This window comes from Acanthopagrus latus, chromosome 23, assembly GCF_904848185.1.
Source record: "Acanthopagrus latus isolate v.2019 chromosome 23, fAcaLat1.1, whole genome shotgun sequence".
In the NCBI taxonomy this organism is placed as follows: domain Eukaryota; kingdom Metazoa; phylum Chordata; class Actinopteri; order Spariformes; family Sparidae; genus Acanthopagrus; species Acanthopagrus latus.
In genome coordinates this window covers 9,431,913-9,660,576 of record NC_051061.1, presented here as the reverse complement: position 1 = coordinate 9,660,576, position 228,664 = coordinate 9,431,913, and the positions used below count along the sequence as shown (strand labels likewise).

The 228,664-nt window shown below is 43.7% G+C and overlaps 14 protein-coding genes and 1 long non-coding RNA gene across 27 annotated transcripts; 5 read left to right on the top strand and 10 right to left on the bottom strand.

The window, feature by feature from the left end:
* Nucleotides 1-3,042: 3,042 nt before the first annotated feature.
* slc9a3r1b (SLC9A3 regulator 1b) lies at nt 3,043-28,320 on the bottom strand. The gene is made up of 6 exons (XM_037090179.1): nt 27,167-28,320; nt 11,947-12,117; nt 9,294-9,447; nt 7,379-7,422; nt 4,694-4,813; nt 3,043-4,491 (listed from the first exon to the last, which is right to left on the bottom strand). The coding sequence occupies exons 1-6, from the start codon at nt 27,788-27,790 to the stop codon at nt 4,354-4,356; spliced, it is 1,251 nt and encodes a 416-aa protein (XP_036946074.1). The 5' UTR covers nt 27,791-28,320; the 3' UTR covers nt 3,043-4,353.
* A 1,808-nt stretch (nt 28,321-30,128) lies between these two features.
* zgc:112183 (uncharacterized protein LOC550410 homolog) lies at nt 30,129-42,356 on the bottom strand. 3 transcript variants are annotated; one of them, XM_037090181.1, is made up of 9 exons: nt 42,232-42,356; nt 40,320-40,430; nt 38,288-38,329; nt 36,436-36,502; nt 36,147-36,199; nt 35,672-35,737; nt 34,811-34,867; nt 34,654-34,730; nt 30,129-33,150 (listed from the first exon to the last, which is right to left on the bottom strand). In XM_037090181.1, exons 1-9 carry the CDS (start codon nt 42,286-42,288, stop codon nt 33,048-33,050), a joined length of 633 nt encoding a protein of 210 aa, XP_036946076.1. In that variant the 5' UTR covers nt 42,289-42,356; the 3' UTR covers nt 30,129-33,047. The 3 variants fall into 3 exon arrangements, with proteins under 3 accessions (XP_036946076.1, XP_036946077.1, XP_036946075.1); XM_037090182.1 differs by lacking the exon at nt 42,232-42,356 and adding an exon at nt 41,626-42,156; XM_037090180.1 differs by lacking the exon at nt 42,232-42,356 and adding an exon at nt 41,276-42,150.
* Nucleotides 42,357-42,655: 299 nt separating this feature from the next.
* LOC119013771 (ras-related protein Rab-26) lies at nt 42,656-48,840 on the bottom strand. The gene is made up of 3 exons (XM_037088625.1): nt 48,027-48,840; nt 43,402-43,512; nt 42,656-42,661 (listed from the first exon to the last, which is right to left on the bottom strand). The coding sequence occupies exons 1-3, from the start codon at nt 48,195-48,197 to the stop codon at nt 42,656-42,658; spliced, it is 288 nt and encodes a 95-aa protein (XP_036944520.1). The 5' UTR covers nt 48,198-48,840.
* A 1,018-nt stretch (nt 48,841-49,858) lies between these two features.
* Nucleotides 49,859-63,587, bottom strand: xylt2 (xylosyltransferase II). The gene is made up of 11 exons (XM_037090176.1): nt 63,404-63,587; nt 58,733-59,267; nt 58,053-58,228; nt 55,800-56,002; nt 55,128-55,208; nt 54,618-54,834; nt 54,062-54,238; nt 53,700-53,956; nt 53,395-53,590; nt 52,732-53,065; nt 49,859-52,409 (listed from the first exon to the last, which is right to left on the bottom strand). The coding sequence occupies exons 1-11, from the start codon at nt 63,533-63,535 to the stop codon at nt 52,087-52,089; spliced, it is 2,631 nt and encodes an 876-aa protein (XP_036946071.1). The 5' UTR covers nt 63,536-63,587; the 3' UTR covers nt 49,859-52,086.
* Nucleotides 63,588-68,204: 4,617 nt separating this feature from the next.
* On the top strand, nt 68,205-75,379 carry si:ch73-364h19.1. Of its 2 annotated transcripts, none has more exons than XM_037090177.1 (5): nt 68,205-68,608; nt 69,453-69,562; nt 72,197-72,289; nt 72,504-72,677; nt 74,345-75,379. In XM_037090177.1, the coding sequence occupies exons 1-5, from the start codon at nt 68,332-68,334 to the stop codon at nt 74,516-74,518; spliced, it is 828 nt and encodes a 275-aa protein (XP_036946072.1). In that variant the 5' UTR covers nt 68,205-68,331; the 3' UTR covers nt 74,519-75,379. The 2 variants fall into 2 exon arrangements, with proteins under 2 accessions (XP_036946072.1, XP_036946073.1); XM_037090178.1 differs by having other exon boundaries at nt 68,210-68,608; nt 72,507-72,677.
* A 1,742-nt stretch (nt 75,380-77,121) lies between these two features.
* si:ch211-120g10.1 (butyrophilin subfamily 3 member A3) lies at nt 77,122-83,092 on the top strand. The gene is made up of 10 exons (XM_037090315.1): nt 77,122-77,278; nt 78,709-78,791; nt 79,872-79,970; nt 80,130-80,231; nt 80,351-80,485; nt 80,586-80,723; nt 80,824-80,875; nt 80,965-80,991; nt 82,068-82,094; nt 82,183-83,092. The coding sequence occupies exons 2-10, from the start codon at nt 78,732-78,734 to the stop codon at nt 82,737-82,739; spliced, it is 1,197 nt and encodes a 398-aa protein (XP_036946210.1). The 5' UTR covers nt 77,122-77,278; nt 78,709-78,731; the 3' UTR covers nt 82,740-83,092.
* A 939-nt stretch (nt 83,093-84,031) lies between these two features.
* recql5 (RecQ helicase-like 5) lies at nt 84,032-95,953 on the top strand. Of its 2 annotated transcripts, XM_037090310.1 has the most exons (20): nt 84,032-84,196; nt 84,403-84,524; nt 84,627-85,148; nt 85,792-85,888; nt 85,989-86,100; nt 86,175-86,337; nt 86,427-86,509; nt 90,362-90,580; nt 90,660-90,756; nt 91,404-91,440; nt 91,525-91,583; nt 91,921-91,991; nt 92,087-92,180; nt 92,258-92,422; nt 92,503-93,185; nt 93,263-93,308; nt 93,397-93,603; nt 93,707-93,779; nt 93,860-94,016; nt 95,749-95,953. In XM_037090310.1, the coding sequence occupies exons 1-19, from the start codon at nt 84,100-84,102 to the stop codon at nt 93,982-93,984; spliced, it is 3,072 nt and encodes a 1,023-aa protein (XP_036946205.1). In that variant the 5' UTR covers nt 84,032-84,099; the 3' UTR covers nt 93,985-94,016; nt 95,749-95,953. The 2 variants fall into 2 exon arrangements, with proteins under 2 accessions (XP_036946205.1, XP_036946204.1); XM_037090309.1 differs by lacking the exon at nt 95,749-95,953 and having other exon boundaries at nt 93,860-95,574.
* smim5 (small integral membrane protein 5) lies at nt 86,529-98,996 on the bottom strand. 2 transcript variants are annotated; one of them, XR_005073073.1, is made up of 3 exons: nt 89,224-90,298; nt 87,412-87,530; nt 86,529-87,326 (listed from the first exon to the last, which is right to left on the bottom strand). XR_005073073.1 is itself a non-coding variant. In XM_037090318.1 (3 exons), exons 1-3 carry the CDS (start codon nt 98,972-98,974, stop codon nt 87,247-87,249), a joined length of 375 nt encoding a protein of 124 aa, XP_036946213.1. In that variant the 5' UTR covers nt 98,975-98,996; the 3' UTR covers nt 86,529-87,246. The 2 variants fall into 2 exon arrangements, 1 of the variants encoding a protein (XP_036946213.1); XM_037090318.1 differs by lacking the exon at nt 89,224-90,298 and adding an exon at nt 98,799-98,996.
* Nucleotides 96,498-104,813, top strand: cdr2l (cerebellar degeneration-related protein 2-like). Of its 4 annotated transcripts, none has more exons than XM_037090312.1 (5): nt 96,498-97,038; nt 99,219-99,331; nt 100,640-100,788; nt 101,303-101,467; nt 102,444-103,365. In XM_037090312.1, exons 1-5 carry the CDS (start codon nt 96,960-96,962, stop codon nt 103,363-103,365), a joined length of 1,428 nt encoding a protein of 475 aa, XP_036946207.1. In that variant the 5' UTR covers nt 96,498-96,959. The 4 variants fall into 4 exon arrangements, with proteins under 4 accessions (XP_036946207.1, XP_036946206.1, XP_036946209.1 ...); XM_037090311.1 differs by lacking the exon at nt 96,498-97,038 and adding an exon at nt 97,072-97,845 and having other exon boundaries at nt 102,444-104,813; XM_037090314.1 differs by lacking the exon at nt 96,498-97,038 and adding an exon at nt 98,929-99,057 and having other exon boundaries at nt 102,444-104,813.
* arhgdia (Rho GDP dissociation inhibitor (GDI) alpha) lies at nt 104,300-117,885 on the bottom strand. Its single transcript, XM_037090316.1, has 6 exons — nt 117,744-117,885; nt 108,482-108,677; nt 107,695-107,778; nt 107,017-107,093; nt 106,819-106,882; nt 104,300-106,035 (listed from the first exon to the last, which is right to left on the bottom strand). The coding sequence occupies exons 2-6, from the start codon at nt 108,669-108,671 to the stop codon at nt 105,836-105,838; spliced, it is 615 nt and encodes a 204-aa protein (XP_036946211.1). The 5' UTR covers nt 108,672-108,677; nt 117,744-117,885; the 3' UTR covers nt 104,300-105,835.
* Nucleotides 117,886-119,526: 1,641 nt separating this feature from the next.
* Nucleotides 119,527-122,586, bottom strand: alyref (Aly/REF export factor). Of its 2 annotated transcripts, none has more exons than XM_037088765.1 (6): nt 122,212-122,586; nt 120,628-120,786; nt 120,372-120,519; nt 120,205-120,268; nt 119,933-120,122; nt 119,527-119,832 (listed from the first exon to the last, which is right to left on the bottom strand). In XM_037088765.1, the coding sequence occupies exons 1-6, from the start codon at nt 122,449-122,451 to the stop codon at nt 119,818-119,820; spliced, it is 816 nt and encodes a 271-aa protein (XP_036944660.1). In that variant the 5' UTR covers nt 122,452-122,586; the 3' UTR covers nt 119,527-119,817. The 2 variants fall into 2 exon arrangements, with proteins under 2 accessions (XP_036944660.1, XP_036944661.1); XM_037088766.1 differs by lacking the exon at nt 122,212-122,586 and adding an exon at nt 121,238-122,189.
* A 567-nt stretch (nt 122,587-123,153) lies between these two features.
* mcrip1 (MAPK regulated corepressor interacting protein 1) lies at nt 123,154-126,711 on the bottom strand. Of its 2 annotated transcripts, none has more exons than XM_037088768.1 (5): nt 126,565-126,711; nt 125,768-125,861; nt 125,442-125,560; nt 124,004-124,108; nt 123,154-123,907 (listed from the first exon to the last, which is right to left on the bottom strand). In XM_037088768.1, the coding sequence occupies exons 2-5, from the start codon at nt 125,773-125,775 to the stop codon at nt 123,843-123,845; spliced, it is 297 nt and encodes a 98-aa protein (XP_036944663.1). In that variant the 5' UTR covers nt 125,776-125,861; nt 126,565-126,711; the 3' UTR covers nt 123,154-123,842. The 2 variants fall into 2 exon arrangements, with proteins under 2 accessions (XP_036944663.1, XP_036944664.1); XM_037088769.1 differs by having other exon boundaries at nt 125,768-125,808; nt 126,565-126,679.
* Nucleotides 126,712-128,045: 1,334 nt separating this feature from the next.
* Nucleotides 128,046-129,887, bottom strand: LOC119013878 (protein phosphatase 1 regulatory subunit 27). Its single transcript, XM_037088767.1, has 3 exons — nt 129,120-129,887; nt 128,866-129,016; nt 128,046-128,414 (listed from the first exon to the last, which is right to left on the bottom strand). Exons 1-3 carry the CDS (start codon nt 129,553-129,555, stop codon nt 128,294-128,296), a joined length of 708 nt encoding a protein of 235 aa, XP_036944662.1. The 5' UTR covers nt 129,556-129,887; the 3' UTR covers nt 128,046-128,293.
* Nucleotides 129,888-142,869: 12,982 nt separating this feature from the next.
* Nucleotides 142,870-153,130, bottom strand: pecam1 (platelet/endothelial cell adhesion molecule 1). Of its 3 annotated transcripts, XM_037090120.1 has the most exons (16): nt 152,889-153,127; nt 152,750-152,773; nt 150,873-151,166; nt 149,257-149,553; nt 148,910-149,170; nt 148,503-148,784; nt 147,708-148,004; nt 147,341-147,628; nt 147,067-147,196; nt 146,860-146,927; nt 146,650-146,703; nt 145,250-145,339; nt 145,102-145,158; nt 144,472-144,494; nt 144,309-144,382; nt 143,115-143,251 (listed from the first exon to the last, which is right to left on the bottom strand). In XM_037090120.1, the coding sequence occupies exons 1-15, from the start codon at nt 152,950-152,952 to the stop codon at nt 144,350-144,352; spliced, it is 2,262 nt and encodes a 753-aa protein (XP_036946015.1). In that variant the 5' UTR covers nt 152,953-153,127; the 3' UTR covers nt 143,115-143,251; nt 144,309-144,349. The 3 variants fall into 3 exon arrangements, 2 of the variants coding, with proteins under 2 accessions (XP_036946014.1, XP_036946015.1); XM_037090119.1 differs by lacking the exon at nt 144,309-144,382 and having other exon boundaries at nt 142,870-143,251; nt 152,889-153,121; XR_005073055.1 differs by lacking the exons at nt 143,115-143,251; nt 144,309-144,382; nt 144,472-144,494; nt 145,102-145,158 and having other exon boundaries at nt 145,252-145,339; nt 146,860-146,923; nt 152,889-153,130.
* A 13,209-nt stretch (nt 153,131-166,339) lies between these two features.
* Nucleotides 166,340-167,797, top strand: LOC119014421. The gene is made up of 4 exons (XR_005072969.1): nt 166,340-166,583; nt 166,723-166,788; nt 166,874-166,923; nt 167,546-167,797. It is a non-coding gene; the product is annotated as an uncharacterized LOC119014421 (long non-coding RNA).
* Nucleotides 167,798-228,664: the final 60,867 nt, after the last annotated feature.

Below are 228,664 nucleotides of genomic sequence, written 5' to 3'. Positions count from 1 at the left end.
TTAAACATACTAAATGTGAGGGGTCCAAATACATATCTGCGTTTTTTGCTTCTAAAGAAGCAAATAAAAAAAGTAATTTTGTGGCGAGTTCTAGAGATTTTCTTTGAGACGACCTGAAGGATTCCATGTAGCGCGTATTACACCAGTAGTTTGTTGTCTGTAATAGTCTGGAAAATGAATGTAATTCGCAGTGTAAAGGGGTCACGGCTACAAAGGACCGCAAAAATAGTTAGCCGAACAGAAGGTCCCATTTCTCCAGAGCCAGTTGACAACACTTCCTATTAATAGTGAGGATTGTCCTTGGGTATTTTTATAAAAGGAGATGGGGTGTGTGTGTGTGTGTGAGAGAGAGAGAGATTGTGTGTGCACGAGGAAAGTAAGGCAGAAGGGGATGAAGCTTTCTCGGAGGAGACGGATAAAAAAAAAAAAAAGAAGCTCGTATTACAGCAGACTTACGCACTACTAATGCGTCAGACCTCGCCTTCACTCATTGGCCTGTTAACCTCCCGAAGATTTTCTCCCCCATCCTTCTCCGTACACTTGATGTCACTTATTCCATCTATCTCTGTTTCTGTCTTTCATTTTCTCCACAGTCCTTTTTACACACACACACACACACACACACACACACACACACACACACACACACACACACACACAGACACACACCCTGGGTCTATTTTTAGCCCGCTGTGGGGTTTTGAAGGTAGAGTTGTGTCGACCCCTCGTCTCACCCCAGCTCCAGGCCTTACAAGGACCCCCCGACGGACACGGTTGCCTCGCGACCGCTCGTGTTTGCACCTAAGCTGTGAAGGTCCAGCGCGCGACCCGCACCTGCCCTTCATCGTCTTAATTATCACCATCCCCCCCCCCCCAATCCTCCTTCATACAGTATCATCATCATTCTTTGTCATGTGCCAGTGCACCAAATGGGACACAAAGGCCGATGTGAGTTATAAGTAATATCTGGTTTAGAGGGATGGGATGTCAGAGTATGTTGTGTCCTTCCCTTCTGAATGGATTTGTTTAAGACAGTTTATCACATTTCACCCGTGGCAGTATCACAGGCGTGTAGACAAGCTGTTACAGACGGGCGGTCGTCTAACACTAACACACTGCCTTTGAGTGTGTGCAGTGAGTTGCTGATTATTCCCTTTTCTCCCTCTCATCTATGAATCATATTTTCCAGCGTTGGAACGTAAAAAGTGCTGCACTGATTCAGTGTTGTACTGCTGTTACATTGTCAGACTTGTGGATCAAACGTGCTACATCACAGGTCATCTTCTCCCACAATGCAACCGGACTGGTGACAGTCTGGAACAGAGATTCGGGATGTTTTACACTACGAGCAGCTGATCAGGCTGCAGAGGTCTTATAAGCTTACTTGTTTTTGGTCATTTTTCCACCTGATGCTGACTCCAATTACAACATTTGAGGAAATAAATCAGAACTCACACAGCTCTCTCTGGAGCCATTAAAGACAATAACCCTAAAAACACAACTCAGACATTAGCTGGGGGACCCAACAGACTCCGATGAGTTAAAACGGTGTCCTTCAAGGTCATTTCATGGCGTCTTTGGCTCATAGGTTGGTCTAGTTCAAGGAAGAAAAAAAAAATAAAGAAATCAAGACATTCATTATGGACTAGCGGAGAGCATGCTTTATAAACTGGGTGTGTGGAGTTGGACAGACAAATGCATTCACCTGGCTGGGAGGGCTCTGACAAAGAGAAGCTATTGGTTGGATTATGAGAAATGTAGGACCCAGCGTTTTTAAGAGCTCGGCAACTTTTGCCAAACTAGCAGTTAGCATCTTGGGGATTCATTTCACCCATTCTGTTTTTCAAATCGGCCTCCTGTCCGCTGAATAAAACTCACATTTTAATGTAAATATGAAGCTACAGTTAGAAGCCCATTAGCTTAGATTCATCAGTTTCAGCAATAGACTGGACATCATGTGTGCTTGTAATATAAGCATGTTAGATGAAGATAATCACCTTATTCACAAAAACGAACTGTTATCACCCAAAAGACAAACTGATATTTAATCCAATGACGAGTTTCATCATCATTATCTCCACAATCAGCCCCGGAAAAACACTCACAGTTTTGAACATCATCCTCGTTATCGCAATCATACCGCTGTACCATCTCTATTCTATTACTATTATCATTTTCATTATTATTATCATCATCTTTCTATGCCAAGTCACCATTTCACCCCATCCGTTTGGATGTCCATCAATGTCATGAAGTCCAATTATGTTAATTATCCCATCGAGAGTGAGCAGTGCAGGGTGTGACAGCGAGCTGTGATAATGATGACACAGAGGCCGGAGGAGCAGAAAGGTCGGGGCCATTAGCAGGAGACAGCTGCCGGAGACAGAGTGACATGTTGGAGGGCAGAGGAGGAGCACAGACACCACTTGAGTGTGAGCGTGTCCTGTAAAAAAAAAAAGAAAAAGAAAAAAGAAATATTAACACAGTCTGAGTGCAGGCAGGAAGTGATTAGGCACCACAATGACACATTTGTGATGTATATAAAGCGGCTTCAGCTCGAGGAACGGTGTGAGGAGGCGAGTGTTTGGAATCATATTTACAATAATTGGGTCAGATTCATGGAACTGGAGGATAACTACATTATGGCCACTTTAAACCTGCAGCAGCTAACTTTTTCCGGACACTTGGGGGCAGTGGAAACAAGGAAACAGTTGTTTAGTTCCACATCCTGTCTGTGCCCCTCTTTACATACAGTGTGTATCAATCTCTTACAGTGCATGTGTCCTTTATGTCGGCATAAATGCTGAGCAACACATCCAGCAGAGGGCAGCTCAGAGTCCAGAGTTTCTGACAGGAAGGACCATGCTGTTGCTGGAGGAGGTTGTGATGATGTTAAGAAAGAGGCAAAAGTGTTGAAAGCATTTAGCCACTGCGGTATACAAAAACACACACACACGCACACACACTTCTACAGCGAACCAACGATCAGCATTTGAGCTTTTTATCTGCCAACATCTCTGAATAAAAACAAACGCGGGGTGATAATGTTGTTGTGATGACAGATTTATTGCAGTATAGAAATCACTTCTTACACAGGCTACAAAAAAAATTCTTCATATAATTCCTCATCATTCATTTTGAAATATCATCACTATTCTCAACACCTGACAAAATGCATTCTAACTCTAGTGAAGCGCAGACATTCTTTAAGAAATACATCATCTCAAAGTTACAGATTTTTTTTTTAAGACACTGATAGAAATGTGTAAAAATGTCACAGAGCAATAAAAATATCCCATATCCTTGAATTGTGAACTGAAAAGAGCCATTCAGTGGACACGGTGGCAAAGTGAGGACAGTATAAGTTACTCATAATAAACTAGTTCACATTCAATAAGAGAGGACGCCATGTGTTCATACAACGTTCGGATACACGTGATTAAAAATGAGCTCTTTCATTTCGGAGGGTTTGGATTTATGTCAGAAATGTAAAAATATACATGAAATATGAAATATATAATATATACACACATTATAAGAGAACCCACTTTGTTTCCAGTATAAAGCCAGTACTTCAAATAAGGGATTCCAAAAAGGTTCGGTGTTAGAAATAACTCTATGAGGAAAGCAATCTGAAAATATCAGAAGGAGCTCTGACAAACGGAACGTGCGATCTTGAGATAACGGCGTCTTCACCTTCTGTACTAACACGTAATCTGTCATCTTCAGAAACTAAAGACAATTGTGAAATAAATGACCTGAAAGTAAACTGAACTCTGTCTCGTGTCGGGACGATCCCTACAAGCCAAAAAAAACATAAATGATGAACTGATTGTCGGGCTGGTTTAACGTGACTGGTCCCTTTTGTCTTTCTAACTGAAGACAACTTTCAAACATTTCAAATGTTAGTATAAACCTTTAAAAGATAGACGGAGGAGTGCTTCGTTAAAAGGCGTTTCCACAGGCGTCAGACTCCTGCCAGCAGGGACTGTCAGGGTCCACACACAATCACACACACACACAGTAAAATGGTGGATACATGCGCACAAACACATTCTCAACATGGTCCAGTTCTCTTTCATTGGCATACGAATCGTTCTTGTTAGTAGCACATTATACAGAAACAGTATAATATCTGGATTATAATAACATGAAGAGTAATAATAATAAGAGGAATACTATATTTTACAGAACGGCTTTGATTTGTCTGCAGCCAATAGTAGTAACCAATAGCTTTTTTTTTTAGTGTCATGACAATTAAAAAATGTCTCTCTGACGTCTCTCTTTAAGAATCACTACAAAATCTGTGTGTGAGTGTGTGCATGTGTGTGTGTGCGAGGTGAGCTGAGAGGCCTATAGGTTGCTGAAGAGTTCGTTCTTCTTGGTCCAGTCCATTGGCGGGGCTCTCTTGTTGGAGCGTTTCTGGTGGGCGAGCTCTTTGACCTGCTGCAGGGACAGGTTGAGCGCTGGGATGGCTTCAGAGATCAAACCCTGAGCGATAAAGAATGGAGAGAAACAAAAAAAGTGAAGATTGTCAACATGTTTCATCAAGAACATACATCCTTCCTTGTTTGATAGCTTCCCTTGGACTGCCACATTTTTTATCAACATTATATATCATACAGAGGAGCAGTCATTTCATTTTCAATGCAACATGTTTTATTTGTGCTTCAGAGTATTTCCTGTGACGTACCTCAGGTGGGGTGTTTGTAGGCGGGGTTGTGAGCGAGGCGTTGGAAGAGGCATTGGATGGCGATGGACTGATTGACAGCTTTGAGTCCCTCTCCGCCTCTTTGGCCCCTCTACCGTTCACCTGGAAACAGAAACTGCTCATCAGCATCACTTCTTTCAGAAAAAAAAAAAACAACATCAAATATACAAACAACATCATGAAAATTTTGCCATGAAGACTGAGCTGAGGTTGGGGAAAATGTATTCTTTTTTTTTTCCAGCCGTGGTGCGGTACCAGGCCTCACCACAGGGGGGCAGCCTTGCATTTGAGTTGAATATTCATTTAGCATAGTAGAAATCTGACATTTCAAACATGACAACTAGAAAAGAAAACATAAGACTAAATAAAGGTGAGTTATGATTGTTCTTTCTTGGCAATTTTACTGTCAGACATGTCTCATTTTGCCTCAATTCATTGAACTAGGAATCACCGCAAAGAGGTATTAAGAACATCTGTGGGCAGGTAGAAGAATTTGTTATGATTTGTGAGAGTGGTGGAATTTGAGAGCACTCTTCCTGTGTCTCTTCTTCGGTGAATTATTCAACATTTATCTCCGAGTTTTCATGTTGCAGTTGTGAATGTGCTGAAAAGGCTACAGGACGAGGCATTTCAAGTATCAGTATTGAAGTCTCCAGCCCCACTGAACACAGGCCAGTTAGACCTACTCATGTTCAAGGACTTTTTAACCCACTGCAAACCACCGGCCATTACAGACGACTTCTCCCTGAACTCTCGCTCCACCCTACCTCACAGCTCTCCAACCTTTTAACAAGCATCTGTTGCGCAACAATACGAGGAACATGTAACTTGACTGCTCCGGTCCCTCAGTAACGGGAAGCCCAGGTCAAGCTTTTCTTTGCACAATTGGCTAAATGCCTCCGGGAGGAAAAGCAGCCACGGTCAGCACAGTGATTTCTTTTAGTTAGTGTTCTGGTGTCTTCATACAAGTCTGGAGTTATTGCTATCTAATTATTGCTGTTTTACATTAAAGTCTAGTGTGTTCAGCTGAGAACTAGACACTCTGGTAACCTGAGAGAACCTCAAAAAGCATCCCTGTGATGCCACTCACAACCAAGGAGAGGTTAGAAAAACACACACACACACACACACACACACACACACACACACACACACACACACACACACACACACACACACAGTTTGTGTTTTTGTTGGAATACAGACGTAGACATTTTGATGTCTTGCTGAGAGTTATGTAAGATGACTGGTACCACTGTCACTTCTGGACTGTACATATAAACCTATAGCCAGCTGCTGTTTAGCTTATCTTAGCACAGACAGGCTTTCAGCGAGCCTAACTCAGCCCAAAGGGAACAAGTAACTGCCTACCTGCACCTTTCAGAGATCACTGACTAACTTGTTAAACTTTATTTGTGTTATCTGCATAAATGGGAAGTGTAAACAGCATTTCAGCATTTCATGGGGTCAGTATGTGCTGGACTATTTCTTGGCTGAGAGCCGGAACTTCCTGGAGCCTCTGCGTTGCCTGGCAACTACAGTCCAGCACATAGCCCCCCCCCGTTAAATGATTATTAGTCATTTTTAAGGTTTGTTCAGATAGAAAGTCAACTGAATTCTCATCTTGTGTAATTTGCTGACTTTGACTGCAGCTGACTGCTCATATATTTATTTTCCACAGACAGCAAATGTACCGGCTGTACATGTTAGCCATCATGTTACACTAGCTAGGTAGAGAAGGACACATCCACAGTGTCACTGGAAGTGTGTTTGCTTTCAGCTCAGCCTCTACATAAACTCAGAACTCAGCAGAGACTGCTCCTTTCTGTTATTTCCCTCCAGTCTCTCTGCTTATTTCCACCTTGTTTCACCATGTATCCCCGACAAATTTGAGTCTAATTGCATCTTTTTTTTCGCCTTTATGCACTGTTGAATTGCCTCTAAGACTTATTTCATATTATGTCTGAACACACATTTGCTTATGTATTAACAAACGAGACATTGCGTATTAATTGGTGAGCTTTAGAGGTGCTGACAGGTAGATTGTGCTACCTTTAGACTGAGCCCGGCTTGCTATTATCCTATTTCCAGTGTTTATGTTAGGCCAAACTAACCAGACTAAAAACACACTAAAAACTTTATTTCCTGGATGATTTCTATTTTGTATACACAATTGTCCTTGTTCACCTTCAAATGATTCCAAGCTAATGGAGTTTTAGCTGGGTGTGGTTTTTCGACACAGCACCGTACAATGAACACCAGAACACTGAGACAATCGCAGGAAGGTCGGCTCACTACACGTCTCGGTTTATAACTCACTTCACCAGCCTCTCAGTTCTCTGATGTGGCAAACCACACCTGAGAGAGAAAAGAGCTGCGTGTGACTTTCGATCGCTGCGCGACCTTGGCCTGCTGGACGGCCTCACGAGGAGCCGCAGAGCATTCAAAGCAGAAGCATTGTTATCGTCCTCTCTGCCAGGAAGGAGAGGCTGCATCGGTGAGGAGGGAAGTTGCCGCTGTGGGAGACCGACAGCTCTTCACGCACTTCAAAGTTCAAATCCTACTTTTGGCTTTGCTCTAAAGCTGATTTCCACACCAAATGATGGGCTCTACACTCTTTCATCCTGTGTTTGCCTCTGTGGTATTTATGCTGCTGGTGAATCTTACCTTCTCCTCCATCCCTCCATTCATGACGGGCTCAGGCAGCGGACCTGCAAGCATGAGAGTAACACAAGAGTCGGTCATTAGAGTCCAAAAATACAACTCCTTCTGTCTTCCTCTGCTCGTCAAGACCAATGAAGTCCTTTAGTCCTGCACCGTCAGAGCAGGAAGCTCCACTCTGCCAGATCAAGAGTCTTTGTGCAGCTCACCTTTCATTCCACTAACACCTACTCTATTACATGGCACTGGTATGAGCTGATCATCTATTATTCACAAATGGTTCATCTTCTATGAGATGGTGCTCTTCCCGGTCCTCCATACCTCCCCTCCTCCTCCTCCTCCTCCTCCTCCTCCTCAAAATTAATCCCTCCACATGTCAGATAGCTGTGGCGGAACATTCTGAACATCATCCCAGAGGTCCGGCACGTTACCTTACCTTCCATCCCTCTGATCCTCCACACGGCCCAGAAATGTCTCTAAGCTAATGATTATTAGAAGCAATAGCAGCTGCTCCCTCAGAGTTAATCTGAGATTCACATCGTCCTCGGGTCTCTGTTGTGTATATCTGTGTGTGTGTGTGTGTGACTCTGAAAGGAGCCTCTCCAAGTCCGAACACAGTTCTAGCTCCAGCCTGAGAGGCCACTTGGAGCAAGCGCCTTGGAAACCAAACAAAGCTGCTGGCCAGCTCAGAGAGAGGCTGTGTGCGAGTGTGTTGAAGCTAAGAGTCAGTGTAGGCAGGTGTCCTCTGAGTGGGCAGCATGGGAAGTGCAGGCAGTTACCTGGGAAACACCTGACTGGAATCTCTCTCCTGCAGGACCTTTGATTATTTTTTTTAACCCATGTTCATTTCAGGCCAGGAGATTATGAAGCAGTAATGTGCTTACTAACAGACCTAACTTATTTACTAATGATCAGCTGGGAGCACTGGGGAAAATATTTCACAACATCTTCAATTTCACTCACTGTATTGTTTCCCTGGCAACATTTCCAAATTACAAAATATATTAAAAAAGGGGGAAAGAAAATAGACATTTATTCACGCAAGGACACACAGCACCTGCCAGAGGATCTTTGGCTGTGGGATGGACGGCCTTCAAACACAGACACCGAATCAGAGGCTGTACTAGAGCTCCACCTGAAGGCTGTGGTAGGTACACCAGGCCCAGGGTCAGCTCCTGGGGTGATCATATCTGACCTTTTTATTTTTCTGAGGGACTAGATGGCAAAAAGATAACCAGCTGAATCAATCGTGTCTTAGTCTATTGAGCTTGATGGCCTTGGAAATATTAGTTTGACAAAAAGGTCCAGCCATGGCTCCCCTTACTGGAAGGTTTCTGAAGCTTTCAGCCACATCTCCTGGCTTTCATCAGAGGACGGCATTATATGACATGAGACGACGTGACATACTTTGGTCAAGTGATAACAACCCATTCCATTACAAGTGAACAACCTCCATCTGCTGACAAGATGCAGTTGAAAGATTCAGGAAATTGCTAAAATTTGGCCTTCCTCTAATTGTTTTCTAATTATTTTTTTTTAGATTTTTTGACTAGACTTTTGTGAGAGAGAGTTAGAAGGAGAGAAATCTGCATTGAAGCCTTCCCTCTTGACAAACAACAATGTGCCTGAGTCTGACTCCAATCTGTCTGATCTGATCTATTTATGTCTAAAGATTAACTTTCTACTCAGGGCATCAACATGAAGTTGGGGGCAGGAAGTGTCTCAGTGTCTCTGTCTGCGTGTCTTGGCCGAGGGAGAAAGAAAAGTTAAAGAGTCAAAGAGGGACGGAAGGATTTAAAGGGGGAGGAGGGAGGAAAAGAAACCGTGTGACAGACTTTTAATTTGGTGGGATTGAGAGGAAGAGGAAAGGAGATGAAACGATCATCTGCATCGTGTGTTCAACCAACAGTGATCCTCTCACCGGTGAGGTGCTCCTGGGTGGGGCTCACTCGGCACCTCTTGAAGAAGGCGTCTGTGTCGGGGTCCACCACCAGCAGACGAGCCACGCTCCCCCCCACTTTGATGGCCGCCACTACTTCTGAGTGTGTCTTCCCCTCCACTGACACGCCGTTCACCTGAGGGAGGAAACGTGTTGTATTAAAACCGGACAACCTTCAAAATTAGACAAAAGAAAGTTACTATTCTTTCTTTTCTTTTTTGTCTTTGTTCCCGCACAGACGTGAACAAACTGTTTTTATCAGTCAGGATTTCTTTGCCAATATTATCACTCTGTCTTGCCAGAGGCTCCCAGGGCAGGAAATCCTGTGTGTCCTCGCAAAAAACGTACGCACACACGTGCACACACACGTGCACACACACACACACACACACACACACACACACACACACACATTCTTTCAACCTCCAACTTACAAAACAATTGCTGTAACGTGCTGACCCGTCCCGCCACCCTTATGAATTATGATAGTCGTTGGTTTAGTTTGTCCTTTAAATACATTTTTCTCCCCGTCATGTTTACATGTTTTGTGGTACGTGTGACAGCTGTACTCTCTGGTATACAGTAACTCAGCGTGTCAGGTGGCTCCCTCCCACACCAGCTGAGGGTTCTGGGGTAAAATCACCATGGGAAAGCACGTTAGAAATGTCTCAAAGGGTGTGTGTGTGTGTGTGTGTGTGTGTGTGTGTGTGCCTGTGCTTAGGTCATAGGGTGGACCTGCATGTCTAAGCCAGTCCCACAGAGGAAGCTGGACAATAGCTGCTTGGGCCAGTAACAGCGGTAACAATGGCCGTCCTCTCCCCACAAAGGCCCGCTCCTCAGTGGGTGGTGTGGCTGTCTGGGGCCCTGTGGGGGACTGGAAACCCTTTCGCCAGACTCTCAGAGACTCCATCATGCTTTTAATCCCCCCGTCTTCCTTTTCACTTTACTCTAGTTCTTTCTATTTTATGGGGAGGCGCGTATGACTGTCCACATCAATGGACATGCCGCTGCACTGGTTTGTTAAATGTGTTTTTAAAAAAAATGTACTATGCTGAATGAGTCACAGCCGTTTATTGTTAGCTGCTTCTGCTGGCTAGAATAATGAGTGGAAGTATGGCAGGTTGTAAATGAAAAGCGGACATGTGGTGTGTGGTAAAAATACTGTGACAGCTCTGTCCTTCATACATTCGGACATATTGCAGTCATATTTTTATTGCCACACTTTTCTGCAGATTTGTACAAAACACAGTTTATTTTGACAATCCTGCATTGTAACCGCAGTCATGTGATGTGGAAATTATAGTAACACATGTTGTAACATCAGATTTTTTTTTTGTATACACGTGTCTCACAAGGGAAGGGAGGCACAGAGCAGACCCCTGACCAGTTAAGAAAGCTGATTATTGCGGCGTGAGGCTGCTAACAGTGACAGTTACATCAGAGTCGTCTGGAGGATTTAAGACCCCACACAGCGGCTGTTAGTTCACCTCACATTCCTCTGAACACACAGTTAACTTTGGGCAAAGGGCTGACGGAGTGCAGTATTCACAAGACCTGGAGGACTGAATCATTATTAGTGGATGTGGATCGGTCAGATTATATTTCTGCTGCAGTAAGTATTCAACTCGACTCTGACTCGAATTTTCTCATAAACCAACACTATTTCTCACCAAGACGCAGTGTGGATCTTTGAGGATTTAAAACTGGTGTCATACGCCCTCTAAGACTTCAACCTCAACATTTTAAATCTGGAACTGTCAACATCCACGTTCTCTAGCTTGCAGCCCTCTTCTTCTCTGCCTTGTTTGGCACACTGCTACACTTCTTTGCTCATCTCCACCACCGACTGGCAACGAGCAGAATATTGTGAAACCTGCTGCAGGACTGTTTATTACCTAATGCCGGCACCTGTCCTCGTGCACACACAGCATACAAACAAAATGAGGACCCACTTGTAAAAACCTTGCTCAAAAACCCCACAGAGGATATATCTTCAAGTCAGTGAAACACTAAAAGTACTCAATGTTATTGTGTAATATTAAACAGTTATGTTAAAGCAGAATTGTACTTTTGTAGTTGGTTGAAGTAGCACTTTTAAGGACTGAAGCTCCTGATTATTTTCATTATGGATTTATCTGGTTATTCTACCAATTAACTGTTAACTTACTATATATTTTAAGACCTGATATTGAGAAATTGCTTTTTTCCTACTTCCTTTGAAAGTAAACAGGCTTTCTTCCTCATACCTCATAGGTGAAGCCTGATTACGCAACACACCATTCTTCTTTATTTCTGTCCCAAAAATAAATCCCTGTGGGCTGCTTGGAGCGGAAGTGCGGCAGACTAATCAGGATATACTATTTGGACGGGTATTTCTGTGTAACTCTGATGACTCTAATCAGTTCCTCCTCATGAAAATGAACTGAAAAGTACATTTCCTTTAAACTGCCGAGGACTTACTGTACATTAATGCCTCTTACATAACGCCAAACTCTGGCAGCCTGTTCAAGGGGTTTCAACAGGATGAAATCATCTGACTTGAACAATGATAATGTTCCTGAATATCCTTCATATTATAACTGAGTTACTGCCTTCACGGTCCCACATTGTTCTATCATTGACCTTATTAAAGTACCTGTACTATCCTGTCCTTGGGCAGCAGGCCGGCCCTCTCGGCGGGAGAGTCCTCGTCCACAGCTCTGATGTACTGGCCCGGCCGTGCCCGCTCGCTGTGCAGGTTGAAGCCATATCCATTAGACCCTCGCTGGATCACGCAGAGACGTGGCCGAAGTTCGGTGGACACCTCCTGGAAGAGTGGAGAGGGGAAAGAAAACAGATACAGTGTGTTAATACACTGTATGTGACGTGCCTCAACAGACTAATACATACGCTCTTGAAAGTACCTCCACCATGGGTTTGTGCTCAGGAAGAACAAGAGGCACAAAGATTACGGAGAGCTCCTGTGATTCGTTAACCTTGAATATAAAGCCGAGGTTGAACATACAGGTGGCTGCTGCATGCTGGGGTGTGTGTGTGTGCAGTTTGTTTTTGACAATCACGAGCTGCTGTTTGACTCCACGTGACTTCAATCTGCTGGCCAGGAAGGAAGAGGGTCTCGGAGGCATGTGATTGGAGGTCTGCCGTGGAGAATCTGGGGAGGGGGCGGACGGAGGCAGTCGGCTCGACTCTGGCCTTGCCGGCTGGAGGAAGGGCCCGGTTCCGGTGTGGTCTGCGAGCACTGCCCGCTCCAGGCTCCGAGGAGGACAATGGAACCTGGGCGTTGACCTCTGACCGCTCCCCCCTCCCACTCGCCCTATCCCATCCAGTCCGGCTCTGGGATGGCAGGAAGAGTTAGAGCTGTATTGTCATCCAGGAAAAAACTCAAACTAAGAACCTCCCTTCCGCTGTATGGATGAAGCAGTTTCTTTATTTAGCAGAGGGGGGCTTTAATGGCTCGGGCCTCACAGAGGTCAGAACTACAGGAGCTACAGGAGAGGCAGCACTCGGGATAATCTTTGTCACTGTGACCAAGTCTGACCCGACACTCCTTCCACATCACTCCCTGTGCACTCCCGCCCTCTGTCAACTGAACTCTCGGACACAATGAACAACTTCTATTAATAAGTAGAGTGAATGACTCACTTTCTAGAAAACACAGGTAAGACGCTGATTTCTTAAAGCTACCTCACAACATCAGTGGACATAAATTAACTTATAATAATAACTGAGGTGGGCTGACTCAACATTTTTGTCTTATAGACAACCTGACATGGGCACTGACAAGAACACTCCTCCCACCCCTGACAGGAATTCAATATTTTTCTCACAGTACAGCAAAACAAGACTCTCGGACAAGTTACCTTCGGTCTCACTTCCAGGAATAACAAGCATGACCAATGTTAATAAGAAGATATATTATCTCCAAATTAGCAAAAATGAAAGTAAATAATCAGAGATTTTAAAAAAAAACCCAGCAATTTAAAAGTACTCCTTTAAATTGCTGTCTCTTATCAAAGATCCTTACCCATATTTTATAAATATCTTAAACGAAAACATAATGGGAATTACTACACAGTGTGACACACCTCCGCAGATGTAACCCATTAAATGCAATGGCATCACAGTTGCACAAGCAGCTGTCTGCTCTCATCAGTGATGCAGATTGGCCGTCTTTGTGTCCGTTTCTGTCAAGTGCCCGCTAAACATCTCTCCTGCTGATCAGATGTGCTCCCGATGAGAATGGCTACTGATTATGCGAGCATGGGCATCTCTGATTGCGCGTCCTTCATCCTCTCAAGTGTTACACCCACACCTCAAATATAACCCTCTTTTATGAGCTCTTTAAATGTGAAAGATGCAATTCAAAGCACGGGCTGAACAGAAAAGAGCTGCCTTTTCTATCGCCGCTTTGAGTAAATGGTTTGTTTGGCTGCCGTCGGTCTGAAAGAACATTTGAGTGTTCAATACTGACCTGCTCCACCTATGAAAGCCTGGAATTAGATAACAGATAGAAGAAGTTGGGGAGCTCTCAACAATCTGTGCTTTGAACACCCAGAAGCAGACGTAACACTGAGGGCCAACGAATCCACTGACTCGCTGACACACATCGGGTGCTGCGGCTGAAGTCAGGCATCCCTGTGCAGGGAGAGAGGGTGAGAGAGGCTCTGGCAGGGACAACAGAGGAGGGTTTGTGTCGAGGAGGAGTGGAGGGCAGAAGAATCTCCACGCGGGAATGAAATCTGTGGAATCTGCTGAACGAGCGGGACAGGATGGGAACCAAGGACATGGCTACTCGTCAAATGTGTACAGTGTGCTTGTGTTCCTGCTGTACATCGCTTTGTAAACACAAACTGATGTCAAATAATTCTGCCTCATAGGCTCTGGCCTAAAACAGTGTCGCACAGCGAGAAAAACTAAATATTTGTTTCAGACAGGCTTAGTGTAGTCTTGAGGTCTGCTTAATTCAGGACCATTCATATACTTCCTCTCAGACACTTTATTTGTTTAGAGGACTTCTCAGAGCCTAAAGCATGTGCAGGCTCATGATATGAGGAGGGAAAACAAAAGAAAGAATAAGTCATCTTCCTCAGAATAAGTTTGGTTGTTGCAGGCCTGCAGCAGTTCAATAACTTAAAAATTATTTTAATATCTTTAAATAATGAAAAAAAGGTTTCTGTGACTGCCAAGCATACAATCTGAATCACACTCAGAAAGGGAGAAAGGGTCGCTTGTCTACACGGTCACTCGTTGGCTGTTGTAGGCTCTAGGACGGACATATAGGCTCATATCTGCTCAAATGAGCTGTCAATCTAATGGCTGCCATCTCAGGATCTCTGGTGTAGAGAGATAACAACATATCTCCTTGAGTATTCCTGAAGTCTTCTTAAAGATAAAAGCATGAAAAATCATGTTACTTAAATGGATCTGGAATAAGAAAAGACTTTTTTTTTGTTGGAGTTTGATGCACTTCTGAAACACCCAGACACACACACACTCAAATACCCTGAACCGTCCTCATGATCACTATCCCTCTGTATCACTTAAAGATCAAAGTCAAATGGTTTTCTATTGTGTCAAATATTCCTCTTAGCCCAGAAAAATAGTGTTTCGAGATGAACACACTGTCTCTGTGACACAAACTTTCCTCTGAGGAGGGGAAGTGTTGAACAGGAACTGTTGACACATCTTCCCTCAATATGCTTCCCCCCCTGCACTGCATCAACTTCCTGACATGAAAGAGAAATCAATATACAAAAACACACAAAATATATGCACAAAAACACACATGCCCACCATCATGGGAAAGGAGGTTTTCATTAGACTGCATGTGGAGGATGAGGCGCCTCTACAAAGTAGGGATTAAATGAGAGCGTTTGACGTCTAGTAAGAGAAGCCAGGCGTCGACAAGCCCCTTTCAAATGATCACGAGGCAAATCTGACATGGATTAGAAACTCAACTCGTCACAGTCGGTGAATATAGACATAAGCTATGACACAGTACTAATATCCACCCTGTCTTAACCTGAGACACCTTGTAAAAGAAGCTGGATGTGAGAGAGGGGAGAAGGAGGGAGGAACGTGATAAAAACACAAACTGTTGCACAAACATGGAAGAATTATTTCTACCGACCTTTCATATCACAGGGTCACAGCATCGCACATTAACTTGTATTGTAAACTATCATGTATGTTTCACCGGGTTAATGTGCCGTAATCTCTCTGGGTCTGAACCAGTGACTTCCTGGTGCAACTGCTGGTTGCCTGGCAACTGGTCACTGGTCGCCATTTTTCCATTTTTTTTTTTTTTTTTTTCATTTCCAGATCAGATAAAAAAGACATAACATGTTAATTATTGAGCTTTAGAGATGCTGGTAGGCAGGTTTTGTTAGCTTAGAGCAGAGGCAGGATAGCTGTTTCCTCCTGTTTCCAGTTTTTATGACGAGCTAAACAGCTTCATGTTTGCTCTACACACACGAGAGTGAACTTCTGAGATAACTCTTGGCAAAAATAACATTTTTTCCATTATTTGATTTGATTTGATTTTTATTATCAGTTAGTTCCAGGGTGGGTTTGCTTGTTTCAGTGTTAAGTGGTTTAGTTTTAGTTAAGTTTTTAATAATTAGTATCAGTATTACAATACAGCATTATGCTACCTGTCAACAAATTTGACCAAAAAATGAAAAAGTGATGTGTATTTAATAGTAAGTACACAATATAGTTTCATAAGGGGTTGTATTTTTTATTTTATTTTCTCACAACAAGTTATAGTTTTTAATTATGTTAACTTTAATAACCTTCACACACACTGTACCTTTTAATCTTTTTGTTTTCAGCCACATTTCCCTCTTTGCAGTCGATGGATGTTTACTTTTCTTATGTCAGAGCGTGTGTGTGTGTGCTGCTGTGTGAGTTTTAACCTCACTGTTTTATCTCATGATGTCGTGAGTAAACGTTGGACGCACTCTGCACTCTGAAATGTTAAATAGCTATTTACAGTTTGTTTTCCTCTGCGGCGACACAGATTGTGATGTATTGAGCTGTCTTTGCGGTACATGTAGACCGTGTATCATGATACCATTGTTTTCTTGGATAATGTATCACGAGTTGTCCTGAAATTCACGGCTGATATAAAGTCCAGTAACTCTTTGAACTGAACGTCAGCAGTTAATAATGCTGAAACAGTAACGCTGACCTGGGTGGATGCAAACTTGAGTAACACTGGGCGGTCCACATAGAGGGAAACCACTTTCTAGAATAGAATTGCATCATATTTGTTTGCACTCCGTCATGTCTATTCAACCAGCTCCGCTCGTAACGTCTGCGGCTGTGAAGTCCCTTTCAGTCCGCTGATGTCTGAGTGTGGCTTGTATCCCTGCTGCACAGGCTTCGATGGCTTTGGCAACAAAAAAATAAGTCATTGCTTTGAATACCAATCGCCCCGAAACAATACCAGGCTCCGTGTTAATATTCTCAAAACACACTTCTGAGTCACCCGGCCGCCTCATAAATCTCACTACATCTGCTGCTTCACAGCACACAGTTTGTTTCTCTGTGTTTTCAAGATTTTACAGGTTCTACACCCAGAGGTTAAAGTAGCCCTGTTTTAGACGTGTTTCTGGTTTTCTTCAGGAAGCTGCGATAACCAAGAGATAAGACACTGTGGCAGAGTTTAACTTGCAGGCCTCTGTTGTAACTGCAACACCTCTCTCTCTCTCTTTACTCTGTTGAGTCGAAAGTGAAGCGATGAATTCCTGAACCCCATAAAAAGCCATTTTTGGAGGAATCTTCGCTGCCTAGAATGAAACAGTGAATACTTAAACACAAATTACAGCTTTACAAACAGTAAACCCAAGGTCACAGATGTTATAGGCATTTTCATGGTCAGCCAAAAAAAACTGCATTTTTCTATCATGGAAGAGATGCTAAAACTTATGGAGTAAAGCAACAAGGGATGACATTCCACACTCTTGCTAATTATTCTATTTTATGCTGATAACACATAAGAAGAACATAAAACAACGAAAAAAATGAACCATTACATGAGCAAAGCTAGCAGCTCTGTGGGGCTGAACTTTGGCACAGCGTAGTCTTGTGTCTCCACAGCACTGTGTCGGTGCTAGAAAAAGTTCTGGCTGCACACAACATCATTCTGCTACAGAGAAAAAAAACCAACTGTCTTTAGAAACGCAATGTGGAGAATGCAGCAGCGGTGCCCTTGCACTGAAATGGCTGAATCCCAACAAAAGAGGCAACAACTGCTGTCTTCCTACAATCAGCAACCAGGTCAGGGTTACTGTAACTTGCCATTTTCAGCATGGAGGTTTCTAACTGCCTGAAGTTATTATAATTCATCCTGAGGGGAACATGGACGTGGTGTGTTCACATTTTACAGCATTCTGAGAACCATGCCACAAACATGTTAAAAAATGATTAGATGTCATTATTTATGTGCATGTTCCCTGGCTTAAAGGTCACAGGAGCACAGAGACCACAGGTGAGTGTTTGACAAGCCACACTGATTGATTATCATCTTCCAAATAATCTCGCAGAGCATTAAAAAGCAGCCAACTACCTCCACTGCAACCATCCATCATGTTTATCACCCGCTGCCACCCTGTGACTAAGCCACCGCAGGTTCGCATCTCACGGCCGCTCCTGCTGATTCGCTTTGACACTGTAGCTGTGAGCGGTCGCTGGCGTGGATGGAGCAGTCTGTGTGTGTGTGTGTGAGACGGAGATGCCAGCGGCGGGCCAGTTACTTCATATTTTCCCCATGCTTGGCCAGCGGTCTGATGTGTGACTGCGGGCCTTAATAAAGCAGCACACATTCTGTGTAGGACGTCTGTTGCTGCAGGCTCGTGTCATTCCTGCGCAGCTCTCTGGCACTCTGACCCAACTACACTTTTCTTGTTTCACATAAAAAGGTCACACGCTAAAAATTTCCTATAATTAACACCTGACTGACGTATTTGCACCGTTGCTCCTCCTAACCAAATGTCCGCTTTTGGGCGCTGACGACATCAGACAGACTCAGCTGATGTGTGCATGCAGATATGTCCACTAAATCAGCCTCTCTTTCATCTCTCTGTACTGCTCTTTCTCCTTCTTCATCCCCCCCCCGTCGCTCTAATAAGAGAGGGCCAGCTTTCCCCTGAGTTCAGCCTCTTTGATCACCATAAAGAATAACCACTAAAGTGACACACTGCCAGGCACCGTGGTTACTCAGTGACATGACAGATCCTTGACACCCCCCACCCCCCGCTCCATGTGATTGTCATGTGTAGTTTTGACGGCCTCAGGGGCAGACTTAATAAATGTTTGATGCGAACCTGGTTCCTTTTTAACCAGCACAGCAGAAGTTTTGTGACTTGAGCGTTTGGAGCGCACCACTCCTTCAGGCTGGAAGGGGGGGTGTTGGATTTCAAGCCGGACCATTGAACCAGCTGCGAGGCAGGCAGAGGGGGGGAACAAAGCACCCTACTGTCCCCCCCCCCTTCCATTTGAGGATGGGACAAACTGGCTCTACAAAAGACACCAAAGAAAGGTTCCACTGAGGGTTTCCGTTACAATAGACTCTTTAGGGGGAAGGCCTGAAAATAGAAAAGTAACGTCAGTCATCACAGCAGGGGTGCATGCACTGATAAGACCAAATGGGGTGGTCTTGATTACCAGAAAGACCTTGCGCTGGCAGCTTCTGCTTTTTACTCAAGGGTCTTGTGCATCTTGAGTTTACCAACTCTTAAGTATACTATCTAAAAATCACCACTGCACTGAGTCCACCTCAAACCACAGAGTCAACATGTTTTATCTCCTCAACCAGTCTTCCTGTCCCTGACCATCCGCCCTCGCAGACCTGCAAAACCAGTGTCAGCTAAACAACCTCAAGTTTCTCTTCCACTTCTCCCACGCAAATGCGCACAGGGCACTGCACTCTCTGGTGCGAGAAAATGCATCATGAAAGAGAAACAGAAAATAAAGCTGCCTCGGAATTCGTGTAGAAGTGACAACGCGATGAGGTCACACTCACACTGCGTACGGTGGCATACGAGCAAACGTTAAACACCAGTAGTTCATTGCTTCGACCTCTCAGCCTCCTGTTGTATCCAGCTGGAAGTGGAGCGTGTAGGTGGCGGGCGTTGATGAAGCCGCAGGCGTTAGCCGGGCGAAGAGATGGAGAGTTACTCCTTCAGAAAAAGTCATTCTCTTTACTCTTTAAGGTGCAGTGTGGCTTTACTGAGGCTATTGTTAATGGAAACATGTATATCTTATATCTATCCTAGAGCACGTACAAAGTTAAATGATGAGTTTCTGAAGAAAACATCAACATACTGTAACTGCGGGCCATGTACCGAATGTTTGTGTGTTGTGTTATCCACAGAGAGAACAGCATTCAGGGTCTGCAGCCAAATGCTAACACCAACATGATAACATGTTGATGCTTCGCACGTATGTTCACATGTATGTCTACTATGTTAACAATCTTGTCTTAATGTATTACCATCATGACATATGCACAACAGCTGGGGCTGATGGAAATATCACAATGACATTGATTGATAGCCAAAATAACAAGAGAAACATATTGCAGACATGAATAAACACAATAACTAAGGGTCTAACACAATGCTTACATGCTAATCTAAATCCAAAGTTACAATTCATCCTGAGCAGAAGAGGATCTTCTGAACCAAATTTTATGCTAGTCCATCTTACAGTCTTCAAGGCATTTCAGTCAAAACCACAAATTTAAATGTCACTGTGGTGCTTGAGGATCACCAAGGACATTAGCATACATCTTCTGGGGACCAAGAATATCCAGAGAAGATTTAATCTCACTTCATCCAACAATTTGTTGAGATATTTCAGCCAACAGATACACGTGTGAGACTGTTATTATAATCTATAGAACTTTGGACTGAGTGTAGACAAAACACCACCACCAAATAACAAACAGCAAAAAAGCAAACTGCATAATTAACTGTTCAAACAATATCTTAAGTATTTCGGGCTTGACATTTCTACACTTTGGTCCCAACAGTTTACATTCATTTGTTCTGTCTTGGTTGTACTTGATGTATGGCATCTCTGTCTCACTGGGTAGGAAGGGAGGTGGGGGGGGGGGGGTTGAGTCTATTTCAAGGCGAGCAGCAAGTCATTTCCCCTCCCTCCCACCCTCGGCAGGGCGCGGCCCTCCGGCTCATTGTCCGGCCAGGGGTGGTGAACCTTCAGCAGAATGGGGAGGGAATTGGAATGTGGCATTGTAGGTTCTCCGACCAGTATCCCATGGGACCCAATCACCAGCAACCCCAACATCCACCCACTCACATACGCAGGGTTCAGGTTCCACCCCTGACCTGGGCCACAGTGGTCTTGGCCATGGGGACGGGACAGTGGTGCCGTTGTTTGGACTGACGTCACTGAGAGGCTTCGGCGAGCGGAAGTGATAAAAACTGAAAGGACGTAATCAATAGAGCGATATTCTGTTCTCTGGTGATGTAGAACTGGATCCTTCTTCGCTCAGGATGTAACATTTGTGCCTTTTGCCAGTTTTTGACCACGTGACATTTAAACAATAGCGCAGGCTGTCTGAACTCCGGTTAGCATTTAGAAAAGGTAATACTGCGTTGTCCTATTGGCCTCTAAGACGCTGACCATGACATCATAATGTCTTGGTTACAGACCTTCTCCCTTCCCTTACTTCCTGTCATCGCTCCACTGTCTGCTACTAAAAAGGTTCCAGAAACACCTACAAAAAGGCTAAATGTTTCTGCATTGCGGCACACGCTGTTCCTCTAATGATACCAAGTGTGTGTCCAAAGCCTTTTTACATCTTCCTTGGATCTTTCTTAAACACATACTGGAATGGAAAGTGCATGACTGTCCTGCAAAACACTGGTGATAAACTGGTGGTTATCTTGCGATCGTTGATAATATCGTATCATGGGTTGCTCCAAGATTCCCGCCCATAATACACACAAAAACAGCTACTCCAGTGAAAGCAACTGTAGCAGAGAAGTGTGAGTAGAGACTGCCTGTTGCTAAAAAACAAACAGTACACGGAGATAACTTAGTAGAGAGAATCTCACCGCTGCATGTGGTAAGACATGAATGTAACTGGGGCAGCATTAGGTATGAGAATGTGGTTGTGTTTCCTTTGGTACAGATTAAATGTTATTTACAGATCTGTGATTATATATGTAAAATAAATGTTGGAGCGTAGGAACACGATGAACCACCTCTGCCACGTCTTATCGTGAAGGCAGCTTCCCCTGGAACACACCGCCCGACAATCAACAGAGAGCAGGAGAGGGAAGGGTGACTCCCAAACTTTTCTCACAGAGACGCGCACACACACACACATGCACACACACACACACACACACACACACACAAAAACAAATGTGCACACAGTAATGTAAAAACACCCACACAAAACAAATATAAACGTTCAAAATGTGCCGTGTGGGCAAACGTCATGCGAGCATGTGTGGCCCGATCAGATGAATCACCGAGTGCATCTGATCCTGTCAGACAAACACTTTTACAAGCACTCCATTATCCAAACAGAGCCTCAACAATGTTACAATAGCTTCAATGACAATGAAACCAACCAACATTGCTGGAGATGCTGTCTACTCTGAGCAACCATTCACCTTGAACGACTGGCTATTGGACCGGCGTCTGTGTCGCTGCGTTGTATTTTCTGTTTCGCTGTTATTTGCTCAGACGCAGTGACAGTGGGACAGTTTCTCTAACCCCTCAGTTGTCGTTTTTACTGTCCTGCTATGAGCTGCCGGGACTCCAGGGGGGTGAGAAGAGGATCGAGACGACGGGGTGGGGGGGGAATCTTCGACCGAAAAACAATGACAGGAAATGAGCACAAAACGTCCTGGGGTCTGTGCACCGGCCAAGACTCCCAGAGACAGCAGCAGGCAGCCAGAAACACACCCCTGACCATCCTGCTTCAAATAGTTACTGAGGGTGTGGCTACTTCTGCCTCTGATGCATGACAAATAATCAGAGAAAGCTGACGTCCATTCTATTAACAGAAAAATCGTATCAATGGGCTATTCCTGAAGGCATTACATCAGGTGAACCTGGACTGATAACTCAAGTTATTCTCTCCTGAGGGTTGGGGTTAGACATAGGCACACATGACAGCACACAGATAGGAATGTCACACGGACGTGACGAAACCCATGGTTGAATGTATCCTTTAAATGGTCAGTAAAATATTGTCGTGAACTGTGAAAACACATGATGCTCTAGGAGACAGGCAAATTAAAAAAGACCTTTGTCAAGCTGTGCACTGAAGGCCGTACAGCTGAGTGTATACAAATATAGACCAAATCCTCCCACGCAGCAGCTTGAGGATGATTTGTTTAGGGAAAACACGTCGTCCCGGGCAGTTAAGGAACCGCGCTTTCTATGTAAAAAAAAAAAAAAATAGCCAAGCATGCGTGGGGAAAAGCAGCGGTGGGAGGCCTCCAGCTCTTTAATAAGCAGGTTTTATGTGAATGTGCAGATTAGAGGCTCAGATTAGAGGAGAGGAGCGACAACCAGCAGGCACATCGACACCATGCCGCCACTAGAGATACTAGAGGTCTAGATACAGGAGAGTCAAACACACACACACACACACACACCTCCGGAGAGTCACGGCACATGCTCTTACAAACACTTGCCAAAGTACCAGATCCCGTCTATCCTCGGTCAATTTCATCCGACACAGGCACTCTTCTTCTCCTGTAATTAGTGTTTATGTAAGCAGCCGGCGCCCATTCAGGGAGACTCCCAAAAAAAACTTCTCACCCTCACACACTCTCTCTCTCTCTCTCTCTCATGCTATCTTCAGTCTGAATGAATCACTGAAGAAACAGCTGGAGCAATATGATGACACAAAATGTATTAAATAATGACCCGCAAAGCTAATGACATTATTTGCTTTTCATCGCTACAAAAATAACCGATTTTGAAGTTGTTCTCTGTTTTCTACCACTATTAATGGGTTTGTGTTTTGGACTGCTGCTTAAACAAAATAAATATGAAGCTGTCTCTCTGGACTTGTGATGGGCTAATATATTGTAATAACATATAATAATTTATTTAAAATAAATCATGCAATGAATAATCCCAGATTTAAGATTAGTTAACCAAACTGAATTGAAGTCATTGCAATAAAAACTAAAGACTGTTAAAAGTTATTTTTCTGGATGAGTTGATGGATCCAGATGGGTAACATGGTGTTGTTAGAGAAAGAGAGATCATCCATTACCACTTCGCCGCACTCAGCAAAGGCCGAGTAAAAGTTTTACTGCCTGGTAAACAAAACGGCGACCTTTGGAACCGATCAAGTGTTTTTTTTTTGTGCGCGCGTGTGTTTTGTTCCACGATGACGACAGCCGCTCCTATTTTCTTCCCGGGCCACGCTCCATGTTTTGACCTCCAGCGATGCGTGTTCCAGTTTTTTTCACACCTCCCCTGCACTGTCTCACTTTCGCCTACCTCCATTCTCACACATGCACAGCACACACACACGCACGCACGACATCAGCGCAACCATGGCAACCGTGAGCGAGAGACTCCTCAGATTCTGGAGAAGGCGTCTCTCTCTCTCGAACCCTCTTTTGTGAGTGCGGACGTCAGTGTGATTGTTGGACTGAAGCTGTCTTCCAAGACTGTACGTGTGTGCGTGTGTGTGTGTGTGTGTGTGTGTGTGTGTCACTAGCCAGTCACAGGAATGCCGGACAGGATGCAGGGAGAAAATTCCTAAAAGAGTCGATGTGAAAAACACACCCTGAGGTGCCTCTGACTGCAACACAGAGACACAAAGGACTCTAAACTGCATCTCTCGAGTCCAATTTACACACTCTCACACTCCGCCGTGTCGTCTGTCCCTAAGAAACTCAGGCTCGCACACACTGTGCTCTTGTATGGAACAGAAATGCATGATTTGTGCTGGATCTTTGCTCCATTTGTCAAGCTCTGGGAGGCAGATGAAATTAAGAATCTGAGTGGTGAAAACAAGTTTGTAGGGGCGCTATTGTTTGTTGCTGCAACGCCACTTCCCCTCTGGATTGCGTGCCAGTGTGAAAGGTACTGCCACAGCTCCGGTAAGCCATCTGTGGAGAGCATCGAGAGTAAACACGGGAACAATTGCTGTATATTCCTCGGACAAACATAAAACCTCAAGCGCTGTGCACAAGTGTGGGGGCCTTCTCTCCAAACGAAGTACCTGAAACATCGACTGCATGCTCTGGATACGTGAACGCTGTCACTGCTTCTGTTGTTCTAAGGAAAACAATGTGAGGAAGCAGCGAGTGAGAGTTCCTCCACTGACATTGTCCTTCACGTAATTTCCTCCTTTGTCTTAATTGTAATCGCAGTTTCGCAACACATGCCAAGCTGTCGTCACAACAAAGCCCACTAGATAGAAAGTTTAGTTGCTCAAACAGCTGGGGAGAAGAAGTTGTTTACAACATTTGCACGATTCTTAACATTTATCCTGTCTTACAAATAAATAGAAACATCTCGGCTTTTGTACACTGAAAGCAACAAAATGTAACTTCCTGGAGAAAGACATTTGATTGTTGAGTCTCATCCCTAGGTGGTCAAATGGTTGGCATCTGACCCAAGCTACCAACTGTAAGATCTGAGATCCAACAATCAGCTATTGAGCAAAACATTGATTGGTTTTAGAGGAATTGGTGGGTTAGTTTAGCGTAGCATAAAGACTGGAGGAAAGCAGCTAGCTCTCGTAGGTCCCTGCATAACAAAATGTGCCGACCGGCACCTCTATAGCTCACTAATTAACATGTTCCACTGGGTCTCCTTTGAGTGAGGAAGAGACATGTTGTGTTTTAACAGGTGATTATTCTGCCGACTGTGTTTACTTCATGCTTCACATTTACTGGAGATAACCGATCTACTGTAGTGATCTTCTCATCTATCAAAGCTAATCCCAACATTACACAAACAAACGTGCAGGGCAATGTGTAGATTAATCCCACCACAGGTATTACTCCAATATAACCTCGAACTTAACTCCTCCTGTTTGACCTCCCTGACCTCCGTCGAACACACACTGAACAGCAGCACAGTCCGCATGCTTGTTTGTGGTCCCGCCATTATAACAATGTGCAGGAAAGCTTTCATTTGAGCTTGCTGGGGGCGGCGACAGTTTCATCATTAAACAATATTGTCTCTATTAGACCACACAGATGCCAAGCCTGGCTACCATCTGCCTCTCACATGGGCAGCAGATCAGATGCACTTGTCGATGTGTGTTTCCGTGCTATTAGACAGAGTGACACAGAGAAAAGACGTGACCACAACAGGGTCTCTCTTGTTCGTGATCCGCTGCTGTCTCAGCACACCGTGGCCCTTCTTCCCACCTCCGTCCCACCTACAGTCATAGGCCGAGAGAACGAGAGCTGGACAGAAACAGCCTCGGGGGTAAACATCCAGCATGCAGCGAGGGGCACAGATGTTCCAGACTGAAGGGACCCTCGTCTCCTCAAGTGTTTTTTAATGAACCCTGAGTTCACAGCCACACACACACACACACACACACACACAGACAGACAGACAGCATGGCAAGAGAAAAAAAAAGGGCAGACACAGCAACTAGTGGCCACTGCGGAGAGAGAATGTGCCCATAATGTTTAGCAGACGACGATCAAAGGCTGAAAACAAATTCACTCATTTTGTGGCGATTAACAAAAATATAAAGAGACCAGCTATTTCCTGTTGTTTGTTGTGGACAGGTTTTAGCAATGCGAGACATTTGTTATGGCTGATTTCAAATGACGCGGCGGCACAAACACCATGTCTGTTCAAAGTGTTTCCCCTGCTTTGGTGCGGCGCTGCAGTCTGTCATTGCTGCTTGACAAAGTCAACTCGCCGTAATGACAGAAGACTTGAGCTGCTCTTGGAGGCGCTGAGACAGATAACAATCAGTTCAGCAGCTTGAGACAGAGAGGGTGGCATCGGTTTAAAGGAGGAGTTCACAAGAAAAAGAAGTCAGTCGTTATCACAAGCTGATGGAGAGTCGGTGAAGTTTCGTAGCCCGCAAAACCATTTTTTTCTGGAGCCTCACAACAAAACACTGTTGCAGATGGGGACTTAAGGGGAATTAAAAATGACAACCTTGATACCACTTGTCCAGCATAATCCATGCCTCCAGAAGCCCAGAGATCCCAAATTGATTTGATCTGACGTTATTTACAACCTTGGTGCATGCTCTATCAGACAGGGTGTGTGCTAACGCTTTTAGCGAAGCAGCTACCATGACGATTTTGGCTTAAAAAGAGTGTAAATAATATCTTTTCATATCAGTTTGGGAACCTTTGGCTTCTTTAGACTTGGACTTCACTGGGTGAGCTACATGGAGCACCTTTACGTTTGCTTATGGTTATTTATTTTTTTTTTTTTTAAGGAAAACAAGTCCCCATATGCTTCAGTTGTTTCAGGGGATGCCATTTTCCTGTGAAGCTTCCAGAAATGTTTTTGTGGACTACAAAACTTCTCCTGACTTTCCAGGATGATGGCCTAATTTTCTTTCTTTATGTCTTTTTTTTTTTTTTTTGGTTGAACTTATCCTTTAAATCCTTGCTGGCTCGAGCCAGGGTGTTCGTCCTCTCGCCCACAGCACACGTGCAGCCGGCTGACCCTGCGCGCCCACAGCCGGGCAGCATGTGGGTGCAGCAGCCGGTGGTGTTACAGACGCAGGGCACCTCTTCACCTGTCCCTCCGCAGGTTTAAAGTCATTATCACAGTAAAGCTGGAGGACACAGAGGCGACAGCGAGTGGTGACACGCTGCAGAAACTTTTTGTTGTTGTTCGACCTCACTCACCTTCTCAGAGTTGATGCTCAGCTTCTTCTCGACGTGCCCGTGGATCCCTCCGTTACTCTCCGGCACCGGCGTCGACTCCCTCGGTATCTCCTCCTTCACCACCTCCTTCTCCTCTACCTCGTCCTCCACCACCTCGTCCTCTTTGACACCCAGGTTTTCTTTCCCGTCTACCTCCACGTCCTCCTCCTCCACCATCACCACCTCGTCCTCCTCCTCCTGCTGCTGCTGCTCCTCCACCACCACCTCTTCCTCCTCTTCCTCCTCTTCCTCGTCGAAAGGTAGCGGGACGCCGTCGGTGACGTACTCCTGCAGACACTTCATGTTGTGCTTCTTCAGCAGCTGCTCCGTGTCCGGGTCCACCACCACCAGCTCCAGCCGGCCCGCCGTGGCTCGTATCCGGGACACGACCTGCTGGTGGCTCTCGTTCTCCACGTCCTCCCCGTTCACGAACACCAGCCGGTCTCCGGCGCGGAGCCCTGAGGTCTCAGCCGGGCTGTCGGGCTCCACCAGCCGGATGAACTGCCCCGTCTTACCTTTCTCCCCGTGGAGGTGGAAGCCGTAGCCGTTGTCCCCCTTCTCCAGCGTGCACAGCCGCGGGCGCAGACACTGGCTCTTGCTCGGCATGGTCTCGCCTTCACACTGCTGCTGCTGCTGCTGCTGCTGCTGAGACTCAACCTGTTGCTCGTTCAAAGTAGAAAATGACCAGAGGACCTGCTCAGGATGCTGCCGAGGAGGGGTGTGTGTGTGTGTGTGTGTGTGTGCGTGAGTAAACGAGCGGTACCCCTTTAGAAAACAAACACCCAACCCCCGCCTTCTTGGGGAGATTAGTCCGTGGGAAGCGGTGCTGATGTTTGTCCCACTTTCACACACACGAGTCGAGGTCTGATCTGATCCGCTCTCACGCTGTAAGTCCTCGCTGGTCTCGGACTGTCCTCCCGTGTTCCAGGTCCTGACCCTGTGGACTGAGACCCGGGCTGGATGGAGTCACGCAGCGGCGGCGGGCGCTCCCTTCAGCGCGCGACAAAAAGTAGGAGAGCCACTCAGGAAGAGGGAGGTGCGTTCACGGACCAGCCCAGCTGGCCGCCTCATGCAAAGCAGAGAGGAATGGAGGAGTAAATATAAACCGAGGCTGTCCAGGAAAAACAGCAGAGCGAGAGCCTGGATAGTGTTGACATTTTTTTTTTTTAAATAATCTTATGAAACCATTTTTTGTGTATAGTCTCAGTTTGTGGTTCAATTGTTTTAACTTTCAGATAATTTCGAGCACAAGTTGCCCACAGCTCTCTGATCAACACTAGAAAAATCTCATTATGGTCATATTTTTTATGTAACACAAAACTTTTTTTTTCACTACTTTCTTTTGCTTGTCTTGAGAAAGGTCGTTGTAACCAAAACTTTTTTCTCTATTTTTTTTTTTGCTGCACTCTGGTCTCTCGGGGATTTGACTCCCTGCACCATAAACAGAAATACACTATTCAAATTATTGGGATAGTTTAGTGTCTCACGTACCTTTTTGTGACACCGTATTTCCTCTCCTTCTGTCTATTTCTTTTCCTTTGTAAAGGTGCTCTATTTTTGTCTCAGGTTATTATTTAAGGGTCTTGCCGATATAAACAAAGAAAGACAGTATAATATTGTGTTGTCCTTTTAGGACAGCCTGTTTATTCAGTCTTCAAATCATCATCTCACTTTTCTAGTAAAACCATCTCTTCACACTTAATATAAGACAGTAGCATTTCAGTGGGATACATTTGACTTGTTCCATGTGCAGATTATCTTCTTAGAACGAGCAAGAAGCACCTTGTATTCATTGTTATTTAAAACTTATTTTTGAAGCGGCATGTTTTTTCCATCCTTAATTTGGCAAGAGGGACGTAAACCTACAGTGCATCTGTCCGTGATACTCCACAGATATTATGTTGTGATCTCAACACACTTCTCAAATATTTTAATTTTCCATAAAACAGAATTCCTCTCAGTAATGTGACCTTTTTTTTTACGAAAGGGGGGTTGAGAAGTGGATGCCTGAGTTTTTCCAGAAATAACATCCAAGATATTTTATCTTCATGACAATAGTTTAGTTGAAACCTAGCTATGACCTGGTGATACACCATCTTTCAGATTATATTGAATTCTAATGATCCACATGCACACATTTGGTAGATTCCTGACAAGAGATTGACGTAACAGTAATGATCAGCACAATTTTTAAAGTCCTGGAGCCAGTTAACACAGTGCCCCTCTGGCCATTCAGAGATACGAGTGACACAACATTAAAAAGAGGGTCTGACAGGAAGCTGCTGAAGCAAAACCTTGGGATGTTTGACTTTTTGGCTGAGATGATAGCTCGAAACAACCTGGATAAATAAAGCAACCAGAGCCTCAGTGCCGATGACTGCAGTATGCTCGGGATAATTCAGCTGTAAGTTTACAGGAAGTCATGCAAATATATATGTATTCTTTCCAGAGTGAAGGATGGAGAAAGCACGGGCTCCTTGATGTGCCTGCAGTGTGACTCAGATGTGAGTGGGAGAAGAGGTGTCTGAAGGTGCACGGTGAATCACTGATGTGCTCACATGAACGCAGCCTCAGTGCAGCCACAACATTAGCAGACACGCCACGATGCAGATCTCAAGCGTCCTTTCAAAGACAGCGTTCCTCCATAGTGGAATTAAAACAAACTCTCAAACACAGTGTGTGCTCAACCTATCTAAGTGATTAAACACAAAACTTCCTCCTGGTGACACAGAGAATAAACAAGGTAGCTGCTGCCACACAGTGGCTCATTAACCTCAGCACATCCTGTCACTCCTCAGTTACTCCCACCAGCTTCCCTCCAAAACTCCAACACACGCGCGCACACACACACACACACACACACACACACACACACACACACACGCATGCACGCACACGACAATGACACACAGACGAGACTGGACTTCAATAAAACGACACCACATACATTACAAAATATATTTTTTTTATATATAATATGATAACAAAGCACTTTTTCATGGCACTTTGTGATCACCGTGACACCTCAGAGGAGGGACAGATGTGACACTGAGCAAGTTCGACAAGCAAACATTCATAATGAACATTGTACAAAGAAACGAGTTTACACGATGCGGCGCGGGAACAAATACAGCTTCGGTACAGTCTAGACAACAACATCCATCAGCAAAGGAGAGACACAACGATGTCTGGGAGCGCTGTGTGTGAAAAGGCAAATTGCATGCCGAGGAATCTATAACCAAAGAAAAAGAAAATGATGATAGTAAATCTCTTTGGAGTGAAACAGTGGAGTGGTGCACCTACAGCACTCTGAAAGTAATGCAGTGTAATCTTCCCTGGCACTGAATTGAATGTACAGACAGACACACAGTGGGCGAGCGCCCTCAAAACGTTGGCTTTATTCTATCTAACAGCAGTACAGATGTGAACAGACGGGATCATTTTAGCTACAATCTGACTGTAAGACTGAAAGTCCACTTCTCAAACACACTGATATATCAAAGAATGATGATGAGGAGTGTTAGGCCAAAAAGGGTTCAGTTCACAGCCTGGTAAAACTGGGATGAAAACAAACTCAGAGCTTCGTGGCAAAATGCTATATCCACACAAACCGACGTATTGATTGTTCTTATAAAACCGTCATTTATCAGGAGTCGGGCCTGCAAACTCCAGTGGAGTGAAAATGCCGACGTTTTTTGAAAATAGGGCAGAACGTTCCTTTGCAACATGCTGCTTTCTATTACTACATTACTGAAGCTCAGTCAAAGAGGCCATATTGTACTTTTCAGGTCTTCCCTTACATTTGGTGTTTCATATATGAATGTCAAACATCTGTGATGTTACAAAGCCTGAATTGCTGGGAATTGTACTCTTAAACTGCCTGAAAGGCTTTGTTTGTAGTCCAGCCGTCTCTTCCATTAGTCATCATGTAACACATTTGTACAATACCAATCTTTGGGAACACAAAGATGTGAAAGGTCAGAGCAAAGTGTACCAATTCCAGCATCGTCCATGAGTGATGGCAACAGTAAAAGCACAAGATGGATCGATACCGGCTGTTTGTTTCTCATGTTTCGTTTGTTATGCTCAGACAAGGGCCTGAAAATTGTTTCTGCTTTTTCATTCTTACTTTATCAACAGTGATTTCTTGTGGTTTCTTTCTTGTGACAGTTTTACTCATTGTACTTTGCTTTGGACAACAGCGTCTAGATGTAAATGGAAACGTGTTGCTTTATCGTTCATTTTCTTTACTAGCTTGTTAAATCGGCCGTTAGCATTACTTACTCAGCTAATGTCGGTCATGTTGATTACTGCCACAGTCTGGGGCCATGTTTGACTGATGTTGTAATACTGAGGGAGAGTCAAGAGAATCTATGTGGATGTGAAACTTCATTTTAAGCCAACTAAATAGCGATTAGCAACTATTTTCATTTAGCCTTTTTCTTCAATGTGATAATGCAGCTCCCGCTCAGCTAGAAATTGCTTTGTTGTTTTACAAACCTTTTTATAAGTGCGGGATCCTCGCATGTGAAAAAGTGGTAAAACCAAAGGAAATAATTTGTTCTGCAACAACAACTAATGCTGTGATTGTTCTGCTGGGTAGCGAGTCCAAACATTTACCTGTTCTAACATTAGTGGTGGTTTTTATTTACAAAGTGGTTCTTGTGTTGATATTCACGGTAGTGGTGCAGCAAAACTAGGTTACAGTGACTCTGGTTGCAAAAAAACCTACAGAGCTGAACAGACTGTAGGCAGTGTCCTGCTCAGGCCTGTGGTAGGTGACCAATCAGAGCAGACTGGGCCCTTAAAGAGACAGGATCTTAAACAGAGTGTTTCAGATGGAGGGTGAAGAGAAGTGCTGCAGTATGAGAAAGATTACATGTTTTGGAACAATAAAACATGTAAATATATTCTAGCAGGCTTTCCAAATGAAAGTATGAACCGGAAAATGAGCACAATACGGCCTCTTTAAACAGCAGCATTTGAGACAGCCGAAAACAGTTTCAATTCAAACACGAGGTTGAGCGAGGCCCTGCCTTCATTTAAGAGGACGTACACGTGAGATTATTTTTATGTGCTCTACCCAGCCAACAGATTCCCATTATATGATGCAAAATTGACACATTCTGACACTTTTTTTTTTTTTTTTTACCATGACGCTCACGTGAAGCTGCGGGGAGTGTTACAAAGCCTGAACAGCCCCTGAAACGACACACACGAACAAAACACAACATATGGGCCCACTGATAATTGTGCTATACTCTTTAACAACATATTAAGGGCTTATGGATTAAAAGCATGGCTATGACCAGAGAGCCTCTTGTAGTAAAGCCGTGACTCTCTCAAGCTGCGGCACAGAGAGTCTGACAGCGGCTTCTCATGGCTGGCTCGCTCTGACTACCCGCTCTGCGTGGCGGTCCGTGCTCCACTGAGTCAGTCCGTGTGCCCTGCATGTCCCCTGACCACGAGGTGACACCCCCTACACCCCATACGTTCGCAGCTATACAGAGTAGATTGATAATATACACACTTTTATCCCTGCAGATGGATATAGCATTTCAGATTGCAACTCCTGACTTGTAATTCAATACAACTGTCACCACAAAGACAACAAACATTTCTACAAATGACATAAAAGAGATTTAAATTCACATTTCCAATAAGGGATGGCGGCCAATCCAGATCCGTTCGGTTAAAAGCTCAGTGGAGAAGACGAGAGTGTCCACTTCTCGGGTTCGGTGCTGGGATTGGCTTTTGTTGTAAGAGAGCAAACACTTTTATCTCCCTCACCCCCTCCCTCCCTGCCTCTCTCTCTCTCTCTTTCTCTCTTTCTGCGTTGTCTCTGCCTGGCGATCACGATCAGCTACAGACCACAGCAGCCAGACTTCTGCTTCTGAGACTCGATGTAGTCGTGTATCTGGAACTTGGGCTCGTTGGGCTGCTGTGTCACTCTGTGCTTCAGCTCCCTGATGGGGAGAGAGATACAGGGAGTTAGATACAGAGGGGGTGGATGTGTGGGATGCAGCACAGACAGGGCGAGCAAATCAAGAAAATGAGAAAGGAAGAGAAATAAAAAGAGTAAGAGCGAGCGAGGGAGAGACCTATCCTTCAGTTCTGAGATTTAATCAAAACGCCGCCGGTGTGAATCATTTAATCTAAAACTTGCTCTTAAATCACCTACATTACTTCTTCCACAGCTCTGGGAACGTACTGTGCAAACAGTCATTTTTAGACTTAATGACAATTCTTTTACATATTTCCTGCTTTTCTGTGAGAAAGGTGTGCACACAAGGACGCCAGGCAAAGAATAGAAATGATTAATGTTTGAGATCCACAGGGAGCCTCAAACATGCGAAATCCTATTATAACAAACATATTAGTGAGTGAATTAGTTGCAGGAATCAGAGCAAGGCATGTGAGCAACGATGTCAAGTCAAGAGGAATACAGCTGGCGTGTGCTTTCACCTATACAATTTGCAGAAACATTAATGTTCTCGCTGCAGAGGTCTATTTAAAGAGGATGTAGCTTTTGAAGCATAACATATTTGTTTGGGGGATTATTTGTAGATGACTCCGGAAATGAGAAAAGTACAAATAACCTCTCCATATCAGGCTTATCCCCGAGTGCATCTGTTTGTTTTTAATTTTCTTTGGTTGTTTTCTCTCATTGAGTTGGGGGGTGGGAACAAAGACGAAAGTCTACAGACTTTCCACCTGTCGCTTCTCGCTGAACAAAAATATGAGGTCTTTGATTTATGGCTCGGATTAAAAACACACGTCACCGATTAACCAGTTATATCCCTACAAATGAAAACTTCACACCTGTGTCCATTTATGAAATAATACTTGTCGCGCTCTACGTGCTGCATCGTAGGCAGCAGCTGGACTTGATTCCCTTGTTCCGGTTGCCTACAGCGCAGCACTTAGAATAACCATTAACCTGGATGACTGAGGACCTTTATCAACAATACTTATCGCAGTGAGTTGTCGGACTGGTAACTAGAAATTACATTTTTTTCGTAGGGCATAATGAAATTCACAAAATGGCCAACAGTGTGTAGTCAAACCCTCAAACATGTGATTGTCAAACAGCTACAACAGCCTACAGCCTAACTTCAGATGTATTCTGGCCATATTCTACAGGTTACACCTTAAAGTCTGTATTAATTCATTTGGCAAGTGGAAGGCAATACAATAAGATATTAACACAAAACACCTTATTACAGTAACTTGTTGCATATTTCCACATCCAGCATACACAGAAACAACATTATCTGTCATTTGGATTAATGTGTCTGCCCACCTGATAAACATGAGTCCATATCAACTCTCTGGATTTAAAGAGCTTTTTCAGTGCTGATGTTGAAATTGATGCTGAGAGTGAACCAGAGCTGTCATATCATCCATCGCTAATAGAAAAACATTGATAAGTATTGTTATTGAAATTGATTGGCAGCTTTAAGACTTACTTTGCAATAGCGAGGAAGGCCAGCTCCACGTTGACTCCCGTCTTCGCACTCGTCTCCATAAATGGCACGCCGTATTCCTGAGATGGAAAACACATTAGAGGAGCAAGAGGCGTGTCTGCTGCTGAGAACATGACCACATGGAGCCCACACACTTTACCTTCGCAAGTCTCTCCCCATCCTCCTTCTTCACGACCCTCTCTGCAGTCATGTCTGACTGTAAGACAGCAGCGGAAAGAGGAGACAAGTCATCACAACAGAGGTGACGGGTCACAGGCTCACCATGCCATTAGCTACAGTGATGCACCATCATTTCAGCCTGCTCCTCCCTCTTATCTTGCGGCCCTTCAGCCGGCTGTGGAGCCGGAGCTCCTTCAGACTGATGAGATGTCAGAAACTTCACCTCCAGCGGAAGAGCAGCACTCCCACAGACCGATGCCGCCAGTCCTGCTGCTCTCTCAGCAAATGATCTGAGCTGCTGCTGTGTGACATTTTTGACCCCGGAGAAGGGTGAGTCCTCTCTGCACCACCAGAGGGAGCTTATAAATATATCCACTATGACTGCTGGTTCCAGTGAGACATGAACATTTCTGTTTTCATCACCAGCAGCAGCATTGTGGAGGAAATTGTTTCATGCACGGGCGGCTCGGGGCAAGTGATTAGGAGGGTTTGTGGCATGTTTTGAATTCAGCCCACTCAGTCAAATTGATCAGATAACGCTGGATGATTGTGTTTATGTGGACTTCTTTACACCACAGGGAAATTCTTTTCAAGTGTGCACAATGAAAACATAGATAAAAAAAAAGACACACCAGGAGAACTAAGGCTGCGCTTCACTTGTAAATGTTAAAAAGAGTGAGTGAGAGTTTGCCTCCATGCATGTGCAGCTCGGCGGATGCATTTTCTGGCTTTTAAGCACTCGCTCGTCTGTCTGAGTGTGATAAGAGTGTGTTAAATGTGCTAAGGAGCCAGTTATCCTCCTGATCTTTTTTACGTAACGCAAAAAGGAAGCTTTGCTCACCTTGTTGCCGAGCAACATGATGACCACATCCTTCTGGGCATACTCGTGTATTTCAGTCAGCCAGGCCTTTAAAAGTACAAAAGACAGACAGATTCAGAGGAGGAGGGGGAGAGAGGAGAGATCGGTCTATAAACTAAACAAAATACCACCTCTTCAAGAGTGTGTTTTAGCTCTCCTCTTGAGATGTCTATTACTACTATTCTCCAATCAGTCACGGAGAGACTCACTCTTATTCTCGAACACGTCTATTGCTTTTCATCAGTGGAGCTGGGAACTGTGCAGCTCGGCAAACGATAACATCATGTCATTTTCCAAAGAGGGCTGCGAGGAAATGTTGGAGGACCACATAGTACTTTGCATGTAAATAGACAGAATGAGGCGTTCAGCTTGAGAGGGTTAAGGGAGTGAAAATGAAGAGAGAGCCGAGAGGGAGAGAGACAAAGTGGGAGGGAGGAGTCATTTCAGACCGACTTACCCTGATATTGTCAAATGATAGCTTGCTGGTGATATCATATAGCAGAAGTAACGCTGCAAAATGAAACAGAAGAGGAGTTCAGTTAGACCTTTATTGTTTTCTGCACACTGTCTTATGTAACACACACATCAACACCTACATGCACATTCCATGCACACTAATAAAAAGTACAGATCTCAGCTAGGTTGCTCCCTTACCTACACCCCCCCCCCCCCCCCCCCCCCCCATTCACACACACGGGCAAACACACAGAAGCATGAGGAAGTGAAATATAAAAAGCAAAGGTTACCCTGGGCATCTCTGTAGTAGGCGTGCGTTACGCTGCGGAATCTCTCCTGGCCGGCTGTATCCCAGATCTGCGCATCACCACATAATTACACAGCAGCTAATGTGGGAAAACTGAACTTCCTCTACAATCCGCGCAGCAAATCCTCCACAGTAAACAACTACAGCAGAAACGTACTATTATACTGTTACATTTAGTAACTACATATTCATATAAATAACTGTAAACAGAAAAAAAAACAAGCTAAATGCTAAAGAAGTGTGCATACTAGCCTGGCGTGGAGAAAATTGAGTGTCTTGAACAACCTAATAACAGTATATATAACGGACAGAATTTATAAAACAACCCGCACAGTCAAAGCAAGACTTAAATTTAGGTCAAGCTTGTGGGTGTTAACCACAGCTAGCTGATAAAGCTAAATACGTTTGTAGCACCTGCTCTCATGCAGAAGAAACATATTGATTAAGAGTAACAACACCTTGGTAATACTTAGATTGTTATTAGTTTGTTATCCCACATAAATGAGGTAGAAATCTGGCCATTGGAGGCTATAAAACAACCGAACTGCCTAAAGGTAGGCTAACTAGCCTAGCTTAGGAGACTAGAAAAATGAGCATCCCACAGCAAATCCTCCACAGCCAGTGACTCAAGCAGAAACATACAATAATACTGCTACAATTCAAAAGCTATATAGAGTATATGAACATGGAAACAGCTAAAAAACAAAACAGTCGTAGTATGAGTCAAACTCATAAGTTCAGCTAGCTGCTGAAGCTAAATTTGCTTTTGTACCCTTTAGTTAGTTCCTGTAAATGACACTGATTAAGATAAACTAACGCCTTGGTAATAGTAATTTAGTTTTCTATACTACACAACCAAGACAGAAATCTGTCCATAGAGTCATGATAAAAGTTAGGATAACTAGCCTATCTTAGCTAATTTTTAATACCCTTTTGCTCTTTCCTGTAGGCTAATGTAGGCCTATACATCAGCATTGATTGCCTAACATCTAGTAATTTACATTTAGTGTCTTATCCTTCAATAAGGACATGAATATCACAAAACTAAGGCAGCACGCTAATCCAGTCATACAAGATAAAAACAGACATAGGTGCATGCTAAAGGGTAAGCTAAATTAGCCTAGCATAGAGGAGTAGCTATCATTGCCCTGTCAGCGTTTGATTGATCAGAATTTGCTTCTTATTGTCATTATACTGAAACCACACATTCAAATGTTTTCAATTGTAGATTCATAACAAAATAATATCAAGACAAAGCTGACAGAACACATTTTGACTGCCTCACGTTAAAGACATAAAATCACAGAATCACATCTTCACCATCTGTTGTAATGCCTAGCAGTCAGCTGGAAACATTTTAACCCTTTTTTCTCTCAGCGTCAGCTTTTCTGCCTGCCTTTGCATAGTACTCTGGGTGATCAAGCCTATTTTGGAATTAATCACTGAATTTCTTTTTTTTAATCATGTGCAAGAAAAAAAAAAGGCTAAGGATTTACTCGAGCTAGCGGAGGAATCTAATTTGACACCTCCCACTCAATGCTGAACAAATAGGTTATAATGATGGACGGATACGTGCCTTCGATTAACAGCTTCCTCCACAGTCCCTTACACTAATACAATATCAGACACTATGATTGGATTGGTGATACAAACAATGGCAGGCAGGTGAGTGTAAAAGCATATTTAGGTCAGCTGTGATTTGCAAAATGACTTTTTCGGATTATTATTGATTCTGCATCATCTAGAAAAGCGCTCAGGTCGATACATGAGCCACGGGGGATGACATGATGCAGTGGACGAGCTGAAGCATCTGGAGAGAAGGAGCGTATCCTCACCTGGAGCTTGACTTTCAGGTTGTCGACATCCACCACTTTATTCTGCAGAACAGGGGCGGGGGGGAGGGGAGAGAACAGCCGTGAGAGACTTGACAATCCACCATATGCTTTGGAGAGTGGAGTGCTGCGAAAAACAGCACAGATATGAATGACGCACATGACGGCAGGCTGGAAAAAAAAAAGGGCTCAGAGAGACTCAGCGTGAGGTAAAAGAAACAAGACAACTAAAAGTGGCTTTTGAATGCTGGCAGGGAAAGTAATTTGCAACACCCACACAACAAGGTCCAGGGATTAGACTTAATTACACAACAGTGAGAGAGACGACTGGCAACATAACAACTGACTCCCCCGTTAATTTCCTGCAGCCCTGTAGGGGTGCCCTCTGATTTCCTGTACAGAACAGACCTGGCCTAAAATAGTTTGGGCACCTAAAAAAGGACCAAATGTTGTGACTGATGAAGATGCTGAATGGGGGGAAACTAGCAGAAATAACGCTGAGAGTGAGGTGGAGATAACATGCAGTGGTTTCAACATGCATGCCCCAACATGCAAGAAAAGACAAAACAGGTTCTCCCACGCTCTGTTTCAAGAGGTTATTTTGGTTTTCTTTTCTTTTTTTTTGTTGTATGTTTCGATGACCTGATACAGCGATGACCCAGGATACAACCGCCTTTCAACCTTGCACAGCAAAACACCAAAGACAGAGAGAGAGAGAGGTGGAGATGCAGGAAGTGTAGCCCACATATGTTCTTGCAGCACTTCCTCAATCACTTCATAACTTCTTATCAGTGACAGGTCATCGCAAAACAGTCTTTCCTGAGCAACGAACGAGGAAACGCATGCACCCGCAGAAACGTAGGCAGAAGGAGCCTGCAGGGTGACAAAACCAAAACCTCTGTCACTGGAAGCTGGATCCTCTGCCTCGGCAGGATGGACATGGTTCAACCCCTTGCATTAGTTGCCATGGGTTTCCATCCCCCCCCCCCCCCAATTATGACGTGAAGAGCCTGCATGCTGAGTAACTGCTACAAGGAAGCATGCCGAAAATAGACCGGCCATGTTACAAGCTGCCACAACAGCCTGCCTGCCTGTCCGTGCACAGAGGACAAGCTCAGCATATTGACTCGACTGGTTCCCCTCTAAGCAGCTTTGCCCCCCCACACACACTTTTTTTTAGCCCAAACACAAGCAGGAAAACAAAAAGGTCACATTAAGAGCCATCCTTCTGAATGGCAAACCAGAGTAAACCAGTGTCACCTTGCTTTGTTTTTTTTTTTCAAATGCATTTTATGAATGAAAGCTGATTTTGCAGCCGTTGAGTGGGAACGAGATGAAATGACGTCCGTGCAGCTCCACCTGTCAGACGTCTGTTATTGCTCTCTCGTGCCTGCAAAGAAGACGATACATCACTCTGGCTAATGCAGCCCGGTTTCCTCCTCAAATCACCCCCCACTTGACTTGCCCATTAGCTTGAGTGTTTTGCCTTGATTAGAGGGAAAACAGGAGGTCAGAGGGGACACAGCTGACTCCCTCCAGAGGATATACAGTCGAGATTCTGCTCCAAATTCAGCCCCGGCGACTGTGTGGGTCTGTGCGAGGCGCGTGTGACAAGGCAGGAGTTCGTCTGTCAGCGATATGACTCCTCCTGGACCGAGCTGAGCCGCAGCCAATCTTTGCAGGGAGACAGGGACGTGGGCAGGCATCTGCCGAGACATTTATGAAGCCATCAGCGGCGCCTCGCAGCACAAGTGGTCTGTGAACTTGACTGAGTGGTGCGAGGATTTGTACATTCGGTGCCACCAGTCGCAGATCGGTGAAGTGTTCTGGGTGATAATTGGGCCGATGAACAGGTGGATCTGTTGTCGCTTTGTGAAATATCTGCAGGTTGTTTTGCAGACGCTAAATATCTCCTGGCTAAGAGCAACAAGAATAATAATACACACACACACACACACACACACACACACACACAGAAACACAGACACAGAGGAATAATGAGAACTGTCCCGTGAGTCTGGAGCATCTCTCTCACCCTAAAGTCTATTCCAACGGTGGCTATAAAGTTGCCTCCCAGAAAGGCGCCGTCTTTAAAGCGCACCAAGACGCACGTCTTCCCCACGGACGAGTCTCCCAGCAGCATCACCTGTGAGCGAGAACAACCCACCACCAGAGAAGAAGAGGGTACAAACAGGTTACTGACAGCCTGCACAGGAAATCGCTTTTGCAATCGAGCGAATGTTTCACAACCGGTGGCTTATTTTTTCTTTAGTCCCACATTACATTGTGCAATGTCCCCCACAGTAAGCTTTCACTGCATTTTGTGTTGACTGGGCTGCCACCGAAATGTGACGCTCTGCCAACACCGGAGAACGGGGCGACTCAAGATGTTGCAGCCAACTGTCGCTTTTGATCACAACAACAGGATGTGCAATTACGCGAGCCATCCATCCATCCAGCAGCATGTGAAGAGGACCTTATTTGTAATTCACACACACGCAGGAGTGAGTCATAGCTGCACAAACATACAGGGCAGAGGACAGTAATGCAGTTTAACTTGAATTTAACTTCTCTCCCATTGTGTGTGCCTCTTGCGTCTGTATGCCATCTTTAATGGGGAGGCTTTTGCAGGGAGCAACAAGTAGCCTACACCCTCAGCAAATATTTGCATGCCAGAAAGGGCGGACAGAGGCGACCTCGAGAGATTTACAGGCTCAGAGGGATCCTTCTTAACACATATGAAAGCATCAGGTCGCAGACTTGCTGCCTGTCATGGCCTCTTTTAATAAGCCACACTGGTCTGCTGACAGTTAATGGTTGTCACTCTGATTCTCCAGATGTGGAGAGTCAGTAATCATGTTGTTTTGCTGCATGGAACACCCAGCTGTTTCCGTGTCAGAGCAACAGCAAAGAAAAACAAAAAGACAGACACCTGTTCCAGCAAAGGAAACAAAGCAAATAAACACACACGACCAAGACGGAAATACACACCTTGAAGGCAATATCATAATACTCGTTAATAGACGCGCATCTCTCCAACACATATTTTGACGTTCCGTTTTTAGTCTGCTTGTCCGTCAACGATGTCTTTCTTGCAGACATCGCAATGCCAAGGAGGGAAAGAGCGCAGGCTGAGGGAGCCACAAAGCACAGTTATCTCCGAGATGTGTCCAAGAAAAGACGCGCAGATCGTCCCTCCGCTCAGTCCCGGTCTCCGGCAGCCTCCGGCAGCAGCCCCTGTGCTTGCATTACTGCGCGCGGCCACACAAAATAATGATCACCGGGGCGCCTCCCGATGAGAGAGAGAGAGAGAAGAGAAAGAAAAGAAAAAAAAATCACACCTTGATCTCACACTGTCAAAAGACGGAAGCGATGACAGGAAAAAAAAACAAACTTGAAAACAATCGGCAGCGGCAGAAGGCGCTCCGGCGTCTACGCGGACCAGTCAGGAGAGCGCTGATGACGAGCGGGCGGAAACATTTCTCCGATTTTCGCAGCGCGGAGCATCCTGGCGTGGGCAGATGATTAACTGAGTGTGTGTGAGGACGTCGGCGGCTCCAGCAACACCGCGCAGAGCCGAGCCGGGCATCGCTCTGTGCTCTCAGGCGGACATTGTACCCAGATTTTTTAAAAAAACAAAACAAAAAAAAAAACAACGGCTTGCCGGGGGGGGGTTCAGTCGATGCGCGCTGGTGTCTGACTCAGCCGCCGCCACAGGTGGTGCTCGATCATGGAGAGGGTCAGAGCGAAGAGTCACAGAGCCGGAGAGGAGGAGAGAGGCTGAACTGTGACCTGTTAGATTAAATACACTTCACCTGTGAGGAGGACGCGTCTCCTGAATTGAGATAAAGTGTTGTGCGTAAAAAGGCGCACCATTCTTGTCTGCAAACTACGTCTCCAAACATGTTTCCTGCAAGAGGAACGCTGCTGAAACCAGCTTATATTACCATTAAACTGTGCTTCTGATTAATTTCTTCCATAGCTTCAACCAATTTGCCCTCCATCAGGCAAACAAACAATCCTCCAAGTCTCTCTCCCCCCCAACTACACGTGAGGATCCTCTCATGTCACACATGTCTAAAATGGTTTCAATGAGACTCGATTTCACTCAGGTCCGGAAATCAGTCTTCTCCTGCGGTGCTCTGTCTCCCCCCAGCGTTCAGAGTCAAGAAGAGGCGCCTCTCCTCCTCCTCCTCCTCCTCCACTCTGTGGTGACAGGACTAATGAATGACACTCGGTCAGGGATCACTTATGTAACTGCCATGTCATCTCTTGTTCAAGCACATTAACTCATCTCTCGGCTGCGGGCAACGTGAACATAATGATACAACTGTCGTTTCGCAGATGGATCCGAGAGGATGCTTCTCTGATTTAACCCTGGGAAAAGAAAGGAGGGGAGGAGAGGAGAGGTGCGCCCACACTGTCTCCCGAAGGGCGCTGAAACTTTGTTCCAGTCGCCTGACAGTCAGGTATCACTTTTCCCCCCTCGTGTGCATATAAAACGGTGCACGCTCTGTGTCGCAGCTGACTTTCAAACCAGGGCGATCAATGCAGCCGGCTGACTTGTTCTGTTTGTTTTCTCTGCAGGCTTTCTCGAACCTCGAGTCATGCGCCGCCACACCCGCACCACTCCCCCCCTGCTGCTGCCGCTCTGATGCCGCTGACACAAAGCCAGAGTTAACGCTGCCACGGCACACCGAGTGAGCCATACGTCTCCTCCCTCCCTCCTCACGTGTCACAAGGCATCAGATCAGTCTCATTTGAAGCAGCTTCGTTACAGGCATCCAGCGGCAAACAGCCTGGCGCCGTGACGTTCATTAGCAGCGCTCTCTTCACTGCGATTTAATCAAGGCAGTGGAATCATTACCTACAACAATGCACACAACACAACACACACACAACACACACACACACAGTGTTATGGATCGTAATGAATGCAGTGAGAAGATGAGACAGCGCAGCACTGATTCATGCTGCACTTGAAGAGCAGAGGATTTTGCTCCGCTGTCAAGTCTTCAGTGCAAACAGCCCATAGCAGTGACACGGGGGGGGGAAGCTAGGAGTGAAAGGGGGGCGAATGCAAAAGCAGATTCAAGGGAGAGGAACTGTGAACTCACTGTGAAACCAATGCCGACTGTAGCAGTGAAGGACCCCGGGAGGAACTTGCCCTGGTCGTACTGAACCAACAGGGAGGTCTTGCCCACCCCGCTGTCCCCCACCAGGATGGTCTGTGGAGAGAGTCACAGAGAGATGTGCGACGTCATGCATCCACACTCCCAGCCGCTGCCCTCCTCGCCCGAGGCCGGAGCGCTGTGCAGCCACATAGTGTATGTTACTGTACATCTACATCTGTTGCTCACACACAGCTCAATGTTGTTTAATGCAATGTGACGGCTGGAGGTTGGCACAACGCCTGCAGCAGGGAACAGCAAAGTGTGTGTGCGTGTGCACATGTGTCTGGGCCTGAAACTGTGTTACTGTATCAGAGAGGGCTGCTCACATCTCAGGCTGCCTGTTTGCTCCTGCACCCACGAGGGGAATGCTGTATACAACGGGTGGAAAGAAAGCAACTTAAAGTGGGTGAACCCGAGTACTGAACGATCGAGTGCAGTTGTAACGAAAAGTCAGGTGAAGGTTCGTTGTCCACAGAACATTCCTGGGGCCTCACAGCAACACAGTGCTGCCAGCGCTCTCCGAAACAACTGAAGTAGATGGAGACTCGTGCTAAAACACAAACAAAACCAGTGATACAACAGGAAAATGGCTCCATACGGCCTGTTCAACGTAATCCAAGTCTCCTGAGCCCGAACTGGTTTGGAAACACATCATTTACACCCATTTTTAACATCTGAAGTGGGCGCATGAGGTCAGCCGCATGTCATGGATGTAAATAACGTGTTTTTCAAATCAATTTGGGAGCTCAGGGCTTCCATAGACTTGGATAACACTGGAACGAACTGCACGGACTGAGACTTTACCTAACTTTCCATTTGTAGGAAGCTGAGTTAGTGATGGCTGCACTGAAGTACCTCCACTTTTTTTTTTTTTTTTTTACCACACTACATTCATTTGATGACTGTAGTTCATTTTTGAGATCAAGATTTGACTTTAAAACACACAAACATACACCAAAGTGTTGAGGAGTAAACCAGTGACCAGCAGTTTTACTTTGTCCCCAGAAAAAGATCCAAGGACTTGTTCCACCACCTCGCACACACACACACACACACACATGCACACACACACACACACACACACACACACACACATGCACACGCACACACAAACAAACAGTCACTGCCAGTGTGACAACAATCAGCTCTAATGGCCCGGGGTCATGCGTCATCACAGCACTGGACGTAGGCATCAATCGGACCTGTCGCTATGGTTATCGTCTCATTGGGGGCTGCTGGTGCAACCAGCCTGTTGACATTCATCACAGCCCCACTCCTCCTCCTCCTCCTCCTCCTCCTCCTCCTCCTCCTCCTCCTCCTCCTCCTCCAGCAGGGTGGCCCCCGCTGCCACCCTGTAGCAGGGGCCTCTTATCTGCAGTCACATAAGGCGCCGCATTACAGTGTGCAGCGCAGACATCCACCGGCTCTAGCACGTTCAACTTTGCTCTCCCATTAACAGCTCAACATCCTGACAGCTTCAGCAGACGCACAGGATGGAAATCAGAGACAGTCTGCTTCTTTAAAGTTGCAGCAATCTCTCTGAAAGTGCCGAGTGATGGAGCTTTATAAAAATCTGAGCGAATAGCCTGTGAACATGTCAAACAAAGCACACAGGATAAAATAATCTCTATCTAGAGGGCTGATCATTTTGCTTTTGAATAACATTCCTCCTCAGTGTGAGTGGGCACCAGTACAGACTGACTGGCCGTCATGTACAAATGATGTAGACCAGAGGTAAGCTGCTGCTGCTGCCGTGTGTGTGTGTGTGTGTGTGTGTGTGTGTGTGTGTGTGTGTGTGTGTGTGTGTGTGTGTGTGTGTGTGTGTGTGTGTGTGTGTGCGTGACTCACTGTTTCACTGTTCGGAGGGGGAGCGGTGCAGTGTTTGGCTAGCCAGTGTGAAATCAACATATTACTATTTCATGCCTCCTTCATCAAATGTTGATGCTGACATGTAAATGTTCTCGGGACAAACAGGAAGAGAGCAGCAGCGAGGGGGGCAGTTTGTCTCCAGCGAGCACCTGGGAACTGAGCGTGGAGTATGAATGTATTTACCAATGTTAAAGTACAGAAAGAATTCTTGGTTCTTTTGCCAGTGACTGTTGATGAAATGTCTATTTTGTCCACAGTTTGAGGATGGAAACAGGCCCCTCACTCGTATCTTCCTTTTACTGTAAATCCACATATTTCAGATTTTTTTAATATATATTTCTTTTTATGTAAATTCATCTCAAATGCCTTATCATTCAAGAAAAAGCCAGTCTCGTCTTTAAATATTCAGCAGGAAGAGTGAGCGGGAAGTCTCTTTGTTCTCGTCTCATAAGAGATGACAATGTAGTTATTCAGTGTAGTTAAGTGCTGATAACTTTACACTCAGCCTTCACATTAAAAATTAAAGGTTTACAATGGAGTTCAGTCAGACACTTGTCCCAAGAAATATGTCAAGCTTTTTACATTTAACGGTGTATTGTCATCGTACGTGTATTATGCAAATCAGCATATATATGTGTGTGTGTGTGTGTGTGTGTGTGTTGTTCCTCATTGTGAAAAGCTCCCTGTCTCACATTATCTCCAACTAATTAAAAGTTTACTGGGTATTTAAAGAACTGGCCCACGTCAGCCAGTATAAAGTGGAGCCATCTGTATCTGGTTTGCTGTGTAGTTTCTGGCAGGCCCCTAACTCGGCGAAACAACAAATACAACCCGAAATGTGAACTCTGAGCACACGGGAGGTTGTTCCAGGCTCACACACAATGTACTACTTGTTTCTCTAACTTTGAACAGATGAGTTATTGAGAGTCTTGAAGTTCAGGTTCTCACCGTAGAATACCAGCGGCGAATCAGAGTCAACTTGAACAGTCCTTTTACTGAGCCAAGATCAGTGAGCTGCTAAATGAAATCTGGATCTGAGGGTATTACGTGATATTATGTGACGTGTTTTATGGTCAATGTTATGACCCTAGAGGTCAAATGTTTCTGTTACCTGTCCTGACCTCTCCTTGAATAACTCTTTTGCCTGAGTGAGTGTGTGTGTGTGTGTGTGATTGGTTGCAGGTGTGTCTGAGTGCTTGCAGGTTGCCCCAGGGAGCTGATTGGCTGCTGCCTTGGAACCAAAAGTTTTAATGGCCAGCTCCTCCCAGTTCTTGGAGGCTCTCCTCTGTTCTCTCAGACTGCCAGCACTGTGTGATTGTGTACACGCTATGTTTTTGAATAAAATTATGTAAAAACGCTTCACTGCTAGCAGTGCTTGGAGGAAGGGAGGAGGGAGAGGCTCATTTTCACATTGCACCCCTAGGCCCTGGTCGCAACTGTCATGATGTTCATTTAATTGCTTTTATAAATATCTGCCATATGCTTGACTGTATTGTGAGTTAATTTCTTGAGCAGAACAGTTTGGAGGTACAAAATGAATTTACGCATAAACTGATATTACAATTGTATTCTATCATATTATAACCCATCGTGTCGAATTGAACTGAATTGTATCAAATCAAATCGCATTGTACCCTATCGTATCGGATCGGATCGTGATGTGTCATGTCGTTTCGTATCGTACTGTATTGCATCCTATCGTATTTTAGAGTATCAAATCATATCACAGTGATAGATAGATATGATAAACTGTGTGTTTGTGAGTGTGTGTGATGTGCACAAAGGTAGATTTTTGCATCCAGGTAAGGAAGTTGGCTCCTTTTCTGCTGCATGTGATCAAACAGATGATTAGCAAGACGTTAGTCATGAATATCAATCCTGTTGTCTCAGCAGCTGAGTGATGCGAGTAAAGATAACAGACTGAATAGTCAATCATAGTAGAGCTAGTTCTATTTTCAGAGAGTTTTGATATGTACTTCTCAGACTTTCATCCAGCCAACCACCCACACAGACATGCAGACACATCACAAAGACACTTGAGGAATTGTCTATTGAGGCCCGATGTGTTCATTATCAGATGGATAAATGAGTAAACAAAGTAATCATGCAGTAATTAAGTACTGAAAAGAATTAACAGGAGCTAACTGGCTACATCTGGACTCTGAAACAGGGAAACAGGGAAGCAACTAGCAGTTATTATTATTTAAATTATCAATTTCATTGATCAGTCTATTAGCTCATAAAACATCGAAGAAATGTTGAAAAGTGATCATAAAAATGTAATTAAAGTGACATCCTGAAATTGTTTCTTTTGTCCAAGCAACAACTTTTGTCCAAGACTCCTCATTTACTACAATGATAATGAAGCAAATCAGCAAATGCTCAGCAAATGTTTGACACTTCTGCTTATAAAATGACAGAAATGATGAATTGAAAATAGTTGGAGATTAATGTTCTTCCCATCTAATCTTTGGGATTAATAGACAAATTGTGGCAGCTTTATTTTGAAACACACATTCCAACCATGAAATCTGTTTATTGTTAAATTTAAACATTGTATTTAGCTTATGAGCATTTACAGTTCTGAACACTCTGGGCTTCCATAGATGAATTTATCTCGAATACTTCTGACTTATTGTATCTAGTAGGACATGATACAGACTGATCTCATTTGATGTAGTGCAGAGGTCGTTGCTCACCTTGTGTGTGATGTCCTCATTGTAAGGCCAGGTGGTGTCTGTGGGAGTCTGTCCGTCCTCTGTGTCCGTGTCCACCGCTGATGACCCGTACGCGCTGTCCGAGGACACCAGCCTCACCTCCTCCTCCTCCTCCTCCTCCTCCTGTCTCCGTGCCACACGAGTGTCCTCCATCCTGTTTGTTGTGCAGTTTGTTTCCAGGTGTAAAGCAGATGAGCTCCTGTAGGTGTTACAACTTCTTCTGCTCTCAGCTTTATCCGTGTCCTGCCTCTCCCTGTCCACCGGTCCTCACCTCGGCCCCTCCTCTCCTCTCCTCCACTCTCCTCTCATGCGTGTCTCGGATTTATATCCTCCACGAAGACGTTTAAAAACTACCTCCAGTCCTGTGGTTAAACCAGGCGCTAAATATTTAAACGAAAGCGTTCCAGAGGTGTAGTTTACAGTATTTATGAGTTAGAAGCAAGGCGGACATTTCTACAAGGAAGTGACAACCAGGAGGAGTTCAGCACCCTGGAGAGCGACTGAGCTGCTCATCAACGTCCCACATCCGCCTCCTGCTTCTTCTGCTCCGCTGTCAGAGAAACTGTCGGAGAAAAGCCCCGAGAAGTAAGTCTGGGACTTGTTTTGGAAAATAAACATAAAGTTTTAAAGATACCTCTGTGGTATATCACCAGAAAACCAGCCAACTGCTGTAGACTTTTGCTGCAGTTAGCTAGTTAGCTCAGTTAGCCCTGCAGCTAGCGGTGTTCTAGTGTCCACATAAACATCATGACGTCAAAGCTGCTGTTTCTTCACATTGTGTTGATGGTTGATAGATGTTTTCAACTTTAATTCTTACATATTGCCCCATTAAAACATCTGATATTAAATGTACTGATGCTTAAGTGTTAAAAGTGCAAGTACAAGTAAATTACACAGGGGAGTTTACCCAGCCTTATGTTTATACTTTGGGTTGGAAGAATTTTTTATCCAGTTGCTGATAAATTAAATTCACTACTTAAAACTACATTATTTTGGCTTGGAGTAAAAAGTAACTGCAGTTATAAAATTAATGCAATGGAGGAAATAGTACTATACTTACCTCCAAAATGCTGTGGAGTGAAAGTCTGAAGTAGCAGAAAATGGAAAGTACAAGTAATTCAGAATTGTACTTGAGTACAATATTTAAGTGAGTGTACTTAGTTACACTCCAACAGTGGAGGGAACTGTGAGCTCAGAGTGCTGTAGAAGAGTTGTCTCTTACACTGATAGCTTAGGAGCTTTGGTCTGGGACTTGCCGGGGCTAAGTGGTTAGCATGCTAACATCAGTAGATATCGCTCAGTACATAAACATCATAATGTCAGAACTGCTATTTTTTCCACATTTTTTTCCTAACTTTAACCATGTTTTTGAATCTTTTATTCTGGCTTTATTGCACCTTTAAATAGTGGAGACTTTAACAGAAGAACTAATCATATGGGTGACTTTCACTTTCACCAAAGTTATATTATAACAACATATCTTAACTTTTACTCAAATCTGACTTTTAGGCTCTTTTTTCAGCTTAAACCCAGACACAAGATAAAAAGAAACAGTGTGACAGAAAGCTTAATTTTAGTGTTTTTTTTTAAATTTTGTATTGAGTCATCAGTCACGATGCCTATCCTATGAGCTTTTCCAGAGGCAGATAGTGACAGGCTGAAGTGCTCAGATTGGAGCCACAGGGGCTCGTGATGACTCACCGACTGCACTGCTGCGAGGACGGAGACCACAAAATCCCACCCCCGCTCCCCCACATAAAAACAGAAGGTCTGCTTCAAACGTCACTGAACAGGTGGGACCAATAAACACAACATAATCAGACAGCAGTTTTTAATAGTTTAACAGAGCAATGGAGATGAACGGACAACACACACACTTCCTCTCGAACTGTATAGAAAAATAACATCTGGTACATCGACGATTCTGCTCTCCTACATCAATAAAACTGGGGCTTCACTGAAGCAACTGTGCTGTGCAAGGTAAACAAGGTCACTTGAAAACTCATATGGTGGCCAGCTATTGTTTAAGAACATAAAAGGTTGCATAAAATGCAAACTAAGACAGATTGGGGGGATTTTCACTATCCTCTGAAAAGGCATTAATTGCACATCTGACAACCAGGCAGCTAGCATCTTTTAGTAAACAATTCATCTTTTCGACTATGTAAAGGCAGCTTAGATACTCTTGCTGAAATAAAAACACAAGCGTACAGTGGTCTGTTTACCATTTTTGGTTGTGAACCAAAGTTGAAATGCACCTTAAGAAATGAAATGTGAACAATAAACAACATGTGAGGCAAACAGAGCACACACAGTGACAGTACTGCATGTTGACAAAAACACAGGAGGTATGATGTATAGTCTCTAACCATGTTTGCAAGTTAAAAGTCTTGCCATTTTGGAAAAACACATTTATTCTCTGTCTAGTCCAGGGTTAGATGAGAAGAATGATACCACTCTTATGTTTGTTTGGTAATGATGATGCATCCTAAAGCAGCTGGTTCGCTTCAAAATGACAGGAAAGAGCTGGCACTGCTATGTTCAGAGCAGCATATCTAGAGTTCACTAATTAAGATGTTATATGTCACTTGTTTAACCCATACAAAATGTGCATAAACAACAAATCAACATTTTAGATAGTTATAGGTATCTCCAGAATTTAGTGTTTCCAGTCAAACAAGGTTGAATTTTGATTTTGTCACATTTGGAAGCCAGGTTAGCTTTAGGTTTCCGTTTCCAGTCTTTTAAAAAAGCTAGGACAGCTAGCTGCTGACTGTAGCTTCACATTTGCCTCACAAACACCAGAGTAGCATCGACTATCTGATTTTTCCTGACGGCAGAAAGCAAATAAACATATTTCACAAAACCATTCTTGTAAAGTTTTATCCATATTTTCTTCACCGTGACTTGTTGGCTTTTATTCAAAGAATTCTGGAACCAAAAAAAGGATTTCACATTTGAGACTATTGAAAATTAAGACTCATTAGTCAAGGTCTGACTAACTAGGCAACTGTAGCTAGATATATTGAGCTGGTACCATTTTGTCATCCATTTTAGACAAATTCTGAATGTCACCTCGCTATCTGCAGCAGCTCTCTAGGCACTTCCTTTGCCCAAAAAACAACTCCAAGTGGTGTTTTTCGGACCAAAGGACATCAAAGACAACAAAAAACCCCAAAACGTAATAGCCAGTTCAGGGAACTTACAATAAAAAAAGTCATAAACATATTCATGTACAGAAAACAGAACTACAATTAAAATAAATCTAAAAAAACCTCCTCACTCTCATTCCTTATTTGTTCCTAATAGAGGTTTTAAATCCAAATATTTAGTGATATGTCTGTGCAGGGGAGTGACAATGCAGGTACGTACCTGTGAAACAAAGTGATGTTACCTGATCCAACATGACGTTTTCACTTCTCACACTGTAACCAAGTGACCTCTGTGTAACATTATAGTCTTACAGTAAAGTGCACTTCATCTGTCTGCTCCGTATGCTTACTTACTTAATAATAATAATAATGCTTCAAAATAAGCACAATAACATGATTCAGAGGTTCCCCTCTCCCTTGAAATGAAGATAAAACACAGCGAGGAGCACAACTGCTTCCTGATTCGTTGAAAGCAGAGGAAAAACTGAAAGCTGTGCGTTCAGAGTTCAAAACATGCGCCAAGGATTCTCTTCAACTCCGACCCAGACAGACCTGGCCCAAACCCTATGTGCCACAAAAATTAACAAAATAAATCTGCCATCTGTGTAACAATTCAGAAAACAATGACAATGACAACTCTTTGCGCTTGCAAACTTCTATGTGCAAAATTCCAGCAGTCACATCCTCCTCTTTTAAGTCTGAGTTACCACTTTACTGAGAGCGTCTCAACTCCTCAGTGCAGGAAGATGCCTCATTGTTTATGTGCCCTTGAGCTCTGAGTCGACAGCTTATGCTTCACACAGGCTCTCTTGAGGCACCCAGTGCCGGTCGAGCTCTTCCTCAGTCTTCCTGCATATGTGTTGAAGTCCATAGTCTCTCCTCTCCTGGGGCTACCTGATCCGCCCGTCACTTTTGACTGGGCCCAGTTCAGACTTAGGGTCTGGGGACAGAGAGCTCCAGGAGGTCTTGGAGCAAGGTCCCACAGCAGGGCAAGAAGAAGTCTCTGTGGCGCATAGGTCGCCTGTAACCCAGAAAGTCCCTATGCTGCTGTCCACCCACGCTTCAAGAGGAGGACCCACCAGCTGGGCCTTACGCTGCGCCTCCTGCAGGGCGGACTCCTGGGGAGGCAGCTTCAGCATGGAGCTCAGCTGCTGGAAGCTCTGCTCCAGGTACAGGTTACTTGGAGGACCCGCATGGAGCCAGCTGTCCTCTTCTGGAGCAGTCATTCAGATTAGCAGAAAAAGAACATTTGAGAGGAAATGAGCTTTTTACCACATCACATGTTGAACTGTAAACCTTCAGTCAGGATCAGGTATAGTATAGTCAGGATAAGTATAGTGAACAAACCCATGCAGACATACTGCCAGGGTTAGGCGGCTACAGAGCTCCATTGCTCTCAAATATCAAATCAATAAGCCACACTGTTACTATGATGATGTGTTCCTTTGTTTGGGGGATTGCTGACAATACGAAAAACAAGAATATTAACCAGAATAATGCACAACAAACACAAATGGTCTGAATCCACATCTCACCTTTGCGTATTGGCTCCTTATCTTTGAAGGTTAAGGGCATGACGAGGAAGCGAGCCTCCGCCACGCGCTCCCACTGTTTCAACACTCGTACCGTCCAGGTGCCTGGCCGCAGGGGGCGCTGCAGTGGTGGTTTGTACTGGGTGTACTCTGCATCCACGTCCACAGTGATGTCATAAGACGCTGCCACAACCAGAGCTGGGTCAATCCACACAATGGTGGCTGTGAGGTTGGGGCCGCGAGCCCATTTCTGGACTGCCAGTGGTTCACTCAAAGGACCAATTACCCCGCCGAAGTTACGGAAGATTCTTTCTTTAGGGTCCCACTCTGTGCCGATCTGCAAGGGAGAAAGACAAAAGGAGGCTTTAGATTCAGTTTATGTGCCACACTATAACTAAACATATCTCCTATGTCTCTGACTTTTATATTTGAGGACAAGGTGAGAGTGTCCCTCCTAATATTAACATATTTTTAAACTAATTAAACTTCAAAGTTCAGTTTTTGCCTGATCAACCCCTGATAAAAACAACCCCAATTCTTTCATATCAGGAAGAATCTTCCAAGACAGCAGTTTTCTTAAAGTACCTTGATAGTAAAAGTTGTACAGGACTTTAATGATAATGAAGAACCCTCATCATTTTCTTCTTTGGACAAAAGTGCACTTACTTCCAGATTCTTGAGCCTTTCAAACTCCTTAAGGTTTGTCTCGAGGACAAGCGAGGTTTGGGGCACTGCCCACATCTCCAGAGTCTCCCTAGTCTTCGAACCCACAGCCTGGACTTCCTGTTGCACCAGGTACCCTTGGAAACGGTCGTCATAGAAGTACAGGTGTACTGATAGAGGGTAGCCTACTGGTTCAAACCTGCAACGAATAGAATAAAAAAAGGCAAAAATCACACACATGAAATCGAAATGATATCTGCCGAGCGCAGAAATACACGTGTTATATCTGTATAAAGTTGTCTACGAACTTGCAAGCCTCTGCATTGCTCTGAACAGTCACCAGATTCTTGAGGCCAAGGCGAAAGAAAGCAGTGTAAGCAGTGAGAGCCACGTCACTGAGCGCGCTCACTCCATCCAACTGCTCAAACAGGCTCTCCCAATACGCCTTGATGGCAACAGTGCCCGGAGCGTACTGGCCATACAGGTGAGTGTCCAGGATGTCTATAGACTCCTGGTTCACTGTTGACTCAAACTTGCGGGCAAAGAATGTTGGACGGGTCAATTGCTGTGGAAAAGAAAGAGCAAACATAACAGAATTTAGCCTCGATGACACTGAACAAAATTGTGAGAATGAAACAAGAGACTGAGGAAAAAACACTGGCTTGCTCACCTGGATCCGAATGAGGTCTTGTGGTTTGAAATCATTGGGAGAGCAGCCACACCAGTCCACGATGTGCTTGTACTGGCATTTACAGCCTAGCTTACGATTCCAGTTGGTGACGCGCAGGTTGTTGTCCACCAGAGAGTCGCACATGTGGCTGTTCCCGAGCACGGTGTGGAAGAAGGACTGTGAAGAGGGAATGAAAGCATCATTTCTGCTGTGCCGCTCTGTTTGAGAGATACTGTAAACCATCAAAGACATGTTTAAACAGTTTTCTAGCCACTGACTCTCAATTGCGCAAGGTCATGCCTCCATAGCTTCAAACAACAGGGAACAAACAACAGCACCTCCTCTGAGACATTAAACCACACAGTCAGATAAACTCGAGTGAACCCTCCTCTCGTCTGGCACCTCTGCTACACGCTGCGCCTGAAAGCTTAAAGTATTACATTATCTGCGCTGCTAGGCTCCTCTGACTTGGCAGGGGAGGACGGGCATGAGACAGACTTGTACATCAAACTGTCTCAACTACGGGAGATAAACAGACCACCTAAGGCTTACTTACCTCAGCAGGGAGCAGAGCGTAGGAATAGAACTGCTTCAGCCCCGACACCAGGTCATCCTGGGAGTTGATGACGTACTCTACGAAGCGGCGGGTGAGCGCAAACCAATCTGAGCCACCTGAGACCTCCAGGCCTTCTGGAATGCTGCGTTCGCCGAGACGCCACATGTGGTTGTCACACTCGTGGAACAGACGGTCAAGGCCCTGCTTCTTAATAAACCTTCAACACAGAGCACAATATAAATCGATGTGTGGAAGAGACGCTGCTGATGCAAGTCTATTCCTGCATAAAATATAATTTCAAGTACTTCCAGTGACTTTCAAAAACTTTCAAGGCCTTGTAGGATTTCAAAGCAGTGGAAACCCTGCTTATTGGTCCCATTTGATGCTGCTGACTTGCTGTATTATAGCCACAGGATCCAGACTGAATTTATGTACAGTCATTGTTTTCCACTGTAACTCTAAACACTTCACTATAAAACACAATTCAAATGTGTGGTGTGGCACACTCACCGGGCGTTTTCTCTCCCGTGGGACTTTAGGAAGTTCTTATCTCTTTGCTGTGACAGGAACGCCACTAGTTCATCATTGGTCCTGCAGGAAAGGAGTTCAGGTGAGAATGGAAAGGAAGAAGAGGTTAGGTCAAGGAGAGAGAAAACACATTTCCAGAAGGTTGTTTTGAAATAAAATGGCAGGCTGATAACATCCATGAGTGAAATCAGCTACTTCGGACAGGATTTGGTTGATAGCTGCTTGTCTGTGTGCATCCAACCGATCCAAGCTTATTATCCTTTGAGCTGCTTTGATAGGGGCACAAAGCTGATCGACAAGAAGGAAGACTATTTACTGCTGCCAGCTCTGTGACTCAGTGACCAAAACAATCCATTTAATGCACCTGATAGACTTTTGCTTTACATCTAGCAAATGTTATGACTGCTACTTTATAATAATACAATTAAAGGCATAGTCTCTGCAGGTCAGCAAGGGAATTTAATCTCCATGCAGTATTAAAAGATTAAGCCACCAACGAGAGAGGTGATCAAGACACGACCTGGACGAAGACCAGTATTTAAGCTGGATTTATACTGTATTTAACACTGGACTAAACTACAAAGCTACATAGGAATATTTGCAAACAATGCTATAGTATAAAGAAGTGAAAAAATACTACTCTGCTGGACCGACCTGGTGGGAAAATCTGTGGCGCTGAGGTTGATGAAAAAGTCCCACTTCCAGTCCAGCATGGAGAGCAGGTCCTGCATGCTGCGCAGGTAGGCCTTCAGTAAGCTGGCACCTCCCCAAATGGTGACCATCCGCCACGGTGTGGCTCGGATGTTTGGATACTGTTGGGCTATCTTCAGGACCTCCCGATGCAAGTAGCCAGACCGCTGTGAAATTTCAAACAACAGGTCAAACAGTTAAACAAGCGAAAAACGTGTTTCTGCATCACAAATGTTCTCTCACATCTGCAGCTGCCACGTCGCCAAGACAAACACAGAGAGCTGGCTCATGTTGAGAAGAGGGAATTTGATCTGAGCAGAGTAGCCACAAAGTGCTCTGTACAGTGGGTCAGCATGATGGTAGACAGTAGAAATTAAAATGAGCGGTTTCTGCCATCTCAAAGTGGAAACAGGTGACAGAGACACAAAACTAAGATGAACTGAGCTCAAAGGATAGTCAAGCAGGGATTAAACGTGAGAGGATGGAGGAAGCCGCAAAGCCGAGCAGCTGTCAGGCTATCTGATGAGACATTAAAGGTGCTGAGAGATACTGCAACATGTGAGCATATATAGCAGGAAGCCAAAATGCGCAGGTTCAAAAGACCTGTTTTTAGCTTCCCATAGGAGCTTAATTAGATTAATTACTAACTAATTAACCAGCGGCCTTTTTCCAAATAAACACAGCTAATAAAAGGCTCTGAAGCGATAAATGGGCAGTTTAGCAGGAAAAGACACTTGGAAATTAATTGTTCAGGGACATGAAGTCCAATTGTGTTCAGTGAAGCATAAAAACAGCATGCCACTGTGTTCAATAAAGAATGGCCATTTAGTACAAGAGTACAATTTGTACTTTTTTTTGCAACTGCTATTTTTAGTAATTCATCAGCTATTTTCACAATTAATTGTTTAGTTAAAAAAAATATGAAAAAGAGAGAAAGCGGCCAAATTACTTATTGAAATGTCCTTTTTGTTCCAACCAGCAGTCCAAAGAAACAAAGACTCTTCATTTACTATCATAGACAACAAAGAAAAGCAGCAGATTTTAACATTTAAAATGCTGAAGCTGGACATTTCTGCTTGAAAAATTACTGAAGTAATCAATTGTTTTTCAAAAACTTTAAATTGAGCTTGTACAGATTCAGACACTGCAGGAATGTTTGTGGTGCCCTGGTTGTTTTCATAACTGACACGACAGCGGTGAAAAACAGTATGACTCACAGTCCTCATTTGAACATGGGAGGGGAAAGAAGAGGTTTGTGTGTTTGAGTGCAAAGGAGCTGGCAGACTGATTCCAGTACAACCTGACCTGCTTTACAGCCTCATCTCTCAAACAGGATTCTGCCTCAGAGATGAATGAGGTAAGGCTGGCAAAATATCTAGGATAGTGTCTGTGGTGTGACTGTCCCACTGACTCCTTATTCATCACTGCCTCCAGTGAGCCTCTCCACCGTTCTTTGGCAGCAGAACAGAGACACTCCCCGGGACTCGACAACCTTTCCGGCTACACAGGTGCACTGATGACACGCACCTGTTTCCCTGCTGTCTGCACTGAACACACCTGAGGTTTTGTGTCTTATGCCTTCCAGCTGCACACGAGAGCAGCCTCCACTAAATCCTCCTGCCCCTAAGAATAACCACACTTTACTCAATCCAGGCTAATCCCCTTTAACACACCGAGAGACCCGCGGGATAAATATAACTTCCATAATGCAAAGGACCTAACCGGTGAAAGCATTTGTGAGCTCAGTGAAGACAGCCCCAAGCAGGGGACCAAATACACTTCAGCCAGAGCGTATTTATACTCTGGCAGAAGTGTACAATACTGTAAGCTAGCATCACCAGCACAACCCTTTACAGATGTGATCACTTCTAAGTAGAAGAATGAATAGAGACAGAGCACACTGTGTCATATGTTGGCCACTGGAGGGGCCCCTAATTGGCCCCTAATACGCAACTAAGGGCTGAGACCTGTTACAATGTACAAAATGCATTGTGGCAGCTGTGTACTTTCTTGCATTATACGATGAATCATCACTTTTTGGCTTCAATCAGCCGTTGGTTTTGATTACAGCAGATTCAATTCAGATTCAGATTTCAATGGCCAACTTTGTCAGAGTAAGTTCCTGAAATATGATAAAACATGGAAAGAAACAACTCAGCTGATTCAGCTGTTGGTTTGAGGTTGACGCCAACACATTCCTCGACGCCAAAGCAATACCTTGTCCACGTGGATGTAGTAGTAATGGTCACGGTGATATATGGCTTTGATGAGACGCTTGAGCTGCCGTACGGCACGGCCATGGACCATGAGAACGAAAGCAACTCTGACAGGGTTCTCCACATTGGACAGGCTGTTGTCCAGCTCGCCAACAGCCTGAACCGGGTTTGACACACCTGCAAGAAGAGGACAGATACGTCAAGGACTGACTCAATGTGGTCTGTAGTGTTTTAAAGAATAATATCTCATGGGGTAAAGATGAGAGAGTCATGGATAACTTGATTTTAGAAAGTTGCATAATCATGTGTAAAGTGTATTAAATAAAAAGTAGGGTAGATATTTTGTCCTAGTTACTTTTTTTTTTTCTCCAACACTGCCAACTGTGTTCACTGGAAGACACACACCAAGGCAGGAGTGGACTGTTTTGTCCCAGTGCAACACCTACATGCACAACAGTTGTGTACTACACATATACACAAGTTCACTGTAAATAAGATGAGATATGTGTTATCTGATTGGCTACATGTGACAGCGAACCCTTGCATGGTGTGCAAGAAAAGCAGTGGACTATATATAACTAATTCAAACTACACTACTATTTTATGAGACATCTCAATGTGCAGACTGTCTGCACCCCTATTATCATCACACTATCTGTGCACATGTTAAAGGGTCCTCACCGAGCTGTGGGCAGAACTGAGGAAGAGCGTGTGGCATGAGCTGTCCGGCCTGATGCTGACACACGATGTTAGCGATCTCCTGTCGGCACTGCTGAGAGCCAGCGCGATGAAGGGCAGACAGAGCGTCCTTGCCTATGATATCACATTTAGGCACAAAGTCATTGTTGGGAGCTTGGTGAGCCCCGTCCACGCTGCCCGGCTCCCCCAGTATGGCGGCGGCAGGCAACTTGGCTGCCCCGTCATTGCCACCCCGGCTCTCGCTGAAGTTACGGCTGCTGGACAGGTCGTGGAGGACCACGCCGTCCAATCCAGTTCGAGTCAGTCCCCGTTCCTTCAGCCTGATGCTGGGCTTTTCTCCTTTGCGGCTGGTTCCTCTCCTCAGCGCGCTGGCTGCTGTGCCCCCCGTCCTCTCCAACCTGCCACTCCATCTGCCTCTGTTCCTCCCTGACAAAGACTTCTGTTTCTCCCAGAGTGCGGTGTCTCTCTTGGGGTCCTGGCTGTTGTGGTCAGGCAGCTTAGACCGTCGTACTTTTCTCTGGGAAGAGAGGCAGAGCACGACAGCAAGAGAGAGAGAGAAAGAGAGAGGGGGAGACATAAAAATACATTTTAAGTCAACATTTTGTTGCCAGTCATTCCATAAGAACATCTTGGAAACATATTACTGAGAGGAGGCGTTGATTCACAATCCAAAAATGACATAAGGTAAACAAAGCCCACCACTAGGACAACAGCTGAAAAAAGGCCCAGAGGGAAGGATGTGTTTATCGGGCTTTTGTTCTTTTTTTTTCTATTTCTCTGATCTGGGTTATTTTTAGCTCAGCCTGTGCCTTTTTGTGGAGCTAATCTGGAAAAAGCACAGTTCTGGATAGCGCCACACACACACACAAACACCCAGACACAGACACACACACACAAAATGAATTCTGTGATTCACTGTAGAGACCTCAACAAACCTCTTGTCTGCACCCCCTGGCAGAAAATGCAGGAAAAATGTGTAAAAATGTGTCACATGTTCAAACACACACTTCATACAGACAGGAGAACTGAGCATGAAACCACAGACATGATGATGGTTATATAAGGAATCCTTATCTGGCAGCTACTATATTATGGATACATGGATACATCTTTGCTTCAGATCAGCACACGCCTCAACAAGGCTTTGTATCATTATTTTCCCATATTCTGATCATTACATCTTCAACATCAAAGTGTTTAATCGAGACTTCAAGATCTGTGTGTGACATTTTGCATCTGCAAATCATCTGCTGAGACTTTAGAGACTCCCTGAAATGTCAAGACATGATCCTCTTACAGTGCATCTGCTTTGAAGTAATAAAACTGTTCAAGTGTCCCACATTAGGAATATTTGGCAGTGACATTCCTGAAGGAGGCAACTCCAGGGGTCATTTGCCATGTGGATGTGGTTCAATGAAAATCAGCAGTGCTGAGCTGTATGTCTTGCATAGAAAACTGTAGTTTATATAATTTAGAGCTTGAGTACATATCTATTCATTGTTTTAAAGTATGCCTAAATACTGTGCCTTCATCTAAACCTTTTGCACATGTTTTAGTTTAGTGTGTGGGATTGTGTACGCAAATGCACTGAGGTGCTTTTAAGAATGTCATGTCACAAATGGATAATATAATCTGAATGCAAGAGAAATGAGAAAATTGGTTTTAGTGGTACAGATATCACACCTCGAGATGTGGAAGGCAGGCTTTGAAAAACAGGATTTAAGCCATTTTTAAATCTTCTAGCCAAAACAGCATCACAGCTTTGGCGCAGTAGATTACTGGATCACACAAAAAGCTCTTCAAAATGTACACTTGGAGGAGAGGGAAGGAGAACAGCGAGTGGGCTGAGAGCTTTCTGCCTCTGTCAGACGATACGACAGAACGCGGGTTCACTCGACTCGCACGGCTGGCACGCCAACAGCCCAGAGACGGTGGGAACAGAGGAGGGAGTGGGGCTGTGTGGCAGGACGACGAGCCAGATAATACACTGCCAATGAACCAGCTGCCAACCGACACAGCGCAGTCAGCTAATGACTGCCAACTGCACTCTCCAACCCATTACAGTAAGAGCCATTGTGGAGCCTGGTTAGTTACATACCAGTCATTTCAGTGCAAGCCTCTTTCAGTGAGTTTACATGCACTTGGTCGACCTGGTTATTGTCAGCTAAAAGTCACCTACAAGATTAACACCCTGCTCATAAAGCTCATGTCCCTGCATCTAAAATAAAGAAATCCAAAGTCCAACTACAACTAAAGGGTCGGGGAGATATCTGTGTGCTGAGTTCTGTTTTTACACTTTTTTTCTGTTTTATTCAGATTTCTCAGCTCTATATCTTTGTGAATATAAACACAGTCTTGAGTGAAAAAGTTTTGTTTAATGGCAAGCTAGGGAACAGCAGTGAGGATAACACAACTCCATTTTAATTTGAGTCTTAGTTTTGGTTCGGATGCAAATTTTAGCATCAAAGCTTTTCACATTTTGGAGAATTAATTATGATAAAGACGTCTGTTCTCAACATCCTTTAAAGGTTTTGAATAATTGACATATTTCCTCTGCAAAATTGAAATAAACACTGGCGTGAAGATCTCCGCATTTTGTCGGCTGACGTTGATAAAGACACTTTTGACTTTCCGCCTGCAAGAGTAAATGTTCTCACACAGAACGAGACGAATGCTCAGCAGGGGCCAACGTTTCAATTTTCCTTATCACTCATTTTTCATGGCTTTTAATTAGCACCATCATGTCAAAAATGTATTGATTCAAAGGCAAGCCAGGCAGCGTCTTTACTTTCCAATTAAAGTCTAGCGAAACCATATCAGTGTTGCCATCTGCTGAAACGGGAAGAAGCAGCAAGCACTCGGCTCTGTAGGGGAGTGCAGGCAAGCAGGAGGGTGACACGAGGTTGACAGCCTTCTTCTTCAGTCCTCACAATCCTTTTCCTCGTCCTCTGTGTTCACATGTTCACAGCACAGTAAATGCCACAGACCACAGCGTATGGAGGCATCCACTGCATTGTTCAGAGGTGAAGTGATGATTAATGCGCATTGTTAGGAACAAAATCTGAGTCTGCCAACAAGCAAGGACCACGCACACTGACATTTGCATAGACGTCTGCCAAAATAGTTGCATTTCAGGCTGACGAGTGCAGGGAGCGGCAGTGTCACATTTCTGGAACCAGAGTTCGCAAGACCTGCTTCCAATTTGAAAGTATTTCTAAATATCTGGATTTCAAATTTCATTAATAATAGAATTACAGTCTGGACAGCAAATCCTACATGTAGTTGTGTTGGAAGAGAGTGCACTTTTGCTCTTTTACAGTCCTTAGTGAGCGAGCTACGGTTAGCCACAAACCTCAACAGACATTCCTCTGTATCTTCGCTGAAGCATGTTTAAGCCTGAATGCATCAGATGAGGCTGCAGAGAGCCCGGAGGCTTTTAATGCAAACAGGTGATGGAAGTCGAACAGGAACATTACAGTGTGACATTTAGGTTTCTTCTAAGGAAATGGGTTACGTCATCTAGGCTGGCGTCACTCGGGCACTCACTGAAAATTAGCTGTTCCTCATGACTGTGGTGGATACAAACAGAGCAACAACGACAACAGAATCACGATCTCTCCACCACATCACATCTGCTGCCTGCCTCCCCACCCTGCAGGCACAGATCTGCAATCCATCCACGTTGGGGATATTATACGCTGTCCATGCTTGTCATATCACGACAGACCTCAGGTTTCAGCCTGCATTCCTGGGACTCCCATCAGTAGGATTGGGTCACATCTGTTAACACCTCCCCTTACCTTATTTGGGGGGGGGGTTGAACGGAGCTGCCTGAAGGTAGTGATCTCCAGGTGTGTGAGGGGGAGACGCAGAGACAAGCTTCCCACGGTGAACACTGCTGTTAAATAGCTTTTCTCAGTGGTAGTGGAGGCAACTCTCTGCTTAACTTCAGCTTTCATTCATCCCCAGGACATGCTCCCTCTCTGGGTGTTTTGGTGTGATTCAAAGCTTAGTGAAGGTCAGAGAGACAGAGCAGCCCCACAGACAGAACAAGGCCCCTGGTGGATATAAATGAGCGAGAATACACAAAATAAAGTGGAGCAGCTGCTGGATGTCCTGGGACAGCTACGTGACGCCATTCAGCTCCGACTGATGAGGATCAATGAATCACGGAGGAGTTCTTTCACGTGTTTCCATGAAGTTGCATCACTCCTTAGACATCCTCTAACAGAAAAATGACTAATGCGGGTTTGCCTGTTTCCTGTCTGCCCACAGCTCTTGACACACGGTGGTACTAAATTAAATGTAACGTTACCGGCGTGAGACCCCTCCTGCTTCTAGATAAACAAGTTTAGTAGCATATTTAATAATAAAAAAAACAGCAACATCAGTACCAGTCATGTCATGATCATGCAGTAACTCTGCTGTACTAGTGCTCCGGTGCTGAGGCCAGTGTCAGACGGACAAGACAGGGCAGGTCCGGCTGTAGTGAAATGTTTCGGAGCGGCTGCTAACTCAGCTAACATCAGCTAACGTTACTGTATCATAACACAGCGCGAGCCGAGCCGAGCCGAGCGCTAACGGCTAGCCCCACAATCAAAGCCGACCGAGTCACCGCGGGGACAGAAAATAACCCGGGGAACAGCCTCTCACCTCGGCCTCGCCTTCCTCCAGACTTCTCAGACTCCATACCACCAGCCCCTGGACCAGGAGGATAGTTAACGCGGCGGCAATCGCTAGTTTGTATCTGCGGAGGAGCTTCTGCACTCGAGCGCTGGCCACCATTTTTCCGACTCCGGCAGACGAGGCGCGCGTGCACGGGACATTCTGAACGGCGCGCGCACGAGGCGTCGCTTCGACATCCTCAGGTTGCTGCAAAGTTTGTCACCAGATCATTTGAAGCACCATCACATGGGTTCCTCAGTCGACTGTCAGTGTTTTGTATAGATACACAGCACATGTATCGTTGTTTAATTAGTGTGAGCAATTAATCCAGAACGAATCAGGAAGTACAGACACTTCCACCTTTAGACGTGAAATGACTGATAATGTACTTCCTCTTCTGACATTTCATATTAGACCACATTATTACGTAACTCACACATCATTAGAAGCTTAATTACCTTTTTCCCCCTATCTTTTTTCTACTGTCCTTACCCTTAAAGGAAGGTAACACCAGTGACTATGTTCATGAAAAATGCACTTTTAATAAATGGCTGCCACAGGGCATTAACACACATGTTGTCAATCATGTAACCTAAAACTCACTAAATCATGCAACTCAAGGAGACGATTACTTTCATAGTATGTTTCATAATAATTATTTGGATTTTTAGTTCTTTATGTGATCTCTATCATATATTTATGAATACATTATTGCATTAGGAATGGCAGAAAAACATGATTTTGAATTCAAAATACAGCACTTTCCTACCTTATATGACAAGTACTTCTGTGGTGCTTGAAATGTTAAATAACTGATGGAAAAGCAAATACTGGCAAATCGATGGCCAAACAGGCAGTAATTGTTCAAATAACCTATGTACAGAGTTAGTGACTTTTTAATTAGCCATTCCTGAAATACCTGAAACTAAGGACTAGTAGATAATGATGAGTAGGAGAACAGACCTAGAGATAATACAGTGGTGAGTGGTTAGGCAATGATTAGTTCATGAATATCCCTGAATGGACATACTGACCACTCTCTTCATGAGTTGTTCTTGACTGACTTTCAACCAACTATTGTGTGGCACTGACCAAAGATTATTAATTACCAAAAACTTCAGTCGTTAGTACCTGTTTTTGTGTACCTTCAAGTAAAGCGAAACATACCGAATTACACTCAGCAGCTGGTTCATAGTTAATCAGAAACTGCTTGTTGTCAGTATGTTGATTCACAGATATTCATGAACTAATCATACCTAATTATTCAGAAATGTGTTATCTCCACACCTTTTCTCTAGTAATTCATCATTATCTACTATAATCCTGTAATCACAGTAATTCCGGGATTACTCATTAACAGTTCAGTTATTATCACATCAGTCTTGATTTAGTCCTCCCCTTAAAGTGTTACCTTATCTTTCTTGTTATTTGTTTAAATAAACTGTGAATTCTTTTTAAATACGCAGTGGGCCTATATCTATATTTCTCTACCGTGTATTTTGTACATAGTAAACCATTTTTGTAGCTCCTTTGTTATCCAGTGTAAAAATTAAAACATTTCAAAAAGACAGAACTTTATTTATCGCAAAGGAAGAAGTTGTACAGCACTTGCAATACAAATATTTAAGTGTGAATGCGAATACATAATTTATATTAATTCAAATCAAACAGCCCCCAGAAAGAAAACATTTATTGGCTGATATGGTGCAAAGCACAGATCGAAATTAAGAATATTAGTATTGATCACAGCCTCATTACTTATCCAACAAGTTCAGATCAGGTTATTTTCCTTCTCTTTGGTTCTACAAACACAAACATCACACAAAAAGACAACCATTAATACAGCATGTCACTATAAACATTAAACCTGTAGCTAAACATAAAACTATTTTTCAACCCTTTTCTTCACTAACATTCACATGTAAAAGCCACATTATGTAGAAATGTTGGCATTTTCTGCAATTTGGCGCCACATACAGTTTCTGAGTGCAACACCACTGGCATAAATATGAATTCGAGGTCTGTAACAATTTGCTAGATGTAATGTAAGGGCTGACTGCAAACAAAATTCATTACGTTCTGATAACATAACGCATTGAAAAGTTTTATACTGAAGTAAACATGTACATGTGATTCTACCCTCTTACTGAAGTTACATAGTGCAGAAGCAAGTGATGGGAGGGCAGAGTGTATGAGATAAAACACTTACATAATCTTACTTGAATCTGTTATATAGCTGATGTAGCGTGTGTTGTGGATTCATAAATAGATGATGTAAAAGAAAGAACTTGAAGTTGTTCTAAGGCCTGCATGTGAATCAAACCAGTGAAGTAATGTCTGTGAACACTTGAATTATCTGAAGAAGATAAATGAACACTTAACGTGTCTTTATTCACATCCCAAGAGTGTGAGTGCAAATATGAAATGTATAGTACCCCTATGTTTGAAAATAACATTGCATAAGAGCCTCTTGGATGCCTGTACAGTCGATAAAATCTGATAAAGTGGCCTATATAGTGGCTCAATGTGCAACAAAATATGATAAAGAGCCCTCCGGGGGCGTCCCTCTGGTGGAGAAAACATGATGGCGTACCATTTAAGCTTCCCTACACGCTAGAAAGTTAGTCGGCCTTTGTGTGCCTCTGAATGGTTAAATTCTTAATAGTTCTCAGTGTGGTTTTATTGCAGAGGTGTGGTGGTTATGTTTCAAATCCAAGCCACACAATGAAACAATTCTAAGCAGAGTTTGGAACTGTCATAAATGCATCATGGGTTTTTGCATACTTGTTGATGTAAAATGTTCAGCATTATGTTCCATTGTGTCAGAGCGTTATGATGATCGTAACACAAGTACAGACAGTTCTCCAGAGAGAAAAGAGAGAGAGATTAAATAAAAGAGCCGGACTGCAGACTCAGGACCGTGGAAGAGATCAACTGATATGAATTTGCCTTTTTCGTGTGGAAAAAACGGAATGCTTTCACCTCGAGAGGCCTCAAAAAAAGACTTGAAACAATTTGCGGAGGCCACACTAAAGCCTTAGTGATGTGGAGTCACATTATTCCAAGGGTCACAATCAAATTAACATTCCTTCCAAACATCACACATAAAGATTCCCTGCAGACTCCCTCTAGGCTGCTTATCAAGGTGTCTGATTTCATATATCTACACTCTGTATTACATTATTTTTAATGAAGTGCACTGAGCTGTAATTAAACATGTATGTTTCATCACACATAAAAACATCATGCAGCCAGATGTAATCCTGCTAACCAAGTTTTCATCATTGTGGGACCATTGAGACTGACTTTAATGTTTCCTCTTAGATTTAGATATAGGTTTTGTAGATTCATAAATAAATCATGTTAATGATAGACATTTATTTAAAGTTGTTTTCACATATATATCAAACTAGCTCTAATGTAATGTTCCTATCTAATTAATTAATCAATCTGATTAATCAAGCATGAATTTAGCCCATATATTTGATGCAGCAGGACATTTCCTACAGTTTTATGATGACAGGAGTCTCTTACATTTACTCTGGCAGACAGTTTCAGTTCAGTCTTGCCAAAAATCATCTGCATTCTTTATTTATAATCGTGGGGTCCAAAAGTCTGAGACAACTTTTGAAGTGTCTTGTAAACGTGGTTATAATTAGAAAACAATGTAGGTTTCTGAGGGTTAATGAACATGTAAGAAGTCAAATTCTAAGTAAAGAGGAGCTCTCATTCTTCTGACCGTGCTTTGGATAAAACCAAAGGCATTATAAAGTAAAAAAGCTGAGCACTGGGACGTCACTAGAAATTCAGAAGACACTTTCAAATCATGCTGGGAGAACATTGTGTGATCAGGTTTTACAAAAAACTTGTGGAGTCCGTGCCTGCTCGAGTGCACGCTGTCTGAAAGCAAAAGGGGGGACATACCAAATACTAAGATGTTAATGGTTTCAAAGAATCAGGCAACATTTTAAGATGATTTGTACTGAAAATGAACTGAATCAAATGTCAAAAAGAGGCCTTAAGTTGTGTGGTCTCAGACTTTTGGACCCCATTGTGTATATTTCATGATCGGGGATTGTAAGGTCTCTTCCTCACATGAATTTGCCAGGTTCTTTATTAAAGCCTCAAGAGTTGATACAAGTTTAGCGGCTGCACTGTGTGGAAGATCAAGGTCATGTCCACTTGTGATTCAAATGAAAAAAACAACAAACAAACAAAAAAAAACAACAAAACAAAACAAAAAAAAACAACAAAACAGTGACATTTCTAGGACAGACGTCCAAATGCTTAAGATTAAAAAAAAAAAATGCCAAAAATGCTGTGATTTAAAGGCACCTTCAGCTGAATAAGAATGCAAATGTTCCATAGTTCCCATCCATGAATACTAATGCTTCATTTAGGCTCTTTGCATTGAAATCATATGTGGACGGGACCCCCGCGGTCTCCAGGGTAACGGGAGTCCCTCTCAGGCATCCAGTGTGTTTAACTAGTCTGGCTGGATTAATTATAGCCGGCGGAGGAGGAGGAGGAAGCAGCAGTTAGGAGATCTACTTTATGATCGGCGTGTGATCTCAGTGTCATAAGGAGCGAGCCTACGTGGCATATGTTGAAATTTGTTTGAAAATGTTATTTTGGAAGCTTTTTTCTTTTTCTCTTAAACAAGTCAGAAGAAGCATTTTCCTGACTTTCAAACTTTTCTCTTTTTTTTTTTTCTTTTTTTTCTTTTCTTTTAAATCCACGTCAATTAGCCTAAGTGATAGGTTCCTTGGGCTCGGTTGCTTCCTAACAGTGTGCCAGCCCATAAAACCTTAAAAACCCTGCGGGAGCCGGAGCGACGTCACGCAGGGGGCGTCAGTGCGCGAGCTTCACCAGCTCCTCATCGTCACGCGCACACGCGCACACGCACTGAGGGTTTTATGTGTGCTGGGAGCAGGGGCAGAGTTTGGTCCGACTCACGGAGCGCGTATCTACATGTGGACTGTCGCTCTGCCCGGGGAGCCAGAGGAGAGGATGAGGAGGGAGGAGGGCAACAGAGCCGCTTTTCTTCCCCTGTGAGATATACGATGATGAGTTCAGGAGCGTTTCTGAGGGCAACGTTAACGGTTCACACGGAAGAAATGTCCACAGCTGCGAGTCCGACCATCCCCTCCTCGCTGCTGACATCGGACCAACTCACAGTGCTCGCTGCGTCCTGTAAGTAAACACCCCGTAACTACAGAAAAAAGATTTTTTTTTTTTTTCCACACATCCTTTAAAATTTGAAGTGATTTGAGTCACATGATATCCAACAGATGTTTGCTTGTCTGCACGCTGAGAAGGATTTTGCACTGAAAGGGGCACGATGTAGCTTTATAGAAGAAACTCAAACTCTGAAATTTCATATTTACAATATTAATGAGTAATATTACAAACTCATACATTTTTCCCCCATAACTTAATACACAAGCTGCTCTCAAGTCTGCCACACAGAAACAAAGTTTAAAAAAAAAAACAGTGTTGTCCTCTAATGTCAGTTTTGTTCATTCAGTTTGTTCAGACATAAAAACATAATTAAAAAAAAAAATCTTTAATTCTGTTTAAAAATGTCCTCCCTAAAACTACATACTGCTCCTTTAAACCAGCCACATTGCAGCATTTTCTGTGTTTTTTTCCGCCCTCAAGTTCCACATGTGGTGAGAGCAGACAGCAGCTAATTTGATTGTCACAAGCTCTAATCAGAGTGATGACAGAATAAGTCTATCAGGTCCATTATTTTCTGGCTGTCATTGTTTCTGATAGACAGGCGAGGTGAAAGAGAGAGATTACACCTTCAAAGTTGAGCAGACAGGCTGTCAATCAAGAGTCCTCAAAGCGAATCCGCTCGACTAAACTTTAAGAATCCACCGATTCAGAGCGGTGAAAAGTGCTCCGAGACGCCGTGCTTTCACAAACGGGGCAAGGTGTTTTTTTTGTTTTTTTTTTTGACGTGATTGTGACTCAGCGTCTGTTCGGCTGTGATTAACAAACAGTTCCTCCTTCTTCTTCCCCTCTCCTGCAGTTTCTTCCCTGGTATTCTTCGGGGTGATCCTGGTGCTGCTGTGCATTATTTACCGCAAGGATCCTCAGTGTTGCAAACCGCGCTCCTATCAGGGGCCACATGCAGATATGGTAAGCCCGTAGACAGAGAGAGAGAAAACAAAAGGGAGAAAGTGGCTTTTGTGCTGAGTTTTCCTTTTTTAAAAGTGACCTGCGTGTTAACTTGTTGAGATCACGCTGAGACGGAGAGAAGTGTCGGATTCAATTTGCATGGCTGTGGGAAAAGAACTTGAATAAACTTGATATGATCATTGTCGGGGGGAAATGGATTTGCCTCAGTTAAATTAGCTGCCCTCCGGAGATAACGCCACAGCCCCTCTAATGGAAATGGACAAAATTAGCACTTAACATGATGCTGGTTCAGCAGCCAGTGTAACGAAATCATTACAAATCAGATCCCGTTTCTAACGACAACAGCTTAATCTTTTGACATTTTGTATCATTACACGTGTCTCCCCATCGACCAAAGATAACTGTGCTGCTGAGGTGAAAATAAGGAAACGTAAACACACCGCTGCTGTGGCGACCGGTCGCTGGTCGCCCCTTCTCTCTCTTTGCTTCCTCTTCCTGACTCGTTTCTCACCTCCATGAGTCCCGGGGGGAAGTTTGAGTGTTATCTTCAGATTGCAGAGGCACAACTCATACCGACCCCCCCGCCTCAACAGACAGGAAGTTCTGTTCAGCTGTGGTTTTAACGGAGAAGCCCTGCGCTGTCCCAGTTAAGGAACTAACAGAGCGTTTCACTGGTACAAGCTGGTGCAAGCTGACCTTGAGTTACAGCTGTGTATCCATACACGGTGTGACGGATAAGATAACACCGGCTGTGTGTGGTGTGAATGCGAATGAATTGAGTCTTCACAAATGTTATACAGTTTTCAGATGTTCAAATATAACATGATTAATAGAAAAAAGGGCTTTTTATTACAAGGGGACAGAAAGTGAAGTCATTCCACACAAACACTCACTCATTGTGCTCCTGTGGAACATTTCATGTCTTCAACTTCATAGTCACATACCTTTCCCTGCTTCAGTTTGCACCATGAATAGTGGGCCGACCCCACTGTGGGTGTTGGGGACACAAGGGGGACAATGGATCTCCTTTAGGTTTGCTGTGGTGAAAAAGGCACGCTGCCGCCGGGGTCCTCCCCCGACTTCAACACTGATTTTACACGGTTGTGCTTTTTCACACTGGCTGAATCAATGGCAGGAGACAAAAGGACAAGTCTCCTTTTTTTCCTCTCTTCCTAAGGAGTTTTTTTTTTTCTTTTTGGGACTCTTAAAAGTACAAACCAGCGAGGGAAAGTGACCTTTGACATCACCTTTTTGGACTCGTCTCTCTCTCTCCCTGAGATGATGTGAGGGTTATGGCAAAGGTCGCCGGAGTGCGTCACTCTCAGTGTAAGTGATGTCATTGTTTAAGCGGCCTGGGAAAATGATAAATCTGATATTTCGATACGTCTCAGTGTGAGCTCTGACTTTTGTTGCCTTTTGGTCCGAGGAGACCTCCTCAGTAAATGTGGTCCGGAGATCTGCTATCTTTGTGCCGGATTTGAATCTCACTCAGGCAGCAAATTGACTTTGTCGTAATACTTTCCAGGATGACATACGAGGCCTTAATGTGTATTGGAGTGTGCTCGTTAAGAGGTACCTGCTGCACTTACAAGGGGGAATAGAGAGACGCTGAAAAGGCCACACTGTGTGGTTGTTGCCTAGGGACCCTGATGACACAGTAGGACATCACATTGTTCTCCACACAAAGGAGACTCATTTAGACCCGAGGCAATTACCTAGCTTTCCTGGCGGCCCTTTTTTTTTTCCAGGATTCCTTAACCTCATACAGTGAGAGTCTGACAGGTCTTGTTTTACAGGGGGGTGGGACAGGGAGGAGGCACGGAAATCAGAGGGTGTTCGTCTTATTGATCTGATAATTTATGGTATTGCTAAACCACCCAGTGTCCACAGCGATTAAACAAGGCATGAAAATTGGTCAATTGGGCTGAAACGAGTGGATTTCTGACTAATTGCTGTATTAGACAGAGCGACAAGGAGCCACCATGTAGAACATGTAATTAAAACATAAATGGACGAGTACGAACAGTTTAATTAAAGATTAATTAAACACATTGAAGGACACCAAACTCAACTGAAGTCTTCCACAAAACGACAAGAAGCACCAACAACAGGCAGCATACACACGAAACATGCTGTCTGTTAACTCTGACACCCTCAGACTACCTTTAAGAAATTGTGCAATTTTAAGAGTTGTAGCATGAGGACAGATATAGCAAACTTTGTGAAACCGCTGTGGCAAATTCAAAAACGTTCGTGCCCTTGTAAATTCTGCATTAGATGCAACACATTGAGTCATTTTTTTTCCATGTACAAAGAGTCAGTTTGTTGCAGCATCACTGTACTGGAATTTAGCAACTGTTTTAAAATTGTTTCTACTGATTTTGCCATTTGAACTGAACATGACAAACTTTGCAAAAACAGTGAAAAGTAACCAGTGTGTTCCCAGATTCACTTGAAAAACTGTGGGAGGTGCTGAGTGAGAAAACAACTTTCAAACTTTGAAATATTGCCAGTGTAATACATGAAGTCATATCTGTCTTTGTATGAAAAACATTATGTTCGTGCACCCAGTGATGTTCGTGCAAACAGGGTCTGAGGCACACTTTGTGACAGCCGTTACTGTTTGTTTCACAGGATGCTCCTCCTCAGTACTACAGCAGCAGGCAGACCCTGGTGGGGTCTTCGTGTCCCGAGCAGACTCAGATCCTGGATGACAACAACATTCAGGTAAGAGAGCCCATCGGTGCGCCGGCACCATCAAAACATCACTGAAAGACACACTCTCAATCCCCTCTTGCAACACAACCTAACATCACACACATCAGGGTTCAAAGTGGGTCTCAGTGACATGGTATATTTGGACCATTATCCATGAATTGTTAGCACATAAAAGCTTCTGTTTCCTGTCCCTCATGACTGCCACTCTGTGTTCGGTCCTCAGCAGGCGGGTCAGCTGTTCTACATTGGCCTGCCCTCCAGCTACAGCCTGCCCACACTGGAGGCCCCCCTGCCAAGGCTCCCCTCCTACGAGAGCGTCCGAAAGAAGGACCGCCAGAGGCAGATCCACATGATGATTGCAGACCGCTTCGGTCTCAATGGACCCATTGTGACTGAGGTAGGTTAATTTAGGGATTAGGACTGCGATACAGTCACAAATGCTCTCACAACGAAGTGTTTCAGGTGCTGTTGTAAAGTCTGGCAATAGTGAAGATATTTCACTCCAGTTTTCAAAGGATGCTCTGTTGTTTCACAATGAAAAGAGATGATAACAAGTATTACGACCAAGCTGTCATGCAATATTGTAACAAGAGCTCGCTCACAGATTAGACTGAAGTAAACAAGATGCACTATCGGCTCATCTGGCGCTCACAGTGGATTTGTGCTGGCAGTCGCGTTTCAAGGTTTCACTGTGTTGATCTTTCGCTGAGCTTTTGACTCCCACAAACGCTTGAGCAAACAAGGTAATGAGAAAAAGGCACATCAAACATAATTAAAGCCTGCATCCTGAGCGCAAACAGTGTGCGGGAATGCAGCTTTGTGCTCCTGTCTTCTACTGTTTTTCCTCTTCTTTGACCTCCCATTTTTTACCCTAATTAAACAGTCGCTAGCATGACTGCCCATCTCTAACACACACACACACACAAAGAGAGCACATTCACACACGTTACTCTCCAGACAACCCATCACTAGTCACTGAGAAGTCGCCCTCCCCCTCTTTTAGACATGCCAGAGTTCAAATGATGGCCCCTTAATTTACCCCTGTCTGTCCCGTGTCCAGAGGCAGGATGGTAGTAAAACTTTGCAGTGTGTGTGTGTGTGTGTGTGTGTGTGTGGATCAGACAGAGGGCAGGGTTCTAGGGTGGCTCTTGTCGCCCGAGGGTCCCCAAGCAATTAAAAGATAAGAAGGTTCAGTCAGGCACTGTGAATCTGCCCATTGTGATCAGGGAGATAATGCATTGGGAAAAATATGTTCCGGGGCGTCCGCCGTGGAGACAAATTCATTGTTCATGTCAATACAAACATATTCCCTTATTTTCAGGGAGAGATATCAAACCTCAGGACGCTTCTCAAACAACACTCATCCTACCAGAATAACTTTCTGCCGTCCGTTTGGTGCTTTCATTTTCCTTAAAATGAAAAAGAAATTTCCTTTTTGATTAATTATGAAACAGTCTCAGTTTAATACTGCTGCCACAGTATGACATATTAAAATGAGGCCAGTCATTACAGTTATTCTTAATGCCTGTCACCGGGTGCAGATTCTTACTTTAATATATCTTTTTATGGAGTGTTGAGGAACGATTGAGGAGTCTCACAGCTTGAAGAGTGAAGCTGCTCTGTAGTCAGGTGGGATGGGACTAGAACGAGGTCTACGCTGTTTCAACTTTATCATATCATAGCCACTAGTAGATATGTTTAACGTCATTGCTATGTATCCTGTATAGTAATAACGTGTTATAAATCAAACATTCACTGTTTTTTAGCTCTCTTTTGGTCTCCTCCACCTCTTGAGGAAACTTGAATGCCTCCACAAAGGCTCAACAGTCTCCTTTAATCCAATCAAATCAATCAATATCAAACTCAACAGCCCTGTATCACCCATACCTGCTCAATGCTATGGCTAATGTCCTCTGTAATTTTTTCTGGGAATTTAGGTGTTTTAGTGACTAGATGTGTGTTTTCTTTCTGCATCAATAAGTATGTTTTACAGGCTGTTTTCCAGTATTTGTATACATCAGACTGGTGTGTTTTCAACTTGTTTTAAACATCTGTCTCGTTCAGCCTCCTCCAACGTATGAAGAGACTATCCGCCAGTCTGTGGAGCTGCCCTACACCATCCTCTCGTCCAGTCTGGACTTCCCCTTTCCTCCTCAGAGTGTCTACACGAACACAGCAGTGGCCAACACACCTCATCCCGTCAGCTCTGACACCAACAGCACCGCCCTTCCTGTGTGACTCTGGCCAAGTGATCCAGCTGCCAGATGAGAGGGGACATCTGATAGCCTCATATGGATGGAGGGAGTTTGAACGTCGAAGACTGGCTCCTTCATACTTCACACGAGCCGATTCAAATACCTCAAGACTGAGTTTACGTTGAGAGACCCCTGATAATGGAGCAAACCAAAGACAACCTTTGGCTTTGCAGATGTGAATGTTATAAAAACACTCAATGTGCTGATGAATTTCAGAAAAAAAATAACTGGATATAAACATTCTCTGAGGTGGCTGGTACATCTTCAAGACTACAGGACTAACTCATGCCAAGAAGAGATCCACTATTTACATTGGTGATTATATTATATGTCAACACTTGCCTCCGCTGTGGTTATTAAGCTGTTCTTGAGCCAGAGGCCTCACTGTTTGCTTAGGAAGGTTATCATAGACGGGTTTGATGTTGTCAAGGATGTTCCCGTAGACTGCTGAATCTGTGCCATACTGCTCCAGCATGTGGTTCAGCCTGCGAGAGGGAGAATTTATAAAGGTGCTAATGAGAGTGCCTTCCACGAAGTTATAATAAGAAAAGAATATCACAACTTTACTGTATGATTTCTCACTTTTGTATCAAACATTTGATCCTTTTCTACATGTGGTATCTGTTATATTGTCCTCCACATGGCTTCAGAGCGAAGCCAGGCGAATGAGAAATTACAACAACAGAGAGTTTCTTGTCACGACCTGTTTTGTTTGTCTTCGTGCACACATGCCAAACGTTTGTCCTGCACATAGTGGTGTGCTTTATTTATTGAAGAACGATGAGCGACTCCTCATTATTTCTCATGTGAAACCAGCTGTAATAAACATTTTATTGTTTTTGTTGATGGACTATTGTAATTATGTAACAGTGGTATATTGTGAATATTAACAAAAAAGGCATAAATATCAGTAGTTAGAAACAACAAGTGATGCTGACCACTGACTGTGGTATTTGTCATATTCCCTCAGCTATACGGCACATCCGTTATGCGTGGGTGTGTGAAAGACTCTTGGAAAATTCCAAAGAATTCTTCCTCTTCTTCCAAATGAATCTGCTGAGAAATACCTGGAGTGTTCACCCACATCCAGGCAAAGAGAGGAGCAGGTGCTGAGCCGAAAATGAGCAAAACACGATACAAAAACGACAGCTCGCACACTGCAGGGCTCCAACAGGCAAATTATTTAATGCACCAAGAGAAAAACATCATTTAACACTCTTGAATGTTGAACTATAGACATTATAAGGAATTGAGAGTAAGGAATGCTATATAAACACAATGTGTATCAGATTTCAGAAGGTAAAGAAAAGCTGTTGTTGGCAGCAGGTATTTCATAATGGATCATATGACTGCGTTTACTGTTGAGCGTGAAAGGAGAGATCCACAGACCTCAGCCGTCCCGTCTGACTGAAGGAGACAGAGACATCACTGTTTGTGAATAAAACACGAGTCTCGTATTAGCTCACAAGCTGCCTTGACCTTATCCTCTCTGACGTCATTATCTAAAAAAAGAAGTTACCTTTGGATTTTTGGAGGAGTTCAAATGTTTTATTACCTTATGTCAGAATCCTAATACATTAAGTTTTATGTGTTTGACTTGATGATCTGAGATACGGAACTATTTCAATTACAACCTGACCTTTAACAAGAAATAAGCAGCAAACCTTAAGAAATGTGTCACTGATGTTTCTCACATAAAGTCAGTGATCCAGAAGGGGGCAGCAACTCCAGCCTACCGTGAATGTGAATCAGGTTTAAATTCAAAACACTATCATCAGTTCTCGTCTCTCTGAAGTCCTGCATTGAAAACATTACGTACTATTACACCTTAAGAGCACAAGAAGCCTCCTTTTTGTAGGAATCGGCTGCTGGAGAGGATGTGGGGAACAAGGAGCGAACAACACACACGTACTGTGTAGGAGTCTGCAGCCTTTATCACCAAACCCAGTTTCCCTTCAGACGCTTCCTCATTCTTGTGTGTGTCTTTAGTCATTTTTTGTCAATTATTAATTTAACTGTGTCAAAAGAATGAATAAATGTGCACTGGACAACATAATGTACTAAAGGCATCAGGAGCAGCAGACTGTCCTTTTAGTAATATTCTTTTTTTTTTATGACATTATAGGATTATTATTATGGGTCTGCATTTAATGAACATGACCTGCATTTAAGTAATAAGAATTTTAATGTTATATATGGTTGAAGTAGACCTCATTTTACCTTCATGTGCTTTCAGGGCAGGTCACAGTGCATTACATTTCATAGGCTTATCATATGTTTTGTTAAGTTAAGTTCTTAGTTACTTTCCAGCCAGATTCTTCTGTGGATGAGGTTTTCTCTTTAAAGGAGCACTGTGTTATTTTGCAGAGGAGAGGTTTTTGGAAATGTTTTATATTTACAATAACAATGAGGTAATAATACAAACTTTAAAACGTAATTTTTTTCCATAACTGAGTAAACAAGGGGTTCTCAGAGGAAAATAAGCACATTTAAATATGTCAGCATCCCTTAAGCGTCACACCGACCTTACAAACATGGCGGCGCGCTCCGTCCGCTGACGAATCTCTGTCGTCACCGACGAAGAAAACCGAAGCTGCCCGAGCTGCCGAGCGTCAGTCTGGTATGTAAACAAGGTCAGACACTGCAGCACACAGACTGAAGACTTTCTGCACCGGGCGGCCGCTCGCTTCAAACGCAAGAGGAGAAGAAGAAAAACGTGAGACCCAGACGTCTGAGGAGAGAGGTAAGCTGTGCGTCACGACCAGAAGCCGCTTCGTGTTGTTTGTGTTGTCGGGCAGGACGCACTGCAGGGGGGGACGTGACATGACCAACGCGAACCTGTCAAAAATGTCATTCTGTTCCATGCACGTACATCAGCTCGCAGCGTCTGGAAGGAGTCGCCCTGCATCTTTAATCCGGGGTTTTGCCGCAAAGTCACACGCGCAGGTGTGTGTTTACCTCCTGCGCAGTCATCAGCTGGCCTGTAACTGGGTCGCTCTCACGCTGCACAAAACTGCCTGGTCATGTTTTCCCACGACAATGAGGAACCTGTCTGAGCGAGCGTTTGATTATTTTTTTAAGACGCTTTCTAGCACGTTTCCTGTCTTAATGCCTCAGATGTGATTTGATTTAATATTCTAGCCTTCAGTTTTTGTGAGGAGCCTGAGGTCAGAATAAACCTCGCTGCTGCAGGTCGACTGAGCTGATGTGCGCCATTTTTTATGCATTGTCCTGAATAACTTCCATCAAACCCGTGCCAGGAGTTCATATGTTATGTCTTTTATTATTTTGTTGAAAATTAAACTGAGGTGACAACTGACGTGCGAGTGCGGATTAATTCGTCATCATCCTCATCACTGGGTTGGCATGAAAACCTGCTGAGGCTTGTGGCCCCAAGGCGCCTCTGTGCCAACCAGACGCAGGCTGAGGCTCCTGTATTTGTTCTGCAGAGGAGAATGGAGGGGAAGCGAGAGAGAGAGAGAGAGAGAGAGAGAGAGAGAGAGAGAGAGAAGGGTAAAAAAAGAGTAAATGAGCAAGGGAGACAGAAAAAGAGAGAGCAGGAGAGTAACCCAGACAGCAGCTGAGTAATTATCAGTGTCCCTGGAAGTGTGCGGTGCCGGTCACGTTCCAGGCCGCCTGCCTTCCACTGCTCAACTCCTCTCAGGCTAATGATTGCTCTGATGCAGGCTACTGAATTAAAACCTCCACGTCTCACCAGGGGGACAATTTAATCTCCGGTGGGACAGATATTAACAACACGCAGCCCGTGATAAGCTGTTGTGATCACACTCTGGTGTTGTGTTTTTGTTTTTTTGTATTTTTTTTTTCTGGAGGGCCCTGTGGACTTTCCATCACGAGTTTAATGATTTACATGACACACTGGTGTTTTGGCAGTAAACATCAGAGGTGTCCCAGTTAACAGGGCGACTGAAGGCCAGTAGGACGATGAGACTAAAAACAAATATGCATCTGGAATAAGATTACCTTTTAATGCTTGGTGAGTTATTAAATAACAGTAGTAAAGTGCACTTGGTCATAAATATGTATATATGACCTGTGACATCCTACAGAGCTTTTAAAGCTGCTAACATGAACAAATAACGGAGTTTTGGCAGGTGGATCATCATCATGCAGTTTTTCTACACTAACACATATTTCTGTTATTCACTGCAGGACCCTGTTAACCACCAGCCAAGATGATGCAGTGTTTTCACTTCATGGTGGAGCCGGCCAAAACCTTAACGGCCAAGATAAAGGTATCATGTTTCCCTGCAGGATCGAGTGTGTTTAATGTACAAACCTGTTTTTTTTTTTTTTTTCATACTGCAGAAGGCAGTTGACATGACAACATCTTTTAGTGTACCGTGTGACTGCACTCCTCACTCCTCTCCTGGTTTAATGTAACAACAGAGAGCGGCTGTGTGTGCGGAGGGTTGTCGGGGAGATTAATCGAGGCGGGCCGGAGGAGTCTGGCAGGGAGGGGTGTCTTTGCTTTCTGCTGACAGGAACAGAGCCGCGATGTGCATGTTGATCAGGCCGAGTGACCAGCTCCTTTCTAGTCTGACCTTATCGCTCTGTTGTAAGGCTGCATTAATGCCCTTCAAACTTCACCTTTTTTTATCAATGAGAGCTCTTCTCTTTGTCTATGAAAGCCTGTTTCCACCAGTGTGATCAAAAAGAGGTCCTGCAAGTCGTTTTAATGGGAGACTTTGTTGAGAAGTGACTGAGTGTCTCATAATGATGAGTTAGTATCTCAGATAATTACACAGTGTCTCAACATGAGTCAGTGTTTAAAAACAATGAGCAACCGATGACCTACTTATCTTGGAATAATAACTCAAAGAAGACTTTCTCAAAAGAAAGTTTGTTGTTATTTTTAGGCGCTCATTCAGCACTTTTGAGATTTTAAGTCCTTATTTCAACACAAGTAATTATTTTTAGGACACTTGTCATTATTATGAGACACTCATTTGTTATTTTGAGATAGTAAGTTCTTTGTTTATGATACTAAGTCATTATTCTGAGATAATAAGTCATTGTTTTGAGAAAGGAAGTTGGAATTTTAAGAAACCAAATCTTTTGTTTGAGATACTAACTCATTATTTACAAATTCTGTGTCATTATCCTGAAATACCAAGTCATCATTTCGAGACAAGTGTGTAATTTCTTGAGAATTATTTTGCCATGCTTAGTAAATTTTGAGATACTAACTTGTTATTTTGAGATGCTAAGTCATTATTTGGCATAGAATGGCATACAGGATCTTTGTTTCAGTCCTGTTGGCAGCAGTGGGCTTCCATACATTCCTGAACAGTTTCCTCTGATCTTGAATTCAGGAATCTCACAAGAGAGCGCAGAGGGAGAAGAGGGAGCCTCTGGATGAGGATCAGCTGTTTCTAATGGACCTGGCTCGAGATCTCAGCCGAGTGTGCCAGGTAACATCCCACTCATCCAAACAGAAACGGTTTTGGCCATGGATGTTTCAAAACATCTCTTTTCTTTGTCCTAATAACAAATGGAGGGCCGGGAGACCACACTGGTTTGTCTCTGCCTCTATAACCAGCCCCAGCTTATTGTCTGCTTTGCCTCTGCAGAGGTCTACAGTCTTGGAGAACATCTGGAAGCTGGATGACACCTGGCCCACCTCTCTCTGCAGGACCTTCATCCTGCAGTGGGCCTCCATGTTGGAGAGCAAGGTACTTATCTGAGAGTATCATCTGTTTCCAGAGGAGCGTATACAGACCTAATATGAGGATACTTACTCAAGTTGTAGAGGTCTTGATCACTAACGGTGTGTGTGTGTGTCTGTGTGCAGAAGAGGCCCATGCAGACGGATGGCTGGCCCGAGATGGATGAGGTCAAACATCCTGATATGATCAACGAGCAGGACCTGCTGGAGGCCAAAGCTGTGATCCTCAACTGGATCAAGGACCTGAGAGCTCAGCCTGAGGTGGGAAATGTGCAGATAACACTTCCTGTGCAGCTGACTCCTTTAAACGCAGGCATATGTGCTCAATATACGTGTTTTATTCACACTGATCATCCTGCAGCAAAGCGTGTGGCCTGGGGAGCCTGTTGCAAAGGTCCTGGACGACCTGCAGTCAGCCTGGCGCTGGGGCCGAGCACCCAATCTGCTGACAGCCATGGAGCTGGTTATGTGGACTTTGATAGTGCAGCGCCCAGATAAGGTAGGAGTCCATGAAATAGTTCATATAGCATTCTCACATCCTGCGGTTTGTGTGTCTGCAGTGCAGGTGTAACACAAGTGTGTTTGGTGTGACCGTGCAGGACACCATACCGCAGCAGTGGCTCATGTGGAAGCAGAAGACTCAGAAGATCGGTTTGTAAATCAGTGCTGAATCGAATTGTATTTTCTCACGAATCTGGAGACTTTTACCTCCTTATGACGCTGTAATTATCTTCTTACAGGTGCCATATCCTACATTCCTCAACCAGGTGAGTAAGTACATCAGTACCCATACTGAAAACCAGACGAGTCCCCTGCACAAACACAACCAGCTTCACTTGGTTTGAGTTACATTCTGACAGCTTATATATATATATATATATATATATATATATATATATATATATATATATATATATATATATATATATATATATATATATATATATATATATATATATATATATATCATTTAAATGGCATCAGGCATCAGGCCAAGTTTTCGGACTCCCCAAATTTTTACTGATGGAAGATTTTTGTCCGGCAAGCATCCATTCCAGATCAGAGATCACATGAATCTAAATCAATCTGATATCAACATATGAACTTTGCACAGAAAAATCCCATAATGTCCTAAAGAAGTCACACTAGATTATTATATTTGGGCATGTGTATCACATAAACGGTGCTTTCTTTAGGACATGATGTGTGTTTGTCTGTGTATACACTGGTTAATTGTCAGAGGTGTCAAAAGTATGCACATTCATTACTAAGTTAAAGTCCAGACTCTGCTAATAGCACAAGTACCTGACAACTCAGTGCAAAGCTAACTAAACCTCACATCATATTAAAATAATTCAAAGACTATTAAACTAGCAGCCCCTTAGAGGGAAATGGCAACATCCCGCGACCCTCACGGATAAGCCGAAACGAAACGAAACGAAACGAAACGAAACGAAACGAAACGAAACGAAACGAAACGAAACGAAACGAAACGATTATTAAACTTCAAGATCGAGTAAGTAGGATTCCATTTGAATCAGCAGCCCCAGACTGCTCCTAAAACACAGTTTGGTAAGGTGTCACGAGCACAGCAAAATAAGAAAATCCAGGGAGAGAGCTGCAGATATGACATGTTAACATACTCTTATGTGTGTAGCTCTACAGTCGCCTTGTTGTTCACATGGATGTTTGCGTCAATGCATTGGTTAAATTTTTGGGAGCTTTCAGTGCAGAGAAAAACATTTGCATCATTACAGTGCCTTATGTAATGCCCTCTGAAAAATGGTGCACAGCTCTCTGATTCTGTAACATCAGCTGTCTGTGTCTCTCTTTTTCTTGGCAGTGTGGGACTGGATCTCAGATGCTGCAGGTACAGCATTCTCTTAATTAAATTAACAGTCAGTATGATTTACTGACCCCGTGTGGTGATTTGAACCTCTCGGCGTTTCCTTCTCTAGTGGAGGTGACTCTGGATCTGGACACAGCCAACCCTGACCTGCTCATCACTGAAGAGAAGAAGATGCGCTGTGGCTTCGAGAGGAAGGACGTTCCCAACTACCACCAGCGTTTCGACGGCTGGTGGTGCGCCACCGCCGTGGAGGGCTTCAGCTCCAGCCGCCACTACTGGGAGGTGGAGGTGGGCGAGCGGGACTGGAGGCTGGGCGTGGCCAAAGAGGTGGCCCTGAGGAAAGGCTTCAAGTCCCTGAACACGAATACGGGTTACCTGACCCTGCGACTGGAGAGGGGCACTGAGCTGAAGGCGCTGACGGTGCCCTTCACCTCCCTGCCGCCCGGCCTCATCCCCCGCAAGGTGGGCATCTACCTCGACTATGACCGTGGCCAGCTGTCCTTCTATGACGTGGACAAACACTGCCACATTTACACCTACAACGAGAGCTTTGACGAGAAGCTCTTCCCCTTGTTTGGCACAGTGGAGATCGTCAAGGATCTGGTGATCAAGTCTCCGGCGGCTAAGACCCAGTGTCTCTGCCCCTCACCCTGCTTCTGGGGTTGAGTCTCCTTCTGCCAGCTCTTCCTTTACAATCCAGTAGATATCATTATAAAGTCTAACAATCAGGTTATATAATAATCACTGGAATGAATCAGAGATCCTGATCTAAAACACCATCATTGTGCTATTGAATAGCTCCACTAAGTGACCACGCTCTATGCTGCTGCTGCTTTACTGTGATCGTTGCATCCTCTCCCTCACTATAGAGCTCCCACGCTGCTCTTCGCTCACACACATGATGTATTTTCATATATTTGAAAGGAAACCTGTAGTATTAATGTAATGTACCGTGCAATACTAACCCTGCATTAAGAATGCATTTCTGTGCATACTGAATAAACCAAATCCATGTCTTACCTCTTGGTCTGTTTATTAGCGCAACCACTCCACAGCATACACAGAAGAGGAGTTTGAAGAGGAGGGGTGAAGTGTATGGTACATGGTTAATACACAGAGACAGATTTTATATAGCTGGATTAAGCAGGCATGCACAGGTGGCCAGTCTGAGGCTCATCATCTCCAGGGGGCCTGAAAGCTCTAGTTTGTCTTTACTATTTTGTGTTAAATTTAGTAAAATTATTTATGGCATACTAAAGTAACACAGACATAATAAGGAAGTTAAGGTGCACTCTACTATCTTGACAGTTCAGTTACATGTTTCACTGTTGCATATGTGAGTACACTTACTCAAGTACTGTATAGGTGTATATTTGAAGATATAATCAATAAATGATGATGTGTTATTATAGGGTTGGTAAGATGACATAAAACAGCATTGATCCCTCGGGGGAATTCACAAACCATGCAGCAGATTCTAATGAATCAGCCCCATTCTTCACAGCTGCAACCCTGAGGTGATGTACACATGAACTCACTGATAATATGCAATATGCAATATATAATGCAATATACATTCATCTGAAATGGACTCATTTGCATGATAAATATGTTTTACTTTTTGTACTTAATATATACCATAACTTGATGCTGGTATTTCAACACCTGTTATTACTATTTTTACTCAAGTGACAGATCTGAGCACACACGAGGGCGCACGCGCACACGCGTAAACACGCGCACGCACAAAGGAGAGCGCACCTGAAAGGCATGCACCAGATGGACCAATCAGAGAGCTCTAACAGTGTCACAAAACAAAATAATGAAACAATATATAAAGTAACGTAATAATAAATAGTAACAACAAAAAAGAAAATAACTTATTAATAACACAATTACGTGACATATTGTTGGTAAAAACAAATGTTCTAAATCTTTATTTTCCGTTTTTCGCGACTCTGGTGACGTCATCGGCGTGCGACGACGCCAGAGAGACTTTTGTGAGTTCTTTGCAGAGATTAAGAACATGACAACAACTTTAAAACAAGCTTTAAAAACCCACTTTGGCTTCGACGACTTCAGGTCCAAAATACAGGAGGATGTCGTCAAAGCGGTGGTCAGACGTAAGTACACCAAAGTCCGTCTATCTGCGGGGTTTAACGGGAGTTTATCTGTATGCTAACTAGCAGACGTTACCTGGCTCGTAGCAACAGACAAACTTCACCACCGAATGTAAACATGGGGCTCAGTTGGAATTATTCCCCTTGTCACTGTTGTCCGAGACAGAATAATGTGTGGCTCGGTGGTGACTGTTGATGTCTTCCTGCAGGAGACAAGGATGTGTTTGTGTGCATGCCTACTGGAGCAGGAAAGTCCCTCTGCTACCAGCTGCCTGCACTGCTGGCTGAGGGGATCACACTGGTTGTCTCCCCTCTTATTGCTCTCATTCAGGTCAGTCCATCTGCTTCCTCTGCTCTAATGCAAATCCCTTTAAATACGATGTAAACACAAGCCTCATCTGTCGTGTTGATCTCTTCCTGTGTTTCTCCCCAGGACCAAGTGGACCGTCTGCAGAGTCTGAACATCCCTGCCTGCTCCATCAACTCCAAGCTCGCAGCAGGCGAGCGCCGTCTCATCCTGACCGATCTGGGGAGCAGCAGCCCCAAGCTGAAGCTGCTCTACATCACCCCGGAGATGGTGGCCTCTCCCTCGTTCCAGCCGCACCTGACAGACCTGTGCTCCCGCGGCCTGCTGTCTTACCTGGCTGTGGACGAGGCTCACTGCGTCTCTCAGTGGGGCCACGATTTCAGGCCAGACTACCTCAAACTGGGCAGGCTGCGTGCTCTCATGCCAGGTGTGCCCTGTTTGGCCCTGACGGCGACGGCGCCCAAGAATGTACAAGACGACATTGTCCGATCCCTGGGGCTGAGCTCGCCGCTGTCTTTTGTCACACCCGTCTTCCGCAATAACTTGTACTATGATGTGATCTTCAGGGAACTGCTGCCAAACCCCTACGCTCACCTTCACGACTTCATCAAGAAGGCGCTGGCACTAGACACAAGGGCTAAAAGACAGGTTGGTACACTTGACTCTGGGGGAGTCGGGGTTATGTGAGTGGAAGTGCTCCGTGTCTTTGAATGGCAGATCACCAGCTGCTAGGATTCAAAATCGAGTAGGAGCAGCAGACACGTGGCTGATTTCATTGAATTTCTATCCAGTTCATCTCAGGATATATATAACTGTTGAAAAATTTTAAGCCAACATCTAACTGAGGTTTCTGTCGGAAATGGAACCTGATTGAAAAATTGCCTGAGCCAATAAATCGGCCACTAATAACTTAATGTCAATATATTGATATTGCTGCATACGTGGCAGTTGATCCCAACAAGAAATTGCCATATCTTAATGTCAGAAATGTCTTAAAATTGATTCAGAAACATTTTCCACTTTAAATGGATCAGGTTAGTCTTTAAATGATCCTTCATAAAGATATCTGTTTTATGTTTTGTGTGCCCGTGAATCTGAATCTTCAGAACTCTCACATATCAATAATTGTATTGGCCTCATTTTTTAATGTAGCATGAAAACCATACTTGCATGCCACCTGTCATGTAGGCAGTACCCAGTGAGTATATGAGAACCCAGTTAGCTGACATGTTCCTGTGAACACGGGCATAAGAATCTCCCTCAACCTCCTGTTTGTGATACTTGTGGGCAGGGCTGTGGGATTGTGTACTGTCGGACCAGGGAAAGCTGTGAAACTGTGGCTTACCAGCTGACCAAGCTTGGAGTACTGGCCAAGGCGTATCATGCAGGTTAGCCCCTTTTTTCTTTTTAACTCTATGTAGGCTGTGGGATTAGACATCGCAGAAAGATTTGAGCTCAGATTCTTGACCTCCCTGTTTTACGCTGCAGGTCTGAAGGGAGGCGATCGCACAGAGGTCCAGAATGAGTGGATGCAGGGGAAGGTGCTGGTTATTGTGGCCACCATCAGCTTCGGTATGGGAGTCGACAAGGCCAACGTCAGGTGAGGCTCTGTGGTTTTATTGTTTCTACTGGCTACAGAACGTACACAAGCTAATGTTTTGGTTGATCCTGCAGGTTTGTAGCTCACTGGAACCTGGCGAAGTCGCTGGCCAGCTACTACCAAGAGTCTGGGCGAGCTGGGAGAGACGGGCTGCCCTCCTCCTGTCGCACGTACTACTCACCAAAAGATAGGGATCAGATGAACTTCCTCATCCGGCAGGAGGTTGGGCGCCGACAGGTCAGTAGCACAATACCAGACAAAATCAAACAGCGAGGAAGCTCGTGGGTAACACTTATTTAAAGGTTTTATTGTGAATTTGCCTCCAGGAAAAACGCGGCACCGCGAAGGAGTCGGACAAAACAGCCATTACAGACTTTGAAGCCATGGTGTCGTTCTGTGTCCAGGAAGCGTAAGTAAACACAAACCACTCTTTCTTTCTTTTTATTGGATATAAATCAGAGTATCACAACTTCGCATAATGTCACCACCCCCCACACATAAACATATACAACATGCTGCTTTACACATGAAACTTCCACTACACGCTCTGCTTTTCAAAATAAAATCATAGTCCCTTTTCAGTTTGTGCTCAGCAGAGGGCAGGCTTGAGCTCTCTTCGGGGCTTTGTTGTGAAGTGTCAGGGAACACTTGCAGGTTTGAGAACAGCTTCCCCTGTGGGAGGATCTTCTCTCACCAACTAAGCCTGGCTGACAATCCTCATTCCTCAAGAATGAGACACAATTAAGTTAAAAAAAGAACATCAACTTGCTACGGCTTTTAAGATTATCCTCCACATTCTTATTACTCATATTCCATGTGTTCGATAAAGGTACTTTGTGTTGGCCCTGCCTTGTCCTGGGGCCAGGGGTGCTGTTGTTGCAGTGTGGGGATGCTCCTAGGAATGCAGACGCTCCTGAAAACCTGGCAGCTGTAGGCAGGTGTGTTTTGGCCGCCTGTCAGGACATCCCTCTCTGCGTTTGTCGGCCGCTTTGTTGTCTAAGGGTTGGACTCATCTAGTACCGTTGAACACACCCTGTATGTGGCTTCATGGCTCACTAAAATACCTCGAGTGTCCGTCTTTTTATACACGACCATGAGTCTGGAGGACGTCTTTGCACCACATCCCGTTAAGTCTAACGCATTCGCTCAAATGTCCGACTTCTTCATCCTCGTCTTGTGACAGCAGCACGTCACGCAGGTCAGCACCGACATGAGCACGACCACCACTGCGGGGAGGAAAATGAAACCAACGAAATCAAGATCTGCAAATTCAGACACAGACACGAGTAATAAAAGAGGGTGAAGACTCACAGATGAAGGTTAGGATGACAAAGAAAGCTCCCAGGTCTATAGGGGTGGCGTTGGGCAGATTCTGCAGCTTGTACCACACCCTGTTCAAGAGTTCCAGCGCCTCCTCTTTGGGATCCATCCTAGTGTCATGGAATATTGGCATATACAGTTAGAAAAAGGTCATGCTTGGAAGTTGGTTTACACAGTGTCGCATTTATTTGCCTTCCTTCAGTGCCATCAGGATGTAACTCCTGTTGCCCGACACCCTGAGCAGGGTGAGACAACACCGCCTGTGTGTTGACACAAGCTCATGAAGCCCAGCTTTTATCTTTACGGTCTGTGAGCAAGATAAAGCGCCTTCTTTAAGAGAGAGTGGAAGGGTTATAGAGAGATAGTAAAGCCGGAGTCTTGCTCTCTAGGTGTGCGCAGATGTAAAGCATGTGGTTTTTCTGGGCCGTCTGAAAGTGAATCTGCTTACGGGGTAATAACACTGCAGAGTCGGGGTGATTCGGGTCAACTCTCTGTCGGACTTTCTTTGAGACGATGCAACAGCGGAGTCCATCTCTGTGTTAAACTGTTGAACAAAAGGCTTCGTTGTCGCTGTGTTTTAAATTGTATAGAGCGTGATGTGTTTTTAATGGGTGGTGTTCATGTGTCAAGTTGTACACGATTTACTGAAATGGCACTGGGTGTGACAGTCTGTGGGCTCAGCTATGTGCTGGATTTGGAAGCTGCAGGTTGTTGTTTTGGATTATACAATAGAAAATAGTTTGTTGCATGGATAAAGGAAGAGTTTGGGGAAACGGCACTTTACTATTTATTGTTGTGGCCAAGATGACAGTGATATGTACCTGAAGCCAGCAGCAGGCTAACTTAGCACAAAGAGTGGAAACAAGGTGGAGCTGGGTAGCCTAGCTCGCATGATGTGCCTATCAGCACCTCAGAAGCTCACTCATTAACATTTACTGTCTTCTGTGTTCAACTGGTACAGAAACGGAAGGCTGAAAACGGCCATTTTCCGTTTCAGCCTACAGGGTTTTATGGGTCTGATTATTTTTTCACTGGGAACAGAAACTTCCTGGAGTCACACTGGTCGTCTGGACCTCGTCCAGGTCAAGAAATAATACGTCTCATAATTAAGTGTAAAATAGAAAGTTGCTGTTTACGCACTTGGTTTTTATTCAAATTAAGCAAACAAGATATAACTTGGTAATTATGATCCTCAGAGGTGCTGATGTGTGGATTTTGTTTCCTTTTGTCAGAGGTGGGACAGTGCTTTCCCTACTGTTTTACGATAAGCTCAGATAAAGCTCTCAAAATACTCAAACAATACTAGTGAAAGACTGGTAAACAAAATGGCCGTAAAGCTGACTATAAAACACACTAAATATTATAACCTTCCTGAAGCTCATGCAGGACCGCTGCTGTGTCCAGTAATACTGCCTACCTACAGTGCGACTGAATGTTTCTCACACTGCACGAAAGCACTCTTACTGCAGCAGAACTCGCATGAAGGAGCCACATGTCATCACTTTGGAAACATACTTTCAGATATTTCCCCATTAAATCTTCGACCACTGTATGTAAATGATAATGTTAATCATTACAACTAAGAAACAGTGAGAAACCCCTCAGACAACCAGCTGTTAAAACCCAGTCGACATACCTAAAAAGTAACCCTAAATCCTCGATTTAAAGCAGACTGGTTTAACTCTCCAGTGTGTGTTTGCAACTGACAAGTTTCTAAGAACACATTCACCACATTCCTCTCTGCTCGGAGTATTTCTCAGGTGCTGCATTTGCACGGACACACTCGCAGTCAAAAGTGCCTACCTGTGACAGTCTTGGTAGTTTTCTCAAGCTCAGCCAAGCCCGGATTGACTGGCGAACAAAAAAACAAGACCGGTTGATGAGGAGGTGACGGCAGGTAGCTCCCTCAGGGAAGAAATGACACGTTCATCACCGGGTGTCTTTGTTTGTTGCTCTAACGTGCGCTACGTCATCCAGAGGAGGAGTCCTCAGACCGGCAGACGCAGATTAGCAGTCAGTTTGAGATTACGGTTAGGAGGGATTATTCCTCAGGTACTGATGGGTGGAGGAATGAAGAGTGGAGGAAAAGTGAGATGACGTAAAAAAAAACAAAAAACAAAAACAAATCCCACTCCCTTCTGTTCTCCTTCATGCTGCTCTTAATCTTTCTCTCCTTTGGTCTTCAAGTTTGTTGTCCTCTTCTTCTTCGTCTTCTTCTTCTTCCTCCTTCCTCCGTGTCAGTTTTGGGTGCTGACACAGAGAGTCAGTTATCTGCTGTGCTTTACTGAAGTTAGTCTGCCTCCAGGGCTGTTTCCTCCGTAGCAGTCCTCTCTGGGAGTGACTTCACAGAGCCTATGTGTGCCTCTCTGTGTCCCCCCCCACTCCCCCCTCCTCCTCCGGTGGTGCGACCACTCCTCTCTCCTTCAGGGCTCGTTCTGCTGCCAGCAAGGTGGTTAGCATGTTGTTGATGTGGCTCGCATGATGGGCTGGTGCCCAAACGCACTCTGCGTGTGAGCACGGGCTGTTACATAACACTGGGTGCAGAACTGCGAGGTTGTTTTGTATGTAAAAATAGCAACTATCACATCTAAAGCTGAGATGTTGATTAGAAAAAGTAAGGACAGGAAGGAGGTGCGCTCTCATTAGAAGTGAACAGAATTGTCGTGTTTTGTGAGTGTTTCCCAGCTTCCTCATGTGACAAAGGAGCACTGTTGGACTTATTTCGTAATAGAAACATTGATCATAGTCACGTGGGATGGTTACACAATCGCCAATAGATCAATGATGCGCTACATGAACAGTGTATAATGGAGAGGTTTGACCTTTTTTAAATGCAAACTCTACACAAACCAGTCTCCGACCGTCTTGCTTCTGTATCAGCAGCTTGTTCGGACACGTCTGAAGTTTTTAATTAGCGGTGTCTCTCTTATCTTCCCTCTAGTTGTCGCCATGCCACCATCTCCAAGTTCTTTGGGGACAAGACGCCAAACTGTGCCGGGGCCTGCGACTACTGTCGGAACCCCAAAATCGTCCGAGCTCAGCTGGAGAGGGCGGCCACACTCAGCACCAAGACAGAAGCTCAGAGCAAAGAGCCCGTCGGACCGTTTGGCGTCCTGGCAGACCAGTACCAAGGAGGGAAGAAAGGCTACGGCTTTGAAAGGCAGGACGACTTTTCAGTGACACTGTCTGTAATGCTTTTGTTTGAAGCTGAAGATTGACGCTGAGATCGCACCTTGCAGGTATGACGAAGCGGAGGGCGGCAGCAGTGAAGACGACAGCACGAAGAGGAAAAAGGAGTTTTCTGACCTCTACAGGAAGCAGATGAGCCTGCGGAAGGTGACTCAAGATCATCGAACGCACACAAACTCAGACAACGTTTATTTTCCACAACTAGAAAAACAACTCCGGGAACGGTTTGTGTTGTGTCTCCGCACATCTGCTCACCAACTGTTGGCAGCAGCAGGAAGGTACGGGGGGATTGTTGAGGCCCCACGTAAAAGTGAGGTTTGCGGTAAATCGCTCCCACATGTTCGGTGGAATGCCGTAACACTGAAGCAGAACGATTCCTGAGAGCAGCTTGTCCGGTTTACAACACCTATAAAAGCAGGAAAGCCAGGACTGTAAAATAGTTGTGATATAAACAACAAATGAAAGATTCCAAGAGCATTGAGAACAACATTAAATCCTTTCACATAATTAATCTGTTAAATTAAAGGGATATTCCACCCAAATCAGAATCAGAATCAGAATCAAAAACAGATATGCTGTTAATGAAATGATAATCCCCTGATTGCTCATGACGTGTGCTGTGAAAACAGTCATAACTGACTAAATGGAAGCTGACCACAGATGCTGTTCCCTCATGATGAGGAAATGACAGTGAATGGCAGTAAGGCTGCTGACGTGTACCGGTGTGTCACCTCTTCTTCTGGAAGTTACTTTGCTTTAGCGACAAATAACTTGTGCTCGTGTCTCGTCCTCAGGGAGCTGACAGTCGGAGGGAAGACTTCGTCCCCCCAGGTAATATCGAGAGGAGATCAGATGATTAGCGAATTATCCAGGCTCGTCTGCGCCGACATGTAATCGATGTTTGTTACTGTGTAGATGCTAACTGCCCGCTCAGGGACGCCCGCAGCCAGAGGATCCCCAAGCTCACCGTGAAGGTACAGCACAGCACAGCACCGCAACACATTCCTCATATCTGCTGCACTCATTAGCACGTCTCCAGGAATCCAGTGACTCATCTGTCATTGGTGGGGAAGGGAGCTGCACTGTTGATGTGGATAACAGCGTATATACAGCAGCTGAGAGAGAAAAGAAAGAGACAGCAGGGGGTTGAAACACAAGAAGGAGTTACAGTGCAACATTCTGTACGGTATCTCATCTTAGGATCCTCCTATCATTAATACATGGAGGATTGATGATTGATTAGCATTTCACAGTTTTAGTTTATTATCGCTGAATTTAATGAACCATAGAACTGTGTATATTCTGTTTCAGGCCAGAGAGCACTGCCTGTACCTCTTGCAGGAGACACTATATGGCCAGCAGGGGGCGGAAGATGCATTCAAGTGAGCGTGCAGACATCAGCCTCAGCCATCATTCACATAGAAAGTTTCCTGCACTAATTGAGCTCTGCTTTGACTTTTATGTCTTTTTTTCCCAGCTGTGACACCCTGTCTTTAGCGGTGGACCTGGAACATGAAGTCTTCAGGAGCAGCAAGTCGGCGAACTTGTACAAAGCCGCTGTCCTGAAGAAGGTAAGCCCCAACCGCTCTGCCTGCCGCAGCGTCGTTTGTGGAGGACGTGCTCCTGAAGGCCATATCTTGTTTTGAAGGTGTCAGAGATGAAGAAATCAGCCTCTACTGTGGGAGAAAAGAGGAAGAGCAGCAGTGAATCCAGAGAAGCTGGGACAGCACTCAAAGAGGAAGCACCCTCCTCTTCTTCTTCCAACTTTCCTGAGGAGCTGCAGGGGTTCACACCTGCATCTGAGATCTACTCGGTAAGATCCACCACCACATTTTGATTATTTTGGCTGCAGACTATACATGTATTCTTTTTTAAATCCCATTGTTCCCCCAGATGAAGCGTAAGAGGGTAGGTGCAGGCCTGAGGGGCTCGTCCGACCCCTTCCAGACGGCCAAGGATCTGCTGAAGTCCTCCATGTCGGACTCTTTGTCAGACAAAGGGACGGAGAGTGGCGGGTTTTACAACGACAGCTCCGGAGGCTCTGGAGACACGGACATGCACACGTCTTTGGCTGTAACGTCATCCATCAGAGCCAGAGCGAAGGCCGTCGCTGCCTCCCTGAGCAGCCCGACGAAGGCCGGCAGGGCCATGAGCAAGAAGCAGCAGAAGCTGGCGGAAGCGGCGAAGAGCTCCCGCAACATTTCCCAGTACTTTGCGAAGAAACAAAAAACGGACAAAAGCCAGGAGGAGGTGGAGGAGGTGGAGGTGGAGGAGGAGGGCAGGGAGGGACTTGATGCTACGCTATCTCATACTACCACTGTGGTTCCTCAAGAAATCAGTAGCGGTGGGGAGTGCTCATCTGTCACTGTGGAGGCTGGAGAGATCAGCCCTGTGGAGTCAGAGTCGCAGGACGTGATCCTAGTAGAGAGTAAAACAGAAGTAATAGTTATACCAGACTTTGATGAGGAGGAAAACATTGAAAGGGAGATGATGGAGTTGGAGTGGGTACAAGACACGGCGACGGAGGATATGAAGTCCGAAACTGTGGTAGAAGAGAAACTCCCATGCTCTGCGAGGTAAAACGAAAAATGGATTAAACGTGTTGTGTTAAACTCTTCCTCTCTCAACTCTAATATTATGTCTTCTCACACAGACAAAACGAACCAGAAGAAGAAGCTAAACCACCTCTAATAGCAGAGGTAAGTGGTCTGTCTTCTATCCATCCCCCTGCAATTTATTTCCTTACTCAGTGGCTCATGGTACGTGTGTGTGTGTGTGTGTGTCCAGGTGACAGATGATGTGAAGCAGAACAGAGAGTCCTCCCCGCCGGTGAAGCGCAGCCGCGGCAGAAGAGTGACCTTCAACCCCAACGTGCAGGAGAGGGCCCTGCTGCCCGCCAAAGAGCCGCCGAAGCCTGTTGCACTGAAGGAGGCGGCCGATATTGTGGTCCACTACCTGGACCCGTTTTACACTCAGGGAAAGTTCGCCACCAAGGTGAGAGAGGCGGATATCTGGACGTGTCCTGTCCGCACAAGACAATCAGTATGAGACGAAGTGAGAAGTATCACGTGTCAGCTGGTGTTTTCTTCGGTTGTAGGAGCTGTTTAAGTCCTTCGCACGCTACTTATCGCACCTTCTTGCAGAGGGGAGGAGTCAAGGGAAAGGCCAAGGTAAAGGAGGTTGTTCATCTAAAACTTGTGCTTGGCTGCACACAGTGACTCACCTCTAATGTTCCTCTCTGTGTCCGCAGTTAAAGCAGAAGCCAAAGCGCTCATCAAGAAGTTCTTCAGCACAGTCAAGCGCTGCGAGAGCGAGGCGGACTGGAAGCACCTTAAAAGACCGCACAGCTGCAAAACCACGGAGAACAAGGAATGACGGGAAGCGAAATACAGCCATTTTTTTTAAGGGTCAGACTCTTCCTCTTTGTCAGTGCCTCAGCTTCCCCCTTGTTCACTGCAGACGCCTGCTGACCAGATTTCTGGTTGATTTGCTGCTAGAGTTCTGCTTTTTTCAGGCATTGTTGCTGCTACAGTAGCTAATGATTAAGCAATAACGTGGACTGTTAAAGCCTGAGAGAGCGGGAGGTAAAACATTGCATTAAAACGTGGCAAGTGTTCTTTATATTTCAGCCCATTTACTGGAAATTGTGTATGATTTACATTACTGATGACCATAGCATAAATGTTATTCAGTCACTTTACTACCATATGGAGCTTTTGTGAGACCTCAGACTCCCTTTCTGTCTGCATTTACAACCGAAATATGTTTGAATCTTGTAAAGTTGATTTTCATACTGTGTTGAAATGACTGAAAACCAAGGCCTGTTCTATAGCCATGCTAACATGATGAGAATGGAAGTGCTAATATGCTGATGTTAAACAGACGTCTTCCTTTTTTTTTTTTTTTTTACCACGTTCACAATTGTAGCTTAAAAAAATCTAGTTAGCAGGCATTTCTTGCTTCACTTAGGTAGTGTGTTTTTTTTTTTTTTTTAGCTAAATGCTAATGTTAACATGCTAACAGGCTCACAATGACAACGCAAACACGATGATGTTTACCAGCTTCACCGTCTTAGTTTTGCGCATTTAATGCTAACATTTGCTCATTGCCTAACAGGCTAATTAGCAACCGACTAAACCCATAGCTGAGGCTGATGGGAATGTCGTTTGCTTTGCAGTGAAATGACTCAGAAGAAGCTTGGTGGCGGCCATGAGAAGAGCTGGTTCAGTTCTTTAAAGGAAAGGTGCTTCAGTTCTTACTTTAATGTCTCCTTCCGAATAAGATACAATAGACCATTCTTTTATTAAAGGATAGGAGAAAATGCTGTTGCACCATTCCTTGTGGCCCTGAAAGTGCAGTCGGATTCTGTTAAAATCATGTTTTTCTTTCTGAGTCCATATAAGTTCCCCCTCGCTTTACTTCATTGTGTTCATCATGATCAATGAAAAGGTTTAAGAAGAATACAAAGGGCATATTTATTTAATAAAACAACTATTTGACAGCTGTGCTAGCTATACCTGGTGTTTTGAAATGCTAATGTCAGCATGCCAACATGCTAACAACAACGATGCACATACGCCAATGTTTACAATGTTCACCATGCTAACCTTTGTTAGTTAGCATTGAACTCAAAGCAGAGCTGAGGCTGATGGGAATGTCGTTAGCTTTGCTGGTGCTCGGTCATGAACCAAAGTGCTGGGCACACTGAAATTTTGAGTTGACCGCCTGATGAGAGTCATGAGGGTTCATCCTCTGGGGACAATGTGAATGTGCTGTACATGGTTATCCATCCATTCTGCAATGTGCAGATATTTCATCCATCCACAGAGCCACACTAACAGCATGGCTAGAGGCACATTGTGGATAGTGTTGATAGGAATGAAATGAATACATCATTTCGTTTTAAATGGGATTTAAAAAATACAACAGAACTGGAATGAGGTTTTAATAAAGACATAAACCAGGTGGTTCTGGGTCGTGGGAGCCGTATACTGTAGATATTTTTACTGCTGCTACATATCTTGTCTTTGTCTGCTGGACCGCAGAACAAAGAAAACTGATGTAAATGATCCATCCTGTATGAAGTTAAACTGTCCTGTTTGCGTTTTTTTTTTTCTTTCTTTTTCTCTGTGTGTTTACAAAAACATGGTTTCCAATGAGGGAACTGTCCCTTAGTCGTAGTGCCTGTCAGGCCCGTGAGAGGCCGCGGAGTCCGTCTCCACAGTCAGGACCCAAAGACAAGTCAAAGCACAGCTGGACACAGAAGCCTGGCTGTGCAGAGTGTGAACAGTGTGTCTACTCTCTGCTGCGACATATTTACAATAAAGTCTGTGCTGAATGGGGACAGAGGAGTGTGAGACCTTTACTGTCCTAATCCACGTCTGCAATTGGACAATTAACCGTGTAGGAGCTTTAGGGCTGGGGGAGGAGGGGGAGATGTCCGTGCCGGGGACGCTGCCTGTCAAATACACGGTGACGTCACCCCTAGTTGTGTTGCTTTCGCGTGCCCCTCGTAACTTAAAGCTCTAATCGCCCACATCCAGACAATGAGAAGAAGCTTATTGATCCATATATTGGCATCAGCCCCGAAAATGTATATAATACTATTTTGTTTCGTAGTAGAGATTTATATGTCTACAATGTTAATGAGGTAATAATACAAACAGATAAATAGTTCTTTGTCCCATAACTGAATAAACAAGCTGTTCTCAGAGGAAAATAAGGTCCCCAGAACACTTGAAAGGTGGCAGGGTCCGCCACATGTAAACAGAGTAAAACAATATGAAATTGTGTTGTTCTTGTTGAGACGATTAGAGTCACTCAATTAAGCCTTACCCAAAACGACATGGTGCAACTCTCACTGAACATGTACAATTTCAAGTTAACTAACAAGTGAGTGATGTTGTTTTATTGTTGCACGATCTGCAAATGGCAGTGCTGCAGCAGCGGGGTAAAGAGTTAAAAGTTCCCACATCGGGGCCATTATCTCCGACTGCACATGAACGCAGCAGCAGCAGCGCTCAGCCGCGGAGCGTGCTGCTGTCAACCCGCGTCTGCAGGGCCCCGCAACACACACCACACCACACCACACAACACACACGACACACTGAGGAGGCAAACACGAGACACACTCTGAGTCGCTCCACCAGCGGGTTCTCTGGTTCACATCCGCAGACGGATGGAGACGCAGGTGCACCGCCGGGGCTCCGAAGCCATTCGTCTCGAGGGGTGACACTCTCGGGGAGGCTGCGCCGCTGTTGTTTGGTGTCACTTCCGGGGGAGCCAGTCGGTGAATTAGCAGATCACATCGCCGGTGAAGAAGAAGGAGGAGAAGAAGTTCCTCGGCATCGATGCTTCGTGCGGGCAGGATGGAGGAGTTCGTCACGGAGGAAGAGGAGCCGTGGTATGACCAGCGGGACCTGGAGCAAGGTGAGGCACCCTTCTCCTCCCACGATGTAACAATGCCTCCATCCACAGTCACTGCACCCCGGGGTGAAGGGATCTCTGCAGGAGGGAGGGGGTGGATGGTTGCATCCATTGTCAAACTCTTCATGTCACACTTTCGCTTTAATGCAGGAGTGATGGCACTGTGGGAACTGTGATGTGTCTGTCTGTCTGTCTGTCTGTCCCTGCACTTCATCTCTGATCTCCTGCTCTGCCAATTATGTTTGATCTTGTCAGCGGTGTTTCCCAGAATAGTCCTGCCTGTCTGCCTGAGTGAACGCCGCTGTGTGATCTCCCTCGGTGCACCGCAGCACTCCTCTCCTCTCCTCCCGTACCTTCTCCTTTGTGTTCAATCCATCCCTCTGTATTCCCTCTGTGGGATGTGAGAGCACCGATCATGTAGGGGGAGGCAGTGACATCACTCAGGGTGTGTGAGGCCAAAATGCAGAAAATGGACAGAGCTGAGACTACAGGCCTACACGTCCTGTTGTTTAGTCTGTATAAATACAACAAAGTGTAAAACCTCAGCAGGAGGTGATGTCAGTGACCTTAAATGAACGTGGAAGGCGGAGGCGCAGAGTCCCCAATGTGTTTTCTCCTCCACTTCCTGTGTTGCCACGGTGGGATGCAGCCTCTCCTCGGTAATGACTTAAATGGATGCACTCTCCGAGGAGAGATGTGCCTCCTCCTGCAGGGCTGGCCTGATCATCAGCCCACCCCGTGATTACCTGCTGACCCAGAGAGCTAAAGCAGCTTTGTGTCAGATCATAGTCGGAGAGGACAGAGAGACAGGTGGATTCATCTCTGTGTGTGTGTGTGTGTGTGTGTACAGTATGTGTGTCTGCATCTCATCTCACCATTTTTTCAGCATCCAGCCTGAAGTCATTAAGCCCCCCCGGGCTGATCTGATTAGGGAGCCCCAGACTCAGACCTCCTTAGCCAGGGATCAGAGATTCCAGGCTTCGGGGTCAGATTGCAGACAGAACTGCCAAAACGAGCTACGTCCATCAGCAGCACACACACACGCACGCACGCACACACACACACACACACACACACACACACACACACACACACACACACACACACACACACACACACACACACACACACATCCGGCCTCGATTCTGCCCTAGAAATATGACGCTGTTACGCAACTTCGACGTCTGCCAGCTCTGAGATTTGGTGACCCTGTGCTTTCATTGTGATCGGGCAAAAAAAAAAAGTTCGGTGGTGTGGGGTCGTGGTGACGTCATGTCCGCAGCTGGGGCCCTCACTCACACATCAGGGAGCATCACATGGGTGCACGTGCGGAGAGCGAACGTACAAACACTGTGATGTATTTCTTCGACATAACAGGGCCTGGAGTCTGAAATTACATAACCGATACTCGGCACGTGTCGCGGGGGGGCCGTTACTGAGTCGGGCCCCCGGGGTGAAGGCTCGCAATCCCCACATTTAGCTCACCGTCCTGAACGATGCTGCGTTATCAGCGCTGCATTGTTGAGACAGGAAATAACAGCCTGTCCCCGTCTCCCTGTGCGAATGTAGCCACACAGCAGGCACTCAGTGTGACCTAGTGATGCTTGTTAATGATATCAAGCGGAGGAGGCTCCTGCTGGACCGTGTACGGCGGTTTACACATCGACTGTAAATCGTCTCTAATCTGGTCCTGATTGTGTGTGTGTGTGTGTGTGTGTGTGTGTGTGTGTGTGTGTGTGTGTGTGTGTGTGTGTTCCTGTCACCGCGGTGATGAAACGCTGCATTCTTGTCCAGGACTGGGTGTCAAAAGCTCTTCTGTTTCCTTTCCCATCGGTCCACTCCTCCAGTGCCGTGTTGTTATGGGCTCTATGTATGCAGAGCCAACAGGATTCTCCTCCTCCTCCTCCTCCATAAAGCAGCTAGGTTTCTTTTCAGCCATGAGCAGATGAATAATGTATGCATCAAGCTGTGTTTTGAAATAACAGCAGCTGTGTGTGAGCTGTTGGCCCCCCCAGTTTGCAGGTGGGTACAGGTTTGCGTCGATATGACCTGGTGATTGTCCTCAGGAGCTCCGACACCATGCATGAGGTGAAGTCATGCTCTCCACCAGCCCGCACCACTCTCTGCTGTTTACCTCTGTTCTCCTCCTCCTCCTCCTCCTCCTCCTCTCTCGCCCCGTCCAGACCTGCACTTGGCGGCCGAGCTCGGCAAGACGCTCCTGGAGCGCAACAAGGAGCTGGAAGACTCCCTCCAACAGATGTACGTCAACAATGAGGAGCAGGTGCACGAGATAGAGGTACGGCCGTCCCTGCTCACAACACCTGGCTACAGTTTGTATCAAGCCGGTTACTGTAAAGCACGCAGCACTTGGAAGGGAGAGAAGTAAAAGATGATTCAGCGAGCATGAAATGAAATGCTAAAATGACTGAATTTGTCACCTCGCCACAGCTCAAAAGACTCTGCTCGGTTAGTCAGAGGCCTGGAGACACACAACACAGGAAGCACATCACACACAAACACAAACAGGCTCGAATTAATTAACATTTCTGTATCATCCAGACCTGCAGCTGAATACACATATCTACACCATGCTGCGGTTCTTTGCCAGTCTTTGGTCTGAAGTAGCCTAGCTCAAAATAACTGCATTCAGCTCCCAGAAAAACGAGAGCTACATGCTAAATGCTAATGTTGAAATCACTGTGTAGAATTTGATTCTTAATCTTTGTGTCTGATAATTGGCTAAGTTTAGCTAACTGTTCCAACTAATTACATCATTTATCCATTACTGTTGGCTAACTATTTTAAACATATTTTTTTGGGCTAGCATTGTTACTCTTAGCCACTTGTAACCATTTACTTTGAGCGAACTATTTGAACTGCTTACTTTTAGCTAATTCAACCAATTATATTTGACATTTCCATGACTCATTCAACCGTTTATTACTTTAAGTATTTTCACCATTTACGTATTACATTTTTGTTAAGTCAACATTTATCCATTAGCCCACTTTTAGCTATTTCAAACATTTATCCATTAATTTTATCCACTTCAAACATTTTTCTATTACTTTTAGCTCACTTTTTCAAACATTAACCTTCATTAACATCATTTTTTTACTTTGACACTTCAACCGTTTATTTCCAGCGAACTATCTGAGTCATTTACTTGTAGCTATTTCAACTATTTATCTATCACGTCTACATCTGGATACCTAGTTCAACCGTTTGCCTGTTACTTTTTTGTGATTTCAACATTCATCCATCACTTTTAGTATTTCTTATTACTTTGCTTTTCATTCCTGTCAAAGAGTTTTGCCTCTCATCTTTAATGTCCCTGCCTCCCAGTTTATAAGGATTCTGTATCACAACAGGTGGTATTCAGGTGTTACAGCTGACTCAGCGTACATTTATTTTTTCTGAATACTTTATGTGAATTAATTGGAATATCTGTTGGCTCAAACTGAGCTGCTCCTCAAGCTTCACATGTATCTGCAGTGGTCGTCCTGTTATGGAATCAGTGCAGTAGATGAGCTGTTGAACAAGAATAAGATATGTATAGTCGCTCATCTACAGGTTTTAATATTAACCTCTTCTCCCCTGGCAGTACCTCTCCAAGCAGCTGGAAATGTTGAGGGAGATGAACGAGCAGCACGCCAAAGTGTATGAACAGTTGGACGTGACGGCCCGAGAGCTGGAGATCACCAACGAGAAGCTGGTGCTGGAGAGCAAGGCCTCGCAGCAGAAAATAGACAGGTGACCGTCAGTCATAAACAGCCATGAATACCAGAAAATATACAATGTGGGGAAAAACAAGAATGACGCCACAGACCACGGATCACCACATACAGGAGGTCCACAGGAGGTTCACAGGAGCCAGGCCGAGAAGAGGCTGGTACCTCGAGGTGTCACGCTTCACATTAAGTAGCTTTGCAATGTACAACCGCTCCACATTTTTTGCTGAAGTTACAACATTTGTTTGTTTACAGGCCGCCCCGTCTACCTCAGCAGCTCTAAAGCCCTTTACACTTTTCCTCTCTTTAGCACTTACATAACCATAATCAGGGATCAGAGTTCTTTACAAATCATATTGCTGGTCTGAAGTCTAAAAGTAGTTTCAGTGGCGGCCTCTGTTCTCTGTAAATCTGCTTCCGTCACATTCTTTGTTTTGTAACGGTGAGTCACTGCGCTGAATGAAGACAGAACTAAGTCACCTCAGTAATGACATAATGAGCACTGAGCAAACATTTGTGTGTGTGTGTGTGGACAGGTTGATGGGCACCATGCACACCTTGCAGAGTCAGGTGGACGGCCTGACAGCCCGGGTGGAGGAGCTGCGGACCCTGGAGGAGCTGAGGGTCCGCCGGGAGAAGAAAGAGCGCCGCAAGACTGTCCACTCCTTCCCCTGCCTGAAAGAGCTCTGCACCGCACCAAGGTCACCGACTGACACACCAATGCTGTAGTCTGGTTTTGGTCTCACTTTATCTTCCTCGCACAGATTATTAGGTTGCTAATGCAACGCAGATGTACTGATCACTCTGCAGGGTGCCTGTGGGTTTTATTAAAAGGGATTCTTTTGTAATTATCAGGCTTCGATGCCCTGCTAAGCCAAAACTCAGTGGTTACATCTTTGATCCATCTTGAACTGATACCAGAAATGTACCTTTTGACATCTCGACATACCTAACCACATTATTCTAACATCAAATATATATGTATTGGGGGAGTTAACTGCACACCAAACTGACAGAGCTCCAGATAGCCTTAGCTAAGCTAATTTAGCCACTTTTTCTTCTTTCCAGGAATGAAAAAAACAACTTTGATGATCTAACTTCAGAGTAAACAAGTTTGTAATATCGTCTATGACAATAACTTGTCTTGTCAAAAGTATTGAAATATAGATAAATATTGATACAGAATATTTGAAATGGCTTCATTAATGGGCATTGAAGAAAAAATGTATTGAGTTTGTAGTGCTGCATTAAACAGTATCTTAAATCATAATGGAAAGCAAATACATGACAGATTAGTTGCGCCTCTTAATCCTAGATAATCCAGTCTCAGGCTCTAGTTCATATGGTTTGATGTGGTTAAACTACCTCTAAACAATAAATACATCTTCTTTAGGTTTAATCTATTAAACTATGTCGTTGATTCAAATGAACAAAAAAAGGAGAAACACTGAGATTGTCCAAAATTAAAGTATTACAATCGTATCTAAATCTTTTTATTTTAGATTTGAATCTGGTCTTCTGTCTCGTCTCTGATGTCTCATGACTCACTACAGGTTTTATAAAGCCTTTAAAGAACACCCGAGCTGCTGCACTGATTGGATGATTGTGCACTTGTAAAGTTATTAACAAATCATGCTTTAAATCCAGATCACTGAGTGAGGTGACACTTTCTTTTAGGTACGAGGATGGCTTCCTGCTGGCCAACCCGGGCAGCGTGGACCTCGCTGAGAGACAGCCAGCGGAGGAGGAGAACGATCGCCTGAGGAACATCGTCTCGTCCCTGCGTGCAGCCATGGCCACGGAGCGGTCCAAGAGGGAGTGCGCTGAGCGGGAGTGTTCCACCGTGCTGCAGGAGTTCGAACGCCTGGAGCAGCGTCTCCTGGGAGCCGAGGGCTGTCAGCTGCGGGTTCAGGAGCTGGAGGCTGAGCTCCAGGAGATGCAGCAGCTGAGGAAGTCCAGGATGTGTCTGATTGGGAACATGGAAGACGGCCTGGAGGCGCTGCTTAACAACGGCCCCGAGACGGACACCCCGGAGGACGACACAGGGCTGGACGAAGGAAGTGAAGGAGAGGGCGCGGGGCAGCAGGGAGGCCCGGTGAGGAAGAGCTGCAGTGACACGGCTCTGAATGCCATCTCGGCCCGCGACGCCTCGGGCAGGCGCCAGGGCAGCTACGCCCTCCATGCCAACGGCGTGCGCAAACGCGGCATGTCCATCCTGCGGGAGGTGGACGAGCAGTACCACGCCCTGCTGGAGAAGTACGAGGAGCTGCTGGGGAAGTGCCGGCGTCACGAGGAGAGCCTGTGCCACGCCGGGGTGCAGACCTCGCGGCCCGTCTCCAGGGACCCCTCCATGAAGGAGTACAGCATGGTCTCGGCGGGGCCCTCGACATCGGGGGCCGTCGCCACACCTCCCACGCCCCCTCAAACTCCCTCCACGCCGGAGGCCCTGGAGGGGATCAGCAGGCAGGTGGAGCAGGTGGACAAGCGGCTGAGCCAGAACACGCCGGAGTACAAGGCCCTGTTCAAAGAGATCTTCTCCCGCCTGCAGAAGACCAAGAGTGACTTGAACTCCACCAAGAGCAGGAAGGGGAACAAATGAGCTGCTGCTGCTGCTACAGGCTCTGAAAACAGTGACTTACTCTTACTTTACCTCACTGTTTTGAAGGCATCCCGTCTTACACTGAACCACTCATGACCTCATGGGAGGATGCCTGTAGTCAAATTATGCACATTCTCAGCGGTGAACGCCCCCATTCGCTCTCCTGGATGGAATCTGGGTTGATTAATTTGCCAAATGTTATATTTCACTACAAGGATGGGAGATCATGGATGTGGATGAAATGCCTTTTTTTCCCCCCCCGAGTGACAAGTAATCAGAACGGATGGTCTTGTTTGTATCTTAGGAGAGTCTAGTGTGTGGTGTGGTGTTTGTGATCGAGATGTCCTGATGCAGAAAAAATGACTTAACTGTTACCATTTATTTTTTATTTAAAGGAAATAATAATCAAGACAAATTAATATAAGAGGAAAAAAAAGGGCCACTGGCTTCGAAATTACTTACAGCATTTAAAGCATGTACCTGTCTAATAAACACTAAGTGCTACATTAACCTTTAAAAGCAGGTAGGAACTAAATCACTCCAGCTTCTGACCGGCTAGCATTTTGAATTTGTCGGATGCTACAAATCCTTCAAGACAGCTGCCAAAGTGTTTCCTCTGTGAGTGTCTGATGGAGATCTGTTCACTTACATGGTTTATTCCGACTCATCAGGAGGAGGCGACTCCTCTGTGATGTTTGTACAGAATGCATCGCAAGCTGCAGGGGAATGATCTGTTTCAGGGCTTCGATCGTGTCATACGTTATCTGTTCTGCACTGTACTACCGCATTTCTGTAGTAGGCCATTTAAAATGTTTTCTGTTAATTAAAGTAACAAAAAAAACATGGTTGCTATATTTCTTAAGTGCTCAGGGAGGCAGAAATTTAAATCCTACAGCAGGTAAAAAATAAAATAAGACAACGGGACACACGCAGGCCCAGTCTGAACACTTTAATGTGAACACAGGAGATCAGTAAACTGTAGGTAATACAAGTAGCACACATTGAGTCAAACTGAACCTGCAGACAGAAACATCAGTCCGTGACAGCTGAATGAAGCTGTGGAAACAGACTTCGTTCACATATTTATGGAGTGAATAAAAAAAAAAAACAAAAACAACAAACAAACAAAAAAAAACGGCAGGATGTGTTAACCCACTGGTGTCTGGTTATGGACTGATGTCTCTGCTCTGGTTTAAAAGTGAATAACAGACAAGGTTTCATCTCACTGATATTGAGGACAGAGTGCTACTGAGTCAGCAGTAGCAGCATGTGGTTGTAAGAGACTGGAGGCACAGTCAGAATTTGTCAACTTGAGTAATACGAGGTGAGCGGTTTAACAGTGCCTGTGTTCCAACTAAGGTAACCCTGGAAATATGGCCTCAGGAACTCGAGAGGTGACAAAAAGCCTGGACTCATTAACAGTTGTTGTAAATGATCTAAAAAAAAAACAAAAAACAGCTGAACTTATCTGATGTTTAGAAAACTACAAGTACTGCGATGAAAAACGGTGTTTGTCAGTGGAGATAATATGATCGACACCGACATGTTACGGTTTTACAAATCAACCCTGAAATAAAGGTGTTAAAAGTCCTGATGTCCTGTCCGTGTATTACAAGTATTGTTAAAAAACAGTCTCACATGATGGTCTGGCAAATAATCAAATAATCTGAAGGCAAATGGCTCAACTGGATCGTCTACTTCTTAAGGGTTCTTGTTAAGGCCACATGGCTGCTAAATTAAGTGCCAAAATACCCTGATCATGAGAGCGACAGCCACACCTAAAGTCAGGGGTCATAAGGGGTTAGAGGTAATTTTGTTTCCCCCGTTCTCTCAGCAGACTTTGCAGGGTGCTACGTCATTTGAAAAAGAGGTGGCCTTAATTCCAAATAATTTACCACGACCCTGGTACAAATAATCTGCTCAGCGGCTTTAGGAGGGCTGCGTCCAAGAGTTGTGTCCAGCAATGAATACTCAATGAGCGTACAGTGGCCATGCACATACAGCACTACTGCTTCCTGTAAGATGCTTTCAAAAGGCAGATCACGGTACTCGTACAAAATAGAGAGGAGTGAAAAGGGGGAAGAAAAGAAAGCAGAAAAGGGAATCACATAGTTCATCCGTTAACAGATAATATACTTTTTTTTTTTTTTTTTTTTTTACTTATTTCTCTTTTTATAAACAAACCCTAACTGCAGAATCTGGATTGTTGTCACATTGTTTGCTTTCTCCATTTTCAAGATTTAATACTAAACAGAAGGGCGGGTGCAAACGAATAAAGCATTAATGATGGGAGGAATGATAGAGTGATTGGGATTTAGAAACGAGAAAAGGAAAACGGGTGGAGAAGAGAGCTGGTGTCAATGGACGGAGAGAGCAAAAAGCTTAAATCAACCAGAGACGGATCCAGACAGAAAGAATGGAATGACAGCAAGATGACGAAAGAGGGACAAATCATGGTGGTGAGGAGGAATCAATCTTTCCAGTCTTTCTTGATACTGAGGCACCACTCCCAGGAGAGATGATCGTGTTTGTCATCATCGGTGAACTTGGACTTGACGTTGTAGCAGCCGCGGGCAATCATCCCTTTGGGCGACTCCTCCAAGGGGGTGAGGAACTCGTGTTCCGTTAGTTTGGGCCCGTAGCTACCGACCATGTACTCCGACTTGTCAACTGTGCATCAGAAAGGGAGAGAAGAGGGGTTGTAAGAGGCTCCTTTGAGATACTGTTCACACCCTTTTCATTTCCATTTAGGTCATTATTTTTAGTGTCTTGTTGGCAACTACTGCTCTGTTGTAGCCATTTAAAATGTTGACTATGCCACAAACTAGAGAAGGCACATTTTGAAAAAAACTGTGGTTGTGAATGCCGATTGTTGAAAAGCTGACATTAATGCTCACTGGTGACTTTAAAGATTTAAATATCAGTTATACGTAAAAGATATAGAATATTTCAGTGGTTGTTGAAAAGCTGATTCTAAACTGAACTGCTGGATTTAATTTCATTGAAGGCACGTCTGAAGGAGGATGAAGAGTCAGACTGTGAGCATGAGAACGAAAGATTTAAAATACTATAGCCACGAAGCTAGCTTGTACTTGAATACTAGCCAGGAGCTAAACTGCATTGTGGGCTTGAATCTGTATAGAGATGTAGCTGAAAAAGTATGAAAACTTTGAACAGTAGGAAATGGTCAATTATTATGAGTGAGACTGCGGAAGGTGCATAACACTCCTAATATGTATCCAGAAGAAATAATCAAGGCAGAATTCACAAATCAACTACAGTATGCTTTGTGTAGCTTTATTCGCTGCCGTAGCTGACCTTTTAGTCTCATCTAACTCAAAGAAAGCCAACAACTAAACATATTTCTTTCATGTCTGAGGATCCTACAATTGTAATTCAGTGTCCAAATTCATGTAAGGAATGGCAGTGATAAAATTAAATCACTGGTCTTACCCTTTACTCCTTTCCTGGTAGATGTCTGAATATACTTCAGGCCGGACACAATCTCCTTGTTGACCTGCAAAATGCAACAGAAATGATATACTGCCGAACAGTTTCCCATGACAAGTGTCACTAACATGTCCATGACTCCAACAGTCCAGCGAGACAAACAGAGAATCATCGTGGGATTTACAGAGACCAGACTCTTACCTTGAAGCTGATCTTCATTCTGTATTCGACTCCCTCCTTCAGCACGAATGGGGTCTTCTTGAAGTTCTCCAGGTCTCCTGGACGGGAACACACCATGTAAATAAAAGTCAAGTGACTCAAGACTTTCAAGCTCTGAACCTTACAGTCAGTTTAAAGCAACACACAAGCATTTCACCCTGACTCATAAAAAGTATTTAAGAAACTGAGATTTTATGTTTGTGTCCTACTAGAAATGAATTACTTTTCAAAATTCAAGTCCAGTTATTTTTTAACAGCCTGTAGTAATAATACTGACCACCAGGTGGTACAGCACCTACAGTGAGCACAGCTCTGCTGCCCTGTTCTAGCTCAGTGTGACTGCTGTGGGAGGGCAGGAGTGCCATCAGGAAATGGCTCATTAACCCACTTACACAGGAGTCAAGTCATTATTAATTAGCAGAATAATGACCAGGCAGGTCATTTGGTCTACATCTGGACACAAGGATCGACTGATTACGGTTCATAATTATTGTTGCTAACAGTTCAGTCTTCCAGCGTGTCTGCTCAAGGAAAGACAGCTGCATAAATGTGGACCTCTGTGCAGCCATCACTCAGATATCAACTTATGAATGATGCGTTTCCACTCTAAAAAAACAAAACTGTTCCTGAGTTTTAAAATACCATATTTGCTCTACTCACCCGTCAGGTCAAGGACCAGAGGGGCTGGCGCTGACTCACACAACAAAGTCATTTTCGTCACCTGGACGTTGGGGAGGCTGGGATCTAAGACAGGGAGAAAGGTATCCACAGTTATGACCATGACATAAAACAATAATAGCACCTAAGAGAATCCAATTTAGCAAAAATAACAATTATACAACAGTATAATATAAACAGTATAATATAAACAAAAATGACTTAATGAGATACCGGACAACGAGTATGACTGTTCAATTATGTGATGTTAAGTTTTCAGCAGTCTGAGTAACTGAATTGTTTTCACCACAAATAACTGCTGTCATTATTGGTACTATTAGTAGTGTAAACACACAGAGCAGTGACTTTACCAGCTGTTGGAACAAACACATACAATATTATGAGTGACTACAATACTATACTCACTTTGCGTATTGCAGGCATCACGTACAGAATATAGATATATATTTTTTAAAAATACAATAACATTTATCAGTTTTAATTTTGTATTGGTACTGTATTCAATTGAAAACAGGTTTGCAAATAACTGAATTCGGTGTTTAATTTGGTTTTACACAGAGCCTGCACACACCTGTTGTCACACACCTAAAACAAGTAAGAAATTTTTTGGTAAGTAAGTTTCAAGTGGATTTGTATCTGACAACTCTACTGGTGAATTAAATCAGAGTGTGCAACTGTGTGCTTACCTATGAGTGAGCTTTCTTAATGGCTGAAAGGACATTTACACAGTTGTTCCGATCATAAGAGTTACTCAGCAGAGATCACGTACCTGCTGCAACTGCAGGGTTGCCCAGCAGCGCCTCCTTGTACTTGCGCAGGCTCTCATCATCTTTGTCCAGCTCCTGGATCTCCTGTAAGCTCTTCTGGGCAGGAGGCTTGTAGTTGACTGAGGTGGTGCTTTCTTCGTTGGCTGCTGCAATCTCTGCCAGCTGCTCTGGTGTAGGCTCCTGCTCTGCCATCGTGCTCTGATCACAATAAAAGAAGTGACAGCAGGGAGGGCTGGTTAGACGACAGGAAAATAAAGTGATAAGGACAGATGACAGAGGTCCACACAACAGACCACTTCCCTTTTTACTCTCGGATTTCATTAAATCTGACTTAGGCAGCAATTGCTTATTAGTCCATCGGCTGGATGATCATTATGGATTACTAAGCCACAGTGACACCTCAGTGAACTTTCACCTGAGCGGCTCTTACAATGTAAAGCAGCAGTTCATGGAGGAAGAAACGCCTTGCATAAAAAGTTCACTAAAATGTGCTAGCATAAAACGTGGCTAGAGTAAACACAACATTCTGTAAAGTTAACATTAGCAGTACATTCCAATGTACATTTAACCCAGGGCTAGTAGATGAGGTTAAAAATCTGTGTGTCAAGAGCCAAAATTATCCCAGAGTCAGCTCTTAGCCTCAGGATAAGGACGGCCCTCTGACAAACTGCAGAGACCAGTGGTCTGAAAGCTTATCTGGGCTCCAGGGCTTCTCTCTCACTCTCCTCATACCACAAACTGCTGCCAGACAACAAAAAAACAGCAGTGCTAATGTGGCTATCTACACCCAGCTGCAACGTCACACCAGTCACTACTGATTAGGATCGAAGATGCTGATTCTGAGCAGGGAACAAAACATGGATGTGGTGAGATCATCTTCATCTTCAGAGAACATAGAGGTGCTTAGAGGACCCCACAAAATTCGACTGCTGCTAATAAATAGCTGTGGGAAAAAATGCTATCTATTAGCATATGGTGGGCATATGTTGGGCAAAGCAATACATAGCTAACCAACACCTGCAAAAGCCAAGAGGCAGCTGGATGACGGTGCTCTTATAACCCTGTTCTGTGTGGTCTGTTCTCCACTTGTCCTCCAAGTTGTCCTCACACAGCAGTCTACTGGTGTTTGAGTTAGTACATGCTTGTCAATTTTCTGATGCAATAGACACAGTTGTTGATGTGTTATGAGGAGAACTGATACTACTTTGTGATCAAATAAGCAACACAACAGAATTAGCTTGGGGTCAGGTCTCATTCAATTTATACTCATTCAATTTGACTTGTTTTTTGAAACATAGAGGAAACATTCCTCTCAGTCAGAAGGCAACTACGCCCTCAAACTTCTCATCCTGAATGTTTTCGACATTCTCATGTCGAAAGAAAAAAAAACAACTTCCTGTATTTGAAGTCAACAGAGCATGAAGCCATGCAGTCAAATAGAGTTGTAATAATTAACAATTAATTCAAATTTTTGGCTACTTAAGCTTCTTAAGTGTAACAATATGCTGCTTTTCTCTGATTTATTAAACTTAGAATCTTTGGGTTTTGGACTGTTGGGTGGACAAAAGAGCGATTTGAGACGTCACTCTGGGCTCTGGGAAATTGTAATGAGCTTTTAAAAACATTTTTTAAATATAGACTCTTACAGACTAAATTCATGGTGAAAATAATTGTTAGTTGCAGTCCCTACTGTCAAACTGTAGAGGAGGAATTTGTAATTATGAAGAAGAATTGTATCATTATGTTACAGTGCTAAAACATAAGATCAGTACATGAATCAAAGATCAAACCTGAGTACAGAAAAAAACAACCCAAAGTTGGCATCAATTATCCCTACCTGCATTGATTAGCTCATTTACATTTGCTGTTGCTAGTTGGTGTAATGTGATTTAATGTGAGTTAAAGGCCAACCTAAATCAACACAGGCAAGCCAACAAATCAATATAAAGCAAACATACAAGAAAACCACAAGATGATCAACGATCGTAACTGATGACATGCTGCACAAGGGTGGAAACTTTCTGTAAAAATAATACCAACACAGAATTTACAATCTGAGGAACCACAATAAATCACCCTTGTGCAAACACAAAAACCTGTTTCTGTGGCCTTCAATCTAACCCTCCTCTCTGCTCTATTGTGTCTGCCATATATAGTTGGGTGATAGCCAAGCAGGAACTGAGAATGCAGCTCCTATTTTCCAAATGGGACCTCTGTCAGTCCATTAAATTCCCTGTCTGCCAACAGCAGGCTTTTGGCCGGTCAGCTGTGTGTGAGTGTTTCTGGCTGGAGCGAATGAGTGAGAGGGTCCTTGTTTCACTCACTCACTCACTCACTCACACGCTCACACGCTCACACACACACACACACACACACACACACACACACGAGAGAGAGAGAGAGAGAGCGAGAGAGAGGCAGGAAAACAGGAGCAGATAACACAACAATGCAGTCATATCATTCTTTAAGCATCAAGGAACAGGTTGTTTTTCTCACTTCCTTTACTGGGTTCTTATTGTGCGAGTTGTCTCCTGCAGCAAGCTTCGGCACGAATGCAGTGTGCCAAACTGTCACAAAGGAGGAAGTGCCTGGTCCTATTATAAATACTGCATTATACACACTGTGCTTATGAAGTTCCTAAAGAAACAAGGGGCTTATAGTAGTTCTGCTACAGCTACTGAAAGTGAATACACTTTAAAGATGCAGGGCTTAAAGAGGAAATACACTTAATTTACACATCAAAGGGTGTTTACAGGTCTCGGGGGCATTACTGCTCATTTAAAAAACAAATTGTATGAAGCTTTTATTGGCTCCAGAGAAAGCTGTAAAGATTGATAAATTGCCTCAAATGATGTCTCTTGAATCTTGAATCAAGTTAGAAAATCTGGTGATGGTGAAGTCAAATTTGTTTTTCTAAATCACTGATCAGATAGTGACTGATGAAATGTTTTGATAATCAAGAAATCATGTAAGTCATTATAAAAGACAAAATGTATTCTGTTTTCTTTATTTCCGAGTTCTCAGAAAAATAAACGGGAAAATCTTTGCATTTTGCTGAGATCATGTATAGCTCTGGGAAATTGCAATGGGCCAAAACTGATGAACAAACTAATCAAGTAAACTAAAAAGCAGACAAATCAGTGATCAAAATAATCATTAGTTGCAGCCCGACTGGATTTAATTACTTTTAATTGTCCAACTCTGAAATGTAACCTCGATTACAAGTTTATCAAAATTCAACTCCTCTAGCATTATTTCTCATGAGGACCCTGATAAGGATCTACTCCAATCCAAGCAAAGTGGAGGGTTTCCCACACATAGACTTTACTGGAACAGTCTGCTAAAGTATTTTTGGAGACCCATTTAGTGGGAAGTGTAGGGTTTTTGTTTTTTTTAATCTGTCCAAGAAAACACAACATATCCCCTCAGTTATATTTGAATAGACAAATATAAACCACCCCTTCCCTGCCACTATTATACTGTCATTCTATTGGAAAAAGTGAGGTGTGTTAGAGACAAGTTCACTCTATAACACAGGGTTGTTCAACAAAAAGCAAGTTGTAGTCCTTTATGCTACACAAAGCGCAAGAAAAACTTTGATGGTGTGTTCAGGAGTCCCATGGCCCGAGACCAGAAGCTGCTTCGTAGTTTGGTGTTAGGGGATACTACTGTATCCTCCAGACAGCAGCAACAGACTGTGGCCAAGGTAGGTGTTGTCCCATTACTCTTTTAGAAAATTCATAAATGACATCCAGTACTTTTAAAGGGCAGAGTGAATAACGCTGATCAGAAATACAATATGAATACAAAATACAAAAAAAAACATGCCCAAGTTTTAAAACTACAATGGTTTTCATGAAGCAATGTTTGAGTAGTAGTCACACGTGTTGAATGACGGACTGTTTTATAGAGATGCACCATGGTTTAAGTGCCTACTGTGTGCATCAGCCAGTTCTGCTTTCCTGCAGTCTTTCACTGGCAACAACATTGCATAAAAAAAATGTTTACGAGTGCATTATACAATGCCTGCACACAGCCACATCACTGAAACATGCCATCTTAACCAAGTATGAAATAGTTGATTCAGCAAATTAAAGGTTCGTGCACTCAATAAAATGGATTAGTTCTAACAATACTGACGTCACCAACTCATAATGATGCACATTCTTTCTGGCTAACTCTGCTCCAACAATGCGGCCTGTGGCTAACTGGCTACATGCGGAGCGGACGGGGAAAGGCCCTGTCATTGTTCAGCCTGCTGGGAGACAACACACACGCCAAACAAACACTGGATGTGAGGCTGAACCTCTCCACCTTTGTGTCCTGACCTCAACCTGCACTGTCCGCGAGGATAAGCTGTTTGCTTGACAGGGCTCAGCAGCACAGTTTTACTAACACACCAGGCTTGGCATCAGCTGAGGCTTCGGATTAGGTCCGTTCCTTAGCAACACTGCTGAGCAGTAAGATTATAGAAAGTGGGATTACGGCTAATGAGGCATTCAGGGACCGAAGAGGAAAGAGTGTGTGTGTGTGTGTGTGTGTGTGAGAGAGTGAGATGGTGTTACTGGTGAGATATCAAGAGGATTCGCTCGACAGGAGTCATTAGTGTCGTTGAAACATTGCTGAAGATAATTGATCAGTGAGCTCAGTCAGGACCAGAGAATCCCTGTGGGATGATACAGGCTTTATGGGGGGGTTAGGGTTTAGGGCCATGACTGTCCTGTAACATCACTACTGCAAGGAGTCTTTCCTGGTCTTTAAGGTTGCATTTATCCAACAGTCTGTTTCTCATAAACTTTTGCTGCTGACTGAAATCAAACACTGAAAATGGACAGAAGTTAGTTGACTAACTACTCATCTTCAGCAGATTAGTAGTGTTTATTTTATTTTGACAAATCACCCATTAGTCATCAGTTATTTGAGGAAAATGTTGCATGTCTGGCATAACATCTCAGAACCAGATGCAAATAAATAAATAAATTGTTGTAGATTCCCTACTTAAACTGTGTGTGCACACGAACACACAAATATGTATACACATTCTCTTCAGATTTATAAAACTGAGTACGCCTGATTTTGTTTTATAAATCTGAGTCACTGTGTGAGTGCACGTGCTGGAGCTTCATTGCCATAAATGGATGTAGACACGCTCCTAAACATCCGGTTTCATGTCATCACTTTCTGCCTGCTCCTCCATTTATTAGACAAGTCAATGTGAAAACTGGCAGAGAGGAAAGAAATGCAATTTAACCAGACGTGTTCCTGGTTTTACGTTTAATTATATGGTTGCATCTTTCAGCTTATCTTAAGGAAAATGTGTGAACACCTGGTCTGAAGTACGCCTGAGGGGTTCTTATTCTCGAAACACATTCTTTCTTTAAAAAGAACAGTTTATGTGGGGCACAACGCGCATGTATGTATGTGAAAACACACCGTTTATACATCTGGCCCCAGGTCTGTAATTAGCACTGCATGTAAGAGCATTGAGAATACTGACTTCATTTTGTTCTAAATAAATAAATAAAATAAATAAATAAATAAAATAAATAAAATAAATACATACATACATACATACATACATACATACATACATACATACATACATACATACATACATACATACTACAATAAAGTAAGGAATGACTTGTTTCATTTATTCTGAAAAAAGAAAATCCTCTAGTTGGTAAAAATATTTTCTTAAAGTGCTGGTAATCATCTCCAAAGTCATCATTTCACTTTAAATTAACATTGAATCAGTTAAATAGGAGTAATATTTAATTTTGTTAACGTTTCCTTAACAGAATGCAAAGTTGCAGGCCTACATCTTCAAGGAGTCTGGTGCCAGTGGCCACACAGCAGGTTTTACTGGTCAGGCCTTTCAAAGCGAAGAAAACATGAGGAATAAAGTGCAGCAGAGCGAGAGCAACAAGTAGCCGAGCTTGATCAACACACTGGTAAACTGAAAACCTTGAAAATATCCATGCTTGCTACTTTCATATCAAAGTACATGGCGTCTTAGGGATAAACAATTGTGTCATATATAGAAAATCATGAAATCTGACTGTAGTTCGTCCAAAGCCGCTGTCGTCATGCACAGCAAAGAGCCACCTGTACTGATAATTTGAGACGTCAAAGTCTTGTAGTTGATGATTATGACTAGAATTAGTCTTTCTAGGAAGTGGGCACACTTTTACCTCAGAGACCGAACCAGGTCACCAGTGTTGCTTGAATAATAAGTGAGAACTGGCAACCTTTCTGAGGTGACATTTAGCTCTCGGCCTCGCCTCCCTCCCTATTGAAGATGTCACCCACAGATCTATGGCTGCTTTGAAGTCTCTGTTGGCCTCTCTCATGCAACACTCAAGTCAGCTGGAGACCTTTGCATTTGTCCCCTTTTATCTGCACGATTTCTCTACACTTCAATGTATCCTTGTCATGCTGCTTTAATAAGTAATAAGCTTATCATCAAGTAGAGTTGCAACACCCAGTCTAATGCAACTGGAGCTGCTGAAGTTAGAACATCCTGCGGCAATGCGACAATGCAGTGAATTCATGCACTTTTGTACACCTACCAAAAACACTAGCAAAATATTAAAATGCACCCATACATAGTGTATCTTGATACCGCCCAAGCTTTTACACTTGATGATACAGTGACAAAGTAGCATGTCAGGCTACCACCAAGACTTTGTCAAGAATTGACTGCAAACTTCCTTTTTAAGGCAAGCTTGGTGATTCATATCCTTTCGAGCGCCTAAACCACAGGCTGCAAAGCTGAAGCACAACTCATCTTCTTAACGTTGCACCTGTGAGGCTCCCTCAATCTAATCATTTTCAGAAGACACTGCAACAATGTGAATGAAAAAAGTAACTGGCAGTGGCTAGATGCTGTGTCAGAAGATTAAATCATGTTAGGTTTGACCAAGTTGGGGATGTAGTGCTGCACGTACCAAAGTTTAGAGGAAGTGTTACTGCAAGAGCTGATGCAATATACAGGAACCCAACTTTATCAGAAATAGAGAAAGGGCTAAGAATGAAACAGAAATGAAATGAGATTAAATTTAAAGAAGAGAAGGCTAGAGGATTATCATGATCTTGGACTCATAGATTAAGTGCATTGATTAAGAAACAAGATAAAGATTGCAGGATGCTCACAGAGTGTGTCGTATCAGTGCAGAAGCGCAATCTGGTCGCAAAGAAAATTAGCAACAGACGGTGGAAGATGTGAGAGAAAAAGAAACAAAACATGGCGCTATCCCAGGAAGAACCCGAACAAACACGAAGCTTTAAAAATAGCCGGTGAGAAATCCCTGTATGCAGCAGCAGGAAGCTGCGAGTGAATGGGACAGCCAAGGTGCCAGCTGAAAGGTCAGGGCTTATTCCCCCGCTCTGGAGGAGTTCGAGCCACATGTCCAGATTCAGTTGGCCTCCCTGGGCAACAGCCTCGGTGGAGATGACGGGCTCTTCACAATGTAGAAGCGCAGCTGTATAAACGGTCTGATCTTACAGGTGGTGTGAACATGTTACTTGCAAGTTAGGGCTGCACAGTTAAGACAAATACTATCAAAATCAAAATATCACAACATTACAGTGAAGCAGTGCAAAGATGTCCAGACCTACAAATACAGGAAACACATCTGTTTGATACGAACCCCAAAAAATGGCACTTCGTCATGATTTTCATCATTATGAAATAGTCACAATGTGAATTACTTCACCATATCCTGCAGCCCTAATGATTAACTGGCCATCATTATTAAACATGTATGTCACTAACGTATCTCAGCATTGAAGCCCATTATGTCTGAGAGGATGTGAATCCAAAGACAAAGTTGAGGCTGAGGAAGACCACACAATGCGTGTGTCCCTGCAACTATTCCCCTATGAGACTGAGCTAAAACAGAAGAGGCCACTGACATTGTTTGTGATGGCAGGCTAAAAAAGGTCACCAAATTGTAAGCATTCAGAAATTGCTGACTCTGATAAGGGCTGTAAATAAATAAATAAATAAATAAATAAATAAATCACTACAGTGCTTTATTTTAACACAGTTTTATCATACATGTTACTGTTATCAAAATTGCAGCCTCCGTTAGTTTGTGCAACACTTTCAACAGATCGTGCATGTGGTTTTGGAGCTTGAACTCCTGCTTGAACGCCTTCCAAGCTTATAATACAGATGTTAGGGAAAACTGAGTGACAAGCTTGCTCCTTTAGCAGTCAAAGAGTCCTCCCGAGGCCTACTCAAGATCAACCAGCTACAACTTCAGTCACAGAAACTGCAGAATGAGACATTCGGCCTGCTGCACTGCTGCTCATTTCCAGGTGAAGACCGGGCAAATGAAAAGGGAGTGACAGAAATGTATCATCTGAAAGTTCTCAATATCTTTCAGGGCAGAAAAAAAAAACAACAAAATTCTACAAACTATTTCACTCTCTCACTCACATGCACGCACGCAAGCACGCTCACTCACTTACACACACACACACACAAAGGAAGGAAAGGGAGGATTCATGATCTCTTTGGCAAATCACTTATCAGCGCATATTTAATCACACAAAAAGTGAATGAAAGCGAGTTTCCACTTGAAGCACTTTGGCTCTCAGCAGATGTGATCAATGTGCACTTGGGCGTGAAAGCTCTCAAAAAGCTAAGATGGTGGTTGATTCAAGGTGTGAGCCCTCAGGGCGAGTTTAAAAAAAAAAAATCCAGGAAGTGGCCGAAAATGTTCCTCATGTTCCGCATGACAGCCGGGTCACACACACATATCCTAAAGCAGCCTAAATTGCTAACTTGAATAAAGTTTTGGTTAACTAAATAAACGCATCCTGTCATTATTAATAATTAAATGCGGTGGGTGAAATGTTGGGTACCTAACGGACGACTCGGGGCAGCTCAGCTCGGGCTCAACACCCGGAAATGAACTAATGACTGCTTCTTAACTTCTCACCGCCGCCGGATAACTTTGTAACCGCGAAGAAAGGAACTATGAGAGTTAGATACACTATTACAACGTCTACTATATGGCTTACATACGTTACATTTTCAAAAAAGCCTCAGCCCTGACACCAGGAAGTTACTCTTTGCTAAACACATTTCCTCCTTCAATAAACTGACGTTCACTGGGTTAACCTAAGTTGTTAATACTCTCTTACCAAGTGCCGACAAAGTTGCTAACCGCGCCACATGAGCTTAGATATGTATGTTTAATCGTCCAAAGCGAGTTTTTGTTGTAGTTTAACAAGTATTTCATCAACTCTTACCGTTATATCACTGAGAGGCTGGGTCCGTCTCCTGTGAATGGTGATGAGAGGGGGAGAAGTGAAGCGGCAGAGGAAAATCTGAGCCAACGACCGCCAACAGGGCACACAACGTCCGGTGCGCTGTCTTCAAAATAAGAGCATGTGTTTGATTTTTTTTTTTTTTTTTTTTCCGGGGCTCCACACAGGTGGAAAAATACGTCAGAAGAAAAGTCGACGTCAGTGTCACACATATCTTTCTACACTCAAATTTAATTTAACAATAATTTCAACTTTAGGTAAACTTTTATTGCACTTTCAACTTCTTTAGGTTTTTTTATTCAATGTTGACTGTCAGACAATCAGCATTTAGTGTGTTTCCATTTTATGTCACTTTATATTTCTGCTCTACAGAGAAACATAGTATTTTCACTCACTTTCATCCATCCACATTTCCATCTAAGTATAGTTATGCTATGCCACACTATACATCAAACTACTAACAGTATATAAAGTAGTTGAAATGGGCTTCATCACTCGCATTAGAAATACAAATACATCTTAGGGTATAAATATATATGATTCATAGACATTCAAGTTATCCGTAATTCATATTATGAATAATTTAGTATGTCACGATACTTTTATGTTTAAGTAGAACATATAGTAATTATATTTATGCATTTCGGTATCACTGTAAAGGTCATATGATTACATGTATGATTACCACATCGAGCGATCCGATGAGACTATAATGTCAATGTTTTTTCTTTATTCACCAAAAACGAAGGACAAAGAATATTTGCTTTATTGATGAAATCCAGTAAATCCAGCCGGAAGCCGTGTTTGTTAACATTTTTCACTTTTGTCTATAGACACACTTCCGGCTTCTTGCAACACGCGTGGGCATGTAGACCTGTGCTGCACTCACATACTTTACGCGCCGAGTTCCATTTCACACTTTGTTCACTTCAGTTACATCTCAGTTTTTTGGCTCACAGCAGTCTTCCTCCCCGCAGGTTGTTAACAATGAAGAAGGGCTTTATCCAGCGCTGAAGTACACAATGCACGCTTTGGTGCATTACATATAGGTGTGGCAAATAGGTAGTGGCCAGTACATTTTACAGTCCGGCGGGCCTGAGATCTCACCTCGGTTAAGGTGGTAAAGATAACGTATAGGACTGTGGCTACAGAGGAGGACGACATCTAGTGGTATAACCAGGCATGAATCTTTGGAAAAAGATATATCCTGCAGACATATCTTTTTCCATATAAAATAATGTGAAGTGACTGACTTAGCCAACCACCAAACATAAAGCGTATCCATGACTATAACTGCTCCATCAGTCTGTTTTCGTGTAGCTTCTTTAGACTGCTATGCAAACTTATCCACAGTAATACATTTGGCTACTTACAATAGAATTTGTTCAAATTGTATGTCATGTCCAAAAAATGAATTGGTTTGAATAGCTTATTTCTTTTCAGAACTGCTACCAGACTAATGTTAGGTATCTTTCAGGAGCCGCACACCGGATGCAATGACAACAAAGCCCACTGAGTGATCATAATTTGCAAATATTCATTCCTAAAGATCTGCCCTGGCTACTTGATTGCAAACCTTAATGTGAAACACAATACATGTAGTGTAGTGGTCTACGGACTGTTTATAACCAGGCAAAACAATGAATGCACACAAAAACCCCCAAACACTATTTGGCACACACACAAAAAAACAACTCAGGAACCTTGTAAAATCTGTGCTTAAAACAAGATGGTTGAGAAGAACATAGAACAGACATGGACGGTATTTGGTTAATATGCACTGCAGGTTTTATTACAAGTTCCATTAACTACAGGGTAGAGGAAAGAACTGGGAAAACCCAATTCACATTTACCTACAGCCAAAACCATTTTCATCAGAAAAATGGAAAAAAAAAAAAAATACTGGTAAAAAACACTTGAGCATTTAAAAGAAGAGGTTGGAACAATAATTTCAATCACATCAGAAGACAACCGAGTGTAAAATATTCTGCACATCTGTAACAACCACCCTTCTGTGCAGACAGGAAGGGACGACAACTCTGAAGAGCTTCATTTCTTAGCTGGTGTCCATCTGGAAAAAAAGAATAATTAAATTAAACAACTACAAAAACACAGCTTATTTAATGTAGTTTATTGGTCACTGGCACTGTATGCATGCCAACTGAACATACCCTGGCGTTGTAGGCGTCTAACTGGGCGTCAAGTTCTTCTGCCGATAACTGCTGCTTGCTAGAGCCGCCTCCTCTTCCGCCTCGACCCCTTCCTCTGGCACCACCTGCCCCTCTTCCTCCACGTCCTCTCTGCATGCCTCCGAAGCCACCTCCACGACTTCTGTTCATGCCTCCACCACCTCTGTTCAGACTGAAACAAGAATGCCCATCACACATCATGTCCACAGTGCCTCAAAGTTGAGTTTTTGTGAACAAAAGGCCACTAGACTCACCCCTGCATAGGTCGCCTCTGTGTGTCGATCTGTGATGTGACGAGTTGTATGTTCATAGGCCGCCCTAATTCAGACAGAGACGTAAACTTTGTTAAATTATAACAATGATAAAAGATCAAAGTGACCACATATAATAACTGAAAGCATGATTGACGTTTGTGGCATACCATCAAGTGGGATGCCATTGTACTGTTTCATAGCCTTGAGGGCATCTGCCCTCCTTTCAAAGTGGACATCTGCTGTTCCCAGGCTTCTTCCTGACCGGTCATAATGGACTGCAGCCTTCTTCAGGGTCCCAAATTCAGCAAAAAGTTCCTGAGGAAAGGAAAAAGGAAAACGTTCAATAGATGTCCCTTTGACACACCCTGTGTAACATGCTTTACTAAGAAAAACAAAACACTGATATGGTGAAAATTAAAGTACCTGAATGTCTGCATCCGACACCCCAAAGTCGAGATTGGAGACGAGGAGCTTCCCTCCAGTTTCCACACCAGCTCCTCCGCCGCCCCCAGCAGCACCATTGAAGCCGCTGAAGCCGTTGTCAAACATGTCGTGCTGCCACTTATCTGGAAGCTGTTTAGGCTGCAACAGATGAAAGAGAACGCACCTGCTGACTTCAGGATCCCCCTGCCTCTGTCAATCACAGAGTCCACATGGCTGGGTGTTGGGGCAAGCAGGGGTTCCGGTTCCAACAGGGCCAGGGTGCACAACTCCCCCCAAGAGGGTCCCCCATATTCCCTGCCCACCCCATCACTACAAGCTGTTTTTTCAGTTCACACAGAGGGACATGCATATGACAAACAGTTTAACTATGAACAGCAAGGGGATGCGTTGTAAGTCACTGTATACACACAATGCACATATTTTTCAAAACAATGAGGTTTAGCAGCATCTGTTGACTGTAGATTTACCCAAGACTACTAAATCAAAATTGATCAGTTTACTATCCCAAACCCACCCACAATCTCTGTACTAGCCCATGTACAACTGGCCCTCCCCGGCTAACTACCAACATTGCCCATTGTTTTCTTGCCATCTGCGCATCCACCAAACGCTCTCTCCAGATAAGATCCTCGGGTACACAGGGAGTCGCCATCTGAAGCAGTTGCCTCCAGCGTTGCACCATGTTTCCCGGCCCGCCCAAAAGTTCTTTACCAAGCCACGCAATGGGCTTTCATGAAGGGAAAGTGTCCATTAGATGAGGGAGAAGTGGATCGGAAAAAAGACTAGGGCCTGCTACCCCCTCTATGCGAGCGTGGATTTATAGCGTCCATTTTGAGACCACGCCATTTTGATTGAGGTTGTGTTAGGCTGTCTAAATAATCATTCACACATAAGAGGTGATGATAGGCCTGAACTGGAATACTATCAGGGGGGGGTTGAAGTCCACTGATCCATCCATAAGTAATAGCCACACTGGTTGAAACGCCACCAAACAGGCCTTGTTGTGAAACCCGCCAGCCACTCCCGAACAAAAGGCCGTCTGGTCGCCGAGCCGGATTGCTATGTTCCCAAAAGTGTTGGTAGAAAAAAAAAATCACTTGCGGGTGAACCTTCTCGATGAACTGGTTTCCTCTCACATCATTTTGTTACTTGGGGTGGAAAGCTCTCCTACAGACCGTGGTCGACTAGCTCTAACTTAAGCTGCTGGATTCAAAATGGCGCCGCCAAGGCCTTCGCGATCCAACTTTAGCTAGTTAGCCAATATGGCTAACATTCTCACTCTCTCCAAAAGGGACTCTTCTTGGAAAATGATGCAACACATATGGGTTGTGGGAGAAAGGACACACTATGCATACAACTTCCATTAATGCTTAACCGCAAACCATGAGGCTCTCATTAGAGGGACACTCGCGGTTATAGCAATAATTTCATTCGCTTGACTAGCCAACTGGCTAGATGGTTAGCTAGCAAGCCTATTGGAGAATAGAAGGATGTTACCCAGGCATTTTCAGGATTGCCGAAGGTTTTTTCCTTTTTCAGCCCATTCCTCAAATTTTCTCATACCCTGCTGTAAGGCGTTGGTCTGCCTCTACCGCGGTTCAGGTTCTGTCGGCTCCTCATGGGGCCGGATCCGCCGCCCCGGCCTCCAAATCCTCCGCCGCTGCCTCCAAGACGCCCTGCGCCTCCTCCTCGGCCGCCGCCGGAGCCTCCGCGGCCTCGACCTCTTCCTCCGCGGCCTCCGCCTCGCTGCTGCCTGTTCTGTTTGATAATGTCGTCTAGAGACATATCCATTTTATCGGCCATTATGATGCCCCAATAGTGCTAAACTTTCAACGAAATATAAAAAAAAATACACCCTAGCCTCGATTGGTCCCTCTCTTTGTCCTTTCACAGATCAACCCTCTTCGCACCGACGAGTAGACACAATGAGCCGATACTCGCAGTATGTAGACAACCTGGGTTGGTGCGCACCGGACGTAAACACAACGTCATCACGTCACATGCGTGACAAATACACAGAAACGCCATTCAGCTGTTACAAAATGTACTATCAGCCCTAATGAGCATACATGATATGACTGTGTTCCTCAGGGACTGGTATGTATGGTTTAAACTCTTACTTCAATTAGAACTAAAACAATTACTTGATCAGTGGCAGAAATGTGATCTTTTGATAATCATTTAGCTGCTTCCAGCCTCTCGAATTTGAATATTTTCCTTCACTGGACTCATACTTAATATCAATGGACAGACAAAACAAGCAATTTTAATATATAAGCTTTAGCTTTAAGCTTTTTAAAAAATGACTCAGACTTCAATTGCCTGATAAAATTAACAACCATGAAATATAATCATTGGATGCAGGTCTAAAATCAGCACAAGCAGGATACAGCATACATTCCTCCAACCATCTGGCTTCATGAAATTCCCACCAGTGTACGGTCAGTGGTTTCCTTTCTCCATGTTCCACAATAATTATTCATTTAGGATCAATACAAGCAGGAGTACTGTAAAAGTCTTTTATTCAACATTTTGTTTCAAGGCTTAGGGGAGGGAAGTTAACCAAGGGCAGCATACTCGGGGAGGTCTCTACTTAGTAAAGTCCATTTTTGAGGGCAAGAAAATTTATAATAAAAATGTTGGCCTTCTACATTGTATTTGGCTTCCAAAACCTGCCCATAAAGTGTGTATCCAATGTGATCCTTACATTACCTCTACAATTTACTGATCCAACTAATTTCCGAAACTGAAAAAGAAAAAGGAAGTCAGCCCTTCTCGCATTTTCCTCCAAAGTCGTATAAGTAAAGAAAACAGGGTTTGTACTTAAGACTGCAGTCTTCTGTGTCCTGTGGAGAGTGTCAACAGTTTGTACCTCAGCATCAGATGTCAGCAAATTTTGATGACAGTTTGCATCAGTCCCGTCCACATAAAGAATGAACATATGAAGATTTTTATGACTTGCAAAAACATGAACCAAGAGACCGGAGAATTTGTGCTCCCTGGAATCCCACTTCTTTTCTTCTTAGTCAATTGTTGAGGATAAAGAGAGAGACAGGGGTTGTTATGGTCCAGAGTTTAGAAATGAGATTGGCATTCTGTGCTAAGGGCCAACAGGGCTGACTTTCTGGCCGATGGAGGAAAAAGTTCTTGAGGATAACGGGTGGAAAAAAGCGACTCGACCATCATGGGAAAGACTAGGACTTCTTGGAGTCCTGTGTGTTGCGTTTCTTGAGGTCACTCAGGTCCACTGGTGTGAAAGCTGCAAAAGGACACACAAAAAAGTTGTTAACTGGCCTCTGATTAATTTAATCCCCAAATTAAATCCAGCTCACTAGTAAGGTACACTGTAACTTACAATGTAGGTTAGGATTTGGGTTCTTCTCCACATACTCCTGTGGTCCACGGTCATTACGTTCACTATTTTGTGTTGATCTGATGTCTCTAAGCACACACTGCCAGGCTGTGAAAGCGTCAAAGACAATATGCTTTTATTACAATTAAAAAGTCTTTATCCGACCCTGCACACTTGTTAGCGATAGCATGACAAGACAGGTAAACAAGCTCGACCTAATGAAGGTGAGACAATCCCATTATCACTACATCCGAAATGACTTGCATTTGGTAACTTGTAAACTGATTCTTAAACACTTTTCTAAGTAAGTGCGTCAATGGCGGTTATTGTACTGAGCATATTAACGCCTTGGTCAGACTACAAGACTTTCTCAGACTTACAGTTGTTGCAGTTTGTATACTTCATGAAAGATCAGCGACAAGGGGGTCACATATTACAAGAACACACGCGCAAGGTGACACAGGAATTACGCTGTCCAAATGTGATCACTGATTTGCATAACAAACAAGCAAGAGAAAGAAAATAATTTGGTAAGAGACAGATTTGAATGGTGGGCAGCAAGAATCATTTTCACCCTGAAAACATATGTAAGGAAAACACATTTACAAACACTGAAAAGATTGTGCCTCTTTGCATGACAGAAACTGCAGGCCATTATTGTGTGCACTCCAGACGAATATATTCATGATAAGATGGGATTCTGAGAACAAAAGTGGATGACTGCAGAGGGAGAAAGAAAGAAAGAAAGAAAGGTGAGGCTGTTCTCATGGGCTGTAGCCTTCAAACCCAGGCACTCAGACATTACTGACACTAGCATGGCGGCTTAAATGTTTCCTGTGGCAACCTCTAGTAGCTCTAAGGGGCATTTTTGGGGTGGGTTCCTTTTTTTATCTTGTGGACACACATGCAAGTGCCTGCATGGCACATAGCTCTGCTACTGGTTTTAGTTTATTCCATTACTCTGCAGGTGGCGGGAACTTGCCAAGATGCAAATGCTTTATGGTTTTCTTTTAAGGAAGGAACAGCTTTTCGACATGCCAGACCTCAAGAATACAAACAAAAGAGTTCTAGGGAGTAACATAATTTTGGTTTGTTCGGAAGAAACAAATGAATTGAATTTAAGGTATTCTATTATAATGGCACAAAGCACCAAAAGGCATCTGTTCAGTTTATGGCATCAACTGCTCTACTGCTAACAGTGAACCTGGCCATTTAAGAGATATATGCTGCAGTTACATGTGCCAATTTAACTGGCTTTAGAATGAAAATGAACAATATACTCGAGAAGCCCACAACAATCAGATTTATATGAGTGGTCTGCATTAAGCACTCTGTGCCTGAATATACTACTTTTGTGGCTGTTGAACAGGAGATAGCAAGTGAACCAGTGACCTTCCGGTAACAAGATAATCAAGACCTCAATGGGAGAAGGAGTACTTACTATCATGTATAAAGCGCACATTTTCTTCATGTGCTGGAGTGAAAAGCTCCCCACTGTTAGTAGGGGATCGGGGGCTTGAAGTCCGCTTGTAACTATTCACCATCCTGGTAGCAGATGAGCTTAACAAACATGAACACAGTAACATTAGCAGCAGCAACATACATCCACAGATCTTTTAACTTATTTGTTTACTGTAAACTAAACTTCTCATAAAAAAAGTCTGCCTCTAAAGCCCAAAGCAGTAGGTACAATTACATATGATGAAATGTAAATATCACGTTTAACACTGACTCATTTGTGCTTGTATGCCACAACTTGTTACAGACCTGGTCATTCTGTTTGCAGTCTGTACTCGCTCCTCGCTCCTCTATGGTGAGTGGATTTGAAGAATACAAAGGTTCAGAAGTCCTCAGCTGAATTCTAGCAATTACAACAACCACTTGATCTAAGAAGTCAGTTTCTAAATGACATTACACGAAACTACATTAACACCAAAGTGATCTATTAGAAACAGCAAACTGGTGTCTACTGCTGGTTAGCCAACACGGTTCATTTAGCTAGCTGCTTGCTATAGTCACTTACGATTAACTGTATAGTCCTGATGTAAAGTAACATTAGTAACAAAGCGAGTGTCGTTAACTCTTATTTTGAAGCGTTAATTAACATCTAAATCGCCAAGGTACGCCGTGCGTCTGGAATAAATTAACAAATGTTGACGTTAGCTAGCCAGGAGGCTTTTGTTTACGTTTTTACTTCAGTAGTGTTAGCAGCAAGCGACAGAGCCTAACACAGTAAGTTAGCCACTGCTCATGTTTCCATGAATAAAAATGTGTATTATCATACAGTTATTCTGCTTTTTTGGATTCGTGTCGCCCTATAGCCGAGACCCGAGGGTCAGCTAACTATAAATTTGCTGACACAATAATTTCGGCTAACTTTAGCTAGCTAGCTGCCTCGCTAGCTGGTGATTTACATTGTCTTGTCGTAACGTTAGCTTGCAGCAGCTAATATTTTGCAGGCGTTACACGGGGCCCAGATAATATTTAGAAAGACACACGGTGCAATTATTTAAAAAATGTAAAATTGTCCAGTAATGGACACAGTGTTAAGATATTCAACAAACCTTTTTGTGGCCCTTCCTTTCAATTTCTTTATTCAGAGACTGTACGCCGTCAGACCTGGCTAAAACGTTGCCAATGCCAACCAATCATTTCCGGTAAAAGACACGGAAGTGAAAGAGCTCTCAGGCTCTCATCCACAACATAGGACCTGAAGTATTACGCTCCTTTACAGAATAACAACAACAGCATCAATCTTAATAATAGTAACAATAACAATAATAATAATGGTAATAATAATAACAGTAATAATCACCACACATTTTGATGCAATTTAACTAAGTACATTTACTCAAGTACTATTTTATTACAATTTTTAGCCACTACTTTAACTTAATTACATTTTGGAGGGGCGTATTCTACTTTTACTCCACTACTGTTGTTACTGGTTATTTTGCAGATGGCATCATACATCAATATTCAGACTGCCAAATAACCAGTAGTATACAGTATATACATACATGTTGATATATATAATTTTTACTTTTAAAGTTTTACTTTTCATACCTCATAGGCAGGAAATACGTTTTATACTTAGTACCTTTAATATCACATACTTGAGTAGGCAGCTGTTACTATGGATGACTTTCACTCATGCCAAAGTAATATTTTTCACACACACACACACACACACACACACACACACACACACACACACACATATTGATTTACATAGTCTTGTCTCATATCACTCTTTCCAAAATCTTTCCTTTAATGAAAATTAACATTACAGTGGTGTTTTTTTATTGCTAATTTATTGCTTTATCACCATTTTAATTCCAGTTTAGCTGGTCTACTATCACAATTTTAAAGCATCAGCAGCAAAACCTGCCTAAAGTTGCTACGTGGGTATAAAAATCTTTGAACATAGTAGTATTGCACTTAATAAAGAGGATGGCTGGAAAGCTACATCTTGAAGTGATGGTGGTCCCCAGTTCTTGTCACACACTTTTATTGTTTTTTCCCTAAACAGAAAACACACCAGCAACTCAGTCGTATTTATAAAAAAAACCTCTTTATTTATGAAAACGTACAAAAATAATTATCGAAGAGAAAAGTATAAGACTTTCATTGCCGACATTCGTGTTTCTAATACAGGAAACAGCAGCGATACATTAGGGGATAAAACTGCAGAAGAGTTTGTAAGAAGAGTTTGTACAGGATCAAGTTGATATTTTGACCACCAACAGAGTATCAGATATTTACAATGGCTGATCCTCCTGCCCAGCAGTGAAGATATGTAACCGTATTGGGTAATTTTTCCTCAGAAATGGACTGTGCCCGCAAGTAAAGAAGACTTTTTGATTCAGGGACACAATGTTGGTATTGTGTTTCGGAGATTGTGAGTGAAGACGGGGGGATATCTGTTGATTAACATCTGCAGCACTGGTGCTATGAAAAACACACAAATGCACAAAATAGAGTAAAACAAAAGTAGATTCAAACAACCAAAATGATAAATACAGCTTGATGGAGTACTGCTTTATGGCTATTATTTAAAAAAAAAAAAAATCAACTTGTGCTGCACATGTTGCTTTACAGCATCAGTGGCAGGACCTCATCTCTTCTTCCAACTTGCTACAAGTTTCTTTGATACTGTACACTTCTAAATACATTTTTTTTTCATCCTCTCCAAGAGTCTGGTCGGCTTTCTTTCTTTCTTTCTTTCTTTCTTTCTTTTTTTCTTTCTTTCTTTCTTTCCTTCCTTCTCTCCTGGGTCCATTTGGTGCCCAGTCACACACAGCCCGCCTCAAACAGTTTGGCCAGATCTTTGTAGTCTGGGTCGATGAGGTCTGCAGGCTTCTCTCCACTTTCGTTCTCGGCCTCTGTGCTGGCTCCCATCGACAGCAGATACCTGAAGAATGAAGCAGACACATTTATTCCACAGAAGTTCTGGTATAAAAAGAACAAAGGCACAGTTTATCATTACTGCTTTTTTTAATTCTTAATTTTCTACTGTTTCAGAGAACTGCCAAAATTCAGTATTGTGCAGCCATTCATTTATTTGTCCAAAAATATATAACATTTTGACATTTTCCCCTGTTTTAATCCCTTTTGCTCACTACTGAGTACCATGTTTATGTATTGTGTTGTATGGTTATATCACAGTTAAACGTTTCAGTGTTCAGAGCCAATCTACCCGTGTCATATCCAGATTTTTTTCTCCGCCTTTTTTTTTATGTCATTGCATTAAGTGTGCAAAATCTCAGTTTCACGTGCCTCTTTCCCTTCGTTATTAAGACTAAAGATGTGTTATGTAGGAATTGGGTCTATTTTCCATGCTGACAAAGCAAGTCATGTGTCACCTGGCGATTTCTGGGTAGCCGTCGCTGCAGGCCATGTGAAGTGGCGTCCAGCCGTCTTCGTCCCTCTGATGGACATCGGCGCCGTATTTCACCAGCAGCTTCACCACCTCCAGGTTCCCCGTCAGCACGGCTTCATGCAGTGCCGCCATACCTGCGCACAAGACTAAGTCACTCCCCTGCTGCAGCACCGATATTAGGCCTGTCTCTTATTTCACATCTAGTTTCAAAGTGAACACTGTGGGGGCTTTGCTCACCTGAGTGGAAGAGCGTATCCACGCGCACCTTCCTCGCTCTCATGAACCGACCGATTTGCTCCAAGTCCCCCCGCCTCACTATATCCTGGAAGATGATGTCATTGGGGAAGTGCACAGTCCTCTTTGTGGGTGTGACCGGGATCACGGGTGCGGGACGCTCCTGTGCCTGCGTGCGCTGTGTTGAGCTGTACCGTGAGCCCTTGCTGTACGAAGGGACGTACGTCGACGCGGCCTTGTAGGTGGACGTGAGGCGCGATGGCGTGTAGTGCGTCGAGCTGTACTGTGTGGGCGTGTACTTTGTCGTGGAGGTGTATGAGGGTGTGTAGTGCGTCGGTGTGTAGTGTGAGGGGGTGTGATAGGATGGCGTGTGGTAAGCTGGCGTGTACTGCGAGCTGCGGGTGTACGTTGACACTGGCACATGGTAGTTGTACTTCATCCCGGCGGTGGCTGCCACTCTGCCTCCCCCACTTTGCTGTGAGCCCAGGAAGAGGGACGGGAGAAATCCACGAGAGAGAACACGCCAATCCAAACAAAGAGCAGTATCCTTTGCTCCGGGTCCCTTCACCCTCCTCCTCGCTTGCTTATTATCCTTTTAGTGTCCAGCTGGCGTTGCCTCCTGCTGTGGCTGTAGAGTACAAACACTTCAATCCTTCTTTTGGCCTGTACGCTCCTTTTTTCTCGCGCCCGCTGGGAGTCTCTCCCATCCGAGGTTTGAAATGATTTTTCTCACTGTGGGTTTGCTGTTACACAGAACCGTTGTCTGATGGGGCAAGCGGGGAGAGGAGCCCTATATACCCTCTGTCGGGCTATTTTGGGGCCTAAGATCCAGTGACTTCAGCCTAGAAATGAGTGGCCCTCGTGCGGCTCCTCCCCCCGTGCAGTCACATGCCCTCTGACACGGCACCCACCCCCAGATCATAAAAAATGTTGACAACCCAAATGTTCCCTTTGAGTTCCTACTTCAGTCACATCTTCCCGCATAAACATCTAAACAGCTACGATTATTATCAGAGTTACGTTTAGCCAGAATGCGTAGAAGATGCGGAGCTCAGTTATATTCACTATTTTGAGACTTTTCTAAGCAGTTATACATGCCAATTTTATGTGAATGATGTTATTTTGGGGCTATTAATGGAAACGATTCATGGCGGGACACATGAACAACAGCAAACAGCCACAGCACGTGATTTCCCTGTGGCATGTGTTGTTGTTTTCTGCTGCTTACATCATTCCGGATGTTGCAATAATGTCTTGAGAAATAAATTGGTTTCAAAAACACACACTCTTTGCTATTAGAAGAAAGATCTTTAAAGGTGCACTATGTAGTTTTCAAGAAGGATCTTCACTGACTGAGTTTAAACAAGCTAGATAAACAAACTCTTCAATTTCATTGACCACATAAATTGAATAAACAAACCGGCCTAAAAGGACAACACAGTTTCATACTATTTGACTTTCTCTAGCTGTGGCGGACCCTGCCACCTTTCTAGTTTCAAACAGTGTTCTGGGGACCCTATTTTTCTCTGAGAACAGCCTGTTTCGTGTTCCTCTGGCTGACCTGCAGGTCTGTCAGGTGACACTTGCCCTTTGCATCATAACCAGATACACCAATAAACTTTGTCTGCTGAGGAGGCCGGTGTGGGAGTACAGTCAGGACTGAACTGAGGGGGCAAAAAATGTAAATGTAACCTCTCCCCTCAAATGCCACTGAAAAGTCACATGGTTGCCAGAAAGAAGGCTATTTACAATACTGACCTATTGCCACACAGGGAAATGACAACATATTTGAAATAGATGGGGCAGACACAGCAATAATCCTACAGAATAAGGACAAGAATAACAGTATTTTATCACTGAGCACATGTCAGTGGTGCTATAACTTCGTTCTGGTGGCGCCAGCTGTCCTCTGACAGACTTTCGACGGGCCGAGCTGGTTGTTACTGGTTCCCAAAACCTTTGGAAGAGGACTTGGGCATTTCACAGACGCTGCCAATGTGAGAGAGGAAATAGCGTAGCTGCCATCCTCAAGTTTTTGTTTCTCACTATGACTCCAACCCTTGAGGTACGTCCTTTCCCCAGAACCTGATCCCCCCCCCTTGAAACTTGCAGCTATTCTAATGCGTCCCTGAACATCCAATCGTATAATTAATCACTTTAAGGGCACCTGCTCACCGAGCTACATTTGTTCACAACACCGCACTTTATATGTTTTTCCAGTTCTGTGTTACATAAGCGGAGGAGGCAGATCACATGATGCAGATCATCCCAGCCGGAGATGATCAATTAATTTCTCTCATGGTAAGAGTTGACCCCAGCTTGGAATAACAACACGATTCATTATTCATCACCTCCCCGCACTACTGGTCTCTAAACAGGGGGAACAAGGGGAACAGGGGGAAAGAGGCTTAGAGCTAATGTCTAGACAAATTGGAGTGAGAGTATTGAAATGTTCACAGCTTGAGGAAGAGACTTTTGGAAGCAGATATCGGGTTTCACAGTCTCATATATGGTACTGAGGGGGTGCAGGGGCGTCCCTGAGCCATGGTGATACTCCTTCCAGATTCTGTCACTCCTCTCCAGCGACTTCCCCCACCAAGAAGAACCTCAGCGTGGGGAAAATGTTTTTCTGTCTCAGCCCTGGTGTTAAGGCCTACTCCTGCGGTCAAATGCCAGAGAGAGGTCTCACACGTTATGGCTTCCTGCTATACATAGTGCCGCGCTGTCCTTCCCCGCCCCAGCAGGCCTTTAGGTCTATTTGTTATGATCTGTCAGATTACCCAGAAGTCAGGGGTGACAGCGTTCAGGTGTGTGGAACAACGCCAAAGACATTGTTTGCAAGAATATCAGCTCCCTCAATGTGACCTCTCAGTCAGTCCATATGGTCCCAAGCATGTAGTGCAAGGATGTCTGTTTATTTATATATATTATTTATACAGGACCATGTCTGTTGATCAGTGTGTCTAAAGCAGGGGTGCCCAAATTCTTTCCCCTGGAGGGCCATAACTGAGACTTAATTGGGGGCCCCAGGCCAAAAGCAGATGTATATGCACATATCTAAAGAACTTACTTACCGCTCAAAACAATAAAACAACATACAATTTTTTTTTTCACTTGAAATATCTGACGAGCCAATTGAACCTTATGTTGGGCAAACACTTTGAGCTGGTCTGGTCTAAAGGCTCAACACTACTCAGTTATCTAGTGTTTTTGCTCTTTTCAGGAATGTATCCAGGGTTTTCTTGCATGTTGTTACATGTCCATTATGTAGGATTTGATCAGCAGAAATATTCATATTTATGAATAATGTTTTTGTCACCTTAGTATGAGACCTTATTGCGGAGGGAGTGGTGCCTCTTTCACAGAGTCCACCATGTTTCTACAGTGGCTACAAGGACAAACCAAACAGTGGCTCCAGAGAGGGCCTTTTTATGATTTTAGCAACAAACATACGGGGTTGGTAAGGGAAATCTGCAATGTCACCTAGATGCTCCTAAATCCTACACACTGGATCTTTAAGTGTATTGAAACAAAAGGTGCAGTGCTCCGCTTATAAAACATCCACAGGGTGCTAATTGTTAATGACAGGATGTAAACTCCCCCATGGGCTGTAAAAAAACTCACACTCCCTGAAAAAAATAGCTATAAAGTGCAGAGGACATGACCTCAGTGACCTCGGTGGTCTCAGTGGGAGCTGCAGCCCACTGTGTGGGCCGATCGACTCAGTCTCGCATTCGACAATCCATACTAGCGTCAGGAGGATTGATTTTTGGCATCTGAACGCTCCTCTCCTCAAGCTTTTGCCTCCCTCCTGCTGCAGCTCCCTAGTTCAGAGAGTTCACACAGGAAACACATTCAACATTGAAAATGTGTAGAACACAGCAAGTAATTAACAGTAAAGGCAAGAGCCCGCCATCTGTTTGTTTGGTTTTAAACCTTGCTCAGAGCATTAACTGATATGCATGCTTGCCTACACACACAACTATTTTTCACTTTCATATGGACACATAAACACAACAGACACAAGTTTGACTCTACAATATAATTTTTTCCCCCGTCATATCAAATGTTTGAAATGTCATAATATCAATATAAATTCTTTACCAATTCTAAACAGTGCACCTTTAAAAAGCAAACTCAAATTCTGACTTATTGTCAACAAAATACAGCTGGCAGTCTGTCAGCGGGCTCCACTGGTGATCCATTTGTGTCACTTTGCTGCAGCACCTTGGCTCCATGCGCCGAGTTATTCAGGGATAAACAGTACAGGACAAACAGACACACGAAGCCCAAACCAAAAGAATGGCAATTTTAATAGCGACCTGTCACTGAGGCTTATCACTCGGCTATACATGTTAGAAAAAAGCCAGCTATGCATTCCCTAACACTCAACTGCCTCTCGTGATGCAGGTAGGATTCAGGTTGGTGACCGCACGGCCTAAAAATAAGAGCCACGAACCGTCCTGTCCGTATAGCATGCTATGAATGCAGGCTGCCATCCTCGTAAACATTGACGTCTCACAAAGGTCAGTGTAACACAGGTCAGATGTGCCTGAGGAAATTCAGTTAGAACGATCCACATGTGTGAATAAACATGGTGTAGTTTCACAGCTTCGACGCTTGGCAGGAATCTCAAGTAGAAGTCGTGGGTGAAACGGAAGGTACATCTTTGCAAAAACACCACTTGATCCCCGCTGCCCCTCTCAAGAGGCTTCCTAAACCTTTTTTTTTTTCCCAGAAACCACCCTGATGTCACACGCTGGCCCCGTGGGTGACAACAGGAGCAGTAATGTGTTTCTTAACACGCACACCTGGATCACTGGAGGGATTAGTCTCTGCCTGGACCTACGCGGGCCCCAGCGGGAGATGAGCAACTCGCCCGGGCTGAAGAAAAGTATCTGGTTACGGCACGCGCGTTGGGCTGAAAAAGAGGGGTTGGAATCTAAATCAGGAGCGTGTAATCCTCTGTCGGTCGGTGAGAAAGAGGGACATCAGACGCCCGCAGCTGTGGAGATGGTTCCATGTTGGGAGGGTTTAAATGAGGCACACTGGCCTTAATATTCACCCCGAACTCTTTAAAACTAGAAAACCATATTTGTGATATGTGTCACTGTAGATCTGATAGAAGAGCTTGGCAACACTTTTTGTGAAGGTACACACATTAACCATTAGCTTGATGCTTATAATCATAATATATTAGTGTGTTAGCTCTTTATTAGTCGTTATAAAGCTCTTATGAATGCCTCCGGATGACTGTATTCTACAGTTGTTCCTCAATAACACACTGATTACTGATTGATAGTAAATAAGTGGGTTGTAGTACATGAATTACAATATTAAAGGGTAACTTTAAGGTTTTCTTTTAAAACCTACAGCCTACACTACCCACAATACAACTTAGGCTTCATACAACTTTTTCACATACGCAGTAGTTCTCCCCAACACCTGCAAACAGACTTAAATGTGTACAATATAATGCTTTACTCAGTAATGGACCTTTAATGGTGGTATAACACATAATGAACAGTGTTCGAAAGCTAATCTTACATTTCAATGCATGTAAATATCCTTGGTCAGACAGCAAGGCCAAAAAATAATCAAGCTCTCATGTGAAATTAAAGCTAAAAACTGAATTCTTTTTGTGGGAAATGACTGTTTATACAATATTATTTGTGGTGCCCCCTGCTGTCAGAGTGACACAGTCAATTTTAGGATCAACGATTTACAGCGCAAACAAAATGTAAATCTCAATTGATTTGACTGACTGGTGTCTAAATATAGTTTAGTAAATGGCTCTTCAAGCAGAAAACAAACAGAAAATAAAGATTTTACGGCCGATTCATAATGAATCATCAGTTCTCCTTTAAAAAGATGTAAGTAGGACCTGTGATGGAGGAGTGATCTGCACTCTGGCTGAACCAGCATTTCACTGCAGCATGGACAAAGTCTATAACTGTCTCTGTTCAGGGCAACAAAGGCACCGTCACTGCTGAGGTGACAGACGACAGGGTGGAGAGAGGGACAAACTGTGAATCTAAATCAAATCAAAACCTAGATGATTTGATGCATAAAGATGAAATATTGATGGAAGTTGGAGTTGGAGTTGATGGAAGCTTCAGTGTCTCCAATTACAGAGGGCCCTCTGTTTAAACTGCAGACAGTTAATCAACAAAGAGTCAAGTTCAGGAGTTTCAGAAAAAAAACGGAGGTTTTAATCTTGTGCAATAAATTCTCCAGCCATGAGGTCCCAACACTGTATACATAAGAGCATTTTGCTGTGTATTCAGCGTGTTGGATAGTTTCTTATAGAAGTTATCCGAAAGAGAATGAAGTCCGACTGGAAGTAACCAATTATCTTGGAGGTGAGGTTCCTCCTGTTGTATTCACCTCTCCTCTCTCTCACTTTGGCCACTTTAACTCTTCAAATCTTTTAGAAAATGAAAAATGTTAATTCAAACATCACCAATGAACTGTAGCTATGACTGTGTCATGCTGAAATGCTGATGAGTGCAAACATTTGTGGTATTAGACCGATACAACAATAATCTGTTTCTTTTATTCTGTGGTCAGTGAGTGAAAACTCTCAGTTAATGGCTTTGTAGCTGTAGAATATAGACAATACAGATAGATGATAACATAATGGACACCAGGGAATGGTAACAATGCCCTACATAAGTGCTCCTGGTGGATCCTCGAGTGCATGTAGACTACAGAATCATTCTGCGTGAGGAGAAATCATAAACCTGAAAGTCGCCCGCACAGAGCCAAGTGAGCACATCGGACGAGCCAAGCAAAAGTAAATTGAGCCATTTGCTGTTGAAAACGAGCCCAACGGCCATCTGGTCCCACATACGTGGCATGACCTTCGTGGTTCCCGTGCCTCTGGACTCTTAAGTTGCAGAGCCCTCCCAGTCATGAGCGCATAGTTTCCATGGGAAACGCTCCATATATATTACCACGGAGTGAATTCTTTGAAATGCCACGCTATTCAGAAATGGTATTCATAATGTATGTTTGACACTTTTTCTTTAAAGACTGGTTAGACATCAGTTATAATGGATGGATCTTACACTGTTACAAAAAGGATGGTGAGTGATACGGGTTTTCTAACAGTTGAACATGGCAGTGGTCGCCTAATTTGATTTCACACATTCAATTTTAAATAGAATATTAGTCAGTGAATTTAATATTAAAGGGGCCCTTTTTTTTTTTTTTTAGAAGAAATTCAAACTCAATATTTATAATGCTAATGATGTAATAAAACAAACTCGGAAATATGTATTTTTTTCCATAACTGAATGAACAGTCTGTTCTCAGGAAGATGAAGTCCCCAGAACACAATTATAAAGAGTAAAGCATACAACTGTGTTCACTTGTAAGACCAGTTTGTTTATACAGTTTATTTAATCGTGGAAATGAAGGGGCATAAAAATCAGTCAACGAACATTTTCCTCTTGTGATAAAAGTGAATTTTCCACAAAACTACACACTGCACCTTTAAAGTTTTGTTTTTGGAGATGAGGATTTCTACTTGGCCACTGAAAAGAGTGTCTTCTGTTTGAAACCAAACCAAACATGATGACACAATAATATGTTGGATACTGCTGCCTCAATTTATTTATCTATTTATTTTCCTCAAGGTCTTATTATTGTTATTCAACGCCTCCCCCGTGTTTCTGCTCTCTTTTTATTATTAAACGAAATGGATTTCATTACCAACCAAATGTACGTGCCTGAAATAAAATCAATGCATCAAAAGATACCATGATGAGGAGTGTTCAATTCAATGTTTTTTTTTTCTTTTTTTTATTAAAGCATTTTTACTTATATGCAATAACAACATAATGGCAGCGTTTAAGAAACAGTCGTAAAACCCAACCAGATGTGTATCATATAGATACAGGGGTTTTGTTTTGCATTGCCGCAATAATCAGCAGGTCAATCAATCACACGTAATGCAACAAGACAGTAATAAGATACGGACAAATGTGCTGCACAGATAAGTAGTTACATAAACCAATCACCTTCTCCTCTAATGACCTCCAGTGAGAATAGAACACAGCGGCACTGTCACGCTGGTAATCACTGCTTGTGATACCATGAATGTTTTCGGAGAGTATTAGTTACTAACTGCGAACCGGTCGATGAAAGGTGCAAACTGTGACCTCGATTCAATGCCGAGCCTTGTAACCGACTTACAATGAGAATTAATTGCGGGTTATTTATCGAAGCGATGGTATTTCATAGCCCGTTTGTCGTCCTACATACTGCTCGCTGGCGCAGGCCCATTAAAGAGTCGTGCTGGGACATTAAAGACGAGTACCTGCAGTGGAGAGCAGTATAGGTGTGTGTCTGTTCAATTGTACATTGATTTTACTGTAGAACAGTAATTATTTACACAGAGTTTATGGACTCCTGGACTGCATTTGACGCCGCAGCTTCCTGGTGGTAAATGATGGAAGAAAAGATAGATAATGGTATTTATATCACCATACAGTATATGTTTTATTCTTGTCGTTGACAGGCAGCCACATGTCCCTGTGCTGTATAGAGGCAGCAGGCACCTCAGGCATGCCATTGTGTGAAAGACCGCTACTCCATTGTCCTTCATATACTGAGTAAAGGTTAGATTCGGTAGGTCCACCTGTTCCGTGTCCTCCATCTTTCATTACTTAAGCTCGCACAAATCCAGGAAATTAATTCATGGTAACCTTGTGCAGCCTGGTCAGAGTGAGCAGTGAAGGTGGTGGAGGAGGTGGAGGAGGAGGAGGAGGAGGAGGAGGTGGTTCACTCAGTGACCACTGACTGAAACGGGCGCCCTCATTGTGCAATCGGGCATCAACAAATTAGGCTCACATATGCACAACTTTTAACCCCTGACCTCCTTTTCCATGGGTGCAGCCTTCAGCGGAGGTAACCCAATCCTCGCACAAACAGTCGGACGGCCTCGGTGCTACTCCCTCTCCCCTATGTGCTAAGTCTGCACCCTCGCTCTCTCGCTGTGTCCCGGACAGCTGCAGCGCCTGTTTACTGCCTTTACCTCTGTGCAGGGAGGAGTCCTTTAAACTTCACCAGTGTCAGCAGCAGCTTCTCACAATGGGCCAGAAACTCGCTCTCGGTGTCCTCCAGTGACTATTCCAAACAGTCTATAAAAGCTCTGATGCTTCTCAAGGGACTATTTATTCTAAGCTCTACTGGAAGCCTTTTTAATTTCAGGCTGCACGGGTCACTGGAAAATATCAAACTGTGAAGTGTTTATGAGGAGACATGTGCAGTCGAGAGGTGCACGGGTTCAAACTCCCTGCCCTTTCTTATGCCAGCGTTTAGGCACGGCCCGAGCAGTTATATTTCTCTTGGAACAAAACACACATTTACACTCCCAGCAGGCGGCCTGCAGAGTTCACTCACCCCCACCGGGATGCACCTGTTATTGTTTAGGTCTACGTAATGGCTATGGCATTAAGTAATGATTTTAAACTGTGCTAATAATCACATTTGACCCTGAATGCAGATGAATTAGTCTGCATACACTCACTTCTAATGTAACCCAAGTCTTTCAGAATCTGAAACAGGTGTAAGGTAATTGTGAGACTCTCTATATAAAACTGACTTTAAGCTGCTAAGCGCTAACTTTCAGCATGTTAAAGGTGCACAGATCCATAAAGTCTGGGCTCTCACAAGACACAGATCTGAAACGACTGCCAAGTGTTGAAACGAAAGTATTTAGAGGAGGATAGCAAGATATGCACTTTAGTCAATAGGCAAAGGGCGCGATAGCTTTCGCATGTTAACTGATGATCAAAATGGTTGCAGCACCATCCCAAATATACAGTATACCCTCACGGTGGCTGAGGACATTAACAATCCCGCTGCAGACACAAGAAAGATGAGGTCTACATGATGACCTCATTGCTGCATCTGAAGACCACAAGCAGCACTGGCCCCATAAGGCCAAGTCAAAGACGGGATATTCCCAGAATGCATTTCACAGGGGTCAATATGCTAATTTTAGCATGGCAGCCAATGGCAGCGGAGGAGTTCTGCTCCAGATACAGGAGGAGCTGGCTCGGGTTACGTGCCGGCGACACGAACAGTGTACGTGCAGTAATAAAGAGGGTACAGACCGAGCCCTGTAAAAGCGATTCATCGCCTTATACATAACCGAGCCCCTTTCTTTAGTTACTATTGACATCAGAAGCACTCATCAGGTGACTGCGTTACGCCCCTCCGGTTGGTGGCGGGAGCCGGCTTGTAACAGGGATCCCAAAGGTCTGACACAGGCCACGGCTTTTGGGAACAGCAGTAAATCCACCGGCTTCCTCCTTGACACCAGCACCATGCTTGGGCAAAGTGTGCGGCGTCTGAGGAGAGAATGCACTCAATGCACCCCATCATCACTTTCACGCACACACACATACACACACACAAACACACTGGATAAAATGGGAGTCAGAGAAAGTCTGTGGTTTTGTCTTTTGGTCATCGAAAAATAAAACCAACGCGAGTTCAGGCTATGCTGTTAAATTATACTCCAGCAGCCTATTTCTAACATCCCTGATACTGTATTACTCCTGATGTTTATGTAACACAGCAGTATCAGTTCCTGTGTGTCAGAATATGCTGTTCCCTCCTGTCAAGGCCGTCCCCCTGGTTAAGTAATATGATTAATAAAGCATGAGACGGCTATCCTCAGAGCAGGGGTGAATTTTCGTTTTGGCACCTCAGAGCCGCAGACGTATCCATTCATAGATACTTCCACGGAGCTCACAGAGGCCAAATCACTCTGCATACGAGAGCTCTGCAGACCCGAGGGAATGGTGCAAACCCTGGAAATAGTCGACCACGCCCCGGTGTCACATACTATGCACACATTCATAGAGACTTAGCGCGATAGCAGCGCAGAGGCGGTGGAGCACGAGAGATTAGACGTTTCTGCGAATCTGACGTACAAACACGAGAGTATGGACGGACCAGGGGCGGGCAGATAGTGAAGATGAACACTTCATCTCCCCCACGGGCCGATCTATACGTTTCGTCTGCGCTAAGAATGGAGATGAAAGTGCGTGGGCTGGTGGAAGGCTGTTAGCTCTGGTGTCAGGTGTCACAGACTCGCACAGGGATTTGATCCGCTGTTCAGTGTTCATAAGAGCTTCCTGTCAAAAGGCAGATCCTCATAATCCATTCTGTCGGCAGCAGTCGAAGTGAACTGGGTGAACTCAATGTATGCCCCAGAATCCAGGTCCCCTTATACCTGCTGACATGTGAAACCATTGTGTCTGCAAAATGTCAAGCTAGGAATACAATGAGCGCTCTTTGACATCTACAGGTGTTCGAAAGGGGGTCAAGCCATCTAAAACCACAACAATCAAAGGATATCAAGATAAACATTTGTGTGACACAGTTATAGAAGAAAATGTATTCATCTGTACATGTGCCTATTGATGGAAGAAATTTTGTGTCATACCAGGTAAAGCACAGGTGTAACTGATAAAACCTAATATGGCTGACTATTGCACATGTGAAAAAATGAGTATAAGCACTTTTTCGGCTCCAAGGGAGTAATTACATGGCAGATAATGTTTTGTAATTACACGATAAATTGCCTCTAATGATGTCACTCAGTGGCAATGTTGCATCATGGGTAACACAGACCCCAGGGTTTCAATGTTCAAGAGCGCTGGAACTCTCGAGGGCCCATTATGGACTCATTAACAACAAATACACAAAGTTGATACGGCAGAAGCAGAAACATCACCTTTTTCTATTTCACACATTCTTCCTCCTTCTCAAACCCTTGTGCCTATTTACCCATAATGCAATTTAGTGGCTGGGTGACATCACTGGAGGCAATTTATCAGATTACACGCAGCTTCCTCTGGAGCCCCCAAAAACTTTATACTACTTTTTTCCCCATATGCAGTTGTAGTTCTCAAGACCTGTACACACACTTTACTGTGCAAAATTGGTGGAGCTACCCTTTAAATACTTTATTTAATGTTTCATTTGAGGCACAGTATCAAGTCTAATAAACTGATCATGTTTTGTTTGTAAAAACTGAATCTAGAGTAACTAGATTCTCCAGCTGTCAGATAAATGCATTAGAGTCGTCTTCTATAGTAGCACCACAATGACATACTCAGATAAAGTCACATATGAGAACAGTGCCCGAGTAAATGTAGTGAGTTACTTTGATTTTCAGGATCAGGTTTCAGGGTACTGGTATTATTCATGTTGGCTCGCTGCCATGGCTTAATGCGACACTTGAACAGAGCTGAGCCAACGTTAACGACTCAAGTAACATCTGTGATATTTACTCCCGCAGCACGACAAATCAAAATGTTACGGTGGCCCTGAGGGTATAAACAGAGCGACTCAGAAAACACAGTGACACCTCAGAAACATTTCTGTCTTCTGAAATGTTGTTGTGTGTTGACCCTCAGGGCCGCAGTGAAATGTCAGCCTGTTGCCTGATTCCTTTGTCAGTGCACACTCTCCCCATTTATTTTGATACCAGACAGTGCTGAGGTGAAAAAAGTCCTCGGGCGACGTTAGTCAGCTGCGAGGACAGACCCGCATCTTTGAAGTTTTACTCATGTCGCACAGCCGTCACCTTCAGGTGGGAAAGGAGAAATTGAGCAGGTTTTACCAGCCGTTTAGATTAATACCAATGCTGCTATTAGTTTAACATTGTTTTTGAACAGTGTCACATTATGGGCATATATTTTATATGAATATATGATATAATATGGGAAGGTTCACTCCTTTTAAAGACACCACATATTATCAAATAAAAGGAGACACAAAGAATAATCAGTTTTTTGTTTTGCACTCACTGCAATGACGTGAACATTTGGTGCATCTCAGAGTTGTAGTTAAAGGGGCTGGCAGAGGCAAATTGTCTATTCTTAAAAAATCTATCAGAAGCGTAAAGCCATTAGTCAATTAGTCTTTCAAGAAACAACTCTGAAAGCTTGAAGTCATTTTTAAAGCAGAAGTGTTCTGTGGTTCCAACTTCTCAAAGGTGAAACGTTGCCGCTTTAATCTCTTTCCTATTCTGTAAATTGAACATCTTTGAGTTTGGATAAATCACTTTTTTTTTTTGGAAGACATCACCCTGAGCTTTGGGGAAATTGTTACAGCCATTCTTTTTCCAGAAATCTAATGGTAACATGGTTCAATTAATCCAGAAAAGTATCAATAGCAGTCCATCCAAGGACAATAATGGTTAATTTCATTCTTATCTACCAAATATATACAACATATAGCTCTAACACGCAGACAATAGTGTTGCATTATATTCAGAGCTTAACTCTTTCTGGATGTGAAGCTGCCAAACGTATCTGGTGTGCAGTCGCCTTGAATCTGTTCATGTTATGTCATTCAATTAATTGTTAGATAATGGAAAAATGAAAGCGATATCTCCTGACACACAACGAGTGAGAGCCTTTCGCACAGTGAGAGAGATCGCAGCCAGATGGCACTAAGTTTCCACGCGGCGCTGCCCGAGGTCTGTCCTCTGCTGGTTTTTACAGAGAGCGCTGACGGATCAGCGGCAGAGGGGGCTGACGCATGTTCTCTCAGCCTCGCCACTAAAGAGGCAACATCACAGCTCCACTCACTTCAAAGACCTCTCTTCCTATTCACACACTGTCACCGCTGCCACAGTGGGAGGATATAGACTTGAATGTCTTTTCCTTTGTGGTCACAACACACATCCTCTCTCTGTGAAAACAAACCAGTGAAGGAAAGAGAATAACTCTTAACAGAAAACATTTTTATTTGCCCTTCAAAGACAAAAGCAAGTGAATTAACAGTGTGGGACCTTTCATCGCAAAGTGTTATAAAAATACAAACGTGACCTAGTTGCTTCGGGGTGTTTAAGGTCTTTCAGCACAAAACACTCCGGCTGCGTTAAGGAGCCGGATAAATAGGGAATAAAAGGGAATAAATATTCTTGTCGGTCAGTCAACAGTCTGGCTTTGGGTCATGTTTTCATCCCCCATAGTCACAGTGTTGTTGTCAACACTGCTGTCAATCTCGTCTATGTGGTCATCCTGGGTGCTGTGGTCCCCATGGTAACCATGGTCACTGTGGTGATCCGCATCATGATTCAGCTGTGCATACTCCACTGACCCCTGCCGAGAAGGGACAAGAAAATAAATGCGATGCCTGCGTGAAGGAATAGATCGATCAGCATGACAGAAAGACAGCTTCACTAAAAAAAAAAAAAATCTAACAAAGAATGTTGAACAAATATATCTCATACACTACATACAAGAGACGATTACTGTAAAAAGTTGCATTTCAGTGAGATGAATGGGAATTTTGTTCCATTTGCTGATTTTTAGACTTATTGCAAGCAAGGATTTTTTGAGAGGAATTTTGTCCAGTGTTATAATCATCTGTCTGTGATTAAACCATGATGCTTGAATAAAAATGAACGAAGTAGAGTGAGTATGCAGATAAACAAGAAGCGTTACAGTTTCACAGGTGTAAAACAATCTGTCACTGATATTTTATGGTGAGAGCCAAACAAAAAAAAACAATTTAAATGTGGGCGACACTTTTTTTTTTTAACAATGTCTTAAAGTTAAGTGAAAAAAAAAAAACACAAGAAAAAAAAACCATTGTAACTGGTACAAATTGTACTGAAACAAGCGTTTAGCCTCCAGCCATGCTAGCAGCTCTGTGAGGATGTAGGCTTCTCTGGCACAGTTGAGGCTGATGGAAATATTTAGTATTATTAGTCAAAAGCCAAAGTGTTGATGATGAAATGAGCTGATTACTGTTCACCAAATTATTAGGATTCATCCTCTGGGGACCATGAAGGTTTCTCAATGTTGCTGAAATAACTGACTGACTGGCAGAGTTATAAGGCTGTTCCTTTGTTAGCTTAATAAGTTGAGTAAATGTTGATTTTTGGAAAACACTTCCTTAAAAGTAAAAACATATTATTATGTATCTACAGTAGTTTCCTTAATCAACTCTATGAGTTTAAGCGTGCCTGTAGACTCATTTCTGTATGTTCACTTGACCTGCTTTGTATTGCAACAGAGTAACAGTAACAATTGAACACAAGTCGAGCCAAATGACAGTCTTTCAGGGACACTTCCCACATAATTCTTAATAAATTAACACATATTTACAAAACAGCACAATAAATTGCTTATGAGTATTAATACTTTGAGTTACCTGTCTACAAACAATAAAAACTGACTCCACAGGGTTTCCGTTTATTGCACTGTGTGTGCCCGTGACAGGCCTCTCTAAACAAAGACACAACAGATTCATGAGAGCGTGTGCCGCTTGGTGGTTTGTGCATGCACTGTATGATGACGTGCGCATTTTTACTTACACCATCAGCCGGCTCTGGAGCACCTGCAAAGACAAAGCGAGACAACAGGCTCAGGAAACGCAAAAGGGGAGTAGGAAGATTAAAGGAGGGCTTGTTTAGTCGTCAGCACTCCCACGAACAAGCTCCCGCATCCCAGGGAGCTGGGAGCTTATCACGTTGCACACACTTGCACCAATATGCACGTGCTAATACAGTCTTTATATGGAAACAAATCTAAGAAGAAGAAGAAAACATGCCTGATTTTGTGCTTTCCTTTACTGCTGCATCATTGTTGGTGTAAATTCGTCTGACATTTAAGCTGTTGGGAGTTATTAGGAGCCAATGACTGAACAATGGACGAGAGTTTCCCTCATGAGCGCCAAACAATGGAGCGCGCTGCTCACTCAGTCTTTACGGATGTACACATAGTTTGGCTCTGATTGTTAGAACAGGAAGTGCTCTTTGACGAAAGCAGGAAGTGGACACCTGGCGACTGGGCCTTCTGTTTTAATAGGACATTCTTTCGCTAACAATGCAGATGTTTACAGTTGGGTCCTATTTCCTGGCGCTTTTCTTTTTTCCGTGGCCCAATTTCTCTCACCACACTGACGTGAGGGGAGATTTGAGTGAAGAGCAGGATGTTTGTCGTACCTTGCTTGGAGTTCCGCACTTCGCTGTACACCGTGTCTGTGCCCTTTTTCAACGGAGCTGTCAAAACAAATACGTAATAATTCTTGTCTGTTTATAAGATCAAAATGTTGACATTGTATAATATTTTAAAAAACAGTCGCAGTCTTACCTTTGTTAGGGTCTGCCTGTCTGATCTGCACTTCTGTGTATCGAGGTTCCGCCTTGTCCGGAGAGGTCACACTGTTCTGGTCGTCAGACTCTGCAGTACAACACAGCAGCAAACATTAAAGTCTAACCTCACTAATTATTGTGAATCAAACAGTGTCATATTAAGTGATATTCAAAGGACAACTGCTATTTTCTAATAAAACTAAAAAACATTCATCGGCTGCTTGTCTAAGTCTGATATATCTTATTCAGCGGTGCCACAGAGCTCCATTGTCATGCAGTGGGTGACATGTCTCTGGTGATCAGTTCCAGCTTCTAACAAGGTTTGTCAGCCAATCCACCTTACTCCTGACTTTGCAAGTTTACCCATAGTTCATAGCGGTAGTCGGTTATGCTCTTCCGGTTGAACTGGTTGAACTGGGTTTTTACGCTAGCATAGCTGTCGCAGATACACAGACGTGTATATATTCTGTGGAAGATATTCATAAACCCAAATATTTATTTTTGTCTCAAAGCCGTGAGCCATACTAGTCTCCACTCCTCCTTCTTCGGCATGTCCAGGTGGACAGTGTAACGTCTTTGGTATCCGTGTGTCATTAGCTATCAACAGTCTTGGTAGTTGCCAGATTGTGGGGAAAAAAAAGCAAGAATGGATGAGTTCTATAGTATGCACCCAGCAACACAGTGCTGCCCCAATGTTAGTTAGCTAGCATTCGCAATGTTAACGTTTGCTTGCTAGCGTTAGCTCTATCAACTACCGTTTGCCAGCCAACGTCAGCTAATGTTAGCAGCGTCTGCTAGTGCACAAACTGGAGAATAAGTGGCTGAATGTCACAAATGTTTACAGCTTTAAATTACTGTGATAATAATTAATACAAAATTAGATGTACGATAATTAGAATATTTCTGATCCTCTTGTGGTGAAAATCTCAACCTTCTGCACAGACAAGGAATCCATATAAGTATGGTTTCAGTCAGACACTCATGAAGTAAAGGTTTGTGTTGTTTCTAAAGTTGAATATTGTCATGACATGACACAAAGCAAAGGCAGAAGTAGAAAATCCTTCACTTTGCCTCTGCAGTAACTTCCCAGGATTTGTGTATGGGAATTGACTGAGCCTTTTCTCTCTCTCTCTCTCTCTCTTTTTTTTCTTTAAAGAACAATGAGCTTGACTCCTTTAAGATTTACGTCTTCAGTATTAACCAATAGGCTCGGGGCTGAGGCTGACAGACAGGATAGGGAAGTCAATAAGTAGGCTGTTGAGAGAGAGACTAACAGTGCTGGAGTCACTGCTGTTTTCATGGGATTTGCAGACAACAAGAACAATGCAGAATAACACCAGCCCCATTGCTGGATAGACATTTTAATAAAGTCAAAAACTGTACATACACTCTACTCACCAGAGCCTGATACATGTTCACTCCAAACACTCTTTCCCATGATGCCTGGAGTGACTACACAGAGAGGACAGATCAGTCTCAGTTGCTTGATTGATACAATCTATTGCATGCAACTGCTTTTACGCTTTGAATAAGTTAAATGAAGCACTTTTTGTTCAGAGTACGAGTTGCAGCTCAGTATTCGTACTGTATCAGTATTACAAATGTTACCATTGGCAGCGTTATTGACCTCCGCGTGGGTGAGGCTCAGTCTCTCCGCCTTGGTGCTGACTGACTTCCTGAGACAAGGTGGACACAAAACTCAATCAGCTTGTTAAAACAGGAAGCCGCACAGGCGTCTCCATGCTGCCTGCTCTTGTAACTCACATTAACTTCAAAACACTGGCTTATGATAAGAACATGAGAAATGATGCTCACACTGACAGCTCGCCAGTTCTCCTCCTGAATCGGAGGAGACGTCTTGTAAAGGCGAGAACAACGATGAATGCCAGTATGAGCAGGATGCAGAAGACTGCGATAAGACCTTTCTTCCAGCCAGCCAGCATCACTGTAGAACAGATTCAAATATATATTGGGTATAAACATCTGGGTATACATAGGCAGCAATTTTGTGTAAAAATCCTGCCAAAGTTCAATTAAAGTCAGCACTGGCCGGATGCCAAAAATGCTTGTTAGTCTAAAGAAAACAAACCTCTGATTGTGACGGTGGCGCTTTTTTCGGTTTCATTTGCCGGATTGGTGCAAACACAGTAGTAATTCCCTTGGTGGTTTCCTCTCACATTGCTGATCTTGAAGGATGATTCCATTTTCTCGAAGGTCTTGAAAGTGTGAATTGCTTCTTCCTTCTCAGTGTGGTGGTACCAGGTGAAGATGATGGGAAGAGTGCCTCTCCGAACAGAACAAACCAGAGTCATGTCCTGCCCCTCAGACACGTCCCCCATGCTGGGCAGTATGCTCAACACTGGTTTTGACACAGGCTCTGTGTAGAAAATATATGTTAGACCAAGTTAACATCAATTTGCTTGAATGCGCTGTCGTCATTACCGCATCCAACACACCTATTATCGTGGCTGAACGTAGCAGCTGCCCTGTTTCTGTCACAGATGTCCTCTGTGGACTGTTTTTGGCATGGCAAAGGAACTTGTCCACGTCTGATCTCTTGTTGACTGCTGAGGTGTTAAAGATGGCCTGCTCCCCCGGGTGGCTCACCTCCATGGATTCAACCGCCGTGTTTGGGCTGAATAGGGTGTATGTGATGGGTAGAGTGCCACTGTCGCTGTGACAGAGCAGCTGGAAAGGCTTCCCCAACACCAGCGTACCCCCCACCACACTCAACACGGGTTTAGAAACAGGAACTGGGGATGGACCAATTAACCAGTTAGTCAGTGCAAGAGAACAAGACAAAGTTAAACAAGACTGTCTGCAGCCAAGCTAGCATTCCTGTGTGGCTGTACCTTGGCACAGTGGTGTGTCAAGCTAGGAAGGAAAAATGTCCAACATGTTCAGTGTTGATTGTGCTATCAAGAGTAGTTTAGCGGTATGCTAACATGCTAACAATGACAGCAGGAATTTGCATTTCCATAAAACAGGGCTACCCCAAATTTATGCTAGCAAAGAGCAAACTGGGCACTGGATAGATTTGGCCTTATATTCTGTTATTACAGAATGTAGCTAAGGTGGCCATAATGGCTAGGTAACATAAGCTAGGTGGCATTGATAACCTTTGCATGCTACGTAAGCTAAAGCTTGAGTTTAACCTTTTGCTTCTTTAGGATTAATCTTCTGGGAATCATGAATACCATTACAAAATGAATTACAAATTAATGGTCAATTCATTTATTTCTATGACTCACCTTTTGCTTTAACAACAACCTTTTGGCTTTCTTTCACAAAATTTTGTTTTGAAGAAGCCACATTCACTTGACAGGTGTAGTTGCCGTTTTCAGAAGGGTGCGCCTTAGTGCTGAATGTGTTTTGGCTGGTGACTTTGACGTTATCTCTGTAGATGGAGAAGTGCATGCTGTTGATGTCGATCTTGTCACGGGCGTAACTGGGTACAGAGCAGGCCACATGCAACTTGTCCCCCTCAAATATGTCAATGGGGTTCAAAGTCAGGCGTGGCTTTGAAAACAGCTCTGTTGGAGTGGGAACAAATCAAACATTACATAATGTATATGTGGTATGTTTGAGAATAGAAAAAGCTTTGAACTTTGATAATAGGGTACTAAATGTCATGGTAGACAGAATATCCGCTTCTTGCCTTTGACTGTGATTGTTTGATAGGTTTCTTTTTGCACACTGCCCCACACTGCCTTGCACACAAGCTCCCCAGAGTCGCCTTCCTGTGCAGTGAATCGATGATTAAGGGCGACTTGGGCTTGCTTGAGGATCCTCCGGTCTCTCGTCAGGAATACCTCAATGTTCGTTGGTGGATTAATCACTCTACAGACCACCTCCAATATTTCACCCTCATAGACGGTTGAGTTGGGCAGCACATTCATGACCGGGGCAATGTGGAGTGCTGCAAGACACAACTCGGACAACTCAGTCACACATCCTTTCTTTATCAATCTGATCTGCTCTTGGTGACCCAACAGATCTAATCACCTTTGACTATCACTTGAATCTCACTGCTGCGGTTGGAGCGCCTGGCCCCAGAAACCAGATTAATCTCATAGTCGCAGTACAGGAAGCTGTCCTTAACCTCTCTCAAAACCAGTGTGGTCTCGGACCAGTTCCCAGTGGACGCCGGCTGCTTTATCTTCTGAGACGCTCCGCTTCTGGATCTCTGGTAAAAGCTGAAGGTGAGGGGTCCTTTCTCGTCCGGAGCACTACAGATAGCTGTGAACTCCTCATTCTCATACGGTGAGGTGTTATTCAAATAGAGAATGGGGGTCTGCAGGCCTGAGGAGAGGAAAACCCAATAAGACAGCCATCAGTCAATATACAGATTCTCTTCCTTAATAAATGGTATAATAGGATGTGAGCTATCTGGAATGGATTATGGTTGCATTGCCAAAATGTCACTGAACCAGGAACAACGATAGCCTGATGCTGAATGTTTACAAGTTTCAAAACGCATGGGTCACAGAACATTCTTGAATCACTACAGACAATCACAATTTAAAGTGCCATACCCATGGAACCTTAATGGCACGGTGGCCATTTTCCTCCAACAGAAAGCTCAGGGTGGGAAACTTTAATGCTGCATGTAATGTGGTTCTGTTGCAGACTGCAAATCACTTGAACTCAGGTAGTCTGACAAAATGGTGTATTAATGGCTTTTCGATTGATGGATGGATATGACAAATCAGGAGGCACCTTCAGCCTATTTCAAGGTTAAACAACACATCTGATAAGCTATTAGCTGCTATTAGCATTCAACTACTTCTTAGCTAAAATAACCTTTTGATTACATTCCGCTTGGCGCACTTCCAGGTTTACAAGACGTATATTAATATTTCTGAATCAATTTACACCTTTCCTATTCATATCACAGTAAACAGTGTCGTATCAAACAGTTACATTAGCTAGAATGAATGGAACTGGATGCTAACTTTAGCTGTGTACCCTGAGAGATGGTCCAAAGTCCTTCCAAATGGACCCCCTAGAGCACAGCAGTACGACATTTGAGCTTCCCACCCTAAGCGTGACGTCAGAAGACAATGGCTGCCGTGTGATTATTGTTTATGGGTTTCCTGAAATTTCCTGATAAAAAGTTTTAATTCAAGAGATCTTTTTGCTTCTTCTTATGTGATCTCTTAAGAAATAAAAGACTAGCAGTATTGTTTCTGCAGCACGTTTGCTCTCTATCATGTCTAATTCCTTGAACACAACACCAAGAGAACAAGTTAAAAACTGTGGCATTTTCATGGCATAACTTTTTGAAAATAACACATACAGAATGTTGTCTTTGATTTATATTTAACTCAAGAAACTTTTAGGTTTATAAGAAAATTTTTTTTATATTGAAGAAGGCTGAAAATCAGTCTAAAATCCTCTCTCTTGTGGAGGAAAATGTTCGGCAGTAATGTGAATTATTAATCAAGTGGAAAGAAATACCCCAGATTTTGTCCAACTACTTTATGTTGACTCCCTTCCCCCTCCCCCAACCTCAGCTGTGATAAATGGAAGAATTCAGGTATATTATTGCATATTTCATGTACATTGTGCTTTCCCTGGGAACCAGGATTTATTGGAAACAAATAAATCTGCAGCTTTACCTGTGACGTCAAGTTTTTGGCCAAAGCTGGCTTTGCTCCTTTCCTTGACAGTGACTCGACAGTCATAGTTCCCAGAATCTGCCGCCCTGGCGGGGTTGAGCTCATACACAACTGAGTCTTCGGTGGTGGTCGAGGAGTGGATGACGTAGTCGTCCTGTTTGAGCTGGAAGGTGTGTGTCAGGTTGGGGATGTTGTCGTGAATGACTCTGACCTGGCAGTGTATTGTCACCGGCGTACCGCTCTGAACTGTGCTGCTGGGTAGGATTTTGAGCCCAACGGTATCTATAATGTATGCTGTAGATCCAAATGACACATGCAAATGAATTAGGGCGACGTTATGTCACTAGGGATGCATGTCTTGTTTATGTAAAACCAACATGAGGGACTGAGCCTGGGATACAACACAGGAGTCAGGGTGGGTTATTCTTTCTATAATAAGTCTGAAGGAAGGCACTCCCAGGCCATCAGTTGACTGCAGTGTAAGCAGGGGCAGCTGAAGGAAAGGAAAAAGCCTCAATAAGCAGTGTCTGACCCTCTCTGCCCCTGCTGGGAAAGCTGTGTTGATTTATCCCAGCTTCTGCTCTCCTTCAGCAACAACAGCACAGTGTAACCTGCCGCAAGTACTGCTGTTAGTTTGGACTCACTGAGGCAGTGAATGACTGTGTTAATTCTGCCACTGCAGAGTGAGAAAGTTCAGTTCAGTTTGAAAAATAGAGGTTTGGCAAAACTCAAGATCCACCTACTAGGTTTTTCTGGCGGGGAAAAAAATGGTTGACTTGAGTTCAAACTGTCAAAGAACACATGCAAGTAATACAATTTTAATGGAACAGTTCATAGAGAGTTCTGATTTTTGGAAATATGCGTATTTGCTTGTTCTAGCAGAGAGGTAGATGAGAAGATTGACACGACTCTCATGTCTGTGCGCTACAAATGAAGTTACAGACAGCAGGTACGTAGCTTAGCTTAGCACACTGACAGAAAATGGGGAAACAGCTAGCCTGGTTCTCTTAAATAGGGCTGCAGCAAATGATTATTTTAATTGTTGATTAACTTGACTTTTATTTTATCAGCCGCGTGATTATTTGACAAAGGAGACAATGGTGAAAGACGGCGATCCATGATTCCAAAAGCCCACAATGAAGTCTGCAAATTTCTTTGTCCAGAACCCACATACATTTACTTTACCATCAAAGAGGAGGACACAAGGGAGCCATGTACAATCTCAGATGAAGTGCCCTCTCTTAACTATAAATATATCACCATTTTCTGCACACCGGTGCCCCAACATGCACACCTGGCGCCCTTTTTTTATTTTTCTCATCCCTGCCCCATCAAACATCTTGAGTCAACCACTTACTCAAACCAAGTCAAAAATAGCTTACAATGAATGTCAGCTAACTGGACAGACATGCCAGTGACATCAGTATCGGCTTTATTTAACTCTGAGCAGGTGAGTGTTGAATTATTCTTTTTTAGACACTGCATGGCTCTACCTAGCCAGGAGCTCCAGATAAACCCTGACACAAGAGGAGAAACAGGAAGAAATTAGCATTTTATTCAAATTCATGAAAGCAGCTTCAAATTCGGGAGGTTCATTCAGACTCGCGCTGATTTGAAAGATTACCCAGCCTCACCTGTGTCAGCCAAAAATAGCTTCAGTGAATCTTACTATAAAGACTTGAAAATATCAAGGAGGCCAGGAGAGCATGATACGATGCCCATTCCATGCAGAAAATAACTGTGAGGTAAAAATAGCCTTATTCTAATCCAACGAGGACCGCATAACCTGAAACTGTCTCATCGCTGGAGGAACCACAGCCACCCAGAGCAATTATTAAACAAGACTCAAACTTCAAGTGTGATGCAGTTATACTTACACGACTGTCCGCTGGCACTTTGCCCTGTGTTGGAAGAAAAAAAAACAAAAAAAAAACCAGAAGTGAGAATTAGGGGGAAATTAGGTCGAACTGAAGGAACATCCTTTATCTTTGAAGCGGCACAACGGCGGGCCCTTACAGAGTTGGAGGAGGCTGCTGAGGAGCAGCAGCAGCAGCGGCAGGTTGGGGGGTCTGGAGTCCATGCTGAGTGATGGTGCTTCACTGCCGTAAGGTTGAAATACAAGGGGATGAGGAGGCCGGAGGAGCAGTCAGACGGACGTGGGAGGGACGCAGGAAGCGAGAGGTGGAGTGTACAGAGGAGAAACTCTTGGTGTTGTTGGTGAAGGGGGGGTGTTGTTGTCTTATCAAACCAGCTCCTTGTGCTGCTCGCCCGACAGGAAATGTCTGTTACTTCCTCTGGAATCAACCAGCGACTACGTTTTTAATATTGAGCGAGAGAGAGAAGGGGCATTTCGACACTAATGTGAGAGAGACCTGAACAACCCTTCTTCTCAGCATGGAGGCTGTTTCTTACTTAGTTCAGCAGCTTAAAGGTTAAATATATGAGGCTGAGATCAATAATACAGCAGAGAACAACTATTTAGGACAGAAAAAGGTAACTGTATACCAGTAAAGTTACAGAAGGGACATTGTAATTGGATTACAGATACATTTAGTCAAAAAAAGTGGGGATTACAAACAGGTTGAGCATTTTTAAATGAAGAACGATACTGTCTAACAGAAAGTAATCTAGTTACATTACTATTGTGATACTTGGGTTAGGTGACTGCATTATTTCAACAGGTATTTAGTAGCTGCATTGACATACAGTTTAAGAAGCCCTGGACTCTGGTAATGACATCGCACTTCCTCTAGTGTGTTTTGTAATTTGAGCCTCTCTCCATTTTGCACATGGCTGCCTGGTGAGAAACCTTCGCATATGACGGACAGTGCCATGGTTTGGCTCTTTGGTTGGTTGTTTCCTGTTCCAGTTTGTAGTTACGTCCGCATGTGTGTCATTTTTACTTTCCACTTCCTGTCTTTGTCTCTTTCCCACCTATTTTCTGTGTATACCTGTGTTTCATTTGTTAGTCATTCCTGTGTATTCAAGCCTGTGGTCTGCCCTCACTACTTTCCTTATGCCAGTTCTGTGTCTTCTGTTTGGCCTCCCTGAGTTCTCTGAGGCTCATCCTGGTTTGTTCTGTGTTCAGTTTTTGTGTTTCTCTTTAGTCTTTTGGATTTTTTTTTTTGCCCCGCTTGTTATGTTAGTTGGGCTGCCTGCCCTTTTCGTTGCCTGGATCTTGACTTTTTGGATGACGGCTCTCGATATTAAAGCTCGCTTTTTTTTTTCTTCACCTGCCTGTCGCTGCGTCTCCACCTGGGTCCTGATCTTTTTGTGAGACTTAACAGACAACTGGTGGTTGATTTCCACTGGAGAGATGTGTGAAATGAGACATTTTCAGCTGTAACCTCAAGGTTTGAAGACTTATTGTTAAAACACGGTGGTCTGACGTTTCTGCTGGGCTTATTTTGTGCACTGTATACTTTCAAATCCAACCACCACTGCTGAACCTATCGTAACTGCTAGCGTTAAACTCAATCTGTCATTTTCTGTGGCCCAACTGGTAGGTACTACGGTAGTGATAGTGTTGTTACAAATGAGATATGAAAGCATCAAACATGCATTTTAGATAACATTTTAGCATAATGCAAACAAACAACCCCCAACTTTATCAAAGAAAGGACGCACATATCTGTTTTGGTCTGAGATGCCGGTGCTCTAATAAGATCTAATGCCAGCGTCACATATCACATAATGGCAACCACTTTGATTTGACTTTATTATGTTGGAGACAACCTGGATAACCCTCGCAACAGGCCTGACTTCACAAATCTCACTTCCCAAATTCTTCATGTCATCCGCTGGCTCTTCAGAGATCTGCAGGGGAATTCCCGCTGAGCTCAAAACGTTACGCATATTTTGCGCAACCATAATCAGAACACGAGAAACTGACAACATCGCCTTTTACCTCACAGACCCACGCTCGGTAAAAGCCACTGGATGAGACTATGATGGAGCCGCTGAATCATTTATAAGATACAAACTAAGATCTTAGAAACTGCCAAGCTGTAACTGCAGTGATGTGTGTGGCAATGATTTATATATGATCCAGTATCTGGGCAATCTGGGATGAGGAAATGTCTGATTAAACCATCATAATTTTGCATTATCAATCCTTTACCTCTCCTGCAGAAGAGAAAAACAGACTTGAGTGGGCAGGTATTATTGTTGGACAGGTGTGGATAATCTCATAACAAATACTGTAACTGTCATGGCTTTGTTTACCCCATCAAATAAAAGCCCTGTGCTGTGGGAGTCCTCTGGGAACAGTCGTCGCTCCACTCAGCGCAGTATATTTCCCACATTAGCTCAGGGAACATGTCTACTGTCAGTACCACTGACAGCTTTTGATGTCACACATGCACAGCTGTGCAAACATTTTAAACCTGAGAGGGCGGTTTCAATTGGGTTCAAATTCCAGATGTGAGCAAGTATGCAATGCCGTGCAGCACCTTGCAGTCCTTAACTGTGACCACTAAGAGCTGCTGAAGACTAACAGAAGGAAGGTGCCTGAAAACCCCACATGGTCGGCTCTGCAGCTTTATCTGCAGTCTCTTTCATTTGTGCCACATCTTACAGACAACAAATGTTTTCAGGCTGCACAAAGGCTCATTCTATCTTCTCCAGAGCTGATGCAGAGGTGACACTGAAGGGCCACCATGTTATTTCAATACAAACTGTCCTGACCGAGCACGAATCGTACTTGACAGTGTCAACGGAGTCTGATGAAGCCGTTTCCTAATGCTTGTGTTGGTTAGCAGCAAATGAGAAGCTTCACAGATGTGTTATTCCTGCCGCTGGTGAAAGAAAGAAGATAATTGTGGTAAGTGACATTTATTCAGGAAATAGGTCAATCAGTTCACGCTTTCTAAAGGGCATTTAAAAACTATCAGCAAATACAGCATGGTTTTTGTTCTGAAATTTGAAGCCTCGGTGCATGAAGTACTTAGGTTCTTTAGCATTTTGCAGCCATGATTCAGCATTATTGCCTAGAAACTATACCACAAGTGTTTCCATATGTTATGTATATGTATATATGTTATGTGTTTATCACTTATTATTATTGGTCGTTTGTGAGTGGATCGTAACGTGACGAGAAAAATTAGACTTCCCCATCTCTCTCAGTTGCCTGCAGAAGCCTGTCGACAGTTTGTTTTAGCCGTTTACTGCAGCAGGACACAGGTCAGGTTTTTTTCACAACAGTCCAAAGGAAGTGACTACAAGTTCTCGAGTGCCTAATTTTAGTTTTGAGCATTTTCGACCAAAATTCTTACATATTACACCTTTAAGACCAAATTGAGCCATATGTTCGGTATCACCTCGAAACGAAAGGGAATGAAATAGGAAGATAAGGGAGGACAAATCTTCATGAATATCCACGTGATTTGGAAGGTAATAAGCTGAGAGCAGCCTATGACATTGTGAAAACATCAGCCTACATGTATACTGACTCATTATTATCAATTTGTCACCACATCAATGTCACTATTTTACCATTTGTGATTACACTGATACAACCCCTTTAACCTTGGTATGTTACCGCATTGCCAAATATATCCACACTAAAGAGTTCTGCCTATTTCCAAAAGTTTTCCCAGTTATTACCCTGTTGTTAAATTTAAGCATATTTTTAACCAGATATACCAGTTGGCAGGACCAAGATATTGCATGGCATTACTAAATGATTGCCTCTTTATTATCAAACTACAACCATGTTTTTGACAAGCTGAATGTTAAGTGCTCGCTAGATTTTGTGTCCGATGAGGTTGCGGAACAGATCCGCTCTGTGAGCTAACATGCCAGCCTCCCATCCACATCAAACAAGCCAAAGTTATTTTCCACACACACATTTATTTGGTGTTCTTGAGTCCACTGAGAGCAGTTCATCAGAGCACTCTCTGCATTAGTATACATAACATTACTCTGCTGAATCTCTGCTGCAGGAACAGTTTTTCTCTTCATATCATTTAGAAATAAATACCATAATACAACTGGAAGTAGTTTATTGGGATACTGACCATAGGCACCAATGGGACTTTAACCTCCATTTGTGTATTGGCGGTCTTCCAACAGTGTCAGATACGGCTGCAATAGTTTTTTTTTAGAAGGGATTCAACAAATTTAAAGAAATGGCCTGACCTGCGCAGCCCCCTAACAGCCGAGCTCACCGCTGTGCTCGGCTCTACTTAGCCATAATCTCCTCACCTCCTCATTTCCGCTGAATTAGCTCTGGTGAAATATTCGCAGAGAGGGTCGGGGTTTAATTGTACATGGAGTCACATCATCAGGATACACACTCAGACACATACACACACTCAAATAAAAATAATTTTAGGCACTCTATCTTTGCATCCATCTCGGGGGCGGCAGTAGCTCCTGAGTAGCTCAGTCTGAGGACTTGAAGGTCGCTAGTTCAAGTCCCACTTGGACAGTATGAAAGTATGATATGGGCATTGTTGAGCAAGACACTGGCCCCTAACAGTGCTTGTTGGGCGCTGTAGCATGTGTGGCAGCCCCTTCACTCATCTTCTCTACGCTGCCTGTGTGTATGATGTGAGTGGAAATCCTGTTGCAGGATTACAAATAGTGTATGTAAAAATGTAAAAAAAACATAAAATAGGTAGTGAACTAATGGAAATGCTCACTCACCACTTGTGTGCTGTATCCAGGGTGACAGGGTGAAGAACACATGCCAAGTTCCCCTTTGTTCTTTATGACTGGACGCATTATGCAAACAACCCCTCATTTTTAGGGTCCTTGCCTGAAAGAGTCACAAGTCACAGTGTGTGGTGGTACACGTCAAATCATGAAATCGATGTCTGCGGTCAAATGCAAATGCAAACAACATTTCGCTGCCAGAGATTAGAAACAGCACAAGAACTCAGGAATGTGTTTTTGCTCAAATTGAACATTGTGAACTGTGCCGCTGTTCCTCTGAATCACACAAGGACAATCTACCACAACACACGTCTGAAGAGGACAGGGAAATTATGAGATGAGTAGAAAACTCTGTTGTCCCCTATTTTATTCAGGCCTATGGGAAATGATTCCGGATAATAGAACACTTCATTGAAAGACTTGAGATGCGAAACGTGTTTCTGCCCTGACGCAAATGTCTTCGGGGTCTAATTACAAGCAATTAGCCCAGGTGTTGTATAACAATTTAGCCTGTACAGTCACACAGTCATGATTTAAGGGGAAACAAACTGCACTGGAACAAATGCTTCGATACAACAAACCAAAAGTGGGACAGTAGCCAAGTCTCTATTCAAATATAGCTCAAATTCAAACGACTTTCTGCAGCTTTTATTGTCATTGCACCAGCTTTCCCACCTCAACCAAGCATAGAAACCGACAAGTTGTGCCAATTACATGACAGAATAAATATCTCCTGTTTTATTTTGACCTTGAGAGACCTTGTTAACTGCGTCAACTGTTGTTAAATGGGATGGTCTGGCCTTTGGAGCATTTCCTGGTTGTGTCACCAGATGTTTTACCCTTACGACACGATTTCTGCCGCGCAGGCCTGCGAAAGTGACGATCTACGCCACGTGATGTCGCCATTTTCTCTCTTTCTCTCTTCTTTTTAGGGTGCCCAAAGAATGTTGGGATATGTGAGGCCACAAAGGATATTAGCGATGCATCCTCCAGAGAGAAGGAAAAGAAGGCTGCATTTGTGGGCTGCATTTGGAGGAGCCTTCAAATTGGGTCAAACTTCGCCCGGCATTGTGACGTAATTGGCATTCAAATGCGGCCTCCGAAGGATGCAGACCCTGAATTGAGACACATCGAGCGTCTCACTTCTGTGCTTTCCCCTCTGTGTTTCCCTTAATTACCTCATCTTGTCATTAGTGTGTCTGCATATGGTCTTAGTCCTCCCTCTTGTCTTTGTCAGTTCATCTTGTGATGTTCTGCTCTAGGTTCCCCCCAGCTTCTCCTCATGTCTCACATGTGGTGTGTTGTTTGTTGATTTGAACTTTGCTTTTGTTTGTACTTTGCATTAGCCGTCAGTTGCTACTTTGATTTTGTTCCTGGTGACTCCTTTTTGGTTTCTGGTTCTGCTGGTTTTTGTATTCAGCTTTGTTAAATAAAGCTCGCCTTTTGTTCCCCCCCATCCTGCAGTTGGGTCCTTAATTATAACCTCACCGTAACAACATCACTGAAAATGAACATTTGATACTTGTTTTTCTCAGAAAAAATCCAATCACCTGGCTAAGCACTGCCATTTTATGACCTCGAAATACCCCTGCCTGAGAGCAACAGGGGCTAAAATGCATTATAGTTCTCTATTTCCTACACTGACATTATGCATAATGTAGTTGCATTATTTCCAAGTTTGCAAGAAGTCTCATCGGTTACATGATGCATCAATCATCCAGCAGCTGGCATGTAAGTGGCACAGGAGGGAGGAGCAAGAAGAGAGAGGGGGTCACATGTCTACTCATTGGCTGATGTAGGATCTAGGACGGGCATAGAAGCTCATATTTGCTCAAATGAGCTGTCAAGGAGTTTCACATGTTAGGTCAGGGAAGCGCTGCGTCATCACGGGGACAATAATGAAGACATCGTTAAGGTTAGGGCATGATCATGGCGGTGCTTAACTGTTGCTCGATAACATCTATTTACTATACTATGTTGACAGATGCGCCCACTGCGGCCCTCGTTCCCATGTGGACCTAGAAAGAGATTTGTTACGTGGATGCAAAAAGATGTTTTCAGGCACTGGCTGAAATCACTCATGCTGCCATTCTTCTTTGGAGGACAGTCATGAACACCCTCGGGTGATATTTAGACATTTTTGCAAATTTCTGTCCATACAAAAAAAAAAAAAAGTGAACAAAAACAGGTGCATTGAAACACACCATCATCTCTGTTGACTCATCCAGCTACAGCCGAGTGTTTACTCTACAGAGCCTCGCTCCATCTCCTCCTCCCTCCTCCCTGTGTTTTGACAGAACCCAGCCAGTTTCCTCCCCAGAGAGCCTCTGCACCTCGTACCGGTCCGGATGAACCGAGGCTGGTTCTGGGAACACCGTTGATGAGGGACCACATCAAGACGTTTCTGCCTGTGGCGCCACAGCCTGCGGGAGACGGGGAGTGTTGCCTTGTAGCAACACTTTGAGGCTACCTGTCCCACACAACCTCACGCCCAACCTCGACTCCCCCTGTCAGTCTGTCCAGCTGGGTCACAGCTGTTCTGTTTCACTTTTTATTTCCAATTTTCATCCCCAGTTCATCCCTTTTCGCTCTGCTATCCTAACAATTTTTTTTTCAAAATATGTCTTCTGACTTTCTCTCTCTCTCTTCCTCTTTCTGTTGTCCTCACTCCACCCACCTCTAGTCTAACGTATCAATAATAAATGATCCGAGAGGCTTGGCTGTGACAAGCTCTCTGCATCGACTCTCTCTGGGTTAGAATGTGACAGTGCTCCAGGTCCTCGTACAGCCCCGGGTTTACAGTAAGACGCGGACACTGAGGTGCCATGAAGGAAAAGTCATGCTCATTGTTCCGTACCGCGGAACATTAACGGATGTGTGCATCACGGCACAGCCGGCCTTCAAACCTCCTCTTGTCGCCCCCTCAATGCAGCGCATGTATCAAGGCGTGCGGTGCGTGAACAGCTTCATCTGAAATACCGCGGGGGGGGGCCACTGCTCTGAGGCGCCTGCTGTGTGCTCACTCCCTGCAAAGACCCGGATCCAAGACCCCCTGATGTTCACATGCTGGTTTGAACATGAATCTAATTCTTTCTCCACCCTCTGTTTTTTTTGTTGTTAGTCCCATGTTAGATACGCCCTGCTGAAGGGTCCTTGAGCAACGCACTCCAGGAGTGCTGTCCCTTCGCAAATCCTGGTGAGCTACAGGGAGGCAGAGAGAGGATCACATCTGCGTGAGTCTCAATATCTATTATGCAGGCATCAAAGAACATAAAGATTAATTGCCCCGTAACACAATCAGGTCCTCCGGAACAGCTTGTTTTCTCTCATTAGAAGGGAATGAAGAGAGGGTCTCAAGGCTGTGGTCTTTAAAAACTACGGGTTGGTTTCCATCCAAATGTGATGGAAATTATAAATGCTTGTTACAGATTTCAAGAAAATCTGGTAAAGCATGATCCAAAATAATTCCCACTGCTGCTATACAAACATTAGGAGCTGAGCGCAGAAACACAAGCAGAGAGGTGGTGCTAATTCTTCAGCCGGGTGCCATCAAAGCTTTCCAGCAGGAGAGGGCACAATGACATATGACATGAGATGACAAAAGTGAGACAGTCAAATGCCGGGTGTCTTCACCAGATGAAAAGGCAGACGACGACTGCAGAGGAGCAGCAGAGGAGGAATTCAGGCAGAGTTGCTGTGAAGCAAAGCGACGAGGGCGAGATGCTCACCCAGGAGACGGCTGATCATGCCCAGTGTGAAAACAAAGCGGTGGTCGGGCTGCAGGGGTCATGCCGTTGTGGGCGATCTGCGTTGTCTATGTTTGAGGATAGATTGAGAAAGCGTGATGGAAAATGTGACATATGTATTTATTTCCTGTGACCCGTTAAGACGTTTAAATCACAGGGTTCACGCGTGTGTTCCACCCTGGTTAGTGTTTTGCTCTATTTTTTCGGAATAGTAAACCTTTTTGTTGAAGTTTGGCTTCAACATGTGAATGGTATTTCGATACATCATCAGAAAAAAATCACATCTATTTTTGAACCCTATATTTTGGAGGTTTTTGGTGCTTTACATTGCTGTCAGAAAGCTGCGTAATACAGTGGGGGGCAGATGCAGCTGTGCTTATGCAAAGCGATAAGGATGGTGAACGGTTGAGGGAACATAGTGCCAAAGGAAAAATGCATTCTGCCGGCAATGCGCAGCACCAAAGGGGTGGGCCTTCTTTTAGGTGGCTAAAATACATCTTGCTGACGGTCTCGTTGGGCAGTACGATGCTCTGCCTTCCTGTCTGTGCTGCAAGCTGCTTCTCCACACAGGGGGAGAGCCAACGGATCTCATGTAGATGCATGCAAGCCCACATCAAAAGGCTCCAACTGTCCCTTTAAGTGTAACTTAAACAGAAAAGCACATAAGACCTTGCTTTGAGGTGCAAATGATCTCCTCGCTGAGCAAAGTCTTGACTCAAGGTAAGCGATTTTCCTCCTGGTTATTGCAGGCTGGAATGTGTCTCCCAGCCGATGATGAACTTGGCATGAGCTTTACGAACAATGTTAAGGGGCGACACACTCCAAAGCCGCGTGTTTGGCTTTGTTCGTGGACCCCGAAGTGTTTCAGCCTCCTCTACCATCGGCCGTGATCTCATCCTCCAAAACATTTTTCCTTGTGCTCTGTGGTTACGCCTGACTAAACCCTCAAATGTGCTGGCGGTTTATACGAAGGGGAAATCATGGGGCAGGTGCCATCAATTTGAGCTGATTAGATAACAGATGCGCAAAATACAAATCACAGTACAGCATCGGAAATGATCTCAAAACTAAGTTCAGCTAGATCTAAGAATATTTTAATCAGTGAGGCCACGTTTCAGCCCATATCTGCTCCACTCTGAATATAACGTAGGATGTCTGATGGAGGTTTCCACACCAACAAGACAGCACCAACAGTTCATGATCACTGGCCTTGCTGTACCTAGAAGCACACAATCAGAAGCAAAACTTCGATAGTCATATTGGACCCAGATCAGATGGTGAAGGTGCAGGAGCGGAGCCTCAAGGAGACGGCGGTGTGAGCGTTGGCGGAGCAGAGCTCGAAATAGCCTCCTCGCAACAGAGACGAGAAGCTTTCTTTGGGTTCTCATACATCATGAGATGGATGCCGGTTCCTCTTCAAAAGCAAAGTGCTGACAAACTCGAGTCGAGGAAGATTCTGCGCGGTGACGAGGGGAGGCGGGGGGGAGGAGGACGCTCACGATCCGCCGTGCAAGGCCTTCTGTCAGCACGCCAACCTCAGAGGGCGACACGAGAAAATGTGTCTGCATCCAGTGTTTTAAAATTCTGTTTTTACTGGTTGGAGTCAACAGCACTCTGTGTTTGCGTTTGTTTAAAAGGGGGATGCGCACGGAGGGGTCGACCCGACGTCGCGTGATACTCCCATCAGTCACTGCGGTGCGAGCCGGTGAAGGCATCAGTCCCCGGGAGAGCCGTTCCACCCTCGGTTAATCATGATAGCTCTGATTAAAGCTGCATTTAACCTCCGATGAAACCCTCACAGTGCAGGGGCATCTGGGAGAATCTGCTGGAAATCAATGCGAGCATTATGTTAATTTACGAGATAAAGACAAAAGAGCCGCTCCTCTGTGCAATCACAAGGCTGATTTATAGAAAGTGTGAATGTGTTTGTGTGAGGGGAAGAGAGGAAGCAGCCTCTCTACTGCTACTGACACCATAGTTTTTTTTAAAATCTAAAACTTTTAAGCTTCCTTTCACTGTTGAACATGACGATATCCTGCAGATGCAGTTGGCGGTACAAGGCTCGACATTTTTGCTTATTTTCTCGGTAAATGTCAATGACAGCCAGTTTGGAAAAAAAGAGGGAAAATATCAGCACACAAGAGAGAAGCGGTCGCAGAGCGAAGTGTCTTAAAAAGTATCAGGGAAGCAGGGAGAGAGTCATTTATTATAGCGAGTTAGCATGCAGCATTACATAACTCAGAGCCTTTTGCTGGGATTGGCCTTTATAGCAGAACAATGTGTTTCATTTGGGGGGAACGCTAATTAGCTGGAAAAAATGCGGGACAAAATTAAGTTAAAATGGATGTTGGAGGCGCGGAGTCGCCCTCTGCCACCTTTCGGCAAACTAAATGCTGAAAAATCACATCCCCGCTTTCTAAGTGTCTGTATTTATTCCAGCGGAGCGTAAAGCAGGGGAAGACCGAGTCCTGCCGAATATCTCACCAGAAAACAAGTCAATCATACCGTCCTTGAAAGTGGAGGAAAGGGATCGTCGACAGGAAGAAATCAAAATCTAATTTTTCTTTTTATTTTCTTTCACATGTACATAAATATATAAAAGCATCAGTGCCTCTCAGTGTCCATCCTTAGACTTCACAGGTTTCTGATGATGACTTTTCAGCCATATGTTGCTGAACAGCTCTGTCGCTCACTTGTTGGCGAGATTGCTGCCAACCCTCTCAGGGAACGTGTTAACTTATAAGACCTTTAGTGCCTTTATGTAAAGCTTCAAGGAAAAACTCTATTGACTAGTCGATCAGTCCTTAACTCCTTGCAGTTAAAGAGTGCACAACATGTCTCTGTGAATGTGCTCTCACTGTCTGTTCTGCAGTCACTGAATGGAGGAGAAGCAGCGGCATGTTCGGGCGACATTAAGCAGCCAGACAGGAAGGTGTGATGCCAATGTGTCTTACCACCGCTCACTGATCCCCGCTGTGCGTCTGCTTTGCTTACCGTAGTTTTACTTCCTCTCCAAATACAATTTACAAAAGTACTTTTTTAAAAATTCCAGCATCTGGATCCTATTCATTCAGGACACTTCAGTCCCCAGTCTGTGCAGAAGACCCTTCATAAACAGCTTTTTGGAAATTAGAGCTATAGCTTTAGGTGCATATTGATGAGCTGACAGTGCCTCTGAAAATAATAAGAGCTAATGATGGAGCCGGTTCAAACAGGGTCCATTGAGGCAAGTCTTGCCCTCGCCGGCCTTTTTGGAAATGCCCCTGGGCAGTTCTTTTGGGCCAACCAGACCGGACCCCTGTCTGAATGACTGGGGAGAGAGCCGTAACCTCACTTTTAATGGTCACCTGGGCGTGAAACCTGCATGCCATCTGATAAAAATAAAGTTTGGTAGAAACGGGTTTGAGATGCTTTATTCTCCAGAGGTTATAACTGCTATAACTGATGCTGTCAGCCCATCCCACCTTTAGTGTTACACCCTCCCCATCCAGAAGTCTGTGTGTAACTCCAAATCAGTTGAAGCTGCTGCGAATCTTAAATGTGTGTTTGCGTCAATGCAAGATCACGATTTTCTGAGATGCTGGACTTTTCAAAACGCCTAAAGGGATTTGTCTGTTCTAATAGCGTCTCTGGTTAGAGTCAGTTACGTTGAGCTCTTTTCATCTCAGTATCAGCAAAAAAGGAAAAAATCTTATATGTACTAGTTGTAAATAGTTATGTGTCGGGGTGTTTGTGATCAGCTCGGCCTCTGACTGCTATCACCACCCACCTGAAACTCCAGTTCTTTCTGTTATCTTTCCTCTTGCTTCTCTTCTTTCTTTAAGGATGAATTTCTTGCTCAAGTTTAAAAAAAAAAAAAGGCGAACAGACTTCCATTGCACAGACACACAAGCTTCAAGGAACCCCAAAAATCAATCGATGGTAAACCTGTATCAAACTTCTGCTCGGCCCGGCTCTGTTTTGTTTAGCATTAGGTTAGCTGAAGATTAAGCCCTGACACAGCACTTATTGCTGCTTCCACTCCTGATCTCTCTCTCTCTCTCTCTCTCTCTCTCTCTCTCTCTCTCGCGCGTGTTGATTTCTTTTTCATTCCTTCTGCGGCACAGTCTTGCAGGAGAGACTCCGCATGAATAAAATTTGATTGGATTCAGCAGCCATCTATTTCTCTGGATACCTATGTTGAGAATATTAGTTCCATTTCATCATTTTTACTTTTCATTTCGTCATCCGCGTATGAAAGCGCAGAGTGGGATGTGCTCTGCCCAAAAAAATTTGAGATAAGTTACTAGAGGCTCGTCAGAATGCCTCATCACACGCACGCACATCAGTTCGATGGGCATGCCGGAACAAAAAAAAAAAAAAAAAAAAAAAAGCTGTATTTTAAAGTCCAATCGATGCGTCTGCGGGGCCTAAGGCCGGTATCAATACTGGACGGACCCAGTGGGAGGAAAGGGGAGAAAAGAAAAGAAAAGAAAAGGATGTGTGAGAGGTGGAGAACACATGAACTGCAGCACTCGACTGTCTGTTCAGCGCGAGGAGACTGATTACGGTGCTAAGCGAAGGTGAAAATATCTCAGCCCAAACATGGAAATGAGACCCAACAGACGGATCGGAGTACAGGGAAGAAGATGAAGAGCAGGTGAAGAGAAAAAAAAAAAAGAAGCATAACACTGGCATTCTCTTTTCCTAACCTTGACCTTTCTCACCTGAGAAAATAAACTGGTCCATAACCAACACCCACACAATGGGGATCCTCCCGGCCTCGTCTCAGTGGTGTTGGTATCCAGATATAAAACATGTTTTGTCATCCGCTGGCTTTGAAACTTTTTTTCCAGCCATTCAAATATGCCCTCAATGCGGCATTCTGCCTATTCACTCCCCCTCTCCGTCTGCCTCGAACATTAACACCCAGACAACAACGTGACCTTGGAGCTGCTTTATGTGTCAAAGCATTGAAACTATTCCGTGAATGACGGGGATTTTTGTTTAGGAATGATCAGAGAAAAACAACTTCAGACCTGAATGAAACTGTAACCATAGCAACAGCTCTGCCAATAATGAGGAAGCTGTCACAGGGCCCTTCAACTTTTGTCCGTGAACGACAGCAGGATGAAAAGATGGGAGTGAGCTCCTTTGATTTTCGCCGGCTCAATAGGACCGACCGCGAGAAAAGGGATGGACCTGTGTTGTGTTCCACGGAGTCAAAAGGAAAAGCTGACGAGGGGAGGCTGGGGAACACGTTCACGAGGGGCGGCGACTCAGCTCTGTTGGATCTGTCCTCAGGGCGTTTGTGTCCAGTCACAGCGATGTGAGAAGGAAAGTTTGCTGCCAGTCAGTTAGTGTAGTTTTATGACCGTTCCTTTCTTTTCAAAGTTGATCTCTGTATTTACATGTTTTGGTGTGTAAATGATTCATACTTAACAAAAGTTTTACGACTGATCCAGCAGACCGCCTCAGCGAGCAGCCTCAACGCTGCTGCAGTGTAACACTCTGAGGCAACTGCGACCGTCAAGGTTATGTCCACTACCTGAAAACATTACAGAAACAATTCTGAGGGAGTAGTCTCTAATATTAAGATTTTTTTTTTTCTGTAAACAGAAAGTCTCTCTCTTGCAATGAAAATCTCGCCGTATGAAATCATGCAAGAGGTGAGTTGCTGCTGGGAGAACACGGTGGGAACGTGAGAAGGAGTTGGACAGAGAAGTTTAGAGGAACAGTGATGCGTTAGAATTAACTATCTAATGTTAAAATGCATAATAAATAAATCACAGGGGCCATTTTTCAGTATCATAAGTACCTCTCTTGACAAGTACATGTATGTTGACTTAAGCAGGACTTTGAACGCAGGAGTTTTGTTGAAGTACTTTTATATTGTTGCACAAGGAACAACACCATCAGTTCGCTCACTGCATTTTCTGTTTGGGTGAAAATCTGCGTTGAGTGTGTTTGAGATTTCTTTCTTTTGGCCAGTTTCTATGCACTTTGTTTCCCCTCTGATCAGTGACTCCCACTTCACCTTTGATTTTTGGGGTCCATTGGTTTTTTGTTTGTCTATTATTTTGATAGAATCAGTGAGTGGCTGTGGGTTCTATTCCCTGCACCACCTTTTAAACACAGAGGGACCAGTTTGCTTCGCCAGTGAAACTTCTCCAAGCTCCGCAGATGTGAAAATGTGGATTTAGAAGATGATTTTTCTCCATAAAATTGTTATCAATGTGACCTTTAATTAAATGGTCTTAACACTTCCTCCACCTCTGCTTCTATACATAGCTCCAGATCACCAGTGGCAGCGCTGAATGTGCCGAGGACCAACTTTACCGTTTCACGTTGAGCGTCGACTAAAAGAAACAGTTCTCAGTCTAAGTATTCTTGTTTTGTTGTAACTGTTCACCTTCTTAAAGTAAGATTGTTTTTTTTCTCCCACCGAGTAAATTGCCTACCATCTGTTTGACTCTGAGATAACTAGTTTTGAAAATGAGAATACAGTAAACAGAGAGAGTTGTAATTCAACTCTTTAATCAACTTGTGTTTGGTGACATTTATGTTGTAGTAGCTCGTTTCTTGAGGGAGAAACACAGAGAGGTGGATTCAATTCAAAACTTTTTTGAAATGTCTACAGTTTGAAGCTCAATGTTCTTTTGGTGCCTCTGTAAATCAGTTCAAAGGTGCACAAACATCTTCAGGTTCTGCACGTATGTGTACAGTAATTTATTGAGGCGCCACATTGCAAACTCAACAAATATGCACACATAGAAATGTGGTGGATTGGGGTGAAATTTGTATTATCAACCATGGCCAATCACATCGGAGCTCTACGCACTAAAAGGCACAGATTTTAACCAAAGTGGGAGTCTGTAGAAGCGTCTCCAGAAACAAACAAGGGACTTCATGTAGTTGCAAACATAAATATGCAGCATGATTCTTGTTTTTAATTGACTCAACTCTCTGGAGATAATTTAAATTCCTGATGTCATCATGTTTTCCATGAGTGTTACAATAGACACTCTGTTTTACAAACGCATTTGCAGTTGTAAAACTTACACTTCCGGGACATTATAAATGCCTCATTTTGTGTAATTTGAAATATGTGGGCTTGGCAGGCACACAATGAAAGCGAGAGAATCTGAGGGGAAAAAATAAGAAATTTTTGGGCAAATCAGAATCAAACGGTAATCTTTCCTCAGATAAAATATGTGGAAAAACCCTGCTGACCTCCCTCGGGGGCTCTGGGGAAAAGCCTTCACTCGGGGTCTTTCAACTGCAGCAAAGCACAGAGACCTTCGCGCGCCGCTTAGATTTCGTCTCCACAAAGAGGAGGCCTGGTGCCACAGGACACCACGTGGGAGGGAGGAAGAACAAGGCAGGGACATGCTGCGTCGGCTTCCAATTAGCTCCAAAAAATCTCATTGTTTTAAATCACAGACACTTCTCTCCATGTCGTGCTGAAGCACCCACCCCCGACACACACGCACATTATAGTTTCATCTTTTTATATTAGAAATGTGTGTGTGTGTGTGTGTGTGTGTGTGTGTGTGTGTGTGCTTCCGGCGCACATGGATAACACTCTCTCTACTCACTCTCTCTCACACACGCTGTTACTGCCATCGTTACTGTGGTAGCTGCAGATCACTTTTAAGATTAGCGTTAAATCAGGCTTTAACTGTAAGGACTTTAAGTGGAGGTTAAAATCACGTTTGTTTGCAAAATTTTAGGATACATTACACAAAAATGTGAGCGGTTACCAAGGAACAAATCAAGGAAACTTGATGATTAATTGCACAGCTCGTTAATAGTTGTCATCTCTGAATAACTGTGATTTCAGGACTATAAAGTAGATAACAATGAGTTTCTAGAGAACAGACTGACGGAAACAACATAAATGAATCATTAGGTAATGACTCTCAAATAATTCAGAGTAACAACCACCCGAGTCGTGCCTGACTCACTGTGAACAAGACATTAAACAACACAAACTCATTATTTACTCATTACTTAATCAGTAGTTTTTTTTAAAAAACACTGTGACAGCAAATATACTTTCCTATTATTATAATCATCAGTCTGATGAAAAAACGAGGACAGGAGAGAAGACCTCAGTGGTCGTCTCCACCTCCAAAGTCTCAAGTCAACTTGATGAGTGAATGACTGTTAAGCTGTTGTGAGTGTAGACTACATCCGCATGGCTACTATTCCCCCCCCATCATTTTTATAATTTCATAGCTTCAGTGAAACTCTGAAGGGACATCGAGCTACAATCCAAGTAAAACAACACTGGCTATTTGATGTCCCATTCGCTACCGTTAGCATAGGTTAGCTAACTTTAAATAAATGAGTTGAAGATGCGTGTGTTTTGATATTTGAGAGCTTTCCTAATGGTATCATGGAACGAAATCAACTGGTAACGTCAGCTAGGGCGTGGTTAAATGCTAACGTTGGCTATCGTCTAACAGATTTGTTGTTTTTACTTTGAAAACCAGCCTGATGCTCTTCCAAATTTTGATCATCCAATGTCTTTTCAGATGTTGGTCAATGCAGGAGCTGCGAAATTATTCAATTATGTAGTATTATTAATTTGTATACCTTACGACGTTTAATACAGCAGTACAACATCTGAGCTTTCCATCCTGAGGAAAATGGCCACCATGTGAATAGCCTATATATTCTATGGAGAGTTGTGAAGGTTGAGCGGAAATGCGCTCCTGGTCCTGCCTGGGTCATTTTTCTGATTCAAATAAATGTCTCCATTGAATTATCTGGGTTTTAGCAGATTACCTTACCAATACTCACTTTGTGCCCCCAAGATATTTGTATAATTTACAGGAGGAGCTGAAGGTGTTAAATGTATTTTTTATGACTGCATCTTTAAAGTGTTTTTATTTTTATTTTTTTGGAGATGGTACAGGAACAGGCAGGAGGTCTGTGCCTGGATCGCTGGTTTCACACAGAGTTGAGAGGCATCTAGAGTTCAGAGATATCTGCGGGGCAGGCTGTGGAAATGGATCCTCCAAAATAAACTTCTTAAAGACCTGCCATCCAGTGAGCAAGTGGTAAAACGGGAAAGACATGACTGAAAGCATGAAGACTGAAGAAGCTTTTTTTTTGTATACCAGAAACTATATTCCAGCATTGCTATGTGCCAGTCCTGTCATTCAAGCTAATCATCACCAGCAGTATGAGACAGAAAAAGTATCCCCAGTGGAGTGTGGGCACACGTAGACTCCTTCCAGCTTGAACACAACTCATCTTACCGCCATCCTGGTCCACTCTGGCACATCTGTAGCTATTAACAAGCTCAGCTTGAGCAGGTGGAGGAAGGAGTGAGCGGTGGGTGTCAGCTCCGGCAATCAGGAGAAGACCTGCTGCACCTGCTTTAAACCCACCTCCTCTAACATTACAGGAATATTATGAGAATATTACAGGTATCATTATGTCTCTATGAACTTCTCACTCTTCTGAGACTCATGCTGCTACTGGGGACTTCGATAATGAAGGTGACACTACTCTATGGAGTATGTAGACTACAATGTGGTATGAAATTGAGTACTTACAGTACAAGTGTTGTGGCTGTTCAAATCAAGCTGTCCTCACAGATTATCTAGTCATGTGAGGTGTTGACAGATCCAATCTTAAGCCTCCTGAACTGTTCACAGAATCATCGGGGCTGCTATGATTCAATATCTGGATGCTTCACATCAGTGCTTTGTAAAGTGGACCCCAACAACCAATGAGAGAGGCCTCTGGGAGCAGCTGACAGTGCTGCCAAGCAAAAGTAAAATCCATTAGCAAGAATACCACTGTTAACACAAACTTGAACTTGTTTAAAGGTGCAATTCATACTCAAAACAAATAGGGGCAGCGTATCACCAGAGTAGCCACAAACTTCTAATTGGAGCAGCTAGCACTCCAGACTTGAACTACCAGGGAAGTGCTGGTGTTCACACTGTGAGCACGGGAGCTTTGCACCAGGGCTAGCTGGTTAGTATGCTAACTTCAACAGATATCTCAGCAACCCAATATGTACACCTCATGTCGACTGTTAATATTCATTTGGTATTCATAAGTTTAACACAATTTTGAATGTTCGCACTTCAACCTTCTACTTTTTTTTCCCACTGCGATGTGCTACTATTGCACCATGCCAATCACCATTTGTTTATGTCTTCTTCCCCACGAGATGATGTGAGAGGGATCACGTGTTGAGTCTTCAGATCCATGAGGCCAGTGTGCTGAAACTGAGCCCTCGCTGCCGCACATAGCAGTGTTAATTTCAGATGTATTAACATTGAACATATCGCCTGTCCATATTGCAACCACATCCAACACTGCACTTCCTAAGGTGCTCTGCAACAAACCTGCCAAGAGTGAAGCAGGTTGGACAAACGGCTCTTGAGATATGTGAGGGACAGACAGACAGTTTCCTCTCTCTACAGTTAGATGCAGTTTAGAGAATATTATAGACCAAAGACAAAACTGACAGAATAGAAATCTGTCTGCTAGCTCAGCAGGTGGACTCATCGATTCACAGCACAGTTAGACTCCTGATAGATCAGAGCCTTGATCGGGGCCACAGATTCTAACTAGCACAAACCTCCGTCAGATAAAGGCTCAATGAGTGAGGCAGACTAGAGAAACATATTCAACTAAACAACCCCTCTTCTCCTGCACTCTCTCTGCATTACAAGATGGAGGGGGGGTGGCTTCTGCCCTCATTCTCCCTTTTTAAAATTGCCTACTGCTTCTAATTAATCCGCAGTCAGTAATGCTGCATGAACATACAGCGTGCGGTCCCTCATGTGAGCAAACACAGAAATAACGAGTAAGGAGTTTTAAGGCAATAAAGAAGCATGTGAGGGCTGTTTTCTTTTGTATAATATGTCTTAATGCTTAATGAAAAAATTATGCAAGGCTGAGAAAACACACACCTCACACTTTTTATCTACCTGCCCTCCACCTGACCCACTAGGAACAATAAACAGCTGCACGTGGGCGTGTGTTTGTGTGTGATCAGAACGCACACCTGCCACAGACTGTGGCAGAGCCGACACCGGCTTTTGATGACCGGAGGGTGAAAATGGCTGAAAATGGCCTCCTGACGGATGCGTGAACATAATAACCCCGGATAAAAACCGCTGCGCACTCATCCGCACTCAATATTTCAGATGGACTTTAAAGGCGCGGCTACGTCTGCTGCCACACAGCCTTATTATTTGTGATGCTGCGGTGCCCGATGGAGTTACAGGGGAAGGGGGCATGTGGGGGGGGAAAGTAGATGAAAAACAGAAAAGACATATTGAGCTGAAAGTGTTGGGCAGATCCATCCGGCTGAGAGGAGACGAGCTGACACATATTTCTGAGGATGTTAAAGGAGGACAAACCCCTGGCTGTGCAGCAGGCAATTACTGAGACACTGTATGAGCTGAGCACGGCTTAACCCCCCACCCAGGCTGCTGCAGAGAGGCCGGGGGACGAGGCAGGGCACTGGCACTGACCCGCGGGCCTGTCACCGTGACATTGGCACAGTGTCTGGAAACGAGCACGACACCCGTATTCACACGGGTGACGTTTTGATGCTGTGATTACAGCGCAGAGCAAAAACATATAATCCCTCAGGTTTCAATTACGGGATTTAATTATAGAAACGGCTAAGCACACTGTCTTCATGTCTGCTGTGTGCTATCAAGCCGACTGCATGTACATAGAATGACTCGAGGGAACATGAATGCAAAGTAATGCAGAGCGGGAACAATAGGCCAGTGTTTTGATGTGTACTTTGCCATGAGGAGGTGGAGTTTGATTACCTTCTGTGTCCTCTCCTCTTGTTGTTGTGCTTCAGGCCATCTTCTCAGTAAACCCTTGTAGGCAATTTCGTCGAGTAATTCCAAGGTGCTACTGTAAATGCAAAAAGCATAGTCAGATGTCGAAATCTTTATTTCAGAACCTTAGTCATTCTGACAAACCAGCGGTCTGGATCTCTGTGTCTTTTGATCACAATTTCATTTAGCAGGATTTATTAACAGAATAATTTATGACACGCAGCCAGTTGAACCCTGGTGGTTGCACGAAGAAGTCGAAACACTGTTGAAGGGAGCAGAAATCATCACGAGTCAATACTGTAATTTAAACAGCATTGTGTTGCTTTCTGTCTCATTAAAAATAAACTTGTAAAAAAAAAATAGGTCAGATTAAAATGTTGCTCACATGCATACAAGTATCAACGTAAGGAATACATCACATGCACGTATCGAGGAAAAGCCTTGGAGTCAGCATTTGCAGCTGCGAGCTGTGTGTGTGTGTGTGTGTGTGTGTGTGTGTGTGTGTGTGTGTGTGTTCAGCAGCTCATTTACTGAGGCAGCAGCTCATTACACAGTCAAGTCCTGGTGCTGAACCTCCGGACGCTCCCTGTGAATGAAGGAGAGCTCACAGTAGCAGATCAGAGGTGAGGTGGGACTTCACTGAGATTGCTCGGCTCAGAGAATCGATCGATCGACTGTCATGATAGCTCAAAATATACTCTGAGGAAATAAACATGTTCATGGAAATATTCAGCAAAAAGTGAAAATGAAGTATGAGGCAAAGGCGCACAAAACACAAACAAGGCAGAGTTTGGAGTAATGGCCTCCATCTTCTCAGGATTAATAAAAGTGTATCGGATGAACAGGGAAACCACCACTGACTTCGACAGGATGCCTCTTCTCATGTGGTTACCATAGTTATCTCTCTGCTTACAGCGCTGTTTCAGCTCTGGTTACAATCAAGTCTGACTATTCAGTGCGAGACCCTTGAAAAACATTAAAATTGTAAAAGACACTGCAAACTTACTAGTAATGCATATTTTTTCCCCCCACATTGGGCCACATTGTGAACAACAAATCTATGTTATACTCTGCAGGAGTAGAGCTTGTTAGCTGTTAGCTGCCACAGGGCAGCAGAGTCCAGTGCCGTGTTTTGGCTAAGGCAGCTAACGCCTAACAGATCTCACAGCTAACAGCTAATGCAGCTAACAGCTTACAGCTAATTGAGCTATCAGCTTATGGCTAATACAGCTGAGAGCTAACAGAGAAAAACGGTTACAGCTAATAGAGCTAAAACAGCTAATATACCTTATACAGATAACAGCGCTAACAGTTTACAAATAATGATGTGACCACAGTTCATATTGCTAATGCAGCTAACAGCTAATGGAGCAAATGCAGCGTGTGTAGTGTGCAGTGGAAGTACTTAAGCTGAATACAGTTTAGAGGTAAAAGTACTTTAAAAGCTAATTTTAACTAGACAATGACAAATCAAAGAGGCAATGTGTGTGTGTGTGGGTGTGTGTGTGGCATGTCTTTTTAGAGGCAGAGAATTAACTTCTGAATACATAATCAGCCTCATGTCTCATCTTATCACCCACCCTCAAATGCAGAGGCAGTGAGGAGTGAGGTGCACAAACACACACACACACACACACACACACACACACAGAAACAAAAACCACGACCCAAGCCCGATGCTTCATGAATACTGTACATGTGTTTCGGGACAGAACGAGTCACACCTGTGCATTAAAAAAAAAAAAACAGGCAGTGAAGTAAAAGTGGCCCCTCAAAATATATTTTTTTAATTCTTTGGATAGATATGAAAAGTTAATCAGGGTTCGGGTACAGCAGCACAGGATGTCGCGCGGAGCAGCACACAGGAGAGCTACGTACCGAATTGACTGACACCTGCTACAACTTTGATTTCATATCCAAGATAAAGAACAAAGATTGGAGGGTTTAAGCGGAGGTTCTCGCTCGCTGACAGGACAAAGCACTGCATCTGATAAAAAAGTGGCTCTTGTGCTGAATTATTAATAATAAGTGCCTTCTCTTCCAAAGAACAGGGATCAGCGGCCCACAGGGGGGCCCTCTGAGCTGCCAGAACCTTGAAAATCCTAACTTCACCACTTTGTTCAGCAGTAATTTTGATATCCCACCCCGGCTTTGTAATGCACCATTACAGTCAGCCAACGGAAAAATGAATCCATTGCAACAGTACTCGAAGACTCTCTATATATCACTTAAAATGACTCTTTATAGTCGTGTGGGACAAACATGCACACGAGGTGAAGTTTCTTGGTGCACCAGCGCAAAACCCCAGATCGGATTCATTGCAGCAATATAGTCACTCTCCTTATGCACGTAAGCTATGGCATATTTAGTCTGGGAGAGACTGCGGTCATGGCAAATAAACTACGCCTGTGGTTTCGATGTGACACCGACGAGAACTGACTGCTTGCTTGTAAACAATGGCACCCCTCCGAAGAGGTTGGCTTGAATGCTTCCTTAGCAGCAGGCGGAACTCTCTGATTGGTTGAGGCCTGTGGTATACGGTTACAGATAAATGCTTTGTCCAATCACCTTCCATGTATTTTTCTGATTGCGCTGGCCGGATGGGATTGGAAAACGAACCATCTGCCGTGTCAGGTTAGTTAAGAGGGGCCTCTTGTAACCACCATAAACCCTTTCAGAGAACATGTTACAGCTAGTTCTTTTCAGACAAAGTCCTGACACTGCTTTCCACCTCACTACACAAAGGACTTCCTGCTTTGGTTCCTTTTTTTCTTGTTAGCACTGAATGTAAAATCTGTGAATGTAACGTCTGGTGCTACTGGGTAAGTTTGGAACTGGTGAAGGTTTAGAAAGGAGATTTTTTTAAACACTCTTGGCAACTGCTATTTGATCTTACATCATCTTTGGAAACGGGTTGCTCTCGTCCGCAGCTTTACAGTTCGGGCCTCGCACTGACCAGTTTTTGGCAAACGTGGAAAAAAACCTGTTTGGGCTCGAGTTATAATTTGCTGGGATTGTAAACCGGAGCAGCCTGTCGTGGGTTCAACAACAAAAGAAAGTTCACATCATTCACACATCCCACTTCCTACTGCAGCACTTGAAAGCGGAGTCTTCTTTTCTGTCTCCGCTTTGCTCCACTCGGTCTCTTGATGATTTATTTCATATCTAGGTATCAAGTGTGCTATACTGTATAATGTACAAAAAAAACACATGGCTTTTTCTGCAGGTATTCATATGTTCTTTGGTAACTTTACTGTATACACGTGGGAAGGTATGGTGCATTTGCTTCTCTGTTAACTTTGGGAGTGTTGAGAGGTCATGAAAATGTAATAACTCCAATATTATCATCATCATCCTCTTGGAAAGTCTGCCAAACTCTGAAGCCCTTTGGTAGCCGCACTGACATTAGCTCTGGCTTTCCTCTGTACTCCTGACAGACTCCAGATTTAAGTGCGGGTGTGAGCTGTCAGTGATAATTCCCCTTAACTTTGAAGAGAAGGATTTACTTAAGTCTGTGAGAGAATTCTGTAAACAGCCCCATGTTTTTCTCCTCTCTGATCCAAAGTTAAAATGCACACAGCGCAGTCAGTCGGTGTGAAACATAGGAGTGAGGTGGACGCTCTCCCCCCCAACCCCCCCCAACCCACCCACCTCACCTGGAGCGCAACGACTCCAACCAGGAGCAGAAATGAGAAGTGCGCTGCCCATACGACAGCAGGCAAGCCCCCGCTGTCTCCAGTCCAGGTGTGACTTTTCAAAAGGCAGCGGAGTGTTCTGGCACGTACCGGAGAAGGCTTCGAGAAAAAGACCTCCGTCGGCCCAGTGCAGGGAGGCGTGGAGCAACCTGAGGAGGGCTGGCAACAATCTGCCTCGCCCTGACATGCACCTTTCCTCCGGGAGACCCTGACAGGACTCCCATCAATCGAGACGCATAGAGTTTCCAGACTTTGTTGTGCCTTTCATGTCTTCGTTCTTTTTTTTTCTTTTTCTTTTTTTGTCTTAGTTTTGACATTTCTCTGCAAAACAACACCAGTTTTAGGGAGGAAGGAGTGATTTTCTTCTTCCCCTGGTTGGATCTGAACAGTGAGTCACTGGTTAGAGAAAGGATCTCCGGTGGTAGACAGGTTAATGATTTTGCCCTCTTAGGCCGACTGTCCCTTTAGAGATATTGCATGTATATTGCAAGTATAGTATAGGGTAATCAGTTAGTTTTTGTTGTCTGAAGGTGTGATTGTGAGTGTGACTGGTTGATTGTCCCTATATGTCAGCCCTGTGATGAACTGGTGACTTACCCAGGGTGTAGCCCGCCGTTGCCGGATGTCAGCTGGGAAGATAATGATGCAAAGTATTACGCCACGCCCCTGTCATGCACTGCAGCATCCAAACTTGATCCTGTTGAATGTGAGTCTTTAGTCTGAAGTTGTTGTAACCAATGGAAATAAAATGTCATTGTTTAGTCATTTCCTGTTTTATTTTGTCGGTTATATCCTTGTGCATCACATTTCACTTTCAACTTCCTGTCTTTGTCTGTTCCTCCCTGTTTTTTCACTCACTGGTTGTTGGTTCATCTTTTCCCCTTGCTTGTGTTTTGTGTGTTGCTGCATCTGTCCCTCTCGTCGTACTGGTTTGTACTTTTTGGGGGGGGGGGGACTTTAAAGGTTGCTTTTTGTCAAGTGTTTCGCCTGACTTCGATTCTTAAGATGAGGTTTTAAGATTTTATTGTCATTATCATCATTCTTTTGGGGGGCTTTTATATGGCTTTATTCATAGGACAGTTTAACAGATGACAGGAAATGGGATGATAGAGAGGTTGGATGACATGCGGTGATGAGCCGCAGGTCAGACTCCAAAACCAGGGCCCCTGCAGCGAGCAGCTGAGCTACTGGGGCACCCAATTTTGGGTCGTTTTTTAAAATTCCCACATATACTTCCTAACAATGTGGAGCTTGTGAAGTTTACACAATAGTGCCTTATATTGTGCTATCACAAAAACTAGCTAGCTGGCAGGCTAACACATAGGCAGTAGGCCATTGCGTGCATTCTGTAGAGATACAGGGATCTGCTGCATCAAGACTGTTAAATCATGCCCAGAGCAACAACCCCTTCAAAATGTCCATGTTCCTGCTGCACTCTATCTGCTGAACAGCATCCTGCCCTCCCCTTTCTGTCAGCTTTGCAAATCAATTATGATCATGATGTAATGACATGAGATGATGTGAGGTGAAGTTAAAGGTTGTCGGAGGATTCGTAAGCATTTTTTTTTTTTCCACGCAGGAGTTAATAGCTGTTTTTTGCTGGGGCATGTAAGGACAAGTCGGCACATCAACTCAGTTAAAATCCCACTAAGCCCACAGGAACAACTAGCAGAGAGCAGGAGGCAGATTAGAGATTCACCTCCACCCAGGTGACACCCACTTGTTAGCATAATCGCATCAATTTAATGTAGCATCCAATGCAGTGAATGGTTCGAGCAGCCACGAATCCTCTGGTAAACTGCACTCTCGAAACCAGCAGAGACACACACATCAGTATGATACACAGCTGGATTTTTGTGCAGGGTTTGTTGAGTGCAAACCCTGGGGAAAGGCACAATCGTCTTCTCCCTCCGCTCATCTCATGCCCTCCGAAGCACAGAGGTCAGACGGAGAGGCTAGAAGCAGGGGTGAGGTTGCTTAGGAGGAAAAAAACTGATGAGGGATGTGCGTAATGAAGGTAGTGACACAAAATATTTGATGGAGTGTCTCTGATATGTACATCATCCAGAAAGAAGACAGTCCTTGAATAAAGAAAGCTACAGAGCTTGCCATGTTTTTCACCCAGTGTGGTACACAAACAGTGGCAGGACTTTTGAAGTCTGTGTGTGTGTGTGTGTGTGTGTGTGTGTGTGTGTGTGTGTGTGTGTGTGTGTGTGTGCTGCCGGCTCATGAAACAGTCAGGGCTTGTCTGAGGTTACATAAGGCCTGCAGGGGTTTGGTGCGAGCTGAGCACAGGTGAGGAAGACACCGAAGAAGGAAACAGAAAAGTAAAAAAAAACAAAAAAAAACAAAGGAAAAGGAACTCAAGGAAACTGTCACTCAAAGGTTCTGTAAGTAACATATAACCAGGTGAGAGCGAGAATTATTGTGGTATAACAGTAAGACAGTCACAATGTACAATAGCATACCAAGAATTATATCTTTATATAAGAAATGCTATCCTAATCTACCTCTCAGCTACTGTGAGTTGACGGTTGAAGTCGTATTAACAATAATTTGTTTGTTCATAAGTATAAAATGTGTAACCGACAATTTAGGGTTGTATGGGTAGAGTAAAATCAAGGACTTCCTTTCCTTTAAGGGTCCTAATAGTTGAGAAATTGTGGTAATGACCAGGCCAGCCATTAGCAATGATGAATAATGGACAGGTGGACAACATTTTCCAAATTGGGCTGCTCGTCCACATCACCACCACCCACCCGTAGCTCTATAATAGCGACATCGGCAATTTGAATAAGCTCTTGGTCATTAGCCCTGTGGTGACACTGACGGAGTCTCTCTTCCAAATGAAGTGTTATAAGCACATGCAGGCTATATGTATATAGTATATATATATACATATCTTTTGAGGTAAGAATATATATATATATATATATATATATATATATATATATATATATATATATATATATATTCTTACCTCAAAAGAAGACGTAGCTCATTATGCTAAGGCTAAGCTATAGGCTAATGGCTGTAGCTTCATATTTAATTTAGAAACACAAGAGTCGTATTTCCTCTCCTTGCTCCTGACCCAAAAGCGAGCATATGTCTGGAGTTGAACCTAAGCTTTCAGTAAGCAGACGGGCCTGGATGAAATGTGGCCAATGTTCAGGGTAAAGTTGTTTATAGAAGTTAGTGAACAGACAGAAATTCACTGCAAAGAACTCATTCTGTTCACACATGAAGCGGTACGATGAATCATCGTCAGCAGCTCTTGCAAAACCAAATTATTAAGACTTATGGATGATCTTGAGCTGATGTAACAGGTGATAAAACAGACTGAAGAAAAGAAGAAATTATTAAATGCCATCAGTGTTTCATCAACAAGTGAGTCAGATGTTTCAGAGCTTTTCCATCAACATTATATAACGCTGTTCTGCTCCGACTGACAAGGACAGCTGTGCTTTCTTTTTCTCTTTGCTCAAAGGCAGCCGGTCTGTTTGTGCTGGAGAATACGTGAAGTCTTCAACACTCAGGGGAGCGTCTCACTCCAGCGCACTGGCTCCGTGACATCCAGCACTGCAGGCATGGCTAGGCTAGTCCGTGCTCAGGTGTCCGCAGCCGTGGGCAGCTTTGGGATTCCTCGCAAAAATGTATTAGTCACATAGCGGCGAAGGTTGTGTTGCCTGCAGAGCGAGATCCATGAAGGATCAATAACACAGGAACCCCCTCCAGTTTGTCTTTCCTGTACTCAAGGCCAGAATATGCAAATACCCGGCTCCCATTCTAAGCTGCACGAATAATCGACTCAGCACCTGGAAAAACAACAATACAAACTCATGAAAGCAGTGCGGACATCGGGGATTTGGCAGACAGCACATGGGCCTGCGGGGAGAGCCGCCAAGGTTCTGAACATGAACATGTCCTTGGGATAGGAGATGACTCTGACTTCAACATGATTCCTCACATCCAATAACGCTGTGCAAGCAGAAACCTCCGCTCCCTTCCCCTGCCACGCAAAAACACAGGGAAACCTCCAACGGCTCAATAAGCCCAGTCAGTATGTTTATATCTCTGGGGCTGAATCACATCAAGAGCAAAAAAAAAAAAAAAAAATGCACATTGTTCATCACTTATTCCCATAAATGTATTACCAGTTACATTGCGGTTAGAAGAAACGGTCTTGTTTTTAGGATTAAACAATTCAACGCAGTCAGACCAACATTATCAAAGAGGCTTTTTTAGTACAAGTTATGAGGCTGATAATAGTCTGCCCACGCCACACTCATGGAAGATCCTGGAAAAAAAATACAATATTCTCTATTATTCCACTGCAGAACAGAATAATAAATTAAAGCCTAATCATTTAAACCACATATTGGGCTTCAATAATTTAGGAAATCTTCAGCAGGCTTTTATTTGGAGGAGCCTGCACGGGATAACTCACTACCCTCATTGTCTCACAACATTTACATGCCTAAATGTGACACTAGGAAACGTTAACTCACCACTGAGACTAAAAATAACCTGTTCCCCTGGTTCAAAACAGATGGACGGAAGACTTGCGGTTGGACAGTGAATGAAGAGCCAAATTGTTTCTGCTCAGAACTGAACCCTTTTTTTTATCCAACTTTGGGTGCTTGTGGGCTTCTCTCCAGAAATTGCGGGGCATGCTGAGCAGATAAAAGCGAGGCGCCCGGAGCTCTGAGTCGCGCACAAAATGGTTCAAAAGACACAAAACAATTACAGAGAGGTGCTTCAGACTGCTAAAAATGCACCCCCTGTAATCACAGCCATCAGTAGTAACATCTGTAGTAAACAGGCAAGCCAGAGGGCAGATAAATACCACTGGAAGGAAACAGAAAGTGCACAGTTCAGTGTAAATACTTTCTGTGAGTATGTGAAAGAGAAGCTCGCGCAAAAGAGTGCCTTGAAATACTTCACATACCATATATTATGACATGTTTATTTCCTGTATCAGCCCGGAAAGTACAAAGGCTGATGGGAACGCCGTAAGTGTTGCAAGGTCTCCACTTTACAAACTGCACATCCCTTTGCTTCTCTACACTCTGTAATTATCTCTGTGCTTTTTCACCCCAAGCTAGATAACTGTTGGCAATGTTAGCTAGCTGCACGCTAACGTAAGGTTAGTTTTTCTTGGCTTGTGTTTTACACTTGATACATGGAAGAGCTGCCAAAAATGTGCAGTACAACTGTAAGTGAAATTTTTTTTTGTTAGACCTGTAACCTTACTGCAGATAGACAACTGTTAGCGACGTTACCTAGCCACATGCTAATGTAAGGTGCCTATGTTTTTGTTTTTTTTTACACACCAAATTACAGAGAATTGTGAAAGTGGAACATTGGGTCATAAACAAATTAAATGTCTGAGGATTACCAACATCATGACAGTTCACACTGAGGATGACAAGAATGTGTGGAACAAATCACATCCAGTTGTTTCCGCTGGTGGTGCTGGAAGTTGGGGGGAGATTCTGCAGGATTCATCCTCTGGTGGCACGACTCCTTGCAATTGGGAGGAAGTTATAGTCGCTGAGACCAGACCAGAGCAATAGACGGAGCAACACTGCCGTCCCGCGAGCTGCGCTGCTAGCATCTGAGATATTTATGTCAAATATGTGTTACACCGTTCACTCAACTGTATTTTTATGTGATAACCTTAAAAAATACAGAAGCAACAGCAGTATCGGGGCTGCCTCGACCCGCAGCTGCAGCAGCGTCTGACACCACAGCTGCGAATGTGAGATCATAAGAAAGTGCCTGGTAGCTTGAAAGAGTCATTAATGGTAATTGTGAGCAGAGGGCTGCAGGGAGTCACATGCAAAATGCGTCCTGTGATGTTAAGGCTAGAGGTTTGAGTTATTGTGTGCGACATGGTTTGCCTGCTCAGTGACTGAGGGGAAAAAGCCTTCAGGCGATCCCAAGCAAGGGCAGCCTCTTCAACAATCTAATACTGACTGCAGTAATATCCCCCCGCATGCATAATACAATAGTTAAATTTAATAACAAGAGAAATAGAATGACAAGTAGACCGAGATTCCCAGTGGTCCCAGTGGAAAGTGTGGGGTCTCTGACCCCCCCCGACCATTTCCCTTCAGGCCCTTCATCACTTTTACTTCATCTGCAACAACTATATCCAACCAACCAAGAACTTTAAAAACACACATCTCACTCTGAGAACAATGATCAGCAGCACAGCATGTCCTGAAAAATGATTCAGACTTTATCAGTTGCAGTTGGTCGTTTTGGGCATAGTTCAATTGAAAACTACCTCAACGTCGTTCATTGCTTTGTGGGCTACTGTTTCAAACCCTCAAGATTGGCATTATGGCCATCTTGGATTTCTTTCGAGCAACAAGTGTCCACTCTGACTGAGAACCTCAGGTTCATGCTGTTGCGGCAACACATCAATCATAAGGTAGCCATGCCCTGATGCATAACCCACTTTATCGTCTATCTTACCCTGAATGTGACCATGATTTACAAAATGTACATTATTCCAAGATGAAAAACACTTGGAACTAGAGATTGAGACCATTGACTCATCCAGAAAATGTTTACTTGGGTTATAAATTAAGTGAGAAACTGAGTCATTTTCTCGTAAGGATATTGTTTAGCAACCAGTAAAGCCGCCCCCTGCTGGCCATTTGGGAAAAAAAGCAGACTGACTTTTCAGACCTGGGAGCTTTCTCCACATTTATATTGTTAATGTTAAGGAATAAACAAAAGAGGGACAATTAGCTTATAAACAATAAGCCAGGTTTACCACCTCCTTTCTACAGCTGCGTATTCAATGGACATGTACAAGAACGGCTACCTGTTTTCTCATCTAACGGGGAACCGTTTGTTCAAATTTCTTTGAGACTTACAGTATATATCCAGTGACGAACTCTGCAGACGAGCAAGGCTGCAAAAGAAAGCGGACTAAACTGTTGATGGGTAATGGCTCCTGCTGGCACCATTACAAGTGAAGTCATGGTTAAATGGTGTGAAGCAGAAAGAACACTTTTCTCTAATAGGATGTTACCGTAGGTGTTAAATGCTGACAGATGGTAAGAGAAGCCCGACTGCGAGAAAACACACGGTTGGCAAAACTGAGGAAAACCAGAGGAAAACAGAGCTAAATGCAAATGAATGGGTGCACTCCATTGACCTCAAAGTTGTCTTCCACAAATTACTCTCTAAATCATTTTATTTGCTGCCTGAGGCGATTACTGGATCCAATTTACATGCTGGAAAAAAAAACAGGAAAGATGAGACTTTCAGCATCCAGAAAGCCATTATGCCGTATCCTCTGGACATTATGTTTGCATCCACCACAACATTAAACGTAGGATCGAGGGAAAACAACTCACGTGTCTTCATTGTCCTTGCATGAAAAATACTGAGACGTTTCATGTGAATAATATGAACTTACATAACACACCAGATATACTGCATGTGAAACGCTCTCCCTCTGGCGCAGTTTCTTTCGATTGGTAGAATAAAGACACAAAGCTGAAGTTGAGCGACAAGTCTTCAGGAGTGGATGACACGTGAAGCGTCACCCTGTACTTACAGTAGGAGCACGTAATATATACAAACCTCAGGGGGATTAGCAATATAAAAACTTTCATCAGATCTGCTTCACAGACCCAGTTTTGTCAGATCCAAATTAAATAATTATTTACCAAGAACAAAAGACTATGCGAATGAGCCTTGCGTTAGATTTTTAAAGCCAGCTGTTTCTCATCTTCTGGTAACTGGGAAGAGGATCAGAAGTTCTGCAACAACACATGCTGACTGACCTGCAAGGCTGCACTTAGTAACATACTTACGCTCATGATGATGTAAACACGCTGATGATTAGCAGGAACATCCAGGTGCAGCTGCAGCTTAATAGTGAGGGAAGGTGAAGGAGGTTGAACTTAAATTACCCATACAACTACATTTTCACCTTCAGAAATGTTGTAGCCAATGGAAAATGTTGTAGCCAATGGTTATAACTCGATGAATAAACATATAACACAAGGCTCCTTAGTCTGAAGAAAGATGGCAAACATTCACACGCTGCCAACCGCAGCACATACGGACAGAATTTCACATTAAAAGCCCTAGACGGTATAATAATGTTATAATATCAACAATTATGTATGAATATATATATATTTTTTCTGACAGATGGCTAACACCATTCATAGTTTATGCTAATTAATACACATTTTCCTTAATAGTTGCTAAATGATCCATCCATCCATCTATATTTTATTGTTATGGTCCTAATCCACCTATTATCTGCATAAATCCATTTATCAAGAAGAGGAGGACAATAAGTAGAAGAAGAAGAAGAAGACAGACCTGATAGATTCCTTAGGGAAATATATGTATTCATTATTTTCTTCAGCTGCCATAGTGTACACAAATGGCCGTAGTTTGAACTGTCTGCTGTACTTGGACCCGATGAGGTTCCCGTGTTCAATATTTCAGTTTTGAGCTCGTTAGCATGCTAACATTGAGTAATTAACAGTAAGTACAGCTGATTGGAGGGTCATTAGTGTTTCAAGAATTTGGTCATAAACTGAAGTGTTGGAAAAATGAGAGATCAGGGATTAAAGTTATTACAACTCAATTGCTGTGGAACATCAATATGTGCACCTGTGCATATGTGCTGTGTTATCTGACCAATTTAAAGGTTATCTGAGACATTTTGCAGGACCACAGTGGAAGATCGTCCCTCTGGCTATCACATTTACATAACTGTTTAATGTGATATTTCCTTACAAATAAAACAAATGCAATAACAGGATTAGTCAGCCCATCCAACTGTTACTGAGATTTGTCAATAAAATAGAAAACTATCATTAATAAATGGTACATTCATAGTTAATTAAACTTGAGCAATAATGAAATGTGTCATAAGTGTGTTATATTATTCAGCAATTCTAAAGATTTAGGAACATTTACACAGCAGCTTTACAAGAAACAATTGCTTAATAGTTAATATTTACTAGTATGGTATGTTTTGTTCGGAGTGAAGTAAGTGTTTATGTAACTATATATTTTCTATTCAAAGGTGTAAGGCTTGTTGGGAGCAACAATAAGTTGTCTGCAAACACATGGCTTGAACTGTCTGGTAATATTATACTTTTGTCTGCCGCTAAAGATACGCTTCTTTTTATAATCATGTACAGCCTCAGATCTTTGCCAGCTTCTCCCACAATAACGAGGAAACCGTACTGATAATATTCACGCTCCCTAACAGAAAGTCAACAGCCGCTTTCGTCGCATCACTACACGCCTTAAGCATAAATGGTAAAAACAGGATTTTTTAAATCAAATATCCAATTTGAATGTCACGCTATTTCTAAACTTCGCGGGGAGCTCTAATTGCCCTTTTAACACGGCGACGCGCGCCACTGTTACACAACTCTGTCGCTGCATCGGGAGAGGAAGTCGGATCCATCTGGTACTTGACCCCCTGAGGCGATTAAACAAACATGACCTCAATCTCTCTCCTGCTCGCTCCTTGGCATCTGCTGGCAAGCCACCTGTTTAGCGTACTGCTAATTTGACACTCTCAGGGGAGATGATGGATGCGTGTTTGAAAGTCAGCTGACAGGAGACTCTTGAGTGTTTCACCATGCTCTATCGTTATGCAGAACCCCCCCCCGCCTCCATGGCCTTTGGCTATATTCAGAAAAATATTCACACTGAGTTGTGTGTGAAGGCACTTGAGCGCATAGAGATGGTATCAGGGGGTTTGTTGTGTAAAGCTGTCTGCTGGGAAAACATGCTGATATATTATCATTGCATTAGAGGGAATAACAACCCGGAGTCAACGGGAATTCGCCGTCTTCTGATCACACGCTTTCGTTCTGCTGCTCTGATCTTTACACCACCTGAGCTCTTCCTCTTTTCCCTCCCCTCTTTTCGAGGCTTCCTCGGCCGCCATTGAAGGTCACGGGCGCGCGGCGGATCTGATCGCACTTTATATGTCAGTGAGCATGCCAATTGTCGTTATTCATGAATTCGCTGCGGTGAGGCCTCAGGGCTCCACGCGCGTCAGGGAAGCGGACAGGGACGATCCCAGCGGAGCCGAGTTCAAAGACATCAGCTGAGCGGCTTTCCTGGAAAACGTGTGTGTGTGTGTGTGTGTGTGTGTGTGAGCGCATGTACTGTATGTCAGCAGTGTTTCATGGAGGTATGACAGGGGCGAAACCTTGTCATGGTCTATGTGACTTGAATTTGTTCTGAAGTCTCGTGAGAGCTTTGATTCTGTGATTCTGTTTGGACACGCTGGTGTTTTACACCGCCGCATGTCCTCGGTTGTGGGAACACCACACGATTTGGAATCTAAATGAAGATCACATCATCTTTTGGAGGCGGACCCCGACGCTGATTGTCAAGAATGTCTCCTGCAATGAAGAAACAGGATTTTCGAGGCTTTGTGAATTCACAGCACGCCCTCGCGATCTCTATTCACGCTTCGGGCTCGGATGCAGTGTAGGCGAGGCGATGACAGGTCAGCGAGCGGCACCATCGGCGTGCACACCCGTACAGTAACTGCTCCTTTAACGATCGCCCACCAATTCAGATCGTGGCCTTTAGTTCAGCCTCTACACTGCGCCTAATGTGATATATGCTATACCTCTTTAATTAGAGCCTGCGCGGGGAAATAATGAGCTACCTGGTTGAGTGCCCTATCAGCACTTCTCTCAGAGGGTTTGACATTTACTCACTCCCGCTATGTCAAGGTAAGTGTGCGGCGCGTTCCCGGGGCGGTCGGAGCTCAGGATGGTCTCTTTCTCATTGGGGGGGTGGTTCGGTCCCAAAAACAACCCCCCACCTGTCCCGGTCTATTTCTGTCCATAATGTGACAGGTGAAAATGAGAGAGAGAGAGGGAAGCATAAAGAGAGTGAAGGGTGGGGCAGAAGTGGTTGAGATTACAGATGGCAGATGGTGATGAGCAGGGAGGGGATTAGAGCTGCAGGTTGGGAAATAAAAAAAAAGAAAAAAAAAAGGAAAATTCAGGTTAATCCTTCTGATAGCTCCACCTCTACCTTTTAAGCCTACGGACATGTAATTAATATATTCAGTTCTATTTTATTCTATTAAAAACACATAATTTATTTTGGGGGTTTAAATGCTACATATCCATTTGGGGCAAAAACTTTTACCTGATGTCGATTTTTTTTTTTTTTTGGTGTTCAGTCAGAGGATGATGACATTCTCTGAAATGTTACTATTCATAAGTAAAAAGGCTCAAGACGGCTCAGCTTCAATAATATTCAACGGCGAGGTTCACATTTATGCCGGCGAAAGTCAGACTACGTGATGTGCTTTTTAACAGCGCGCATTTCATTTTCCAGCAGGAAAAAATGTCTCTGCGCGGGCGAAGAAGCTGCAGAGGCTGAACCTCAGGGCGGTGAAGGTGCCTCAGGATGCAGCTCGTCCGATGAGAAAAGAAACTGCAGTCATTTAATTTGAGGTGAAAATCCTCCGATGGCTCACAGTTTGACATGCCAGTGAGGATTTAGTGAAACTCAATATTCATGATCCCCAGAGGATGAAACACATTCATTTTGGGAGCCCCTTCTAAATAAGTAAGTAAGTTTGTTATTCTGTCATGCAGTTGTTACCATGGGTCCATGACCCGGCGCTTCAAGAGAGAGTTGCGATTGCTTAGCTAGTACAGCTGGACTTGATAAACATTATACCAGCGACACCAACATCAGTATGTACACGTGTTGGCAAGCTGATGTTAGCATTTAGCTAAAAGCACCACTGTGCTATAAGTTCCCATTAGGTCAAAATCGATTATGAGGTGGTTTCTTTTATCACACATGTCAATATCTAAACTATATGTATGCTGGTGTCAGACCCAACAGTGCCGAAATAGAAGTAGAAAAGGTATGTCTGATATTTTGCAGTTAGGAGTTTCCTGGAAAACAGAAAACAAACAAACAAAAGAAATGGTTGATGACTCATCTTGTACTCGGGGGTGTATACTAATGTTTTAATGTAACATTATCTTAATTCTTTTCATACTGATATGATTTATAAAAACAAGAACACTTTTCCTAGGCAAGCTCTCAGTCTTGTACAATGAATGCAGTTCTAAACCGATAACTTCTCTCCAGTGAAGAGATTTTGAGCCTTTAAACAATTTTTGTGTCCGCTTGCTTTATTTGCTTTGGCCAGGAAGCCCTCAGCTGTAGAGGCCGCTTCGACTCAACAGAGTTGTTAAACTGAACATTTGTCTAAACCTGACTATTTGATGTTTAAACCTGAAGTCCAGCATCTTCTATGAGACCGGCACGTGAAGTCTCAGCTGCTGCACGTTTTGTCGGCAGTCGCAGGTTGTTAACTGCCCTACCCTTCCTGTTGTGCTCTGACACAGCCCTCCGGTGTGTGGCCAAAGCTCATTTTAATCACGTGTACAAACAAATAGATGAGTGAGTTATTATCTGCGGGGAGCTCCGGTCTGTGCTCGCGGCGGAAGGCAGCCACATTTCATGCTGATGTGTGCTCTGTTTACTGTATACAGTGTTGTGCTCGTGGCCATGTGTAGCGGCTGATGTACCGTGAACTTGGATACACTCCGCCTCGGGCTGCAGTTACTCACACTAAACAGAGCGACGCCCGGGAGAAGAAGCAGTGACAGAGGGGATTGCTCTGACCACTTGTGTCTCCATCCCTCTAGATGTCATGATGGAAAGTGCGGCTGCATGACGCAAATACCCCTCCTCCTCCATCGCCACCCTGATTTGTTCTTTTTCAATCCATGTCTCTTTCGCTCAGTGGATTACCAAATCGTCTCCCTACCGCTCACGTGCCGCACTTACAAGTTCCTAATCCCTCTGGGCTGTATGTGCAGTTGCCTCTGCTGCAGAGTGGATGAATCGTCCTGTCAGAGCTTTTCTACTGTTGGTTTAGTCAATGAAAATCCCGACTGAAATCAAAATAATGATGGCATTAACCAGAAAAGAAAAGTGATTACAATTAAATCAGTGAGAAGCAGATGGTGATGTGGTAAATTAAATACACGATCACTGGCTACATCAGGATTTTTTTTCCAGCCAGTCTGATGGTGTGAGTCAGCAGATACAAATTGTAGTCAGGCACTCGGGGACATTTATTTAGACATTTTAACAAAGTTCTGGTATTAAGCGCCTTTAATTGGATAGTCAGGCGGCAGAGAAATGAGAGAGAGAGAGAGATGACTGAACACGAGCTTGGTGCCTTAACTCAGAGGACACCCACAGAACACATGTTCTAAAGGGACAGTTCAGCCCCAAATCTAAAATACATATTTCTCCTCTCACCTGTAGTGCTGTTTATCCATGTAGATAGTTTAGGTGTTAGTTGCCAAGTTTTGGAGAAATTCTTGGTTTAATGTAATGGTTTAAGAACTTTTGGATTCTGCTGCCACCATCTTTGGTGAAAACTTTGTTCCTTAATGTGCTAGAAATGAAGTTGCACGCACTTATAAATTTAAAGTACATTTCCGTCACATTTTATTTTCATTTCTAATAAGACACAATAAGACCTACCTTTTGTCAAATTCAGCAAAAAATTGAAGTTTTATGGTCTTTATTAGGTTTGGTTTATAATAAGGGTATAACTCTTTGTTTACTTTTATTTCTAGGTTTTGTCTAATTTGATATAGTATTCAGGTTCTTAGTGTACTTAAGGCATATTTTGTCTTTGTTTACTGTCTGATAACGACTGTAACATTTCTAGTTTTTGCCCAGTTTGAAACAATGCATGAATTTTTATGTCTTATTAAATAATGTGCAACTGAAATATCTTGAAAAGATGTATGACACAACATTAAGACAGCCTACACACTTCCAGTTAACTAATATCAATAAATCATAACTGGTCCTTTAGTCGGGTCACTGCAAGTCTGTTCATCTTACAAAACAGAAAACTTAAGGACTTCAGGAGAGCACAGAATTCAACAAATATGGAGAACTGAGCTTCCAATAATTAATAAGTAATGAATTCGCATTTACATAAATGAGCCGTTCTTTCAAGGAAATGAAGTGCTGCTTATAAATTAGAGATTTATAAGGAAACGTCAGATCCCTGGAAAAAAAACTGATGTTACCAGATGCAAACTTTGTCATTTGTTTCAGGCGATATCGATGTGATTAATGTGAAATAACTGAATTAAGCCACAGCAGACTAAACCTCCCATGAATTAATCTCACCAAAACTAATCGTCAAACTCAACGTCATCCACCTCGGCCAAATCCAAAAATGGGTCTGTGACTGAACTGTGTTCCTCTGGGTCACGGCCCTGTGTGTGTGTGTGTGTGTGTGTGTGTATGTGTGTGTGTGTGCGCATGTGTGTGGGAGACAGACCCTGACGCAGAGTGACAGGGAGGCAGACAGATGCTCACACACAGACGCGCACACTCACACAAACCAGACGAGAGGAGATAAATGGCAAACCTCCCACATCTCGGGGCGCACACGCACACGCACACGCACACACACACACACACACACACACACACACACACACACACACACGTACTCTCTCCTCCGCCACCACCGCTGGGATTATCATCCTGAATGATATTTGATGAGAGCCGGAGCCGCTGGAGCAGAAATCCACAAGACCCCGTGCAGCACCTCTGCTCTGTGTGACAGGCGTCATGTGTGATTTATGACTTGGTTATGAGAGAACACAGTGGTCAGCTGGATAAAGGTTACTGCTCAAAATGAGATCAGCGTGACTCCTGTTGACACAGAATGACAAGGGTGGAGGTGTGACAGAGGTCCTGCATGTGGACGGGATTCAGAGGAGGGATGTGTTCCCATCCGACCCGTCAGAAATACATTCAGAGGTAAAACACAGTTGAAATCAGATTGCAAAATGATTAAAACTCAAGATACAAACCAGAATATCTGTGACAAAGTTGCTCTGGCATATGATCAGCACCTCCCCCTCTTCTCAGTGTTGACTTACAATCGCTGCCGTTTAAAGTTCTGAACTTGCCTTGTACTCTGTATAACTTTTGGACTGGAGAAGTATACATTTTTAGCGAGGCACATTTAGGTGAAAAAATAAGTTTAAGACAAAAAATGCGTTTAAGTGGTATAATTTAGTGTTTCTGGCCACTTTTGGGGAGTGGAACCAGTTGCAAAGATGCCGCTGCATCACACAGCAACATCAGCATTAGATAAATGGAGAGTGTGAATCCAATATTCACTCTCCCTTAATCTGATCAGATCTTCTGTGGTAAAAATCAGGCCCTATTTTCACAGAGTCTGTGTGCCATGTTATGCTGGACAGGTACCCAGGTGAAGTTAAAAACAGCTGTCTGTTTTATGTAACATTACGTAACTTGAATTTTGTAAAGCCTACTTTGCCGATAAACGTCTTTGGAAAGATAAAGGTCAATCTGGGAGGCTGGTACACTTACTCCCAGTCAGTGTTGGATTTCTACATTTGCACCTCAGGTAATTTGGGGTGTTTTACTCTGATTAAACATTGGGCTTGTGTTAAAACCTCGAGGTGCTTCTATCTCGCAGGACCGCGCTTACTCGTTTATAGACCCGATGACTCTCTGTCAAAGCCCATTGTCCCTCGAAGGCACGCAGGCCAAGTAAGTGGAGGGTTTTTTCGACATTCGCTCCAGTCAGCCGGTCTACATTAGCAGCCTCACTCATCTGGGCGATGGATTTTTTTGCCCCTCTGAAAAGAAAAAAAAAAAAAAAAAGTGTCAGGGTGTCCTGAGTCCTTAGCGCCTCAGTCACTGCTCACACAGATCACACGGTGTAGGTGTTGAGACTTGTGATGCGCGCAGCGAAACAGAGATGGATGGATGGCCTCGATGATGAGGGCAAAGGACTCAGCATTGTCACAGGGTTTTTTCTTTAGAAGGCCTTTACAAAGCAGGATGATGCTGCAGAAATCAATGTCGATCAGGAGCAGCGAGTCAGCTATAGAAGCAAATTCCAGTCCATTCAACACTTCCAGCGTCTCCTTGAAGTCGCGCAGTGCGAGGTAGAACCTTCCAGCCGGGCTGTAGTCTACAGGTCGGAATCAACTTTACTAAGGTGGTGCAAGATGACCGGAGGCGTGGCATCATTCACAGTGACAGTAAAGATCCTGTTACCGTCCGCTGCTGCACGGTCAGCAGTCCTGCAGCTGAGCACTGGGAACTCTGGGCGATGGGCTTGCCAATAGACAATTAATCTCTCCTTAATGAAGAGTATCAATAATGTAGAAGATAGCTGAGTAATTTAGACGACAGTGCACGTGTGTGTGTGCGGTCCCTTTGCAGACCTTTACAATTAAATCTTGCATCCTCCCTGTTATCACTGCGGTAAAGTTTATTTTGCAACAAATTGTGCAGAACTCCACAGCCGTAAAAAACCTGTGGCAGAGGGACTTATATCCATATAAAAAAAGGGCTGCTACTGATGTTATAAATACTTAAAGTACTAAAGTATTAACAGCCACATCCACTCAAAATGATTCATGTACACATTACGCAGCAAAAGTGGGTTTTGTTGGTGTTATATGATCGTCCATTATGTTGTTATTATCCCTGATACACTAATGTGCAATTAGCATTTCAATAAAGCCAGTCGAGGTGGGGTTGATTTCATCTATGCCATATAATGTGGTGCACTTCAAACAATGACAATACATTATTTAAACAATCGGATTCCACAGAACCAACGAACTGTGTGACAAATAAATGCAGTAACGTAGAAATGTAAGGTGCTGTATGTGTGGGAAACACACATGCAAGGCGTGGTGATGTATTAATGTTTGATTCACGTTAAGTCCGTAGACTTCCTTCATCACTCAGTATGTTTCCATGAACAAGCTGAGCTACGGTTTTAGCTCGATTAGGTCATTTCATTAAACTGCTGCCATTGTCCCTGTATACAAGCACCAGGGGAGAATGTTTTTCCTGGCTGCCTGCTACAGATTTATGCCATGGGCGACTTCTAGGCAAAATCCAGCACAGCGAGCGTACGCAGAACGCCGAGGCCAGTTCAGGTCCGTCTAAGGCGTAAACATGAAGAAGGAAATCGACTACACACTGCAATATCTGTGTGTGTTAGTCCCACTTTGTTTTAGAAATTCGTTTTAGTGTAATTTCAGTTGGACCAACATGTTGACATGGACTCTAAAATTCTGGTTTCAGTCGGACTAACACAGCAGTCTGACTTTTTTTTTTAACATCATGCATATATATTACATATGACATCTTTAAGTACAAATTCAAGAGTCTTTATTGCCATATCAATGTTAAATGAATGGAATTTGTTCCAGTGAGCTCCCCCAAACATAGACAAGACAACCACTCACTCATAACATACATAAGACACATTATATGTGTAGTATAGAGTAACTGTACTTTCACCACTATATAAAACACCCAATCATGCTGCTGAGGATCAATAACGGTGGTGTGTATGCATGTTGTGCATAGGCAAACACTTGTGGCATATTTCTAATGTCAGTCAAAAGTCAAACCGGCTGCTGCGTCCTAAATTTCTGCTGATCCCATAATCCCCAAAATATCAGCACGGCGGTGGGAACATGAACCCACAGCGTTTTTGGCAGAGGAGCTGAATAAGGCATCATGTCCCAAAAGGACCAAACACAGGCTCATTTAAAAAAAAAAAAAAGAGAGAGAGAGAAAGAAAAAAAGAGCTGGTGCTTCTTCTACAGTCAGTTGGGCTGGAATTAGCCCAAGATCAGAGACAAAATAATTCATCAGACTGCACAGTATCTGGGTCAGACTACCTGCATCTCCAGCCAACAGAAAATTCTCCACTGTGAAATTCAAGTTAAATGGAATATGAGAGGCGTTTAGTTTAGAGCCAAACATGGCACTTAATCATTAAACCCTCCTGCTCGCACAATATGTCTAACAGACAGTCTGAGAGCCTGATCTCTGTTTGATTATCACCACGCTCTCGATGCGTATCTGTACGCGGGCCTGTCGCCTCTTCAAAGTTGCTTGATGATGTTGATCTTGTTAGAGAAGTGGCTGGTCGGTGCTGTAGTGTCCGTGTTATCCCCTCTGCCCACCTCATCATTCCCTCTGCGTCAGGGGACTCATCTTTCACCCCCGAGAGCTGCGTGATTGTTCCGGTACTTTTAGCACAGCCGGCAGTCTATAATTTACACCTTAGCCCCCTACCCTTCCTCTGCACCCTTTCTGCTGTCTTGTACGTGGCAGCAGCGCTCATAAAACACCAGTGAGCTGCGGTGCGGCTGAGAGGTGTGGCAGGCCATAAAAGTCTGGGGCCAGCTGATGATAATGTGCTCAGCATCGCACGGGGCCCCTATCAGGCTTGTTTTATGACCCGTCATGTGCAAAAACACACAAGTGCACACACACACATACGAAGATATAGGTGCTGCAGCATGCAGAGTTAACAAATGTGCACATTGTGCTGGTTAAAATGGTATGCGGTGCATAAGAGTAAAAAGAAACAAACAAAAAGCATGCACGCACACACGCTCTCGCATCACACACTTCGACTGCGGGGAGTGTTATGGATCAATGGCCGTCGACAGGCTGTGCATCATGCATTTGCGCACACACGCACACACAAACGCTCACACAAGAAATGCATCCAGCCCACAAGCACCCGGCCGCCCCGCTAATCCTTTGTGCAAATTATTTTTGCACAAAGGATTGTATACAGCAGGTAAACATCCGATAATTTGTGTAAGCCCTCAAGAGGAGGCCGTAGAATAGCCATCATCTATTCTAAAATACACAAGTAAGAGTAAAAGCATCTCTCGGATTAGAGACGTCATGAGGGACACAGGCTTATCGGCCCTGAGGAAGACAAAGATGAAAAGGAAAGGAACAATTTGGAAAGTTTCATTTGTTTTTCATCTCATTGAAGGTAATGAAATGTACTCGCCGTGAGTGCTTCATAACATTTGAACACAAGGAGAAATCATGCTCGCCATCGTGCGCGTCTGTGTCGAGACATGCACTTTTACGCCGTTCCTCTTCTTTCATTCACGTCTCGAAATGTAAATTCAGCGCAGGCTAATGGATAATTGTTAAGGATAAATTCCATCCTGATGAATAAGTGATGAAGATAAAAATGTTCTACGCTGTTGTAATTGCAGTAAGACGACTGGTACCACCACTCGCAGTTAAAAAAAAAAAAAAAAAATCAGTCCTTACATGAGAATTTATTGGGCCCGTCTCTGCTGGAGATGAGTCACTATAGTATCGTTCCTACTGTATCACCTCATTACGTGCTGCGGCGGTGTGGCAGAGACATGACGGTGCCTGCATTTGCATGTGCGCTGTACATGTGACAAGTTGATGGATCACCCTGACTGTGGACCCTGCCCGTAATTAGGACCCAAATGGCTTTACAGTGACTAATTATTGATGCAGCCAATATGTGACAGCTGCTAATAAATACTCATGCAAGCTGGATGGTAGAGACAAGGACTGCATTAATGATCCACCTCAAGCCGAGGAGGGGATGGGGGGGGGGGTGGAAAGGTGAGAAGGCGGCAGAGGAAGGGAAGAGAAGGAAAGAAATTTAACGTTGGAAGCCAAAGTATGTCGCCATATACAGAATGACGTCTTTGCGGCCCGTAGATGACAGTGATGAATTGTTTCAATAATGCGGCGCATCCCAGGTAAAAGAGCTGGAAGACAAAAGATCATTTCAAGTGTCTTCTGGTTGTAAGTCTTGTAAATAGTATCAGGTGTAACTATCTGCTGTTTTAAAAGAACTTCCTACAGCTCTAATTGCATTTCAGTCTCCCGTCGTCCAGTGATCTATGCCTCCACTGAGAGTGAAAAAAATGGGAGTTGGTGGCAGGAAGTTGACTCCCTGGTTTAATAAATGCAACATTAATGAAGCTCCTTTGGGTGTGCAAAGCTAGATTGCAGTGCAGCAGGAACATGACAAAGTGCATTTGTAATGTCGAGTTTTCCAACCACTTGCTTGATTAAATGTTGGTTTTGTTACTGAGCATAGAGCTAATTGGCTAACAGTAGCTACAGCCGAGAATAGCTAACATACAAGTTAAACGTTTATTATTATCATTACGTTTTCAACTTCACATTTCTTTAGGTTCAACATTCTATTTTATGTCGATGGCTATGCTGGTTAGATATAGGCACAAAAAACCCCTTGTAAGAGTTTAAGAGAGAAAAATGTTTTGCTTTTGGCAGCAACACGTTTGGAGATGTCCCGACTTGGCGTCAAAAATATCAAGTTTCATCACCACAAACAATGGAATGCTGGAAAATCGTCTCGAAGCCTCCTGAAAAATATCAAGTGGTGTCACTCTTACAAATGTTGAAACTCAGTCTCGTCGTCAGCATTAATGGGAACATAGCTTGAAACAGCTTGTAGAAACTGACAACAATTTATTCTGGTGCCTGGGCTAAAAGAATCGAACAGTCAGTTGAAGTTATTAATCCAATATGAATGTTTTTTTTTTTTTTTTTTTCCATCCCTTAAATTATAGCATTTTGCTGTGCAGGCTGGAGTCTCTGTTCAGTGTTACACCAAAAGCCTGCACTTCAAAGACTGCAATCATTAATGAGATAAGTTAGATTGAATAGTAGATCAGCTTCTTGTAGCTGATCTTGTTTAATGTAAAGAGGCTCACTCATGACAGACAGACTGTTTGATTTATCATGCTACATTAATGGCACTCTGTGATCCGGGCAGGAAGAGGGAGAGGCAGTTTGGGATTACACTGCGCCGGGAAATAACATGGATGTAATGAAGTTGAATAATTAATAATCACATGTCACAGAGTTGCTTCACTGGAACCGTCTCCTCCGTTATTATAAACATTTGGGCTGCTTCACTTCCCACCTCACTTTGCTTTCCGCCATCCAGCCTTTTCTGCCACCAACAACAATCATGGTGTTGCAGGCCCCAGAGAACTAGAGCCTCATCAGCGCATATTTTCTGAATTGTTATAGATTAACATAAAATGAAACGCCAGAAGCAATGAAACTGAAAAGTACAGATTGCAGAAGTGCCTGTTTTTGTAAATTCCCCTCAGTGGATGCCTCGCTCTGAAGTTTATACTTTATTACACCATGAATATCCCCCCCTACATCTCCATCGTATTAAAGACAAAGCACTCTTTGATTCTGTTGGAGAGATCTTCTGTTGTTACGCATAAACTTGCCTCCGACCCTTCAGGCTTTATAGTCTAAAGAGGATAGGGCAGGCTTATAGGTCGTGTAGAAGAAGTCGATGGATGACCCGGCGCCCTTTTACAGAGGAGATGGGAGAGTCACACCCGACAGGCCTTATTGACCTCGTGCAGTGTCAAAAGCAGGTTAGCAACAAACACCTTCCACACATATGCTGATACAGGCAGCTTATGTTTCAGCAAACCGCTAATACATTCACACCTCTATGTGTCATGTGTCATACCATATTGACATTTATACAATATATGTCAGGTCACATTCACATTATGTGTTTATGACCTGGTTGCCAAGCCAGTGATCAGAGCATCTTTTTAAACCTTGGGACAATTTCCACCTGTGTTTGTGGTGACAAAACAATATATATTTTTGAGGAGCTGTCGCGTTTGTAGCTACAAAACCAGATATTTTGGCTGAGAAGTCGGTATATCATAGGCCATGTTCGTGGCGACGAAATCGGATGAGCTCCAGGACCTCAACCGCTGTGTTTTTGGTAGACAAAAACATGATATTTTTGACTGGACTTTGCCGCATCAAAGAAACCAGATATTATTGATGAGAAATCGGGACATCTTCTGCTGTGTTTGAGTCGACCAAAGCTGATATTTTTAAGTCAAATATGATGTTTTCTGTACGTTTTCTAATACGATGACCCTAACCATGTTGTATTTGTGTTTAAAAATGACCAGCACAGTATGACAAAATTCAGCGGAATTAAAGAACAACAAAGATGCAGCAGAAAGGACTGCAGTATTTTAATACACCCATGGGAAACGTCCTGCCTCAGGTCATATTCTGCATTCAAGTTTACTTTTTTGCATTAATTATTTTGTCTCTTATTGTTGTCTAAATACATATTGTTTTGATATTTGACACAACTTTTATTTTTCATCGCTGAATTCACATTTTTGGGTGTATTTTTTCTTACATTGTACAACATCATCCCTCCTGCCAATGCAGGACCACGGCAGCCGGTGGTAGTATTAACTTCACCAGTGCTGACAGATGGATAGCGTATGTATCTCCGCTGATGGGGAGCACTGTAGCGGAAAAGAAAATCTCTTGACAACGAGGGAGATGAGGGATAATCATCAGTCAACACTGTTGACCTCTAATGCACCTGACAATGCAGAGTCAGGCCAGAGTAGAGAGCACAGAGGAGTCGCTGTTCTCGTGCAGTTCTTTGCAGATATCAACTCTGCAGGAGTGAGTCAATCAAACCTGCCAGAGGACTGAGTAAGGGCGAAGCATGCTGTGAGAAAGATCACGTTGTTTTCATGTGGCCATTTGTACTGTGCCCCCTGGCCATGAAAGTCTGGCTGTTATGCTGTTATGTCACTAGAAGAGACTGAGTAGTGGAGTGAGATGGAAAGTTTCTTCCAACAGGCAGCATTAGGAGACACATCGCACCTGTTGAGAGTTAAATCTGATGCTGCAGGAGCTCGGCTTGAGCAAATTACCTTGATGTTAAAGATCTGCTTTGTCACAACTCCACTGGGGAGATAAATATATTCAAGATTCATTAAAACGCGACAAAAGCACCAAGAAAAAACATATTTTTCTACATAATTAAAGCGTAGGTTTTTTCTGAACACCAGCCACAAGTTTAAATAAAAGCATGAAAGCACATTGAATTTCTCTTGAGTTTTAATCAGTTGCTTTAGAGACATCATCATTATGGCGAGGTTTTTAGCAAAAAAAGCAAAATGCAAGGACCAGGGCAGGCAGAGAGAAGAACGTACCAGCTTTGATAACATGGTTGAACTTAAAATAAAAAAACTAGGCAACTGAATACAAACCAAGATATGAAGGAGACTTAATGTGCAGGAGGATAATCAGGGCAATCACAAAGAAAGACAGGAAAGAGACAATGACAGGAAGTGTAAAACAAAACAGGAAACAACCAAACTGAAACCCTGACACATCAGGGAATATGGCAGGGGATTTAAAATAATGTCTTTGTTCACTCTTGTATCATTCCCAGCACAAATTACTGCGTACATTTTAGACACTGAGAATTAAAACTACGAAGTAGATGTTGTGCAATTTAGGAGTCACAGTGTGTTTGCTTCTTGTTATCTCAGACAAGGAGGTCGGCTGGTGTGTCAGTTTGTCAGCAGGATTACACAAAAACTTCAGCATGATCTCCGTGTAACTTGGATGGAGGATGGGCCTCGGCCCAAAATAGATCCCATTAACTTCCATTGTGGATCCTCATAAAGGGATGGACCCAGAATCACTTTCTTTAACGTCGGTGATTGGACGCTTTGCAACACTTTTGTTAATTGCTCAGGGAATAATGCATGGATCGAGATGGAAAGGAATCAGGTGTGTTATGGTATGGTATCCACGAGTGAGTGCCATTTGATGCTGAGCTTGAATTTGGGTTAAATGAGTGATTTCAAAGTCAGAGTGATACGGCACCACTGAGTTTGATATTGGATTAGGCTTGATCAAATGAAAGGGGACTGGCAGCAAGAGCACAAAGTGTACTGAACTGAGCAGATGTGAGCTTTACTTCTTTTCATAAAACATTTCACTCGAAAGAGGAAGCGTGTGTGATTTCCTCTTGTAAAAGTTGCGTAAGAGAGTTCTTTACGGCTCTCATTATTACCATGTGTCCTATATTTCATCATACCCATTATAGAAAGTTCATGTGACGGTAGAGGGTGGAGAGATGATATTCAGGTCTGTTTGATGTCGCAGTCACGTCGACAGCGTTCCTGCCAGCTGCCTATGGAGAGGAACTCCCCGAAAGGAGACGCGCGCGGCCGTAACAAGCATGAAGTCTTTTTGACGTGAGTGGATCTGCTCGGCTCCAAGTTCCAGAACTGATTCGCTCCTTTTTAAATATGGAGTAGAGGGAGCGCAACCAAGAAAATAATTAAGAGCTCCGCACAGCATGACCTCTGAGCCCCCCGTCGCATGCCCAAAGGTGTTCCTCAGAAGTGGCAGAGCGCCGTCATAGCTCTCTGTACCCGTACAAGTCTCGGTGGTGTCTTCCCTTTAATCATCCTCTCACAATACTCGGCAGACGAAACCGTCCGACGGCCCAGAAAACAATATATCCCTCAATAACTCTGTCAAGGCTTATTCATCACTGCGAAGCCCGGGCCCGCAGTCCTTACTTATAGATCCATTTGTTATTAAAAAACAAAAAAAAAAAAACCCACACTGCTCGCATTGAGGAATCGGATGCTCAGAGGCATCCTGAAGCTTGAGAAAAGAAAGCAATTAGCCGCGTTTGAATTAGTTTGAGTTTCTAAAAGCAGAAAAACAAACGAGGAATCCTGATGACTGTACGGGGGGGAAGCATTAAATATTTACTGCGGATTAACTGACACAGGCTTTGAGAAGCAGATTCTTTAATTTTGACCCAAAAAATGTTTTGCCACAGAACTGTAATTTTCTTTTTTTGCGGAGTGCGGAGAGAGCATTATGTGACGCCACAGCTCTCCGCTGACATTAATGAAACGGTTGGAGGGTAAACAGCGACTGGTGGGGGAAGGACTGCTGAATAAATTTGGGGTGTTTAAATGAAGAAAAATTCAATAAGTAAAAAAAATAATAATAAAATAAAGCGCTTCCTCGCTCACTCAATCGGACAAATTGTGACCGCACACCTAAAGCAAATAACATAATGGTGTTCCTCAATAACAATTACATTTTTAAAAAGTCTATTTCTGGAACTGTCAAGAGATATTCCTGTGCTTGAGTGACGTTAATGGATTGAGCTCTGGGGCCGCTTTATTTGGGTGAGGTCAAGTGAGGGGGGAAGACGGGCTGCGGTAAAAATGTAATCACGTGGAGTAAATCCGCGGCTGGATGTCTGCGGAGAATATGTCACCGCCGGGAACAGAACCATGTTAAGTGCAGTATCATCTGTCGGCTGTGCACGCAGGGCCCAGACAGCCCCAAACCTCCCAAATGGTTCAGACCATCGGCGGCACATAAATGTGTTTTATGAGACAGGGATTAATCTGTAAATGGGTTATCCCTGTTGTATGTTGGAATCCAGTGTGACAGCAGGGTTCAGCAGACGGGGCGGGTACGGAAGCCATCAGTCAAACCGTGCAAATGAAACACGCCGGGTCTTCACACGGCCCGGCTGGCTTTGATCTGGAGCGTGTCCGGATCACCTTCATGTCCGCTGCAGAGGTGAGAAATAATCCACCCTGTGATCCACACGCCAGTGTTCCTGGATTAGTTTCATGCAGCAGGGGCATGCATGGTTCAGTGCTTTCCAAACTTTTCTGTGTGTCAGAAACAACATTATAATCGGCCTATTAGTGTGTAGGTCACCCTCGTGCCACCAAAACAGCTCTGACCCATAGAGGCATGGACAGAGGACCTCGGAGGGTGCTCTGTGGCGTCTGGCATGAGGAACTTGGCTTTTGGGCTCCATGGGTGACGAGGTGGGCCCTCCATGGCTCAGACTTGTTCTATCACATCCTACGAATGCTTCATCAGATCAGTATATCAGTACAATTGATGGTTTTTTGAACTGGTGGCCCTGTCAGTGGTCCTCAATCAATGGCGGTTTTGCCCCTTAAAAGGCAACCTCTAACCCTATCTCAGATATTATAGGAAAAAACTCCAGGGAGGGTGTGTGTGTGTGTTATTGGAACAACAGACCTTTGCAGCAGTGACCATTTGTATTTGGTAAAACAAATGGACTTTGGGTCCAGTGAGCCATTTTTCAGACAGTTCAGGTTTCAGAATAATGGGCCGTCAGAACAATGAAGAGTCCCCCCGAATCTCTCGGCCCCCGTGGCCCGTCTCGCATGAAACCACTGCCATTGTTTGTCCTCTGTGTTTGTATAGAGAGGAACAGCTTTGCCACTCTCACGTCTGTTAACTAAATATGGCGCTGGTTAGCTTAGCTTAGCATAAAGACTGGATACAAGGGCAATAAGACTTATTCTTCCCACCAGCTTCTCTAAAGCTCACAGCTCAGTGTGCTAGGTTTCAAAATTCGCAACAATTTAACAATTTGTATAAACGTCTTATATTTTAATGGGAGGTTATATGCCGCGTAAACATATATGATGAGAGGACTTCCACTGAAGTTAAGCTCTTTAGCTGCTGACATGTCAGAATGTTACAGAAAAAGTCAAACTGCTCCTTTAAAGCTCCTGTCCTTCACCCTCACACTGAGCGTCTGCCAGCTGAGGGCAGCTGTCCTGCTGCTGACCCTGCACTCCTCTAGAGCCCCATCAGTAAAGCATCACATTTAGCAGAAAGTGTTCACATAAATTATTGTGGCTCGTCGTGAGAGGATAATGGATTTTTAGTGCCCGACCATTATGGAGAGCTTTTGTATTTTCACGTACCCCACTGGAGCGCCGGCCTTGATAGGACTGGGATCATCACATTGTGAAGGAGAGTGGTCGAGGTGAACTTCGCAGCACTGTGTTCTGTGGCAGCCACTGCAGTGTTTTGGAGTGGGCCTGCACATGGAGAGGTTTTATTGAATTTCTGCTTAAAACGAAGGGAAAATTACTGCACTGCATGTCTCTGAGATCTCTGTCCATTAACTGCTCTGGGCATAGCCAACTGTTTCATTTACAGTGTCTTAATTGTAGTATTCTAAGTGCATCTTTAGCCCTTTGAACACTGAAACAGTCATTCTCTACCCACAGAGCAATGTTGAAAGTTTGTTCGCGATGAGAAGAATCCACAGGTTTCCCAGTAACTTGGAGTACTCCAGTTGTCTATAACTACACCACTAAACTGTTTTACCACTACAGCTTGTTTTAACCCATGTGTCTTTATCTCTGGAATCTATATAAAGAATATTCTTTGGAGTTTAAATTAAACTTCTTAAACTTTAATCTTTCTTTGCTTACAATCACAAACAAAGCCGCCTCTTTTTTTTTGCTGTTGTGTAACATACAGGCCTTTCCTCCAAGAAGAAACTAATTATGCTCTGATGAAGATTGCTCATATGATTTATAACGTGGCGGGCTGAGCTCTAGAGTCATTTGTTAACTTTGATTTACGTGATTTAATGAAACAGATAAAAGAAAAGATAAGAAGGGGAAGAAACGTGTAATCAGCTCAGTGATATCTTTAACATCAGCTCAATTTGAGGAGATTAATTGCTCGACCAGCAAGATTATACTGTTATGGAAACTCAAAAATAGCATTTAAAGTCCTTCACTTCTTTGCAATATTTGGAATTTATGTAAAGAATCAAAATAAACTGAATGAGAGTAGGTTAAGAATGGATGTCAGATGTCTTGGAGATACATGATTTTTATTTAATGGTCCCATATTATGAAAAACACATTTTCTCTGCATTCCTGCATGGTCTCAGCCCACCCACTGGTAACATGGCGCTTCTACAGGCAATTCAGATTCAGCTCCTTTCGTTACATAAAGAAAGGAGTCATTTTCATAGACAGGCCTCCTCTGCGGGGTGATAGGAGATATCTGAGAGGGGAGCGTCCATCCCCGAGGAGAAGTTCGGTGTGTCTAGCGGTGAGTCAGCAGCGTGTTGCAATGTCGTCACTCAGAGTTAGACACGCAAATTGCTCTGTTGTTGGTTGTATAAATCAGTGCCTTTATTCTGTCCAAGCTACAGAACAACAGGTTGCGTTTCATTTTTAATGACAACGGCTGGGGTTTGTGTTAGCTTGTATGTGTGTGCTAACCACTTTACATCGGACTGCTTCAGTAAAGAGAAGCGAGTTTAATGTTAATGATATTACGATGGAGCTTGGTTGTCACAGTAAAAAGGAAATATGCAGACTGGAGACAGACGATGCTAACAGTGTCCAAGAGTTTGGAGACTGTGCTGGAGACAAACTCAGCTTTTGCTAGCTGTTAGCCGTTAGCTACATGGTAGTCACTGTAACAACACATAGAACAAACTAACATTATTTAGACACACTAACCATTCTGAAACATCCTGCTGCAGCCGCAGAGTCTGTACTTCTTCAGGAGCCTCTCCTTCTGGGTCCCATTCTGGGTCAAACGGGTATGTTTTAAATGAAAACATCTCTGTGAGCCATAGCGATATATATATATATATATATATATGTATATATGTATATATATATATATATATATATATATATATATATATATATATATATATATATATATATATATATATATATATATATATAAAAGGCATCATTTTCCTGAGAGGGGCGCATAGCAGGCAAGTAGCATTTAAAGGTGCAGGCACAGAAAAAGCCTGCTCTCAGTAGAGCTCACTTGAGCGACTTTTAGACAGCTAAAATTCAGGACCACGGATGGGTTTGGGGCAAGACATTTCGAATACAGTGTTGATGGACCTCTGACAGCTGTGTGAAATTGATAAACAGTATACAGTATAACATGGGACCTTTAACAAAAGTAATTTTATGAACCTTGTGTTGAAAAAGTAGAAAAACTTAGGAAAGTAGGAAAGTAACACAACTGTTTAAATGTGACTCTCCACCTTTGATGAATTCCAGCTTTCTGCAATGAAGCTCTGTTAAGTACATTTTAATGGATTTATTCTACATCTGTCTGAGTGTTGAAAAAAAGCCAGCCCGAGGGGAAGGTGAACTTAGCAGCTGTTCAGCACCCCTGGGTCCCCCTAGGGGACTCCCACAGGAGGAAATGACAACTTGATGGGTTCACGTCAAAACCTTTTCTCTATGAAACTTTTCCGGATCCAAGAAAAAAACATTTTTTTAACAAGATGAAAGAGCAGTTTTAGGACGGTGCTCAAAATTGCCTCGGTGCAGTGAGTTTTATAACATTCGACAGCATCATTCACCTGACGGCGATGACATGTGAAGTCCTGCGTTCAGAGTTTTATTCAAGTGATATTTTAAAGTTTCTCTGACAAAGTTTTAACTCATAATCTGAGGGTTTTCCAACAGAGCACCTGGACCCCTGGTTCCTGCAGCCTGTGGCGACAGTGATCAAAATATCATCATGACAATAACAAAATGCAATTCAATTTGCGTCAACGCTCATAAAAGCCTTGTGACAGATGCAAATGAAGACTCCTTTTATCTTCAGATAACATTTGTAAGATACGAACACACCGTGCATTAAAGGACACTTGTACAGTCTCTCGTGTCACCTTCACACTCTGCTCACATGCAGGAAGCTGAGACACGAAAAACGCGAGGCTTTCAGGGCCCCCCTGCTGTTCAGGAAAGAGCAGAAACACATTTGCAGGCAACACAGAGCAGCAGCCTGTCATGCACTGATTCACTTTATAACAAAGAGTGAAAGGTGTGCATTGTAACTAACCTCGCAGCGCAGATGGACCCGCTAACTCACGCTATAAGGCTCCGAGGCATATGGGCACCATGGGAAATACTGGGTCTGTCCTGCTCGTGCAAATATCACCCTGCAGCTCTGCAGAGGCGAGAGGAGTACTGGGAAAAAGCAAAGTGTGTTTGAATGCAGAGTTGTGTGTGCACTTGTACAGTATTTCCATTTTATGCAACTTTTTCTTTCTACTTCACCACATCTTAGAGGCACAGTTTTCACACCCTTCCTCTCCCGTAAAAATAACGTCTATCTCCAGATGTCTGTATAAAAACTGAAGGATGAGGTGTCCCCTTATGTGTTGAGAAAATGTTCTTATTTCTTAAGCAAAATAACCTGTTTAATACCCTCCTGGATTGCATTTTTTGTGACACCATGAAAAGAGACACGTGGCTCTCAGAGGGCATATGATGATCTTAATGAACATGATGCACTGCTGCAGATTTAAGTATGTAAAGTAGTTCAAATTAGCTCCCCCTAACGTAACTGTAATAGGCAACACTTCATTTTACAAGTCGGCAAATTTCATGGTAAGCAGGTTGTAATGACCAAGCAGCATATTTGAAATGTCTTCACATTGAACTGCAGTAATTACCAAATTAAATGTATTAAGAATGACCCCAATATGATTTAATAAAAAATTAAAAAAATAAAAGCTATAAATTAAATGAATGATAATTGCTTTGATACATTTCCCGGAAACTTCCAACTAGTTTCTGTCCAACTTCCCTTCAGCAGCTGTAGAAGTAAGTAAGTTATAGAAGTTGACCAGCTATTATAATTATATTATTAGATTGTTGGTATTATTATTAGATTGATGGTAATTTTTAAAATACATTTTGAGATAATTATTGTGGTAACTGGGTGTTAATTTAAAAGAAATTTCAAAGACATTACCACTTACGTGCCATGAACTTTGCAGACCTGTAAATTGAAGTATTACCAAGTATATTAATCCAAAAGTATCATATATAGTAGTAAAACACAGGCGGGGACCAGACTTTTTCTAGTAGATTTACTTTTGAATGCCGGACCTTTTTGTTCGGTGGGGTAAAGTTCCTCAGTGTTGAAGTTCATTACAGAGATGACTGGACACTGCTGCAGGTCTAATTCAGTCTTCCTCCAGTACTGACACACAAACACTCCATCAGAACATCCCTGAGGCCAGTCGAGAGAGGAGGAGGAGGAGGAGGAGGAGGAGGAGGACAGCGGCTGTCTTAACAAAAAAGGGCTGACATTCCTGACCTTTGCAGCAAGCAGGAGCAACATTTGGAGGAGCAGTGCTGGAGCTGGAGATAAAACATGATAATAATAGTAAATAAGAGGATAACTAACAAAGTTCACTGGAGGTGTAAGCAGATGCAGAGCAGAGGAGATGGTGGGTAGAGGAACCCTAGAGGTTGCAGTTTATTTATATTTCCATGTTTATTCGCCTATTTCCATTTCTCCATCCTCCCCTCCCCTCCTGGTCTCTCCTCTCCTCTCCTCTCCCATCCTCTCTCCTTCTCTCGAAGAAATAAAACCTGAGCTCTCATCTGCAACATCAGCAGCAGGGCGAACAGAGGTGCGTTTTGTCACTTTGACAGGAGTTACTATACCGTATAGGAGGAATATAGGAGGCCTATTATCCGGACACACAGACCTACTGTACTGGCAATTTCATACACCAACATATACAGTAACCCGGGCCCATTTATTTCCATATGTGGAGGCGATGGAAGAATATCAGTCACAATTCATCTGAGGGACTGCGAGGGAAATAAGAATAGGCTGAATTCTCCCGCCCCCTTCTTTTGCGTGCGCCTCCCACTTGGGCCTGTTAACACCCGGACTGGTCGCAGCAGGGGGTTTGGGAGGCGGGTCCTCGGGCTGAAGTGCACCTTCTGTTATGCAGGTTGTTGCACTCGCACTTATACACGCTCATCTCCTGATTTGTATGGACAGCGCACGGAACAGATGCATGAAGAGGGCAACATACAAGTGCGTGAGGTGACGCATAACATCCCCTCTGGCGCATGTCATTATCTGTAAGAGCGTCTGTAAGAGTTTCTGCAGATCTTTCTCCCCCCGGCCATGTTTAACATCAATTAACTATAAATATCTGAGTCTGTACTTCCTGACATCCTGCCTAAAACCGATCCAAAAAATCTGATTCAAAACCACTTCTTTAAATCCTGTTGGTTAGTGGTTCAAGGTGAGTTTTACAAATAAAACAGCAACCTTAATGTGCAAAAAATGTACATTTTTTTGCATGACAGCGACCCGGTGCATGTGAACAAACAATTTTTTGCCAATAATAAAAACTAAATTTTGTGTTTCAGTGTCACGAGGCAGTCTAAGAAGCGCAATTCTTCACTGAGTGATTGCACTCTCAAATTCAATTTAGGGAATACTTTAATATTTTAGGAAATGGGCTTGTTCACGTCTTTTTTTGCCGAGAGTTTAGTTGACAAGATTGATTGACCCAGCAGTCAGCTGGTTAGCTTAGCATCAGGGCTGGAATCAGCTTGCCTGGCTCTTTCCAAAAAGTTAATTAAATCTGTCTATCGGCACTTTTTAAAAACCCACTCATTGACATTTGATATATTACATTTAATATAACATGTTCCTCACGCTATTATATTAAAGGCCCAGTGTGCAGGATTTAGTGTTCGCAATAACCCGCTTAACATCCCTAGTGTCACCCTGCCCTGCGACGGCAGCTAAAATGGCAGATGTGCCGGTGGATCGCCCCTTTAAGCCGACACGCTGGACTCTTCATTTCCGCATGATTCAAACTTTTCAATACCGCGAGTGTAACAAACACGTCATTTCTATCTGGAGAGCTTTTAAAATTTTTGCCACCATCGTTACTGCTGAAGCTCCGGTGCCTGGGGCACTTCGTAAGCCGCATGCTGCTGTTGTGCCTATGTGGTTAAACAACACAGCAACATCTGCTCCTGACACTCTGTAGCAAGCGACAGATATCATGAGGAAGACTGAGGTTATTATTATGAGGTTAATTAAGATACGGATCACAAAGAGATACCTTCTCACTGTGCCAGAGGAAAGTTTGTCCTCCGGTCTGGTGACAGGAGCCATGAACCTCGCCGTCACGCTCCCATTTTCTCCTGCATCTCTCGCCATAACAACATTTTCTCTGTAAAAAATAATTAATTTTCGGCCTCAAGGGGGCCTTTTTCAGAATCAATATGTGCTCGCACTGAGGCTGTGTTTGTCTTCTCACAGTCGGCGTTCCACTTCCTGACACACGGCGCGCTGCGAGGAAACATCAGGAACAGAGAAAACAGGGGGAAGCTTTAATGATTTCCTCAGATCCTCTCAGACTGGATGTTCTCCAGATCATCTACTGCGCTCTTAAAACTTTCATGTGAATTATTGAAGCGCTTCGGCGGCAATGAAGGCGATTTTCAAAAATACACACACGGGGGAGGGGGTGGGTGGGGTGAATGAACCCGGAGCAGAGAGGTGGTGTAGGGGAAGGAGAAGGCAAACCGAACCTGATGTTATTATTAATTTATCTGATTCTTGCCGGCCAAAGGATTTTAAAAGGAACATGGGATGAAAACCTCTCTGGTCGTTTTTTTATTCTTTCTTTTTTTCATCAACCCACTTCACTTGTTTATTCATCCCCCTCTCTCTGTCTCCCACTTTAAGTATCCAAGGCACGACTCGGCGGCAAAAGAAAACGCAGCAACTCATGGATCTCTGCACAGTTCGACACAGCGCCGAGCAAGTGTTGATGTTTTAATACGCGTGGGCTCGGCGTGCGTGTGAATAGGCAGGCGGCCTCGTCAGTGCCCTCACAGAGACAAGCGTTCTCTTGTCTCTGTGAGCAGGTCTGCAAAGAAAAGAACCTCGCAGCTTAACCTCTGTTTCTCAAGGACTGCAAATGTGTGACTCCCTTTCAGCCTTTCAGTTGCCTTTATAGAGCAGCTCTGCCTCATGCACACACCCACACAGAGAGCCAGAAATCAAAACACAGTTCGGTTTATCACAAATTATTACTTGTGGCTCCGAGATGGTCGAGGCGATAATGTCTGAAAGGAAAGTTCGACTGAGGGAGGTGACTCTGCAAATCGACTTGTTACAGATCACGATGGGTATTCTGCGTGTTTTGACTCTTGCTTTTTTTTTTTTTTTGTGAGTGATGGACAGAAGTGAAACTTTAAATATTTTACATGCACTTCTAAAATGGATCGACCCAAGCAGACAAACAGATCTTGTACGGTCTGGCGTCCCGCTTACCATCGATCTCAAATTCTGCTTTGTGCGCTGCGACCAGCCGCCATCAATCCCCCCTGTCACATTTAAGGAGGTCAGCTGTAATGAATTAAAGCTGCATTAACCACAAACGGATGAATTCAGACGCCGACCTACATCCACAAGGGCGGGACAGCGGTGTGGGCGGTGACAGGTGTCAGGTCAGTGTCTCGTCTGCGGTTTGTCTTGGGTTTGACTGCTGGAGTGACATTTGACATTTCAGCTGTTAGTAGCTAATAGAGTTAATAGCGAAGTTAATAGAGGATTATCAGAGCCCAAAGAAGAAGAAGACGAAATGATGGAGAAAAGAGAAAAAACAACAACATTTATTTCACATTCTATTCCTATTTTTTTCCATTTCTATATAAAATTAAACATATTTTCTAATAAATTACATACATTCTGTCATTGAGAAATACGTTTTTAGTTTTGTCTTGGGTTTGAAAGTAGTGGCACACAACAAAGACAACAAATCATCATGCCTAAACACGCAAATATGTCCATCGTCAGCTTCTCCCAATATGACTTATATTACTGTTCCTACTGTAACTAACTGATAACTGTAGTGTGACGGCAACACACATACCAGGCCTTTGTCATCTGGTCACAGTTTGATCTGGTTTAGGCAATCAAACTACTTAGTCAGGTTTAGGACAACATCATGGTTTTGCCCTTGCAACTTTCAAATGCTCTTCCACTCAGAGAAAATCTCCCACTAATGGTCTGTTTCCCATGACACGTCTCACCGTGGCTTTGTTTTCAAGTACAATCGATTAATTATGTCTCACGGATCCTTTGCAGTACGCCGAAGCTCACTGCACACCACAGAATCATTATATACTTTGCTTCGGTAGCGTTTCTGGGAAATGTCGTTGTCGGACAGGAATGTGTGTTTAGCCGTCTATTGAAAGCAAATTAAATATTTGACAATTCAAGGTTGCCTCTCACATTGCTGCACAAATGAAGCTGTCTCACGGTAAATATCCTGAAATCAGACCAACGTGATCCTCCTTGTTAGACTCAACCCACGCCCTAGGAGTGCATGTGTGTGTGTACAGCGAGCAATCTATAAAGAAATCATTGGCGTGGAGATTCATTAGTCGAGCTGACACTGAACACTTCTTCATTTCATTACAGCGCACCGGTGAGATTGAATCTTGAAACTCCTGTGAGAATAAGGAAATAAACCACAAGCGTCCTCCGACACGGCTCTGATGAGGCCCCTCGCACCCCGTGTGGGCTCCCCCATTATCGTAAAACATACTGAGCAGGGGGTATATTAAAACGTTTACTCTCTTGCATGCCTTCGCGTGAATGGCCGGTGGATCAATACAATCTCAGTAGAGCACACGCTACCTGTCAGGGTTTTATGGGTGTCATCACTTGACTGATAATTTGCCTGAGCTGAGGGAATCCCAGGAGGTAGGGGAGCAGATGGAAGACCTCTGGGATAATTTATACAGAGACGAGCGTGAATCCAAGAGTAAGTCAGCTGAAGATATTTCGGATGGGACTGTATCCTGAAGAGTCTGACTGAAAGAACCAACTTTATTGCTGGGTTGGTTCAAAGTAGAATATTTCAGGGCGGGTATGTTTCATGTTTCAGCCAAACAGCAGAAATAACAAATAAATGATGCATTTCCAAGAACTGTTCCTAATCTTAGACTGCTCTCTGCCAAAAGCCACCACAGTGATGTACGTTCACCAGAAACAGGAACTGAACGTGACCTTTGACGGCCAAATCTGCAGCGACTCGCTCGGTTAAGTAGTGATAATGGATGATTAAAAAATGCGACTTGTTAGCTGAGACTATGAGAGGATTGTCCAAAATCAGGACGAGGGAAGCAGACTGAAAGTGCGTGCAAGTGGATTACGGCTTGCAGGTGGGAACGTGCAGAGCGAGCACATGGAGGCACGGAGGGGGAGCGGTGGAAAGAGGTCAAACTGACGACAAAACGGAAAAAAAAACAGGAGCGGGTGCCGGATGCTGTTCTGGAAAATAAAAAAAGTGAAAGATGCACCCCGTGCCTCAGTGTTAACTGTCGGTGTGTCGCTGCTGAATTTATTTGCAGATGTCAGGTGGAACGATGAGGTTAACATCTTGAGAACGCCTTGTCCAGCAGATGCCACAAGTCTGCAGGGGAGGGCAAAGTCTTCCAGTTGGTCTGGGTCATCCATATGGTCCAGACTAATAGCTGGCTCATGTGTGTTCCAGTGTATACACCCTGTTCAGGCCAGAGCCTTCCCCCAACTGACAGAGGGCCAAAGCCTCCCTGTTGTTCCAGGTGGTGGACCTCAAACTCCTCAGAGAGGCTGGTTGATTATTCCAAGTGGCTAACAAACCGGGCACACATAAGCATTGCCATGCAGTGCCGGGCCTGAGTGTGGACAGGAGTGTGTCTTCATTAGTTATCATGTGTCTCTTTATGGCTGGTAATCATGACAACATCACACACAGCGTTTAAAGGGATAGCTCAACATTTTGGGAACAACACCATTAATGCAACACTTAAAACATGAATGTAGCATTGGAGATGTCACCCTAACAATTCCCTTTGAGAGCTGCTCAGTGGCACATGAAACAAAAAAAAATAGAAATTGTTAAAAATGCTGGACTTCCTGGTTATTACCGTTTCTTCTGCATACTGAGGCCCATAGACCGGGAGAAGTCCGCTGTCTATCAGTCTTTTGTTGGACTGAAATTCAAATTGTAATAGCGAAATGAGTCATTCTGTGGGTGTTGTGAACCTCTACAAAGCTTTATCCTGCCGTTTTACAGCTGCATCTTTCACAATGTAAGCTTTAGGTAAAAAGTCTATTTGGGCTCCAGTTCTTTATGTGACGTTGATTTGGCCTCTACGTAAGTTGGCTTCAAAGCCCGGCACTCTTTCTGGGGGCTTGAAAACACCCATTTGTGTCCTTATGAGACGAGTGTGCCTTCACAGCATATATGTAGCGAGAGCCAGCAACCAGTTAGCTTAGCTTAGCAAAAAGACTACAATCAAGGGGGGAGCAGCTAGCCTGGCTCTGTCTGACGGTAACAGACCCATCTAGTGAACAATGGTGTAACTTTTTTGTTAAAACCACACACAAACTGAAATAGTAATTAAAAGTTTTCTTACTTCTGGGCCGGGTGGATTTGAACTCATACTTATTCTTGGGCTTTAGAAGTGCTTTGACAGAGCGAGGCTAGCTGATTCCTTTGCGGATGTATTAAGGAGTACTGGATGCAGAGTCGGGTACGGGTGCCCTTCCTATGAGAGTTGGTCAGTGAATGAAGTGAATGAAGCCAAAAAAGCCACTTCTTGCTGTAAAAAACAAAACAAAACAAAACAATCCAAACAAAAGTCTTCTGCTGCTTAGTTCAGCCCTCTGCTAATGTGAAATGAAGATGAAATGACTTAATAGTGCAGCTTTTTCTACACTTTCTCAATGTTAACAGTGGTGTGGTGCCATCTAGGGTAAAACGTACCACGACTTCCTGCATGCTGGTGCCCCAGCACATACAGCTGGTGCCTCTATTGTCTAATTCGCCCCGACCCTTCAAACATCCTGCGTCCACCACTGGCTGGTTCTGGTTCTCTACATACCTACCACACTGACATGAAGAGGTGCTGATCCCGTCACTCTGCAAGAAAGCCGATGTGTCCCGAACTGTCCCTTTAAGAGATGTGATTTGTTTGAGTTTTAAGTTCCCGTATTCATAGTTTGAAAAACCTTCCAACGCAGGCTGTTGGGAAACATCAGCGTGTGTAAAGCGGAGGATCAGCTATTGTCGGCTAATCCAGTTCTGCCTGATGTGATGTCATTCAGCAAATACTCCTCTGAAAAACAGCGGATTTAGTTCAAAAGCAGCACAAAGAGCTTTACTCCTGTCCTGCATATTTGAAAAAAAAAACAAACCAAAACCAAAACCAAACAGGAAATCTATGTTAGAAAGTGGCAAACAGCTGGGAGGCAGAGAGGCTGCGTGGGTGATGAGAAGGCAGAGCCGAGGTTGAGCTGCGTCGCTCAGGAATTCCCTTTGACTCGAGTGGAGAGCTGGAGGAGGAGACGCTGACGCTCGCGTAGCTTTGTGTTTAAAAAAAGAAAAAAAAAAAAGAAACACTGATGTGTGCAGAGGGTCAGGAGGAAGGAAACAAGGATGGGAAGAGTGTCTCAGAGATGCATAAAAAGTGTGGTATAGCACATGCATAAAATATTTAACTCAAATTCGTATCAACACATTTTCTTATAATTAATTCATGCTCAGAGATTTCTTTGATAAGGCACGCGTCTTATCCCACGTCATCGTGACTCGCTTATTTCATAATTTCCCCCCAGTTTCCTTTTCTCTGTCTCACTCTACATTTTTTTTTTTTCCTTTATGAGCAGACCTCTCTTGGAGAAATCTTTAGAACGGGATCAATTCACCGGAAGGAGAATCTGTATCTCATCCCCTTGTAGAGCCTCTGAACTCTTTTCCCTCTTTTCCATCATCACCGAATGTTTAAATCTGAGAGAAGCATCGGGGTTAAGGTAAGACATCGTCAGGCACTCAACAAAGTTCCACAAACCAGTGGCCATGATAACCAGCTAGTAACTACAAGTGGTGTCTGAAGGCAGCTTGCAGCATGAAGTGAATAGCAATGAGAAGGAATGCATGTTGTTTCAGTGCTCGGCCTGCAGGGGGAGTTCCCTCTGCACATCCTCATATGCGGCAGGACTCTTGGAAGATGGCACTGCTGTAAGGAATCAGTGCATTCAGGCAGCAAAGAGGGCAGAGCTGGCTGATTAAATTTGTATGCGCATGCTGCTGTACGTAGAGGAAAAAAGGTACATCCAAATATAACCTCAAATTTAATTCAGCTTGTGTTCTCTCGAGAGACCGCAGAATAACTTTTCTCCGTGGCTGAGTTTAAAAAAAATAAAAAAAAATCACCTTGATAGGTAAACTGAAGAGATGCAAAACTGCAGCAGTACAGAAAACAGGTATGCAGAGCGAAACAGTCATGAACACACACGGAGCTACTGTCCTTGGTCAGCATTTCTCTGCGTTACATAACTGTCTGTCCCCTACATCAGAGACATTTTGTTTTAATCCACTGGCTTATCTCTGTTGAGTCTTAGCCAGCACTGTGTGTGTGTGTGTGTGTGTGTGTGTGTGTGCGTGTGTGTGTGTGTGTGTGTGTCTGTGCGCGCAACACTTATTATGCATGCATTTATGGACCCCCTACAGCTGCTAATAGATTCTCTATTTCTAAAGAGCTTACAGCAAAGTTAGATGTGTAAGTCAACATGCAAACATGCAAAAAATACACACACACACAAACAAACAAGACACCTAATCAAGTGGATGCTGTGTCTGCACGCTGCAGGCGGTTAATATCTTTAGCTCATGGGAATAAAAGCCAGAAAGGGGACAGCAGTAAACAGCAAGCAATAAGTTATAGTTTGCTTTCAGTTCATGGAGTTCAATAAAAACACACCATGTGACCAGCTTAACTTGAAAAACTTCACCGTTACATCTCATTTTACCGAACAGTGTGAATTTCCCTCATGAGGCACAGAAACGCAAATCAAGAGATTCCTTTTAAACTGTTCATTATGAGTCCAGGAAAGCAACATTTTTCAAGTAATAAAGCATACAACCATAAGAGTGACCCTTCTTTCCAAAATAATTTTCAATGTGTTATGACCGAAATGAATCAACACTTTTTTCTCACGTAAACTACAGCGTTGCCAATCACCTGAATTTAAAGGTTTGGTAACCTCACCTGAAAGACTTCCACCAAGGAGACTGCTGCTGGTTTCTAGAGTGAATGCAAAAGTCAACAGCAACAGAGTTATTAAAAACAAACCATGATGTTATCCGGAACTGGATCAAGAAGTTTTCTTGCCCAAACCTAAACGTCAGAAAACACATGATGAAGGTCGGGTACGCCCGTCTCCAGAGTGCTGCCAGGGTCGCTCTCCTCTCCTCTCCTCTCCTCTAAAATCGTTTAGGTGTGAGGATGTGTTGCGTGTGACCGAGCGGTTAACCTCAGACCAACTTGGAGTATGGTGGAGTATTTGCACTAGACGTCTCATGTTGCTCAGATAGGTTCACGGCTTACTTATTATAAAGCCTGTCGTGTCTCGTATAAGGGTTCCTTTGGTGTCTTCTTGACATGCTGGGGGACATTACAAAATGTCGGTATGCGACGCCCTGCAAATGAGACCTGGCTGCTTTGACCAAGCTCAACGGGGGTCACACAGTTTTCCAAGTAAAATCAAAAGTTTTGGAGAAACTTTCAATGGCCCTCTCCAGTGATACAATCTTTATATCCAAACTCCTAAACTCTTCCCGAACAGCCATCTTATAAATTAAACAGGCTAAACAACTATTGTTCTCTCCAATGCCCTTGACCACACTCCCAACTCGTCTCTGTTGTGCATATGGTGAGTCATACCGAAAGCACACAATTTCTTTAATCAGTATCACGAATCAGATGGTGTTCCTTCTTTCCATGCGGTCCAGTCGCGTTCTCCCATAAAACAAACAACGCCGTCATTTCAAAACTTGTAGTCGTGATGACCTTCAACTTTAATCTTCCACGGGTCATGTCTCCCTCTCTGTCTCAGTCTGAATGGGCTCTTACTCTCTTATCTTCCTGAGAGAGCCTAAGCCCCTCAATCCTCTCATCTTTCCCCCGATGATGACGGAGCCCTGAGAGACGCAGACCATCAAAGGCTCTGGAGAGGACAGCCGGGGAAAGAGGGAGAAGACAATTTGGCAGCCTAATTTGGTTCGCCTGGGCTCCTTTTTAAATGTGTGTGTCTGTGTGTAGAGCAAACGCTAACAGCTCATCATAATCCTTTCATTCCCATTCCCCACCACGCCTGACTGCACCAGCCTCCAAAACAATCCCTGGGAGCCCCGGCAAAACCTGCACCCAATATGGGATATAAATGAGTTACTGGAGAGGCTCCCTGCTCCCGGAGCATGATCACTTTGTAAGTGATTAGTCGTAATAGTGTTTGCTGAAGTGGACTGTACAAGACAGAAAAGAGCAGCAAGGAGCATTTACAGTAAATAAGACGCCCTAATGGAATCTTTGGAGTCAGTGGATGTCGATGCATTAGCTGCTCTAATAAATAAAAGTATCTCAGTGTATTGTGCAGTACACAGCATACACAATACATCCACAAGTTTCCTGGGGGAAACACTTACGGGTGGTACTTCCTGTGCCCAGTGGTGATAGCGTACGCAGCAAAGTATCCAACGCCATTTTCAGCACTTCAGAGGTGTTAGCGAAGTGGGCTAAGCAATGATAAAAGTGTAGTATTCATATTCACTCTTCATGATTAAAAGATATGCTGTACCAAACACACTAAGAAAGAGGATTAGCATCCTGTTACCACTGAAAACAAGTCTGGCCCATAAGCTGCGCAACTCCTAATATATTAGGGAAATATGCTTCTTTGCTTTCAAGCAGCGTTAGGTGAGAAGATCACGGCGACTCTTTTGTCTGTATGCTAAATATGAAGCTGGATCCAACAGCGGGATAGCTTAGCTTAGCATGAATGATAGAAACAAGGGGAAACAGCAGCCTTCGCCAGTCCAAAAAGCAATTCTAGAGCTCAGCAACTACCACGCTAAATATGTCCCTCCCTCGTTTTTCAGTACGAAACCCAACGACTAAAACACATTTGTACTATTTCTCGAGCATCTACTGCTTTTGACCAAATTACTGTTCCTGGCCAAAGACATGTCAATATGTGATATTTTAACACTTGTGTATATTTTGTATATTTGTATTTGTCTGAAACCGTGTGGGACTCTGACTCAGGGAAACCAAAACTAATGTCAAAAACAATGTCCTTTGGGATTAATAAAGTTCTATCTTATCTTAAATGATTGTGTGACCTTTGTATGGAGCATACCGTACAGTGTTGTCAACTGTCATCTCAATTTGACATAAAATAATTGCTCTAACTGCACTTCAGAGTCATACTGTTTTTTTTTTTCAGTTGTGAGAGCTCACATTGAAAATTGTACTTTTATCTATTATTTATGATAAAAATCATACAGAAGCAGTTGCAAGAGATGAGACACCCAGCACTACCAGATCTGCAGATCATGTTTAGTTTTGCTTTTGAAATTGTGCAAATTAACAAATTCACACCACGTAATCCTGTGGCTGGTCTGCTCCGAGGTTCGCCCCGGGGTTCAGATCAAAGTGGATCTCTTCAGGTTGTATCGGTGCACTTGTTTGCACCAGAGTTCAAATGATAGTATTCTCTGTCTTTTTTTTCCCTCTACTGGTTCAGGATCCAGTCAGTGGGGACCTCTTCTACTGCGGCTTCAAAATTCTGTCTTTGTTTTCAAGTTTGCCTTTTTTTGTGCATCTAACTAAAGAAAGACAAATCACCATAAGGTCGATTGCAGTTGTGGCAGAAAAAAAAGGTAGAAAATGAAAAGAACACGAAGAAAAGGGAGGTGGTGACAACAGACGACCTAAATGAGCAGCTGTGGCTACAGTTGGAGCCCAGTTGTGGACTCAGATGATGAATGCTACTCCAGAAGCCTCTGAAGGGTAAAGAGAAGAGGGCTGGAGTTGAAAAAACAAAAAAAGAAACAATGGGCAAAGAACAGTGCTCAGGAGGAGACACGCTGGTTTCCTGATGATGCCCCCAGAGACGAGGCAGGAGGGGGATTGTGTGATTACAAGAGGGGACACAGGTGCAGAGGACTAACTCCAGAGCTCGAGAGATCAAGCTGCCTCACAATAACCTTGAGAACACGCACATCCTGGAAACCATCACCGATCCTGGAGAGATGGTGATTGTGCCAGGAGCATGTAGGGTAATCTGGATGTGGTCCGGGTCTGCTCGGCCATGGTGGCACGATTCACTTCAGCTAACTCACAGATGATGGTCATCACAAATAAACAGAAACAGTGGACCTCTCAGTCAATCTGTAATCACCTGCTACCTGTACTGTTGTTCATGACCTCTTCTGTTAGGCTGGCAAAGATTTAATTGGGCAGAAATTTTCAAGGATGTCCTGATCCAGAGCCCCAAGTCTGTACCCCCCTCCCACTGCACCATTCATGGAACACCAGGGACTAAAAGAACCCGCCACAATGACAAAGTGTCTGGAGCGACATGAGCTGTAAAGGAGTGATTCTCAGACATGTTTCCCAGCTTTTGTGAGAAATGAAATCTGTCTACAGTTGTTGCAAATGTCCTCACTTGAAGGATGGGTGAAAAGACTGCTATCAAAGAGAGGAGGTGGACATGTTTTCATCTAAACGTGGGGATGACAAACACATTTTCAGTCACTTCTTGAAGTCATTCATAGTGATGCGGTTGGTTGTTCACATGAGGTAAAGTGACAGAAACAGTCTTTATCTTTTCAGCGCTAGACACTGTCGCTAACGAAACAACCTAATTTGACAATGTAGTGTGTGTGTGTGTGTGTGTGTGTGTGTGTGTGTGTGTGTGTGTGTGTGTGTGTGTGTGTTGGGGGGTTGATGTCATTCGCTGGCATCTTTTCTTTGTACAAGTGGTTGGAGAAGGAAGACAAGGGACATTAAAAGGCTTGATGTGAGACCTGTGGAGCTAAGGGATTGGAAAGGTGTGTATGTACCTATGGAAGGTTGACCACTCAGGGATTGACACTTTTTGTCTGCCATGACGGCGGCGCGCCTGGAGATCCAGCTCCTACGGTAAGTAGTTCAAAAACCTTCTTTTTAGTAAACTCTGTGCACACAAACAATGTTCTCATTGCTGGTGTTCATGTGTAGAGACCCTGGTGATACTACAAGCAAAGTTTAATGTTGTGTGGAGCCTTCTTAGTGTTTTAGCTCAGTACTTCAATCAATGCATTGAAAGAACGGTCCTTTCTGTGGGGAGTCTGCTTGTTTTCTTTGTGTTTGTGAAGTTTTCTCCCTCAGTTCAAGGGTAACTGCAAAACAACGTCCCCGCAGGGTTCCAACTTTTGACAGCAGCCCATCCAGGGAGTGTTTCTGCCTTTAAAACAAATAATTCAGGGATAAACTACAGATCCCCCCGTGACCCGCAAAGAAGCAATAGATAGATTTTTGTATTTATCTTTTTTCATAGCTTTTGTTTCTGCACTTGAGGGACTATAGTCTTCCTTATTCTCCTTCCTCCTGTTTTCCCTTTTGTTCACACCTGACAGCAGTTTCCCCCTTGAAGTTCACAACCTCTTTATCCCTCGCCACCGTCACTCACTGCTCTGCTCCACGCGTCCCTCTTCTCTTCCCACACAGTCCAGGTTGAGGCCACGTGTCGGCCCAGCAGGAGTCGGTCAGTCAGGTTGCTGTACCAGGTGTCTCGGTGACCGCACGGCTCAGTAAGCTGAGGCACCAAAGATTACGTAGACCTCCAGCTTACTGCCAGAAAACTGCAAACAAGCGAGTAATGCTGACAAAGGCGCGCTTGAGCGTAACAGATTACACCTACATAATGCATGTGTCTGCGTGTGAAAGAGAGAGATGAGAAATGTTTTCTTTCAGAAAATGCCATTATAAACCACTTTAATCCAGTTCGGTCAGCGATGGCGATTCATCAAAAAAAAAAAAAAAATCCTTGAATCTTCGCTTTTCATAAATGAGCTTTAGTCAAATAAGCTGATGAATTCTGTGTACAGAGTGGAAAAAAATACATAAAACAGACAGATGCGGTGCGGCGGCAGAAGAACTTTTTCATTCGTGATGCTGTGTTTTTTCTGTTTTGTTCGCCTGTGAATAGACTGCAGCGTTGGCTAAAGACTGAACAGACTGCAAAGCAAAAGTAAAAGTGTACGCTATTTAGTCGCACAGCTTGAGTCACACCTTTCCCGAGCCACTGTGGACTTCTATTCTACCAAACTACAAAGAACCCTGTCTAATCAAACTTTTTAGTTTTGTTTTGTTTGGCCCTTGAACGGCTGTACGGATGTCACAATTATGAAAGCTCAGAACAATAAATGAAAAGAACACATTGAGCGCAGAGGTCTTCAATGAAAATAGTCCTACAACAAACCCTGAAAGAGTGAAATCATGGAAGGAATCTCATCAAAGTTACAATGTCACCCAGACACTCTTGGCCCCCTTCAGTGTATTTTGGTATTTTTATGATATCAGAGCAAAGTTTCGGACACGACAAGACAATCGTCACATTTTTACTTTATCAGCAAGGTCAAATGGTTCTAAAAGTACTGTGTAAAAAGAAATAAAGAGGAAAGTTTGACAGAAAACACACGTACTGCTGCCAGCTCCCTTTTTATATCACGAACAGCTGATGGCTCTTTGTTTGGCAAAAGCGGGCAACATCTCTGCTGAGTGGACCGCGGCTCAGTGACAAACATATTACTGCCAGATGGACTTTCTAATCGTCCTGAGATGGCTTTTCTCTCCAAGTGCTGGCAAACCCCCTAACCATGATGGTCCCCTAAACCTAAACAAACCTTGTTGTTGAACAGATATTTGTTGTTTTCATTAGTGGTTTGTAACATTTTGGAAGCCAAAGAGTGATGATGATCAGAAAAACACTTTTATGTGTCCTTAAAGATGGCGTAGATATACAATGTGTTTCAGTTAGACTTGATGATTTGCGCTACAAAAAATGTAGTTAAATGTTAATTATCAACTTCCGAAGATGGATCAATAAACTTAAAACTGATTTATAGAATTTCACAAAATTACAGTATGAGGGTTTTTTCAATGATCAGGTTTGAATTATAGTTATAGTGCAGTTGCTAATAACGGAGATGTATGTGATTGAATGTTCAAAATTAATGTTTTTTATCTCTCTCCGTCTCATCACACACACGCACACACAAAATTGTCGATGTGTGTCTGATCAGGTGCAGCAGCTAAGTATCTGCGTGGTTGTAGGTGGGTGTAGCCCGTGAATGAAGATTAGCATCTTGTTGCCATAGAAGACGCTGTGACACTTTAGTGGAAAACAACATGCCAGGGGTTGTTGTTTTTTCCAATTCGTAAAAGGAGCAAAGTGAATCCATCGGCCACCTTAAGTTAAGGTAAATAGCGGCTTGTAGCCCGCATGTATACATCCGGACAGAGTTCAGAGTGATGCTCAGCTCTGTAATCAAGAGACAACCTACTCTACATCCTAATCCACAGCCAACCCATATAGGGCCAGAACAGGTACATTGGTGCTGATGCAACAGGAAATCCTCTTTGCCTATTGTTAGCACTGTAGGTTTGAATATTTAAAACACTAACACTCAACCAGGCCTGAACCTTTTTTTGGACACTCGCGGAGAAAAGGGCAACACTGAAATGTCAAAAATGTCCCAGGAGGTGATTATACTTTAAGCATATTGTGTGAGTCCTTCTGCCGACCCTGATGACATCCACTTCAGCAGATCAAGTCTGATTAAAACCCCTTCCTCTCACTCACTCTAATTATCTTCTCCTTTATACGGCGGCTTATGGCTTTTTTTTTTTTTTTTTCCTTTTTCCAAATCATGTTTGCATTATAAGACCGGTGAATCACTGTAACCTGTCACCGTGATCCAGGCCACTCTGAACACTCCTGCTCCTTCGAGTAGCCCCCCTCTCCCCCACCCCACGCGCTCTCTCTCTTCCGATGTGACAGTGAAAGTGCAGTCGGGGGGATTATGTTGTGAATTCTCTTGACCCTGCATACGGGAGGGGGAGAGGCGGGCGTGTGAGGTTAAGCAAAGGACAGTCGACCGAGAGGTTTCTGTGTCAGGAAGGAGGTGCAAACGCGAAACCTCTCTGGGGGAACGGAGAGAGAGGGGGGGGGGGGGGGGGGGGGGAACCAGGTGGATGAAAGGATGAAGGTAAGTGATTACTGTAGTGTTGCATGACGACCAATGCAAGAGCCAGAAATTCTTAAAAATGTATTACAAAAAAAGACTCTTAGGGAGTTTTATCATCAAAGGTTGCGATAAAAGCCTCAAAAGCATTTTGATGCTTTTGCAGCGTGGAGGGTCCCTCCAAAATCACCTGCTGGGCCATCCCGGGGCGGGCCGTCACTGCTGATTACAGCCCCTCCACTGATCGCCTCATTTCCTCCCTCACACTGTGGATACTCTGGACAGACTCTGGCAATACCTCAGCCTGCTAATCCAGGCTGCTGGGAGACACGCTCATTTACACACACACACACACACACACACACACACACTTGGGCTGAGAATGCGAGCAGTCATGCATGATGTACTTGGACGTCCGGGGGGGATTAAACCATCAGAGGGAAGATCTTTCTACTCGCACACAAAAGGGGAGAGACAGGAAATTACAGCGGCGACGTCAATTAAATTCCAAGTCAGCAAATGCAGCTGAGGGGGGCGCGAGCTGCGAAAATATGACTTTCCCTCTCTTTCGGGGCTGAGCCAAGGTGATTGGTAGCCCATAACTTTAGCGCTGGCATTTACAACTTATAATGGAAAGAGGAAGTGGAAACTGCTCCGTTGCAGCCAGTAACAGCTGAATAATATGACTCTATTTCTTCTCCTGATGTGCATACAGCAGGTGACCGGCTCCCATACACTGCTCGGCGTGCAGCTAAGCCTTCAGTGTCAGAGTGCGAGACGTGCATCAATCTCATTAGACCTTTCCACCCTTCTCGACTGTGCCTTTCTCCTCCTCCATATTTGCCCCCGACCGTCCTCCCTCTCGGCTCTGACACACTCTTGCCCCCCTTAAAACATTCATTACGTTGCAGCGGCGTCTCAAGTGGAATGTACATCATAAGAGGAACTGAACGCGGGCGCTCTCCGAGGAGCCATCCGCAGCACTTTTACCATTAAACCTGGGACGGAGCCGTCAGCACTCTGCAGCCGGTGTGTGTTTGTGAGTGTGCTCAAGCTCCGCGAACACACAAACAAACGTCTCTACCTGTAGGTCAGACTGGAAGAGACGGACGCTCGCTGCTTCAGGGAGAAGACACAAAGATAAACAGACAAACCGCACTTTGAACCCCATGTCTGCCCGTCTTTGTGCTCCAGCTGCAGATCCTTCACCAAAATCAGTGTTCACCTCTAAAGATTTTGATGCAAAACCCACCGCAAACAGAAATGAGCGTTTGGATTAATTGTTGATTGTCCGCTTGATTAAAGGCGCCCTGTGGAGTTTTACTGTAAGTAAACAAACATTATGTTTACATTCAGCGTTACTCATTACATACGGTGAGGGCTGCAGGGATGATTTTGTACGCTAACCCGGAATTAGCATCGCCATGAGTCCCTCTGAAGCCTTTCTGGGATTTTTTAACAACATTTTGGATTATTTCAGAAAATAACAATACATTTATGGTATTTTTTTCCAGCAAGATTGTCTTTACAAATGAACTCCAATCGCAACCCCAGTGAAAAAGCTAACATAGGCTGCAAGGACACTCCCACGCAGAGTTTCAGTATTAGTATTAGTATTAGTCATAATCTCTACAGGGTGCCTTTTATTGATTCATTGTTTGGTCTGTAAAATAATGAACAATGCATGTCACCCTCCTTAATTCCCATGTTGATGTCCTCAAATGTTTTGCTCGACCGGCAGTCAAAAAACCCAAAGACATTCAGTTCAGAGTGATGATAAACAGAGCCAGAATAATCTTGAAGCAGAATGTTTAACAATAAATAGATTAATCGTCTCTAAATCAGGAATATTTCATCATATACTCATTCAAAGATCAAGGCGACTACCTAGTATGTGACGGCTGGATGCACACACCTCGCTGGACACGGTTGCTCTCTTCAAAGTGCGTTGCCTCAAAACATTACCATCCACCTCGGGGCCCCCGTGAGTGTTTCGTCAAAGGGAGGACGGTTATGCAATACGTGTGTCTCCTTACTGAGAGCCACTGAGGCCCGGCCCACTTAAACGCACCTGGCTTTCATCCAGCATCGGCTAATAAAGCTGAAGGCGGCCGCGGGAGCGCCAGAAATTACAGCAATATGCAGCAAACACACACATCAATACGCGGAATCACACACGCAGGTGACGCTGCTGCCCACGGGGCACATGCGGTTATAGAATTAGAGATAAAAGAAAAAGGCCTGCTGTCGACCGCTCGTGTCCCGCTCGTTTGATCACTCTCTAAAGCGATGAAACGCGCGCACACACACACACACACACACACACACACACACACTATAAAATCTGAACACACTGCAGCTGAACTGTAACGAGAGCAAGTTTATCATCAGTATTATAAAAGTCTACTTCTGTTAACACTCGTGCAAGGTGGCACTATACACGCGCCATCGCACTAGTTTTTGCCAGTACGCAGTACGGTATTCCCCCGACTGCTGCACGTGAAGACCCTGTGAGGTTGCTCGTGGCTCAGTCCATTAGTGTGTAAAGTATGGGAGGCGGAACGCAGAACTGCATCATTATGGCTTCAAAGAGCAGAGCAGTGTGTTCGCCGCGCACTAATCAAGGAGCTGTAATTGATGAGGCTCCTGTCTGAATCAAAGGTTACACACTCTCAGGATGAGCATTAGCGCATCAGCCTCTTCCACTCTGAAACGGGGACGATGGGCGTCTGTACATAAACGACCTAACAGCGTTTCCCGCCGTGGATATCCTGACGCCCTCTCATCTTTTAAAACAGGTAGCGAGACGGAGCTACTGACAGAGACGAAAAGGAACTAGAGGAAGCCTTCAAGAAGTCGTTTAAATATTTAGAGACGAAGTGATGTTCAAAGTGGAGGCCCACAAAAACATACGTTTGTTGAAGCATGTTTGCGGTTGTAATGCAAAAGATCAGAAGAAAGGAAACGCTGGTCGCCCAGTACGCTAAACTGAGATCACCAAGGGACGGATGCACGGCATGAATGATGCATACAGACAAAAAGAGATGTGGACGCAATCCTGCACATAAACTTTGATTTCTATGCTCCAGATCGTCTGAGCGGCCCATCACACCAAGACGTCTAAGCCGAAATGTGTCAGCAGCAAAGTGATTTCCTGTGGTACGGTGCGTCTGATGTGCACTGCTTTGTTGGGATGCAAGTCACTTTTTCTTGCTTTATAAAAAAAACAAAAAAAAACAAAGAAATATTTTCCAGAGTTGCACCACTTTTTTCATGAACTACCAATGATGGCTGGTTACTAAGCTGTTTTTGAAGCGGTCACGCCTTTAGCGACTGAGGCTTATAGATTTTGTCACTTTTTAGTAGTAGCTTCTGTGGTAATCTACAGAAAAATGGTGAATAATTTTACATTTTAGGGCATTTACGCTTTTGTCCAAAGAGACTTACAGTAATTTATACATTCATACATTGATGGCGGTTGCTGCCATGCGAGGTGCCGACCAGCACGTCAGGAGCAGTTTGGCGTTCCAGAGGTACAAGGACACTTTGACATTCCTTCCGATTACAAGGCGCTGGCTCTGCCTCTGAGCCACAGCCTCTGCTGAAGAACTGTTCACATTAGTTTCGATGGAAACTAGTGATTCCTGCACTTTTTGTTTTATTCTATTTTATTCTTTACCTCTGCACTGACTTATTTTAAAAGAGGTCGCTGTTTCGGTCACACAGACAATTCTCAAGACATCTGCTAACATTAGCCACGGGTCACATTGGACCAAGTAAAGCAGCAGTAACCGAATATGACTTTCCAACTGAAAAAGGAGGAAGGTGTTATTTCTTCTAAAGACACACTGTCCCCCTTTCAGACATTCAAGATTCACTCAATCTAATATCAATCTGTGAGCGCTAAAAAACTACATCATGATGAACTCAATCTGTGCGTTACAGAACCTTTGAAACATCCAGTTGTCACGGTGCTGAGCTGCAGAGTAACAGTTCAGATGTTCGTTCTTTTCTTTTGATGCATTTGTAAATGTGATTAACATTAATGCAGCCTTGTGTTTTATATCATGAAGTGTAATTAAAAATACAGTAAACAAGAAATGCATTTTGCAGCACACAGTGGATCGTCCTCAAGCTACCCAAGAAACATTTGAATTATACATGCAACACAATGCTGGATGATGATGAATTAATGCCGCCACAGCCACAGCCACAGCCACAGCCACAGCTTTACTTAATGGTTGGGTATAATGACAGCTTGTTGAGAGGTCTGCGGTGAGGAAGCACAACCTCTTTGTTGTTGCTCCTAAAGACTGTTGGAGCACTAATGATACAAACACGGGGCTCTAAAAACTGATTCTGCTGTGTGTTTAGCCCTGTGACTCGGGAAAAAGAGACTAACTTGGCTTAAGTTAAAGGGGCTCTGTGCAAAAATTTCTAGCAGTTTTCCTTTATTATTCACATTTTTAATGGCCATATGTTGTATCGTGATGTGGAGAATGCCTCTCTCTGCTCTGCTTCTGCAGCTAACGATTTTACGAGTTTAAAAATGGAGTCCACTGACGCAAACCAATGAACAACGTCAGCCACAACACACAAGTTCCACGGAGTGTGTTTCTCTTGTTTAATCCTTTCAAAAAAACATTGTGTGTTTGTTGTTTACAACAAGTGTAAAAGTTTAATCAGCATGTATGTTCAAAGAGGGATAGAAAAACCCAGTCTCTTGGGAGAGAGTCAGATGCTTCAGCCATTCAGCTGAGGCAGCTGGCAGATGCAGACTCTGTCACCGTTTTGTTTTTAGAAATCGTGCTCTTGATTAAAATGTTCTTGAAACAACAGCAACATGACAATATCACATAATCCAGCTAAGGGCGCGTTCACAGTGCCGCTGCTCATTCTCTTAGTTGAAATCAAGTTTTTGTGCTTGCACCCAATCCTCCAGTGTTCAGATGCAGCCCCAGAACCTGTGAGTGTATTTCTGTCTGAGTATATCAGAGTTCTAGTTGTGATTCTACACACAGTCGTATCCGTCTGACCGCAGGCTTTGAACTCTCTCTACAAATAGCACCGCTTCTCTCCCTGTTTTTGTTTTTATCAGTCAGACTGTCTGCTCGGAGTCATAATCTGTCCATCTGATGACCTCTGCAGCTCATCCCTTCTGTGTCCACTAACACTGTCTGTGTCTAAGACCTCACATTACCGCAGGCAGCCGCAGTCTGAGCGCAGCAGCTCGACCTCGGGGAGGTCTGGGTGTAACCGTTCAGCTGTTGATTCTCGTGTTGTTAACTGCATCTGTGGTCTCAGAAGATATAAAAGCGCAGAGCGCGATAAGATAATGAAAACTTAGTGGATCCTT

What these genes read in the sequence shown, in the direction of transcription:
- slc9a3r1b (XM_037090179.1), bottom strand. Translation starts at nt 27,790, where the DNA reads ATGCCGAGCAAGAGCCAGTGTCTGCGCCCGCGGCTGTGCACGCTGGAG. An exon ending in CCAAGGACAGGATAGTACAG is followed by an intron (nt 9,448 to 11,946) that starts GTACTTTAATAA and finishes TTCCTCCCTCAG; the next exon opens with GTGAACGGCGTGTCAGTGGA. An exon ending in ATGGAGGGATGGAGGAGAAG is followed by an intron (nt 4,814 to 7,378) that starts GTAAGATTCACC and finishes TTCTGTTTCCAG; the next exon opens with GTGAACGGTAGAGGGGCCAA.
- mcrip1 (XM_037088768.1), bottom strand. An exon ending in TGTGCGCTTTATACATGATA is followed by an intron (nt 124,109 to 125,441) that starts GTAAGTACTCCT and finishes ACGCTTTCACAG; the next exon opens with CCTGGCAGTGTGTGCTTAGA. An exon ending in CCCAAATCCTAACCTACATT is followed by an intron (nt 123,908 to 124,003) that starts GTAAGTTACAGT and finishes GTCCTTTTGCAG; the next exon opens with CTTTCACACCAGTGGACCTG.
- LOC119013771 (XM_037088625.1), bottom strand. Translation starts at nt 48,197, where the DNA reads ATGGAGGACACTCGTGTGGCACGGAGACAGGAGGAGGAGGAGGAGGAG. An exon ending in ATGAGGACATCACACACAAG is followed by an intron (nt 43,513 to 48,026) that starts GTGAGCAACGAC and finishes CTCTCTCCACAG; the next exon opens with ACCATCCTGGTGGGGGACAG.
- recql5 (XM_037090310.1), top strand. Translation starts at nt 84,100, where the DNA reads ATGACAACAACTTTAAAACAAGCTTTAAAAACCCACTTTGGCTTCGAC. An exon ending in GGCCAAGGCGTATCATGCAG is followed by an intron (nt 85,889 to 85,988) that starts GTTAGCCCCTTT and finishes TTTACGCTGCAG; the next exon opens with GTCTGAAGGGAGGCGATCGC. An exon ending in TCGTTCTGTGTCCAGGAAGC is followed by an intron (nt 86,510 to 90,361) that starts GTAAGTAAACAC and finishes TCTTCCCTCTAG; the next exon opens with TTGTCGCCATGCCACCATCT.
- LOC119013878 (XM_037088767.1), bottom strand. Translation starts at nt 129,555, where the DNA reads ATGAAGTACAACTACCATGTGCCAGTGTCAACGTACACCCGCAGCTCG. An exon ending in GGATACGCTCTTCCACTCAG is followed by an intron (nt 129,017 to 129,119) that starts GTGAGCAAAGCC and finishes TCTTGTGCGCAG; the next exon opens with GTATGGCGGCACTGCATGAA. An exon ending in GGCTACCCAGAAATCGCCAG is followed by an intron (nt 128,415 to 128,865) that starts GTGACACATGAC and finishes TTCATTCTTCAG; the next exon opens with GTATCTGCTGTCGATGGGAG.
- smim5 (XM_037090318.1), bottom strand. Translation starts at nt 98,974, where the DNA reads ATGGCTGAAAAGAAACCTAGCTGCTTTATGGAGGAGGAGGAGGAGGAG. An exon ending in TGCAGCGTTTCATCACCGCG is followed by an intron (nt 87,531 to 98,798) that starts GTGACAGGAACA and finishes CCATGACACTAG; the next exon opens with GATGGATCCCAAAGAGGAGG. An exon ending in TGTCATCCTAACCTTCATCT is followed by an intron (nt 87,327 to 87,411) that starts GTGAGTCTTCAC and finishes TCCTCCCCGCAG; the next exon opens with TGGTGGTCGTGCTCATGTCG.
- pecam1 (XM_037090119.1), bottom strand. Translation starts at nt 152,952, where the DNA reads ATGGACTCCAGACCCCCCAACCTGCCGCTGCTGCTGCTGCTCCTCAGC. An exon ending in GGTCAATAACGCTGCCAATG is followed by an intron (nt 146,704 to 146,859) that starts GTAACATTTGTA and finishes CTCTCTGTGTAG; the next exon opens with TCACTCCAGGCATCATGGGA. An exon ending in AGTGCGGAACTCCAAGCAAG is followed by an intron (nt 144,495 to 145,101) that starts GTACGACAAACA and finishes TTGTCTTTGCAG; the next exon opens with GTGCTCCAGAGCCGGCTGAT.
- alyref (XM_037088765.1), bottom strand. Translation starts at nt 122,451, where the DNA reads ATGGCCGATAAAATGGATATGTCTCTAGACGACATTATCAAACAGAAC. An exon ending in CAATGGCATCCCACTTGATG is followed by an intron (nt 120,269 to 120,371) that starts GTATGCCACAAA and finishes TGTCTGAATTAG; the next exon opens with GGCGGCCTATGAACATACAA. An exon ending in CAGAGGCGACCTATGCAGGG is followed by an intron (nt 120,123 to 120,204) that starts GTGAGTCTAGTG and finishes TTCTTGTTTCAG; the next exon opens with TCTGAACAGAGGTGGTGGAG.
- arhgdia (XM_037090316.1), bottom strand. Translation starts at nt 108,671, where the DNA reads ATGGCAGAGCAGGAGCCTACACCAGAGCAGCTGGCAGAGATTGCAGCA. An exon ending in TCTGGTCCTTGACCTGACGG is followed by an intron (nt 107,094 to 107,694) that starts GTGAGTAGAGCA and finishes GTTCCCGTCCAG; the next exon opens with GAGACCTGGAGAACTTCAAG. An exon ending in TACCAGGAAAGGAGTAAAGG is followed by an intron (nt 106,036 to 106,818) that starts GTAAGACCAGTG and finishes TCTGATGCACAG; the next exon opens with TTGACAAGTCGGAGTACATG.
- xylt2 (XM_037090176.1), bottom strand. Translation starts at nt 63,535, where the DNA reads ATGGTGGCCAGCGCTCGAGTGCAGAAGCTCCTCCGCAGATACAAACTA. An exon ending in ACTACATCCACGTGGACAAG is followed by an intron (nt 56,003 to 58,052) that starts GTATTGCTTTGG and finishes GAAATTTCACAG; the next exon opens with CGGTCTGGCTACTTGCATCG. An exon ending in ACGCTCTGCTCCCTGCTGAG is followed by an intron (nt 54,239 to 54,617) that starts GTAAGTAAGCCT and finishes CCCTCTTCACAG; the next exon opens with TCCTTCTTCCACACCGTGCT.
- cdr2l (XM_037090311.1), top strand. Translation starts at nt 97,707, where the DNA reads ATGGATGCACTCTCCGAGGAGAGATGTGCCTCCTCCTGCAGGGCTGGC. An exon ending in AGCAGGTGCACGAGATAGAG is followed by an intron (nt 99,332 to 100,639) that starts GTACGGCCGTCC and finishes CTCCCCTGGCAG; the next exon opens with TACCTCTCCAAGCAGCTGGA. An exon ending in TCGCAGCAGAAAATAGACAG is followed by an intron (nt 100,789 to 101,302) that starts GTGACCGTCAGT and finishes GTGTGTGGACAG; the next exon opens with GTTGATGGGCACCATGCACA.
- zgc:112183 (XM_037090180.1), bottom strand. Translation starts at nt 41,386, where the DNA reads ATGTCTGCAAGAAAGACATCGTTGACGGACAAGCAGACTAAAAACGGA. An exon ending in CCGTTGGAATAGACTTTAGG is followed by an intron (nt 38,330 to 40,319) that starts GTGAGAGAGATG and finishes CCTGTTCTGCAG; the next exon opens with AATAAAGTGGTGGATGTCGA. An exon ending in GCCTTCCTCGCTATTGCAAA is followed by an intron (nt 33,151 to 34,653) that starts GTAAGTCTTAAA and finishes TCTCCCCATCAG; the next exon opens with GGAGCTGAAGCACAGAGTGA.
- si:ch73-364h19.1 (XM_037090177.1), top strand. Translation starts at nt 68,332, where the DNA reads ATGTGTGCTGGGAGCAGGGGCAGAGTTTGGTCCGACTCACGGAGCGCG. An exon ending in AGGGGCCACATGCAGATATG is followed by an intron (nt 69,563 to 72,196) that starts GTAAGCCCGTAG and finishes TTTGTTTCACAG; the next exon opens with GATGCTCCTCCTCAGTACTA. An exon ending in TGGATGACAACAACATTCAG is followed by an intron (nt 72,290 to 72,503) that starts GTAAGAGAGCCC and finishes TTCGGTCCTCAG; the next exon opens with CAGGCGGGTCAGCTGTTCTA.
- si:ch211-120g10.1 (XM_037090315.1), top strand. Translation starts at nt 78,732, where the DNA reads ATGATGCAGTGTTTTCACTTCATGGTGGAGCCGGCCAAAACCTTAACG. An exon ending in CCTTAACGGCCAAGATAAAG is followed by an intron (nt 78,792 to 79,871) that starts GTATCATGTTTC and finishes TCTTGAATTCAG; the next exon opens with GAATCTCACAAGAGAGCGCA. An exon ending in CTGGATCTCAGATGCTGCAG is followed by an intron (nt 82,095 to 82,182) that starts GTACAGCATTCT and finishes TTCCTTCTCTAG; the next exon opens with TGGAGGTGACTCTGGATCTG.